General features: G+C 36.9%; 2 protein-coding genes across 4 annotated transcripts; one reads left to right on the top strand and one right to left on the bottom strand.

Annotated features, from left to right (window-relative positions):
- The first annotated feature begins 17,394 nt into the window (after window positions 1-17,394).
- Window positions 17,395-23,757, top strand: LOC149815982 (ARF guanine-nucleotide exchange factor GNOM-like). Of its 2 annotated transcripts, XR_016427971.1 has the most exons (4): window positions 17,395-17,426; window positions 18,105-19,056; window positions 19,128-22,965; window positions 23,478-23,757. XR_016427971.1 is itself a non-coding variant. In XM_089989461.1 (3 exons), the coding sequence occupies exons 2-3, from the start codon at window positions 18,316-18,318 to the stop codon at window positions 22,767-22,769; spliced, it is 4,383 nt and encodes a 1,460-aa protein (XP_089845587.1). In that variant the 5' UTR covers window positions 17,395-17,426; window positions 18,105-18,315; the 3' UTR covers window positions 22,770-23,243. The 2 variants fall into 2 exon arrangements, 1 of the variants encoding a protein (XP_089845587.1); XM_089989461.1 differs by lacking the exon at window positions 23,478-23,757 and having other exon boundaries at window positions 19,128-23,243.
- Window positions 23,758-54,991: 31,234 nt separating this feature from the next.
- LOC149815981 (ARM repeat superfamily protein) lies at window positions 54,992-238,741 on the bottom strand. 2 transcript variants are annotated; one of them, XM_089988872.1, is made up of 24 exons: window positions 238,363-238,741; window positions 238,179-238,279; window positions 231,823-232,033; window positions 230,220-230,301; window positions 226,738-227,032; window positions 224,549-224,642; window positions 224,320-224,456; window positions 221,466-221,639; window positions 203,961-204,166; window positions 203,712-203,852; window positions 203,518-203,606; window positions 164,019-164,166; window positions 163,328-163,413; window positions 162,922-162,977; window positions 144,666-144,829; window positions 125,487-125,677; window positions 116,310-116,352; window positions 116,157-116,229; window positions 72,533-72,634; window positions 72,335-72,431; window positions 72,088-72,219; window positions 71,707-71,981; window positions 65,537-65,677; window positions 54,992-55,703 (listed from the first exon to the last, which is right to left on the bottom strand). In XM_089988872.1, the coding sequence occupies exons 1-24, from the start codon at window positions 238,508-238,510 to the stop codon at window positions 55,491-55,493; spliced, it is 3,399 nt and encodes a 1,132-aa protein (XP_089844998.1). In that variant the 5' UTR covers window positions 238,511-238,741; the 3' UTR covers window positions 54,992-55,490. The 2 variants fall into 2 exon arrangements, with proteins under 2 accessions (XP_089844998.1, XP_089844999.1); XM_089988873.1 differs by lacking the exon at window positions 65,537-65,677.
- Between the last annotated feature and the right edge of the window lie 32,949 nt (window positions 238,742-271,690).

Here is a 271,690-nt window from a genome sequence, read left to right as displayed (position 1 = left end):
GTTATATATAAATGTCGCTTCATTTTTCAACTCCCTATTTGCATCTGGATGTCCTATTTTCACAACTTTAGAATTCTTTTAGTCCCCAATCGGTGATCCACAATCTTTTCGGCAATCTTTCGATGACATTCTGACAACATTTCGATGACATTGAAGCTTTGCAAAAATCTCTCAGGTGGTTCATCGACAGCAGTTCACCAACAGTGGTAAACCCTGAAAGCATGGGCAACACTACACCGACAGTGAGTTTTTTCGGTAAAAGCATGGGTGGCACTTTATCAATGGTGAGTTTTTTTTATAAAAGCATGAGCGACACTTCATCTACGGTGAGTTTTTCCGCAAAATCATCGATGGTGAGAAGATCAGCAACACTTCATCGGCAGTGAGTTTTTTCGATAAAAGCATTGGCGGTGAAAAGATCAACGATACTTCATCAACTGTGTGTTTTTTAAGTAAAAGCATCGGCCGTAAGATCTTATGGTATGGGTGGGATAGGAAACCAAAAGTTCATGAGTTATTCGTGAGTGTTGCATTCTCAACATAGAGAACGTGAATGATAATTATACACAAGGCATCCATTCTAATGAACTATGATAGCCGAAAAGATGTGTTAGACAATGATAATGTAGAGTCGACATATCTCACAGTCAGCATATGTTCGATCACATGATATGGGTGAGATAAGAAAAATGAGGAGAATAACACATAATGTAGAATCAACAATGACATATTGTTTTTCTCTCTATCAAATATGCAGTTCAATTTTGCATTATTGAGGCCGAATAGATGAAGATACCTCTGCACATAATTTGTTTTCTCTCCATTAAAGAGATAGTGAAAAGCAGCATTCTTGTGAAAGAATGAAATGAATGCAATGTATGAGCGACTTTATTTTGTGAATAAATGAAATGAATGCAAAATGTATGAACTTTCATTATGTAAAAAAAATAGAATGAATGCAATGTATAAGCTACTTCATTTTGTGAAATAATTAAATGAATAAAATATATGAACAACTTTATTTTGTGAAATAATAGAATGAATGTAAAATGTATGAGCGACTTCATTTTATGAAAAAATAGAATGAATGCAATGTATGATCGACTTCATTTTGTGAAAGAATAAAATGAATGCAAAATGTATGAGTAACTTCATTTTGTGAAAGAATAAAATGAATGCAATGTATGAACAACTTCATTATATGAAAGAATGAAATGAATGCAATGTATGAGTGACATCATTTTGTGAAAGAATATAATAAATGCAAAATGTATGAGTGACTTCATTTTATGAAATAATAAAATGAACTAAATGCATGAACAACTTCATTATGTGAAAGAATGAAATGAATGCAATGTGTGAGCGACTTCATTTTGTAAAAGAATAGGTCACACATATACATGCAGATTTCCTATATAAATTCACACATATATGTGTGATTTTTTTTCAAAATATTAAATCTTCCACATATACGATATTTTTGCTTTGTTTAACAAATTCATTTGTTTAACAATTTAACTGAAATCTACAACTAAAACTCAACCAAAAAAATAACAGAACAACTACAAATTCTATCAACCTTATATGCAAAATTACAATAAAGTTTTTAAATACAAACATAATGAACTTTGCATTCAAATGGCATCCAAGTTTTTATTCACTCTGTCATGATGAACTTTGCATTCAAATGACATCCAAGTTTTTATTCACTCTGTCAAAATTACATTCACATAAGATATCCATATGCAAAAAAGGGGTTGAGGACCACAAGAACTCTAGGGTTGCAAAAATAGGGCATTCGGATGCAAATAAGGAGTTGAAAAACAAAGCATCATTTAAATAGAATAGAATTTCACAAGAAAAAAAATTTGCAATATCCATGCGATATTAGTTTGGAATTCAATAAGGTACGGACTTCCACAAGTTTTTCAAAATTATGCAATAACTTATGCGACACTTTTTTTGAAATTTTGCATGTTACAATTGTTTGCAACATTTAAAGGGTTTTCTCAATTTGCCTTGCGATACTAGTCACAAGTTTCACAAATATTTTAAAATTTTGCAATCTTTTTGAAATATCGCAACCTCAGGTGTGATTTTGTTGACGAGTTTCGTAGGTCCATCCACTTTTAGCGTCGTGGTCCACGAAAATAAAAAAATCACAGTTGCAAGGGGTAAAAGCATCCAAAAAAGTGGAAACCTGTGAAATTATCCATTTGGAGGATTTGGTAAATTATGGGGCATTTTTTGAAACATGTCATTTTTTTCTTACAATACAGTCATTTGAACATGTTTGTAAGTATCGATCCACTGGAGTAGTAGTAAATTATTTTTTTTCATATTTTGCAACATTGATTATCCTAATAAACTATACGACTATAAGGATACATGGACCACCAATTATCTTAACCTTCCTCAAGTCCAAAGTGCTTTGCCTTCGTTAAGCTTTGGCAGAAGTGTAGCCTGGAGGACAACTTTCATGTCATCATCCACTTCTTTTTCTATTACTACTAGTACTACTTTTACCTAATTTGCTTCTATCTACTAATATCAACCATTCATGTTCTTAAATCTATAGGAATATTGTTGGCTCGTACTCAGAGAGAGTTTCCATCAGCATATAATGCCCAAAAAATCTTGACCCCAAATTTTATGTAAAAAATTGGAATTTTTGTTTTGTCTTTTAAGCAACAGAAAATGAATTATTTTAACTAGACCTCGGGGTTGAATGACTCCTGGTGGGTCACAAATAAACATAAAACTATTCAAAAATTATATTATATTCCAAAACAATGACAGTTTAGTTACATATCAGAGTTTGTAAGTAGTATATAAAACTTATGAAGTGTTTAGGATTCAAAAATAAACAAAAGTATCCTAAATTGGCCCCTTAGATTCAGAAGTTTGGTTCTGAATGATGCCCTTGCCTTGCATCATCCCATGTTTATTGCTCACCTAAAATCTCCATAAAAGGGGGGGTTATATTTGTGAGCCTGGTAGGTAGTCCTACCAATTTCAGATAAAAAGTATATTATTTAACATATTATTATTATTTTGAAATAACAATTATAAAGAAATTTAGACATCACAGTGAATACAATTCAGATGTCATAGTTCATCAAGCAAACATTCAGTTAAAGCGTGATTAAATTAAATCATGATTCTAGATGATAAAGGATTATGCAACTTAAATATGATTTTGCAACTTAGATGTCACAGTTAAGTAGGTATTCGTAATAATTGTGAGCAAGAAGATCTTATGTTTCAATATTTAGCCCTCATTATGGGTACTCATAGGGGTAACTTCAAGTTGCAAGTAAAATCATACCAGAGTTTAGAATGCTATGTATTTTGATACCCCACACGACTAAGTGACTCTATAGCTCCACAGAGGATAGTATAATGATCGAAAGAGAAATTCACCCTAGGCCACAAACAATGATGCATCATAACCTTCCACAAAAGTGTGGAAACTAAGAACCTAGGATATACTTGTGGTAGATCCAGTCTCTTACCTGTGATGACCAGAGACGTCGAATCATTGCCACTCGATGAGCATATTTCTTTAATAACAATGTTAATCGGAGTTGTACCACCTATCATCTCCATGATAGGCATAGACATGGATGGGTGACAAAGAGGTTTTCTTTCTTAACATGTGTTTTATTATTGCATGTGTTTCTTATAGGCATTCTGGGGCATCGAGTGCCCTCATACTTTTTATAGCTAACCAATATTTAATAGTGCACTTATATGTTCTGCAAAACCTAAGATTTTTTTCTTGATAATTAAAATAAATAAATGATGAATTATTGGTGCATTCATGACTATAATCGTGAATTCATGATTTTCTTGATTTTTTTGATATTCTTGGTTTTGATTAATTATAAACCTTTGTCTCAAGTTATAAAGATTATTTCAAAAATAATTAAAAAAGCTAAAATATGTCAAAAAAATTAAAATTAGATTTGAGTTTGATTCAAATCCAAATTAAGACTTAATTGAGTGTTAAATTAAGGTTAAAAAATGTTATTATTATTTTGATAGAACTTTTGACCGATCAATGACTCATCTATTAAATTAGAGTTGACCTTGACGTTTCTCATTTCAAGGGCATCGAAATTGACTATTTACATGCCCAAATTGGTGTTGATTTGAGCATTTTATCATTGACCGAAGTTTATGCCTAATTATAGGTAAAAAATTAATATTTTTTTATATTGACTAAATTTTATTGTCAATCCGTATATGTATGATTAAATCTAAGACTACCATGGTGATCTACGTTTTGAGGGCTATTAAATTGACTATTTAAATATCCAATTCTAATGAGTTTTGGGGTTTGTCGGCCTCCCAAAAGGTTACCTTATTACTATAGCCCAAGACAGGGTAAAAAGTCCTTATTTTTCTTTTATAGCTTAAGTAATTTTGAAATTTATTGAATTAGGTCTTATAATTTATTGTTTTATTTTATTAATAAAATAAATTAATAAATATTAACTTCTTATATTAGAGATGGTTCTCTTGTCTAAGCCAATCTACAAATAGAGACCCTCATGAGAAGGATTAATAAGGTTAGTTTTCTTTTTCCTCTCCTCTCTTCCCCACATCCCTTAGAGCATTTCTTTGTCTTTCTTGAATCCAAGAAAGACCTCCACGTGATTATAGGGGGTGTATTAGATCCTTTTCAAGCTAGTAGAAGGCGTAGATCATCCGAATCATGCAAAAAGACCCGTCAGAATCTTCGAAAAGTATTTTTACGATAAGAGGTAGGTGATTTATGCTTTTCTTGCAAGAACAAAGTTCTTTGCCTGAATTTCAATGTTTTTTCATGAGTTTAGACCATGATCAAACCCTCTTAATCATGGGTTTGACTCAGATCTAAAGATCTATGGAGAAAAAACATTTTTCTCAAATAAAAACCCTTCTTTGAAATCAGGTTTTCCATAAAAAACTGATTTTTCAGAAAAGAAATCTATAAAATTTGTAGATACTTGAAATATGCTTTGATTTTCTTGCAAGTATTGATTTGTATTGGTAGTATATGTTGTTGTAGACCTTCTATAAAAAATTTGCGAATTTCTATGGTCAAAATCATGAGATATTATGATTTTGGCAATATCAGGTTTTTTAGAAAAGAAAAAGGTAAATTTAGAAAGATTTTGGATTTCGTGGTTAGATTCATGCAATATTTGATGGTTTTTGATATATTATGATTAGGTAGATATTCTGTAATTTTTTTTATTTTTGTAAATTTTATTTCATGTATATTACATGTTTTAGCTAATTTATTATGTATTTTGCCAAAATTATTCTTGAGAAAATAAAGCATATGCGAGATGGGCATATTTTTTTGGCCAAAAGGCTAAGAAAAAATATAATTTATCTCAGATAGAATATGTCAAATCTACCTGTGTATTTTATTATAGTTTTTATTTTAAAATTATGCAAGAAAATTCATGGGTGTACGGATTCGGGTAACTCGGTTTGGTCCAACCTGAATGCTTAGATCTGAAATTTCAGGTTTCTGGTCTGACCTCCGACCAGTAAAACGTTCATATCTCCCTCGTCCTGAGAAGTTTTGATGAACGATTTATTGTGTTGGAAAGCTAACAAAATTTTGCATCTACTGTAAAATTTTGGGCTCTATTTATGGACTGAGCACTCCCTGTGATAGTCAGAATAGAATATGATATATCTGCAGTAAAACATTCATAACTCCCTCATACAGAGGATTTTTTATGAACGGTTTATGGCTACGGAAAGCTAACCAAATTTTCTTTATATTATGAAAAAATCAGCTTTGTTCACTAAACATAAATTTTTTTGTGACCGCTATAACAGTCTGACAAAGTTATTAGTTTTGTAAATCAAGATTGGTCTTTGGATCGAGGGTCAACTTATGCATAGTTCACATATTTTTTAGTAAATTTCTTTGTTTTGAATAGCATGCAATATGTGAATAAGTATGCAGGTATGATCCTATACAAAAGCTTATATGAATATGCTATGACCTGAATAGTTAATAAAGCCTACACATTAAGATCAAGGATCAAAGTGTTCAATGAATGCAAGTTTATGTTTTAAATTCTGAATATGTGTTGGTTGTAAGTATGTTCTTGTTATGATGATGATATGAATGTTTCACTGAGATGGATGCTCATATTCATATTTTTTATTGCATTGGCCATGTACATGCATATGTGTTAGCTGAAGTATGAAAATGAATAAGATTTTCATTTACGCATATGCTCAAGTTTATGTTACAAGTATGATTAAGTGAATATTCTAATGCTTTATAAGAATGCTTCAATTGCCCATAAAGTGACTCAAGTTTTTGATGTTACATGAAAAAAAAATTATATGTAATCAAGTAATCATGTGACATCAAAACCCAAGATACTTGCTGGGAGAGTGGCAGGTGGTACAAAACTTCGTGGGGAAAGTATGATTTGAGCACGGAAGGTTGATCCTCCCCTCCCATAATTTTATGAAAAAATCTCTGCATTAGACTGCAACACATAGAGCAAGGTACTCATGAGGAAAACTGGTTCATCGAGTTGAAAGGTATTGAGAATCTCTCTTGTATTAATGTCCTCCAACCCGTCCTGGTGAATGGTCCAGGCCAGGCTAAAGTTACCCTTGTATGTAAAACACTGCCTGAGCCATGATTCTAATCTGAGAATATAAGCCAGTGTCGTATCAGCAGGGCTAAGAAGTGATAACTTAAGATGCATGTGCATTAGTTAGGCATTGCATGCATCATTTAAGAAAAAAATATAATTAAAGATAAGAATATATGCACGCATTGAAGGGCTTCTGTATATGGTAAGTCATGCATATTAACTGCTCATGCATTTTATTTCTTGAATGTATGAATTGATGCTCTTTTGTTAAAATTATAAATTTTGACTATGCAGGATTAGTTGTGTAATTGTTTCAGTTAATTCCAAATGCTAAACTATAAAAATTTCTGCTTTGAATTTTTGTCTTACAAGCTTAGCATATTTCACTCAACTGAGACATGTTTTGTCTGACCCTATATGGTTTAACATTTTTCAGGTAATGAAAAATAGCTTACATGCGAAGGCAGGAGGTTGCGACGAGAACCGAGTCTACATTTTATTCGCATTTACAAGATTTTCAAACTCTGACTTATTATTTGATTTTTATGGCAATGGACAATTTAATTAATATTTTGCATAATCGTGGACATTGATTTATTTTATGCAAGATGAAATCTATTTATTTTAAGCTCCCACAATCGTATGGTTATGCATAAATACGAGAAGTAGCATGTCAACTTTTAGACCCTATGAGTTTTTTCGTTGTTATATGTTAAAATATTTAAATAAAAATCCACCATTTTTGTGTTACAAAAATTGGGGTGTTACATGTTCCCTCCCATCCAGTATTGTTTTGGCTCTTTTGGCACTTACGAGCACATTGGTGGTGAAGGAAAATCCTTTTGCTCGTATGTGCACTTCGCTTATTGAGGCAGATCCAAAAAGTGTGTGTGTATGCATATATTATTCATTTTTTAAAATTTCTCGGGTGCTTCGGCCTTTGTGAGCACTTCGTCGATGCAGGCGAATCCCAATTATCACATTCATCATGCATACAACCAAAACATCATAAGTTGGTACAAATAAAACCACCTAGTATCTTAAATTAAATACAGAGGTTCCTCAAACCTTGGCTTCATCTCGAACCGTATTTTTCTTATGCATGCTCATAAATAATGGCTCTTACGTAGTTGAGTATATGCATTACCTGTAGGGTTTCACGAATCCTAATAATATGGTTGAACTACTAATTTAGTGTATGCAAATCATGATTTTATATAAATGATTACATGCGAGCATAAAATCTTACATGCGAACATAGATTTTACCTAACTATTGTAGGTGAGCATAGAATAGAGCATGCGAGCATGGATTCTATGTAAACTATTTTATACAAATAAATACATTAAATATTACACAATTTGTGAGCAATTAATGGGAGATGACTCTACCTTAGAAAAGTGTGCCTAATAAAAAGAGATCGAAAAAATTCCAAAAATATCCCCTCGAGAATTTTGCTCTAAATAATGCGTGAAGAGTGGTGTGATGGGGATGACTCAAGCACGTGAAGTTAATAATCGAACCTGATTCACATAAACTGGGTCACGGGTAGGAAACTGAGTAGCCAAGGTAGGCTTAGGTGGGAACCAATTAGGCTAAGAGGGTGAACTGAGTGGGCTAGGGGCAAAGTGGGTGGCAACCACCAAAATGGTGGTGCAAAAAGTGGCTAAGGGAGAGGGGTTGAGTGAGGTTAGAGGGGAGGAAAAACCTTCTTTTATAGGGGTAGAGAGGGATCAATTGGGGAGAAGGTGAAAGACTATGGTGTTGTCAAGTGACAATACCAAGCAATACTTGGAGGGTTGGCTAAAATCGTGGGAGAAACCCATGGGCTGGTTTGGGAAGGGGTTTTAGATTTGAATCTTGGAACAAGATCGAGATCTAAAACCCAATTGGTCCAACAAGATAGGGTTTTGGTTAGGTTAGTGGGTTTGGTAGTTAACTTTATTTGAAATTTTCTAACCTGGTCCTAATAAACTTCTCAATTTACCTTTTTAACATAAAAAAAATTATTTATAAAAATAATAATCTTTTATTAAAAATATAAATAGCGAACTGAACTTGGTGAACACCATGACCCTAGGTTGCCATGATCCCCGAAAACTATTGAAATTTACTAATATACCCTTAAAATTATCATGCATGTTTTAAGTTCGTATGAGCTTCGATTTTAACGAAATCACTTCTGTTCTCTTCAAAATTTTGACACGTGTTCAAAAATTATAAAAGAGTCTTTCAAAAATTATGATTTTCTTTTCATTATCATTCTAACCCTATAACTTATAACTGATTTTCCCTTCATTTTTTTTATAGAGAAAGCTGGAGATAGTCAAACCCCTACCAGTTATATAACTATTCGAACTTTCCAACACAATTGCTCCTGCCACACAAGTTGAGCCCCCCATGGGTAGAAATATGAGTTTTGTTTTCAAGGACTATATATTGATATTTACACGAAGAAACCACCCCTGGGATCAAAGACCTTGTCGTGCTGGCTCTTCTTGTATATGAAATATAGTTGCTACAAACAATTAAAATACAATGGACTTAGGATCTTAAGTTATTTTGATTCAATCTGACCGTAAAAGTATTCAGCACGGCAAGAATAAACCCTTGTATCATATTTTTTATGAAAAAATGTGTTTTTAAAATTGATAAAATCTTAAAGTGTTTATGGCTATTAGAATTTTGGATCACTGAAAAAACCTGGTCACACATCGAAACCTGATGATCCAAATATTGATTCTCACAAATAGGGATCATGTGGATCACATCTACTGGTCAGATTCACCAAAAAAGAAAAAGAGCAGCTAGCAAATATATCTTTTATTTATAATGTGATCGTATTGTCTTATTTGGTTTAGTTTGAAACTTGTAAATGAAAACATTGGCTACAAATCTCTCTTTCTCATCAATATTACTTTTTTTAATAGAAACCACCCATCTTTTTAACTTGTTTTTTTATTTATTTTAGATCAAGATTTGTGAATATGGTCTATGGTCAACATGGTTCATTTAGTAAGCAACATGTTTTGGATCATCCAATTGAGGTATGAGTAGGATTTTTAAGAGCTTTGAAAATCAACAACCCAAAATGTCACATTTGGGAAAATCTTAGTTCAGACAGGCCCACAATTCACCAAAATTTCATGGTTATTTTTTTTTAATTGTTGCGATGTTGATTTTATTGTGGAGATAGGTCTAGCATGCTTTTTTACAATAGACTGAGATCAAACTTAACTGTGAAGCTTGGGGATTAGAGTTTTGGTGCAATTTATAGAGCAAATGCACAAATTAGCTTATTTGGCATTCAACTCTTTTTTTTCCTTTATTCTGTCTAGTATGGCATTCGAGTTTTTAGAACCAGAAGACATAGAACCGATAAACCAGTTTGAAGTGAAGTGTTCAAGCTTGGCACATTCTTGTGGTGAGCCACCGAATTCAAGCTCTTATTAAATGAGCCGAGTTTAAGCTGACTTCTTTATAAAAAAATACATTGTTTTAGAGCTGAAAGAAATAGGATTACACAATAATACATATAAAATATACAAAAAATGATGACAAAATGACACATTTTCTGAAGTTCTCTGTAAAATTTGAAATCCCTCCATGTCCAAATTCGCAAATGTCTAACTTCTTTAGGACCATTTTACCCTTCACATGAGCGAACCTCTTATGTTTGCATGATATGTCGTTACACTCTTCGAAAATATGTGAATTTTTTCTCAAATATGCAATTTTTTCCTAAATATGCAATTTTCTTTTTAAATATGCATTTTTTTTCTAAATATGTAATTTTCCTACCAAATATGCGATAATCTTAAATATACAATTTCCTTTCAAATATGCAAAATTTCTCTTAAATATGCAAATTTTCTCTCAAATATGTGAATTTTCTTCTAAATGTACATATTTAGGAGAAAAATCTCACATTTAAGAAGAAATTCACATATTTGGAAGAAAAATTATATATTTATGAGGAAATTTATGTATTTGAAAGAAAAACACGTATTTAAAAAAAATCCGCATATTTGAGAGGAAAATCACATATTTAGGAGAAAATTCACATCATTAACTAAATTCGATCTAAAAAACCATACATGTGTTTTTGTTGGTCACTCTCAAAATAATAAAACTTATAGATTTATGGATTTTGAGACTAAAGTAAACTTTGAATCTACCCAAGCTAAATTTAGAGAAAAATTGTTTTACAAATCTCTTGGATCTCCTAGTATTGTTGGAAATAAACCAATTTCAAGGAAAACTATTGATGAACCTAAAATTCAAAAAAGTAAAAGAATGAGAAAACTCAAAGACTCTAGTCCTAATTTTCATCTTTATATGATTGATATTAATCCTATCTCTTTTTTTGAGGCTATGTCTTTTCCTAATGTTTTTGCTTGAAAAGAAGCTATAAAAATTAAAATTGATTCTATCCTTGAAAATAATACTTGGATTTTGGTAGATCTACCTCTTTGTTTCAAACCTTTGGGATATAAATGAATTTTTTAAAGAAAACTTAGAGTTGATGGTTCTATTGAGAAATTTAAATCTCATCTTGTTGTAAAAGGTTTTAAACATAAAATTGGAATTGATTATTTCAAAACTTATACCCTAGTTATCAGAATTGCAATTATTAGAACTTTGATTTCTTTAGCCTCAATTTTCAATCTTCATATTCACCAAACAGAAGTTAAAATTGTATTTTTAAATAGGGTTTTAGATGAAGAGATATATACAGAATAACCTGAAGGTCATGTAGTAACAAGCCAATAAAATAAATTATAAATTGTTTGCATCTTTATACATTCTTAAACAATCACCAAAACAATGGCTTGGAAATTTGATAATGTAATTTTGTCATATGATTCAAGATTCATGATTTTGACAAGTGCGTATATAGCAAAATAGATCATGGTAATGTCATTATCATTTGTTTGTATATAAATGATATGTTGATTATAAGCAATAGTATGTATTGCAATAATTTTACAAAAAAAAAATCTTTCACTAAATTTTTATAAGACATGGGGATGACTGATGTGATTCTTGGTTAGACATGAAAATGATTATGCATTGATACAATCTCATTATAGTGAGACCATCTTAAGAAAATATAATCACTTTGATTATAAACATGTATCAAGTTTGTATGATCTTAGTATTAAGTCGATATACAAGTAATCTAGGATAAGAGCATTGCAATGCAATATATCGAGTCTTGAGATATTTGAGAACTCTGAACTATGAGATATTCTATGAGAGAGAACCCATTGTACTCAAAGGGTATAATGACTCAAATTGAAACTTTGATTCTAAAGAATCTTTGTCTATGAGCTAATGATTTTTTACCCATAGGTATGGAGCTATCGCTTTGGGACTCAAGAAGCAAACTTTGATAAAGTATTCCACAATGGAAGCATAATTAATAACTATAGTTTTTGCAAGCATGAAAGTCGAATGATTAAGGAATCTCATAATTGAGATACCACTGAAAGATAAAGTTATACCTCTAATAGTTATGCATTGCGATAGTCAAACAACTATTTGTAAGGCGGATAATAATATTATTGTGAAAATTCTAGACATATAAGTCTAAAGCATAATTATGTCAATAACTTACTCAAACAAGGCATGATTTCAATTGAATATATGAAATCTTTTGAAAATTTAGCAGATCTGTTAACAAAAAGCCCTTCATGAGAAATTATTTTTAGGACATCAAGGAGAATGAGGCTAACGCCTATAGAAAAAACCACCCGTGATGAAAACTCAACCACATGATATGGGTCAAACCAAGTCTAGTGGTTTAATGAGAAGAACAAGTCATTGGAGTGATTTGATAAACACTAATAAATATAAAGATGGGGAGAATCATTGTTCCATTCCTGATGTCTAGTGCTCGAAACCTATGAGTTTAAGGTTGAGTTCATTTGAACTCTTAATGAATTCTATATGGTTGAGATGTTTAAACAAGTTTAATACCTTTGATGTACTCGCTTATATGAGTGTGAAGGTAGGGTCACCTTATATGACACTTAAGCTTCTTTTTAAAGCACTTATGAATGTAGGACTCTTAATGTGTGACTTTTATAAATTAGTAGAAACACTATAGTGACCTGAAGTGGAAGTGTGTGTTACTGTGTATGCCAATTCATTCAAGACCCTCAATTCAAAGCTAACACTATTGAGGTTCAAGATTGACTATGACTAAGTAATACAAATGTGAAGGTTCAAACCCAAAAGATACCTTCATTTATGTGCTAGATCTTCACGAACAATCTTTTATTTCTTGTTCCACAATTTTGATCCACATGGATAATTGTTGTTTTATGACTCAAAATTGTGTGCGCTTATAAGTCTATTTTTTCTAAGTTTGGGTTTTGGAGGAAAATAAGTATTTTGAAAAAAACTGTTTTAGTCATACTTGCTTTCTTTGGTGACCCCTTTCCTACCTATTGGTCTTGGTTGCTTATCGATTCTATTAAGCTTGTTGGGAAACTTTTTCCTTTATATTAGTCTTTTTGAGAGGCCATTTTCATCGGGTTTGTTGGGTGGCATTTTTCTTTCTATTGGTTTTGTTGAGAGGCTATTCCTATTGTCTTTGTTGGGTGGTCATTTCCCTATCTATTGGTCTTCTTGAGTGCTTTTTCGTAGTAGCCTTGCTAGGTGGCCACCTCCCACTCCAATTGGCCACGGTGAGATGCCATCTCTTATTAGCATTCTTAGGTGGTCACCAATTGTTATGCTTTAATTATCTTTCTCTTGGGTGTTGGGCGTGGGGTTATACATACCCATGCAAAATTATGGGTGTCAATGGGTCGGGTTTAGTTCGAACCCAGGTGAAACTAGACTTGGACTAAATTTTTGGATATGGTATCAGGTCCAGACTCGGGTCTAATCAGGTCTACAATAAGAGAAACCATACTCAGACCCGATAAGAACTACATAAACCAAACCTAGACCATACTCGATAAAATAATATTTTTAGCATCTTTATATTAAAAATTTGTGGGTCTTAATCAAAACTCGAGTCTGGTATAAAATTTCACAAATTATACTCGGATCCATGTATTAATTGGACCTTTAGGTCCCAACCCGAGTCTTAATCAAGTCTTCTTATTTGTCACCATACTCAAGCCCTATAGGGTTTGGTTCGGGTCATGTCTAGGTAAAACCGACCCATTGACACCCCTATGCACAATACCATTTCTCACCATTACTCTCAATTAGGGGTGGGCAACGGGCCAACCCGACCCACCATAGGTCGGGTTTGGGTAAAGGTTTTAGGCCCGAGCCCGTTAGCTATCAGGCCAAAACCTGGCCTATTGTATACATGGGCCAGGTTCAAGTTGGCCCGCAGGCTACTAGGCTGACCTGATGGGCCTAAGTTATTTATTAATTTTTTAGTAATATAAACATTTAAAAAATTAATTAATTATAGAGTAACTTGGTAACTATTATTATTTACTTAATTATTTGCATCAATTTTATGAAAACTAGAAAAATAATTAGTTGGGTACATGGGAACTTGTTAATTATTTATTATTTACCTAATTAGCTGGTTTTGGGCTGGCCCATGCTTAAATCTTAAAGGGCCGAGCTCTACACAAGCGCAGGCCAACCCAATGCCCTACTCTCAACTTCAATCTCTCTCTCTCTCTCTATATATATATATACATTTCCTTTCTTGTTCTACTCATCCTTGCCCCCACTGCGTTTCTTCATTCACCTCCCTCTCTAGTTTGTTGATAGTTATCCTAAAATATTAGTCGCTTGTCTTAGATCTTGGAGTTACCACAAGCTAAATCAAAGTCAATTGGTGGTTTGAGACAATTTTTTTGTTATTGCACGCTAAATGTTTGTTGAAACCAGTAAAGAAATCTATTATACCTTCTCTTGCTATTGTTAGGGTTCAGACTAAATGTAGGAGTACCAAAGACAGTTTTGGTGATTCTTTTACATCAAACATTTTAAAAGTGAAATGGTTCATATCAACTGTGCTGAAAAGCTTGAAATAGATGATATATCATGATTGCCATTACTTTGGTTTACTTCAATTTTTTTTTTTGTTTCTTGAGCCACTAATACTGTTTATTAGCTAAATAAGCCTTTTTAGTACAATATTATTCAATTTGAAAAAAGGAATAATCATTAAATTCTTCCCAAGCCACATAAAGTCAAATAAGTAGATTGTAACTCATGTGAGTATCAAATCAGACTGCGAATATGTTAAAAACATTGGTTTTTGTTAACACTCATCATATTTTTTTTTTATGTTTCTACTTGAGAAGTGTTTAGGGATCATATATACCATCTAGCTGCCCCCTCCCTATCTCACTTCCCCTAGGTATTCCTCTAGGGTCTCTCTCTCAACCTTCTATCTTTCTGTCTCCTTTCTCTCTTCTTCCTCCCACATGACCTCCCTTGAAGAGGTGCTGGTCTTGGTGCTGTTGTGGCTGGCTTTCATTGGTGGTGCGCTGAGTGAAAGAAGGTGAACAAGGAGGTGAAGGGTAATACTACACCAACACTTTTGGAGGGTGACCTTTGTTCTAACAATTTCGTGAGGTAGGTGCACTTTAACAATATGTGTGTGCATAATGCCAAGGTGCATGAGCATGCTGTGATATGATTTCTAGATGCATATTAATTTATATATATCAGTCATGGTTAATGTATGGATTGATGTTATACTGTTTATGAAATATTAAAATCTTCAAAACCATTTTTATGAAAATTATTTTTAGAGTTATAGCATAAATCAAATGATTATTTTGGAAAATCATGTTATATGATTCTTGATTTATGTTTTGTATTAGATTTATTCATGAACAACATATATTAAATCAGGTTCATGTTAGATATGATATTAGTTGTTTATAACTGATTTAAAATATAAGAATAAGATTCATTTGTGTGGTGAAACCAATTTTGGTTCATATATGTCTTCTTTTGAAAAAAATAGTTTATGTATGAATTGTGATTTATATTATATGTTAAATATATGATCAACATGTATTAAATATGAATAATGTTAAAACTGATATTAGTTGTTAATAACTGATTTAATATTTTAAGAAATAAAATTATCTACATGAAAACCGATTTTGGTTCATAGATGCATTCTTTTGGAGAAAAACATGTTTTCTTATGTAAATACGTTGGATATTGTGTTTGATTCATGTTATGAATTTGATCTATGTGTTTTCGACATGCTTAGATGTATACATGCATGTATATGGTGTGTTTATATTGAATCAAAATCATTAGATACATGTTTTTGATATTTTTTTTATAAAATCACAAAGTTCTTTATGTGCTTTTTGAAAATACATGATGTCATATATTTTTATTTTGACCTAACCTTAAAGAAAATCATGGTTCTCCAAAATGGTGAACATTTAAAATTTTAAAAAGATGTTCCAGACATATGAAAGAAATCTAAAAAAAAAAATTAAACTCAATTGAGTCACTGGTTGGAAGATGCAAATTGATATAGATTTTTTATCCTAAAAAATTTTTGTGTAGGCTGTACATTTTTTGTAAAATTTATTGCTCTCAAAATATTCAGGATTTATGATTAAATTTTTTATATGCTTTAGTTAGTGTATTGACAAATACAAAAAAAAATCTTGTATATTGATTCATTATGGTTTGAAAATTAAAAATCATGAAAGTTCAAACCGAAATGAGTTTAAATCTAAGTTTTTTCCTGTAAACAACAAACACATATGTGCATCAATAATAAAAATCTTAAATTTAAATTCATTTTATATAAGTCATGACAGAATTTCTACCGATAGAGAAATTATGTTCATGCAGTTTCAAATTTGTAACTTGAGCTTGAAAGCATGTCATGGTTCCAAAAATGAATTGGTTGAATATAACTTGGTTTTAGAGAAGAACCACATGGGTACACGACTTATATGAGTCTATTGGGGCTGAGCAAATGTATTATCACTTGTTAATAATTGTTGAAGTGAGGATATGCAACATGATATGTTGATATGTTCATAAATGGGTGTCAAGTTTGTTTTTATTAGTATTTTTGCATACAAGCACTAATTTTATTTTATAAAAACATTCCTTTTGTACCTCCATAACCAATGTCTCGTGCTCGTACTAGTACCCTGTACCTGTTTATGTTAACTATGGTTTTTTTTTTAACGGAAGAAGCTTGTTTTTAGTCATTTTTCCTTGATCTAGTATTTTCATACATATTTCAGATCTGCTTTCAATTATGTTGCCATTGTCATTGATCTGTATTCGGGTTCAGATCTAATGTTGCCATTGTCATTGAGAATCCGGCTGAATCTGCTGATTCGATCGTATTGGTAGAAAATCGATATGAAACTGACCTGAACCGGCTAATTTTCAAATAAATCTGAAATTAGTTAAAAATAGTTTTTAAACATTTTAAATAGTTTTTTGACATGTGACTTTGGCTAAAAGTTGTCCGAATTCAAAACGATTCAAAACCTGAATCGGAATCGCCCGAATTCCAGGAATCTATTCAAGGTCCGAGACCATTCTTACAACATTCGTGGGATATATGGATTAAGATGCGGTTCTGTCATAATCCAGCCCGTACCCAATCTATTTTCACTCCTGGAATCCATTGACACATTTCGCAAGCATCGTAACGACGAAGGTTACTTCAGTAAATAGCAAATATCAAAAAATAAAAAAAATATAAACCAAGAAACGTTCATTCTCCCCCCCCCCCCTCCCCCTCTCTCTCCATGTGCAATCGCGTCGTCTTCCATGAAACCCTAACCCTAGCCCTAATCCGTTGCGGATCAGGTACGCAGATATGCTATCTGGTTCCGAATTTCGCGTTATTCATGACAGAATTTGATGAATTAGATTTTTTTATCGGGCGGTGCGGGAAGAATTAGGGTTTAAATCGGCATCTGACCGTTTGAGAAATGATTGATTTTTGCTCTCTTTTGATAATGTATGTGTATTTTCCTTTCCTTCTCGTTGATCTTGGGGTTTTGGAGGGACTGGTGGTGTTCTTCTCTTTGGTTTGCTGTTGCACATTGATTCTGGATTGCATGTTTCCTTACTTTGGAGTCAGGGTCTTTTGGGTTAATCCAGGTGAGGTATTTCAATTTTTTAGTGTTTATGATCCGAGGCGTTGGGAAATTGGAGAATTTACAAGTGGTGCGGTTCACTGGCTGTAATTCCCAGCTTTTAGTTTGGAACTCAGACCCTTCTCCTTCTTGTTTGGAACGAAGGGTTGATCTGGAAAAGAAATTGGTTTTTGAAGAGTTCCTTGGACGAAAAACGGGAGAACTCGATTTAGGTGTTAATCCTTGGTTGATTTTTCGAAATTTGATTAAATTTCTCTTTTGTTCGATGAATACAAGTGATAGTTGTTGCTTTGTTGGTGTTGGTTTGTAAGCGCTAACATTGAATGCTTGTGCTTGCCTTGTTGCTCTCTCCCCCTGATTTCCTTCTGCTTTGAATTTACTATAGGGCTCGATGTTGGCATTTGGGGTGCGTTCTTTTATTATGTAGTTAGAGTTTCAAACTTGGCATTCACCAGGAGCGACGTGCATCTGTTTTCTTCATAGATGCACCTCACATTGTGGCGAAAATGTTTTCTTGTGGTAGATTTGTTGCATTTTCCAGTCAATAGTGGGGTTGGAATTGGGGGTTTTGGAGTTGTTACTAGGCATTATTTCCAATGGGGCGCCCTAAGATGCAGATGGGAATCGATGCAATCGCTGAAGAGCTGGAGGATGGTGAGTGTGTGGCCAGAAAGGCAGCTTTAGCCTGCATGGTGAATTCGGAGGTGGGTGCTGTCTTGGCTGTCATGAGGAGAAACGTGCGATGGGGAGGTCGTTATATGGCTGGCGATGATCAGTCAGAACATGCTCTTGTCCTGTCACTGAAGGCACTCCGGAGGCAGATCTTCTTGTGGCAACAGCAGTGGCAAACCATCAATCCAACCACTTACCTGAAGCCATTTTTGGATGTGATCCGGTCTGATGAAACTGGTGCACCCATCACGGGTGTGGCTTTATCTTCTGTATACAAGATTCTGACTCTTGAGATTTTCGATCTGAATACTGTGAACGTGGAAGAAGCGATGCATATGGTGGTGGATGCGGTGACTAGTTGCCGGTTTGAGGTAACTGACCCTGCATCCGAAGAAGTTGTGTTGATGAAGATACTCCAAGTTCTTCTTGCATGTACAAAAAGCAAAGCATCAGTTGTATTAACTAACCAGCACGTCTGCACTATAGTGAACACATGTTTCCGTGTGGTCCACCAAGCTGGAACGAAAGGGGAGTTGCTGCAGAGAATAGCCCGTCATACCATGCACGAGCTTGTTAGGTGCATCTTTGCTCATTTGCCAGATATTGGTTGCTCTGAACATAGGCTGGCTAATGGAGATGGACACACACATAAACCAGAGGCATCGGTGAGGGTCCTGCTTCTTCTGTATGACTGCTTTCTCTCTTGAATATGTAAGCTAACTTTTCTCTTGTGCAGGTAGTTGTCGTTGAAAAGGGTTATGGTTTTGAGAACAAAGTATGTGACAATGGGAATGGAAATTTTGACCCAGACTTTCCTACAGTTTCTGTCTCTTTCTCTTCAAATACTTCAGTGAGTTTGGTATGTGGTCCAGTAGATGATAACTCGGTAGGAAATGCCAATAACATGGAGTCATCAACTGACATTCTTCTTATGACTGAGCCATATGGCATTCCTTGCATGGTCGAGATATTTCATTTCTTGTGTTCGCTTATGAATATAGGTGAGCACATTGGTGTTGGACCAAGATCAAACCCGATAGCATTCGATGAGGATGTGCCACTTTTTGCACTGGGTTTAATCAATTCTGCCATAGAATTGGGAGGGCCATCCCTGCGTCAGCACCCAAAATTGTTGTCCTTGGTACAGGATGAACTTTTCTGGAACTTGATGCAGTTTGGTTTGTCAATGAGCCCATTGATTTTGTCAATGGTCTGCAGCATTGTACTGAACTTATACCAGCATTTGAGGAAGGAGCTGAAGCTGCAGCTTGAAGCTTTTTTTTCATGTGTTGTACTGAGACTCACACAAAGCAGATATGGAGCTTCCTTCCAACAGCAGGAAGTTATAATGGAGACTCTTGTTGACTTTTGCAGGCAGCCCATGTTCATGGCAGAGATGTATGCAAACCTTGACTGTGACATAACTTGCAGCAATGTGTTTGAAGATCTTGCAAACCTGTTGTCAAAGAGTGCATTTCCAGTCAATTGCCCACTGTCAGCCATGCATGTTCTTGCATTGGAAGGGTTAATTGCAGTTATCCAGGCCATGGCTGAGAGGATTGGTTCTGCATCACCCGTTTTGGACCATGCACAGGTTGGTGACCTTGAAGAATATACTCCATTTTGGACAGTGAAGTGTGAGAATTATAGTGACCCTAACCAGTGGGTAGGATTTGTGCGCCGGAGGAAGTATATTAAGAGGAGATTAATGATTGGAGCAAATCATTTTAACAGGGATCCTAAGAAAGGGCTGGAGTTCCTGCAAGGCACACATTTGTTGCCTGATAAGCTTGACCCACAGAGTGTAGCATGTTTTTTCAGGTATACTGCTGGATTGGATAAGAGTCTTGTTGGTGACTTTTTGGGAAATCATGATGATTTCTGTGTCCAAGTGCTGCATGAATTTGCTCGGACATTTGATTTCCAAGACATGAACCTGGATACTGCATTACGGTTGTTTTTGGAAACTTTCCGATTGCCAGGAGAAGCACAGAAGATACAGAGGGTGCTTGAGGCATTCTCGGAAAGATACTATGAGCAAAATCTCCATGTTCTTGTAGATAAAGATGCTGCTCTTGTCTTGTCATATTCCATCATAATGCTTAACACGGATCAGCACAATGTCCAGGTAAAAAAGAAGATGACAGAAGAGGATTTTATCCGTAATAATCGGACCATAAATGGTGGAAGGGACCTTCCCAGGGAATTCCTTTCAGAGCTGTACTATTCAATCTGCAAAAATGAGATCCGTACAACTCCAGAGCAAGGTGCTGGATTCCCAGAAATGATTCCTAGCCGTTGGATTGATCTCATGAGGAAATCTAAGAAGGCTGCGCCCTACATTGTCTGTGATTCCAGATGCTTTCTTGATCATGATATGTTTGCCATTATGTCCGGCCCTACAATCGCAGCCATCTCAGTGGTATTTGAACACGCACAGCATGAAGAGGTTTTTCAGATGTGTGTTGAGGGCTTCCTGGTGGTGGCAAAGATATCTGCATGCCACCATCTTGAAGACGTGTTGGATGATCTGGTTGTTTCTCTTTGCAAGTCCACGACACTTTTAAACCCTTTATCTGCTGAGGAGCCTGTTATTGCCTTCGGTGATGATACCAAAGCGCAGATGGCAACTGTCACTGCTTTCACTATTGCAAACAGATTCGGTGACTACATCCGGAGTGGTTGGAGAAACATACTTGATTGCATCTTGAGATTGCACAAGCTTGGACTTTTGCCAGCCCGTGTCGCTAGTGATGCAGCTGATGATTCTGAGATGTCTGCAGATTCTGGTCACGTGAAACTTGTCTCTGGTTCAGTATCAATTCCCAACATGACACCTATGGGTACTCCTCGAAGATCTGCAGGTTTGATGGGTAGATTTAGTCAACTGTTGTCACTTGACACAGAAGAACCCAGGTCACAACCTACTGAACAGCAACTTGCGGCCCATCAACGCACTCTTCAGACTATCCAGAAGTGTCACATTGATAGCATTTTTACAGAAAGTAAATTCTTGCAAGCAGATTCACTTTTGCAGCTTGCAAGGGCGTTAATATGGGCTGCAGGTAGGCCTCAGAAAGGGAATCCCTCACCTGAGAATGAGGACACTGCAGTATTTTGCTTGGAGTTATTGATTGCCATCACGCTGAACAACCGTGATCGAATTGTTCTTCTATGGCAAGGTGTTTATGAACATATAGCTAGCATTGTACAGTCCACTGTGATGCCTTGTGCTCTTGTGGAGAAAGCTGTTTTTGGGCTACTACGCATCTGCCAAAGGCTGCTTCCATATAAAGAGAACTTGGCTGATGAACTGCTGAGGTCACTACAACTCATATTGAAGCTTGATGCCCGTGTAGCTGATGCTTACTGTGAGCACATAACTCAGGAAGTCACGCGCCTTGTGAAAGCCAATGCTTCACACATCAGGTCTCAGCCTGGGTGGCGGACCATCTCCTCACTCCTTTCTATCACAGCTCGGCATCCTGAAGCCTCTGAAGCTGGGTTTGAAGCTCTCACATTTATTATGGCAGAGGGTGCACACCTCTCACCGGCTAATTACGTTCTCTGCTTGGATGCAGCACGGCAGTTTGCCGAGTCCCGTGTCGGTTTGATGGACAGGTCTCTGCGGGCATTAGATCTCATGGCTGAATCACTCCCTTCCCTTGCCAAATGGCAACGGGAGGCAAAGGAAGCAATGGATGATGCCTCCAAAATGTCACAGGATATTGTGGAGATGTGGCTGAAGTTGGTGCAAGGGTTGAGAAGAGTGTGTTTGGAGCAGAGGGAAGAGGTGAGGAACCATGCTTTGTCATTGCTTCAGCGATGCTTGACGATGGTTGATGGGATTGGGATCACCATAACCTCATGGTTGCACTGCTTTGATCATGTTTTGTTTACTTTGCTTGACGACCTGCTTGAGATTACACAGGGACATTCTCCAAAAGACTACAGAAATATGGAAGGATCTTTGATTCTGGCAATGAGATTGTTGTCAAAGGTTTTTCTTCAATTTTTAAGTGAGCTATCTCCATTGCCAAGCTTTTGCAAGATGTGGCTGGGTGTTCTTACCCGGATGGAGAATTATGTAAGGGCTAAAGTTAGAGGCAAGAGGTGCGAAAAGCTTCAGGAGCAGGTGCCTGAACTTCTGAAAAACATGCTTCTTGTGATGAAAAGCAAGGGGGTGCCTTTTCAGCGCAGTGCTTTAGGTGGTGACGGCTTATGGGATATTACATGGATCCATGTGAACAACATTGCCCCTTCATTGAAAGCTGAGACTTTTCCTGATCAGGAACTGGGTTCAGCGCCTCAGCACTTGGAGTCTGTTCCAGAAGGTCTTATGGCTTCTGGAGCAAGTAACAAGCAAGGGGGAGGATGAAGGGAAAGTCCAAATGATTTTGTTTTGGCGTTTCAATTTCATACAGAAGGGATTTGAGTGATCTTGTATATATTCCAATCGGGGGCAACCTTCTCAGATAAATTGAAGATATCGATTTGCCACTAGAGGCAGGAACAAGAGAAAATAGGCATGGGAGAGCATGGTTCCATCCCATTGTTAAAGTTGTGCCCTTCTGGTATGGTTTTCATATTTTTTCCATTTGGTTTTGCTGTTAGCTTGAAAAGGTCTCATGGTATTTTCCTGAGTTTCCTTTTCGGTTGCTTATTCATCTTTTGTTCCTTTGATTCGAAGGAACTGTTGTGCTTGTAATTGAAATGAATGCCAGATTAGATTCACACTTGTAACAAAGCATCTTCCCGGCTAGTAGAGATCTTGGTTATTCAATCAATAGAGTAATCACTCTCTTACGAGAAACACAACCAATATGGTAGTCACTTTGTTGGATCTCTCAAACATGACATGTTTTTGCTATGCAGTACACATTCTACTGATGTAAACCATGACTTTCCTCTGTTCGTTTTAGATGCTAAATGCATGAATGCCAATGTCAGTGCGTGGGCGCATAATTACATATGCATATTGCTTCCTCACATGATCCTGGCTACTTTATGTTGATTCATAGTTACATGCATTTCTCTTCTTTTCCATTAGTTTCTCCTTGTTAATTATATGTACATGTGGTTACAGGTGGACAGAAACCTTACACAAAGAATTGAACGAACTTCACGCTGTTCAGCAGCTTGTAATGAACCTTCTGTATTTGGTGGCTGGGATGGTAGCTTGCTGGGTGAATTTATTATATTATTGTTGTGAATGATCCATATTAGAGCTGCATTCCCATGTGTGCCTTTTCGCAGGCTCGAACCCTGCTGGTGCTTGGTTGTTTACAGCCCTGGCTGATCTGGAGTCAGACTCAAGTTGTATCATTTCACAAACTACAATAGTAACAGGAATTGAAACCTGTCTAGTCAAAATTTTCCGTGAATGGAGAAACGTGACTCTTGAATCTGACCCCATCTATGCAGTTGGGATAAGCAATGATGATGAGAATAAGCAGGCTGCTTGTGACCTGTGATTGAAAGGCCGACGAGGCGTTTTAAAGTTTTTGTTGAATCTAAGCAACTAAACATCTGTTTCTCGTTGTAACTTCAGGCTTAGTATTGGAATGTCTTTTTAGTGCAAGAGGTTATTGTGCCCTAGGATCAGCCCATGGGTGGTCTGATCCGCAGTGGAGAGGGCTCTTTTGCGCTGATGGTACAAATCGGACCTTTGAAACACGAAAAGGCTGCAGTGGCCAAGGCCTGGCTACTGGCACACTTGGTGCACGAGGTGAAGATCCAGTCGTCTTAGGGCAGCCTTGGGGATGTGCACAATGGATGCACCAGGTGCAGTTATGATCCAGTAGGCTTAGGGCAGCGCGCAACCCTTATGACACTCCTTGGAACACCCCAAGGAGAGGGTTGCTACTTAAGTTGAGAGAGAGAGAGAGCAATGTGAGGCTAGAGGTAGATGCGAGAGAAGAGAGAGAAAGATGTTAGAGAGGGAGAATAAGAGAGAGATGAGAGAAATCCCAGAGAGAGAGGGAGGTGTGAATTAGAGAAAGGAATGAAGGGAAAGAAAAAAGGAATAGGAAAGAAAGAGACGGAGAAAGGAAAGAAGAGACAAGAGGAAGGAGAAATGAAAGAGGGGAGAAAGAGAAAAAAGGAAAGAAAGAGGGTAAAGAAAAGAGCGAAGAGGGAGACGTCAAAGAGGGAGAGAGGCAGGAGTAGGGGATTGGGGCAGGGGACAAGGTCTCCACCCCCGTCCCATTTCAAAATCCAAACCTTCATCCCCGCAAGGGGATGGATTTTAACCTCCACCCCTGCCTCCATTCCCGTTTCATGTCCTCCATCTCCGGTCCAAACAGGGGCAAGGAGGGGCATGGCCCCGTTTCCCCTTAGTCTACAGTCATCCCTTTAAGGATTGGGGACGGGGCGGAGCAGGGTGGGGTGGGGATTGTGACAGGGGCAGGGCGGGGAAAAGCGTAAGTCCATCCCCGCCTCCATTCCTGCATGGGGATACAATTTAACCTCCATCCCCGTTTCATGCCTTTTATCCTCAGTCCAAACGGGGCGAGGCGGAGCAGAGCCCCGTTGTCCCTCGGTCCATTGCCATCCCTTGTAATCACCTCTATTGGGGTTTCCAAACCCCCAAATCTCATTGTCGGATTCATCCTGTGCTAAGAGATCTGGAGCCCAAAAGTCGGCTCCGAAAATAGCCTGAAGCCTTGTACATGCTGCCACGTTTTTCCTGTGTGCACCCGCTCCCTTGCGTGTCTCGATGCAGCACCAACATAAGGTGCTTGTCACACCTTCACATGGGCAAGATAACTCCTCTTTTGATTATGATGTCTTGATGGGGGATGATTAGCGAGATATGTGCGGATATGCACACGTTCTCGAAACGATTGGATCAACATGAGCCATGCACGAACAACCGTGAATGATGTTGTGTGCAGTAGGCAAAGGGGCCCCAGCAGACCCTCTCAGGGTTTGTGTCATCTTCTGCATACCATGTGTGTGAGGGAAGGCCCCAACAACTGGTCATCCTTTCCCATTGGCATGTCGAATCTTTCGCGACTCCTCTTTTTGGGACTGTTACCCAACATGTGGTTACCTCTACACGGTTTAGCAATGTAGTGGTGTCCTTTCAGCCTCTCGAATTCCTCTTGGGGTGCTGAGGTGTATCAATCCACCAACCGTTCAGTAACACGGAACGTGGGGAGAGTGTTGTGTGTTCTCCCCCGAAGACAAATTTGCGTGTTTCGGTGTGTATGAAGGAATATCTTGGGACCCGCAATATTTCATATGCCAATGTTATCCATCATGATTTTATAATAAAATAACATATAAAAAGGTAGATATGCGTTTGACGGAAATCTCTTCGAATAAAATAGATATCTGTTTGACAAAAATGTCTTCCCATAAATAGCTTTGCACATTCCCGCAACTCTTATCATTGCCTGAGTCGGAGTCCATCGACTCCTTCAAGGAGATAGTGCTTGAGTTGAAGTTTGTGAAACATATTCTCAAGAGTGCACCATTGCTAGAGTCTCTAAGAATCAGCCCCAGTCTGAGAAAAATGATGCAGTGGGCTGCCATTACTAATGAGCTTGTTTCCTTGGAGAGGATGTATCCTCAATTGACCATGGAATCACTTTACAACAAAAAATGAACTCGACGATGAACGTTCTGGATCACCCTTTGACAATGCACCATCTGCTGTAACAGAAGCTCCTTTTGATGACACACCATTTGCCATCGTCTACTGCCGCCGGAGCACCCTTTGCCATCGTCTGCTGCCGTAAGAGCACCTTTTACCATCGTATGCTGTCGTCAGAGCACCATTTGTCATCGTCTATTGCCAATGGAGTACCCTTTGTCATCGTCTACTCGTGAAAAATAGTTAAACTACCAGAAAAATCAACATTTTGTCTATTGTTCATCATGATACCAGGGTGCAAGCATCGAACTGAGTAGACAGAGAATAGCGATTTACAGATGAGATAATGGTGACAGCGTCGAACTGAGTAGACAGAGAGCAACGATTTACAATAGGGTTTATAATAGGGATCAGATCAGATCAGAGAGTAGCGATTTATAGTAGAAATCAGATCAGGAAGTAGCGATTTATAGTAGAAATCAGATCAGGAAGTAGCGATTTATAGTAGAAATCAGATCAGAGAGTAGCGATTTATAATAAAAATCAGATAAGCGAGTAGCGATTTACAATAAAAATCAGATCAGAGAGTAGCGATTTACAATAGAAATCATATTAGAGAGTAACAATTTATAGTAGAAATCAGATCAAAGAGTAGCGATTTACAACATAGATCATATTAGAGAGTAGCGATTTACAATCAAAATTATATCAGAGAGTAACGATTTACAGTAGAAATCATATCAGAGAGTAGCGATTTACAGTAGAAATCAGATAATAGAGTAGTGATTTATAGTAAAAATCAAATCAAAGAGTAGCGATTTACAATATAAATCAGATCAGAGAGTAGCGATTTACGGTAGAAATCAGATCAGAGAGTAGTGATTTATAGTAGAAATCACTACTCTTTGATCTGATTTCTACTGTAAATCGTTACTCTTTGATCTAATTTCCACTATAAATCGCTACTCTCTGATCTGATCTCTACTGTAAATCGCTACTCTCTGATCTGATTTTTACTGTAAATCGCTACTATCTGATCTGATTTTTGCTATAAATCGCTACTTTCTGATCTGATCTTTGCTGTAAATCGCTACTCTCTGATCTGATTTCTACTATAAATCGCTACTCTCTGATCTGATTTTTACTGTAAATCGCTACTCTCTGATCTGATTTCTACTGTAAATCGTTACTCTATGATCTGATTTCTACTGTAAATTGCTACTCTCTGCTGTAAATCACTGCTCTATGTCTACTCAGTTCGACGCTGCCACCATTATCTCTTACGTAAATCGTTATTCTTTGTCTACTCAGTTCGACGCTTGCACCATGTTATCATGCTGAACAATAGACGAAATACCGATTCTTCTGGTAGTTCACCTATTTTTCACGAGCAAACGACGACAAAGGGTGCTCCAATGGCAATAGACGATGGCAAAGAGTACTTCGACGACAGCAGACGATGACAAATGGTGCTTTGACGACAGTAGATGACGACAAAGGGTGCTTCAGCGACAATAGACGACAACAAAGGGTGCATCGTCAAAGAGAGCTCCTGTTACAGCAGATGGTGCGTTGTTAATGGGTGATCCAAAACGTTTAAGGCAAAATATTACGAAGAGCTCCTGTTACAGCAGGGGAGTTTACTGCTTTGGGCGAAAATAGAACGTTTGAACTTTAAAGAGTTAAGATCATCCTCCCTTTTCTGAATGGAGGATATTTTTGTCCTTTTCTAGAATCATCATTTCATGACGAAAATGGTGAGAAAGGTTACTTAAGTCTTTGCAATTGCACCGGACTCCAATGCTAACTGATACCGACACACACGGGGATACGAGTCCCACGTACTTACATACATGGCACTCATTCGGACCTCCGAAGACTCATCTGCGTGTTCAGGGGGGAACATATAACCTACTTCGCCAAACGTGACCATGTTTATATGAAACATCCACAGACGGTGACTCTTGACCAAGCTCACAAAAGGTGTGCCCTTCCCGATCTCAAGCCAAGCATGGCTTTCTAATGGTGGGCTACGTCCACAGTGACGCCCCCGTGCAGTGTTGCCCCTCAACACCCAAACAGTGCCCCTTCAGGCAAGCCTGAGGTTTCCACATGCCCCGTGCTTGGTGATGCGCCCTACATGAGTGGTGGTGGTCGTCACCGTTCATTTCTTGTTGCTGCAGATGAGCTAGGCGATCATCAACCTAAAAGCTAAAGCGAATAAAATCAAGGGAGGAGCAACCATCCTCCAACGCATGTTATGTGTCTGGTGTAAAGAAAGATAAAAAAGTTGATAATTTTGAAAATCAAAGTGAAGTGTTCAAGGTGAAGGAAGGAAAGTAGAGGGTTCGAAGGTAGTCAAGCTTTGCATAGATCTTAGCCCTCGTTTTCTTCTCTAAGGACCCCACAATGCTCCCGGGGTCCACCTGACCGACGGTGTGAAGGAGGCACCAAAATTGTCCACCGCACACAGGCTGATCAGAAAGTCGACCTCACCCATCTTCACAGCATGAACAACTTGTTCTTTTAAGCCACGCCTCCACCAAAAGCTTCTTCTCATACCCCTTCTCTCAACCATCTCAGGAATCTCTGCAGAGTTTGGCTGGTACATAGAAATGCAGAGCACCCAAAATCGAAAACAATCATATTCATGTTGTCTCTCGCAACATAATGGCATATCCTTGGTTCCAACTTCCAACTTTGGGTCTCCACTGGTGGAATTTCATCCATGCTCAGCACCTGCAAATCGAACATATCGTAGCTGGGAGTGAGAGCTTTGCCATGAACTTGGTCTCCAATGACAAAATCTATCATTTTTCGACATGTTCAGCTGGGAGGGTGTTGTGTGTTCTCCCCCGAAGATGCACTGTTTGCTACAGTGCATGTTCGAGGGTCCGAATGAGCCCTACATATATAAGCACATGGGGCTCGTATTCTCGTGTGTGTCAGCATCACTTAGCATCGGAGTCCGGTGGGGTTGCAAAGACTTAAGTACCCTTTCATGATATTCTCGCCATGAAACAACAATTCAAGAAAAGGACAAAAATGTCCTCCATTCAAAAAAGGGAAACGATGGTTCGAGAAAAGGACAAAAATATCCTCCATCCAGAAAGTCGAGGATGATGTTAACTCTTTAAAGTCCAAACGTTCCGTTTTCACCCTAAGCAATAAACTTTTTCACCATCTGCTGTAACAGGAGCTCCATTTGACGGCGCACCCTTTACCGTCGTCTGCTGCCGTCAGAGCAGCCTTTGCCATTGTCTCGAGTCCAGGTTCCCGCCTTGGTTTTTAGCTTGTGTTACAACACATTGCCGCCTTCTCGTTCTTGCCTTGTGTTACAAAACATTCTCGGGTTCGCGATCGATTGGTTCGATCATTGGTGGGCGTCATAGGGGCATTTGTCGGCCATCTCTTTTTACAGTCTTCTCTTCTTTTTCGTTGTCGTTAGGCAATATGGAAGAAAACAATGATGCACAAACATTCTAACAAGTGCCATTAAGGCGTCGTGAGTACCTTTCCATGTCATCCTGCTATTGTAGAAGAACATATGTCATCATGAGTGCCATTAAAGCATTATTTTGTTATTGTAGGTGGATCTTGTCCTTTCGATGGTTGGAAAATGAAAGATATTTGTAAGACGCTGGGACCTGTTGACAAGAATGCTTGTTTAAAGATGCGAGGAAGGGCCTCTACCCCATTCGGTATTGTCTATTCACTCAGTATATGCAATGTATCGCAAATCGCAGTTGTAGTAACATACTACCGATTTGTGAGATATTGTTTTGTTTGTTAATATCGATTTATAAGCTATTATGCTGAATTTCTATATCGATTTGAAATATATTTTGTGATATGTATATCGATTTATAAGATATTATGTGTTTTGTAGTGTTGATTTGTAAGCTATTATGCTGAATTTCCGTATCGATTTATAATATATTTTGTGATATGTATATCGATTTGTAAGATATTATGTGTTTTGTAGTGTCGATTTGTAAGCTATTATGCTGAATTACCGTATCGATTTGTAATATATTATGTGATATGTATATCGATTTGTAAGATATTATGTGTTTGAAAGTATCGATTTGTAAGATATTTGTAAAAGAATTTTAAAATGTGTGCGTGCGGAAATACATTGTTGTGCCCTTGCGGTGGCGATTTTCGTATTCAAATCGTTGTTCATTTAGCGATTTCTATTGAAATCACTTCACAATGTCGTAGATATAATTAAATCGCTGTCACGTGAATCGCTATCGTCAATACACATATACGACAACTTGTTTCTTTTATTGGCATGGTAAGTAACAACTCGATGCATAGTATAAGCAAATAAGAAATCGATGTTGCTTTTATACTGTGATTCATTCAATCATTTCTTTGACTTGCTTAACCTTATCGATATCCGTTTAACACAAAATAATATCTTGCTTATGACAGTGGTGAACTTATCATCTGGTTGCAATGAAGATGATCTATCTCAATCATTGAAAAGTTATGGAAAAGTGAACATGTGCACTAATGATGCACATGATAAGAAGGGTGCATGCATTGGATTCACTCTTGACTTGAATGTTCCAGCAGAAGAAATGCAATTCGATAATGAGGTAGACGATCATGACAGTACACTTGATAAAGGTGTAGGCACTAAGAATGAACATGATAGTACACTTGACTTTGTTCTCGTAGAAGGAATGTAGTTTAATAATGAGGAAGCTGCATATAAATTTTACAATGATTATGCCTTAAAACTTTGCTTCAGTGTTAGAAGGTATTCTTGGTCAAAAAATGCACAGGGTGTCGTGGTGAGAAAGACATATGTTTGTTCTAAGGAAGGTTGAAAGAAGTCAAGTGAAAATCCAATAAGGAGCAAGCCAGATTCAAGATGTGGATGTCTAGCGAGAATGATGTTAAGAATACTTTTGAATGAAAAATATGTAGTTTGTACTTTAATCAATAATCATAACCATGATTTATTTGCTTTATTTATGACTCCTATGTTAAGGTCACATAGTAAAGTAACTGAAGTGCATGCTGCAATTGCTGAAATAACTGATAGTGCCAACATTACACCAAGGAAAACATATAATTTGTGCGCGCACATAGATGGGGGTCTTGAGAATGTGCCATCCACACTTATGAATCTAAGAAACCACTTGAGAAGGAAGATGACAGATGATGCAGAGCATCCTGAAGATCCGTGCATTAAAGGCAAAGTTGGATCCATATCTAACCAATCAGATCCGATCCGAGATGCGATCTGTGGCAGATCTAATCATGCATGACCATCTGGGTCCAATTGGATCTCCACGTATCCAGATCTGTTTTGAATATCATGTTCCAATTTCTAAGATATTTTTTTTCTCAGAAATTGTATTTCTATTTTTTATTCCATTTTGTATATATGGAATCATTTATTCTTTTTTTATGTATTTTATTTTATGTAATTTTTATTTTTAGGTACCAGATTCTATGGATCCAGATAGTTCCAGTGCCCTGTAGGATTGTTTTGCGGCACTAGAGGGTGTATGGGGTACTCAGGATAGTTTTTTTTTTTCTGATTTAGAAACCTAATATTGTGAACGGGTTTTGGAGCAAAAACATCATTTGGATCTTGGATCTTAGATCTTAGATCTTATCCAAGATCCAATTCAACCCAAACCATAGATGGAGCCACCTTGATTGGACCTCTATAACCTTCATTTGAAATCAGTTTGACCATAGAAGGTAAAAAAGGGCTCTTGGAGAGGCAATGATGTCCATTTTCAAAAAAAGCCCATGCATTAGGCAAGTGGGCGACACCTTGGAGAAGCCCACCCCCCTTTTGTGTGATTGGAGCTGGGGGGTGGCATCATCATTCTACCCTTCAACAGAGCTTAAGAGCCCATGGGGGTCGACCATGGAGGAGGTCTTCTTATTTTTGAGAAAGAAATTCAAAATGGTGATGAGGGAGGGGAAGATGTTATTTGAAGGGTGAATATACTCTCGATATTTTGGCTGTATCTCCTTAGATACTGGTCCAAATTGCATGATCTTTAGCTTTATGAAAAGCTAAGATCGTGCTCTACAAGTTTTCTGTTTACCATTTGGCTTGATTCAACTCGGTTAAGCCGTTAAAGTTCCAGACAAGTTTCCTACTAACGACATCAAGGAAGAACGTGAAAGGAAAACTCGAGTTTGGAGGAGTGACATTGTTAGTGTGTGGTTCAGCTAGTGGCTGATTGTGACAACACTAACTTGAGGGTGTTGGAGGTTGGAAGGTCACAATAGTCTGTTGTGCAAGGGCATGAGACGGTGGCTGCTGTCCAACAACTCTCCCTCTTGGTCCATCCGACTATTGTGTTTGGTTTTGTTCCTTTCTACTCGTTTTTGTTGCTAATTGCTAAGATCTTTGTTCATCGATTGCAAACTGCAAAACTAATTGATTGTTGTCCATGTATTGAGTGTTTACCAGTTTTTTATGATATTTAAGGTGATCTTTAGCCATATTTTGATTCTGAGCATAGGGTTTTATCCATTTCATTTTCTATCAAAAAATCAGATTCTCGGTTCTGGAGTTGTCAGAGACAACTCCAAAGAATCGACTGTATCTGCTAAGATACTGGTTTGATTCTGGTGTTCTTGAGCTTCCTGGAAAGCTAAGACATGGACCTACAACATTGCTGTTGAGGTTGAGGCTTGATTCAGCTGGCAGAGTCCCAAAAAATCTCTGTCAAGCAGTCAGTCAGTCAGAATCTGTGAGACCCTGTCCCATTCAGAACACTGTGAACAATGTTCCGTATTTTGGGGATTTCTCACGATTCCCTCTCTGAAACTTTGATTCCTTTGATTATGTGGAAAGCTAAGACAATGGTCCGTAACTTTCATATTTATCATTTCTGTTGATTCATAAAGTAACTCAAAAGATTTGATCTTTTTGCATCTACCGTAGAACTGAGCATGAGATTTCTTGTTATAGAATCCTGCATATGGTTTTATAATTTTTGAATATCTGGAGTTTTACTGTGAGATTTCTAAATTTGAAAGTTAGTCTGGTTAGATAACATCCATCCATACAATAGTGATGTTTGGGGTTTCTTTTGAAACTCTATTCTGCATGCCCTAATCCGGGGTGTTTCATGCATCCAATCAAAACCCAATTAGCAGGTTAGGCTAGTTAGCAATTAGTTCATTAGGGATTTTAAAATTCAATAGAAGCGCGTGTGATTGCTCAAAAATTATGAGCTATAGCTTTCTGGAAAGGTCTGAATCAAACCTTCAGTTCATTTGTTGGGAGTTTTTGGAAACTTCATCGTCTGAGGTATCAAAACCCTCTTCAAACAGGCTGTCCACCGACCCGGAGAGCCTGTCCCAAATTTGACTATCAGTCCCGGTTTCGAGTTCGTGAAGAGGTCATTCTTGATCTGAATCTAGTGATTTTAGATTCGTTGGAAAGGTGTGTAAGTCGCGCATAACTTTCCTTTGGACCACTTCTATCGAAACAGAGTGCACGGGTCCCGAAAACCTTATTTTCCAGAGTCCTATTCGAACTCATCTTAGTGAAAAAGCTTCCATGCGTATGAGATCAATTTGGATCTTGGATCGTGGATCAGTGCGTACCGAGTCCACATCAACAGATAATATGAAGAATGGAGAAATATGTTCTTTGATTGATTACTTATAGAAGAAATCAAGCATTAACCTTGGTTTCTTTAGTGCAATGCAACTGGATGAAGATGAATATGCTGCGAATATGTTTTGGGCAGATTCAAAGTCAAGAATTGATTATGAATGCTTCAATGATGTGCTTGTTTTTGATATGACAATGAAGATTAATACTGAACAATGGACATTTGCGCAGTTTATCAGAGTGAACCATCACTCATAGAGTTGTATATTAGGTGACACTTTTTTGTATGACCAGACCAAGGAAAGCTTTGAATAATTGTTCAGAGTATTTACACAGGCAATGAATGAGAAGCAACCTGAAGCTATACTTACAAATGACGATCACGCAATTGCGACTGCAGTGTCTCATGTATGGCCAGATGCACATCATCTCCTATGTTTGTGACATATCTTTCAAAATGAAGCAAAGAATATAAGACACATATTTAATCAGAAGACAGAGTTTGACAAAAAGTTTACAAGGTGTGTACTTGAGAGCGTAGACGAGGTCGCATTTATGTCTGATTGAAAGGTGATGATTCAGATATACGACCTTGAACACTGTCTGTGGTTACAAAATTTATATGCAGAAAAAGAGAAGTCGGCATTGGCATATGTAAGACAATACTTTTATGCAGGTATGATAAGTACACAAAGACCTGAATCTATACATGCCACACTGAAGAAAACCCAATATTCATGTTTAATAATGTTTCACTTCATGGAACAATATGAATTATTTATAGGCGGTCTTAGACAGAATGAGCTTGAACAAGATGTAAAATGCTTTAATACATGCCCTGTAACTTTGGACATGAAAATATTGATGCGACCTGCAGATCTGTATACACTAACTGTATTTGAATAAATTAAGAAAGAGATTATACAGGTCATGAATTGCAACATAGAAGGACGCGTGCAAACCGAGAATATGAAAAGATACCATATTATATGGGAGGGCGAAGAGCATCCGAAAAGGCAAGAAGCACATGTTACGTATAATGTTGACAACAAAATAGTTGAATGTACGTGCAAAATGTATGAATTCAAAGGTATTTTATGTCGTCATGCATTAAAGGCATTTAATCAAGAGAAGATACAAAAAATACCTGAGTCATATTTAATGCGAAGATGGATGAGACAAACAAATATTGAACTGCTGGATACAAATAATGTCAGCCAATTTGGTGTCGATGAGAAGTGCCACATAGCCTTCCGTTACCAACAACTATATAGGTCACTTATGCATGTTGCAGATTTGGCATAAAAAAGTGAAGAAACCTATATATTCATGAGAAAAGTGTCAAGGGAGTTACTTGAAAATGTGCAGTTAATTCACCATCAGTCCATTGCAGCTCATGAAGACCAGTTCAAAATAACGCATCAGGTTTTTCTACTAATGATAAGGGATGTAAGGTGAACGTGTTGTCAGGCACTTATCGAGAGTACTATACTACTTGAAGATCTTAAAATTGCATTTGAAGTTTCTACAAGCTTTTGCGTATTCTTTCAACACCCATGCTTTCATCATCTCAAGAATGTTAAACTTTTCCTACAATCATAATATATATATATATCTTACCTATAGTTGAATAAATAAATATTAAAATTTAAAAAATTACACTATATATAAGGAATATACATACCAACACAGAAATCCAAGTATCCTCATTATAAGAATCTTATAATGCATGCTAGAAAAAAATGTAAAGGTGTGTACTCAAGATCTTGTGTGATTGTTTACATTAATCTTATATGATCGAATACATCTTGTAATAGTTGCCACAAGCGCTTGACACACTTTTGATATGGGCACTTAAGATTTTCCTGAAATACTACATTATTGTTATGGGTAACTTCTACAAAATTCTTAACTCCTTTCAAATAATGATCAAGGTCTCCTATGAAATAAAGGTTATAGAGGAAATGTCATGATCAACTATTGCATCTAAATTCAATATTAACTTACAAATAAGGCAATTAAAAAATACTTAAAATTACCTTCCAATTTAGATCTAACTTATGTCAGCCATAATGCTTGCACACTTCTTCAGATATGCACATTTTCAAAGAGTACTACCTAACTGGACATCACATAAAAAATATTAAAGTACTATATACATATATATAGTTATATATATTAAATTAATTAGAAAACCCCAAAATTTAGTTATATATAGATACATATATATTAAATTAATTACAAACATATAGATTAAAATGTAAAGCCCTTAAATTCTAAGTTAGATATAAGAAAATAACAGATTAAGCATGCATTAACTAAATAAATTATAAAATTAGCAATTAAAATGCAAAACCCTTAAAATCTAAATCATACTTAAAAAAAAAATAGATTAGCATATATTTAATAAATAAATTATAAAATTAGCAATTAAAATGCAAAGCACTTAACATCTAAATAATACTTGAAAAAAGATCAGATTTAGCATGCATTCACTAAATAAATTATGAAATTAATAATTAAAATATAAAACCCTTAAAATCTAAATCATACATGAGAAAAAAACTAAATTAGGATGCATTCACTAAATAAAGTACAAAATTATTAATTTAAATATAAAACCTCTAAAATTTAATTTATACTTAAAAAAATCAAAATAAGCATGCATTCGCTAAATAAATTTCTAAATTAGCAATTAAAATACACACCCTTAAAATCTAAGTCATACTTGAAAAAAATTCAGATTTAGCAGGCATTCACTAAATAAATTATAAAATTAGCAATTAAAATATAAAACCCTTAAAATTTAAATCATACTTAAAAAAATTAGATTTAGCATGCATTTACTAAATAAATTATAAAATTAGCAATTAAAATGCAAAACCTTTAACATCTAAATTACACTTAAAAAAAATAGATTTAGCATGCATTCACTAAATAAATTATAAAATTAGCAGTTAAAATACAAAACCCCTAAATCAAAATCATATATGAGAAAGAAAAATCTGATTTAGGATGTATCCACTAAATAAAGTGTAAAATTATCAATTCAAATACAAAACCCTTAAACAATAAATTATACTTAAAAAAATCAGATTTAGCATGCATTCACTAAATGAATTATAAAATTTGTAATTAAATTACAAATCCCTAAAATCAAAATCATGCTAAATAAAACAAAAATAATATTAAGCTTGCATTTACTAAATAAAGTATAAAATTATCAATTCAAATGCAAAACCCCTAAAATATAATTCATAATTGAAAAAAAATCAGATTAAGCATGCATTCACTAAATAAATTTCTAAATTAGTAATTAAAATACAAAACCCTTAAAATCTAAGTCATACTTGAAAAAAACTCAAATTTAGCTTGCATTCACTAAATAAATTATAAAATTAGCAATTAAAATATAAAACCCCTAAAATCTAAATTATATTTAAAAAAATAAGATTTAGCATACATTCACTAAATAAATTATAAAATTAATAATTAAAATATAAATAATGCTTAAAAAAAACATCATATTAAGCATGCATTCATTAAATAAATTTCTAAATTAGCAACTAAAATAAAAAACCCCTTAAAAAAATGGGAAAACATACCTTGGCACAATGGTGATAGGCTATAGGGCATTGCACCAGTGGTAGCAGAGAGAGAGAGAGAGAGAGAGAGAGAGAGAGAGAGAGAGAGAGAGAGAGAGAGAGAGAGAGAGAGAGAGAGAGAGAGTTGGTCGACAATGTCGACCGATGAACACAGAGAGAAGGAGATAGTGTAATACTCATATTTTTTTTGATAATTATTTGAATAGGCATGCGTGTTAGAATTATTTGTGTACACTAATTTGAAATTTAATTCTAAGAGAATTGAAATTTTAGCTAAAGTTAAAATGAAATTCGAATATAACTTAGGGTTAATTTCATGTAAATTAGAATTTAAATAAAATTTATCATGAAATTGGGTTTGGATTTAATTTCAATTAGATTTGGATTTGGTATGTGGGTTTAGATCCAAATTAGGTTTGGAAACTAATTGGAAAGAAGAACAAAGAAAAAGGAAAGAAGAAAAAACAAAAAAAAAAAATAAAAAATTTGAAATTCGAACTTCTGTTGGATTTTTGGAAAGTGAAAAAGAGAAGGAAAGGGGGGTCTACCAGCCCTCTTTCCCTTTGCTCATTGGGCTGCTAAGGCAAGCCCAAGACCTTGCCTTAGCTAGACCCAAACCCCATCATAAGAGGAGGGGAGCCCAAGGGGGTGTCCCACCCTATTCTTCTCTCTTTCAACTATCTCTTCTCTCTCCCTTTCTCTTATTAAAGCATTGGAGAAAGGTCCAATAGCCATTAGAGCTGCTACAAGTTACATTGAGAGACGAAGGCTTGCGGATTGATCAAAAACCATTTTTTGAAGTAGGTATCTCTATCGTATAGGCTTGAAAAGAGATTTCAAGTATGTAGAGAATGCAATATTGAGTTCTAAGGTGATTTATGATGGATCAACCATCGAACTAGTGTAAGAGAGGTTCTAAATGTCTATAATGGAGATGCCTCATACCTAAGGATTTCAAAAATATGATTTCTTTGAACACTAAGGTTTGTTTCGAGAATTTACCAAAACAATTTTTGGAAAATTGTGTAGTCTTGTAGAATAGCTGCAAATCAGTTTCAAAAATGTATATTTACTAATTTGTGTACATGTTTAGATGATTGAATGTTGTTGAAATGGTGTGAATGAGGGTTTAAATAGATTTGAAAAAGCGATTATATTAAATCATGTGCTCATGAATAAAAAACCTTTTTTTTCCAAAGACATAGTTTTGAGATCTTGGCAAAAGCGTATATTGAGTTATGATTTAATGTACGTATTGATTTCCTTTCCATGTTACAACATGATGTTTACTTTATTATGTGTGTACTATACTTAGAAATCCATGATAGATGTGTTTGTATGAGTGCTTTCATGAATAGAATGAAATTTGAAATTTTACCACATACTTTTTGTATTTTCCCTAACTGATTGATGTTAGTAGAAAAATCATAATGCTTAAATGATTCAATTTTTGATGAAACCTTTTTACGTGGGTCATGTAGACATGTATACAGTGTTCCAATAAATATGACTTGATTAGGAAGTCATTCATTTGAGGGATGTAGCTTCTACAACATGAGTCAGGGAATCTGACTCGTGAGCAGAACTAAATCTAGCAGTTGTCACGAAAAATTTAATAAATCAGTTTTATAGATTTTTTGGCTTATTTTTTGATATGTGTTGTGAAATTTGTAAAACTCATGAAAAATAATTGAAAAAATACAACTTTTTTTTATAAGTACCAAAACTTTATCCAAGATGATGAAATTTTGTTACCAACATAAAATCAGGACCTGTATAATCACATGATAGGGGTCCGGTGCAAAATATTTTAAAAAATAAGGGTATAGAGTTTTGGAATCTATTGAAAGCTAACATATAAGTCTATTATCAAAAAAATGGAGAACATTATAAGCCTTCATAAAGGGTGTTGAATTGTTGTTTTTTCTAGGAATAAAATTCTACACCTTTGTAATTCGACAGAAAAACCAGTTTCGGTCCAAAAATTTTTACAGTAAAAATATAATAGTTTTTTTGGATCCATTAATTAGAGATGTTAGGGGACACATATAATTATCACCTGGAAGTTTTGAGATTTGTGGTGGTCTATGTACAACGTAGTAGAGCCTGGAACATAAGTATATTTTCTATTAATTACTATTTTTATGCATTAATTGCTAACATGTGCTATGAGACACATATCATGCTTACATGAATGTTATGAATGTGTAATTCAGTGTACTGCTCAAAACTTTATGCATTTGATGTACGACAATATGATAAATGTGTATGCATAATGAATATGATGAATGACATGCTTACTTGATGTGATAATTTATGATAAGGTGGATCATATGTGATGACAAATTGTGTGTGTGAGGCATAAATGGCATGTTGTAAGCATGTGCATCATGTAGTGTGTGAATAGTGTATGTATACAACATATTGGATGTGTTGTGGGTCATGAGAGATCCTATATTCATGTAGCTCATGAGTGAGCCTGGGTTCTATGGAACCACTACAATGTTTGTATGCACCATATCATGAATGATAGTTATACCGGCTCATACATACTTAAACCTCAAGGGAGAAATGACTCAAGGATACTTTCGAGTATATTACCGTGAGTCAGGACTCAAGGGTATCTCAAAATGGAGATAGGTTCCTAAGAGCCTAGTTTTGAATGGGTTGAGGTTTATTTTAAGTTGGTTGTGAGAGCGTTCTTAGTGGAAGCTCAGGCTGAAGAGCCCTGGGTGTTAAGGTACTTGAGTTGACTAATGAGTCTAATTAAGCAACATTAAGTAACCTGTTTAAACCATTGTCTACCTTAGAGAGGGTAGCCGGTACACACAACCAAGAAAAAATATAATTATTTTGGAGGGTGATGCATATCTCTGGTTCTCCATCCTCGGTGTAGAAAACTAGGACTACCTCATGAGGCCTAGGTAGGTAGTTCCACAACTCTGCAGAGTATGAATCGATTCCTTAGACCACTGGAGTGTCTCTCAGTTTAGATCAATTCAGTGTGTGTTTGCAGATTCTTCTAAGTCCTTGGGGATAATAAATTACATGACATAATGAACACCCTATTAGATTGGTTGAATCGAACTTAAAGTCCCTAAGAGTGTACCCCTTCAGGGTGAGAAAAAAGAAACAATGCATTAGAGATGAGGTTCACATGTTTCATATTGATGTGAATGAAATGAATGTATGCAATGGTGCATGATATTGATTACTGACGAGTTTGAATGTAGGTACAATGTTAAAGTGTAAGTTAATGTTATATATTTACCTGTGTGCTTATTTGTGTTCGAATGTAAGTGGGATTTATAATAAATGCTTGTTAATGTACCAATTGCATGCTTTATGTCCTTAGTTTTTTTTTATATGGTAGAGTGTTTTCTATTGGGGCACGGTTTGACCCTTTACTTTTATAAATTTTCAGACAATGAGTAAGCCAGTGATACAATATGCTTGTGGTGGCATCAGGATGGTCATCATAGTTCTTGTCCCGAATTTATGGTCCTTGGTTTTGGCTTTCGGGGCATTTGAGATATTTTGATAATATGTTAAGACTTTGATTTCATTAACGATTGAATGTTTTAAATTTGAATAAATGGTTTTGGTTAAACCTATATTTTAATTGTGTGGGTGTGTGAGCTATGATTTGATTGTAACCTGCCCAAGTTTATTCGAGTTTGCATATGACTTGTATATCACTTTTGTTGGTTTAAAAAAAAATTGAATTTTTTTGATATAAATTTGGGGCGTTACAAATAGAGAGGGAGAGAGAGGCGAGAGAGAGAAGGAGAGTAAGAGAGAGGGAGTGGTCAGCGGTCGTCGCATTAATGGAGGTGACCGATTTTCACAAAGAGGAGAGAGAGGGAAGATGCCCGTACAAAGTTTTGGGATTTGATATTTTTTTAAATCATGAGTTTTACTATCACAATTTCTTTGTGCGCCAAAAAAAACTACTCTTTGCTATCATAAATATCCTTTGCATTAGAATTTTTTTCCTGCCACACTTTTTTTGTGCACCAGAAAAAATTAATTATGCGGGCTCAAAACAACTTTCGTCAGTATAATAACTTTTTCATTGGCACTAAGCAAAATAGCACCAGTGAAAATAAGCCTTCTACTGGCGCATCAGGCGGAACACGCCAATAAAGGCTTTTTTTCTTGTAGTGAATGGAGGATAATTCAGGAACAAGATCAAATCGATGTTTGGGAGATCTTTTGTGACAAACATGGAATCAATGAGATGGGGCACTACACAGAAATGTCAAATCTACAACTTGAGTGTATCAATGTTAACTATAACAAGATGTCTTACAAACAATTTGTGCTACATGTCATGCTCATGGACCTTGAACCAATCACAATGGATGTCGTCCACACCGGCCCCTACGGTTGGACAGCTTCTTTGGGCAGTCTGGCACTAGAAAAACTGTGCCAAGGAGCACTACATCGAAGGGCCAAGCTTATCAACTTCGTGCATAAGGAGGTCATCGATGTTGAGTTCATAGTAAGACGAGATCTTTTTAAACCACGTCAAGATGACAACATTGGATTTTTTGTACCTGGCGTGCCTATTCAACTCAGATATGATGGATTGTATCAGATCTACTTTGATTTGGTTCATGGAACTCAGAATGGATGGAGATATTTCAAGCTAGATTTGTTCTATTAAGATGACACTGAATCAGACTTATTGGACCCAATTGAAGACAAATGGTCCTAGTGGACTTGTATGGATCTCATTGGATCAATTAGAATCTAGTAAAATTGCATGGATCATATCAAACAAGTTCAACTTAGAAGAACCAGGCAGGTGAGTCCTTAAACCTTATGACATATTTAAGAGGTAATTTCATGAGTTTTGTATACCTTAGAAGAATCTAGTTGGTTTGGATCTATACCTTATGACATATTTAAGCGGTAATTTCATGAGTTTTGTAATGTTTTATAGTTATGGGTTGGGTCATTGGAACCCAATATTGATTTGGGATCTTGAGGACCGGTTATAACCCAAAACTTTTGATATTATTTGGATCAAGGTTAGATCCAAAATTGAAACTCCATCATAGAATGATTTATACATTGAGATATCCTATTCCCAAAGGATAGATGTGTGTGATGAAGTTTCACTAGTTTGTCATATTTGTTATGGGTTGTGGCGTAAGTTTTATGAATTGATTTTTTAAAGAGATATTTTTGATAAAAATGTTTTGTGAAAGCCCAACACCAAATAATAAAAACCAGCTCACAATAGGGTGAGATCTGGGTCAAACTTAGGGAACAAGAGAATAAACTTTGTATTCCACACAAATTGAAAGCTTTATTGCCTTAAAAATAAATAAATAAAAGTAATTAACTATTACAATGAGTTACCTTCTTGCAAAGGGCTCAAAAATAATAAATGGCCTTATTACAAACCCAAATTGAAAAATGAATAAGCCTAAGCGAAAAGAAACAAAAAGGGGTCTTCAGTTGCTTGAGCTCTAGTCCCTTGATCTTCATTGATTTACTTCAATTCAAGAGCTACTAATATTTTATTCATATTTAAATGTCTTAGCTCTTCTGAGGGCTCTCCGAGGGGCTGGAAGCACCTTTTCAGGAGACATTTTAGGGACCTCAGAGGGTGCTTTGAGGGTACTTGTGAGGGCTTATCGTACACACAACTGCTTTCCTGCAAAACAAAATGGCAAAACACATGAACAAACAGAGAGAACTATGCCAAAATCTAAGGTTAATTTTATGAAAAATCAAGAAAATAAGATTCTAACAAACTACTTTAACAAACTTGAACAGACTAACTAATAACTAACTAACTAAGTAACAAATTAAATAACAACTTGTGTAACAACCTAACTAACTTGAAACAATAAATAAGCTAACTAACCTTGAAACAACTAAAACAAACTAACTAAATTGAAACAAGAAAAATGTAAACTTAAACTAACTAAATTAAAACAAGAACTACGACTTCAAAACAATAAAGATGCGAATCTAACTTAACTAAACTAAACTTAATGAATGCTAATTGAATATGAAATAAAATGAACAACCTTTAACTACTAAAATCAAGAACCCATTAAATAAAAACTAACTAATTTTAATAATTGAACTTAACTAATAGGCTAAACTAATTCTAAATAAAGGCAAAACATCAATTCGAGTATACTACTTAGAAACAATGATTAACAAATAAACCTTATCTAACTAATCTAAATACTAATTTAACAATGCTAATTACTAATGTTGAGTTATTATGTTACTAAAAGAGTCTATCATAAACCGAGTTATACTAATGGACCATGACGAAAAAAAATCTAGAACAAAACTAAGTGAATAAACAACCTAATCTAATAGTATTAAAAAAAGTAGATTAATGTTAACTACACGACGCAAAAAAAAAGAAGGATCCACACGGCTGGCTCCAAATCTGGTTTCACGAAAAAATTATTTTCAGCCCACACGAGTCGAGATCTAATTGCATGGTTGATTGTAGCATCCCACGTTGCACCAACGTGATCTGATCTGGTCAATGGACGATCGATCAGATCACTAGCCGATATATAAAAAAAATCTATTCAAATCTGTCGGCCTGTACCATGCGTCTTCTTAAAAAAGAAAAGAATACAAAAACAAAAAAAAAAACACGGGAACAACTAACTATATGCTATGCTAAACACAATATATATTTTTTTCTTTTTCTTTTTTGCAATAAATAAGAGCAAGCAATCTAAACTAAATGCAACAAATATATAAAGATTAAACTATGCTACATGCCATGATGAAATATTATGCATGTATTTTATGAAACAAATAAAAGCTAATCTAAATAATAAATTATGGAGAGACGGGGGAGAAGAAGCAAACCTCGCAATTTACCTCTGATAAAGAGGTTGAGAAGAAGTGGTCTCTCTCGGAGCTGCACGTACCTCCGATGATGGGGATAAGAAGAAGCTGGTGATAGCAGAGGTTAGAAGCAAGATGAAACAAAGGAGGGAAAGAAGGAACCGACCAAGATTGAAACGAGGGAAGAAGAGAAGAGAGGGAGGAAGATAGAGGCTGCATGAAATTCAAGGGGAAAGACACCCCCTACTTTTGAAACAATACTATTTATACTACAAATTAGGTCAAAAACATGCTTTCTAAAAAAAGCAATTAACTTTAAAAAATTCTAAAAACACACTCCTCTAAAACGTGTTTCATAAAAAAGATACTTCTAAAAAAAATAAAAAATGTTAGTTAGAATTCCTAAACTAATCAAACTATAAACTAAAATGTCTAAACTAATCAAAACACTACAAAAATGTAGGGAAGGATTTAAATATGCAATTTTATCTTTATTTTGAATTTCAAAGCAGTTTCTCAAAATCATTGATCAGAATAAGTTTTTAATGCATTTTTTTATGGATCATGCATAGAAATATATGTATAAAATGCAAAATTTATGCATGATCAGGTTGCATGAACGACCAAATAATGATTTTATAGGTCTTATGATATTTAGTCGTAGGAGCCAAATTAAGAAATTTGTTTAAATTGAAAGATTGATAGAACATGTTTATTGTGAGTTGATTGATTTTAGGAATTAAAATTTAATTTTGAATTAAGGTTTCTAAGTAGCATGAATTCAAATTTTATGATAAACTGGAGTGTCTTGACATGATATATTTCATAAGTATTTGTTGACCATAATTGTCTAAATTGTATATAAAAGTACTTTTGAGAAATATTAATCATTCAATTTGGGCCAGTAATGACTATATTACTAATACTTAGAGTTTTATGACATAAATATTAGGCATTTGAGTCATAATTGTTTGATGGATAAGGATATCATGATTTTCTAGATATCGAGATACAAGTCAAATATAATATATTCAATTTCCCAAAGGTTTGTTTTGTCATAGATGACTATTTAAAATGCATCTTGATATTTGTCTGGTCATATGTCGCATATGTATTCTACTAAAATAAATTAAAACTGTTTTGAAAATGGATGAAAAATATATCATGATCTTCCAAGGATAAGGAGGTAAATTTAGATTTTACGTTATAATGAAAATTTTATATTTTATGCAATATGAAGACCTATTATTATTTAATGGTAGTTATATCTTCAAAGTCAAGAACATAGTGACGTTATGAGTTTAACATTTTCATTATTGTAAAATAGTGGGGGTAAATTTACTAAAAAAAATTGTGAAAATTTGGTTATACATGATTTTTCTTGTGTGATTGATTACCAATATTTGAATTGTTGGTGAAAATTTTCTTATCATGGTCACTACAATTTATGTAATAACATGAATAAAATTGAATGACCTTATACTTTTGTGCTACCTTGGCTATCAAATTCATAGCATGAGTAGCCATTTTGTAACGCCCCAGATTTTCAAAACAAAGCTATGTTAAAATTTTCATGATTTTTTTTCTTTGCAGCGGAACTTACAAAAATCATTTAGCAGCGGAATCAGACGATAATGAGTCGTCAGTTTTAGAAAACCCCGGGCACATTACAGGTATGTGGCCAAGCAACTCATTTACCACCAAAGTGTTCCATTTTATCGAAAACCACATGTTTATTATAACATCACTGCTTGGAAAAGCAATATAGGTTCAATAAAAGAAAGCATTACAACTCTGTCTAGAGAAACCCTGGAACTCGATGCTGCCTTGCTTCGCATATCGCAACATAGGTCCAATACCTGAAATCCTCATAAAACGGGGTCAAAGCCACTGATGGTCTGGTAAGCAAGCAATCACACATCCATTCAACTCAAGTAAATGCGTTGACCACTCAGGGTCGCAGTTCGCAATAATGATGCTTAAGTCTCCACGACTTAGCGTATATCGCAAGAGTTTCTTCAAGGCTATGAGTTAAACATCCGCTCAAGTCTTCATGACTTAGCACAAGCCTCTTCAGGGTTGTGATTGAATAACCGCTAAAGTCTCTACGACTTAGCCTTGACCTCTTCCGGGTCTCAAAGGGATGTCTAGCTCAAGTCTTCATACTTAGCACATCTGTATCTCATGTATCTAAGGACAACTCCTCGAGCTTCGCTTAATCGTGCGAATACAACACGGGTCTTTGCACAGTCAGTCCAATCGTATACCGATCATGACACCTTCACAAAGGTTATGCAGGACTGACTAAACAACGTCCATCCACTCATACATTCAAGCATCACTGAACCTAAGCTAATGTATTGTTTCGATATTTAACCTCTTCCACCCTTGGTACGCAGGCGAAGCATTGCCTGGGCATCAACTCGACGTTTTGAGGGTTGATTATTTTATGTATTTTAGATACCCTAGAGGCCTGTTGACCCTATCAATAGTAAAACGATGTGTTTCAACCGAAAGAATCCTATGAGGCCCATATTCGGATGCATCATTTACTTGCAGTAGTTGAGTTCAATCCTTAGATCTTAAGGATAGCCACGACCCCAAAACCCATGAGTGACTGAGGCCATCGTGGACTCTATCAGGGCCAAAGTTAATACATGTCACTCAAGGCTGTACCATCATTGTCATTTCATAGTGAGCATAATTCCTAAAGGGGCCTGCCAGTCTTACGATTACTTGGTCAGATATTGTATGCCATTTAGGCAGCCCGTGCCTCAGCACTACGGGAATATGTACCCGATCCCATTCAGCATGCCCCAAGCACGATCATCAACCGAGGAGGATACCCCTAACACGATCATCAACCGCGGGGTATGTGCAACCTTAAGTTTTATTCATATGTATGCTTAACTTTGCTCTCGACACTGCGGCCATCATGAGCATCTCACCTCTTTCGGGTGGAAACAACATACTCTGGCTCTCCGGCCCTTACGAGTCTAGTTGTGTAACCGTTCTCAATGAGCATGCATATGACTCGATCTCAATAGATCGGCTACTCGACATATTTTTACGCAATGAGTCCAAACCTTGTCAAGGCGCAACATCTACTCTGGCTCGACAACCTTTACGGGTAAGGTGCCCTTACAGGTATTTGGGAGATGAGCCATAATGGCATCATTCCAACAATGGACATCATTATGCCGTTTAACCGGTTCTGGCAGCTCTTCTGCCAACTATTTCGTCAGCACCTCCCCTGCTCTATCGGCAGTGGTGCGACAATCCTTTTTACGTTATGGAAAGCATTCCATGAGCTAGGTAGCACTCCGCTCTATGACGAAGTATCCTGCTACATTCTTTCTGAGCTATTTTTAGCTTCTTCAGAAATTTCTGCAGCACTTCCTCTCTTTGACGGAGAAAGCGTGCGTTTCTTTTATCCATTTCAGCGGCACTTTTCCTCTTCGGCGGGAAATTGCTATGCTTAACTCAGGAAATGGATGTGCACCGTTGTGCGTACCTTATATCCATCAAGGTTGTTTGGAACCCTGTGCCATAGCTAGGCCATACGTAAATGACTTAGTCTTTACGTAAGGAGCAGTTTTGCCAAAAAGTGGAGCCTTTCCATTAGGGGCTTCATTCATCAAGCAAAATCTTGAACGAGGAGCGGTAAGAAAATTGCATTGGCGATTTGGAGTTGATTTCCATTTGAACGCTCACTTATGCGCCATATATTTAGTATAAGCAGAAGCCTGTGCCTTATACAACGACGACGTAAAGAAAATGCATATATTTAGTGTTCAAGGTGTGTAACTGAATAAAATATTCTACATATATAATTACAGAAAGCAGACGCCTTGGCGTCATTCAACGCGACAACGTAAGTAAATGCATAATCGAAAGTGCATAATTGGAAATTGCAGAAAGCAGAGAACCTTGACATCATACAACGCGACGACGAATGATAAATTACACAACCTTGGCGATATAAAACGAGACGGCCCATTTCCAGACGATATATACTAGGATCCGTATCCAACGATAGTTATAAGGCAAGCGAGTGAACACCGAAGTGTCCTAGAGGGCTTAACTAGAAACTAAGGCGAGATACCATTTTTAAGAATGCATATACTGCGCATTCAAACATATATATCCAACGATAGTTACAAGATGAGCACGTGAACACCGAAGTGTCCTAGAGGGCTCAACCAAGAACTAGGATCAGATACTACTTTAGAAAGTATATGCTATATACAAACAAGCAAATACTTGAGAGAGATGGATCAATGAAGCGAACTTACTTCAAATTGCAGAAGAAATGACTCTTGAATGCTCCAACATTTTGAACAAGGTTCGATCCTTTCGTCGAGAGGTCAGACTAGGTCAGATGAGGTTGACCTGGTTGAGAAAGAGGTAAAGCAGGTCAAGCTGCTCAACCTACGTGGTTTGAACCAAACTGGATTTGGTCTAAGTCAACTGAGTTCAGCAGGTTCGGTCTTAGCCCAAACAGGCTAAGTCTGGGTTCAGAAAACCAAACCAGAATCTGGGACCAAAAAGGACTTTGATTTTGACTTCAAACCAAATCTGGTTCAAGTCAATTCAACTGGGTTTGGACCAGGTCAGGTGAGCTAGGACCAGGTCAGGCATGCTAGGACCAGATCAGGCAGACTCAGACCAGGTCAGGCAGGCTTAGGTGGGCTAGGCTAGGTAGGGGAGGTTTGGAAAGGAGGAGAGAGAGAGGGGTTGGTGATTTTTTCTAAAGGGGGGTCACCTCCTTTTATAGCCAAGCTTGCTTAGCCCCTAAGCAAGCTCTTTTACTTCAATGCCCCTATCTTTTTTAGAAATTCAAGTTGATCTTATCCGGATGACTCCTTGATCGTATCCAGATGGAATATTCCATGAAATATCCTATGGGTCCCACTAGATATTTTTATGGGATATTTTGTGGGTCCCACCAAATATTTTTTAAGGAATATTTCTGTGGGTCCCACCAACATTTTCGTGGGTTCCGCAAAAATTTAAGTTTTTCGATGATTTTTTTCTAAAAAATTCTGAATACGCTATTCTCTTCGTATTGACGTAACTAAGAAAGTTGGCTCGTGGAAATCTCTTGATTTCGTTCAGGTAGGATGACTTCCAGAGTGTTTGAGCATATATTTGCGAAGATACAAATATCCTAAGTATATCTGGCTCGCAAGAATCGGTTCGATTCGCATTCTGAGTGAAAATGCTATTTTTACCGGTAAATGCCTTATGAATTTTATTCAGAAATTGTCTGAAAAATTGCGGGTCTTACACATTTATTGAACACTAACATGTTTGAGTGGAAGTTTGAATATACTCATATATTTGCATATGTGTGACATCTGGTAAGGTAGTCATTTTGACTCCAACTTGATGTATTTATTTCTTGTGCTTTCAATAAATTTAAATTGCTTAAGATTTCTACTTCACTAGTTTTAGCATAGTAAGAAATTGCAATTGGATTCAAATCCAAATCTATATCAAACTTGACTTAATTTTGATTAATTCTCTTAGAACCCTAATGTTGCTTCTATGCTTATTTGGAGATATTACTTGATGCACTTGTAAGAATTTTTTTATGATACAAGTGAATCCAATTTAAATCTTACAAGCAAGGTGGGTGTGCCATATGACATGATGAGTATAAATAATCAATAAAAGAAATTATCAACAACCTTGATGAGAACATTTATGAAAGAATGACTTGTATGTATATCCAAGGCAAAAACCTGTTCAAGTCTTGATGAGAAGTACTATTGAGAGAAACCACTACATTTGATCTTATGTAAATTGATGATATCCTATCATGCAAAGATATAGTTATTAATAAAATGTTTGAAATTTATTTGATCATATATCTCAATGTTTTGAAAAAATGATAATTAATATGGTTATTTAGTATTTGTGCCTCTTATAAATGTATATTCATACAACATAAGAGGAAGTATCTAGACAAAATATTGTCTAAATGATGAAAAATACTTGAAAAGGAGTATATTTCTTATAAATTTAAGCAATTGAACTTTTTGCCTAATAATGACACTCTCATTTAAAGGGTCCTTGAGAGATGATATGTACATTGAGGGGAATGAAGCTAAAGCCTATACTTTGAAGGATTTGTCTGTTCCATTCGTTGCCTTTCAATATTAGGGCTAGAATTGGCATGGCTCCCTACCATAATTAAGTTTCGAAAGTAGGTAAATTGACAGTTCAGCCCTCATAGGATGACCATCTTGCAAAAACTGAATAAGATATGGACTAGTTTGCAAAAAGTGAGTAGAATGACTGTTTGCCTTCCCGCTAACCTTGCGACCTATGGCTCCCACCTCATCTTGCCCCCTTTTTACCCAACTATCTCACGGTTCTTCAACCTTCTCCCCTTGCGATCTGACTCTCACCCTTATCATTCTCTTCTATCCTCTTTTTTTTTCAGATTCACCCTCACTTTTTCCTTTCTCTCCTATTTTTCTGTTCATCTTTTTGACGATCAGGTGTAACCTAGTGATGCGTCAAAATTAGAAGAGAAAAGACATGAGAGAAAGAGAAAGAGAAAGAGAAAGAGAAAGAGAGGGGTTATGGTTTCAGGTTTGTCACCAGGGCACAGAGCTGTGAGAAAATTTTGGGATCACTAAACCTGTCATAAAACGCAGTTGATAATCTGGTGTAAGAGAGAGGGTTAGGGAGAACATAAGGTTGGGAAGTCAGGTGCAATAGAGGGGGGGTTAGGAAGAACACATCAGAGGGTGTAATGGTTATTTTTTGTAACATATAACTATGGTCAATGCCTAACCATGGTTAACTTGACACCAACTTAACAGGACTATTTTGCACTAACTGTGCAAAAGACGGACCGATTTGCAAAACCACGTAAGGCAGAGACCATTTTGCAAATCGTCAATAAGTCGGGCAATATTTTGCGAAAATTTTATGCTAGAGGTAAGATTGCATATGGACTGGATTTTATTAGACCTTTGATCCGAGCCCACTTAGATGAAAAAAGCAAAGGAATCACCTTTCAGCAAAAAAAAAAGAAGTTATTATTCTACATTTGGTGAATTTAGGGCAGAGGGTGCCAAAAGCAGAAAAGTTTAACAACTATTTTTTACGTGTTAAATTAGGCAAAAGAATAGAAAAAAACGATCCCACATTTTTTATTCCTTAATATCATACATTTCGTGACTCATCATTAGTTTGGACTTATCAAAATGGTATTAAGTTAGCTGTTTTCAAGTAGTGAAGATGTGCGTGATTTTTTCTCAGCAGCACAAGTTGTTGAAACATGGAAAAGACACCCACACCTGCAACATAACTCAGGTACATCTGTTAACGAGCAGATAAATCGAACTTTTTTTATTATGAGGAATGGGGAAACCACCCAGGGGATCAAAGACCTAGTTGCGATGGCTATGCCTGCAATACTTACGGTGGCTTTTCAGACAATGTAAACCCGTGGTGCACCCCTTGCCTCCAACTATGCCAAATGCTTTGGGGCTAGAATCAGACGAACTTTAGGCGTTGAAGCTCAGGTTGTCTTTGTAGCAAGTTGAGCAGAGCTCAATCTAAACAAGCGGTACACAAACATACTCATTTACAAAAAAATATATTATTTCAAAGCTACAAGTAATAGGATTTGAATTCTAGATTTCTTGAGCCAAGTTCAAGTTGACTCGTTTAAATAAACGAACCATTGTTTCAAAGCTGGAAACAATAAGATAAACTGTGAACTTATTGCTCGCAAGCAAAACACATTGACTATTTATTGAACGCTGCATAACATTACATAAAATATACTAAAAATGACCGATAACCAAAATCCCACAATTTGATGTGTTTTTTAAAAAACCACAATTTGCTAAAATTCGCTCGATAACCAAAACCACAAATGTTGAGTGTTAAAATAACAATTTTAGCCTTGCGCATGTGCAAACCTCTTGAGATATGCAATTTTTGTCTGTGACAGACTTTACTACTGATTTTTTACTTAAAAATTTAAGGATTCATATGATCTTTTTGGCTATTTGGGTCAAAAATTTTAAAAATTAATAAAAAAAGATAGACAAATCAGTGTGTTAGCTTTTTAACGCCATCAATATTACCTTAATCTAATGAGCAGTTTGAGAGAAACATCCTTTGAAAGATAGACTTTTTGAATATATCACACCCTTTAACTAAAAGGTAGATTGACAGTATTTTTTTTGCGGACCTCATGAAGTTCACATAAAATATAGATAAAAATGACCAATATTTGTGTGGATGAGAAAGTCCGCATAAAATATATGCAAACTTCATCATCGTCGCCAAAAAATAAAGCGGACTTCCTCATCCTTGCATAAAATATATGCGGACTTCTGCATCATCACCAAAAATTAAAGCAAACTTTCTCATTCTCGTATAAAATATATGTGAACTTCCTTGTCCTCACACAAAATATATGCAAACTTTGTCATCCTTGCATAAAATATATGTGGACTTCCTCATCCTCACACATAACATATGCAAACTTTCCTATTCTCGCACAAAATATATGCAAACTTACTCATCCTCAAACAAAATATATGCAAATTTCCTCATCCTTACAAATATTGATCAATTTTTGCCTATATTTTATGCAAACTTGCTCACCCTAACCTATATGAATTCAACTTTTACAGTAGTACTTGTAAGCTACCTTTCATAGCCTATTTCTCCTAACTCCGATAATTGAAGAAACCAGATCTTTTGCCCGTGGGGTGATCATTAACGACCTGCCCATCAAAGTTTTATACCATCAATCCTCTCTCTTAATGAACCGTGGAAAGCGATTGGGCACGACGGGAGTTTCTTAACCGCAGCCCCATTCTATATGCTCTAGTCTGTTAGACCACATGAGTATCTAGTCTGTGAAGGTGCATCATCACAATTTATGTGATTTCAAGAAATATGCTCATTACACAAAACAAGAAAGTTACAAGCTTATGTCTCAACTTTTCAACGACTATAAAAACATAAATTGTAAATGTGGGATCAGAGATACAGATCTAAGAAAACAATCATATATTTGAGAAAATTGGCCATGTAGTATGGTCATTTTCTGTAAAATATACCTAAAACATCTTTAGTACTGCTAAGTGAGCCTGCACAAGCTGAGCCGAGTTGAACAGTCATTTGTGTTCAGCCTGTCGAGCTTATTTTACAAATTCAAATGTGTTCTTTGCAACCAAAGCACGATGCAAGCTGCAAATGGCTCATCTCCCTTCTCAGTACTAATCTCAGGTCATTACAGAAAAGGTAGAACATGCTTAAGACTTTACTCAGCACTGCCCATCTCTGGCATTTAAGAAATGGCATACAAATAAGATCGGGATGCATATTTGAGTCAAATTTGGACTTACAAGACCTTTCGGATTCAAATTCAGTTCGGATCAATATTTCTACTATTGGGCCTACACTTGGATCTAAAACAGATCCGATGTGTATACATTTTTCACATGGAAAACCCTTGTTTTCAATTAAAAAAAATCAATTAAACCAGATATGGATTTTAACCCTATTACACTGGATCTAATTACAGTTTGATTTATTGACCAATATTCCGATTTGAATTCAAATCTATCATGTTCTCACCGTCCAAACACCATAAAAGCTCATCTGTTTCGGATTACCACTGAAGGATGGATCATAGATGTCAAAAGGCACTAGAAACACCCAATTTCATCTAGTCGATCCTTAAAAACATGTTGCACGAAGAATGTAAATCGAATTAAAATTTCTCAAAATGATTATGAGGAAAGAAAAAGGATCAAAATTTCATTTGTTGCATTAAGCCCATTCTCTCAATTGCATTAGCTTCATAATGAAAATCTACTAAAAAGTAAACGAAAATAAACGGATAAAAAGTTAACATAGATCACACCAATGTATGACCACTAGAACCAAGAATTTTTTTTTACGGAAGAAAACACAAATATTCAACAGAGGACAATGCAAAAGAAATCAACCTGAACCGGAGAGAGTGGACCAGCCATCTCACAAATTGCAATAATTAGAAAACCTTAAAAAGTGACAAAATACAGACAAAAGTTTCACATTTTCTTAAATGAATGGATTATCAATCGATAACCATTCCCCTACACTCGAAAGAGGGGAAATAGACACAATTACTTACCCACATCCATTAACGCAAACTCCACAATTAGGGGTTGACCCTATAGGGTCCGGATATGGTGACAAATAAGAAGACCCAAAGGTCCAATTAATACATGGACCCAGGTATAGTTTGTGAGATTTTATACCAGACCCAATTTCCGATTAAGACCCACAAATTTTCAATGAAAAAATGATAAAAAAATATTACTTTACTGGGTATGGTCTGAGTCTGGATCATGTAGTTCTTATCAGGTCCAGGTATAATATTTATTATAGTAGACTAGACCCAGGTCCAGATCAGATACCATACCCCAAAATCTGGTCCAAATCTGGTTCCACTTGGGTCCGAATGAAACCCGACCCGACCCGTTGACACCCACAATAAAAAACAACAAAACTACTTCATGATGATCACCTCCACAAAAATACTCAACAAAATGCAAAACAAGAAATCATGAGTCACAACAGATGCAAACTTGCATGACAAGCCCCAACTGGTTGAACGAATCACAGAGCTGCGAGTCCACGTCGATCACCTCCACCGCTGGAAATGGTTGAATGGAGTCAGGAGAGGCAACGGCTTTAGGGACTACCTCCATAAGATGGTGGTCGAAATGTCTCAGTTTTTTGCTATATTCTTCATCAGCGATTCTGTAAATCTCCTTCGATTCCCTTCAGTGCCAGGCTCCCAAACAGAGCCCATTTCAAATTCAATCTCTTAACTCTGATCAATTTTGGAGCTTTATGAGAATTCAAATGTAAAACACCACACACCAAAACCAATTGTTTAGAATACAAAACGCTAAATCAGAACCAAGTGTTTATGAAACCTGCCAAGGGCTTGACAATCCTCCTAAACAAATTTGGCCTGTTCATGTATCCATCCCGAATGTGTATCATCTAGAGGAATACTCAGCAAATACTTCAAATTAATTGAGGTGATTACACACAAATTCATACACAGATAAAATGTCAATGCGTACTATGGTGTACAATGCTTGCATAAATTCTGGTGCATTTGAGTGGTTTCAAGCGACTTCAGTGGCAGTGACAAAAATAAACAGGGCCAACTTAATGAGACGGGGAAGATCTAAATTCTCTTTGAATGACATCCACATCACTTTATAGGAAGACGTTGAAATGCAGTGCTCCTACAGAGCTCACTTTTAGAGGAATTGTATTCTATTCCTGAAAGAGTTTTATATTATATACGAACCTATTATTTTTTCATATTTGCATGTAAATCCATGCGGATAGCTTAGCATGATTATTTTCTGTATTCTGCTGTATGTAATGGTCCTCTTAGCTCTGGGTGTGAAGGGAGATATCATCCAACGGTGAAGTTATACAAGACAGCAGTTTCTCGCACAACTGTCTCAACTCTGATGAGGTATCCAGCATTGAAATACTGTCCAGAAGTGACCTGGCTTCCCACAAACTTGCTGATATACTATCAACGACCACATCTTCAGTAGCCATGAGGGATGCCAGTAACTTGGCACCAGCAATTCTTTCCTGATGAAGACAGCTAACCAACCAGTTAAAAAGAGGTATCCATTATAGAAGGCAAACATATCATTTAAAATTCTGTAAAGGAAAGAGTAATAATGGCAGTTTCAGATGAAACATATTTAATGAAAGGCTGCTTAAAAGCTTGGATCAGCTAGCAATGGAAAGCTTGCAGACATCCTACAAGGTTTAACAAGATGGAAGTTCCAAGTATGAGGGGTTAGTGTGCCAGATAAATGAACGAATGCTCATTATTGCCCAGTTTTGAGCTTCACCAGGAGGGAATTTACTCAAATTTTTGTGTAACAATTAGCATGAGTAAAAATAATGAGATCAAAAGGAAAAAAAAGAGCAACTCTTTAGCCCAGATAAGCATAACTGATGACTATGTTAACTTTTTGATGTTATTGGATGATACATATAAGTTCCACGCAGATGTGCACACAAGATCAATGTGGAATCCCACCAATTCATGCATTTTCAAGTATATCAGACTAACTTGTGAACATGTTAATAATGGCCATGAGTTATGTAATATGTCACATGGGTACAAGTGTGGGTACATAGGGTTGATTTCAAAATTTGCGGGTACGGGAACACAGCTATATATATATATATATATATATGAGAGAGAGAGAGAGGGAACCTCTCTCTCTCTCTCTCCAGCACCGATAGAAGAACAAAAGAAGAGGAAGGAGAAGAAGCCAAGTACGCCTCCTCTCTCTCTACCACTTTCTTCCTCTCTCTCTCTCTCATGCTCCTTCGTTTCTTCTCTCTCACTCTCAGGGTGAAAATGAGAGAGAAAACCAGAGAGAGAGAGAGAGAGAGAGAGAGAGAGAGAGAGAGAGGAAGATGAGAGCAAGACCAGTGGAGAGAGAGAAGTGGAAAGGGGAAACGAGACCAGAGAGAGCGGGGGAGGTATCGTAAAACACTAAAAAAATTAGTTTGGGTCGGGTATGGGTTAGACCCAACTTGGAGCAGTGTGAGATCCGACACAGGGCATACCCGAACTGCGTCTGGTACCAGCATCCGTGTAGTCACATGTCAACACAAGTACAACAGCAAAAATGTTGTCTATGTTACATAGGTTATGCGTATATAAGTTTGATATACTCCTAGTCTCTCATTAGAGCCAAGACAATTAGACACCTAATCTTGTGGTTTTATGATAGAGATTTCTTGAACTCAGTATAATAACAACTAAAAGCTCTAGATTTCTCGAATGACATACTCTTGAGAGGCTTGGAAATCTTTCATCAGCATAAACAAGATCCTTAATGGAATGTGTAACCTTTGATCTGAAAATGTAGGCCTCATTTGGATTGTAAACATTAACTTTATTAACCGTGGGGATGCAAATCAGTCAGATCCGAGATGGGAGTTTTATGATTTTTGGCTGTTCCGGATCCGACTCTCCAATGTATTTAGTTGATCTGGATCCAATCCACTTGCATCCCTAATTAACCTGCAACTGATGTAAAAGGAGACAGTGACTGTTTCTGGCTATATCATCAAGATGGAGTTTCTGTCACACGGATACTCCATTTTGATTGTTGTTTTGTATCCCTTTATATACAAGTCATACTGGAAACTTCATAGAAATGGCTGTCCCCATATCCACAGCCGTATCCATGTGACATAGGATGGAGTTGACCCCTAATGCTAGTGAGGGGCCAACTAAATTAGCATAGACCTAGCTCACAGAAGGTTACACAATAGGATTACAAATGACCAAAATAAATACGAGCATGAACATGCCCATAAGGGCTCCTCATGTCACGCCCCAAAACCAGCCTATAATCAGTCATGTCCTTAGTGTGACTAAAAGTTGTTCACATCTGTCTTTAGGTCTTAAATAAACCAAACAAAGCTTTGCAAGAACATGAACATTTACAAAGCATTAAAACAACTCTATCTAATGAGTAAACTTTCACTAAAATCTTCAATACAAGACAAAATACAACTATGAGATGATTATCATGTCATCTAAAAGATCAAACTAATAACTCCACCCAGATTCAGATGCTTGACTTCCTTGTCGATATCCACGTCGAAACATCTTCTGTCTCTAAAATCTTGATACTTTTATCAAAATTCTCCTAATGAAAGATAGTAATTTAATGAGTTATATGCTTAGTAAGCAATTAATTAAAACTTTAAAAATTAGATTTTTGAAGGTTTTAGAAAAGATATCTGAAAAGAACATTTTTGAAAGGACGACACAAATAGATTTGAAAACACTTTTGCAAATTTTATTTGAATAACAAAACCAACTTTTCAAAATGTGATACATACATAAAAGTAAAAAAAAAAAATGATTTTAAAACACTTTGTAAAACACTTTGCAAGCTCATGAAGCTTTTTTTTTTCAAAAGCGGACATTTCTTATTTCGTTAAACTTTTAGAAAACCCTTTCTTTTAGATCCAATTCACAATCCCATTGAAAATCCGAAGGACCAATAAATATCAATTTTATTTGGGCCAATAAAATCCCTCTATACTTCAAATGGGTCGATAACACTAACAGTGGCGGTCTCCACCATCAGGTGACTCTAGGAAGACGCCTTCGTCCTGTATCTCTCCTTTCTTAGGGATGGGGTCTAGGACAACTTCAGGGATAATGGTGTCACCATGGACATATTGGGGAGGTGACTTAAAAATATTCTTTGCTTTTTGTCCCTTTTATCATACCCTAGACCTTCTTCAGAGTTGGTCTCGTGGGCTTAGATTGGAATCCGTATGACCTAATTATCCTTTCCCAAACCCATAAAAGGTAGGTACCCCCATTCTTAAAAGCATTGGCCATCCTTTGATACATTTGGCGAACTCAGGATATCTTTCGCAGTTCCTAAATTCTGACTTGTTGATTCGGCCGAAGAACTTGAGGAGTTTAGGCCTCTTCGAGCAATTGATGATGGCCACCTTGGATGTCTTTCCGGAAGAAGATTCTATGGCCGAAGCCGAGGTCTCCCCCTTGTCCTAGATAGAGGGGATATCTGACAACTTGTCCAACTTAGAGAGCATTGGTTGAGCCACCCTAATGGTAGGATCATCCGCAAATACAACAATAATTTGGTCTCCCCACAGAATTTTAGCACATTGATGATACATGGAAGGAACTGCCTTCAAATCATGGATCCAAGGTCGACCCAAAAAGCAAGTTATAAGCTAAGATGTCAACCACATGGAACAAAGTCTTATGGGAAATCAGCCTGATCTCTACGTTCAATATTATTGTTCCTAAAGTCATTATGATGTCATTACCATTGTGATCGCTGATCTGAATACGATGATCTCCAAATTCTGATTTGGTGTCAAGCTTTCGAGTAAAATTATGTAGAGACAGATGTTTAGACTCCGTTTGAATCAAAGATCTCATATCCCTTTTAGAAACTCACACGAGCCACTAAATGATGGCAGACTTCACCTTTCCCAATGACTACGTTAAAGGGCCACTTGATTTCCTAGGACTAAGTCAATTGGGTCGATAAATCACAATGACAAGCCAAATGGATTGATTACCCTTTTTGAAGAAGGGGCTCGTAACCCTAATAAAGTTGTTGGGGGTCGATATACCATCCGGCCGGTAGTCCACTTACACTTATGTAAACAAATATTTAAATCCAAACACTAAAAATAAATAAGAACAATATGCTTTCAAAATAAAGGATTTTAAAAACATTTTGAAATCAAACTTTCATTTGATTTTCAATGCGAAATCAGATTTTCTAAATAACATGGTTTTAAATAAACTCAAAGACGACGAAAGAAAAATAAAATGACACTTAAAACAATATAAAAGATATAGCTAATCACTTTTGAAGTAATTTAGGAAAACTTACAGCTTTTCAAAACAATTTTAGAAAACTAGTTTATCTTGAAAGAGGTTGTAAAACCATATTTAATAACAATAAAACTTTATGATTTTTGAAAAATAAATAACTTTAGAAAACACACAAGTTGTAATCAAGTGTAACTTTAGAAAACTCACAAAGAACCTAAATCTACCCATTACCCTCTCACCTTCACTATTTACACATGCTCACATATTTATAGGAGAAGAGGGAGGAAAGGAGGGATTAGAGAGGAAAAAGAAGTCCACACTAGCCGTTGGACCTAGTCCAACAGCTAATTTGACTAGCTGTTAGCTTCCAATAGCTAGTCTAAATCAACTATGGTTGAGTGTGTGTGTGTGTATATATATATATATATATATATATATATATATATATATATATATATATATATATATATATATATATACAACAACAACAACTACGCCTTCATCCCAAAATAATTGGAGTCGGCGATATGAACCAAAAACGAAAATCATTATGGGTCTTCCACATGAATCCTTCTCCTCCAATCATTTCTATCCAATGCCATGTCCTTGGTGAGGTTCAAAGCATTCATATCCTTTCCTATCACCTCCATCCATGTCTTCCTAGGCCTACCCCAACCTCTTTTAACTAATATATTTTCCCATTTCTCCATCCTTCTAACTGGAGCATCATTAGGCCTTCGCCGAATATGTCCAAACCACCGTAAACGATTCTCTCTCATCTTATTTTCAATGGGTGCAACACCTACCTTCTTACGTATCTCCTCGTTCCGAATCTTATCTTTTATTGTATTTCCACACATCCATCTCAGCATACGCATCTCAGCTACACTCATTTTTTGAATATGATGTCTCTTGGCAGCCCAACATTCCGTACCATATAGTAAAGCAGGCCTAATAGTCGTCCTATAAAACTTTCCCTTCAACCGCAATGGCATTCTACGATCGCACAACACTCCAGTTGCACTTTTCCATTTCATCCACCCAACCTTTTTCTTGAATCGATCTCGTAAGCTCATCCATCACTATAACAAATAGGAAAGGGCTTAAAGCAGATCCTTGATGTAACCCAGCCGTTATAGGAAAATTGGTTGTCATCCCTCCACAAGTGCGGACATTGGTTACTACTCCTTCATACATATCTTTAATTATTTTAATGTACTTGAGAGAAACACCTTTCTTCATCATTGTCCACCAGAGAACGTCCCTAGGTACTCTATCGTATGCCTTCTCTAAATCAATAAAAACCATATGCAAATCTTTATTCCTCTCTCTATTTCTCTCGATAAGTTGTCTAAGAAGATGTATAGCTTCCATAGTTGATCTTCCAGGCATAAAACCAAATTGATTCTCCGATATCATGACAACCTTCCTCAACCTAGACTTAATCACCCTCTCCCAAAGTTTCATAGTATGACTCATGAGTTTTATACCACGATAGTTTGTGCAATCTTGTATATCACCCTTATTTTTATATAGAGGCACCAAAGTACTCTTCCTCCACTCATTAGGCATCTTATTTGTCCGCCAAATCTTGTTAAAAAGATTTGTCAACCATTCTAAACCTTTCTCTCCCAAGCATTTCCAAGCCTCGATAGGAATACCATCTGGGCCAACTGCCCTTCTTGATTTCATTTTCTTCAAAGCCTCTGCAATTTCTTTCTTTTGAATCTTGCGCATGAAGTCACGATTCATCTCATGAAAAGGAATAGAGAAGTTCCAAAGATCCTGAGCATGACTTTCATTAAATAGCTTATCAAAATAATTTTTCCATCTCTCCTTAATCTCCTCATCTTTGACTAAAACCCTTTGTGTTTCATCTTTGATACATCTAACCATACCCAAATCCCTCGATTTCCTATCTCTCATCTTTGCAAGCCTATAAATATCCTTCTCGCCTTCTTTGGTATCCAACTTGTCATAAACCTCCTTATATGCCTTATCCCTCGCATTCCGAACTACTTTTTTAGCTTCCTTCTTTGCTATCATATACTTCCCCAAATTCTCCTTATCACGACTCTTACTTAGATTTCTATAACACTCTCTTTTAACCTTAATAGCTAATTTGACATCCTCGTTCCACCACGATGTATCCTTACCTAGCGGTGCACCGCCTTTAGACTCACCCAATACCTCCTTAGCCACCTTTCTCATGCCACCCGCTATCTTATTCCACATTGATTCTGAATCCTCCTCGAGACACCAATCAACTTCCTTAACTACCTGCTCTACAAACATTCCTTGTTTAGCTCCTTTCAGTGCCCACCACTTAATTCTAGGATCTATCCTATGTCTATCCCTTTTGCGGCATTGTCTAATTCTAAGATCTAAAATTAAGACTCTATGTTGTGTAGCTACACTTTCTCCCGGTATAACCTTACAATCGATGCAACAACCCCTATCTCTCTTTTTAAGTAGGAAAAAATCTATCTGACTCGTATTAACCCCACTTTTAAATGTTACTAAGTGAGACTCCCTCTTCCTAAACCAAGTGTTAGCTAAGATCATATCATAGGACAAACCAAAATCTAAAATCCTTTCTCCACTTTCGTTTCTTTCTCCTATACCATAGCCTCCATGGATACTCTCAAAACCATCCCTACTAATGCCTACATGCCCATTAAGGTCACCGCCGATAAAAAACCTTTCTCCATAAGATATCCCTTGTACTACTCCATCTAAATCTTCCCAAAATTGACGCTTAATGGAATCATCTAAACCTACTTGAGGAGCATAAACACTAATAATATTAATAATATCTGTACCTAATACTAATTTAATAAGTAAAATCCTATCACCCTTCCTACGGACCTCAACTACATTATCTATAAACTCACGACTCATAACAATCCCTACTCCATTCCTATTCCTATTTATTCCTGTATACCAAATCTTATATCCCCAAGGTTCTATCACTTTTGCTTTCTCACCTACCCATTTGGTCTCTTGTAGACATAAAATATCAATCTTTCTCCTACACATAACATCTACTAACTCTACCAACTTATCAGTTAAAGACCCTATGTTCCAAGAGGCTAACTTAAGTTTATGGTCTTGGACTAACTTCTTTACCCCCACCCGTCCAACAAAGTGAGGGAACCCTTGCCTATTTGACACCACACCCGGGCGCCGGTGTGACGCGTCGCTTCCGGGCGACGACCTAGCAACCCTTGCCCATTTATCACTGCCTCCGGGCCTATAGAGTACAACGCGTCGCTCAGTAGGGAACGCCCCAACAAAATTTTCATATTGGTTCATATTCATAGGGTATGACTAAGTTTTTATGCTGGCTGTCACAGGCCTACCGCAACCCTCCTCCTTTATCAGGGCTTGGGACCGGCAGTGTATAACTAAACAGTTATACACAGGCGGAGTTTATATATATATATATATATATATATATATATATATATATATATATATATATATTAACAGCAGTTGCATGAATAAACAGGTTATAGGTCAGGTTTTGGAAATGGTTCTATCCAATGTTGTAAGTATCGTACAATATCGTACGATACGTATCGTTACTATAAGAAATAATGATACAATACACACTAGTAATATGAGTGTGTATCCTATATGTATCGTATAATACAGCCTTGTAGCATACTGTATCGTACGATACAGGGTGTATCGTGTGATAAACCTTCAACGCACTTTAAAAATGACTGAATCGTAATTTTTTCTTTTTCGGTTTTAAATACCTCTTTAGAACCAACTCCCTCATTTGTGTAGAGGCCATTAGAGGGGTATTCACACACCCTAAGAGTCGTAAGTGCGATTTGGGGGCTGATTTGAGCACAAGAGAGGACTTTTGCAGTTTGCTCAAGAGTGCATTTTCACTGAAGTGAGATAAGGTAAAAAATCTGTTCTTGATTTCATTTGTGTATGATTGAAGTTTGAGGGTAAGCTCCTTTCTTTTTTGATATTTTTAGAAGACATTACTTTACTTTTAGTTTTTTTACCCTTAATCTCATTTTTTGTTCTCTTAGAACTCAAAATTTGTCCCTAAGTGTATAATTGAGCATTGTTTTATATCTTTGTAGTGATTAGATTTAGTAATCCATACTCTAGGAGGTCGATGGACGATAGAGGTCTTGGAGAATGTTTCTCAAAGGATCCTGCATAAATGTTGTACACCAATTGACTTGGATATGCGTTTCAAATGAATAGTGAAGTGTAACTTTTATGGTTTTGTAATGCATAGAGGATTGTATAGAATTAAATGTCATGTTGTGGGGCATAACAATTACACCGTGAAATTATGTAACATCGCATTCCTACTAATATTTCTGTTGAGCTTCTTACTAGTCTTATAGAAGATGATAAAAGAAAGGCACAAGTACGTGCAACATTTGCCAGAGGTGGTCCCTGATTGAAGATGACCCATCATCATCTCAAGCCACTAAATGCTGCAATAAACAAAGAAAATCATTGAGCTGAAGTTTGACACTAAAGATGACTTTTATTATATGCAGTGTTATGAAAAGCGTTGAGGCGTAGCGAGGCGCTTCACCAAAATCTGAAGCGAGGCGTAAAGCGTAAGCCTCAATTTTTTTTTAAAAAAACTTAAAAAAGACAAAAATATCTAAAATTATAAATAAATAAAAATTGCTTTATTGATAAAGCAACAACCAACAATAAATAAAAAAATCTCAAATAAATACTGAGAAAAATATGAGATTAACATATAAAAGTAACATTAATCCAGTTATGATTAATTATTTTGGTTGATTGGATGACATGTATTCGATTTTGGTGCTACTTAAATCAGGCTTTGTAATGCTTGCCAAGTTGTACATGCGTTTAATCTTGTGGTTTTTGGTATTTGACGCATAGCACCATTAATGGATTCAACATATCTTCTGATTCTTTTTTCTTCCTCAACCGAATGTAGCAAGTTGTGCACGGCTTGCCAAATCAATTCAATGAGTGGCAACTTTTAAATCTTTTTTTGTCATCACAATAATGTGCTCAACTGACTACTAAAAGAGATAAAAACCATTAGGAATTGATTTAGGATGATGACCAGCAAGAGATTTATAGTCAAAGAAGAAACAAAAATACAAACAGAGAACAAGAATGTGGAAAAAGTGAAACTTACCCAAAATGTACAAACTGCGTGTTTCAAATGAACAAACTCGTCTCCTCCTTTCTCTCCGACAACAAACCCTAATACATCCAAACAAATTTTTGGCCCTCGAACTCGTCTCCTCGGCTCTTCGTTTTTCAAAAAATAACAGGGCCCCCAACTGCATGTTTCTCAAAAAATATAACATTAGGGTTGGGGGCCCTGTTATTAAAACCTAATTTTTAGTCAAATGAGGACTTTGACCCTCATTTGACCAAAAATCCAAGGCGTATATGCCTCACCTTGAGTCGCGCCTCGCCTCAAGGAGTATGAGGCGCACGTCTTGGGGCATTTGCGCTTTATGCTTGCGCATCAAGGCACAAAGGCCCTCGCCTTGCGCCTTGAGGCGCACTTTCAATAACACTGATTATATGTTTCTGAACTCTAGCTTGTGTGCCTTTCCCCTTAACATGACATTCTATAACTAAAAATAGAACTTTAACTTTTGTGATGAGTTATGAAAACTTTTTGGCTTTTGAATGTAATATATTTTGTCTTAACCAATTGTATTTGTGGTGTGGCAATACAACAAAATGCGTGGTTGTTTAATAATTAAGAACATATCTATATTTAGTTAATCTTATTACATAAATAAATTGTGTTCTTGTATTATACAATTTTTTTTAGATTTTTAAAGATTTTTTTAGTGAAATTTATGATTTTTTATAATACACTACGTATCTTACATTGGGCACGACCGATACGGGTTATGATACAATACTTACAACCTAGGTTCTATTAATTTGGAAGCACATGATTTTAGTCAACCAAAGATCATACTGGAAAATCAGGTAAGCCATAAAGGTGAAGAAAAGATCTGCCATTATTCACAAGCACTATCATAGTTGACAACTGTCATAATACCTTGTCTGACCCTTTTCTCAAAGATGTCATCGAAATCATGAGCAAATCTGTGGAATAAGGAAGAATTACAGCCTTGAGATGATAAACACCTGTAAACAGAACCTGAAGGCATGCTGCTTTTATATCTAGGTCTTCCGTCACCTGAATCACAGATAATTGGAAGAATAAAAATTTGACATCACACTTATATTGAAACAACAGAAAAAGTTGACATTTTTGGTATGCCATGCACTTATTTCTCAAAATGACAAAAAAACCAAAGATTTTTTGCTCTGTGGTTTTTTTAAGGTTTCAGCAATCATTCAAGACAGTAAAAATCCCAGTGGTTCAAGAAAACCGTTAGCTACAGGAATGGGCAGTTGTGTATGGGAATGAAAACGTTCCACGATTCTCTGACAAGATGCATAAGATGTCAATTTATTTTTACAAACAGCAGCATCTTTTGTGTTAATTTCACAGGCATGGCAGCACCAAAATGTTTATACTTTATAGCCACTTTGTCAATACTCTTTCAGTTAAGATGTTGATAGGCTATCTAGATTTTGTACAAATGCACTACACTTGGAGAAGCCAGCTAAGATGATAATGTTAAACAGTGTAACTATATATAATATAATATATATTATTTATATATTGTATTTTCATTTTCACTTATTTTTCTTTTTCCTTTTTATATTTCTTTTTTTTGTCTAGTTCACATTGAACTAGATTTTTGAACTAGTCAAGATTTGACTAGTCAATGTAGTCGTTGGAGCTAGTCCAACGGCTACAATTAGAGCCATTGGACTAGCTCCAACGACTCTATGGAGCTTCTTAGAAGCTCCTTTCTCTCTTTCTCGTTTGTGTATAAATAAGGGGTGATCTCCCTCTCCATTCTAAGGATGCTTTCGTGCATTTCATATGAATGAAATAAAGTTTATTATTTTTATCTTGTGTTCTTTCATTTATACCCTTTTGTGGGTTATGATTGTAGTGTCTTCAAGAGACACCTATTGTGAGCTTTTGTGCTTTTGTGGAAGATCATCATTTCATTACATTATCAAAGCTTGGAATCTTCTAGATCTTGGATAGTTTCTACCTCGTTTTTTATGCCTCCTTAGCAAAAGTTGATTCATCCGCTTGTTCGTGATTCAAGTGATTTTTGGGTCATCTTCATTGAAGAAAGAAGACATTTAGAGGATAGATTAGCTACACAAAATTCGTGATTGTGCTCTTGTCCTTTACTCTCTTTTTTTTGTTCTTTTTTTCTTTTTCTTTTTCTCTTCTCATGTCTCTATCTTTTTTTCTCTCACCCTTGTAAAAATGGATGACAATGATAAAGTCACCATCATAACTATGAAATTAAATAATACCAACTATGTGATGTGGGCTTCAATCATGAAGCACCACATTTGGAGAAAATGGTTGTGGAGAATAGTAGATGGTTCTAATTCAGAACCAAAACTAATTCTCACAAAAATTGAGAATAAAAAGAAGTTCCTCTCAAAGAAAGAGAGAAAAATAAGGCATTGGCTACCTATGATAAGAAATGGAAAGAATGGAGGATAGGGCACACAAAAATTATATCATGGCTAATTAATAACATTAACATCAAGAAATGCTCTAGTCTTGCCAAATTTGAGCATACCAATAAAGCTTGAGAATATTTTAGAAATATGTATTCCCTTAAGGATATTGCACATGTGTACAATTTGCAAGACAAAGTTCGAATTTTGACTCAAAAGGATAAAAGTATTAAGGAATAATATAATGAGTTATCCGAACTTTAAAAAGAGTTGGCTCTTCTTGAGCCAAAATGGTATTGTCCCGAAGATATCGAGCTTCGCCAAAAACAACTCAATATGGAACACTTTTATCAATTTATAAATGGTTTAAGGCCAAAATTTGAAACAACCAAATCAGCTCTTTTACATCGAGGAAAAATTTCTTCTATCATTGATACTATAGAGGAACTAACTATGGAGGAAAATAGACTCAAGAAGAATATTCCAAAGAATGAATAAGATTTTGTTTTAGTTGTATCTAGACTGAAAAATTATGTGCGCACTTATAGGCCGCCTCACTTTGGTAGACAAAATAGTGATTATGATAAAAAAAAAGTCATTTGCCACCATTATCATGAACCAGGGCACTATAGGCCTCAATGTCCTAAGTTGAAGAGAAGAGAAGAAAAGAAAGTCACATCAGTTGGTTCGGAATCAAAACATCAAATCAATCAAGATGCACATATATGTATGACACAATTAATGGAGATCCTTCAACCACTTTTCAAAAGAGCATTCTCCTAAATTAAACCTCGATCGGAGTAGTTGTCTCATCCTTATCTGATTTCGGTAACTTTCCTTGGCTCCTTGACTCTGGTGCTTCTTTTCATATGACCCTAAATATCAATAGTTTGTCTGAATGTCTTGACAATAACTCAAGTGTGTCAAAAATTTTCACAGCTGGTAGTACATCTCTTGAAATAAAAGGAATAGGAAATTTTGAAAACCTTCAAAAATCCAAAAAAATATTATTTCAAAAGTTAGATATATTCATAAACTAAATCTAAACCTTTTATCTGTTTCTCATATGGGTGTAACATCTTCTTCTCTTCTAATAATTGTTGCGTACAGGATTGCCAGTCAAGGAAGCTAATTAGGGAAGGCCATAGAGGAAGACTCTACTATATGAATTTTTTGGAATTACCTAAGAATGTCTTTTGTTATAATGTTCAAAAATTAGATTTGGATCTATGGCACAAAAGACTTGCCTATCCTCAAATATCCAAAATCCAATACTTTTCAAGCTTTGAAAAATTTTGTAATTCTGAAAATTTTACTTGTAAATATTGTATTCTTAGAAAAATGAAAAGATTACCATTTCATGATAGAACATTTGTTTCAGCTAGGCCACTTGAGTTAATATATTCGGATGTTTGAGGTCCCGCACCAGTCATATCAAAAGGTGGATATGCATATTATGTAATTTTTTTTGATAACTTCTCTAAGAATACTTGGATATATTTAAACATAAATCAGAGGACTTTTCACATTTTAAAACATTTCACAAAATGGCTAAAAATAAATTTCAAAATGATATTTTCATTTTTCGCATTGATTCAGGGAAAGAATTTTTGTCAAAAGAATTTAAAAACCACCTAAATTTTCATAGCATTACGTATCAAAGATCATGTCTACATACACCTCAACAAAATGGTTTGGTTGAACGAAAACGCCGACACATTATGGAAACCACTAAGACTTTATTAATAGCAAATCAAATTCCAAAAGAATTTTGGGCAGAAGCAACTCTAACTGCTACCTATCTCATTAACCGAATGCCATCTTCTTCTTTGAAAAATATAAGTCCAATTGAAAAACTTGTCAAATTATCTCTTGATTACTCCCGATTAAGAGTTTTTTGATGCAAATGTTTTGTCTTTACCAACAAAAATGATAAACTCTCCCCCCGGGTCATTCCTTATGCTTTCTTAGGTTATTAAGATAATAAAAAAGGCTATAGATGTTATGATTTTAAAAATAAAAAATTACATGTGTCAAGAAATGTATCCTTCCTGAAAAAAGAAAGTTTTTTTTATTTTGAAAAAACCAAGGAAGTAACTGAATATTCTTTTTAATAGACTTGACTTCAAAATTTGATGAATATGACTATGAACACGACCTCGACGATGATCAAGATATTGTTGATTCTGAACATAATGTTACTAATGAAGAGCAAAGTCATAGGGACACCAGTTTGCAATACTCACGACATAGAGAATCCAACCTTCCATGTGCATTGGAAAAATATTCCGAAGCACAAACTAAAAGGTCTTCCCAAGTCTCTAAACCTCTTGAAAAATTTGTGTCTTACGAATCTTTTTCACCCACATATAAGGCATTTATTGCATTAATACACTCATATATAGAACCTACATCCTATACTCAAGTCAAAAATCATACAGAGGAGGTAGAAGCCATGAAGGCAGGATTAGAAGCATAAGAAAGGGCTAACACTTGGACCATTCAAGATATTACACAAGGAAAGAAACCTATAGGCTGTAGGTGGGTTTATAAAGTCAAAATCAAGAGTGACGAAACTCTTGAAAGATATAAAGCCAAATTAGTGGCCAAGGGATATTCCCAAGAGTATGGCATTGATTATGAATTTTTTTTTGCTCCCGTTACCCGGATGACCACAGCCAAGACACTGATAGCCTTAGCCTTTATTAGAAAATGGTTTATATTTCAAATGGATGTCAAAAATGCTTTTCTCAATGGACACTTAGTTGAAGAAGTTTATATGAAAGCACATCCTGGCATTAGTATTCCTAAGGGTAAAGCTCTTCATTTAAAAAAGACCCTTTATGGCCTTAAGGCACCAAAAGCCTGGTATGACAAGTTTAGTCATGTTATACTTGATATTGGATTTAGAACTTGTTTAACTGACACTTCTTTGTTTATTAAGATTTCTGATGCAGGAATTATTATTCTTTTACTTTACGTGGATGACATGATCATCACCGGAAGCGACAAACAGGAAATTGAAAACATTAAAAAACATCTTAAAAGTCATTTTGAAATGACTAATTTATGTTTATTAAGATATTTTTTAAGAATTGAAGTTGCTTATTCTCCTCGAGGATATTTATTATCTTAATCTAAGTTTGCTTTTAATATTGTTTTCAAGTCTGAAATTACAGATGATAAGAGGGTAGATACTCCAGAAGTTGTCAACATAAAAAATGAGAATCGATGACAGAGAACCTCTTGATGATCCTACTCTTTACAGACAACTTATTGGAGTTCATTCCTATCTCTCCATTACTAGACCTCATATACCACATGTTGTACAGGCAACTAGTCAATTTCAGCACGCTCCCACTTCTGTTCACACGGGAGCACTTTTGCGTATTATTAAATACATCAAGTCTTCACTGTCACAAGGCCTCCTCTTGCCTGCTTCATCGTTATTAAATTTAATTGCTTACATTGATGCAATCTGGAGAGGTAATCTCAATAACAGGCACTCAACCACTGGTTTATGTGTTTTCTTAGGTGAATCATTGATTTCGTGGCGGTGTAAAAAGCAGCAGAAAGTCTCTTTTGTCCATAGAAGCTAAATATCGAGCCATGGCCACTATAATAATAAAGGTAGTTTGGCTCAAAAGACTGTTGGCTTACATGGGAGTTGAAATGACACAAGCTTCACGCATGTGCTGAGACAACAAGAGTGCAATCTATATTGCCAGCAACCGAACATTCGATAAACACACCAAACATATTGAAATAAATTGTCACTATGTCAGAGAGGAGTATCTATACGGCACAATTGATCTGTCATATGTCACATTAGAATACCAATTAGCAGACTTCTTCACCAAACCTCTCGCTGCTCCCAGATATCATTTTCTCTTAAATAAACTTTCACTCATTGTACCGTAAGTTTGAGGGGGAGTGTTAAAAAGTGTAACTATATATAATAATAACATATTATTTATATATTATATTTTTATTTTTACTTATTTTTCTTTTTTCTTTTTCCTTTTTATATTTCTTATTTTTTGTCTAGTTCACATTGAACTAGATTTTTGAACTAGTCAAGATTTGACTAGTCAAGATTTGACTAGTCAATGTAGTTGTTGGAGCTAGTCCAACGACTACAATTAGAGCCGTTGGACTAGCTCAAATGACTCTATGGAGCTTCTTAGAAGCTCCTTCTCATTTGTGCATAAACAAGAGGTGATCCCCTCTCCATTGTAAGGATGCTTTCATGCATTTCACATTAATGAAATAAAGTTTATTATTTTTACCTTGTGTTCTTCCATTTATGTCCTTTTGTGGGTTATGATTGTAGTGTCTCCAATAGACACCTATTGTAAGCTTTTGTGTTTTTGTGGAAGATCCTTATTTCTTAAAAGATAAATGTTATTTAAGATATTCAAATAAATCAAGATTAAACACCACCTGGAATATGATCAAATTTCAACAACAATAGAGGGCAATTTGTAACTGTCTAGAAAAAACTGGAAATCTAAAAATCAAAAAATAAAAATAAAAATGCACACATCCATGGCTTCAGAAAAAGAAAAACAACAAAATAATGTAGCACCTCTCTAGATTAACTCTCATAATTTCATTTAAACACCAAAGCAACGAAGACATCTGAAAATGATGTGAAGGCATTACCTCAACAAAATGGATGAGTGCTGGGAATGTCCGTTGAGCAAATATGAGCTTTCCTGAGCCAGATATCTTCTGGCAGGTGCTAATGAGTACGTTTGCCATGCATAAACAAAATGATAAAGGGACCTTCTCCAAAGTACCTTGACCCATTTCGGTCAAGATACCAGATGGCTTCTCTTGAAACTGGGCACTTGATTTAGAAAGAGACATGGCGTGCCTCTGACATGTTAATTTCTGGATTACATATGCAAGGACCGACATCACTGAGGAAACATACCCTGTATTTAGAGACCATAAAAAAGGATAAGGAAACACAAACGCAGAATACAAAAAGAACATGCACAAATGTGGATACACTATAGGTGAAAGAAAAGGAGAACAAACCTCTATCTTCCCTTGGCTCTTCGATGATACTGACCTTGCTTTGGGTAGAGTTATTGGTCGATTCTAAAGTTTGTAGCTCAGCAAGTATCATAAAAGCTAGACAATCAATACACCCATGTTGTGCTTTGGAAACTAATAAAGCAAAGGAACAAAGAAGATTTTAGATCAAAATAGTGTTTTACACCACTGACATCAACTAAAGAGTGAAAATGGTAAGAACAAAAATTGAGATGGTCTCATGCGTTACCTTCATCAGAATCTAGAGATGGCCACAGAAGAATGGCTTCAACTATCTTCCTTATTTTGACCATAACTGGGTGCAATAATGAAGATTTTCCCCTGATCTGAAACAAGAAGGCAACACAGCAATCAATTTAAGAGTATACTCACACAAATGAGAATCTAAACATTTTAGACAAAAATACCACATGGAAAGCTTGGTTACCATAAGAGATGTGCAAGTGGCAAACAGACATGCTTTAATCTTCAGTGTATCTCGATAGAGCACAGCATTTTCCATTTGAGCTTCAATAATTGGCAATATCACCTAAGATACAAAAATAAAATCATTTTTTACCTGAATAGAATAAACTCAGTAGGAGCAAAACATTTCAGCCCATAAAAATATAAATCTCAATTAGCAAAATGGATACTCCCACAGAAAGTGATTGCCTGTTCGTACTGGCTAGAAAAAATTAGGACAGCAGAATGCTGTCGTATGAATACGAAAAGTGTGAAAGTATCTCCAATAAGATACTAATATCAAGACCTTAATATTCTTGATAATAAACCCACCACGAATGCACAATAAGAACACTTTAGAACACTTGTGCACAAAGGCACAACTCACAAATGCACAAAGGCATAAAAACAATGGAATCGATTTATTGAGAACTTGGGCTTTGACTCAAAGCCATAAGGAATACAAGGGGGTGAAACCCCTATTTATAACAACACAAGAGGAGCCTTGGAGGGGCTCCACTCATAGACGCTGGAGCCCCTCCAACGGTCACAAATGTGACCGTTGGAGAGGGCCCAACGTCTATGTTAGTGGGCCCCCCAAGGTACCTTTTGGTACTTTACAAAAAGAAAAATAAAAAATAAAGAAAAAGAAAACTAAAAAAATTACAATCACATTCATAAGGTGAATGTGCGTAAACTAAGAGGAAAAGACTAATCTACCCCTACGGCTAAACAAAACAGAAATATATATTTTATATATATAATAAGTAGATACATATACATATATATTAATATATGTATATGTATTACCTTATATATATAAAATATATATATTACATTGAATGATTAGGTATATAATTTAACACCCCCCCTCAAACTTAGGGCAGGATGACCGAGAGTTTGCTAAGAAGAAAGTTGAAACGCGGAGCACACAAGGCTTTAGTGAAGAAGTCCGCCAATTGATATTCGGACGTGACATATAGAAGGTCAATGATTCCTTTGAGGTACGCCTCCCGAACGTAGTGACAATCCATTTCGCTCATGAAAAGTGTGATTTTTAGCAATATAAATCGCACTTTTGTTGTCACAGCAAAGCTTGGTAGGCCCTTCAATAGTGATCCCCATGTCTTCCAACAACTGATGAATCCAAACAATTTCCATGGTAGTAGTCGCCATGACACGATATTCCGCTTCAGTTGATGATAGAGACACCTTTTGCTGCTTCTTACATCTCCATGAGATTAATGAGTCTCCTAAGAATACACAAAAACCAGTGGTGGAGTGACGGTTATTTGGGTCACCTCCCCAATCAGAGTCAGTATAAGCAATTAATCTTAACTCAGAAGAAGAAGACATAAAAACTCCCTTATTAATAGTGTGCTTTAGGTATCTTACGACACGTAAGATAGCACCCATGTGAACAGAAGTTGGTGCATGCTAAAACTGACTTGCCGTATGCACCGCATGTGAGATATCTGGTCTGGTGATACTTAGGTACATCAACGATCAATCTTCATTTTAGCTCCTACTATAGCAGGAGTTTCACAAATTTTATCATCTGTAATACCTGACCTGTCAATAATCTCAGATGCAAGCTTAGTTTGAGACAAAAAATATCCTCTATGAGAGTAAGCTACCTCAATACCCAAAAAATAAGTTAAGAAGCCTAAGTCAGACATTTCAAACTTATCCTTTAAAATGGATTTTATGCTTTTAATCCCTTTAGAATCGCTCCCAGTTATAAACATGTCATCCACATAAAGTAGTAAAATAACAATCCCTGCATTAGATTTTCTAACAAACAAAGCAGTATCAGTAAAGCAGGATGAGAAATCATTTTCTAACATTACGGAGTTAAACCTATCATACCAAGCCTTGGGAGCTTGTTTCAAACCATAAAGTGCTTTTTAAAGACGAAACACTTTTCCTTTAGGATACTTCATTCCAGGAGGAGCATCCATATATACTTTTTCATTTAGATCTCCGTTTAAAAACACATTCTTAACATCCATCTGATAGATGTTTCATTTATTGATTGAAGCAACGGTTATAAGACATCGAACGGTGACCATTCGAGCAACGGGGGCAAAAGTCTCCTCATAATCAATCCCATATTTTTGACCATATCCTTTTGCAACTAAGCGGGCCTTATATCTCTCAAGAGACCCATCACTCTTAGTTTTGACTTTAAATACCCATCTACACCCTATTGCTTTCTTGTCTTTAGGAAGGTCTTGAAACTCCCAGGTCTTTGCTTTAGAGCTTCAAGTTCCTTATTCATAGCGACTATCCATTCCGGGCATTTTCGTGCTTCCTCGAAATCCCTAGGTTCTGTGTACGAGTGAATGACGCTTAGACAGACTCTATATTTTGGTGAAAAAGACTCATATGAGATGAACCTAGAAGGAGGTCTTCTTGATCTTTCGGTCCTACGAAGATTTCCTTCACTTGAAGGGGTAGACTCACTATCATATCTTTCGAGGGCACTTCTAAAAGTATTCCTATCTCTATGAGAGTAGGTTATAGGATCTCTATGTGGTTCTTCATTGATGTATTGATCAGAATGAATTTCATTATTATTCAAGTCATTTTGATTTGTTTCATCATCACTAGTATCATCATCTTCAGTTAATAAATCAAACAGAAAAAAATAGTCTATATTCTCGTCATTAGTTTCAAGTTTTTCGAAACCACTAATATTTTCCAAGAAGCTTACATTTCTGGAAACATATAGTTTATCACTTTTAACATCATAACAACGAAAGCCTTTATGAGTTTCAGAATAACCAAGAAAGGCACAAGGAATGGCCTTAGGAGAGAGTTTGTCATTTTTATCAGTAAGGACAAAACATTTACATCCAAAAAACCCTTAACCTGCTATAATCAGGTTCTTTTTCGTATAATTTTTCAAATGGGGAAATCTTGTTCAAGTTTTTAGATGGAAGTCTATTTATGAGATAGACAGAAGTAAGAGCGGCCTCCGCCCAAAGTTTTTTCGGAATATTTTGGGAAATGAGCAAAGTTCGTGTGGTTTCAATAATATGCCTATGTTTTCGTTCAGCCAACCCATTTTGTTGGGGGGTTTTAGGACAAGACTTTTGATGGAGAATTCCATAATTTTCAAGATAGCTTTTGAATTCATTGGAAAGGTATTCGCCACCCGAATCAGTTCTAAGAATTTTTAAATTTCCATTGAATTGATTTAAAACCATCATATGAAATGTTTTAAAAGTTGAAAAAACTTCATGTTTATGTTTAAGAAAATATATCCAACTAAACCTAGTGAAGTCGTCCACAAAGATAACATAGTAAGAGAAACCTCCCTTGGATATCACCGGAGCCGGACCCCATACATCGGAGTGAACGATTTCAAAAGGTTTTGTTGTAAACATGGATCTTTGAGGAAAAGGGAGACTTCTCATTTTTCCAAGAATACATTCATTACAAACAAAATTCTTATTACAAAGATGCTTAATAAAAGGCAAATAAGAGATTTTAACAATGTTGGGATGACCCAATCTCTTATGCCATACATGAATATCTTTGTTTTGAGCAACATTACAAAATTGATTCTTGGGAATTTTAAGAAAATCAACATAGTAGAGGTCTCCTCTCCTAGAGCCTTCCCCAATCAACTTCCCGGACTGGCGATCCTCTATCCAACATTTATCAGAAGAGAATTTTATATCGCAACCACAGTCCGAGAGTTGAGAAACGGAAAGTAAATTTAAGTTTAGTTTTGGTATAAAGAAGTCTTGTTTTTCAAAATTGCCCATTCCTTTAATTTCAAGAGGTGTTCCATCCGCCGTTGAGACAAAAGATGGAAGACAATTTTTAGAATAATCAGAAAGAAAACAATGGCTTGGAGTCATATGAAACGAAACACCGAAATCAAGTAGCCAAGATGTCTTACCAAGAGAGGAAGAGGATGACATAGCGGCTCCAGAAATGCCTCCTTTGAGAAGAGGTTGAAGAGCATCCATAATTTGATAAAGCGAAAGAGGTTCATTTGATGTCGAAGGTCGTTCCTCCGATTGGGATGCTAAAGCCGCGGCAAGAAATTTCTTCCATTTGGGACAATTGGGTTTGATATGCCCCGGTTCTTTACAAAAATGGCAAGTTAATTTGCTATAATCTCTCTTGCCATATCGATCATTTTGCCGTTGATTTTTGAAATGGAGCGGTTTGTAGGTCTTCAAATTATTTCCGGGTCTTGACACAGCATTAACCACTTCATAATCACTTTGAGAAGGTGTAACAAGGATGCTTGGGTTATTTTTACTTATCCCCATACGGGTTTCCTCACCACTTAGCTTGGTGATGACATCTTCAATAGAGGGGGATGTGAAAGCGGATAGAAGAGAGGACCGAATTTGCTCAAATTCGGGTCTAAGACCATTTAGGAAGTTGAAAAATCGATCTTCCTCAAGTTGTTTGTGCCTTAATTCAATAGCTTCTCCGCTCCATTTTGGTTCGAGCATGGCAAGCTCGTCCCAAATAGATGATAATTCGGCAAAATATTCCAGAATAGATAAATCATTTTGTTGAAGAGTCAAGGCTTTCTTTTGGAGATAGTATTTGTGAGACAAGTCCCTTGAAGTATACATTTTTTCAAGGTACAACCAAGCTTCGGAGGCCCTTTTAAACTTAATGATGTTGGCATTGATCTTGGTTTCGACGGATGAAAAAATACAAGACAATATTTTGAAGTTCTTCATTTCCCACTCATCATGCTTTTTGGAATATTCTTCTAAGGCCTTTTGTCTATCTTCTCCTTCAATAATCTTAATTTCCCTTTTCTCTATAATAGAAAGTTTGGGTTCGGGTTCCGATATAGAACCTTGAACATAACCCCAAAGGCCTTTCCCTTTGATATGGGCTTCCATATTGCCGGCCCAAACATGGTAGTTCGAACCACTAAGTTTAAACCCAAGGGAGCAGTGAGAGTCTTTTTCACCCATTAGAGAGAAGAGAAGATGAAAAATAATGCGTACCTTAACGGTTTTTCAAACCTTTCTTGACAAAAGTTGCTTCTAAAATATTGCTCGAAGTAAATGCTTTACTCAAAAACTTCACTAGCTTGAGGGCACGTTTTTCGAGGTACTTCACAAGAGACGAGATGCACGATCCTCCTCCTTCCAACCTGGCTCTGATACCATGTGAAAGTATCTCCAATAAGATACTAATATCAAGACCTTAATATTCTTGATAATTGTAACGACCCCAATCCAGACCCTTTTAAAAATGCGGAATATTTTTTACCAATAGAATATTAAACTATAATTTCAATCAATTACACAAAATTCACAAACTTAAAGTAAAAGTATTAAATAGTCATACCAGCGAAGAAGACTGCTCTGGAGGACGAGTCACACTTGTCGACGCTTCAGGACAGGGCTCATAAACCAAAGTAAAAATTTTTAATACTCAAAAGATGATCAAAATTGCAAGTCTTTGTGGTGGGCTCTGATACCAAACCTGTAACGACCCCAATCCAGACCCTTTTAAAAATGCGGAATATTTTTTTTTTCTAAGAGTTGCGGAAACCTTCCCAGAGATCTGGGGTCCTCACAGTTCCACTTTCCATTGGATAGCCCATCCAGCACAAACGAAGTTGCAATTATCATCCAAATCAACCAACTAAAACTCTTTTATTAATGAGTAAGTAAATTTCAAAGACAAGGTTTTCTTTAACTGAAAGTAAAGTAACACTTGCAGAAATTAAAAGAACTGAAAGACAAAAGAAAGAGCCATTATGTCCTCTACTGAAGCTGACAAGCCCAAGTATAACTCATCCATCCCCAGGCGCATATCCAACTTCACTGTTCACCATTTCCTGTGAAAAACCAACAAAGTAGGGTGTCAGAACCGAAATTCTGAGCACAGCTACTTCTAAAGAAACCAGGTGAGAGAAAGAACATGGATAAGATTTCATGCAGTGATTTGAGTGAGTGCAGATATAAAATTTGCAACATTTAAATATCCATGACTACCAATAATTGCATTTACTCACCAGTCAAGAACAGTAAACAGTGTTATATATCAATAACTAAATGATCAAACATTTCAGCATGATTTCACAAAGTAAGTCATATGCTACCAACAAATGATGTCATGATATCAAGAATGAGTCAAACATGCATGATCTAATGCATAACAGAAAAATGCATGATTATGTGCAATGCATGATTTCTTCTGTTATCTTTCATTTAAGTTTCATCTTTCCATATGCATGCTCTATTAAATGCACACAACTTTAAGTTCCTCTTTTTAATTACCGTGGCCCGCGGATACACCAAACGGGTACAAACCCCGAGGTCAAGTAGGTTCCCAGGGTAGCTTAACACACAATTTGTATTTTATTACTGGGTTCCAACTTAGCCCTCGACCGATATCAGGAAACAACACTATCCATCGGAACATTAGACCTCCACATCTAATGTCGGGGACACAAGGGACACCCCACGCCCACAAGTGCCACTTCCTTGGTACCATAAACTCACAGCTGTAACTAACACACCACTCCCGGGTACAGTGGCGGGTTCTCCCTAAAACCGTGGCCAGGAGAAGAACCTCAATATCGGGTTCAGGGGCAACAACGCACACGGAGTTTTTGTATCCTCACAGTCTCCCCAAGACCGGATAACTAAGATTCTCATACTCCAGATGAGATATCCCCGAAGGTGTATTACACTGTTCTTATTCATTATATTTTTATTTAAAGTTCATCTTTTAAGTTTGCAACACCATATGCAAAAGAAAAGTGAAAACTTATGTGAAAGCAAACCAAACCCATGGCTCTCCAGGCCGATGATGGTCCAACCAGGCCATCAATGCATCACATCACAAAACAAAAGTAGTGTTTTATTTATAACACTAAGCCAAAGTGCCAAAAGCATATGCACATATGAAATAATAAACCCAAACATAGGCATGTCATAATTCATTCATATGCAATTTCAATATGTGTGTGTTACATACATCACATATGGGTGTTCACCAATGCACACCTCTTTTGAGTGTGTCAGTATGCACATACATTACACATTCTCATCAAGCATACGTGCTCACAAAAAATATCAATAACCAATCTATGATCACATTCATGATTGCACAAACAGTACAATGAGATGCTAATATAACATTTTACATATTCACCGGGTAAAAATGTAAATTTCTGCACATGCTAGGGAAGGTGGTCGGGCTTACTAATCCCGGGCCCCTATCCTCCTAACTAAATAGTCAATTCAGTCCAATCAACTGAGCCTGTCAACCATCCCAGCCGACTGGATCAGCTGGAGTGGGTCGTCCAACCAAATCCACTGATTATGCTGACACAACATAAGCTTTCATCAAAATTTTGTTCGCATACCGCTGAGGATCTATACCAAAAGGAAAGCATGTGGGAAAACACATAAGAACCGACTATCATGAGCAATTTGATTTTTCAGAATCCATGATTACAGGTACATTCATAGGGACTCACTCATAATTTAAATGATAAATCTGATTAACCAAACCAGCTATGTACATATGCTGCAGGAACATAAGAAAAAAATCTCAAGCATAAGCAATGTCTTCAGCTATTATGCATGAATGAAATCAGTATTATGGATAACGCTAACTTTAACCACCATATTTAGCTTAATGCCTGTATACCAACACGTATTCAAGCTGATTACCCTCACCAATTCTGCGTCAAAACAACCCACGCACACACATACAGTTTTATAACAGGGATTTTATTTTCTGTTCAGCACTAGAATAGCCCATGGAAGGTGGGCACCTAACAGGTATTTTTCCCGGTCAGAGTTTCAGTTATACTAAAGGATATCTGGTTCAGGATATACTGGTGTCAAAACCCAAGAAGGTAACCTAAGTTGGACTTCTTCAGGACAGTCTACCATAATAAGTAAATTATTACAATAAAGTTAATCCTGCTAAGTTTTAAAAAGCACAAAGAACTATTTAAAACACATCGACTTCATACTGTCAAACGCAAACTTCATTGGAATAGTAGATTCAGCCTTTAAAATGAATGTAATAGCCAAAAAACAATTGTTCCAGGACACCACAAGGGAACAATTACTTAAACTACGCAATATAAGAAAAAGAATAAGCTTGTGAAATACAGAAAACACACTTTGATCTAATCAATAGGATGCATAAACCATGTACTACTGTTGAAACTCCCTCATGTTCATAGAACAACATGCACAATGCACCCCTAACAAAATCTTGCATAAGAGCTCATGATGCCCAAATTTTTATGCAGCAACTTAATCCAAGCCTTCAACCTAAATTAAAAATAAACTCAGCTCCTATGGATTTAACATACACAGCATACATATATATATATATATATATATATATATATATATATATATATATATTTTTTTTTTGAATCATACGAGTTACAGGCCAGCACCCAGCCGACCGGGTCGGCTGGGCCTGCTATGGCCCGGTCCAAAAGAAGTAGAGAACCCAGCCGGCTGGGTCGGCTGGGGCCCTGCTAACACAGCACCCAGCCGACTGGGTCGGCTGGGCCTGTCGCCTCCAACCCATGCACTGGTGGCAAGCAACATGAAACAACATTGCCCCTTTTTTTTTTTCATAAGCATATACGATTACTGTTCTCCAGATAATGACTTAATTAAGGGAAGGAAAGACCCCCAAACTGTTTCGATTTCAAGATTTAGGGCATATTAAGAAAACCCCCAAATCAAATTGATTTGGGTATTTAGGGTTTATCAGGAAAACCCCCAAATCAACGTATGGAATCGAACCCCTGTTCGATTCCTCACCCAGGTTCGAAGAAGAACCGTACCTTAATGAAGATTTCCGGCGATCGGAGGCTATCGTGGCTGCAAGAGAAGGGTAGGCTGGGGGTTGCACCTTGCTGCAGTCGTGACAGGGAGCTCGCTGCAGTCGCTGATGGCTGCTGGTTGCTCGTCGGCGACCTTCTTTCCTCCGGCGTGTGCGCACCGAGCGAGCGAGAGAGACGGGGAGAGATGGGGGACTGAGTGGAGAGAGAGAGGCGAGGGATGGGAAACCCTAACTCCCCATCCTCCCTTTTATCAGCCCCCCTCCATGCCGTGATGGGGGGGGGGGGGGGAGGTCGGTTATGCCCTGCGTAACCCCCTCCTGCCCCCCTTCCTTTTCTGTTACAAAGTATCGGGCAACCCTTATCGGGTTGCCCTTTTCTCTTAAAAGGGCTATCATGGAGTGGGGCTCGGGTCCGAACCCGAACCCGCAACCCGGCCCCAAAACAATATGGATCCACAAGTGGATCCCAATGGATCCACTATGGATCCTCGGATAAACTTTTAAAAACTTAAAAATTTTATTTATTTTAAATCTCACTTTAAACATAAAAATTTTAACCCCCAAAATATGGATCCGCAAGTTGGATCCAAGTGGATCCAACTGTGGATCCTCGAATTTGCTTAATATATATACATATATATAGGTATATTTCTAATTTATTACTAATTATTTTAGTATAACGCAAACATTTAAGCGTAAATACCCCTTTATGGGTCCTAGATCCGAAATATGGATCTAGGCCCAACTTGAATAATTTGAAATATTTTCTAATAAAAATCTCGGGTTTTACATCCCTACCCCCTTAAAAGAATTTCGTCCGCGAAATTAGAACGTACTAAATGTGAGTAGTACCAAAAATTAAATATCGCACGAGCCTAATGATTAACAACTAAGAGATACCTTAGACCAGATCAGTCTGATCGTCCTGAGTAGAAGTTGTAACGGCATAAACTCTCCCATTAGTCTTTCGCTGACCCTGTTGCGGTTGAGGTATCTGTTGTTGCTGTTGCAGTGGTTGTTGTCTTACCTGAGCCGCTGACTTGTTCGGACAAAAAGGAGCAATGTGCCCTGGTTGTTGGCACTGATAGCAATTTCCTTTGAACAACGGGCAAAAACCTAGTGGATGGTTCTTGCCGCACCTACGACATGTTGGCGGGGCCTTTTCTTGTTGTTGCCTATTATAGGTCCGCTGCTTCATGCCACCCTGAGTCTTTCCGCTTGTAGGTGGATCCTTCCTCTTTCCGCCCGAAGCATCACCTCCATTTGAGCCTCCCTTTTGCGATACATTCCTAGACCTTTCCCAGTCCTTGGTCAGAACAGTGGCTGACTCGATCGCATCGGCCAAGGTAGGAGGCCGACCTGACAGTACGCGAGCTCGTAATCCATCCTTTAGCCCGTGCACGAACTTCGACGCTCTTGCCTTCTTATTTCTGAAGAGGTTCGGACAGTACCTCTCGAGGTTCCGGAACTTGGTAGTGTAATCTACCAGACTCATGGTTCCCTGAGTCAAATCAAGGAACTCCCGTTGCATCTGTTCCTCGGCGTACGCTGGGAAATACGTGTCTAGAAACTCTTCCCTGAACGTCTTGTAATGAAAAGAGGCGGAAGCACCAATAGAGCAAATGTCACTCTTAAAGAGTGACCACTAAAGCAAAGAACACAAACACCAAATGTGCACACACAAAAACTCTCAAATATGGAAATGACTTAAAGTCATAAGTTGGATATTATTGAAGAAGAGAAGAGAGAGGGGTATAAACCCATACATTTAAGAGGGGAAGACCTCCTCTATTTATAGAGGAGGGAAGCACTAAAGGAACCACAAGGGGGGGGCTCCCTTGTAGTCGTTGGGAGCCCCAACGGTCAGAAATCTGACCGTTGGAGCCCCAACGACTACAAGTGTGGGGCCCCCTTGTGGTCATTTCAAAAAAGGAAAAATAAAGGAAAAAAGAAAAGGAAAAAGGGAAAAAGAGAAAAAATAAAAAAGAGAAAAATACATAAGTGGTTTTACAAGAATACCCCTATCGGGTATTTATCTAAATGAGAAATAATATATATATACATATATGTATATACATATACTTATATATATACGGATGTATATATATATAAGTATATATATATATATATATATATATATATATTTTAACACGCCCCTCAAACTTTACGGGGAGAAGACCGAAAGTTTGCTAAGGAGGAACATAAATCGTGGAGTTGGAAGCGCTTTGGTGAAGAAGTCAGCCAGCTGATATTCTGAAGTAACATATGGTAACGAAATAGTCCCTCTGAGATATTCGTCTCGAACGTAATGGCAATCCATCTCGATATGCTTTGTCCGTTCATGAAAGGTGTGATTGCTGGCAATGTATATCGCACTTTTGTTGTCACAGCAGAGCTTGGTAGGAGTGGAAATGAGAACGCCCATGTCGGCAAGGAGACTTCTGAGCCATACGATTTCCATAGTTGTCATCGCCATAGCCCGATACTCAGCTTCAGTAGATGATAAGGAGACTTTCTGCTGCTTCTTACATCTCCACGAGATGAGAGATTCTCCTAAAAAGATACAAAGACCCGTAATTGAGATACGATCATTGGGATTGCCTCCCCAGTCAGCATCAGTAAAAGCAGTCAATTCAAGAGATGAGGAAGAGGATAAGAAGAGTCCCTTTGAGATGATATTTTTGATATATCGCACAATTCTCATTACGGCCGCCATATGAACTGTGGTAGGTGCGTGCTGGAACTGGCTTGCTGCATGAACCGCATGAGCTATGTCAGGACGGGTGATGGATAGATAAGTGAGGGATCCAATTAATTGACGGTAGGGAGTTGGATCTTCAAGAAGAACACCATCTTCAAGTCTAAGTTTTGCATTGATAACTTCTGGAGTCTCAACTTTCTTTTCGTCAGATATTCCTGATTTGGTACAAATTTCAGCAGCTAACTTCATCTGAGATAAGATGTATCCACGTTCGGAATAAGCCACTTCAATACCTAAGAAATATCGTAAATAACCAAGGTCAGACATATCAAAGGTATCTTTTAGCATAGACTTAACATCATTTACTCCCTTTTTGTCATTCCCAGCGATGATCATATCATCAACATACAACAGAAGCATAATAATGGAGTCACCTGTTCTCTTCACAAAAAGAGCAGTGTCAGTATAACAAGAAGAAAAGCCTAAATTTATTAATACGTTACTAAACCTATTATACCAAGCTTTAGGTGCTTGCTTAAGACCATATAAAGCCTTTTTTAATTTCAAAATTTTTCCATTTAAATCCATACCTGGAGGTGGTTCCATATACACTTCTTCATTTAAATTACCATTCAAAAAGGCATTTTAACATCAAGTTGAAAAATTGGCCATTTTTTAACTGCGGCTATAGCAATAAGAGCTCGAACACTAGTCATTCGAGCAACGGGGGCAAAGGTTTCATCATAATCTACCCCATACTCTTGGGCATATCCTTTGGCTACCAACCTAGCCTTATATCTTTCCAATGAACCATCACTCTTAGTTTTCACTTTAAAAACCCATCTACATCCAATGGGTTTCTTGCCATTGGGAGGATCAATGATTTCCCAAGTTTGTGCCTTTTTGAGGGCATTAAGTTCAAGTTGCATAGCATCATTCCAATGAGCATATTGCTTAGCATCATTGTAATGAGATGGTTCATGAAAAGAGTGAAGAGCAAGAAGACATGCTCGAAAATTAGGCGAAAAAGAATCATAAGAAACAAACCTATTTGGTATTTTAGAAATTCGATTTGACCTTCTATGAGAAGTCTCTTCGATGGACTCATTTTGGGAAAATCTTTCAAGGGCACAAGGAGGATTCCTTTCATTCCTTCTAGAGTAGACTTGTATTTGTCTTGAACCATTTTCTTCTAAGTTTTGATCATCGCTTGGATGTTCAACAAGATCTTCACCAAGGAATTCATTAGGATCAATATGATCATCTTTAGGCAATAAGTCAAATAAGAATGAATAATCGATATTTTCATTTGGTTGGGGCGAAAAACCACTTTCCTCTTCAAGGAATGTGACATCTTTAGAAATATAAAGCTTGTTTTTAAGTATGTCAAAACATCGATATCCTTTTTGTTTTTCGCCATATCCCAAAAAAATGCATTCAATAGCCCTAGGGGAGAGTTTATCATTCTTGTGGGTTAAAACAAAGCATTTGCATCCAAAAATTCTTAGTCTTTTATAATCGGGAGACATGTTGTAAAGTTTTTCAAAAGGAGAAAGATTTTTCAAGGAGGACGAAGGAGTTCTATTGATAAGATACGCAGAGGTTAGAACCGCCTCGGCCCAGAAAGATTTTGGAATGTTTCTTGAGATCAATAACGTTCTTGTAGTCTCTATTATGTGCCTATGCTTTCTTTCCGCAAGGCCATTTTGTTGTGGAGTGTTGGGGCAAGAACGTTGGTGAAGAATTCCATTTTCTTTCAAATAGGTTTGAAAATCATTGGACATATATTCGCCTCCCGAATCGGATCTAAGAATAGATAGATTTCCCAAAAATTGGTTTTTGACCATTGCATGAAATTCTTTAAAGAAGGAAAAAACTTCGGATTTACGACTTAGGAAGTAAATCCATGTGAATCAAGTAAAATCATCAATAAATACCACGTAATACGAAAAACCACCTTTAGACAAAATAGGGGAAGGTCCCCACACATCGGAATGAATAAGTTCAAATGGCCGAGTGGTAAAGTAACTTCTTTGTGGAAATGGAATAGCTTTAGATTTCCCAAAAATGCAATCTTTACAAGTCATGTGATTGTCTTTACAAGTATTGTTCAAAAACGGAAAAAGAGACATTTTTACAAAATTTGGATGGCCAAGTCTCTCATGCCATATTCCAATACTTTTGTCCTTTACAAGATTACATGATGGCTTAGATGGAAGAGTCAAAAAATCCATAAAATAGAGGTCACCCCTTCTATGGCCTTGCCCAATCAGCTTCCCTGACTGGAGATCCTGCACGGTGCAATCCTTGGGTGAGAAAGAGACTTGGCATCCATGATCGGTAATTTGAGATACGGAAAAAAGGTTTAAATTTATTTTAGGAACGATTCTTACTTTAGGAACAAAAAAGTTTTTAAAATTAAGAGATCCAATACTTTCAATTTTTAATGATGTACCATCGGCGGTTGAAACACAAGAAGATATAGGTTCGGAAAAAACGTTTGAAAGAGAATTTTTATGAGATGTCATATGAAAAGAAGCACCGGAATCTAGTATCCACATACCTGGAGAAGATGAAGAGTAGGCAATGGCGGCCCCGGATGTTGAAGAAGAAGCCTTGAGTAGATGTTGGAGAGCTTCGGAGATGTGATTTAGAGTTTCTTTGATATCTCCTTCTTTTGTGCAATCTTCCTTCTTTGGAGAATCTTCTCCAACGGCAGCAACTTTTCCTTTAAGCTTTGGGCAAACCGGTCTTATGTGCCCCGGTTCATTACAATAATGGCATATAATCCCCTTTCTAGGTCCATAGTTATTTTTGTTAAAGTGGGGAGGTCTATATGCTTTAACATTAGATCCAGGCCTAGTAACGGCCAAAACATCATCACTCTTAATGCTCAAACCAAGCCGAGTTTCTTCTTGACATATCTCGGCAAGGGCGTCTTCAATAGGTAGGGCTTTGCTTCTATGGAGAAGAGATGCCCTTACTTGTTCAAATTCCGAGCGAAGACCACGAAGGAATTGAAAAAAGTGCTCCTTTTCAATTTGTTCCCTTCTTAGCTCAATATCTTGAGGAGCAACCCACTTAGGCTCAAGAAGAGCAAGCTCATCCCAAAGGGGGGTTAGAGAGCTAAAATAGTCCCGGACACTCATGTCCATTTGTTTGGTAGAACGGATTTTCTCTTGACAAAAAAATTGTCGAGCAAGATCCTTTTGGGTATACATACCCTTAAGGAAAAACCAAGCCTCATTGGCCCTTCTAAATTTGGCAATATTAGCACAATTTTTAAGATCTACATTGTTCATGAACCATGCCAAAATTTTGGCATGGTTACTTTCCCAATCCTCAATTTTGGATTGATGTTCATTAATGGCTTTGATGCGCTCATCGCCATCTAAAGCCTTCTCAATCTCGTTTTCCATTTTGGTGAGAACAAGAGAGGGTTCGGGAGTAGTTCCCATAACAAAACCCCAAAGTTTCTTACCTCTTAGGTGATTTTCCATCGCGGAGGCCCACATGAGGTAGTTGGACCCATTTAGCTTAAAAGAGAGCTCCACTTTAGAGTCACGTTCCATCGGCACCAACTATTCTTCTCTTCTTCAAAAAACTTTGAGAGGCACGCGTTCCAAGATGACAAAAGAGAAGCCCAATCACCAACCGAGCTCTGATACCATGTAATGAAAAGAGGCGGAAGCACCAATAGAGCAAATGTCACTCTTAAAGAGTGACCACTAAAGCCAAGAACACAAACACCAAATGTGCACACACAAAAACTCTCAAATATGGAAATGACTTAAAGTCATAAGTTGGATATTATTGAAGAAGAGAAGAGAGAGGGGTATAAACCCATACATTTAAGAGGGGAAGACCTCCTCTATTTATAGAGGAGGGAAGCACTAAAGGAACCACAAGGGGGGGGCTCCCTTGTAGTCGTTGGGAACCCCAACGGTCAGAAATCTGACCGTTGGAGCCCCAACGACTACAAGTGTGGGGCCCCCTTGTGGTCATTTCAAAAAAGGAAAAATAAAGGAAAAAAGAAAAGGAAAAAGGGAAAAAGAGAAAAAATAAAAAAGAGAAAAATACATAAGTGGTTTTACAAGAATACCCCTATCGGGTATTTATCTAAATGAGAAATAATATATATATATATATATATATATATATATATATATATATATATATATATATATATATATATATATTTTAACACGTCTCCCAGGGGATCTCGTCCCAATCGGCGAACTTCACTCTCCGCAGGGTGTCCCACCACTTCTTAGCATCGCCCTTCAGACGGTACGTGCCAAAAGATGTCATCCTGTCCTCAGGAACAGACAGGACGTCGAACACCCGTTCCAATTCCTCAACCCAGTGCTCCGCTGCCTCTGGGTTTGTCTCTCCTGAAAAGGAAGGCGGGTCTAACTTCAGGAGCTTTTCGAAAGAAACTCCACCCACGTTTGGAACAATATTGACAGGAGGGTCACGAGCTGCTGCTTGTGCGGCTGCCTGCGTAGCTGCCTGGGCAGCCTGTGCCGCTTGCGCCGTTTGTGCAGCCTGTGCTGCCTGGAGGTTCTGGGCCGCTTCCAGCGCCTGTGCTGTTTGTGTCGCCTGAGCCGTCATGGTCTCCGTCAAGGTATGAATGGCATCCATCATGAAATCTCTTTGCTCCTGCCAGTCTGCGGGAGCAGCAGTAGAGGACGAAGCACCTCTGCGGGTATAATGCGACATCTACAACGTACATCCCGTCTACAAATTAGACTCCTACTGATCCTACCCCCTCAGGGTTGATCACGAACAATAATAGTTCACGTAATCATACCAAGACTTATTAAATTCATACCAATAGAATATTAAACTATAATTTCAATCAATTACACAAAATTCACAAACTTAAAGTAAAAGTATTAAATAGTCATACCAGCGAAGAAGACTGCTCTGGAGGATGAGTCACACTTGTCGACGCTTCAGGACAGGGCTCATAAACCAAAGTAAAAATTTTTAATACTCAAAAGATGATCAAAATTGCAAGTCTTTGTGGTGGGCTCTGATACCAAACCTGTAACGACCCCAATCCAGACCCTTTTAAAAATGCGGAATATTTTTTTTTTTCTAAGAGTTGCGGAAACCTTCCAAGAGATCTGGGGTCCTCACAGTTCCACTTTCCATTGGATAGCCCATCCAGCACAAACGAAGTTGCAATTATCATCCAAATCAACCAACTAAAACTCTTTTATTAATGAGTAAGTAAATTTCAAAGACAAGGTTTTCTTCAACTGAAAGTAAAGTAACACTTGCAGAAATTAAAAGAACTGAAAGACAAAAGAAAGAGCCATTATGTCCTCTACTGAAGCTGACAAGCCCAAGTATAACTCATCCATCCCCAGACGCATATCCAACTTCACTGTTCACCATTTCCTGTGAAAAACCAACAAAGTAGGGTGTCAGAACCGAAATTCTGAGCACAGCTACTTCTAAAGAAACCAGGTGAGAGAAAGAACATGGATAAGATTTCATGCAGTGATTTGAGTGAGTGCAGATATAAAATTTGCAACATTTAAATATCCATGACTACCAATAATTGCATTTACTCACCAGTCAAGAACAGTAAACAGTGTTATATATCAATAACTAAATGATCAAACATTTCAGCATGATTTCACAAAGTAAGTCATATGCTACCAACAAATGATGTCATGATATCAAGAATGAGTCAAACATGCATGATCTAATGCATAACAGAAAAATGCATGATTATGTACAATGCATGATTTCTTCTGTTATCTTTCATTTAAGTTTCATCTTTCCATATGCATGCTCTATTAAATGCACACAACTTTAAGTTCCTCTTTTTAATTACCGTGGCCCGCGGATACACCAAACGGGTACAAACCCCGAGGTCAAGTAGGTTCCCAGGGTAGCTTAACACACAATTTGTATTTTATTACTGGGTTCCAACTTAGCCCTCGACCGATATCAGGAAACAACACCATCCATCGGAACATTAGACCTCCACATCTAATGTCGGGGACACAAGGGACACCCCACGCCCACAAGTGCCACTTCCTTGGTACCATAAACTCACAGCTGTAACTAACACACCACTCCCGGGTAAAGTGGCGGGTTCTCCCTAAAACCGTGGCCAGGAGAAGAACCTCAATATCGGGTTCAGGGGCAACAACGCACACGGAGTTTTTGTATCCTCACAGTCTCCCCAAGACCGGATAACTAAGATTCTCATACTCCAGATGAGATATCCCAGAAGGTGTATTACACTGTTCTTATTCATTATATTTTTATTTAAAGTTCATCTTTTAAGTTTGCAACACCATATGCAAAAGAAAAGTGAAAACCCGCATCCTCCCTTGCGGGGACCCAATCGGGACTCCAGCCCGTATAAGCCACTAGAACAGTGTAGTAAAGTGCCAAACCATCTTATGTGGTTTAAGTGATGTATTTAAAACTTATGTGAAAGCAAACCAAACCCATGGCTCTCCAGGCCGATGATGGTCCAACCAGGCCATCAATGCATCACATCACAAAACAAAAGTAGTGTTTTATTTATAACACTAAGCCAAAGTGCCAAAAGCATATGCACATATGAAATAATAAACCCAAACATAGGCATGTCATAATTCATTCATATGCAATTTCAATATGTGTGTGTTACATACATCACATATGGGTGTTCACCAATGCACACCTCTTTTGAGTGTGTCAGTATGCACATACATTACACATTCTCATCAAGCATACGTGCTCACAAAAAATATCAATAACCAATCTATGATCACATTCATGATTGCACAAACAGTACAATGAGATGCTAATATAACATTTTACATATTCACCAGGTAAAAATGTAAATTTCTGCACATGCTAGGGAAGGTGGTCGGGCTTACTAATCCCGGGCCCCTATCCTCCTAACTAAATAGTCAATTCAGTCCAATCGACTGAGCCTGTCAACCATCCTAGCCGACTGGATCAGCTGGAGTGGGTCGTCCAACCAAATCCACTGATTATGCTGACACAACATAAGCTTTCATCAAAATTTTGTTCGCATACCGCTGAGGATCTATACCAAAAGGAAAGCATGTGGGAAAACACATAAGAACCGACTATCATGAGCAATTTGATTTTTCAGAATCCATGATTACAGGTACATTCATAGGGACTCACTCATAATTTAAATGATAAATCTGATTAACCAAACCAGCTATGTACATATGCTGCAGGAACATAAGAAAAAAATCTCAAGCATAAGCAATGTCTTCAGCTATTATGCATGAATGAAATCAGTATTATGGATAACGCTAACTTTAACCACCATATTTAGCTTAATGCCTGTATACCAACACGTATTCAAGCTGATTACCCTCACCAATTCTGCGTCAAAACAACCCACGTACACACATACAGTTTTATAACAGGGATTTTATTTTCTGTTCAGCACTAGAATAGCCCATGGAAGGTGGGCACCTAACAGGTATTTTTCCCGGTCAGAGTTCCAGTTATACTAAAGGATATCTGGTTCAGGATATACTGGTGTCAAAACCCAAGAAGGTAACCTAAGTTGGACTTCTTCAGGACAGTCTACCATAATAAGTAAATTATTACAATAAAGTTAATCCTGCTAAGTTTTAAAAAGCACAAAGAACTATTTAAAACACATCGACTTCATACTGTCAAACGCAAACTTCATTGGAATAGTAGATTCAGCCTTTAAAATGAATGTAATAGCCAAAAAGCAATTGTTCCAGGACACCACAAGGGAACAATTACTTAAACTACGCAATATAAGAAAAAGAATAAGCTTGTGAAATACAGAAAACACACTTTGATCTAATCAATAGGATGCATAAACCATGTACTACTGTTGAAACTCCCTCATGTTCATAGAACAACATGCACAATGCACCCCTAACAAAATCTTGCATAAGAGCTCGTGATGCCCAAATTTTTATGCAGCAACTTAATCCAAGCCTTCAACCTAAATTAAAAATAAACTCAGCTCCTATGGATTTAACGTACACAGCATACATACATATATATATATATATATATATATATATATATATATATATATATATATATATATATATATATTTTTTTTTTTTTTTTTTTTGAATCATACGAGTTACAGGCCAGCACCCAGCCGACAGGGTCGGTTGGGCCTGCTATGGCCCGGTCCAAAAGAAGTAGAGAACCCAGCCGGCTGGGTCGGCTGGGGCCCTGCTAACACAGCACCCAGCCGACTGGGTCGGCTGGGCCTGTCGCCTCCAACCCATGCACTGGTGGCCAGCAACATGAAACAACATTGCCCCTTTTTTTTTCATAAGCATATACGATTACTGTTCTCCAGATAATGACTTAATTAAGGGAAGGAAAGACCCCCAAACTGTTCCGATTTCATGATTTAGGGCATATTAAGAAAACCCCCAAATCAAATTGATTTGGGTATTTAGGGTTTATCAGGAAAACCCCCAAATCAACGTATGGAATCGAACCCCTGTTCGATTCCTCACCCAGGTTCGAAGAAGAACCGTACCTTAATGAAGATTTCCGGCGATCGGAGGCTATCGTGGCTGCAAGAGAAGGGTCGGCTGGGGGTTGCACCTTGCTGCAGTCGTGACAGGGAGCTCGCTGCAGTCGCTGATGGCTGCTGGTTGCTCGTCGGCGACCTTCTTTCCTCCGGCGTGTGCGCACCGAGCGAGCGAGAGAGACGGGGAGAGATGGGGGACTGAGTGGAGAGAGAGAGGCGAGGGATGGGAAACCCTAACTCCCCATCCTCCCTTTTATCAGCCCCCCTCCATGCCGTGATGGGGGGAGGGAGGTCGGTTACGCCCTGCGTAACCCCCTCCTGCCCCCCTTCCTTTTCTGTTACAAAGTATCGGGCAACCCTTATCGGGTTGCCCTTTTCTCTTAAAAGGGCTATCATGGAATGCGGCTCGGGTCCGAACCCGGGACCCGCAACCCGACCCCAAAATAATATGGATCCACTGTGGATCCTCGGATAAACTTTTAAAAACTTAAAAATTTTATTTATTTTAAATCTCACTTTAAACATAAAAATTTTAACCCCCAAAATATGGATCCGCAAGTTGGATCCAAGTGGATCCAACTGTGGATCCTCGAATTTGCTTAATATATATACATATATATAGGTATATTTCTAATTTATTACTAATTATTTTAGTATAACGCAAACATTTAAGCGTAAATACCCCTTTATGGGTTCTAGATCCGAAATATGGATCTAGGCCCAACTTGAATAATTTGAAATATTTTCTAATAAAAATCTCGGGTTTTACAATAATAAACCCACCACGAATGCACAATAAGAACACTTTAGAACACTTGTGCACAAAGGCACAACTCACAAATGCACAAAGGCATAAAAACAATGGAATCGATTTATTGAGAACTTGGGCTTTGACTCAAAGCCATAAGGAATACAAGGGGGTGAAACCCCTATTTATAACAACACAAGAGGAGCCTTGGAGGGGCTCCACTCATAGACGTTGGAGCCCCTCCAATGGTCACAAATGTGACCGTTGGAGAGGGCCCAACGTCTATGTTAGGGGGCCCCCCAAGGTACCTTTTGGTACTTTACAAAAAGAAAAATAAAAAATAAAGAAAAAGAAAACTAAAACAAATTACAATCACATTCATAAGGTGAATGTGCGTAAAATAGGAGGAAAAGACTAATCTACCCCTACGGCTAAACAAAACAGAAATATATATTTTATATATATAATAAGTAGATACATATACATATATATTAATATATGTATATGTATTACCTTATATATATAAAATATATATATTACATTGAATGATTAGGTATATAATTTAACAGGTTATGTCCAAACAAGTAATTCCCTCTCTCTCAATATTCAGTCTTGTAGTTTCAGGGCTATATTTGCTCATTTTGAAGATTACATGAGATATAAATCAACAGTACCTACTCTTAAAATGAAAATGGCTTACATTGTTTTTGAGGTGCCATGCTTTTAGGACCTATGTTAAATAGATTGGGACAAGGATAGTCATGGGGATGGACGGTATCAGATGGAAATATAAAGATCAGATTCCACATACAGACTACTTGCCACTTATTCAAATGCATATCTTACTTTCTTAACTAGTCATACACCTCAGATAAATATCTTATATCCAAACATATAAAAATATGAGGGAAACTACTAAAATCAGAAAAAGTAATGGCAATATCAAATGAAGAAAATATTACTAATCATCGTTAAATATTGTATATTTTGGAATATGTTGTTCACACGCACACAGACTCAGAAGAAGAGAGTGATAAGAAGCTTGAGGTAAAACTTGATTAGCAAGAAAGAAGGAACATATAGGGGTTGACCCCTCTACTACACTAAAAGATAAAAATAATTGACCTCTAACTTACTAATAGATTACATTGATACCCCTGATAAATAATGATATGTATACTTAGACTGGGGTAGCACAAATAACTAGTAATACACATGATACATCTATATTATATTATTCGACACTCCCACTCAAACTTGAGATGATGCAAGAGGAATCATCACAAGTTTGGAAAGGAAGGATAGAAAGTGTAATAGGGCCAGACTCTTAGTGAATGCATCCACAACTTGTTCTTTTATACCAACATGCTCTAGGGGTATGACTCCATTCTTATAAGTTCTTCTGGTGAAATGATAATCAATCTCAATGTGCTTTAATCTTTCATGGAATTCTGGATTCTTGGCAATATCAATAGCACTCATATTGTCAGAATATAGAGGTGTCTTCTAAAAAACTAACACTTCAAGTTCTTTCAAAAGTCATATGATCCATATGATTTCAACAGTAACTTGGGTCATAGCTCAATAGTTTGCCTCTGCAGCAGACAAAGATATGGGTATGACTTCATCCTTATAAGCTCTTATGGTGAAGTGTGACAATCAATCTCAATGTGCTTTAATCTTTCATGGAATTTTGGATTTTTAGCAATATGAATAGCACTCATATTGTCATAATATAAAAGTGTCCTCTCAAAAACTCACATTTCAAGTTCATCCATATGATTTCAGCAGTAACTATAGTCATAACTCTATATTCTGCCTCTGCATTAAACAAAGCTACTCGATGTTGCTTTTTACTCTTTCAGGAAATCAAAGAACTCCCAATAAACACACAAAATCCAGTAGTAGAGAGACGATGTTTGGACGATCCGCCAAAAGTCTGAATGATATAACTCTATAGATTACGAGGCAGAGAAGAACATCCTAAACTGCATGATGTCTTTCACATATCGCTAAATAGTTGCAAGATGCACTGGCGTAGGCGAACTCATGAACTGACTAACAACATGCACCGCACAAGTAATATTGATCTGATGATGGTCAAATATATCAAATTGCCTACCAATTGCATGTATACCACAAGATTTTCAAGCTTCTCTTCATATGAATTTTTCAACTTGTTATAGGAGTAGAAACCCTTTTGGAGCCATCTACCAGCCTTGCCTTACAAGATCTGATACATATTTATGTTGCAACAAAAAGATCTCTCTTCTGGAGTAAGCAACCTCAAGACCCAAAAAATATTTTAAATATGCTAGCTTGCTTTTGGTATCAACTATTTGTAATAATCATATCATCAACATACAGAAGCAAATATTTTTCCCTTTAGCAGAAGAAGACACAAAGGAGGATCATGATGACTCTGTTCAAACCCAAGCGACTTTAACAGAGTGCTAACTTCTCAAACCAAGCATGAAGTGTCTGTTTAAGCACATATAGAGCTCACCTGATCCTACACACCCTGTCCTGAGAATCTGAATATCCAGGTGGTAGTTCAATATACATCTCCTAATCCAAGTCTTCATTCAAGAGTGTGTTTTTCACATCCAACCACCAAAGACTCCATTGCCTTATTGCAACAACATCAAGCAATGTCCTTATGGTAGTCATGTGGGCAACCAGAAAAAATGTCTCGGCAAAGTCAATTCCAAATTGCTAGCTATATCCCTTAGCTACCAATCTAGCCTTCTATCTTTCGATTGACCCATTTGCATTAGTCTTGATCTTGTAAACCCACTTGCATCCAACATTCTTTTCTGGTTAAATCACCTCAATATCCCAAGCATGTATCCTCTCTAATGCACTCAGTTCCTCACCCATAGCATGTTGTCATTCCTCTTTGGAAGAAGCCTCTGCATAAGAATTAGGCTCGACATAGGAGAAGATTAGAACTAAATAGGCAGGTGTTGAGGAGAAAAGGAATTGTGTGACAAAACACCTTGGAGGAACAGATACTTTGGAGCTTCTACATACCTAGAGAGGTGAGGGAGCTAAGAATGACTTTGGACTCGAGAATCAGAATTAGCCTCTAAGTTCCTTGTTTCCGTCTCTATTCAATCTAGAAAAAGAATTTCTACAACATTTTCTTATCGTCTGACATAGGTCTGCCCAAATCTATTACTCCTCTCAAGGATTTCCTCTCCCTAACCTCCAGACACTTTTTAGCTACTCCTTCTTTAGGGAATGGTACCAAGAATGAAAAACCAACTTCTTTTTCTTTAAGCTCCCCCTTGTCAAAGTAAGGTGTGCCCTCATGAAAAACATGTCTTCATATCCAAATTCTTCGCTTAACGGGGTCATACCATTTATACTCCTTTTCCCATGAGAGAAACCCAAGAAACAACACTTCACAGATCTTGGTGAGAGATTGTCTCTATATCTACCAGGAAATAGTACAAAACAGGTACATCCAAAGACTTTCATCATCTTATAATTTAGAAGAATTCCATACAACTTTTAGAATGGAGATATACCTTTAAGTGTCCCTGATGAGTGATGGCATAAGATTGATTTGATATATTGCCATGCATACCACATCTGCCAAATATTCTCTAGGCACACATCCAGCAAAGTGCAATGCTCTAGAACTCTTCAAAATATGCATGTTTTTTTCTTTGCTACACCATTTTCCTTAAGAGTACTTGAAAATGTTTTTTGATGTTCAATTCCCTTTTCCTACAAAAAGTTTTCAAAACGCCACTAACATATTCCCCACCTAAATCAATATGAAGCACTTTAATTTTAATAGAAAAATGAATCTCAATCATCACACAAATTTTTTTGAAGATAGCAAAAAGTTCATTTCTATTTTTCATTAAATAAACTCATGTAAATGCTGCACAATCATCTATAAAAGTGACAAAATATGAAGAACCACCCTTAGATAAAATGGGTGAAGGACCCCATATATCTGAATATACAAGTTTAAAAGGACTCTCAAACTCTATCATTTATCCCAAACAATAAGGCATGATTTTTTGCCAACCTACAAGTTTTACACTCTTGAACACACTTAGACACTACTAACTCCGATCTACCTAGACTCCCCGAGGCTACCAAGTATTGCAACCTAGAGCTGGAAATACATCCCAATCAATGGTGAAACAAGACCGCCTCATCTACCATAGTTGTACTCAGGCTGACTCCAAAACTCCTTGCTTTCTTATGTCTAGCCAATCCAAGTAATACAAATCTCCTCTTCTATGGTCAGTTTGAATCTTTTTTGGGGATAACTAATCATACGCAATACAATCAACAAGAGAAAATGTGACATTACAATTGTATTTAGTGATCTGGCCAACAAAAATAAGATTCATGGCTAATGAGGGAACATGATCGACTTGAGAGATATTCAATTTGCAACTAGGATAGGAGTTTGAAAAAACACAACCTATTTTTGAACCTGACATAGAGGAACCATCTACAATGTGAAAAACATCATTGCAAGGTTGACAGTTGGTTAGAATAAACTCATGAGCCATCATATGACATGAGGCACTTGAGTTTACAACTATCTTGAAGCACAATCAGAGATACCTGCAGAGGCAATACTAGAGGAAGAAGAATGAGTAGAGGAAGCAGGGGCAATAGTTGATTGAGCAAGGAGCTGCAACTGAAGAATCTGCTGCTACGATACTCCAACAGCAAAATCAGACAGATGCACAAAATAGCCAAACCCGATACTCCAACCTCAAGAAATATAACTACTGCCTATATTCAATGAAGTAAAACCCTTTCAAATCCTCCACAAATCGCAAAACATTACCTCGGTAATGCTTCTAGTATCTTCCACATAAAAACAACCCAAGGGAAATGAATCTCGCACCTCAAGATCCACACGATCTACTGATATTGGGAGATTTTTCAAAACAGTCTTGAAAAGACGATACCCAGAAAAAATCCTTGAAAAATTACCCAAATATCCAAATAATGAACCGATGACCAAAATTCTTGATTTAAAATGCTCTAAAAATCAAGAGCTACCAATCAAATACCTTAAACCCTCAAGAACTGAAGGTCAACCAAATAGTGCTAACATCAAAACACCCTCTTGCACGAACCTCTGTGCAAACTAGAATGAAGCTTCCTTCATTCTCCAACGGACTGCCAAATAGCGACCTATTATTCTCAATATGGCTTTGGTACCATATTGAAGAACAATCAAGAGAGCAAGAAACTCACAAGAAGAAGAGGGTGAGAAGAAGCCTTAGATAAAAGTTCATTAGCAAGAAAGAAGGAGAAGATCCAACATATAAGGGTTGACCCCTCCCTCCACTACACTAAAAGACAAAAACAGTTGACCTCTAACCTCTTGACAGATTACATGATACCCCTCATGATGTACACATAGACTGGGATAGCACAAATAGCTAGTAATACACATGATACATCTAGATTACACTATACAACATATACATATATATTATATATATTAGTTAGGCATACACACACACACACGCCCACAAAAGGGCATCCCAAAGAGGGCACGACTTCCAAGTGTTAGGATGCTTGAACGGGTTTCTAAACCACTAAGTAGGTGTCTCATATGACTCATCTTCTCCAAAATATAGAGCTTGTGTCATATTTATTTATTCATTCTATGAACCATTATCCTATAAAGAAGCAAAAGACATTCCAGAATGGTTAGATGCCATGAACTTAGAGTTAGAAGCCCTTCATAAAGGTAAAACTTGTGACATTCAATCCCTACCTGTAGTGAAGAAGACTATAGGATGCAGATGGATCTTTTAAAGTAAAAACTAAAGAAAGACTAAATTAATAGTTAAAGGATACTTAATATTACGAAGAGACATTTGCTCTTGTAACCCGGATGACAAGTGCTAAATCTCTCATTAGAATAGCATCCATTAGAAACTGACTTACCTATCAATTAGATGTCAAAAATGAGTTTTTAAATGGTAATTTGAATGAAGAAGTGTACATGGACCCTCCGTGTCTTTAAGTTGAGGAAAAAGTTCTTCGAGCCCCTCAAGCATGGTAATCCACTTTGTTGATAGATTTGCATTAGAACCACAATCAATTCTCACAAAATTGGTTGTTGAAACCGATGTTGAATCCAAAGAAGAAAGCCTTAAGGGGATTGAAAGAGAAAAGGCTATGCTTGAATACAAAAAGGCCTATAAAGAGTGGGAAGTAGGCCATGTCAAGGTTCTTTCCCTCTTTATGGGTAGCATGCATGAGGAGAATTGCTCCGATATCCTTGAGTTTGAAAGAGCCAATGAGGCTTGAAAATATGTTAGACAAACATATACCCAAAAAAGATGTGGCACACAAATGAGACTTCAAAGAAAAAATACATAGTTGCAAACAAGGTGATAAAACCACGAGGGAATACTATAGTACCTTCAAAAGGCTTTGGGATCAATTGGTTAAACTTGAGCCTATATGGGAGACTCCTAATGATGCTCAAGAATGGAAGAAATACAAGCATGAGGAACAATTGTTTCAATTTTTTAGAAGTCTTAGGCCCAAATTTGAACAAGTTCGACTCAATATTATTCAAAGGAAAAAACCTCTTCTCTTACATGAAGTTTTGGCTCAAGTATGTATAGATGAGACTAGATTAAGATCTATGTCTGAATATAAGGAGATAAAGAATAATGTTTTGACCATCTCAAGACCGGATGCCAATACAAATATTTATAAACCACCTCATTTTTTTAAAACCTTACCATGAGAAGTCTAAATATGATGACAACAAGAAAAAAACTACATTGACTTGTCATAATTGTAGAGAACCGGGTCATATTAGACCATTTTGCCCCAAGTTCAAAAGAAGAGAAGACAAAAAGTTGACATCCGTGGGAGCGTCTCACGAACAAAGAAGTAGAACAAATGAAGATTCAAAATCTATTGGAACCAAGTTCTCTCAAATCATGGAGAACCTTCATCCACTAATAAAAATTTCTTCGCTTTCCGGTGTTGCGGTCTCTACATCATCACCTCCCGATCTTTATTCATGGCTTTTGGATTCGAGAGCCTCATTTCATTCGACTCCACATTCCTCTTTACTTTCCGAATGTTGCACTAATTCAACACAAAATAATGTTTTGACCACCGATGGTTCCTCTCTTAGTATAAAAAACATAGAAAATTTTGAAAGCACTTCAAAATTCTCTATTCCAAAAGTTAAGCCTGTCCCAAAACTAATTTTAAATCTCTTTGTTGTTTCACAAATTACCGACCATGGATGTAGTGCCTCCTTCTCATCCAAAAAGTGTTTTGTGTAGGATCTCCAATTAGGGAAGCAGATTAGGGAAGGACATAGAGAAGGAGACCTTTACTACATGGATAGTCTCCTTCTTTCAAAAAGCAATTTTTGTTATAATGTTCAAAATATAAATTTAGCTTTATGCATCAAAGATTGAAAAATCCTAGTTTATCAAAATTATCTCATGTACCCCATTTAAAACAAATTTTGTAATGAAAAATTTTATTATGAGGATTGTACTCTTGGCAAAATGAAGGTTCTTTTTTTTCAAAAAGAACAGTCTTTTCCTCTAAACCATTCGAATTAATGTACTCGGATGTATGGGGACCTTCTCCTATTTTATCTAAAGGTGATTTTGCTTATTATGTAATATTTGTTGATGATTATACTAGATACTCATGGATATACTTTCTTAGGCACAAAAATATAGTTTTGAAGAACTTTACAAAAATACCATAACTTTATCAAAAACCAATTTAAGACCGAAATTTCTATCTTTCGCTCCAACTCTGAGGGAGAATTTATGTCAAACGATTTCAAAACTTATTTTGAAAATAATGAAATTATTCATCAAAAATCATGTGCCTATACTCCTCAACAAAACGGATTAGTTGAAAGAAATCATAGGCACATAATTAAAACTACTAGAACTCTTTTAATTGCAAAAGTTGTTCCAAAACATTTTTTAGTTGAAGCATGCTTGACGACTATATATCTTATCAATCGACTTTCATCATCAAAGCTGTAAAATATTTCTCCTTACGAAAAACTTTTCAAAATGTCTCATGATTATCTTAGACTAAGACCTTTTAGATGTACAAAAGTGATAAACTCTCTCCTAAAGCCATATCGTGTACTTTCTTTGGATACGGAGAAATTCAAAAAGGGTTTAGATGCTTTGACTTTGACAAGGACAAACTATCTATATCTAGAAATGTTCATTTTCTAGAAAATAAAAGTTTTTTTCAAGATATGCCTAAGAAAGACTCTAAGTATTCTATTTTGCTTGAATTATTGCCTCAAAATAAGGATGATTCTTTGTTTGACAATGATAGAAATGAAGAACCCCAATCAAATCAAGATGGTGAAAACATTGAAACTAGAGGACCTAGCATAATTCAATATAGAAGACAAGAAAATGATACTCAACCAAATGCATTAGAAAGATACTCCACCTTAGAAAATCAACAATTTAAGGGAGTCAAAAGATCATATAAGACTTCTAGACCCCTTGATAGATTTATCTCATATGAGTATTTTTTACCAAAGTATAGGGCTTGTCTAGCTAAAATTGTCTTATTTTGAATCTACCATATATAAACAAGCAAAAGAATATCCCGAATGGACAAAACCTGTAAATTAAGGGCACTTAAAAAATCTGACTTGGAAAATGTCTGATTTGCCTAAAGGTAAGAAAACTATAGGTTGTAGATGGGTGTATAAAGTTAAAACTAAGAGTAATGAGACCCTAGAAAGAAACGAGGTCAGGTTAGTTGTCAAAAGGTACGTACAAAAATATGGGATAGACTATGATGAGACATTTGCACCAGTAGCTAGGATGACTTCAATTAGGACCCTCATTGTTGTTGCCACTATTAAGGGTTGACCTATCTACCAAATGGACGTAAAAAATACATTTTTAAACGGAGACTTGAAAGAAGTTTATATGGATTCACTTCCTGGATATGAATTCTCCTCTAGTAAGCTATGTCACATAGGTGTGGGTGTGGGTGCGGATGCAGATGCGGGTGCGGATGTGACGATGCAGTACCTTAAAAAAACTTGGGTACAGGGTTGTGGTTGACTTCACCTAACACAAAGGAAGTTGTGTCCAAGTGTCGCACCCGCCTGGGTGTGGGTGCGATGTCCTGTTAGAAGAGTCCGTGTTACATAGCTGGTAAGGTACTTCGATTGAGAAAGGCCCCTTATGGTTTGAAACAGACACCCAAAGCTTGGTATGATTGCTTTAGTTATGTTATGTTAAAATTTGGTTTTAAACTTGTTAAATTATGTATATATAAATATATATATATACATATACTTATATATATATACATATACAGTTTTTCTTTTTATTCTCAAAATACCCGATAGGGGTATTTTAATAAAACCCCATGTAAACCCTTTTTCCTTTTTCTATTTTTCTTTTCTTCTCTTTTTCTTTTTCCCTTTTCCTTTTTTTCTTTTTACCTTTTTGTAAGACCACAAGGGCCCCACTCATGTAGTCGTTGGGGCCCTAACGGTCATATTTATGACCGTTGGGGCTCCCAACGACTACATGGGAGCCCCTTGTGGTCCCTTCTTCTTGGCTTCCTCCTCTATAAATAGAGGAGGCTTCCTCTTGTATTGTAAGGGTTGTTCACCCTCCTCTTTCTTTCTTCAATGATATCTAACTTATGACTTTTGGTCATTTTTCCCTTTAGTGGATTTTGTATACACTTTTAGTGTTTGTGTTCTTGGCTCTTGGAATCACTCTTAAACAGTGATTTGCTTTATTGGTGCTTCCGCAGCCCCCCTTTTCATTACATGGTATCAGAGCGTGGTTGGTGATCGGGCTTCTACTTTTTTTGTCTTGAGACGCGTGCCTCTCAAGCTTTTGAAGAAAGAAAGAAGATCATTCGGCTCCTATGGAACGTGATTCTAAAGTTGAGCTTTCTTTCAAGTTCAATGGATCCAATTATCTTATGTGGGCCTCCGCTATGGAAAATCATCTAAGAGGTAAGAAACTTTGGGGTTTTGTTATGGGAACTACTCCTGAACCCTCTCTTGTTCTCACTAAAATTGAAAATGAGGTTGAAAAAGCTTTGGATGGCGATGAACGCATCAAAGCTATCAATGACCATCAATCCAAAATTGAGGATTGGGAAAGTAATCATGCCAAAATTTTGGCATGGTTTATGAACAATGTGGACCTCAAAAATTGTGCAAATATTGCAAAATTTAGAAGAGCCAATGAGGCATGATTCTTTCTTACGGGTATGTATACCCAAAAAGATCTTGCTAGACAATTTTTTTGTCAAGAGAAAATTCGTTCCACTAGACAAGCGGATATGAGTGTCCGTGACTACTTTAGCTCTTTAACCCCTCTTTGGGATGTGCTCGTTCTTCTTGAGCCTAAATGGGTGGCTCCGGAAGATATTGAGTTAAGAAGAGAACAAATTGAAAAGCACTTTTTCCAATTTCTTCATGGTCTACGACCGGAATATGAACAAGTTAAAGCATCCCTTCTCCATAGAAGTAAAGCCTTACCCATTGAAGATGCCCTTGCCGAAGTATGCCAAGAACAAACTCGACTTGGCCTAAGTATCAAGAGTGATGAAGTTTTAGCCGTTTCTAGGCCCGAATCAAATGTAAAAGCATATAGACCTCCCCACTTTAACAAAAATAATGGATATAGAAAGGGAGTGATTTGTCACTATTGTAATGAACCGGGTCACATTAAACCGGTTTGCCCAAAGCTTAAAGAAAAAGTGGCCGCGGTTGGAGAAAATTCTCCAAAGAAGGAAGAAGAAAGTGTCAAAGAGGGAGATATCAAAGAAACTCTCAATCATATATCCGAAGTTCTCCAACATCTTCTCAAAACTTCTTCATCTTCAACATTCGGAGCAGCCGTCGCCTACTCTTCATCACCTCCAGGTATGTGGATACTAGACTCTGGTGCTTCTTTTCACATGACATCTCATAAAAACTCGCTTTCTAATGTTTTTTCCGAACCCATATCTTCTTATGTTTCAACGGCCGATGGGACATCTTTAGAAATTGAAAGTATTGGAACACTTGATTTTAAAAATTCTCAAACCTTCTTTGTTCGTAAAGTAAGAGTCGTTCCAAAAATTAATCTAAATCTTTTTTCTGTTTCCCAAATCACCGATCATGGATGCCAAGTCTCTTTCTCACCTAAAGATTGCACCATGCAGGATCTCTAGTCAGGAAAGCTGATTGGGCAAGGCCATAGAAGGGGTGATCTCTATTTTATGGATTTTTTGACTCTTCCATCTAAGTCATCTTGCAATCTTGTAAAGGACAAAAATATTGGTATTTGGCATGAGAAACTTGGTCATCCAAATTTTGTAAAAATGTCTCTCTTTCCTTTTTTGAACAATACTTGTAAAGACAATCATATGACTTGTAAAGATTGCATTTTGGGGAAATCCAAAGCTACTCCATTTCCTCAAAGATATTATTTCACCACTAGACCTTTTGAACTTGTTCATTCCGATGTATGGGTACCTTCCCCTATTTTGTTCAAAGGAGGATTTTCGTACTATGTGGTCTTTATTGATGACTTCACTCGATTTACATGGATTTACTTCTTAAGTCGCAAATCCGAAGTTTTTTCCTTCTTTAAAGAATTCCATGCGATGGTTAAAAATCAATTTTTGGGAAATCTATCAATTCTTAGGTCCGACTCGGGAGGTGAATACATGTCCAATGAATTTCAAAACTATTTAAAAGAAAACAGAATTTGCCATCAACGTTCTTGTCCAAACACTCCGCAACAAAATGGTCTTGCGAAAAGAAAGCATAGACACATAATAGAAACCACAAGAACCTTATTAATCTCAAAAAATATTCCAAAATCTTTTTGGGCCGAAGCAGTTCTAACCTCAACATATCTTATCAATAGAACTCCTTCATCTTCTTTAAAAAATCTTTCTCCATTTGCGAAACTTTATAATATGTCTCCCGATTATAAAAAACTAAGAATTTTCGTATATAAATGCTTTGTTTTAACTCACAAAAATGATAAACTTTCTTCTAGAGCTATTGAATGCATTTTCTTAGGATATGGCGAAAAACAAAAAGGTTATGAATGCTTTGACATATTCAATAATAAACTTTATATCTCAAAAGATGTCACATTCTTAGAAGAAGAAAATGGTTTTTTCGCATAAACCAAATAAAGATATTGATTATTCCTTTTTATTTGACTTATTACCTCAAGAAAAAGTCATTGATGATAATGTTGAACCTAGCGAATCGCTCATAGACGATTCTTTTGAACCTCCAAATGATGACCAAAATTTAGAAGAAAATGTACAAAGGCAAATACAAGTTTACTCTAGAAGAAATGAAAGTAATCCTCCTTGTGCCCTTGAAAAATTCTCTCAAAATGAGTCAACTGAAGAATCCTCAAAAAATATTCCAAAATCTTTTTGGGCCGAAGCAGTTCTAACCTCAACATATCTTATCAATAGAACTCCTTCATCTTCTTTAAAAAATCTTTCTCCATTTGAGAAACTTTACAATATGTCTCCCGATTATAAAAGACTAAGAATTTTCGTATATAAATGCTTTGTTTTAACTCACAAAAATGATAAACTTTCTTCTAAAGCTATTGAATGCATTTTCTTAGGATATGGCGAAAAACAAAAAGGTTATCAATGCTTTGACATATTCAATAATAAACTTTATATCTCAAAAGATGTCACATTCATAGAAGAAGAAAATGGTTTTTCGCATAAACCAAATGAAGATATTGATTATTCCTTTTTATTTGACTTATTACCTCAAGAAAAAGTCATTGATGATAATGTTGAACCTAGCGAATCGCTCATAGACGATTCTTTTGAACCTCCAAATGATGACCAAAATTTAGAAGAAAATGTACAAAGGCAAATACAAGTTTACTCTAGAAGAAATGAAAGTAATCCTCCTTGTGCCCTTGAAAAATTCTCTCAAAATGAGTCAACTGAAGAATCCTCTCAAAGAAGATGAAATCGTATTTCAAAAATACCAAATAGATTTGTATCTTATAATTATTTTTCTCCAAATTTTTGGGCATGTCTGCTTGCTCTTCACTCAATTCATGAACCAACTCATTATAATGATGCTAGACAATATGCTCATTGGAATGAAGCAATGGAACTGGAACTTAATGCACTTAAGAAGGCTCAAACTTGGGAAATCGTTGATCCACCCAATGGCAAGAAACCCATTGGATGTCGATGGGTTTTTAAAGTAAAAACTAAGAGCGATGGATCTTTAGAAAGATATAAGGCCAGGTTAGTGGCCAAGGGATATGCCCAAGAGTATGGGGTAGATTATGATGAAACCTTTGACCCTGTTGCTCGAATGACTAGTGTTCAAGCTCTTATTGCAATAGCCTCTACTAAAAAATGGCCAATTTTTCAACTAGATGTCAAAAATGCCTTTTTTAAATGAAAATTTAAATAAAGAAGTTTACATGGAACCACCTCCGGGTATGAATTTAAATGGTAAAATTTTGAAATTAAAAAAGGCCTTATATGGACTTAAGCAAGCTCCTAAAGCTTGGTATGATAAGTTTAGTAATGTATTAATCAATTTAGGATTTACTTCTTACTATACTGACACTGCTCCTTTTGTTAAGAAAACAGGTAATTTCATTGTTATTCTTCTGTTATATGTTGATGATATGATCATCACTGGGAATGACAAAAAGGGGGTAAATGATGTGAAGTCTATGTTAAAAGAAACTTTTGATATGTCTGACCTTGGATTCTTGAGATATTTTTTAAGAATTGAAGTGGCTTACTCCCCGCGAGGATACATTTTATCTTAAATGAAATTGGCAGCTGACATTTGTACCAAATCAGGAATATCTGATGAAAAGAAAGTTGAGACTCCCGAAGTTATCAATGCAAAACTGAGACTTGAAGATGGTGTTCTTCTTGAGGATCCAACCCCCTATCGTCAATTAATTGGATCTCTCACCTATTTATCCATCACCCGTCCATATATAGCTCATGCGGTTCATGCTGCAAGACAGTTTCAGCATGCACCTACTACAGTTCATATGGCGGCTATAATGAGAATTGTGCGATATATCAAAAATACCATCTCCAAGGGACTCTTCTTATCCTCTTCCTCATCTCTTGAATTAACTGCTTTTACTGATGCTGACTGGGGAGGAAATCCCAATGATCGTATCTCAACTACTAGTCTTTGCATTTTTTTAGGTGAATCTCTCATCTCGTGGAGATGCAAGAAGCAGCAAAAGGTCTCACTATCATCTACTGAAGCTGAATATCAGGCTATGACAATGACAACAATGGAAATCGTGTGGCTCAGAGGGCTCCTTGGTGACATGGGTGTCCTCATTTCCTCTCCCACCAAGCTCTGTTGTGATAACAAAAGTGCGATCTACATTGCAAGCAATCATACGTTTCACGAACGGACCAAGCATATCGAGATGGATCGCCACTACGTTCGAGATGAATACCTCAGAGGAACTATCACATTACCATATGTCACTTCAGAATATCAACTTGCTGACTTCTTCACAAAAGCGCTCCCCACTCCACGATTTATGTTTCTTCTTAGCAAACTTTCGGTCTTCTCCCCGTAAAGTTTAAGGGGGCGTGTTAAATTATGTATATATAAATATAAATATATATATATATACATATATGTATATATATACAGTTTTTCTTTCTATTCTCAAAATACCCGATAAGGGTATTTTAGTAAAACCCCATGTAAACCCTTTTTCCTTTTTCTATTTTTCTTTTCTTCTCTTTTTCTTTTTCCCTTTTCCTTTTTTTCTTTTTACCTTTTTGTAAGACCACAAGGGCCCCACTCATGTAGTCGTTGGGGCCCCAACGGTCATATTTATGACCGTTGGGGCTCCCAACGACTACATGGGAGCCCCTTGTGGTCCCTTCTTCTTGGCTTCCTCCTCTATAAATAGAGGAGGCTTCCTCTTGTATTGTAAGGGTTGTTCACCCTCCTCTTTCTTTCTTCAATAATATCCAACTTATGACTTTTGGTCATTTTTCCCTTTAGTGGAGTTTTGTATACACTTTTAGTGTTTGTGTTCTTGGCTCTTGGAATCACTCTTAAAGAGTGATTTGCTTTATTGGTGCTTCCGCAACCCCCCTTTTCATTACATGGTATCAGAGCTTATGGTTTGAAACAGACACCCAAAGCTTGGTATGATTGCTTTAGTTATGTTATGTTAAAACTTGGTTTTAAACCTTGTTATACTGATATTTCCATGTTCACTAAGAAATCTGATGTAAGGATTGTTATACTTATCCTTTATGTTGATGATATAATCATTACAGGTGACGACAAAGAGGGAGTAAAGTATATTAAATATATTATTAAAAATACTTGGGTGCAGGGTTGTGGTTGACTTCACCTAACACAAAGGAAATTGTGTCCAAGTGTCTCACCCGCCTGGGTGTGGGTGCGATGTCCTGTTAGAAGAGTCTGTGTTACATAGCTGGTAAGGTACTTCGATTGAGAAAGGCTCCTTATGGTTTGAAACAGACACCCAAAGCTTGGTATGATTGCTTTAGTTATGTTATGTTAAAACTTGGTTTTAAACCTTGTTATACCGATATTTCCATGTTCACTAAGAAATATGATGTAGGGATCGTTATACTTATCCTTTATGTTGATGATATGATCATTATAGGTGACGACAAAGAGGGAGTAAAGTATATTAAATGTATTATTAAAAAATATTTTGAAATGACTGATCTTAGATTTCTTAGATTTTTCCTTTGAATTGAGATTGCTTACTCTCCTAGTGGATACCTGCTTTCTCAACCCAAGTTTGCTAAGGATATTATTGATCAGTCAGACATTATTGATGAAAAAAGGGTGGACACACCTAAAGTTATTAATGCCAAGATGAAGATTGACGATGAGGACACCTCTGGATGATCCTACTCCATATCGCCAAATGATTGGCGTCTTGACTTGTTTAACTATTACTAGGTCTAATATTGTGCATGCACTGCTAGCCAATTCCAACATTCTCCCACCACCGTTCACATGAGTGTTGTGATGAGAATTGTTAGATATTTACAAACCTCTATCTCTAGAGGTCTTTTGTTATCCTTCTCTTTCTCTCTTGAGTTGATTGCTTATTCTAACTCAAATTGGGTAGGATATTCAAATGATTGACGTTCAACTACTGGTTTTTGTACTTTTTTAAGTGATTATCTGGTGTCGTGGAAGCTATGTCACATGGGTGCGGGTGCGGCAATTTCAAAAAACGTGGGTGCGGGGGTGTGGAAATATACATATATATATATATATATATATATATATATATATATATATATATATATATATATATATATATATATATATAAAGTCCAAAAGTTGGACATAAATGACCCTAGGTGCGTTGATTGCACCCAGGGTCAGGTTGACCGCATCGGGTGCGGGTGCGGCACCTAGTTGAAGAGTCCCTGTGACAGCGTGAAAGTGTAAAAAGCAACAGAAAATATATTTATCATCTAATGAAGCTAAGTATTGTGCAATGACTACGACAACATCAAAGATCGTTTGATTGCGAAGATTACTTGAAGATATGAGCATTCATCTTGAGACACCTTCCAGACTGTGTTGTGATAATAAGAGTGTAATATACATAGTTGGTAACCATACATTTCATGAAAAAACCAAGCATATAGAAATGAATTGCCACTATGTGCGTGAAGAATTTCTGAGAAAGACCATCACCTTACCTTATGTTACTTCTGAGTATCAACTAGCAGACTTCTTCACCAAGGCGCTTCTGTCACCTCAATTTTATTTTATTTTTGACAAACTTTCGATTATCACATCGTAAGTTTGAGGGGGGTGTTAAAATGTATTATATATATATCATTTTCTGTGTATGTAAACTGAAATACTCATCAAGGGTATTTCGGTGATGTTAGCATTGTAATAGGCATCAGCCCACTAGGGACCGACAACTTCTTTTTTATTTTATTGTCTTTTCTTTTTATTTATGTTTTTACTGTTGTAAAGGTGTTGTTGAGAGCTGGTCCAATAGCTAGTTGGACCAGCCCCTTGTGTATGGGAGTGTGAGAAATCAGATGTGGGAGTCACCTTACTATCGTAGCAAGAGATAGAGAGAGAGGTAAGAGGGAAGAGAGAAATAAATGTTGGGCGGCAATGATGTCTTCTCCCCTTTCCATTGATATTTATATGTTGTACGAGTGGTACAATACAGTACAATAGTACAATACAGTACAATAGTACAATACAGTACAATATGTTGTACAATACAGTACAATAGTACAATACAGTACAGTATGCTGTACAAGTGGTACAATACAGTACAGAAATATATTCATTTACATATACATATTTAACAGCCTCCCTCAAGTTGAGGATGATCTTCAATCATGCTCAACTTGCCCTTAAGTAACCAAAATTGATGACTAACCAATCCTTTGGTGAAGATGTCTGCTACTTGGTCTTCTGATCTGACATACGAAGCCTCAATTTCTTCTGTTTCAATCTTTTGTCTAACAAAATGCTGATCAATCTCAATGTGCTTCGTGCGACAATGATGAATAGGGTTAAAAGAAATATTAATGGCACTTTGATTATCACATAAAAGCAGAGAGGAAGAGATAGGTTCATTCAACTCTTGAAGAAGATGCCGTACCCAAGTGACATCAGCTGTCCCTGCTGCCATTGCCCTGTACTCTGCCTCAGTGCTGGATTTAGCAATGGCCTTTTGTTTCTTACTACTCCAAGTGACAATATTTGGGCCAATAAAAACACAATATCCTGAAACCGACCTACGCTCATCAGGGTCCTCACCCCAATCTGCATCACAATATGTAAGTAAACGGTGTCCTGTAGTGAAGCTTTCATCTTTGTGATAGAGCAATCCATCTCCAATAGTCCCTTTCAGATATCTGAGAATACGCTTAATACATTCCATATGACAATCAGTGGGAGCATGCATAAACTGAGATGCTTGATTTACAGCATAAGCAATGTCAGGTCTTGTAAATGTAAGATATTGCAACATACCAACAATGCGGCGATATAAAGTGGAATCATGATATAATTGGCCTTCTTTTGCACTAAACTTATGATTTAAGACAGATGGGGTGCTGAGAGGTTTACAATTAATCATACCAGTGGTGTGAAGAATGTCAAGAGTATACTTGTGTTGACTTAGAGTGAGTCGATCATCTTGTCTATCGACTTCAACTCCCAAGAAGTATCGCAATGGGCCTAAGTCCTTCATCTTGAATTTGGCCATGAGTAAAGACTTGACCAAGGCAATATGTGCATCATCACTCCCAGTGATAATGATGTCATCAACATATATAAGAACCCAAGTAGTAACATGATCATTCTTATACATAAATAAAGAATGATCAAGTATACTCTTAGAAAAGCCATGCTGCTGAATTTCCATGGAGAAACTCTCAAACCAAGACCGAGATGCCTGTTTTAAACCATAAAGAGACCTTCTCAATTTACAAACCCATGTAGCCGCATCATGTTCACTATATCCAGGAGGTTGCTCCATATACACCTCTTCCTTCAAGTCCCCATGTAGGAACGCATTCTTGACATCCAACTGGCTAAGAGACCAACCATGCTGAAGTGCCAAAGTGAGGATCACACGAATGGTGCCAATTTTGACAACAGGGCTAAAAGTTTCCTCATAATCTTGCCCATATTGTTGTGTGAATCCGCGTGCAACAAGGCGAGCTTTATATCTTTCAATGCTACCATCTGGTTTACGCTTGATCTTGTAAACCCATTTGGAACCAACAACATTTCTATCAACAGGTCGAGGAACAATATCCCATGTATGACATTCATGAAGTGCTGCCATTTCTTCGTTCATAGCTTCAACCCAAGCTCGAGAATGGGCTGCCTGATGGAAAGTAGACGGCTCTTTCTCTTTGGCCACATTGGTTAGAAACAACTGAAAGTCAAGAGAAAAATTGTTGTAACTAACCCAACGATGGATAGGATGCCTTTCACGTGTGGATCGTCGAAGAGGGGGAGCCTCGTGAGATGGAGTTGAAGGGGCTCCTCGACGGGCATAAACCAAACCTGAAAACCGTGAAGGTGCATCCTGGATGATGGAGTTGTCTGCTTCAAACTGAATTGGTTCATCAACAACAGGATCTCTGATAGAGTCATATATCAAAGTATCACAAAGCCATGGATCATAAGTAGTTTGCTCATATACCTGAGAAGTATCACAAGTGCTGAAATGGTCATCATCAAAAACAACATTTCTAAGACGTACATGTTTCCACGTCGTTCACCCTTAGCGAGCATCTTCTTGGTTCGAAGGTCCTTAAGACAAATAGAAGACGGAGTAAATTCCATGGATGAATTTGTTTCATCAACCAATTTAGAAACAGATAAAATGTTTTTCTCAATGGCAGGAGTGAGTAAGACATTTTTCAATGGTAGTGTAGATTGTGACAAAGAGAGAGATGCATTTCCAGTATGAGAAATAGGGTGGTGGGAACCATCTCCCGTGACAATAGTGCCAGTGCCAATATAAGGAACCATGTTGGAAAGTTTACCTGCATCAGAAGTAACATGTGCGGCAGTTCCAGAATCAATATACCAAACTCCATCATCATTCTGACGCAAATTCATGTTGTTAAATGCAGTCATCAGAATTTGTTGCACATCATGTGGCAACCCTGCACTCTGTCCCTGATCAGTACCCTGATGTGCTCGAAAATTTCCCTGCGGCTGCCCCTGAAACTGTCTAACATTCATCTGTCCAGCTCTTGGTCCTGGCCTCCCTGCCTTGTTGCGATTCTGTGGGTTGTGCCAACAATCTGCTTTCACATGGCCACGCTTGTTGCAATGGAAGCAAGTAGGGACACGGGTACCTCTAGTGGCAGGTGGAGCAGTAGGAGTAGGAAGGAGTCCTCCACGGCCCATATGAGCAGCAGGTGGACGAAATGAGGTAGACCCAGATGTAAACATGACAGGATGAGGATCATCAATAAGATGATCTTGAGTCAAACTAACTTCATACTGTAGGAGTTTGGCCTGTAAATCCTCAAAGCATGGAAGTGTAGAGGCAACCTGTAATGCAGTGCAAAACATACGATATTGGGGCCCAAGGCTTCCCAATACCTGCTGAACAACATCTCTGTCAGAAACAGGATATCCAATAGCGGCCAACTGATCAATGATAATTTTGATATCCCCTAGAAATTCAGTAATGGTCTTAGTTCCCTTTCGCATAGATTAGAACTGCCATTTCAGTTGAAGTGCACGTGATTCAGAAACCTGTGAATAAGAGTGAGCAAGATGTCTCCATAGTTCTGGAGCAGTAAAATGGTCAGAGATAGTTTGTAATATACGATCAGATAACGTGGCAGTCAAATAGGCAACCACAGATTGGTCCTTCTGAAACCAAACATCATACGCAGGATTTGGAATAGCAATGCAACTCACCTTCCCATCATTACCAGTTACCTCTTGCGTAATAGTCATAGGTGGGGCGGGTGATCCCCCATCCAGATGCCCGGAAAGACCATGACTTCGGATAAACGGCAGAATTTGGCGTTTCCAAAGTAAGTAGTTATCATGAGTTAATTTGTGAGAAACAAGTTGAGAAAGAAATCCGGGGCTGATTTTAGAATCCATAAGGAAGAAGATCAAAGATGAATCAAACAGCACGACAGAAATTCGTAGGTTGTACGGACAGAACCGTACGGACAGAAATTTTTGAGTTTTGGAAATCACGATTTTTTAGTTAATCGTGCAGAATGTACGATTTATCAACTATATTACAAGAAATAGATAAGAAATCACAAGAAGTTTGAGAAAAGAGGCACTTTTGAGAAATGAGGGTTCCCAAATTTGGGGAAAACAGAAATTAGGGTTGATAAAATTGGGGATAACAGAATATGTAAGAAGGAAAAGATGCACGATATGAGGAAATGAAGAAACGACGTCGAAATATAGTGATTCAACGGAGAAACAACAGAGAAAAGATGAAAAAAAACACTTTCCTTGAGAACGCCCAAAAACGCACGTCAAGGTCCTTAGGGGCCTTCCAGATGATCGTGATTACCACGCCCTTGGCTTTGATACCATGTGAGAAATCAGATGTGGGAGTCACCTTACTATCGTAGCAAGAGATAGAGAGAGAGGTAAGAGGGAAGAGAGAAAAAAAATGTTGGGCGGCAATGATGTCTTCTCCCCTTTCCATTGATATTTATATGTTGTACGAGTGGTACAATACAGTACAATACAGTACAGTATGTTGTACAATACAGTACAATACAGTACAATAGTACAATACAGTACAGTATGCTGTACAATACAGTACAATACAGTACAGTAGTACAATACAGTACAGTATGTTGTACAAGTGGTACAATACAGTACAGAAATATATTCATTTACATATACATATTTAACAGGGAGTACCTATTTAAAGGCACTCCCTCCTTTGTATTATGTTATGCTTGTTTCTAAGCATATTTGAATAAATCCCTATTATTTTTACTTGTGTTTGCTCTCTTTTGAGAGATTGTGTGTTAGCCCTTAGTGTCTCTTTGTATTTAGCCCATTTGAGGCTTTTGTACTTGTAAGTGTGCCCCTTTGTAGCCACTTTGGCATTGTATTTGTGCACTTGTTGCTTCATTACAAAAGTGCCCTTTAACAGCCAAATATGATAGTATCAAATGTATTTGTCAAATAGTTGACATATTCTTCTAAAAGCATATAGGGAGAAATATGGCATGTTCATCATTACCGTCCATGACTATTAATAGATGTTAAGAAGACCGTCATATATGATCTTACAATAAAAACAAAATTTCCAAAAGTACAATTGCTCTAACATAAAAAGTTCAATTTTATATTGAAAGAAGAAGGATTTCCATGCTTTGGAAGCAAGCTTCCCATAAACCTTCATAAAGCCAAACTGAGCTTCTGAGGTGGTCTACTTTACCAGAAATGGATCCAGCCTTTACAGGTATTCCAAGTCTATATCAAAGAGGGTTACTGATGACATCCTCGAGACTGTAACTGGAAATAGTAAAGTTGAGATAACCCATTCTTTCAGGTGGATTTCTAAAACATTCAATGACACTCGGACAGCGCCTCAAACTCATACAACTCCCATCTTATGAAGCCATAATATGTTAAAACACCGCTTTGACAAAATATTTGGCTGCATAACCCAGATGACTCTTGGTTTCACTGCATTAACAAGTTACCAAAAATATGACACCAAAAGGAAAAAACGTCATGCAACACTCAAACAAACAAATAGGTTTATTTAGGGCACATTTGGAAGAGGGAAAATGCTAGGAAAAATGCAAGTTGAAAAGAAAAACTGGCAACTTTTTCATTCATTCCAAACAATTGAACATTTTGAAAGGAAAGATTTTTTATTTTGCCCTGATTTTGACAGGAAAATTCTCTCAATTCAGAGATGGAGAAAATTTTCCTATCAAAAACTTTAGTTTCCTCACTCTAATTAAAAAACTCTAACTCTAATTAAAAAACTCTAACTCAAACAAGAGAAAATTTTTATAAAGAAAATTTCTCATACAAAAGCTTTTCATAGGCAAAATTTTATTTTCCTATGAGATTTTTTCCTGCTGCCAAGCATGCCCTCAGGAAATCATTTTCAAATACTAAAAAAGAAAACTTACATATTTCAATACTCATTTTAAAGCAAGCTCATCCCCTAAGCCAATAATTCATAATTTTAATTGGCCATCAAATGAGATTATTAAATAGAAGTGCATACCTGCGGATGAAGACGGCCACATAACTCAGCTGCAATTTTACGAACGTCTTCAAATTCCAATAAATGAAATGCCCTTATTAAAACCAAAAGCAAAGTTATACTTGAAATCAAGTTGTTTTTTCACAATAATGATCATGGATGATCTAAGACTACCTGTTTACCAGAAGGGCAGCTATGCAATCTTGATCAGCATTCTCTGCAAACAGATTCATTAATAGTCTTTACTTATCAAGGAAACAGATATTTCAGTAAAAATGTGAAGTGTTGTCAACATGCAAGGCAAATGAATTCTGTCAACAAATGCATTTTCAAAACTAGACCCCACAAAATTTAAGATAATCACATCGCTATTTTCCACATCCAAATTCAGCATCTAATTATTCTAATCTCATCCTAAAAATTGCTGTACCAAACACATGTATAAAGGCATTTATGAGTCGAAAAAACTCTGCTTGCTTTTATGCTATTCTAGTAGTCAGCTCTAGATAATAAAGAACAAAGAGTCAAGGCTCATAAAGCTGACACCATGTTCTTGGGATAAAGCTTGATTTATTTTGAGATGGAAATACCCCACTGAATAAACTAAGAACCAGCTAAATTGGGCTAAATAAAAGCTTACATTGGATTTTGTTTTATATATTATCATTAGGTCTGGTAAAGGAACCAAGCCGCTCATGACTCGGCTTAGTTTGGCTCGTCACGAACTTGTTCATGATCGGTTTAAAAGATTCAGTGTGGGGCTCAGCCTTCACTGCAGAAACTAAGAAAAGAGAGAGAGAAGAGGGGGATTCACAATGACTGGGGGCGGCGCACGTTAACCCAACCTCCCAGCCCTAAACATTATAAATAGGTAAAAATACAATAGCTGGAAAAATTACAAACATGCCATTAATGAAATGGCATTGAGCATGTGTTAAAAGTTAAAACATAACGTGCGTATGGATCTGGATCCAGATCCATACGCATACCATATTTTAACACCCTCCTTCAAGTTGTACGTGGTCTTGGAGCATGTACAACTTGCTCTTCAAATACCAAAATTGATGTCCTGTTAACCCCTTGGTAAACAAGTCTGCCACTTGATCTTCTGTTCGAACATGACGTAGTTCTATCTCCTTCATCTCGACTTTCTGCCGTATAAAATGTTGATCAATCTCAATGTGCTTCGTTCTGCTATGCTGAATAGGATTACATGCAATGCTTATTGCGCTTTGATTGTCACATAGAAGAAATGATCGAATAATTGTCTTTCCAAGATCACTCAATAAGTGTCTAATCCATGTAACGTCTGCCGTGCCTGCAGCCATCGACCTGTATTCAGCCTCTGTACTTGACCGTGCCACTGCCTTTTGTTTTATGCTGCTCCAGGACACTAAATTGTGTCCAATATATACACAATATCCAGAGACAGATCGTCTCTCATCTGGATCCCCTGCCCAATCTGCGTCTGTATAAGTGATGAGTTCATGCCCTCTATGCAGGTTATCGTTCTTGCAATAAACAAGTCCATCTCCTATAGTTCCTTTTAAATATCGTAAAATGCGCTTCACAGCTTCCATATGACCTTCCGTTGGAGCATGCATAAACTGGGATACCTGATTGACAGCATATACTATATCAGGTCTGGTAAAAGTCAAGTACTACAGCATCCCCACAAGGCTTCTATACGTTGTTGGGTTGACACAAAGATGACCATCTTCAGAGCTTAGTCTTTGATGTAATACACTTGGAGTGCTGACTGGTTTGCAATTCATCATCCCGGCTCTTTCTAGAAGATCAAAAGTGTATTTTTGTTGCATGAGTGTCAATATGTCTTGTTGCCTGTCAACTTCCACACCAAGGAAGTATCTCAACCCCCCTAAATCTTTCATCTTGAAAGTTTTCATTAAAAACTGTTTCAGGTCTTGCACATGATTATCTGAGCTCCCAGTGATCACAATGTCATCAACATATATAAGAAGAAGTATAATGATGCCTGTCTTTTGGTAAATAAAGAGCGAGTGGTCCAGAGAGCATCTTTTAAAACCATAGCTTTGAATTTGCATAGAAAAACTTTCAAACCAAGAACGGGACGCCTGTTTCAACCCATACAGAGATTTCCTTAGTTTGCACACCCAGGCAGTAGGATCCTTTTCGGCATAACCAGGAGGTTGCTCCATATACACTTCTTCCTTTAAAGTTTCATGTAAGAATGCATTTTTAACATCCATCTGGCTAAGCCTCCATCCTCGGTCGACTGCTAGGGATATGATGACACGAATTGTACCCATTTTGACTACTGGACTAAAAGTTTCATCGTAATCTTCACCATATTGTTGTGTGAATCCCCGAGCAACAAGTAGCGCTTTATATCTGTCAATACTTCCTTCAGGCTTATACTTTGTTTTATAAACCCATTTTGAGCCAACTACATTCTTTCCTTCTAGCCGAGGTACTATTTCCCAAGTCTGGCACTCATGAAGTGCTTCCATTTCTTCATTCATAGCTTCAGTCCAATGACGAGATTGAAGAGCTTGATTAAAGCAAGTGGGTTCATCCTGTTTTGTGAGCTGAGACATAAACAACTGGAAATCAAGAGAAAAGGTCTTATAACTCACCCATCGTTGAATAGGATGCCTAATGCGTGACGACCTTTGAGCCGAATCATTAGCGATGCTTTCCACATTCCTCTGCTTTATATTTTTGTCTCGTCTAGTGTATATCTGTCCAGAGAAGCGTTCTACTGGGGTTGGTTCAACACGCATCTGTGAGTCATCCAACCCCCGGCTCAAGCCAAAGGAAGTACAATTCGCCTGACATGTTTCTTCTGTATTAGCAAAAAGATCTGCGCTCATCCATGGATTATATACCTCTACTTCTCGAGATGGCAACGCTTCAGAGTCATTTACCTGAAAATTTTGTTCATCAAAAACAACATTCCTAGAGGTCCTAATACGTTTTGTAGTAGGATCATAGCATCGATAGCCTTTGTATTCATCCGCATACCCAACGAATCTGCACTTAACGACCTTGTCCTGAAACTTATTTCACAGAGATGAATCAATATGTACATAACATACACAACCAAAAACACACAACTCATCATAAGAAGGATGTTGCCCAAATAAAGTATAATATGGAGAGTGTTGATCCAGAAGTGCCATAGGAAGACGATTTATGACATGAACAGATGTATGAAAAACTTCTGTCCAGAGACTAACGGGCACATTGCTATCATGTAACATGCTCATCGCACTCTCGACAATATGCCTGTGTTTCCTTTCCGCAACCCCATTTTGTTGAGGTGTATGAGGGCAAGAAACCTGTCGACTTATTCCTTTATCCCGAAGAAAGGCAATAAACTCGTTTGATGAATACTCGTCCCCACCATCACATTGTAAATGCACAATATCACAGGAAAACTTTGTTTTGACCATCGAATGGAATTCCCGAAATACTTGAAAAACTTCATGCTTATGTTTCAAGTATAACGGGAATAAGAATCAATAAAGATAACATAGTAACGATTACCAGAAAGAGAAGGAATAGGTGCGGGTCCGAAACAAAAGAAAACACCCGTACCTTTTTGACGTTCGAAAAGAAAGATTGATGAAAATGTTGGATATCCGGAGAAGAAGAGGGTTTCCTCTTCTCCCTTCTCCTTCTTTCTTTCTCTTTCTTTTCTCTCTTTTCCTCTCTTTCTCTTTCTTTCTTTTCTTTCTTTTTTTTTTTGAGTTTTTATAGAAGAATAGGAGGTGACGCCCACCCCACTCTTTTCCAACCCCTTTCTAAAGTGGACTAGAGAGAGGACTTCCCCTTTGGGAGCCCTTCTCCAACCTCTTTCCAATTTTTTATAAAATTCTAACTTTGTTGACTTTTCCACCTTTCCTAATTTATAAAGTAATTATTTTTTTTTGGATATTTTCTACTTTAAGCCATTCCCATATCTATTAAGGATTCTTCTAAATAGTGCAATTAGTTGGCCAATACTGAAATTCGGAATTAATTATAATTTAATAATAAAATTATTAATTATTTATTACTAATTAAATATCCAGAAGCTTCCAGAGGGTACCTCATCCCTCAAGGAGTCTTTCTAACTTTAAATAACCTCAATTCAAACCTTATATTGAATTTAAAGCTATATTTTCGTTGAATCTGGATTTTGGATCTAGATCTGGATCCAAGATCCAAATCCATACTCAAAACCCATTTGGATCCTAAGCTGGATCAATTCCTAATTAATATGGGCCTTGGACAGAGTCCAGATCCATATTAATTTGGATCATAAACATTGGATCCAGTTCGATCCAAATTCGGACATGGCTCTTCGAGGCGGTCCTTTTTTGAAAAAAGGTAATTTTTGGGTCAACCGTAGCCTAAATTCGAAAAAGTAAAGTATCGTTGAACTCAGAATTTCAAGACGCATCTAACGATATATAATTTGAATTTTGCTTCCGAAATTTGCTCGAATTTAACTTGAATTTTGCTCAAATTTTACTTGAATTTAAAGGTCGAAAATAAAACCTTTTATCACCTTTCTATTTGGCTCATTTAGACCTTGTCGATGAGACCAGGGCCAAGCCCAAACTCAACTAACATATTCCTAATATCGAGTATTTACCGATTTTTCTTTTATACTTTAGTCAAATTTTCAGAAATCTCTAATTTAACTGTGAAAAAATACGCGACATTACACGCGTCCCCCTTTAGTCACGAGGAGGTCGTCTCGTAGCCAAAATCACAGAGTCTTTTCTGCCTGCACTAGAGAAACAAGGTGTTGCGCTGTCGTGTCCTACTGCATTCCTTCACGGATGCGATTCAACAATACGTTGTCCAAGCGAACTTCAGAAGAATCCGCCCGCACAACCACCAGTTCTGCCTTGCAACTTAGGATGTCAGCAATAACGTTGGTCTTTCCCACCTTATACTCTAAAGCGAAGTCAAACTCAGCTAGAAACATTTGCCATCGAGCTTGCTTGGGTGTCAGCTTCTTCTGCGTCTGAAAACAGCTCATGGCGACATTGTCCATCTTGACGACAAACTAGGCCCCCAGAAGATAGTGCCGCCAGGTCTTGAGGCAGTGCATGATGGCCATCATCTCACGGTCGTACACCGTGTAGCGCCTATCTGCATCCTTTAGCTTCAGACTCTCATAAGCAATTGGATGGCCCTCCTGCATAATTACTGAGCCGATGGTAAAGTCTGAGACATCGGTGTAGACTTCAAAGGGTCTTGAGTGGTCCGACAACCGCAACACTAGTTCCCTCACAAAGGCTTTCTTCAAGCCGTCGAAGGCATCTTGGCAGACTCCTCTCCAGAGTCATACCCAATTCTTCTTTAGCAAATCTGTGAGGGACGCAGCAATGAGAGAGTAACATTTGATGAATCGCCGATAATAGTTGGCCAAGCCAAAAAATGACCGCAACTCTGGCACCTTAGTCAGCGGATTTCATTCCTGCATGGCTCTTATCTTCTGTCTGTCCATGTGAATTAAACCACGTCCCACGACGTGGCCAAGAAAGTTGATCTCCTCCTAGCCGAAAAGACACTTCTCTCGCTTGACATAGAGGTCATTTTCTTTCAACACTTGAAACATTGATCGCAAGTGCCCGACATGTTTCTCCATGCTGCTGATGTAAATCATGATGTCGTCGAGATAAACTACCACGAAGTTGTCTAAGTAAGAGTAAAAGATATTGTTCATCAACGTCGTGAATGTGGCCGGCACATTAGTCAACCTGAATGGCATCACTAAGAATTCATAGGCATCATAGCGAGTGACACAAGTCATCTTGGGCTCATCACCATCAACAATTCTCACTTGCCAGTAACTTGATCGCAGATCCAGCTTTGAAAAGACACGGGCACTGCCTACAGGTCGAACAAGTCCGCTATCAGTGGCAACAGATACTTGTTTTCATCATGACCTTGTTTAACGCACGGTAATCCACACATAGTCATTTGGAACCATCATGCTTCACTTGGAAGAGCACCGAGACGCCAAAGGGTGCTTTAGAAGGACGAATAATTCCTGCCTCCAACATCTCGTCCAACTGCCTGCGCAGCTCTTTCAATTCAGTCGGCCCCATGCGATAAGAGACCATGGCAAGGGGCTTTGCTCCAAGGGTCAACTCTATCTTGTGGTCAACCTCACATCTCGACAGCAAACGCTTCGACAGTTTCGAGGGCATCACTTCCCGAAACTCAACAAATAGTGAGGCAATGGTCGGCGGCACTGCTGCTTCCACCTTCCCTTCTTCGATGCGCACGACGACTAGGAATGTCTGTTATCCCCGCTTGACACTCTTCTTCAACTGCATAGCAGATAGCATTGAAGACTTGCCTCCAAGAGTAAGGCATTGCACAGTGTGTGAAAGGTTTGGCCACATGATTGTCAGCGAATTAAACTTCGACAACATCATCACATTCTGGCTACGAAGAAACTCCATGCTAAAAATCATCCTGAAGTCGTCTAGAAACACCACTGAGAAGTTGGCTTTGCCAGCCCAACTCCCAATTTGGATCGTCACATCCCTTACTTCACCAAGGATTAACTTGGCCTCAGAGTTCACCGTCTTGATGGTCCTCTGCTTTTGCTCAGGCTTTAAGCTCAATCGCTCTGCTTCTTCCCTCGAAACGAAGTTATGCGTGGTCCCGAAGTCTACCATTGTCGTAATAGACTTTTCATTCGCACTGACTTCCAGATACATGAGTTCTTTACTAACAGGCATGCTCTCGGCAGCGCAACTTCTAACTGCATTTATCGTCTACATGGCTCCCATCCTTGGTTGTACGACCTCGACGTCACTACTCTTTGTCTGCACTGCATTGACCTGCCCGTCGTCCCTCACGAGGCGCTTTGGACATTGTCTAACGATATGTCTGTCGCCACAGAACCAACAAGTCACAACCGACCCTTTGTTGTCGTTATTGTTTTGCTTTCTATAATTCTGTCTCTTATTAGAATGATGTTGAGTCGACGCATCACCTTCATTGTCGAGTTGATCCTCCTGCTTGCCTCCGTGGTCCGGCTTCTTTCCAGCCTTAGTCGATAGAGTGAAGGACTTGCGTTGTGTATCGACTAGTCGCTCGGCCATCAATACGCATCGTTCAAAGTCTTGAGATTGCTCATTTCCAATTCAGACTGTGCCCAAGGTTGTAGTCCCACAATAAACCAATTGAGTCTTTCTTCATCAAGCATATTGGGTACATCTAGCATGAGCTTCTGGAACGCCCTGATATAGTCTATCAAGGCTCCAGTATGCTTGTGTTCTAACACCATCTGATAAACTTGACGTTGTTCATTCCTCAGCATAAAGTAGTTTCGTAGCTCAATTTTGAAAGTTTCAAAGGTATCAATCACACAGTGGCCTCTTTTCATGTCGCTATGTTTCCACCTCCACCAGGTTATAGCATCTTCGTCAAGTAGAGTTGTTGCCTTTACCCTGAGGTCTTCGATCACTACATTCTAAATGTCCAAGTAGTCTTTCACCTAGAACAGAAAGTTCTCTGTGGCCTTATTATCCCTGAAACCATTAAATTTCGTTGGCATCGACATATCTATCTTTGATGGCCTATCGCTATTTCCGCCATTTAGGGTAACTGTTTGCTGCAAAGTGTGGTTTCTTAATTGAAGCTCTCCTACTTTAGTCTGAAGGGTGCCCACTGTCGTAGTCAGCGAAGTAGCTTGTCCAATCAGCAAGTTTACCTGCTCTCGCAGCCTTGTCACCTCATTGTCCAGTCCTCTGAACGACTCAACTGCGCATGAAATTGCTTCCTCGTGTGAAATCCCATCAGCCACCAGTCTGTTGACAGTCTCGGCCATTTCCTCATGGCCCCGAGGTAAACTCATCTCCTCAGCTTCGATAATTGCCTTACCTTTAGTGTTACACAAGTTATATCGGGGCGCCATGATGTCTTGCTCACAAATTGCGGCTTGTCGGCGCGTCTCTCGACACTGATTCCTGAGTCCCTTCCTCAGCTCGAGAATGGGCTCTGGTACCACTTGTCACGGGGCTATTTTTTCAATAAAGCTTTTCGCATTTGCATTCATTCACAATTTTGCCTGCAGGCACATTACAGTTTAAATTTACGGGCTAACCCTTTAGAGTATTGATCAACCTAAACCAAAGTACAAGGGTGGCACGAAAAAAGTTACAAGTGACTCGACACTTTACATCAAGACTCAACCAAAGCAAAACAGACTCTAGACACAACAGTACAAAATAGGTCACAAGGGAACAAATGCAATCACTAGGCTAAACAAACTGATGAAATTTTGCGTGCCTAGCCAATTCTGCAATGCTTATAACTCAAATTCACATGAACAAATAACTTTCAAGTATTACTAGATATGCCAGCATATTAATGAGTCATCCTCTTCTTTCAGTAAGATACTTATACAAATGCAGGGTGGAGAGATGATGTGATGGATCTTACCATTGGTTTTGGTATCACAAAGTTGAAAAACTATGTGGTGGATACACTACCAATTTTGGCACTTTTTCCTGGAGATTCAGTTATCATGGAGAGTATAACAATAAAGTATTTCTATCATGTAGTTATGGAAAGTAAAAGTGATGGCTTCTATTATCAGTAAGATTACATGGATCTTTGATCTACTCATATACTGGCGATCAATCAACAGCCACTACCCATTTTTTGTGGTAATAAGAGTGCCATATGTAGCTAGTTTCTATGCACTCCTAATCACATTGAGATGGATTCTTACATTATGATAGGACAATAGTTGGACGGTTGAATTGCGCAATCAAATGTATCTCCTAAACTTGGAGCTGCTAACATCTTCAAACAATCAATCCCTTGCGCTATTTCAGTTTCTCCAAACAAGACTAATCTTCCATGGTTTAAGAGAAAGCTTTAGCTCGCACAATGTGTTTCTATTAGTATACCTTCTATTTTGTTCTAAGGTAAATTTCATCATTTTACACTTTTTTTTAAAATTCTTGAAAGCTGTTTTTCTCTTTTTGGGTCACCGCTTGAACATTAGAACTCTCATTATATCCCGTTGTGATTTACAAAGTCCTCCATCTAGTGATGATAATTAAAAAAAAAACTCTGTTGTTTTCCATTGATTTCAAGAATAATAGACTAACTAAAACCAAAATAACCAATTTATTTCTTCTACTGCTGCATTAAATGTAAGATGTGGACAACAGCTAAAGAAATAAAACATTTATTTAATGAGGCTTCTTGTTGATTAAAACAGCAGCGCATACTAGCATAGTTATTCGTCATTGAACAAACATAGAGATGTTGATAGGTTTTGCATACTATACAGAAGCATTTTATGTGCAATTAAGCCAAATAATAAAATGAAACACATACCATCATATTTTTCTGAACTGGGCAGTTTACCATACACAATGGAAGAGTTTAGATCATCTAAAACTCTCAATGGAAGTATCCTGATGATAAGAAGTGGACATAGCCGGCTGAACAGTAAATCTTTCAATTCAATGGAATCATTTTCTATATAACTTCCATCTTTCCATTTGAAAAGAAGAGACTCATTAATCCTGCAGAAAGACAAGGAACAAGAGGGATTTGTCAGAACTCAGAGAAAAAATCATGTACTCATTGGCCTCCTAACAAAGATCCCAAAAAAAATATGAAAAAAAGCACAAGATCATGCATAATAAATTATCATAATCAACAATCTGGCATTTTTCAACAAGCTTAAACTGACATAAAATGCACATGCAGTAGGCAACTAAATGTCCAATATGTCCAGATAGTGTTCTTATGGTAATGTAAATAAAAATAATTGATTTAGAGCAGTATGTGACATACTGTACCAATGGTCTAGTAGATACCTGGATAAAGTTCTTAAAGTACTTGTACAAAAGTAACGCCCAAAGTACGCCAGTGTACAATCGATATGCGTATCTATTTAACAAGGACAGTCCATTTTTACCACCATAACAGTGTCACACACTATGTCACATGGGTGCGGGTGCGGGGATTCGGCACTTCCAAAAAACCAGGGTGCGGGGGTGCGGCAGGGGCAAAAATGTAAAAAAAAAATTATATATATATGGGGGGGTCTGGGGTTCCCCAGCGCAGTCCCCCCCGCCCCAGAATTTTTTTTTAAATTCCGCAGCCCATTTCATAGGGCAAAATTTAAAAAAAAAAAACAAAAAAAAAATAGACCAAAATGACCCTGGGTGCGGTCAACGCACCCAGGGTCGGGTTGACCGCACAAGGTGCCGCACCCGCGTCGAGTCGCGTCGACGCAGGTGCGGCACCCTGCTAGCCGAGTCCCTGTGACATAGGTCACACATGTATTGTGTCAGTTGTTCATGCACACTGCATACTAAACATTGATCCCAATATACACAATACGTACATATATGCACTAAACATTCATTGTTTTGTGAATACAGCTTGCTTCTCATTGAAAAGTAGCATTTCATGAGCACATACACAATACAAACATATTAATTATATACAAAATATACATAAATATATATAAAAAAATGCATTGTGGTTTTAAACCAAAACCACAACACGATGGTACACACACTTTTTTCTATTTGATCGGGCCATGAAATGCTGGATCTAACTGCACATAATTGTTTAGCATGATTTATTTACCATGTTAATAGGTTTAATTGTAACGACCCCAACTCGTACCCATGAAAAAGTGGCAATTTTTTTTAACAAGTGCGGAAACATTCCCAGAAACCCAGGGCCCTTACAGTTAAAAATAACTACCACCACACGGGATCTTATACTCATCTTTCAAACCATACTAAACCTAAACTTTATTTATTAAAATACATAGAGTCGGAGACATAAGCAAATAAAATGTAAATAAAGCAAAAAGAAGAGTCAAGCTGTCCAAAGGTATCTGTCAAGCAGTCACGTAGTCCCCTTATAGTTCCTCTCAAAGCAAGATGCCTCACTGGGCATCTGAGGCTGCGAAAAACACAAAAGTCGGGGTGTTAGAATCAAAAGAATTCTGTGTATGAATCCCTCGAATAAAACAAATAAGTAAAAACAAAATAAATAAGATTCATGCAATATTTAGAAGAATGCAATTATGACAAATTTATAGCTCAATTAATTATTCATGCAATAGAAAATAATTATTAAACATGAGAGACAATTTAATAAACAACAGGAAGCAATAAAGACAGTTAATATGCATTAGGGAACAAACATCATACATTCACCAATATATCACAATTAAGAGAACAAGTAAATATTCATGATCTAATGCATAGAAGGAATATGCATTATTTCAGTACACATGCATGAATAAATTATTATCTTTTATTAGAGTTTTCTTTGCTTACGCATGTCCCTATTAAATGCACATAATTTAAGTTCCTCTTTTTTAATTATCGTTGCCCGCGGATACTCCAAACGGGTAAGAATTTTCGAGGTCAAGTAGGGTTTTCAAGGTAACTTAGCACACAAGTTATATTTTATTACTGGTTTTCAAACTTAGTCATCGACCGAAAGAGCCTTCGGAACATTAAATATTCAAATCTAATGTCGGGACATCCAAATCCACAAGTGTCACTTTCTTGGTATATCAAAACAACAGTTGTTTCTATACACTACCTCCAAGCAAAATGACGGATTCTTCTTAAAACTGTGGTCAGGAGAAGAACCTCAATATCGGGTTCAGGGGCAACAACAACGCACACAGAGTTTTAGTATCCTCACAGTTCTCCAAAACCGCAATGTCCAAGATTCTAAGAGACATCAAAGAAATGTAGATTACACCAGTCTTTTAATTTCTTTTATCTTGTTATTAATTCATCTTCTTTCAATTGCAATTCACATGCAGAATTAATAACACAAGCTGGCATATCTACATGCGAAGCTCTTTACGGGACCACGGCCCATGGCAATATAGAACAATGCAATTAAAACAATAATAGCATATTTGATTTTTGCAATGCAGAGAACAACTAAAACAAAGAGCAACTCATACTCAAAGCTCACAAAACCCATGATGATCAATTTTGATCATCGATGCATTCATATGCAAAAATCGCGAATAACATGCCATTATACATTACTTTCGAATGTTTCTTAATGCACATTCATATATGCAAGTTTTAGAGATGTGCATGAAAAAATATTCATATGCATGTGCATGAGTTCACATAATCATGTTAATTGCATGCTTTCATTCATGAATCCTTTCAATTAAAACACGTGAGCATTCACGCAATCACTTACATGCAAAACATATCGATTTCATGTGTGCACGTGCACATAAAAACAATGGTGCATTAATACCTCGATTAAGCATGATATACTATTGTGCGAGCAATACAGAGATTTCGTTCTTTTACATGCAAAGGCACCCATATTTAGGTTCGATAATGCATGCATGTGCATATACAAATTCAGGCTGCCTGTTTAAACAACGTTCATCCCTTAAATAAACATGATTCCATTCCAATTATGCATGCATATAGCCTAAACATTTATAATAGGCAAAATCTGGAAATCTAGTGCATCAAGACTGAATTTTCTTTAAGCTCAAATCAATGAATTTAATGTGCAAAATATTGAACATTTGTCATACTCACACGTGAACATCAACTGTACATAATCTGGACACAACAACAGGACTCGAAGCATGAACTATATCTTTTATCATAAACAAATCTGGACATTTGAAAAGCATTTTTTTTATTTTTTTTAAACCATCAGCACCCTGCCGACTGGGCTCAGTTGGGCCTGGCAGGGTACCACACAGCCCAAGTTGGGCCTGTGCACCACCTGCCAAGGCTGGCTGCCAGCCAGCCCAAACCAAGAAAAACAATTTTTTTTTCTTTTGTTTCCTGTTTTCTCTTTTTTTCTCATGCCCAGCCAACACATGGCTAGGCTAACACAAGTGGTCAAGTCCTGACAGGCCAGCCGAACTCAGGTCGGCTGGGCTGCCAGTTAGCCCCAAGGTAGTGAACAAGTACCCAGCCGACTGGCAGTCGGTTGGGTTTTTTTTTTTTCGAAATCCTCCCTGTACCTTGATTTTTATCAGATAAATAAACTTAAATTTTACATTCTTAGGTTGTTACAAGGATATTTTGTTGTTTTAATTGTTTATTTGTACTTGAATCTCGAATATCCTATTTGGATCTTCAATGTTGGATTCTCAGTATCCTGTTCGGATTTTCAATATTCCATTTGAATCTTAGATATCGGATCACGAACATTTTAATTAGATAACCAATAAGGGACTTTAGGCAAATGGATCGGATCTCCGGTATTGAATCCTAAACCATATGGTCGGAAGGTCCGGATCCAAATTACTTTATTTGGATCTTGGACATCAGAACTTCAATATTTATGTGGATTCTTGAATCGAAAACGTAAGGGTCAAAGTACATTTATTTAGATCCATAGTTTCACATAATATCAATAAAGAGAAAATTTCTATATCGGATCTATAACACTTTATTTGGAATTCGTAATAGCCTATGCGATGTTTGGAATCCATATTACTTCACATGGATCCTGAACATCGGAGATTTAAGTATGGTAAGGATCCAATTAAAATTCAAATTGGATCTGGGATCCATATTAACCTATGAAAGACCCACAAGATCGTATCGAAGAATAAACCAAATGTATTAAGAATATAATACTTTAACGCCTAAGAAAGAGATCCGGATCCACGAACGGATCTGAATAAGTCGAGTAAGGATCCACAAATGAACCATATATATACACGTATAATAGTATGTATATATATAACTGTATAAAAATATATATATATAACATAAAATAAACATAAAGTGTGGATCCGCAGTTGGATCTATTTCGATCTGACCTTCGGATCCACTCTGCAAAGTTGTCGTGGATCCACACTGCTGGAGACCTACAGATCCAAATCGCGGACCCTAATAAGCAAAGGATTTGTTGATCCAGATCGTGGCAGGTTCGCAGGTCTCAGACCCGGGCCGTGCCTCGCGTTACTGAAAAAAATATATTAGGGGTTCAACCGCTACAGGGCTGAACCCGATAAGGAGCGAGATGGGGGACGGTGTTAAGGTTCAAAACCATAATGTTGTGCGAGTTTGTGTGCGCAGCCGCTGCGGTCCTTCCTTTTCGGGGGGCCACCCTCCTACAAATCCCCACCTGAACCCTCTTCCTCTCATGCTCTCTCTTTCCCTCTCTGTTTCCCTAAATCTCTCTCGTTCTCTCTCTCCCCGTCGCTCGACCCTCCCTCTCACTCCCTGCGTTCGACCACCGCTGCCATCGTCGACGAACTTCTAGAAGAGTCGGATTTCAGTTTCCCCTCCAATCATGGTAGCTCAAAGGAGAAGCATCGAACAAGTAGGTTTTACTATTTTTGTTCTTTAGGGTGTATTGTGGGATCGAGCGTGGTGTGTGGGTTGCCAGAAACCCATGGTAAAAAGGGGGATTTGGGGTTTGAGATGCTAGGAAATCCCCAAGTTTCGGATTTCCGACGGTAGGATTGGCGATGGTTTTGTAGGGTACTGTATTTTTCTTTCTAGTATGGTATGGGGTCACGCATGCTATGTGGGTTGTCTGAATCCCCAAATCAATCGGGTTTGGGGATTTAGACTACCGCGGAAAACCCCAAATCGAGTTCCTCCTTTTACTCAGTTTTTTTTTATTAATGTTGTCGAAAACCCCAAACCACCTAATTGGGGTTTTCGGATTGCTGCTAAGGGTGGGTTTCGCATTTCTGTAAAAAGGGGATTCTTCGGAGTCTGTTAAGGGAGATTACCTGTGATGTTCGGCATATACACACCGATTCAAGCATGCAGTGGGTCTGTTACGAATAATTACCAAAAATGGTATCTCAATAAAGTTTGACCTGGAATTCCCGTGTGATCAGTTACGCTTTACTGATAAACTTGTTTAGTTACCTTACTTTTTTTCCTACTGTCTCGTTACACTGGATTTTGCTAAAAGACCGGATCTTTCTTTTTGTTGATATGCTCTCTTAGTATAAACTTTAATTAGATATGATGTGATTCCTCATTAGATCAAATAGTTTTTCCAATATAAATTGAAGTAGGTTGCTGCGATTTATTTTTTTCTGGACTCATATGCTTTCTCAGTATAGATAGTAATCAGCCACGTTGTGATTTCCAATGATGTCCAAAATGTTGTTCCAGCATATATTTGAGTTTGGTTTGCTGTAAACTATCTTTTTATGTCTAATATGCCTTCTTAATAAAGAGTTTAAATAGAAATGCTGTGATTTTTAGTTATGACTTGGGGAGTCAATAGGTTTTAATTCTTTTAGCTATGTGAATAACTAAATATGACCACAGCTTTTGGATGCATTGAGAGAAAGCTTAACCATAGGACAATGATTCAACCAGCCTGATAATCTGAATAACAGTTACACGTTTGCTGAGTACCTTTTCTATAGATTTGTACTAAATGTTGAGCTTCAATTGAAGTAGTAATTATACAGCAATTGCCAATTTAAACTCCTAGCTAATTTCCTTTCGGTAATTTGGTTTTGGTGTGGATGTGCGAACCCCAAAGTTGGTAACAGTGATATCTCCTAGTGCATCCTTAAGAATCTAACCCTATGATTTGTTTCATGGTCCATTTACTATTAATCAAGACAATTAAATATGGAAATAAATCTTAATAAAGATGAACTATCCAGATTGCACCAAAAATGGAATTGTAAATATACTCTTCCATGTACAGATTGTTGCCAGACTTAAACTCTACTAAAGTGAAACAGTTGAGCCGGCTTGTGCTGTCGATCTACTTGAAAATGCAAGAGATGAGGATATGGGATTGAATTTATTTAAACTGTATGCACATTCATACTAGAGGGTGACCCTGCGCACACACATGTACACACAGGCAATATGATTTCAAAGGGTACATTTGCAATTGCTTCATTGTTAATAACTCGTCAGCACACACCCAGATTAATTATCATGATGAAAACAAAATACAAAGTCAAAGTTGGGTTGGGTACCTGACTCAGGTACGTGGGTTGTGAAACTTGTACGCAATATCAATGACACTGATGAGAAACTTAAATTTAAATTTTGTGAGTTAGACAGGGCACCCATTGAAAATAAGATGCGAGAGAATCGTTTACGGTGGTTTGGACATATTCGGCGAAGGCCTAATGATGCTCCAGTTAGAAGGTTGGAGAAATGGGAAAATATATTAGTTAAAAGAGGTCGGGGTAGGCCTAGGAAGACTTGGATGGAGATGATAGGAAAGGATATGAATGCTTTGAACCTCACTGAGGACATGGCGTTGGATAGAAATGATTGGAGGAAAAGGATTCATGTGGAAGACCCAAAATGAATTTCTTTTTTGGTTCATATCGCTGACCCCAATTGTTTTGGGATGAAGGCGTAGTTGTTGTTGTTGTTGTTGTTGAGTTAGACAGGTTTAAAGGTACCGGGGCATCCGTGCTTGACGGTTTAAAGGTATTGGAGCACTCTGAGTAGGTCTGCACAATCAAATAAAAAGAAATTGGTTTGTATAGCTTTGTATGGTAAGAAAAGTTAGGAGTCTACTACTCTGATAGTAGGACATCAATTTTGAGGAGATACTTCATTAATTCGAGAAATAAATAAATAAAAAGATCAACTCACTCAGTTTTTTGGCTTACCTTGGAAAGGATAGGTGGTACGAAACTCTGGGGATGTGTTTATGGATTTGAGCGGTAATGGTTCTTTGATTCCCAGTTTTCGGAGTTAGGGGACATGGACTACCAAATTTGTCCTAGGCAGTAGTTCCACGTTCTTCTGCAGAAGTTAGCGATGCATCCTGTTTTTGTTTTGAGCCTTTGAGAGGTTCTCTCGGTCACTGACCGCTCTCTTAGGATTTACAGTTTCAGTTAGAATATTCGGGTTAATAAAACACCAATGAATAATGAACCCCCGAATGTTCTATTCTGTTACGATTGTCTTGGGCTCGCGTATACCCGCGAGATAATTAAAGAAAAACATTAACTTAGAATATTTTAGGTATCACATTTGAATGGGGAGTGACAGGTTTGCAATTTTATACATAAAAAGTTCTTTTGAAATTTAGTCATTTACTTTTAGCATTCAATGGAATATGTGGCTAATGAGATATTTTAATTCTGCTAATGCTTTGACTTGTTAGTTAGTTTTTATAAATTGTTGTTGTTATAGTGTAGATCCTTTACTTATTCTTGTATATGCTAGAAATCACACGCGGCACCAAGGTTTTAAAACCCGTGACTCGGAACTTGACTCGTTCTTTATTGACTCGTGACTCGGCGGGTCAACTCGGTGACTCGGACCGGGTTTTGTTAACTTTTGATTTTAAAAGAAAAACAATATATAATTTGTCTCAAACCATGTTTTTCAGTAAACATATAGTCTAAAGAGTTGACAATAAAAAATTGCAAGTTCAGAGTAGAAAAAGTACAAACTTCTTCATAACAAGGTCACATGGAAAGATCAAGTTACATGAAGAAACTTCTTCATAACAAGCATGTCTTTGGTATTCAATGAAGGCACCATGTAACTGAGTCTAGAAACATACTTAAACTCAAGTTTCTAAATAGAATGGTTTAGGAATTTCAGCTAAACTTCTCCAGAAGACACCCTAGCTTTTGTTAGCTTTCCTTTGATCCTTTCTAGTGATCTCACCTCATTGAGAACAGCAACACATCATCTTGCATAAAAAGCCAGATTGAATTAGTTGCAACAAGGTAAAACAACAATAAGAGAATGAATCACCAGAAGAAATTCCAATTATTACCAAGGGAAATGTTGTCACATGGATACATGTACAAGCATATTGTACAAGATCAGCACAACTGGTATGATATGGGTGTTTCTGTCAAAAAATAAGGATGACAGGGTACAGATTGTTATGCACAGGTGTGATACAGACTTTGTACAAAAATGTATTTTTATATACAATGAAGGATATGATATGTGTTCATAAAACAACACTCAAAGGCACCCAACACCAGAACATGAAGTACAAGCACTGATACGTGTATGCTTCACTTTTTTGTTAGATCTTTGAATCATTTTTTTTGCCAATATGTTTAATCAACACATAAAGATTGATAGATTATTGTATCTTTGAACTGGTTTGTCTTATAATTTATTATTTATTATTAAACTGTTATTTTGAAATACCCAAAAAATCAAATTTCAAATATCCCAGAACTCGACCGAGTCAGGCCGAGTCAAGGCAAGCCGAGTTTACCCTGCTGGGTTGACTCGCTGGAGGGCCGAGCCGAGTCAACTGAGTCACCGAGTTGACTCGGCGAGTTTTAAAACTATGCGTGGCACCCACATCACATACTTGACACATGATATATCTGCAAAAAAAATTACAGTATTTCCTACTTAGACAGTTGTAGTCTAATTCCTATAAATTTACTATTTTTCAGGTGAAGAATAGAGTTTATGAGCGGTTGTGAGATAAGGCTTCGATCAGGATTTGATTTACTGTTCCCGGAATAGATTGATTTCCTCTTGATATATTAGTTCATGTCATTGAAACTCTGATGTCATTATTTATTTGATTTTGGAATAAAATAAATGTCGTTGCTCAATCACTCTTGTAATGCGCCTGAATGCTTAACCCCAATGAAATGGTTGTTTCCGCTGTTATATATAAAAAAAAAATCCTCCAAAAATTTGGGTCGAATTTTGGGGCGTAACACTCCCAATACCCTGCACATGCTGAACCTGTGCAGGTCTGCCAAGGCCTGACAGACCAGCCGAGTGTGACTTGGTTGGGCTATCAATCAGCCCAATAATGGCATAAGAATATAAAGCTTCCAATGTCCAGAAAAAAGTCATGTTCAGCTTCGGATATGCATGCATAATACATTAACATGGCCAATATTCATGTAGATTTTTTATATTCATGTGAACTTATGAATAACCATTCCCGGTCCTACATATATAGCTTTCATTTTGGCAAGCCCGTATGAACAAGTAAACTTACAAATATGCATGTGCATATTGATTTTAAAATCCACGTCTACAAAACCCCATGACATAATCCCTTTATCATGAAATATGCAATTAAACCTACCAGCCTATTATGGTAAAAATTGTCTTAATATAAAAACAATCATAAACAGCAAATATGCATAAAAAGAATACATCTACATGCAAAGCCCAATACACTTTGCTTTTCAAAACATCAACACCCTAGATCTGTGTCATATTATTTTATATATATATGCTTTCATACATATTTTTGTTCCAAAATAAATTTCGAAAAGAAGAAAATACACTGATTTCCACCATGAATCTTAGAGTAGATTTTTAGATTTGCTGTTTTCTCATGGGTTTCACAAAAATATTGCATGGAATACAAATTCATGCCCTTTTTCTCATTCGATTTAAGAGAAAGACTCGTACCTTACGCAAAGATCGAAAGAAGAACACTAATGGATGATTGAAAACGACGGATGATCGGAGAAGAAGCTCCCTTCTTCTTCCTCTTCCTCTCTTTTCCTCTTCTTTTCTCTCTTTCCTTCTCTTTCTCTTTTTTTTTGATCTATTTATAGGGCTCTAGGGAGTGACCCCCCTCCCCCCCCCCTCTCCAGCCCCTTCTAGATGGGCTGGAGAAGAGAGTGTAGCCCCATGTGGGCTCTCTTCTCTCTTGGGTTTTCTAAAAATTTTGAAACTCTCTAAGTTTCATTTTAATAGGCTTTCTAAAACCTTCTTAGATGCTTCTAGGTATGTTTAAGGGCTCTACTAAGAGTCCTAAACAAATGCCAAATTAAATTTTCTGAATTACATTAAATTAATTAATTATTTATTTATTTAATATTAAATAATAAATATATTTCCAGAAGCTTCCAAAAATTACCAAATTAACTTGAGAGGATTCATAACATTAATTAACTCAAATTTAAAGGTTTCTAATGAATTTAAAGTTGGAAAAAAACATTGGGCATGGATTTGGATTTGGATTTGGATCCAAGATCCGAATTCATCTCAAAAATCCAAATGGGTCTTGGGCTGGATCAAATCCAGATTAATATGGGTAGTGGATAGAGTCTAAATCCATATTAATTTGGATCAAATCCATCAGATCCGGTTTGATCCAAATCCGGATCCGAACCGACAAACTGCTCCTTTTTAAAAAAAATACGATTTTTGGGTCAACCGTAGCCCGAATCAAGGAAAATAAAATATCGTTACGCTCAAAATTTTGAGAGGCATCCAACGATATATAAATCGAATTTTGCTTCCGAATTTCACTTGAATTTAAAGGTCAAAAATAAAACTTTTTTTCACGTTTTGAGTGGCTCGTTTAGCCCTTGACAATGAGACCTGGGCCAAGACCAAACTCCAAAGCATAGGCCTAAAATCAAGAATCTACCAAATTTTCTAGAATCTCAAATTTAACTAAGTGTGAAAATATGCGGCGCGATATTACATTAATAATCTCCAACACATCATAAAATTAAATTTTCAAGATATCAAAAAAAATATCAATGGTTCACAATTCATGAAGATGAGGATGGTTTAAAAATGGCTCAAAACATCGAACGTGAGCCGGTTTTAGCAAATGAAAATAGTAAGTAAAGCATGCTAAACATGATCCAAAGGTTAATTTTTTTTTTGAAGATTAGTTGTATGGAAATTGGTAGATACAAACCACCATAGTTAAGAATTGTGCATTTTCAGCACTTCACAAATCCGACCATGGCATGATCCATTTGCTAGGAACTGACACTTATCTTGTTTTCTCGAATAAAAAATGATCCTTTGAGACTTGAAATTTACAAAATTTCTAGCCATTGATTTTTGAAGCTTAAACAACTTGATCACATTCCTTGATAGGATGATCCAAGAGACTTCCTAAAAAACCAAGCACGTAGATAACATTGTACCGCCAGATCTCAAAAAGAATTTTGAATAAAATATTGAAAGGGTCTGTTCATACTGTTAAAATGTAGTCTCTCTTTTATATATATATATATATATATATATATATATATATATATATATATAATAGAAAGATACATATACATCTATGTCACACGGACCCGGCTAGGGAGGTGCCGCACCCGAGTCGACACGCCCCGACACGGCCCAGACTCGGTCAACGCTGAGTCGGACTCAGTCAACGAGTCGAAGCCAAGTCCATCCCCATTTTGGACTCGATCAACGTTGACCGAGTCCAAAAATGTCCATTTTTGAAATATGTTTTGGATCTGGGTCGCGTCCGAATCTGGACCCAAGCCAGATCCAAATTTTCTTTCGAACCCTAAAAGGGGTTTGCGACAGGGGAGGGGCTTACCCTGTCGATTTTGCCTCCCCCCATCCCCTGTAGCTTCCTCACGCCGGCGATCCACTCCAACGACTGTAGCCGCAAGTGACGCCAGTCACCGTCTCCCCCTTTCCTCCGTCAACAGGTATGCCCCCAATTCCCACTCTCTCCTCTTCGTCCGGCAGGGGGCTCCCCCTTCCTCATTTTCCGGCAGGTGGCGGAGCCCCTTGCCGAAAAAAAAATGAGGCAGGGTTCTCTGCCCCTACCTCGTTCTCATTTTTCGACAGCCCCACCCCCCCAGCCCTCCCTGCACCCTCTGCTCGCAGAAGAGGGGTCCCTATGCCTCCGATTCACAGAGGAGGGGCTTGGCCCCTCTGTGTTTCCCATTTGTCTGGTAGGGGTAAGAAGGAGGAGTGGGGGAAGGAGGGGGCTCGGCTGACAGGTTGAGCCTTGCCCCGTTGGACAGAAGGGAAACGAGGAGGGGCTCGGCCGAGCCCCGTCCTTCCCCCACTCCTCCTTCTTACACCTGTCGGGCACCCCTGCCAGAAAAAATAACGAGCAGCGGGCTTTGCCCCTGCCTCGTTCTTATTTTTCGACAGCGCCCCCCCCCCCCCTCCCTCTGCACCCTCTGCTCGCAGAAGAGGGGCTCGGCAAGGTTCAACATGGGCTTAAATTAGATGATTCTATTTTATTTATTTATTTTCTTTTCAGTTTTCAGATATAATGGCAAGTTCTAGCGGTAGTGTCAATATATTTGGTTCAAGTTCTAACCCTGAATTAGAAGATTCTCAACCACTTTAGAGGCTTGTGACAAAAGGGATAAAAGCTAGTGGTGGTGGTGGGAATGTGCAGTTTCATTGTAATCTATGTAAGACTGTTTTCACAGGTTCTTATACGTGTGTGAAAGCACATCTTTTGCATATTCGTGGTCAAGAAATTAGGGCATGTTCTGGGGTTGACAAAGACATGTTAAAGCAATTAAAGAAAGAACAAGAGGAAGGTGAAAAGAAGAAAATTGCAGAGATCAGAAATGATTCGATTGAACTGTCTTTTCCTGTTGCTAGTGATATACAAGAAGAGCTTTTAAAGAAAAGAAAGATGGAAAGCAATAAAACAATACAAGTGTCATTCAAAAACATGGCAAGAGCAGAAATTGATAAAAAGATTGATCGATTCTTTTACTCAAGCTTAATTCCTTTTAATGTAGCTAGAAGTCCATACCGAAAAGATATGATTACATCTTTGACTAATTATAATTTGAGTGGTTATATGCCTCCTAGTTCAGAAAAACTAAGAACAGTCATTCTTGCAGAGGAAAAAAGTAGAATTGAAGACTTGTTAGAGACCCAAAAATTTGCATGAAAACGACATGGAGTATCGATTGTTTCTGATGGGTGGACTGATATACAAAGGCGACCACTGATAAACTTCATTGCTTACTCACTTAGCCAATCTTTTTGAAGACTGTTGATGCATCTGGAGACTATAAAGATGTTGAATATTTAAAGAGATTATTTGTCGAAGTGATAAAAGAAGTGGGTGAAGAAAGTGTGGTGCAAATCAATATTGTCAATGCTCCAATTTGCAGTCGTGCAGGAATGAATTTGGCAAGTGAAGATACATATTCACATATTGTTTGGACACCTTTTGCAGCACACAGTTTAAATTTGGCACTTAAGAGTATATGCAATCCATCAAAAGATGATGCATATGCACATGAAATATGCTTATGGATTGAGGAAATAGCGCATGATATTCGAAATATTAGAAATTTTGTTGTAAACCATCATCATGCCCTTTGTATATTTAATAGGCATTTTGATCTCAAGTTACTGAAAGTTGTTGAAACTCGTTTTGCTTCTCTCATTGTTATGATAAAAAAGAATTAAGCAACTCAAGAATGCATTGATGATGATGGTGGCTGATCAAGATTGGGATTTTTATCGTACTGAAGATGAAGTCAAGGCTCAAGCTATCAAAAAATGCATTTGTGATGATTTTTGGTGGGAAAAAATTACATATTTTGTTAAATTTAAAGAGCCTATTTGGGAAATGTTGAGAGAAGTTGACAAAGATGTACTCATGCTTCATAGAATTTATTAAATGTAGGACAATATGATTGAAAAAGTTCAAAGTATCATTTTTAAACATGAGAAGAAAGATATTGCACTTGATGATCCCGAATTTTACAATCATGCACATTCAATTTTAGTAAGAAGATGGGATAAAAGCAATACACCTTTGCATTGCATGGCACACTTTCTGAATCCAAAATACTATGCAAAAAAATGGTTGACAGCAGGTGTTGGTTGTGTTTCTCCAAATGAAGATCCTGAGATATCAAAAAATAGAATGATATGTTTGGGAAGACTTTTTAATGATCATCACATGTTTAAGGTTGTAAATAGTGAGTTTGGCAAGTTTTCTACGGGGAGATTTGATTCTTTAGCAGCACTCGTGATAAGGGACGAGGAAGATCCCCTTAATTGGTGGGCAACATATGGATCAGAGACACCAAATCTGCAACGTCTTGTAATGAAGTTGTTATCCCAACCTGCTACATCATCTTATTGTGAAATAAATTGCAGTACATATGCTCAAATTCACAACATTAAAAGAAACAAACTCACTAGTAAAAGAGCAAAGGATATGGTTTATGTTCACTCTAATCTATGATTAATTTATCGCCACACCAAAGAAGAGTATAGGTACTTTTTTTTCTTTGTATTCAAAGTTTGTATTTAAATATTTGTATTCAAAGTTTTAAGTTAGATACTAATATAGTCATTTTTTGATGTAGTTGTGAACCATCCGAGAATTTGGATGTAAATCCAGAAGATTTTGACTTGGAGGGAGAACATGATTTGCATACTCTCAACATGGACTACATCAATCATGTTATTCCCTCAAATAGAGATGATGAGGCAAATTTATGATAAGTTTTGTTGTTTATCACACTCACAAGCTTTTTTATGTGTTATATTTTGCTAAGTTTGTGTTGTTAAGAATTGCTTTTTTATTTTTGCTTTAAAATTTATAATCTTTATGTGTTAATTTATTGTTATATATATAATTATATATATTTAAAATATATTTTTTTAATATATATATATATATAGCCGAGTCCCCATGTCCAAATTTTTTGAAATTGTGCCGCACCCGTGTCGCACCCGCAGCCATGTGACATATATATATATCAAACCCGATAAGGGTATTTATGTAATTTCATGTATTTTACGCATATTCTCACTTGAGAATGTGATTGTATATGTAATTTCATGTATTTTACGCATATTCTCACTGGAGAATATGATTGTACTTTTTCCAAAAAAAAAATTGTATTTTTCTTTTTTACATTTTTTTACTTTTCTTTTTGGGTTAATGTGACATGAGGGGGCCCTCAATACACACGTTGGAGGCCCCTCCAACTATTACATTTCTAACTGTTGGAGGGGCTCCAACGTATGTATTGGAGCCCCCCCCCCCCCCATGCCTCCATTACATTATAAATAGGGGTGATCCCCTTTAGTTTTTGTTATGCTTTTATAAAGCCCCTTTTGGGACCCAATATATTGAAGTTGATATTTTTTATGCTTTTGTGCATGTGTATACGTGCCTTTGTGCACTTGTGAGAATTATCCTTTGTGCACACTTCGTGTTTCTAGCTTTCTGTTCATACACAAAATCTCTTTTTATAGAGATTTTCACACATACACAGTTCGCACCTAGGTTGGTTTGCGCCAACCAAACCCCTACAAATGGATGAGTTGATTGTAAACTCTGGTTTGGATGAGTAACACAGTCCCTTCAACCGGCATCATTCTAGCACCAGTTTGCTACAAACTAATGTGATGGGACTAACCATATTAGACCAGCCAAGCTGGCAGGATGTTATATAGAACACCAGAATGTATTCAATCAATGTGTGAATATATCTAGTGACAGAATATATAATCAACCTTATTATCACTACTTGTGTCTTTAAGGGCGTGTTTGGTTGCGCAAACAGCACTGTCTGCTGTCTGTGCAACACATGGGGCCCACACGCACAGGCAAATATGAAAAGTATGGAACATGGCACACCGCGCATCCCGGGGGAACGATTTTTGATGTCTGAGGCCGTTCCACCCTCCCCCTAGAACAACGACGTTCAAGCGCCTTTCAAAACCTTTAAAAAAGGGTGACAAGGATAGTCTTGTCCTGTCCAAGAAATGGATAGCTAGCAGCGTACTTGTCTAGGGTTGTCTGTGAATCATATGCCCCCTAAATTGTTTGAATCGTGATTTCTTTACATCTATCCATTTTTTACTTTCCTTATTGCTCGTATGGGAAAAGAGGGCACAAAATTTGGAGTTTTACGGCACATTTAATGGCATCGATTAATTCTCCCAAACTGAAAACATTCTTTTTTTCTGGGACCTACGCACGCTATCAAATGCACAATTAATAATTCCCCATCTTGTGCTGTTTTGGGGAGTGAATATCTCCCAAAAATGAGGGGAAATTTTGCATGGGGGGACAAGGCAACTTTTTCCCCTGGATAAAGTTGTATCAAATGTGCCCTTAGGGGTTGTTCGATCCCTTGTTTGATCTGCTGTCCCTGCGCAATTTCGAGCAGAAATCGCGCTAGGAATTGGGGATAGAACTAACTAAGGAAAAATCGCGCCTATCGTGTCCTTTTACCCAGTAATTTTTGTCCCCCCCCCCTCCCATTACGGTTAGAAAGGGAACGGGCGAAACATTTAAAAAAGAGAAGTTGGGGGAGGGGTCTCTCTCTCTCTCCCTTGCAACCAGATGGCGGGTGGGTGAGGCCTACGGAGGTGAGGCAGCGCCCGTGGCGAGGCCTCTTCCCGTTCTGCTTCATTCTTCCCCCTTTTGTTCTTTCCCCTCTTCTTCGTTTTTTGTTCCTATCTCTTTGTCTCACCCCCTTCTTCGTTCTTCTTCTGCTTCATTCTTCTTTCTTCTTCATAGGGATTTGAATCAAAATTCTCAAATTAGGGCTTTTTGTAGTTAATTTCAATATGGTTTTTTTTATTTTCTTTGATTAGGGCTTAATTTTTTAAATTAGGGCTTTTTATAGTTAATTTGGTTAGGGTTTTCTTTTATTTGATTAGATTTTTTATTTAGGGCTTCGAATCAAATTTTTTAAATTAGGGCTTTTTACAGTTAATTTGATTAGGGTTTTCTTTGACTTGATTTGATTTTTTTTATTTAAGGATTTATATCAAATTTTTTTAATTAGGGTTTTTTATAGTGAATTTGATTAAGGGTTTTTATTTTATTTTTCTTTGATTAGGGATTCAAATCAAAAAATTTAAATTAGGCTTTTTTATAGTTAATTTGATTAGGGTTTTTCTTTGATGTGATTGGAGTGTTTTTCTTGATTTTCTATGATTAGGGTTTTCAATGGAATTTTTTAATTAAGGCTTTTTATAGTTAATTTGGTTAGGGCTTTTCTTGTATTAGATTAGGGTTGGGTTTTTTTTCTTTGATTAGGGTTTGAATTAACACTTTTTATTTAATTTTATGGTTTATTTTTCTTATAGTTTAGGATTTTTTTGGTTTATTTATAATTTATTTTCTTGCATTTTAAGGTTTTATGATTTAATAAGGTTTGATAATTTGATTTTTATAATTAATTTGATTTAAGGGTTTGATATTTTTATGATAAACTTTCCTAATAGATGTCATATGACATTGATTAAAGCATTTAAACAAACAAACAAACAACAACTACGCCTTCATCCCAAAACAATTGGGGTCGGCGATATGAACCAAAAAAGAAAATCATTCTGGGTCTTCCACATGAATCCTTCTCCTCCAATCATTTCTATCCAATGCCATGTCCCCGGTGAGGTTCAAAGCATTCATATCCTTTCCTATCACCTTCATCCATGTCTTCCTAGGCCTACCCCGACCTCTTTTAACTAATATATTTTCCCATTTCTCCATCCTTCTAACTGGAGTATCATTAGGCCTTCGCCGAATATGTCCAAACCACCGTAAACGATTCTCTCTCATCTTATTTTCAATGGGTGCAACACCTACCTTATTACGTATCTCCTCGTTCCAAATCTTATCTTTTATTGTATTTCCACACATCCATCTCAGCATACGCATCTCAGCTACACTAATTTTTTGAATATGATGTCTCTTGGCAGCCCAACATTTTGTACCATATAGTAAAGCAGGCTTAATAGCCGTCCTATAAAACTTTCCCTTCAACCGCAATGGCATTCTACGATCACACAACACTCCAATTGCACTTTTCCATTTCATCCACCCAACCTTTATCCTATGATTTACATCTCCATCAATTTCTCCATACTTTTGAATGATAGATCCCAAATATTTGAAACAATCATCCACCGGTATTTCTTGTTCACCAAGCTTCACTACACTCTCATCACTACTTTGTTGCTTACTAAACTGAGCCAATTATGATTTGAGAAATTTTTCATTTGTAATCATTAAATTCAAGCAAAAATCGAGCAAAATTCAAGTTAAATGCAGGCGAAATTCAGAGGCAAAAATCAGGTATGTACACTGTTAGATGCGCCTCAGAATACTGATCGCGTTGGTGGCCTGTTTTTTCGAATTCGGATTACGGTTGGCCCGAAAATCACATTTTTCAAAAATGACCCACCTCTATTTTTTACTTTTTCTAAATTGGATCGGACTGGATCCACTCCGTTTGATCCAAGTTAATATGAATTCGGACCTAGTCTAGGATCCATATTAACTAAGATCTGGTCCAGGTAGGATCCATAAAGATTTGGATATAGAGATCCAGATCTAGATCCAAAATCCATACATGGCCAATTTAAAACTTTAAAATCAACTTTAAATTTATAAGAGGATGATGTAGAACTGTACCCCATAGAGACTTCCAGAGGGGGGCGACACCCTCTGGAATATTCTTTAGAATATTAAATTAAATAAAATAATTAAATTAATTTTAAATTTATCTAGAAGATAATGTAGAACTCTACTTAATTAAGTCATCTAGAGGGGACGTCACCCCCTTCTAGATTAGGATAATTTGAATTAAGAAAATAAAATATTAATAAAATCAACATATTGTGCATAGTTAAGCCTTCTAACATATTCAAGAACAGAGGTTCCAGAATTGCATAAGATATCCAAGAAGCATCACAAATGGATTTGTCCAAATATATACACAGATGAGCCAAAAAGAAAAAAAGGGATGGAGCACAAAGGATTAATTCTAGCAACAGAACCGTATTTGATAAGTTGGTAACTGAATTAGCTAGTAGAACTTCAACTCACTCTCTTTGCTCCTGCATATGTAATACAATGTGATGAAGAACCACACTCCCAAGATCACCTAATTTCTCACTAACGTAACTTAAAAAGCGGAGAAGAACTGTGTTTGATGGATCACCAAACATCCTGTCTAACAAAGGGTCAATCAGATGGCTCCAGTCTTCAACCTATTCATTTTTTGAGAAGAAAAGATAAGTTCATAGAAACAACAATATTTATTGAATAAGCATGTAAAACAAAAACAGTAAAGAAAATAAGCTTTCTCCATGAATCATTGCAATCATCATAGTTTAAATATTCATCTCAACAAACAGGGATGTACCTATCCTAGATCAGGCTTTCTACTTTGGCTGCAAACTGCAGCACACAACCCAGCTTTCCTAGCACACCAACCAGCCTTCTTAGTCCAAATGGTCTTAACCACTTTAGGCATTTTACTGACCATGACCTGAAGATTATGTCCAGTACTAGTCTAGCAGACATCCAACAAAGCTTAAGTTATAGGTCCACAAAAGTTAACATACTTTTTAATTTTAAGACTATATTAATCCTTAAGAAAATAGGTAAGAAGGTAGGTGTTGCACCCATTGAAAATAAGATGCGAGAGAATCGTTTACGGTGGTTTGGACATATTCGGCGAAGGCCTAATGATGCTCCAGTTAGAAGGTTGGAGAAATGGGAAAATATATTAGTTAAAAGAGGTCGGGGTAGGCCTAGGAAGACTTGGATGGAGATGATAGGAAAGGATATGAATGCTTTGAACCTCACCGAGGACATGGCATTGGATAGAAATGATTGGAGGAAAAGGATTCATGTGGAAGACCCAAAATGAATTTCTTTTTTGGTTCATATCGCTGACCCCAATTGTTTTGGGATGAAGGCGTAGTTGTTGTTGTTGTTGTTGTTGTATTAATCCTTAAGAAAATAGTTAATTAGTTAATTAGCAAAATGAGAGCAACTTCACATATCCTCTCTAAACAACAAATAAATAAAAGGGAGCAACATCATACCACTTTCATAGAAAACAAATTCAAATGGACAAATCATATATCTTTATATGAGCTTCCCAAATGACCTGATCTAGAACAATCAATGCCATTAAACTGAAGACAAGCTCTATAATACAGATCAGCATCAACTTTAGATTGACTAACTAGCATGTGTGCTTGTGTTACTAAATACATTTATCTCATTGGTTAACCTCTTCAGAATCCTCAAGTATTCACCAATTGAAGGTAAATTCCAATGAGAGTTTTTCAATGTTGCACCAGGGCCCCAGTGGTTTCAGTACTTTCCCACAGACCACATACTATCCTTAATGAAATGAAGTGAATAACAATCACAATGGAATCCCACTAAGGGATACAAGAAATCACAAACTCACAAAGACCACTATTGGATCAAATACAATCTCACAAAGGAGACACACATATCACAATCTCACAAGAACAATATAAAAATAAATAAAATAAAAAGACTCTACAGTCCCTAGTGGACGGTCTTCTATTACAGGATGTTAAATAACCAAAATACCCTTGATATATGTATATTGTATAAATATATGTATATTGCATAAATATATGTATATCAGTTAAATACAACAATATATACACTGTATTTTAATACTACCCCTCAAACTTATGATGAGATCACCGAAAGTTTGTTAAGAAGAAACAAAAAACTTGGTAGAGCTTTGGTGAAGAAGTATGCAATCTGAAACTCGGATTGAACATATTGTAAAGTAATTGTCCCCTTCAAGTATTCTTCTCGAACATAGAGGCAATCCATCTCAATATGCTTTATTTTTTTATGAAACGTATGATTGTTGGCTATATATATGGCACTTTTGATATCGCAGTACAACTTTGAATGTTCTAAAACAATTACCCTCATATCTAAAAGCAAGGATCTCATCAATTAGATGCTTTCAAAAAGGCAAAAACTTAGGAAAAAACTTCATTAGCCTTAGGAAAGAAAGTTATAGAATGTAAATGGGTGTTTAAGGTTAAAATCAAGAGTGATGAGACCCTAGAAAGATATAAAGCTAGGTTAGTCGCTAAAAGATATTCCCACGAATATGAAATTAATTACGAGGAAACCTTTGCACCTGTATCTAGGATGACCAGTGTTAGGACCCTCATAACAATTGCATCCATTCAAAAATGAACCATATGTCAACTTGATGTTAAAAATGCTTTTCTTAATGGAAAATTAAATGAGGAGGTTTATATGGATCCTCCGCCGGGATTTAGTATTGAAAATGGAAAATTTCTCAGACTTAAGAAAGCCTGGCATGATAGATTTAGCAGTGTTATGTCTCTTTTCGGTTTTCATTTCTGCAATATTAACATGACACTTTTTGTTAAAAGTACAGGTTCTAAAGTGGTCACTTCATCTTTTGGAAGGCAAAGGGAAAATAGTTATTAGTGTTGTGTAGATGCAATATGGGTTTCTCACATGTGCTCCACAGTACAGGGAGATCAACAGTATTTATACTAACCATAAGCATTATCGGATAGGTACTGGGTACAACCAGCGTACCTTATTATAGGATTTAGTATTGAAAATGAAAAATTTCTCAGACTTAAGAAAGCCTGGCATGATAGATTTAGCAGTGTTATGTCTCTTTTCGGTTTTTATTTATGCAATACTAATACGACACTTTTTGTTAAAAGTACAGGTTCTAAAGTGGTCACTTCATCTTTTGGAAGGCAAAGGGAAAATAGTTATTAGTGTTGTGTAGATACAATATGGGTTTCTCACATGTGATCCACAGTGTAGGGAGATCAACAGTATTTATACTATCCATAAGCATTATCGGATAGGTACTGGGTACAACCAGCATACCAAGGGTGCCTCATAGAAATGACTCGAAAGATGGATATGGGTGTGTTAATGTAAACATATATATGTATTTCTGTACATATGTATCCTAGGAGCATTTTGGTCTTTTCACATGTACAAAAATCAATAAGTGCATTTTTATTTATTTTTATTTTGTTCCATTTTATTTTTTATTCATTGTAAATATTACCAGCCTCAAGGGCTTATTGAGAATATCCCTATAGAGCCGTTGGGTAGGTCCCAACGGCTCTTTTGAGCCTTCTCTTTATATATATATATATATATATATATATATATATATATATATATGTGTGTGTATATATATATATATATATATGTGTATATATATATATATGTGTATATATATATATGTATATATATATATATATGGGGCAAATTCCCACCACAATGTATGCTTGTTTCCAAGGGATTCTCCCTAATTTAATATATGCTTTTCATGTGTTTCAGCCCTTAAGTGGCTCATTCCGAGATTCTATTTGTGTTTGACCCATAAGTAGTCATCTCTCAAATGGCATTTTAGCCCATAAGTGGCTCATTATAGAATCACATTGGTTCATGACATGGTATCAAAGCTTGTTCGATTTCTTTGTGATATTCAGCTTCTCCTCAAGCATATTTGAGTGTTGCAAAGATCAGATCTTGCCTTAGGAAGCATGCTGACCACTCCTCTTGAACATTTATCATCGTGTGAATGCATAGAAGCATTGGTTATTCAAAGGAAGCTGAAATTTGTTATATTACTTCTCTCTGTTCTATTCTCTTGTCTTATATATTTTGGTTTCATGGCCGATAAAGAAGTTGTGACGGTAGTTCCAATTAAATTTGATGAAAAAAAATTATAGTCTATAGGCTACCACCATTAAAAGGATTCTTGTTCGAAAAGGTTTGTGGGAGTTTATTGATGGTTCCGTAATTGAGTCTCAACTTACTCTCACAAAATCCATAAAAAAGAAAGATTAAACCATCAAAGAAGAAGTCCTTAAAGGAGATGAAAAAGAGAAGGCGCTTGTGAGTTATAAGAAAGCCTTGAAAGAATGGGAAATAGCCCATGCCAAAGTTTTTTCCCTATTCATGGGAAGTATGAATGAAGATATTTGTGAGACTGTTTTGGAATTTGAGAGAGCTAATGAAGCAAAGCTCTTTAACAAGCAAACATATACTCAATGTGATATTGCCTTTAGATGGGAACTTCAAGATAAAATACATAATTGTAAACAAGGCGAAAAGAGTGTTAGAGAGTACTTTGGCTCCCTAAATAAACTATGGGATCAAATGGCCAAATTGGAACCCATTTGGGAGACTCCCAATGATGCTCAACTTAGAAATGAACAAATAAATAATGAGCAATTTTTTCAATTTATGAGGGGATTGAGACCCGAGTTTGAGCAAATGAGGAGTAACATCATTCATAGTACACAAGATGAGCTTCCTCTTATCCAAGAGGTCTTGGCTCAAGTATGCATGGAAGAGACTAGATTGAGGTCTCAAAATGAATCAAGAAGTCAAAGGCAATGCATTGGTTGTTTCAAAGCCGGGAGCCAACACCCATACATACAAACCACCACACTTTTTACAAGAATAATAACAACTATGGGAAGAATCGTATATATGAAGGAAAGGGAGATGGAAATAAAAGAAGTATTAATTTGTGTCATAATTGTGGGAAACTGGGACATATCAAACCATATTGTCCTGAATTTAAGGCAAAAGATAAAAAAAGGTAGCTTTAGTTGGACCTTAACAAGCTAATCAAGAATCTTCAAGCAAATCTATTTCAAACATCTCTTTTTCTCAGCTCGTAGAAGCATTGCAACCTTTTCTCAAAAGACAATCAACCGTCTCCAACTCTTCTCCTCCAAGTATGGCTCCTTGGCTCTAAGATTCAGGTGTTTCATTTCATATGACTTATGATGGATCTATACTTTCTAATTGTAGTAACACTACCAATAAAAGAAATGTATTTACTGACGATGGAATGTCTCTTGATATTAATGGAATTGGAAACTTTGAAAAATCTCCAATTTTTAGTACTCCAAAAATATGGATTATTCCAAAACTGAATTTAAATTTGTTTTTTGTTCCTCAAATCATTGGTCATAGATGTAGAGTCTCCTTCACTTTTAACCAATGCTTAATACAGGATCTCCAGTGTAGAAAGTAGATTGGAATCTCCAGTGTAGAAAGTAGATTGGAAAAGGGCATAGAGGAGACTTGTATTACATGGATCAATTGAAAATTCTCATCAGAACCTTTTATCTTAATGTTCAAAAATTGAATAAAGTTTTGTGGCACCAAATAGGTCATCCTAATATGTATAAATTATCCAATGTTCCTCACTTGAGGACATTTTGTAATGAACAAATTTCATGTACTGATTTTTAATCTTGCTAAAATCAAATCAATTACATATCAAGAGAGATCTTTTTCTGCTTCTAAACCACTCGAATCGGTTCACTCTGATGTTTGGGGTCCTGCCCCTGTTGCCTCCAAGGGAGGATATACTTATTATGTTATCTTTGTATATGACTACTCTCGCTTTACATAGATATACTTTCTCAAACATAACTCATTATGTTATCTTTGTAGATGACTACTCTAGTTTTACATGGATATACTTTCCCAAACATAAATATGAAGTATTTGAGAATTTTAAAAATTTTCATAAGTTAGTGACAAATCTTTTGAAGACCAATATATTTATCTTTTGTTCTGACTCTATAATATCGTGTATTTTCACACTTGGTTGAATTCGATTTTTGTCAAAAATTTGGCCAAGTCTGAGAGAAAAATCGTTCGAGGCTCGATTTTTAGACTGATGTCTTTGAGTTTGGGATTGACCCAGGTCTCATCGACACAGTCGAGGCGAGCCAATCGAAGCGTGAGAAAGAGTTTTAATTTTGACATTTAAATTCGAGCGAGAATCGAGTTATTTTCAGGCGAAATTCAAAATTTGATATTCGTGTAATATGTTGTTGGATGCGTCTGGAAATTCTGAGTGCAACGGTATTTTACCTTCCTGAATTCAAGTTCTGGTTTGACAGGAAATCGCATTTTTTCTGAAAATTGAGCAGTTTGTCGAATTGGATCCAAAGTTGGATCGGATTGGATCCAATGCATATGATCCAAACTATTATGGATTTGGATCTTATTTAAGACCTACATTAATCTGGATTGAATCCAGATCTTGATCCATTTTTGTTTTGGGTATGGGTTTGGATTTTAGATCCGGATCCGGATTCAAATCCAAGCCAACGTTTTTTCTAAATTTCAATTCAATAAAAAGCTTTAATTTGGAGTTTAATATAGTTGAAAATCCTTTTGGGTTAATTTGGTTATTTTGGGGAGCCTTTAAATAATTTTTAATTAATTAATATTTAATAATTAATTAATATTTAATAAATTAATTAATTAATTATGTTAATTCCGAATTTTTATTTTTGGGCTGAGTAGGACTTCTTAAGAGAATCATTATTCTTCCTTAAGAGAGGTTAAGAGAGTTTTAAAAGTTTTAAAAAGAAAAAAATACCAAATGTAGAAAAGTCAACCTTTAAAGAGTTTAAAAAAAATGGAGAGAAGAGTTTCTCATATTGGAAAACCCTTTTAGAAAGGGCTGGAGAAAGGGGGTGTCACCCCCTCTCCCACTCTTTATATAGAGAAAAAAAAAAGAAAGGGAAAGAGAAAGAAAGAGGAGAGAGAGAGAGAGAAAGGGAAGGAGAGGAAGAAGAAGAAGGCGCTTCTTCTCCACCCATCCAGCCCCTTTTCCACCATTGTTTCTCATATTTTTCTTCAATCTTTGCAAAGGTACGGGTCTCCTCTTTTGAATATGAGTGAGAAATCGAATGCCGATTCTATTTTATGCAATATCTTGGATGAAATCCATGGAAAAAACGTTTATATGGCTGATTCCTCAAAAACGCATGGAGGATGTTCTATGGATCTTCCTCCATGGCTGATTTTCGCATGTTATTTCATCTTTTTCATGGAAAACGATTTTGTACATGTTATAACAGAATTTTATTTGACAAAGTGGTTCTTTTAGGAACCGCTTTGATGGGTGTTGGTTCCCATGGATGGATCATGAAATGGGTGGTTTATATGCATGAAAATATATGCTGGAATCATGTTGTATGCATGATTTTTTTAGAAAATGTGTGTGTAATGATGTGCTTGTTGAAAACATTGAATACATATGCATTGTGGAATAAGCATGCACAAGTGGCTTAATGTTTCTGTTAGACTTATGATCGTGCATATGATTTGATTTGATTTGTTTACAATCATATGTGAATGTAACCATGTTTAACTCCGCATATTTAAGCCTTAAATATGTAAACACATGTATGTGCAATCTTGAGAATATTTACAGTGTTTCATTATGAAATCTTGCATGATACATGTATAGGTTGTTTTTGAAAAGAAATTTTCTGGATTATGCTAGTGGGCTGTTTGTTTTAAACTTATTTATTTATTTATTTTGTGCTGGTGGGCTGTCCTGCCCTGACAGCATACGCACACAGGCCCGGGTTGGGCCTGTGTATGGGCTGTCGGGCCCAGCCGACAGGGTCGGCTGGACTGACTCGGCCAACCCTGCTTGACAGGGATCTGCTTGGCCCAGTCCGGCCCTTGGGCAGGACTGGGACAGGCCTGGCAATCCCCTGCCAGGCCCGGCCTAGGGTTGACCAGACCCGACCCAGCTGACTAAGGTCAGCTGGGCCTGTTTGAAACCCCCAACCAACTGTGTGTAAACCCCCTTTAGAAAAAAAATGAGGGTGTTGGATTCTTGTTTTTACAAAAAAATGTATTATATGCTGCCTTTGTAAATTTCCAGATTTTTGCCATTGTGAAGGCTTTGGCTATGTGCATGCTAGAGATTAATTTTCGCATGCATATGATTGACTAATGTTGCGTGATCAATATTCAAATGCAATGTTAATTACATGTGTATTTTGTGAGCATGTGCAAATCTGAAATTTTAAATTAGGTTGCATATGTATAGTTGCATAAGTAGCCACATGTTTAAGTGAAGAGATTCATGAATAAAAGCTTGAAATGTGAGGTAAGCATGTGAATTAAAGCATGCATTTGCCAAATGGAATCATGCATTGACATGAATTTAGATATTGAGTTTGAGCATGCAATGAATATGTACATTCAATGAAATCATGCCTTTGACATGAATGTGTGAATCAAATGAAAACATGCAAAGAATGTGAAGTTGTGAACTCATGCATATACTTATCATTGTTTTATGCGCACCTTTAATTAGCCTACATGCATGTGCACTGTGAAGCATTCATAAGTAATGCATTGTGGTATGTTATTCATGGTTTTTGCATATGGTGCATCGATGATCAAAATAAATCATCGTGGGCCTCGAGCTATGGTTTGCTCTCTCTTTATTTACTTTTAAATGCATCGCAAAAATCACATTTATTTTTATTGCATTGTATTACACTGTTCTATGTGTTTCCACGGGTGGGAGTCCTGTGATGACTCTCGCAGGGGTAGATGCGAGCTTTTACTTTTGTTTTTGCATGCTGAATTGCAAAACTTAATAATTGACTTTTAATAAAAAGACAATGAATAATATACGTTCTTAGATCTCTTATCGAAAGAATGAGAATCTTAGAGATTCGGTTTTAGAGGGCCATGAGGATACAAAAACTCTGTGTGCTTTATTTATTACCCCTAAACCTGATATTAATGTTCTTTCTCCTAGCCATGGTTTTAGGGAGAGTCTGTCACTTTACCTGGAGGTGGTGTGTAGACACAGTTGTTGTTTTGGTATATCAAGTGGCACTATTGGATGTGGAGGTCCTTAGTGTCTCGACATTAGATGTAGAGGTCTAATGTTCCGAAGGTGATTCGGTTGAGGGCTAAGTTTGGCACTCAGTAATAAAATACAACTTGTGTGCTAAGTTCCCCTTAAAACCCTACTTAACCTTGGAAATTTTACTCGTTTGGTGCATCTGCGGGCAACGATAATTAAAAAAAAAACTTAAATTGTATGCATTTAATAGGAACATGCATATGAAAAGAAAATTCTAATAAGATGTAATAATTTACTCATGCATTGCACTGAAGTCATACATATTCTTCCTGCTATGCATTAGATCATGCATGTTTACCTGTTCTCTTAATTGTTAAATGTTGGTGAATGCATAGTATTGTTCCCTAAAGCATGTTAAATTATTGTATTGCTTAAATTGTTATCTTTGTTACTTATTAAATGTTCCCCATGCTTAATAATTGTTTCTTATTGCATGAATGCTTAATTGAAATATGTATATATCATATGTGCATTCCTCTACGTTATTGCATGAATTCTTATCTGTATTTTTTATACTCATTCATATCATTAGAGGGATTCATACGCAGAATTCATCAAATTTCTGACACCTTACTTTTGTGTTTTCGCAGCCGCAGGGGATCAGTGAAGCAACAACCTTCTTGGAGAGCTACGAGTGTCACACTTTTGCTAGACAGCTTCACAGATGGACAACATGGCTCTGCTTTTCTTTACTTTTTATTTACTTTTAATTGTTATTGTACTCTGAATTTCTTTATGCAATTATCTTGAAACTATCATTAATTATTCAATAAAAGTTTGGTTTGGTTTGGTATGCATGATAAATGTAAGGTCTCTTGTAGTTAGTTGTTTTATCCAATTGGGAGTGAAACAGTAAAGGCCCCGGATCTCTGGGAAGATTTCTGCAATGATTTAAAAAAAAATCTGCATTTTTAAGGGGTATGAGTTGGGGTCGTTACAGACTCAGGGGGTGAACATATGTCTAATGATTTTCAAAAATATCAAAGAGAAAATGAAAGATTTTATCAAAAGTCATGTGTTAATATCCCACAACAAAATGGCTTATCAAAAAGAAAACATCGACACACAATAAATACCACTAGAACCTTACTCGTATCTAGGGGTGTTCCAAAATATTTTTGAGTTGAGGTGGCTCTTATTGTTGTATATTTTATAAATAGATTGTCTTTTTCAAAAATTCAAAATCTTTCACCATAGGAAAAGATTTATAAGGTTTCGCTTGATTATCTTATACTAAGAATCTTTGGGTGTAGATGTGCTTTGTACTCACCCATAAAAATGATAAACTATCATCTAAATCCATCCCATGTGTGTTTTTAGGTTATAGAGAAAGTCAAAAGGGATTTAGGTGTAATGATCTCGAAAATAATAAACTATATATTTCTAGAAATGTCACCTTTTTAGAACAAGAAAATGGATTTGATACTAACACATCAAAAAATGAGAATGAATACAACTTTCTATAAATGTCTTGAAAATAATGACACAAAATGAAGGCAAAGAGAATACCTTGCAATGAATCTCAATCTGACATTCAGTATCATGAATGCCAGGATCACTCAACAGTTATTCAATATTAAAGAAGAAAGGATAATGAAACACTAAGTGCTTTAGAAAAATATTCAAACATAAAAGGACAAGAAACCTCAACCATTAGGCACTCAAAAGGGACCACATAGAGCTCCAGATAGGTTTGTACCTTATGAATCATTTGAGCCTCATTATATTATAGAGCCTGATTAGCGAAAGACTTTTCATATTTCGAACCCTCTACATATAATCAAGCAAAGGATTATCCTAAATGGAAAGATGCCATGAATCAAGAAATTAGGGCCTTACAAAAATCCAAAACTTAGGAACTATCAAACTTACCAATTACTCAGAAAACAATAGGTTGTAGATAGGTTTTTAAAGTTAAAACTAAAAGTGATGGAACACTAAAAATGCATAAAGCTAAGTTGGTCGCCAAAGGATAGCAGTGTTGTGAAAAGCGTTGAGGCGTAGCGAGGCGCTCCACCAAAAACTGAGGCGAGGCGTAAAGTGTAAGCTTCAAATTTGTTTTTGAAAACTTTAAAACAATTATAAAAAAACATCTAAAAATAGAAATAAATAAAGAAATGCTTTATTGATGAAGTAACAACCAATAAGCAATAGAAAATCTCAAATAAGTACTAAAAATATGAGATTAACATATAAAAGTAACTAAGAAACTGATTACATAACTGGAAAACTAATTATATAATTGAAAAATATAAAGCAACAATCTATAAACAATAGATCTCCGCCTTCTTCGTCTTCTTCTCAAGGCGAGGCGCACCTTTTGTGCTTCAAAGCGCATTTTTGATAACACTGCGCTCAAGAATATGGAATTGTTTATGACGAAACATTTACTCTTATAGCCATAGCCAAGATGGCCATAGTTTGAACTCTCATAGTAGTAGCTGCTATTAGGAAATGGCCAATTTACCATATGAACGTTAAAAATGAATTTTTAAATGGTGATTTAAAAGAAAAAGTATATATGGATCAACCTCCTAGATATAATATTCCTAAGAAAAAAGTTTTTTGTCTTAAAAAGGCATTATATGGCCTTAAGCAAGCCCCAAAGGCATGGTATGATCGCTTTAGTTTTGTTATGGTTAAACTTGGATATATTTCATTCTACACTGACACTATTTTGTTTGTTAAGAATTCTGTTGCAAGTATTGTTATCCTTCTACTTTATGTTGATGATATGATCATAATTGGAGAAGACAAGCAAGGATTAGATCAAGTTAAATTTATTCTTCAACAAATTTTGAAATGACTGACCTTGGTTTTCTCAGGTTTTTCTTAAGGATTGAAGTTGCATATTCCCCTAGAGGATACATGTTATCCCAGTCCAAACAAGTCCAGAATCACTAATGACAAAAGAGTGGATACACCTGAAGTAATAAACTCGAAGATGAAAATTGATGGTAGAACTCCTGGATGATCCCACTCCATATTGATATATGAATGGGGCATTAACGTATTTCACTATTACAAGACCAGACATATCACACGCAATTCACACGACCAATCAATTTCAGCACTCTTCTACCATTGTGCATATGAGTATTGTGTGTATTGTGAGATATCTAAAAAATTATACTTCTACAGGATTATTTCTATCATCGTCTTCTCTACTTGATTTAATTGCACACTCTAATTCTGATTAGGGGGAAGACACCAATGATAGACGCTCAACTATTGTTTTCTCTGTTTTTATAGGAGATTCCTTGGTATCATGAAAGTGTAAAAAGCAACAAAAAGTTTTTTCATCCTCTACAGAAGCCGAGTATCGGGCCATAGCAACTACTACATCCGAAATTATATGGTTGAAGTGTCTTCTCAAGGATATGGGAGTGACTTTGACAGAGCCATCACGATTATGTTGTGGCAATAAGAGTGTCAACCATGTTACTGGAAATCATATTTTTCATGAACGCACTGAACACATTGAGATGGATCGACATTATGTTAGAGAAGAATTTCTGAAGAAGACTATTTTGCTACCATATGTGACCTTAGAATATCAACTTGCAGACTTCTTCACAAAAGCCTTGCCTTTCCAAAGGTTTCATTTCTTATCAGGCAAACTTTCAGTGATCCCACAGTAAGTTTGAGGGAGAGTGTTAATGTAACCATATGTATATATACATATGTATTTCTGTACATACGTATCCTAGGGGCATTTTGGTCTTTTCACATGTACAAAAAATCAATAAGTGAATTTTATTTATTTTGTTTCTTTTTATTTTTTATTCATTATAAATATTCTCAAACTCAAGGGCTTGTTGGGAATATCCCTATAGAGCCGTTGGACCCTACCCAACGGCTACATTTCTAGTTGTTGGGTAGGACCCAACGGCTCTTTTGAGCCTTCTCTTTGTGTATATATATGGGGAAAACCCCCGCCACAATGCATGCTTGTTTCCAAGGGATTCTCCCTAATTCAATATATCTTTTAAATGTGTTTCAGCCATTAAGTGGCTCATTCCAAGATTCTATTTGTGTTTGATTGACCCATAAGTGGTCATCTCTCAAATGGTGTTTTAGCCCATAAGTGGCTCATTGTAGAATCACATTGGTTCATGACAGGGTGTACATGCTACAGTTCACTAACTAACCCCTCAATAACCAGACCCTTTGAAATGAAATGGGGATCTTCGAAACACGAGCTTAGCTTAACAAGAGCAAGTGTCAAGAATGACACTAAAGCATAACCCTTAAAAAGGGTATAACTGGAAACAAAATAAAAATAAAAATGTATTCTTTATTGATATGAAAAACCAATTGCTTAAGAAGCATTGGAGTAAAATACAAGAGGGGCTGCACCCCTTTATATACACAGCTGAAAGAGGACTCAATAGAGCTGTTGGGCACAGTCCAACAGCTCTATTGCTAGTCAAGTCTGGACAGGACTTGACTAGCAACAGTCATTCTAGTTCAAACTGAACTAGATGACATAAAGACAAAAAATAAAAATAAAGGAAAAAAAATACAGAAAAGAAAGAAATTAAAAATGTATTTATATATATATATAATAATATAATATTATTATATATACATATATGTACAGTTTTACATTTTAACACTCTCCCTCAAACTTACGGTACAATGAGCGAAAGTTTGTCTAAGAGAAAGTGAAATCGGGGAGCAGCGAGAGGCTTTGTAAAGAGGTCTGCTAACTGATATTCTGAAGTGACATATGGCAGATCAATTATCCCGTGTAGATATTCCTCTCTGACGTAGTGACAATCCATTTCGATGTGTTTGGTGCGTTCGTGGAATGTTCTGTTACTGGCAATGTAGATCGCACTTTTGTTGTCACAACACATTTGTGAAGCCTTTGTTGCTTCAACTCCCATGTCAGCAAGCAGTCGTCGGAGCCAAACTACTTCCATGGTCGTGGTTGCCATGGCTCTGTATTCAGCTTCGGTGGATGAGAGAGATACCTTCTGCTGCTTTTTACACCTCCACGAGATTAATGATTCCCCTAAAAAGACACAAAAGCCAGTGGTTGAGTGTCTGTTATTGGGATCACCTCCCCAATCAGCATCAGTATATGCAATTAAATCAAGAGAAGAGGAGGAAGATAAGAAAAGTCCTCGTGAAAGAAAGGACTTGATGTATCTGATAATACGCATGACTGCTCCCATATGAACAGAAATAGGAGCATGTTGAAATTGACTTGCTGTATGAACAGCATGTGCTATATCTGGTCTGGTAATGGATAGATAGGAAAGTGCCCCGACAAGCTGTCTGTAAGGAGTAGGGTCTGCAAGAAGTTCTCCATCATCAATCTTCATTTTAACATTAACAACTTCTGGAGTGTCGACTTTCTTATCATCAGTAATACCAGACCTGAAAACAATATCAAAAGCAAATTTAGTCTGAGATAATAAATATCCTCTAGGAGAATAAGCAACTTCAATGCCTAAAAAATATCTCAACAAGCCCAAATCAGTCATTTCAAAATGAGATTTAAGAAGTGTTTTGATTGTTTCAACTCCCTGTTTATCGCTTCCGGTGATGATCATATCATTCACATAGAGAAGAAGCACAATGATCCCTGCATCAGAATTCTTAATAAACAAAGCAATGTCAGTTAAACAGAATTGAAAACCAATATCAATCATAACGCGACTAAACCTATCATACCAAGCTTTTGGTGCTTGTTTAAGTCCATAAAGAGCTTTTTCTAAGCGGAGGACTTTACCCTTAGGAATACTTAGACCAGGAGGGGGTTCCATATATACTTCTTCAACTAGCTTTCCATTTAAAAAAGCATTTTTGACATCCATTTGAAAAATAGACCATTTTTTGATAGAAGCTAAGGCAATTAAGGTTCGGACAGTAGTCATACGAGCCACCGGAGCAAAGGTTTCTTCATAATCAATCCCATATTCTTGGGCATAACCTTTGGCTACTAAACGGGCTTTATATCTTTCAAGAGTACCATCACTCTTGGTTTTAATTTTATAAACCCATCGACATCCTATAGTTTTCTTCCCTTGAGGAAGATCTTGAATATTCCATGTAGAAGCCTTTTCAAGTGCATCTAATTCAGCTTTCATGGCTTCTATCCATTTGATAACATTTTTTGCTTGAAAATATGTGGATGGTTCTTCATATGAGTGAATTAATGCAATAACTGCCCTATATGTGGGTGAGAAAGACTCGTATGATACAAACTTTCCTGGAGGCCTCGAGATTCGGGTTGATTGTCTAGTTGGAATGTTAGAATATTTCTCAAGTGCACATGGAGGATTAGACTCTTGTCGCCTGGAATATTGAATACTAGTATCTCTATGAACTTCTTCATTTTCAACATTAAGATCAATAATTCTTTGATCATCATCAAAGTTACAGTCAAGGTCATATTCATTAGATGTTGATGTTAGATCTAGCAAAAAGGAGTACTCAGTGACGTCTTTTAATTTTCTAAAATCAAAGAAGCTCTCCTTTTCAAGAAAGGAAACATTTCTAGACACATATAGTTTATTATTTTTGAAGTCAAAACATCTATAACCTTTCTGGTTTTCAGCATATCCTAAAAAGGCACAGGGAATCGCACGAGGGGAAAGTTTATCATTTTTGTCAGTAAATATGAAACATTTGCACCCAAATATTCTTAGTCTAGAGTAGTCTGGAGAAATGTTCATAAGTTTTTCAATGGGAGTGATATTTTGTAACGAAGAAGATGGCATCCTATTAATGAGATATGTGGCAGTTAAGGCAGCTTCTGCCCAAAAGTCTTTCGGGACTTGATTTGCTATTAATAAAGTCCTAGTGGTTTCTATAATATGGCGATGTTTTCGTTCTGCCAGTCCATTTTGTTGAGGTGTATAAGGACAAGATCTTTGATGTGTGATGCCATGCAATTTAAGATAATTTTGAAAATCTGTGGATAAGAACTCTCCCCCTGAATCTGTGCGAAAAATAGTAATATCATTTTGAAACTTGTTTTTAACCATATTATGAAAACTTTGAAAGTATGAAAATACTTCAGACTTATGTTTGAGAAAGTACATCCATGTATGTCGGGAGAAATCATCGACAAAAATAACATAGTAAACAAATCCTCCTTTAGAAATTACTGGTGCAGGACCCCAAACATCCGAGTGTATTAATTCAAGTGGTCTTGAAGAGAAAAAGGTTCTGTTCTGAAATGGTAATCTTTTCATTTTGCCAAGAATACAATCTTTACAATCAAATGATTCAGAATTACAAAATTTTCCTAGATTTGGAAAATGTTGGATTTTGGCTATATGTGGGTGACCAAGTCTCTTATGCAACAGTTCCAACTCTATTTTTTGAATATTATAACAAAAAGCTTTCTTTGGCATTTCCAAAAAATCCATGTAATAGAGTCCTCCTTCTCTATGGCCTTCCCCAATCAGCTTGCCTGACTGGCGATCTTGTACCCAACAACCATGAGAAGAAAAAGAAATATTACACCCATAATCAGAAATTTGAGATACAGATAAAAGATTTAAATTTAATTTGGGAACATGTCTAATTTCTGGAATAAAAAAATTTTTTGTTTTATAAATTTTTTCAAAATTTCCTATTCCTTCTATTTCAAGAGAAGTCCCATCAGCAGTAAAGACCTTTGACACACTTGTTTTATTTTTAACACATTTGGATAGACTTTGATTATTTGGGGTCATATGAAAAGATGCACCAGAGTCATGAAGCCAAGAAATTTTACCTAGATCAGAAAAAGATGAGGCTGTTGCGCCGGTTGAAGCTTCAGATGAGGAAGAGGCACCTTTGATGAGAGGCTGAAGAATCTCCATTAGTTGGGCCAGGGAAACTGGTGCATCCTGATCTTTAGGCTCCGATCCAGCAATTGCAGCTCTTTTTTCTCTCAGCTCCTTAAGTTTGGGACATTGTGGCCTGTAGTATCCCGGTTCATGACAGTGATGACAAATAACTTTCTTCTTATCATAGTCACCATTTTGTCGGTTAAAGTGAGGAGGCCTATATGATCGAACATGATTCTCTGGTCTAGACACGGCTAAAACGGAATCATCTTCAATTTTTAAAGAACCTTTCCGGAGACGATTTTCTTCCATTGTTAACTCTTCAATAGTTTCAACAATAGAAGAAATTTTTTCCCGGTGAAGTAGGGCCGATTTAGTGGTTTCAAATTCCGGCCTTAATCCAGTGATAAACTGGTAAAAATGTTCGGCATCGAGTTGTTTCTGACGAAGCTCGATGTCTTCGGCACAATGCCACTTTGGTTCTAAAAGGGAAAGTTCTTCCCAAAGTTCGGACAACCCATTGTAATATTCACGAATAGTTTTGTCTCCTTGTGTCATCATTCGAACTTTTTCTTGGAGGTTGCACACGTGTGCAATATCTTTAAGGGAATACATATTCTTAAGGTATTCCCATGCCTTATCGGCATGATCAAATTTGGCAAGACTTGAGCATTTTTTAATGTCAACGCTATTGATAAGCCATGACATTATCTTCGCATGAGATATTCTCCATTCTTTTCATTTCTTCTCGTATGAGGCAATAACCTTGATTTTCTCTTCTTCCGATAGAGGGACCTCTTTATCTCCCTCCTTTTTAGTAAGAGATAGCTTAGGTTCCGAATCGGAACCATCCACAATCCCCCATAAGCCTTTTCCCCATATATGGTGCTTCATGATTGAAGCCCATGTTACATAGTTCGTATCGCTTAGTTTCATAGGCATGATGGTGACTTTATCATTGTCATCCATCGATTACAAGGAGAGAAAGAATAGGGATAGAAGAGAAACAAGGAAAATGAAAAAGAAAGAAAAAAAAACAATACAACAAGATGCGAAATCTTCTCCAATGAAGTGATAAAACACTTCTCTTCAAGTGGTGAACACTTTTGCAAACGGGCACGGAAACCGAGGCAGCTTTTCCTCAAGATTTAGTACTTCCGCGGCTTTGATACCATGAAATGAAATGGGGATCTTCGAAACACGAGCTTAGATTAACAAGAGCAAGTGTCAAGAATGACACTAAAGCATAACCCTTAAAAAGGGTATAACTGGAAACAAAATAAAAATAAAAATGTATTCTTTATTGATATGAAAAACCAATTGCTTAAGAAGCATTGGAGTAAAATACAAGAGGGGCTGCACCCCTTTATATACACAGCTGAAAGAGGACTCAATAGAGCTGTTGGGCACAGTCCAACAGCTCTATTTAGAGCTGTTGGAATGTGTCAGTCCAACAGCTCTATTGCTAGTCAAGTCTGGACAGGACTTGACTAGCAACAGTCATTCTAGTTCAAACTGAACTAGATGACATAAAGACAAAAAATAAAAAATAAAGGAAAAAAATTACAGAAAAGAAAGAAATGAAAAATGTATATATATATATATAATATAATATTATTATATATACATATATGTACAGTTTTACATTTTAACACCCTTCACTGGAAAAATTAAACATAAAACGGTATCACATGAATGTCACAGTAAAACAGAGAACCTTGCTTGTTCATTAGGTCCAAAAGCAACAAAAATTAGTAACAAGAGAACTTACAGTTTCAGACCATTTTGGTGTCAACCGAAGCACCAAATCAATGTCAACTTTTGAACCTGTAAATTTGCGTGCAGAGTAAAAAGAAACAAAACACATAAGTAAAAGAGAGAGAGAAAAGACGGCAGGGTGTGGATGACAGTCTTATGAAGAAGAAATTGCATTTTTGTGAGAATGAAATCAGGTTGAACCATGAAAATATTAAATTGGGTAAATCATGAACTTTTAAACTGCAAAACTATATACAATAATATTTGTGATGTACAACTTTTAGAAAAATAAAAATCTTCAACATAAACTGCTTAACAACTTGTCTTTGACTAAATACTGCAGGAAAAACAGAGGAATTTGAGCACTCAAAATAAATTGTACCACATTTCCAACTCCAAGTTAAATGAATATCACATACCTGATTTTAGAGGTGGTAAATTTGAAGTTATGAATTCTGCTACTTGCCCTGAAACTTTTGAGGCTTCTGAACTCTGAGCAATATCTCTGCAAATGTGCAACCAAGTTTTGACGTCAATTTCAGATGTATATCACCACAAAAATAGCTCCATGTTTAAGATGAAACACAAGAGCCAGATGTCGAAAAACTTCCACTCAAACTGCACATAAAATGTAAAAGTTTTAAATAGAACAGGCAGCTATGCATAGGAGCCATGGCTCTAATTATATGATATTTCACATGTTTTCAAAAAACTGCACATCGCCCACATCAGTGCCTTACATATATCCAATTACAGCTGCACATGTTAAGGATTAGGTTTGGAATCTTTGGATCCATATTGGTATATAAATATTGTTGTACACATGTTAGTTAGTGTAATAGGGGCAGTCCTTCAAGTTAAAAGGATTTGAGAGTCAATCATGTACCCTTATCAGGGGAATTTTAGTCATAACCCAAATATTAATATAAACCTAGGAGATGTCCCACTAATCCAGCAGATTGGGACGTCCCTTTTTTGGCTGCCATTACTTCTCACTTTCTCCTTGCTGTGTATTATCCTTCTTCTTGAAGAGCACAGAGTCTGATATCTTTGTCTGAAGATTCCCTTTTCTGTTTTAAAAGAAGTTGACAAAGGGAGAAATAAACTAACCTGAGGCAGTTGACAAGCACAAATACAGCATCAAGTTTCTGCTTTTGACACTTCAGTAATGTAATCACCGCATCACTAGCAGCAGATTGGACTCTCTTATCAGAAGAATAGATACACTTTATTAAAGCAGGCAAAACGAATGCAGGATCTGCAGACGCCACAAATGGATTACTAGTCTAGCAAGAAATTTAAAGCACTAAACACTAAAAGGTGAAGTGTTAAAAAAAAACAGCATGAAAGAAACAAAATGAGATCATCAGCCAAACAGTCTGTGGTTTCCATTCCAGTGCAAAGTTTAATAAGTTTCACAGTGAATCCGATTAAAAATTAAAAGAGTTTTGACCACCAAATGCAAGAAGACATGGAAGCAAACCATTGCCCACTATGTCACATAGGTGTGGGTGCGGATGCTGGTGCGGAAATGGGTGCGGATACGGGAATGCGGCACTTTGAAAAAATTTGGGTGCGGGGAGGGTATATATATAATTTTTAACAGTTTTAAGTTAACACTAATGAAACAAAAACAACTAGCATATCATCAATTCATCATAAATAAATTCATGCAATAAATTAAATTAACAATCTACAATTGCTATTCCTCATTAATAAAAAATAACACCACATTGGTGTGGATGTGCGCGCACACACACACATACACACACACACACACACACACACACACACACACACACACACACACACACACACACACACACATGTGTGTGTGTGTGTGTGTGCGCATTTATGTATTTATATAATATAGCTAAAACTGGACTTGGTTAGGGTTAAATGAATCTACTTTTTGACATAAATGGACCTCAATGTAATTGACTTCACCTGACACAAAGGAAGCCATGTCCAAGTGTCGCACCGGAATGGCTGTGGGTGCGGGTGTGGTGCCCTGTTAGAAGAGACCGTGTTACATAGATTGTCCACCATACGAAATATTGCCAGATTATATGAATTGCAGCTTCAGATTTGCCAATCAAAATAGTGTTTGTTCAGCTCTGTGAGGAAATGAGCAATTTGTACTCTGCTGTATTGTAAGATAAACCTAATAGTAAGTCCCATAGTAGGAGAGGAAGGTGTAGTATCGTGAAATACGGGCTCAGAATCAGCTGGAAGGGAATCAGAATTGGCCTCTAAAATCTTTGTCTTCTCCTACCCAATCTGAACTATAAGGCATACCAGGGACACCCTCTTGTCTCCTATCATAGGTTTGGCCAAATCTACTATCTAGGATTTGAGACTCAAAGTTGAACATTAGTGTTTTTATCAGCATTTTCATCTACTAGAAATGGCACCAAAAAAAAATCAACCTCACTCGCCTTCTCATCCTTAAGCTAAGAAAAATATGGTGTATGTTCATGAAAGACCACATGTCTAGAGACCTAAACCTTCTTTCCAACCATATCATAACATTTATAACCCTTTTGTCCACTAGAGAGACCCAAGAAACAACATTGTACAGCGCTTGGGGAAAGTTTAACTCTACAATGTTTAGGTAACAAAACAAAACAAGTACAATAAAGTATTCTCAGCAAAACACCAACCTTTGATAAGGAGAGGTACCTTTAAGAACTCCAAATGGCATACGATTAATTTGATAGAATGCCATATATATAACATCAGCCCAGTAGATCTTAGGCATACAACTAGAAAATTAGAGAGCCCCCATGGTTTCCAAAATATGTCTATTTTTCCTTTCTGCAACTTCATTTTAATCAATGTATATGGACATGATTTTTTATAAACAATCCCCTTCTCTTATAGAATACTCTGAAACACATAACTAATATATTTTTCTCCTGAATCCGAATGAAGAGCTCCAATTTTAACAGAAAACTGAGTCTCAATCATAGCACAAAACTTTTTAAAGATTTCAAATAACTGATTATGTTCTTCATATAGTAGATCCAAGTAAATCTTGTATAATCATCAATAAAGTTAACAAAATAGCAAAAGCCACCCTTAGACAAAACTGGTGAAGGACCCCAGTTATCAGAATGTACAAAATCAAAAGCTCTATCTAACTCCGCCTCCCTGGATCCAAAGGGTAAGGCATGAAGCTTTGCTAGCCTACAACTCCCATATTCCTTTACATCATCTGATACATAAATTTTAGATCCACCCAAACTATTCGAAGACATAAGATGTTGCAATTTGGAACTAGAAATATAACCAAGTCGTTCATGCCACAACATAAACTCATCCAAAACCACTACTTCTGAACCACCTCCAGGTTTCTTCTGACAACTCAAAATCTAATGAGTCTTAGTAATACAAGTTCACTCTCCTATGACAAATCCCAATCCTCCTTCTGAAAAGTTGATCATGCACAACACAATTATTATAATTATGCTTAGTAATTTGGCCAAAAAAAATAAGATTCATAGCTATAGAAGGGACATGGAAAACTTGAAAAATATTCAAGTTGCTCTCAGGACAAGAGGTGAGAGTGACAGATCCAACTTTAGAAACTCTCATAGAGGACCCATCTACAGTGAGAAACAAGTCACTGCAAGGATGACATTTGGTTAGAATGGACGTTTGCGCTATCATATGACATGATGCACCTGAGTCTATTAACCACCGTGAGAAACTACTCGAAGAACCAACAAGAGCAGTATCAAAAGTGGACAAAGAAGAAGAGGAAGAAAGAGAAGTTGAGTCATCATACCTAGCAAGAAGTTGTTTAATCTCCTCTAAAGTATTAGACTGAACCACACACAGAATTGGAAAAGCTTCTGGGTGAAGGAATAAAATGTGCACTGATCACAATGGGCAAAGTATCCTTAGGCTATTCTGCCTCTCCAACACAAGGAACTATGAAGGCCCTATACTTCTTTTTTTTTAATGCAAGACATGATTTTTTCATGGGACCAAGCCTCTTATAATAGAAGTAACGAATGAGACATATTACTTTTAAACCTATCAAAACCACCTACTCTCTAAGTGCATCAGTCCTTGCAACTGTTAGTCTCAGCCATACAATCACCAAGGTGATATTGTTAAGCCCAATTTGACTATTCAAAGATTTGCTTCAAATAGCCGCCATCATCCTTAATAGCTTCATAGTTTAAAATATCCACAACAATATTTTGCTCCACAAAGCCTAGAAGCCATGATTTAACTTTTCCATTTTCCGTCTCCCATACTACGATGTCAATGTCATAATTGGGATCACTCCTCTTTGGCTTCCCTTTAGTGCCATCCAAATATCTGTCATAGCCATAGCCTATCACCACCATCTTCACACATTCAACCCAACAGGTATAGTTTGTTAAGGAATGGTATTATGTACAACATGCATTGTATTCAAGTTGTTTGTATTTATATTACTTCACGAAGGCATATCGGTCTTTCAAGTTAAAACCTGCTCGTGTAATGGTGCTTTTGTAATTTCTCATCATGTTTAATATAAAAGAGGAGACGTCCCAGCCCTAATCGTTATGTTGGACGTCCTTTTCAGTCGTTTCTTTCTCATTCTCTCTAAAACATCTCCCAACTACACAACTCCCTATGGAAAGCTTCACATGGTATAGAGGTAAGTCCCATTGAGATATCTGACTCTGAATCTTTTAATCCCCTTATTTCAATCTTCTCTATGTTCATATCATTCTTGCTATCTATTTCCTTTTTTCTCTTTATTGCTATTTATTTCTCCTTTATCTTTTATTCGACTTTTCCTATTTACATATTTCCTTTTCGTAAATCTTCCTTACATTCTATAGCCGATCATGTAATGAAATAAGCGGAAATGAACACAATGTCCTAGAATGGACATTCACAAGCAAGATGCAAAGAGCAAGTCCACAATAGACAAACACAAGGCCTAGAAAGGCTTGCTAAAAGGAAAAATCTTATAAAGCAAGAAATGGGCTTGTAAAAGCCACACATTACAAAGGGATTTACCCCACTATTTATAAGCAAGAGAGTGAGAGATGTAATGAAAAGAGGCGGAAGCACCAATAGAGCAAAAAGTCACTCTTTAAGAGTGACTACTAGAACCAAGAACACAAACACCCAATGTGCACACACAAAACTCACAAATATAGAAAATGACTTAAAGTCATAAGTTGGATGTTATTGAAGAAAGGAAGAGAAGGGTGTAAAACCCATACATTTACAAGGGGGAACCTCCTCTTTATATAGAGGAGGGAAGCACTAAAGGGGAACCATAAAGGGGGCTCCCTTCTAGTCGTTGGGAGCCCCAACGGTCATAAATATGACTGTTGGGGCCCCAACGACTAGATGGGTGGGGCCCCTTTATGATTCCAAAAAGCAAAAAGACAAAAATAAAAAAGAAAAAGGAAAAAGGGGAAAAAGGGAAAAAGGTAAAAAAGAAAAAGGTACATTTGGAATTACCAAAACACCCCTATCGGGTTTTTGGTTTATACAAAAAATAAAAAGGCTATATTATGTATATATACATATATACTTGTATATATATATACGAATGTATATATATATATAAGTATATGTATATATATATATTTATATATACATAATTTAACACGCCCCCTCAAACTTTACGGGGAGAAGACCGAAAGTTTGCCAAGAAGAAACATGAATCGTGGAGTTGGGAGCGCCTTGGTGAAGAAGTCAGCTAGTTGATACTCTGAAGTGACATATGGCAATGTGATGGTCCCTTTGAGATACTCGTCTCGAACATAATGACAATCCATTTCGATATGCTTGGTCCGCTCATGAAAGGTGTGATTGCTGGCAATGTATATCGCACTCTTGTTATCACAACAGAGCTTGGTGGGAGTGGAAATGGGAACGCCCATGTCGCCAAGAAGACTTCTGAGCCACACGATTTCCATAGATGTCATCGCCATAGCCCGATATTCAGCTTCTGTAGATGATAATGAGACCTTCTGCTGCTTCTTGCATCTCCACGAGATGAGAGATTCACCTAAAAAAATGCACAGACCCGTAATTGAGATACGATCATTGGATTACCTCCCCAGTCAGCATCAGTAAAAGCAGTCAATTCAAGAGATGAGGAAGAAGATAAGAAGAGTCCCTTAGAGATGGTATTTTTGATATATCGCACAATTCTCATTACAGCCGCCATATGAACCGTAGTAGGTGCATGCTGGAATTGGCTCGCTACATGAACTGCATGAGCAATGTCTGGACGGGTAATGGATAGATAGGTGAGGGATCCAATTAATTGACGGTAGGGTGTTGGATCTTCAAGAAGAACACCATCTTCAAGTCTTAGTTTCGAATTGATAACTTCGGGAGTCTCAACTTTCTTTTCATCAGATATTTCTGATTTGGTACAAATTTCTGCAGCTAACTTCATTTGAGATAAGATGTATCCTCGCGCGGAATAAGCCACTTCAATTCCTAAAAAATATCTCAAATAGCCAAGATCAGACATATCAAAAGTAGCTTTTAACATAGACTTAATATCATTTACTCCCTTTTTATCATTCCCAGTGATGATCATATCATCAACATACAGCAGAAGCATAATAATGGAGTCACCTGTCCTTTTAACAAAAAGTGCAGTGTCAGTATAGCAAGATAAAAAACCTAAATTGATTAATACATTACTAAACCTGTCATACCAAGCTTTAGGAGCTTACTTAAGTCCATATAAAGCCTTTTTTAATTTTAAAATTTTTCCATTTAAATTCATACCTGGAGGCGGTTCCATATAAACTTCTTCATTTAAATTACCATTCAAGAAGGCATTCTTAACATCAAGTTGAAAGATTGACCATTTTTTAACAGAAGCTATAGCAATAAGGGCTCGAACACTAGTCATTCGAGCAACTGGGCAAAAGTTTCATCATAGTCTACCCCATACTCTTGGGCATATCCTTTGGCTACCAACCTAGCCTTATATCTTTCTAATGAGCCATCACTCTTAGTTTTAACTTTAAACACCCATCTACATCCAATGGGTTTCTTGCCATTGGGAGGATCAATGATTTCCCAAGTTGCGCCTTTATAAGGGCATTAAGTTCAAGTTCCATAGCTTCATTCCAATGAGCATATTGTTTAGCATCATTGTAATGAGATGGTTCATGAAAGGAGTGAAGAGCAAGTAGGCATGATCGATAGTTAGGAGAAAAAGAGTCATAAGAGACAAATCTATTTGGTATCTTGGGAATGCGATTTGATCTTCTTTGAGAGGTCTCTTCTATCGACTCACTTTGAGAAAATCTTTCAAGAGCACAAGCAGGATTTCTTTCATGTCTTCTAGAGTAGACTTGTATTTGTCTTGAAGCATTTTCTTCAAAGTTTTGATCATTATTTGGATGTTCAACAAGATCTTCATTAAGAGGTTCACTAGGATCAACATGATCATCTATGATGTTTTCTTGAGGTAACAAGTCAAATAAGAAGGAATAGTCAACATTTTCACTTGGTTGATGCGAAAAACCGTTTTCTTCTTCAAGGAATGTGACATCTTTTGAGATATAAAGTTTATTTTTAAGTATGTCAAAACATCGATATCCTTTTTGTTTTTCGTCATATCCCAAGAAAATACATTTAATAGCCCTAGGAGAAAGTTTATCATTTTTGCGAGTTAAAACAAAGCATTTACATCCAAAAATTCTTAATCTTTTATAATCGGGAGACATATTGTAAAGTTTTTCAAATGGAGAAGGATTTTTCAAGGAGGATGAAGGGATTCTATTGATGAGATATGTTGAAGTTAGAACCGCTTCGGCCCAAAAGGATTTTGGGATATTTTTTGAAATCAATAATGTTCTTGTAGTTTCTATTATGTGCCTATGCTTTCTTTCCGCAAGACCATTTTGTTGCGGAGTGCTGGGACAAGAACGTTGATGACAAATTCCATTTTCTTTTAAGTAGTTTTGAAAATCATTAGACATATATTCACCTCCCGAATCGGACCTAAGGATAGATAGATTTCCCAAAAATTGATTTTTAACCATTGCATGAAATTCTTTAAAGAAGGAGAAGACTTCGGATTTGCGATTTAGGAAGTATATCCACGTAAATCGAGTGAAGTCATCAATAAAGACCACATAATACAAAAAACCTCCTTTAGATAAAATAGGGGAGGGTCCCCATACATCGGAATGAACAAGTTCAAATGGCCGAGTGGTAAAGTAACTTCTTTGAGGAAATGGAGTAGCTTTAGATTTCCCAAAAATGCAATCTTTACAAGTCATGTGATTGTCTTTACAAGTATTGTTCAAAAAAGGGAAAAGAGACATTTTTACAAAATTTGGATGACCAAGTCTCTCATGCCAAATACCAATACTTTTGTCTTTAACAAGATTGCAAGACGACTTAGATGGAAGCGTCAAAAAGTCCATAAAATAGAGATCACCCCTTCTATGGCCTTGCCCAATCAGCTTCCCTGACTGAAGATCCTGCACGGTGCAATCTTTAGGTGAGAAAGAGACTTGGCATCCATGATCAGTGATTTGGGAAACGGAAAAGAGATTTAAATTAATTTTCGGAACGATTCTTACTTTAGAAACGAAAAAGTTTTGAGAGTTTTTGAAGTCAAGTGTTCCAATACTTTCAATTTTTAATGATGTTCCATCGGCCGTTGAAACAAAGGAGGATATGGATTCGGAAGAAACATTTGAAAGAGAGTTTTTATGAGATGTCATATGAAAAGAAGCACCAGAGTCTAGAATCCGCATACCTGGAGGTGATGAAGAGTAGACGATGGCGGCTCCGGATGTTGAAGGAGAAGGTGTTGGAGAGCTTCGGAGATATGATTAAGAGTTTCTTTGATATCTCCTTCTTTGGTACTTTCTTCCTTCTTTGGAGAACTTTCTCCAACCGCGGCAACCTTTCCTTTGAGCTTTGGAGAAACCGGTCTAATGTGCCCCGGTTCATTACAATAGTGGCATATAATTCCCTTTCTAGGCCCATTGTTATTTTTGTTAAAGTGGGGAGATCTATATGCTTTAACATTCAATCTGGGCCTAGTAACGGCCAAAACTTCATCACTTCTAATGCTCAAGCCAAGTCGAGTTTCTTCTTGACATATCTCGGCAAGGGCATCTTCAATAGGAAGGGCTTTGCTTCTATGGAGAAGAGATGCCCTCACTTGTTCAAATTCCGAGCGAAGGCCATGAAGGAATTAAAAAAAGTGCTCCTTTTCAATTTGTTCCCTTCTTAGCTCAATATCTTGTGGAGCAACCCATTTAGGCTCAAGAAGGGCAAGCTCATCCCAAAGAGGGGTTAGAGAGCTAAAATAGTCCTTGACACTCATATCCATTTGTTTGGTGGAACGGATTTTTTCTTGACAAAAAAAATGTCGAGCAAGATCCTTTTGGGTATACATACCCTTAAGGAAAAACCAAGCTTCATTGGCCCTTCTAAATTTGGCAATATTAGCACAATTTTTAAGGTCTGCACTGTTCATAAACCATGCCAAAATTTTGGCATGGTTACTTTTCCAATCCTCAATTTTGGATTGATGTTCATTAATGGCTTTGATGCGCTCATCGCCATCTAAAGCTTTTTCAACTTCATTTTCAATTTTTGTAAGAACAAGAGAGGGTTCAGGAGTAGTTCCCATAACAAAGCCCCAAAGTTTCTTACCTCTTAGATGATTTTCCATAGCGGAGGCCCACATGAGATAGTTGGACCCATTTAGCTTAAAAGAAAGCTCCACTCTATAGTCATGTTCCATCGGCACCAAATATACTTCCTTCCTTCAAAACTTTGAGAGGCACGCGTTCCAAGGTGACAAAAGAAAAAGCCCAATCACCAACCGAGCTCTGATACCATGTAATGAAAAGAGGCGGAAGCACCAATAGAGCAAAAAGTCGCTCTTTAAGAGTGACTACTAGAACCAAGAACACAAACACCCAATGTGCACACACAAAACTCACAAATATAGAAAATGACTTAAAGTCATAAGTTAGATGTTATTGAAGAAAGGAAGAGAAGGGTGTAAAACCCATACATTTACAAGGGGGAACCTCCTCTTTATATAGAGGAGGGAAGCACTAAAGGGGAACCATAAAGGGGGCTCCCTTCTAGTCGTTGGGAGCCCCAACGGTCATAAATATGACTGTTGGGGCCCCAACGACTAGATGGGTGGGGCCCCTTTATGATTCCAAAAAGCAAAAAGACAAAAATAAAAAGGAAAAAGGGGAAAAAGGGAAAAAGGTAAAAAAGAAAAAGGTACATTTGGAATTACCAAAACACCCCTATCGGGTTTTTGGTTTATACAAAAAATAAAAAGGCTATATTATGTATATATACATATATACGTATATATACTTATATATATATATATACGAATGTATATATACGAATGTATATATATAAGTATATGTATATATATATATATATATATTTATACATACATAATTTAACAAGAGAGAGGGAGTGGAAAAGAGAAGAGAGAGTGGGCATTGGGAGGCCCAACAACGAGTCGTTGGGCCCGCAACGGTCACATTTGTGACCGTTGGGGGTCCAACGACTCTTAGTTGGGACCCCCAATGCATTATGCATTTAATGCATATACAATAAAAAAGAAAAGTAAAAATAAGAAAAAGAAAAAGGAAGAAAAGAAAATAAAAGAAAAAAACTAAAATGCCCCTATTGGGCAGAATTACAGAAATACCCTTTTATCGGGTATGATGTGATATATATATATATATATATATATATTAACACCTTCCCTCAAACTTTACGGGGACATGACCGAAAGCTTGTTGAGAAGAAACATAAAGCGAGGAGCAGCAAGAGCTTTGGTGAAGAAATCTGTCAACTGGTACACGGATGTAACGTACGGCAATGCTATGGTCCCTCTTAGATATTCATCACGAACATAGTGATAATCCATCTCAATGTGTTTAGTACGTTCATAGAAGGTGTGGTTGCTTGCAATATAAATTGTGCTTTTATTGTCACAACACATCTTCGAAGATATAGAGATGGTTATGCCCATATCACTGAGGAGACTTCTAAGCCACACAAGTTGCATGGTTGTAGTAGTCATTGCACGATATTCAACTTCCATTGAGGACAATGAAACTTTGTGCTGCTTCTTGCATCTCCAGGAAATCATAGTCACCTAAGAATACACAAAAACCAGTAGTTGAGACTCTATCATTGGGATTTTCTCCCCAATCAGCATCAGTATAAGCAATTAAGTCAAGTGATGAAGAAGAGAAAAGAAAAACTCCCTTAGTTATAGTATTTTTAATGTATCTGATGATTCTTAAGACTGCACTCATATGCACGGTTGTAGATGCATGTTGAAACTGATTGACCGAGTGAACTGCATGAGCTATGTCTGGCCGAGTGATGGATAAGTATGTCAGAAACTCAACTAGTTGGCGGTAGGGAGTGGGATCTTCAAGAAGAGTTTCATCTTCCAACCTCAACTTTGCATTGATAACCTCAGGGGTTTTCGTCTTCTTGTCATCTGTGATGTCAGACTTTAAACAAATGTCAGCTGCAAGTTTCATCTGAGAGAGAATGTACCCCCGTAGAAAGTACGTTACTTCAATACCTAAAAAATATCTTAAGAAACCAAAGATCAGACATGTCAAAATTTTCTTTCAAAACTTTCTTAATATCATTAATTTTCTGCTCATCACTTCCAGTGATGATCATATCATCAACATAAAGCAAGAGAATAACTATTGAAGACCCTGCACTTTTCACAAACAAAGCAGTGTCAATATAGCAAGAGCGAAAATTCAAACTTGTCATTACGTTACTAAATTTATCATGCCAAGCCTTTGCAGCTTGTTTTAATCCATATAAGGCTTTGTTAAGTTTAAGAATTTTATAATGACCAATAAACACTCCTGGCGGAGGGTCCATGTAAACCTCTTTATTTAGTTCTCCATTTAAGAATGCATTCTTAACATCTAATTGATAGATAGGCCATTTTTTAACAGAAGCAACAGCAATAAGAGTCCTAACACTAGCCACCCTAGCTACGGGAGCGAAAGTTTCCTCATAGTTAATATTGTATTCTTGAGCGTATCCTTTTGCAACTAGTCGAGCTTTGTAGCGTTCAAATGACCCATCGCTCTTAATTTTGACTTTATAAACCCATCTACATACAATCGATTTCTTTCCAGTGGGCAATGAGGTTATTTCCCAAGTTTTTTCCTTTTCAAGAGCACTAAGTCCCAAGTTCATAGCTTCGACCCACTAAGGAATATCTTTGGCTTCATTATAATGAGATAGTTCATGAAATGAGTGTAACGCAATTAGGCATGACCTATATTTTGGTGTTAGAGATTCATAGGAGACAAACCTATTAGGAGGATTGGAGACTCGACTAGATCTTCTCAAAGAGGTTTCTTCTATGTTGGACCCTTAGGAGTATTTTTCTAAAGCGTGTATGGAAACTTGTTGACCACGCCGAACGTAGGTTTGAATTGGTCTACTATCAATGACATCATTTTCGTTTTCGTTTTCAACATTGTTGAGAGGAATGTCCTCTTGTTCATTTAACAAATTATCATTAAAAATCACTTCTTGAAGAGTTACTTTTTCTTGAGGAAGAAGATCAAACAAGAAAGCATATTCACTTTCCTCAATCTCTTTAGTTATCTCAAACCCATTTTCATTTTCTAAAAAGGTTATATCTTTAGAAACATACAATTTGTTACTTTTGAGGTTGAAGCATCTAAATCCTTTTTTTATTTTCTCCATATCCTAAAAATACACATTCAATAGCTTTTGGAGATAATTTATCTCTTTTATGTGAAAGAACAAAACATTTACACACAAAAATTCTCAATCTATTAAAATCGGGAGTTCTTCCAAATAGTTTTTCATATGAAGATGTATTTTCTATGGATGAAGATATCATTTTATTTATCAAGTAGGTTGATGTTAACGCAGCTTTGGCCGAATAGCATTTTGAAATTTCTTTAGAAATAAGAAGTGTCCTAGTGGTTTCCAAAATGTGTCTATGTTTTCTTTCGGCTAAACCATTTTTTTGAGGAGTTCTAGGACAAGACTTTTGATGACAAATTTCATTTGTTTCTAAATAATTTTAAAAATTATTTGATAAGTACTCTCCACCCGAGTCGGATCTAAGAATAGAGATATTACTTGAAAATTGATTTTTGACCATGATATGAAATTTCTTAAAAAAGGCAAAGACATCGGATTTTAAGTTAAGAAAATAAATCCAAACATATCTAGTAAAGTCATCAATGAAGGTAACATAATAGGAGTATCCAGCTTTCAATATGACCGGAGAAGGGCCCCAAACATCTGAATGAACTAACTCAAATGGTCGTTTAGTCAAAAAACGTTCTATTTGAAAAAAGAATAGATTTCACCTTTCCAAAAATACAATTCTTGCAAACAAAATGTTTCTCATTACAAAATTTCTTTTCAAAAGGAAAAGAATAAGTTGCTCATGTAATAGAGATTTTTCCTCCTATGGCCATGCCCAATCTGCTTCCCGAACCGGAGATCCTGCATAGAGCAACCCTTAGTTGAGAAGGAGATTTCACATCCATGATCACATATTTGAGAAACGGAAAGAAGGTTTAAATTGAGTTGAGGTACCGCCCTCACATTTGGCACAAGGAAATTTTTGGAAAAACTTAAAGTTCCAAAGCTTTTGATTTGTAAAGGCGTGCCATCGGCGGTTGAAACATAAGAGGTTTTTTAATTTGGACATAAGTCGGATGACCCATTCTCAAAAAGTGTCACATGAAAGGATGCCTCGGAGTCAAGGATCCAAGAGGACATATCTGGAGAAGATGAGGAGGCAATGGCGGCACCCGATGTAGATGGAGATGAAGATTTGAGTAGCAACTGGAGTGTCGCAGATAGTTGAGCAAGAGAAAAGGAATCCCTTCCTTTTGTAGAATCTTCCTTCCTTGGTGTGCTTTCTTCAACGGAAGAAACTCTTGGCTTCGGAGCTTCATTTATCTTTGGAGAATTTGGCCTTATGTGCCCCGGTTCTTGACAATGATGACATATGGCTTTCTTATAATTGTCAATATAGTTATTTTGTCTTCCAAAATGAGGAGGCTTATACGTCTTAACATGATTTCCGGGTTTGGAAACGGCTAAGACTTCATCTCCCCCTTTTACCATGCCAAGACGGGTTTCTTCTTTGGCATATTTCGACAACGACATCTTCTAGGAAAGAGGCTTAGATCTATGGAGAGAAGATCTAACTTGCTCATACTTCGGTCTAAGCCCATGCAAAAATTGAAAAAAATTGTTCTTTTTCCATTTGTTGCCTTCTAAGTTCAACATCCTCACTATCTACCCATTTGGGTTCTAGGAGGATAGCTCATCCCATAAGAGACTAAGAGAGCTCATCCTTCTAAAGCTTTCTCTTGTCCTCCTTCCATTTTGGTGAGTTGAAGTTGAGGTTTTGGAATGGTGCCCATCACGTAACCCCAAAGCTTTTTGCCATTGAGGTTGTTCTCCATGGTGGACGCCCATGCCAAGTAGTTGGTACCATTTAACTTGAAGGTGAGGTCAATCTTTTGTTCACCTTCCATAGTGAAATAGAGATAGGAGAAGTAAGAAAAGATATGCTAGCTTGCAAGGAAACTCAAGTGAAAAAGATATTTGATAACAAGAGCACAACCTTGCTCTGATACCATGTAATGAAATAAGCGAAAATGAACACAATGTCCTAGAATGGACATTCACAAGCAAGATGCAAAGAACAAGTCCACAATGGACAAACACAATGCCTAGAATGGCTAGCTAAAAGGAAAAATCTTATAAAGCAAGAAATGTGCTTGTAAAAGCCACACATTACAAAGGGGTTTACCCCTCTATTTATAAGCAAGAGAGTGAGAGAGAGGGAGTGGAAAAGAGAAGAGAGAGTGGGCATTGGGAGGCCCAAGAAGGAGTTGTTGGGACCCCAACGGTCACAACCCCAATGCATTATGCATTTAATGCATATACAATAAAAAAAGAAAAAGAAAAAGGAAGAAAAGAAAATAAAAGAAAAAAACTAAAATGCCCCTATTGGGCAGAATTATAGAAATACCCTGTATCGGGTATGATGTGATACATATATATATATATATATAACAGATCAGGTATTAAAAGTTTGAGATCGTGCAAAAAAAATTGAGATTCCAAAAATATATATAATATAATAAAAAAAAAGTTCAAAATTCTTTGTTGTAACAGATTGAGTTGACGTGATTTGTTGCTCAGCAAGTCATGTCTGATTTCAGCAAAAAAATGAGAGTTATCACTGACATCAGCAGATCGTTTCCAGCAGTGTTTCCTCTTGTTTCTTCCTCTGATAATCCCTGCAATCGATCTATTTTCTGGTATCCTTATTTCTTTTTCTTGTTTCCTTGATCTTCTCTTTCAATTTCAAGAATATGGCTTTCAGGCCTTCTTCGATTTCCTCTTTGTTCATCAGTGAACTAGTCTCTAAAAACAAGATTCCTCTAATTTTGTGACATAATAAAACAGATAATCCATTTATCAGCAGTTATGATCTTATGGGACATCTCGATGGATCGATCCCAGTGCCACTGGAGACGATGCAGAAGTGAGCAAGGATGGGACTACAGGTAAAACAGAGACTGTTAGAAATCCAGATTTCACTTTTTGGAGGAAAAATGATCAGATAGTCATTGCTTTCATCACTGCTACGCTTTCCAGAGAAGTTTTGTTGCACATACCTACGGGAGTTTCAGCTGGAGAGTTGTGGCAGATTCTTCACAAGTGGTTTGAGCAACTCTCCTCTCACAAATTTATCAACTGAAGAAAAAGTTTGGAGAAATTAAGATAGGCAGTTCTACTGTCTTGGAATATCTTAATTGGGTCAAGCAAATAACCGACCAGCTAGCTGCCATTGGTGCCCCCATATTTGATGAGAACATCCGCATGAAAGTTATTCGGGGCTTGGGCAGCGAAAACAATATGTTTGCAACAATGTATGCTGATCTGAAACCACGTCTTCCATTTGACGAGCTGCGCAATATATAGCTGGAACATGACGCCATGTTCAACATTTCGACACCAGCTTAAAAAAGTCAGGAAAATCACAAAGCTTTGGTGGCTGGGGCGTCTCAGAATTTTTCCCCAAGGTAGCAGTCAATATAGAGGATGTGGGAAGTTCAATCTGGGGGAATGTGGTGGTGCGGCCCATGCTCTCAACGGCGATATATGATACGTACTTGCACGACCGGGTGACTCGGGCCAGAATCTGACGCTTGTAGCGGGACATCCACCGCATATTCGGGTCCCAAAACCTCCCAAATGTGTATGCAAGGTTGGATCAGTTGTGGGGAGGATCTTGACACGTAGACGGAGACCTAGGGAAGTCACCCACAGCAGGAGGATCAACGACAATGGGGAACAAGCTTCTGGTATGTTCAACGCACACGGCAGGACCTAGGGAGGCCTATTGATTCCCGTATGGAGTGTCGAGACCTCCATCGACCCAAGCAAACCTTAGGGGGTTGCTAGGGCCCTCTTATCAGACCTTGGATGTCCGCTAGGGGGTGTGGGAAGGTCCCACATGTTGATGGTACAGATCTGGACCTCCAAAAACGAAAATCATGGCTCCAACTTACAAGGGCCTGCTATGGCACGTTCGGCGCACGGGGCGGAACCTCTGGAGGCTTACAGCAGCCATGGGTGGACTCCACCGCCTTCGCGCCTCCCTTGGGATCCCCTAGGCAGGCTGCTACCAGTGGAGAGAGAGAGAGAGAGGGGAAGGGATTGCTTCATGTCAAAGCAAGGGGGCCCAAGGCAAGTGGGTGATGCCTTGGGAGAGAGAAAGGAAAGAAAGGGGAGAGAAGGGGAACGAGTGAGAGAGACAGAGGAAAGGAAAGAGGGAAAGAGGGAAGAAGGAAAGAAGAAAAGAAGAAGACAAAGGGAGGAGACAAAAAGAAAGAGTGGGAGAGAGAAAAGGAAAGAAAGAGGGAAAGGGAAGGAGAGGGGGACGTTCAAAGGGGGAGACAAGAAGAGAGAGTTTTTCTAAATAATACCTCCAAATTCATAGCATGAATGGGGGCTCTCTCTTAAGGATAATTTATATATAGAGTTGCCCTAAAATGGATCTGAGTCTCCATATGTTGGGCCTCGAATTCTTATTCAACAAATTCAAACCAATTTCATAAATTAAAAATGACAATTCAAAGCAAAAGAAAGGCCTAATTGCCTTGGGCGCCCAAATCGAATCGTGTGAGGGCGGGATCATGCCTGGGGTGTGGGCTCATCATCTTAGGCTGCATCATGTGGTGATGGTCTATTGCCAACTCCTGGAGGTAGAGGGGCTTGTATCCAGTGTCAGATATGTGAGGAGCACACGAGTTCAAATTGCTATTGGAGATTTGTCCCTAGCTTTGTCCTTCGACTATTCCTATTCTAGCCCGCTTTCGAGCACTAGGCAGTGTTTCTTCTTCTGCAAGGTCCCCTCAGGGGAATTGGCCATCGCTTCGTCCTTAGTTGTAGTTTCTACAGTCTCATTCTAGTTCATATGCTCCTTCGGTTGCAAGCAGCTCTGCAGACTATCAAGCACTCAATACATCCTTTAGAGAGATGAACCTTCAACATGGAACCGTTGATGGCCCCTGGCAGCCCAACATAAGCAGTCCATCCAGTATCATGATGCGGCTAAGAAATATTCCGCAACATGTATCATCGCCGAATATGCGGGTATTTGGACTCAAGAGCAGCGCACCACGTTATTGGAGACCCAGGTAAGTTGTCTCACGCAGAACCGTATCGTGGTAGTGGAAAGGTAGTCACAAGAGATGGTAAACATCACTTCATCACACACATAGACATTGCTCTTCTTCCTACTTATGGTCCTCTCCGTTAATATAACACTTGTTCCTAACATGCAAAAGAACTTGATTTCCATTTCTTAACTTGCTCATGATTCTAATTCCCACATCTCCTTTTCTCTTGCTTTTGTGAAGAATATTCACACAAATTGGATGTTCATTGAGAGGTGTGGGAATCTCTACATCCTGAACAAAGCGCTCTTGTCTTAACCCTTGTCTTTGTCTTTTCCGTTATTTGTGTCCAACATGCAGCAAGTCTACAAAGGGGTTGATCTTTGGCACCGGCGTCTAGGTTATTGCAACATTAGGTATCTTGATGTTCTTTGTAATAAACAACTTATCAATGTTGATGATAAGTGTCATTTGTCTTAATGTTTCAGTTGTGAAATTTGTAAGAGTCATGAATCACCGTTTGAAGATCTAATAAAAGAACTTTGTTCCCTTTTGAACTTGTTTATTCTGATATTTGGGGACCATCCCCGGTTATGTCTTTCTTTGACCCGATATTATGTGATCTATGTGGATGATTATAGTCATTACACTTAGATTTTCTTTCTTAAGCCCAAGGCTCACGTTTTCTCTACTATCAAGATATTCAAATCCTATGCAGAAACTCAATTTTCCCATAAAATGCTTGGCTTGTGAAGTGATGGAGATGGTGAATACCTTTCAAATGAGTTTACATGAAATCTAATGTCAATACAGAGGTTACATTACAGTAGTTTTACTCATCAATAAGCAAAAACTCAACTACCCCAAATAGACCATTAAAATCACTTCAAAGATTCAGCAAAACACCAAATCTTGTCAAAACAATACTTCTAAAAGCCTCCCACACAAAAACGACCAGATTACATCAAATTAAGGCCACCAAAAACTACTGATCAGCTCAAAACAGTCAGAAATCCAAATCCGGTTACTATTCACGTCACTATTCATAAAATCAGAAAAAATTCCATATAAAATTGAGCATAACTCCAATCGCAATGACCCTTGATTTAGAAATCATCTAAAATTAAGATCTACCAAAACACCAACTCAATCGAACCAAACTGTAACAAATGTATGGACGTCCTTCTTGGAGCATGCAAAACGAGGCACACCCAACGCACCAGAATAAAGTTTTTTCTTCCTCTTCCAAATGATCATCAAATACCTCTCTCTATGGTTGGGTATGGCTTTGATACCATATCAAAGCAATAGAGTTTCAATGAGAAAGACAGCAAAGAAGAAAATGAGAAGAGCTCATTAACTCTAAAATAAGAACGATGCAACAATATATGGGAGACTTCCCCTCTACTTCACTAAAAGACAAAAATAGTTAATTCCACACCAGCACTATAGAAAAATACAAGAATACCCTTGAAAAGGATGAAATGTACATATACATAGTAAGAGGGGTAGCACACAAAATAATAATACATATATTACATCAAACTTAACAAGAACTAGTGCAACTCATTTCAGTCAAGTTGGATGGGACCAACTATTCTTATTAGGATGAATACATGAGGATTGTTATTAAGGGGTTTGGTTATAAAGGATATTTGGATGGGTCAAAAAGAAAACCAGAGGATGACGAGGATTATGTCATTAGGTTTCCTTAATAGAACCAAAAAAATTCAAAATTGAAGTAGTAGACTTTGGGATTGGTGGAACAAAATATTGCTTTGAATATAGTGAAATATGAGGATACCAAAAATGTATGGAACTAATTGAAGCAAATTTATGAACAATCTACTTGGGCTCATACTCATAGATATCAGTTGGGACAAGACTTAAACCTAAAAAAGGGAAGCACACAGCCAGTCACCTTTAAGGCAAGGAAATGAATCAATCCAAGTCTTTTTCACTAAGTTTCAGCAGCTATGAGATAGTCCTATGGTTATGTTGCCTAATCTAAAGTCAACGAAGTGCAAGAATTGCCTAGAACGTAAGGAACTTGAAGCAGTGGCAAAGGACCAACAGCAAGTGATTGATCATGTGATGGCTCTACAAGCAGAATTTCATAGTATTCGCAATAGTATCCTTTATCATTCCACTTTACCCACACTTGTTTAGACTCTTGTTGAGCTTATGGCTGAGGAGACAAAGAATAATTCTGAAAGCACTTGATCCACTGAGGATACCATACTTGTCACCAGGCAGTCAGGCAATAAAAGAAGAGGTAGATTTGGAGGTTCTAGAAGTGACATGAGCTCTATTAGATGCCACAATTGTAAAGAGATCGGTCACATGAAGAACACTTGTCCTGTACTGAAAAAGAAGAATGGAGCTTATGTTGCATCATCATCATGAGAGGTTGTGAAGCCCAAGGACTCTTTAGTGGCTCGTAGTAGGGATCAATGCCCTTCGCCGATTGCAAGAGGACCTTCAGATCCTATGTCTGTCGCATGCCAAGATTGTTAAAATGTATCATTCAACATTTGTAATATTATATATATTTTATATATATAAAGTATAATACATATTCATATATGGTATATATGCATATGTATTATCCTAATTATATATATAAAATATATATTTCTCTATTTATAGGCATAGGGGTAGTTTAGACATTTCCAGTTTTACGCATATTCCATTTGGAATATGTTTGTAATTTTATCTTTTATTTTATTTTTTATTTTTTCCTTTTTCGTGGTTTGCGCAACCTAGGGTGGCTCCCCAAAGAGTCGTTGGGGAGCCCCCAACGGTCACAAATGTGACCGTTGGGGGCTCCCAACGACTCCTTTGGGAGCCCCCTAAGTGGCTCCTTTCTTGTGTTATAAATAGGGGTCTCCCCCTTTGTTTTTCAATATACTTGAGGGAGCTTATGCTCCATTGTAATGGGGTTTTTACCCCTTCTCCATTATTCTTCAATGATATGCAACTTATGACTTTATGTCATATTTTTCCCTTTTTATGGGTTTTATGTGTTAGCACATTATGTGCTTATGTTGTTTCCCTTTAATGGGTATATTTGCACTCCACGTGCATAAGTATGGGTTCATTATTGAACCCAACGTATTCCAAGTCACGTTCTAACATGGTATCAGAGCAAAGTTGAGATCGAGTTACTCTTTGGTGCATCGGGAAGCGTGGTATTCAAGAATTTGTTAAAGAAAAATGATGAAGTATTCATTTCTCTCTATTGTCTTTCTTATAGTTATTCGGTATGCATTCTATTTCTTTGAGTATTGTATGAAGAATGGAATATGTTCTTTTCTTTATGTGTGATTTTTGTCATTATGTCTTTTTTGAGTTTCTTGCTACTCCATTGAATCGTTTTCGTATGTTTTTCTTTGAAAAACTTTAAATGATAACTTGTTTGGCGAAAAATTAGATATATGATTGCTCAAAACTTGCTTTAATGGGTCGGTAAAAATTTATGACCGTTGGAACTTTGAATTTACATTTTAAACCTAACCTTGTTTATGAAAATACCTTTATATGAATGTTTAGTCTTTAAAGAAAGGTATGTTAAGATTAAAATGCTTGTGAAATATAGTTTTTTGAAAAATCTTTGGCATATATGAAAAATTCCATATTATGTGTCTGTTTTATATGAGCAACATTTAATTAAGAAAGTTTTTTTTTTTTAATACCGGTTGAATTAAGTTTTAAAATGGTCTTATGGAATATGGTGATTTTCTCTCCATCTTTACACTCTTAAGGATGTTTTCAACATTTAGAGAGTTCTCTCTCTTTTCAATAAGAGACATTTATATTTTTATGTTGTGATTGTCTCTTGTGGGTTTTGGTGTTTGCCCTTTTGTTTGTTCATTAGTGAATGTTGTAAGTGCTTAATGCACTCTTTTGCTTTTCCGCATATTTCATTACAAAAGTTATGGTCTTCACTAATGTTTATTGTGTACTTATTTCATTAGGAGTAGGTAATAATCTATTAAGTCATGTTTTTCGATAAAACTTAAGAGTGTTAAATTTTTCCTCAATAAATGTTTACTTTTTATTTAAGCCATAGTACAATCTTATTTATCATAAGGTTTTGTTAATGAATCTATTTTGTTGGGATTTCTTCCACTTTAATGGAGTTTTCTCCTTCTTTGGGAGTTGTATATGTTTGTTTGTTCAAACTCTCCTTAAGGAGCCTTTCGGTCCCTATAATCTTCTTGTGAGTATATACTCTTTTATGAAGATTTCATGATTGTTTATCATTTTTAAGTTGAAATAGTAGATTTCATAAGTTTTTCGAAATTCACCATCTTTATGAATGCCTATATTGGCTTAAGTTTGTTATTTTTGAACTTCACCAACTTCATTGTTTAATTGCACCTTATGTCTTTCATAGTTAAGGCTTGTTTGTTCCAAATCGGTTCATACACATGATGTTGCTTAATATTTCATGTTATGTTGCATAGTAAGCCTTTTTTGGTGTACAAGACTTCTTTTGAAGATTAAGCATAATTCGTGGTTATGCAAAATTGTTTTGATGGATTATATTGGACCTTTGATTCAATTTGTTAATCGGTCCTCTTTGTAAAAATTTTTTATTTGGAAAATGATTCCTTATGTGTTTATTGCCCTTTTGTGGCATTTATGTTTGTCCATCACATGTTATTTAATGCATCATTGTTTTGGCCTTATTATTGTTTTATTAGAGATGTTTGTTGAGGTGAGTTATGAGCACCTCGTGTTACATCATTTTAGATTGTCCAAATTGCCATATTATAGATGGTGATTGAGGTGAGTTATGGGCACCTTGGGACTCTAGAATGATTTGGTATATGATCTCTAATTATGAGTGTGACACTCGTTGTTATGTCTTTTTAGATTGTCCACTTACCATATTATAGATGGTGGTTGAGGTGAGTTATGGGCACCTTGGGACTCTAGAATAATTTGATATATGAGTGTGTCACTAGTTTGTTCTTGTGCCATTGATATTATGGATGCTTCTAAGTAAATGTGATGGACATATGGTATTTGAAAACCTTAAATGTTTTAAGGTACATTTAAAATCAATATGTTTTGGGATTATAGCCCAACCTTTTATTTGTTTATGAATCTTATGAGTGCATTTGCACATTTGTGATTCCGTATGTTGTGCTCGTTGTGCACATGTGTTCTTGTGATTTTGCACAAGTATTCTAAGTGTTCTTGGTGTGTGTATGTTCACACATTTGTTCTCAAGAATTTTATTTTATCGATTATAGTATCTTGTTGAAGATATTTTTTACATGCATGTTATTGTTATGAGAATTCATTTTAAAAGGAGTATTGTTTTATTCGAGGTTTATTTTCATTACAAGTTTATTGCCTCAAAAGTCTTTTCCTTTTATGCCCATTATCGAAGTGTCATCATATGTAGACAAGAATTTTATTACACCTTCGTGTGTTTTTAGCCCTTTGTTGGCTTTTTGCTCTCTTGGTCTAGTAGCTGAACACACTTGTCTTGAGTGTTTTTATATGTAGACAAGGCACGTTGATTCACACCATGGTGTGTGATTTTTAGCCTATGTTGGCGTTTGTGTCCTTGTTCTAGTCGCTTAGATGTATGCCCATGGTTGGCTTATTTCACTCATTTCAAGTGCCATCATATGTAGACAAGAGATGTATTATGTGTTAGCCCATGGTTGGCTTATTACTCTTGTTCTAGTAGCTGAACATACTTGGTTTTAAGGGTATTTTTACGTAGACAAGAGATACTTTTTAGTCCATGTTGGCATTTATGCTCTTGTTCTTGTCGTAGATGCACTTATGTCAAGTATTATTATATATAGACAAGAGGTTCTTTTACACACCTTTATGTGTGTCTTTGGCCTTTAATGGCTTTATATTCTTGATCTAGTAGCTTATACACTTGATTTATGGGTTTTTGGAGAACTAATGAGGAAGTTGTTTGTAATGGATGAACTATTATTGAAATTTGCAAAATTCCATTGATGACTTGTGTTTTTCAAGTGAATCATCTTTTTGATATGCATATCAAGTTGATTTCTTAGCATTTAATCTATATATTAAGTGCTTATGGTTTTTGCCACCCTTATATGTAAAATATGTTTTTTTTTGTCAATTAAGTGTGACTTTCATAAATGATTTTAAAACCTTGTGAACTCTTGGGTTTATTTTACCTAAAGTATGCTTGGAGACTTCGTTTCTCTTGTTTGGCACTTCATTACATGTTTGAAGCATGATCATTAATGAGTTCTTTGAGTATTAATTCATTTAATGATAAGTATATGCATATGCTCTTTATGGCCTTTCTTGGGTTCTCATTCAATAAAGCATATGTATTTTATGCCTCTTCGTAGGCTTCTTGTGGTATCCCTTCGTGGATCATTTTGTTATTCCTCATTATGGGGTTATATTTGTCCAATGTTGGACCTTATGAATGCATTATGCATTCTTGCAATTTATTTTTGCATAATGTGCTTCCGCTCATTTTTGTTTTAACATAATGTATGATTTAGAAACTTTGGTTTTCTAAATTTTTTGTTTCATGCTAAAGTAACTATCATATTATACATAAATTTTGCACCTTGTTAGGAATGTTCCTTTTTGAGAAAAGTGCAAAGGTATTTTTTACTTGTTCTTTGTTGTTTTCTTTTCTCAGGATCTTGAAGATAAGAGAAAAGGAAGTCCCTTGGATAGAAGGTGTTCATCGATAAAGACATTGGAGGAAGATATTTACAATGGCATTCGTTCTGAAGGCTCTTGAAGCTTTGAGATTCTTCTTCTTGCCGTCTTCAACCTTTTCGTTCCCCCACGCAAAGCTTGAGGGGGGGTGTTAAAATGTATCATTCAACATTTGTAATATTATATATATTTTATATATATAAAGTATAATACATATTCATATATGGTATATATGCATATGTATTATCCTAATTATATATATAAAATATATATTTCCTTATTTATAGGCATAGGGGTAGTTTAGACATTTTCAGTTTTACGCATATTCCATTTGGAATATGTTTGTAATTTTATCTTTTATTTTATTTTTTATTTTTTCCTTTTTCGTGGTTTGCGCAACCTAGGGTGGCTCCCCAAAGAGTCGTTGGGGAGCCCCCAACGGTCATAAATGTGACCGTTGGGGGCTCCCAACGACTCCTTTGGGAGCCCCCTAAGTGGCTCCTTTCTTGTGTTATAAATAGGGGTCTCCCCCTTTGTTTTTCAATATACTTGAGGGAGCTTATGCTCCATTGTAATGGGGTTTTTACCCCTTCTCCATTATTCTTCAATGATATGCAACTTATGACTTTATGTCATATTTTTCCCTTTTTATGGGTTTTATGTGTTAGCACATTATGTGCTTATGTTGTTTCCCTTTAATGGGTATATTTGACCTCCACGTGCATAAGTATGGGTTCATTATTGAACCCAACGTATTCCAAGTCACTTTCTAACAAAGATATCTTAAAACAAATTTAGCAGTTTCTAGCCCAGTCACTATCTCCACCTCTTCTCCTTGCACACCTCCTTGTATTGTCTTTACAAGTACTGTTGATATTACCTGAGGTTGGTTAATAGATTCACGTGCATCCTATCATATGACAGCTCAAGAATCTATTCTAACCAATTGTCAGCCTTTTAGTGGTTCATTTTGAACTGCTGATGGTTCTTTTATGCCTGTCACAAAAGTTGGGTCCATCACTCCCAATTCTTCTCTTGGGAGAAATTTGAATATTTTCCAAGTATATCATCTACCTTCTTTAGCTATGAATCTGATATCTGTTGAACAACTCATGAAACAAAATTGTAATGTTATGTCACCAGGGTAAGGGTGCTTGTATGGGTATGACAGGGTATGACACGGCAATTCAAAAAAATGTGGGTACGGGGAAACGGCTATATATATTAAATATCACATAAGTACAAAATAAATTCAAAGAATCAAATTCATAAATTAATTTAACAATTAACAACCAACTAAACTGGTAACACGCTAACAGCTTTTATTCAAAGAATCAAAATTCAAGAACTGAAAAGCAACAAGCTACAACTAACAAATTAACAATTGAAGAAACAAGTTATAACAAGCTAATAACAATTTCATATAATAGTAATACCTAACAATTAGCACTTAGCAAACAGAAATATAGAAAAGCATCATGACAAAATCAAGAACTAACCTATGTAAACTCATATAAACTGAAATAATCTAAATATATATCTAAAAATATGTACTGAATAGTGAATATAAATTGAATATATCTAAATTATAAAGTGAATATAATCTAAATATATATTATATACTGAGTATAAACTAAATATATCTAAATAATCTATCCAAAATATATACTGAATACAAACTGAATTACTGAATATATCTAATAATCTAAAATATACTGAATATATACAAATTATAAATTGAAAATATATACTGAATATAACCTGAAAATTAGAAACTGAATATAAAGTTATAAACTGAAAATATAATTATAAATTATAAATTGAATACAAACTGAAAATACATACTAAATACAAACTGAATATATGTAAATTACAAACCGAAAATATAGACTGAATATATAAACTGAATATATGAAAATATAAACTGAAAACACCCTAAAACAAAAAAAAATAAGAGAAAGATGTTGCTTATACCACTTCACCGCCGGAGGTCGCCAGAGGTGACCTTCAAGTCACCGAGAGAGAGAGAGACAGAGAGAAGGGGGAAACGAAATAGAGAGGGGGGGGATAAGAGAGAGAGAGAGAGGAGGGAAACAAGATGGGGAAGACGAGAGAGAGAGAGAGGGAGACAGAGAGGGGGAAGAGGGGAATCGAGAGAGAAAGAGGGAGGCAGAGAGGGGGAAGAGGCAAATAAAGAGAAAGAAGGGTAAATCGATAAAGGCAAGAAAGATGAGAGGCAAATCGAGAGAGGGGATAAAGATGAGAAACAAGATGGGGAAGACGAGAGAGAGAGAGAGAGAGAGATGAGAGAGAGAGAGAAGGGTAAGACGAGAGGCAGAGAAGGGCGGAAGAGCGAGACCAGAGAGAGGGAGGGGGATTGTATCAGGTGTGGCGGGACCAAAATGGCCCTGCACCTTTGACCTTGGTTTGAGAAAGGGGTCTGCATTGGACCATACCTGCACTGCACCTGGTACCTGCCCCCATGTCGACTTGATGTTACTGACAGAAATGGCATGTCCTGGACTCCTGGTACCATAGCCGTGATGTCAGTTTCTCTCTCATGGATTGTATTCTATAGGATCAGCTATCCGGGAGGAGGATTTGGACTGGCCATAGGAGGGGTGATCTATACTACTTGGAGGCTTGACTTGAGTTCTCAAAGGAAGATTACGGATCAACTTGGTGTTACAGTCTTGAATGAGTCCATGTTATGGCATTAGTTGCTTAGTCATATTAGTATCTCAAGACTTAAGTGTGTGCCAAATCATGTAAAGGAGTGTCAGAGTTGTAGGTTTGGCTAAAAATCATGTGTTATCCTTTGGATCCAGATTAGTTGATTCAAAGAGGGCTTTTGATCTTGTACATTCTGATGTATGGGGTCTGTCGCTTGTCATGTTAAAAGGGGAATCTACATATTGTCACTTTTCTTGATGGTTGTACAAGATTCAATTGGACCTTTACAAAAACTAGAAATGAACTTTTTGAAATTTTGAAGAAACTAGTAATGCGTTGGTGCTCAGCACAGAGAGAGAGAGAGGGTTTTGGAAATAAAAAGACCAAAACTCAAAAACAGAATTCATAAATACTATAAATGAAGGAAACCAGTTAAAGCTCCCTTTATAGAACTCAATATCTTATACAGCAATATTGTGGATTTAGATGCAATCGTTGTTTAGCCCAAACATAATCAATCTATTTAATTATAATCAGATTCAAGTTCAAGATGAAAACCAACCTTACTCATTGGTGCATATCTTCGATTAATTAAAATATCTAAAATACATTAAAAAATGGGTTTGAGCGTTCATTGGCAGGTTTCACATATTAGACTCATTAGGTTTGTTAAATGTCTCCCAAAATTCTCAGGTTAACCGCTATATATATATATATATAGATAGATAGATAGATAGATAGATAGATAGATAGAGAGAGAGAGAGAGAGAGAGAGAGACAGTAATGAGCAGAAAAAATTTCAAAGGATAAAGATTTGGGTCCAAACTCATAGATGTATTTTCTGTAGCTTACTTGGTAGAAAACATGTAGATTAAGCATTTTTCGTGTTTACATGTGTATTTAGATCGATCGAAAATCAACGGCTCATATTGCACCAAAACTTGGTGAAAACAAAGTCAAGGTTTCCCATCAAATTGATTAGATCATGAATAAGCAATGATGAATGCAACTACAAGTTAAGATTAAGCAAAAAAACAAGTGCAACTATGTTTTTTTGAAGAGTTTTGGAATGTAAACTGTTTAGGAACTACTCTCTCTCTCACACATACACATATAAACAGGGAAGGGCTGTCGTCCAACCAAGAAAGGTCCAAAGTCTACATGATGATCGGACAGCTCTCCTTATTCAATGTTTGAGTGTCTCATCGATTGGACCTTATATATTTGTTCTTTATAATTTATTTAGTAAGAAATACTTTACATGAATATTTTATGGCATCTAAACATGATTTCAAAACATGAAAAATTGATGGCTCGTGATGCATTTAGAATTTTACAATACAACGCATTGTGGGCCATCAATTTTTAACGCTTTTAAAAAATGCATCTAAATATCCAAAATTGTTAATCTAAAACATGCTACTCACCGAATAAATGATAAAAGTGCAATATATAGAGCCCAATGGATGAAATGCTCAGCCATTAAAGAAGGAACAGCATCTGAACATCATTGGTTGTTGATTTTGGACTTTCCTTTGGTTGGACCCCCTTCCCTGTATACATAAATACATACATATATATTTGTGTGTGTGTGTGTCTGTGATCCCTTGATAACACCTCGCTCTAGGTTTTTTTTTAGATCCAGGTCTGAAGTATGACCATTGACCTAGGACGGACCAGTCCTAGCCTTCTAGGTCGATCAGGTTGAACTCAAAACCGATCTCAGTTCTGGTTTGATTGGACTAAGACCAAAAAGTAAGAGCAGTTCCATGTCCCATAAAATTGGACACAAATTCTGGGTCAACACCTGAACTCTTTTTCTTTTTTTATCTTTTAGCTTTTTCTAGGTAGAATCAAAATGGTTTTGCTCGGAAGGATTTTTCTTTTACAACCTGGGTCTAATCTAATGCGCTGTCTGATATATAAATACACACACACACACACACACACACATATATATATACCACGCTCATCAGTAAGTGTTGCTTTGGTACATCTCAAGATCCTTATGGTTGCATCCAAATGACTGCTCGGATCATGCATAAATTGTGAAACCTAATTCAATGAGAAGCCAAAATTCGGCCTTGTAATACTGAAGGGCTCCAACCAAACTTATACATTGTTTTGGTTGTTCCTATACCCAAGAACATACTCAGAATTTTTTATATGAGATACTTAAGTAGAGCCTCCTTCCTTTACTTTCTCTCCAACACAAATTCTTGCAGATGTCCTATCAGATCATGGCTATTGGGGAAGAGATGAACTGCTTCTTCCAAGTGATAAAGTTGGTCAAATCCAGCTTATCAATAACAAAAGGAAAAATTAAGCAGTAATAAATTGAGTTAAAAAGGAGGAATTGAGAGAAGAGACTTGACTAGAAAGAGAGCATGTGAAAGCAACAATAACAAGTTAAGAGGAAATGGAACAAGAATAACTGAAAACAGCATGAATACTAAGAGTCGTCTTTCTTTTCTCCTTTTTCTGCCTCTTTCCTCTCTTTTTTAAAAGGTGATAATCAGATAATAACAGAAGCAATAAACAACAATTAATACCAAGTAAAGCTTCTGAACCTAGTGATATCAGAGCCCGATGTCAGCAGATCTACAGCTGACATCAGCAACCTATAACCGAGAAGAAAAAACCAGAAATATATCGACTGTGATTTCTAAAAGAAAAACTCGTTTTGTTTCCTATTTTATTTACCTTTTTTCAATAAAGGAAGAAAACATGAAGAAAATAGCTTTCTTGGAGGAGAGAAAATAGCATTTGAAAGATGGTTTCTTGGGCTTAAAGAGCAGTACAAAACCAGATCTAACGAATAAAACAGAATATGATGCTCAAGATTGAGAAAAGAAATGAATTGAGAGAACATTTTATGAGGGACAAGAAAATAACAAACGAACACATGGAAGAGACCACTGAGTACGAACAAAAGAGACGAATATGCAGCAGCTAAGATCAGCTCTTAACTTAACACGGACCTGATACTGTATCAACTTTGCCTCGAGATTTGTGCCCGCACACAAGATAAAAACAAAGAAAGGAGAAGAGAAAGCTGCTACAAACTGTTAAATTGTATCTGATATATATTTATATATATAGAGAGAGAGAGAGATACATATACATATATATTTCATATATATGTCTATGTATATATATATATATATATTCTTTGTAATACCCTCTAGGGGTAAATCTGTCATTTTACATGTAACATGCATATTCACTTGAATATGCTTTTTCCTTTCCTTATTTTTCTTCTTTTATCTTTTTCCTTTTTTGTTTTTTTATTGATTGAGGGGTCCACATTATAGACATTGGACCCCTCCAATGGTCATAAATATGACCATTGGACGGGCTCCAACGTCTATATGGGAGCCCCACCTTTCCCCATTGTAAATGCATGTCTTTTGGAGTGCTTACTCTCTCAATAAAAGATAACTTTTTTATGCCTTTGTGTATTTGTGCTTCTTTGTGAGTGTTTCATTGTGCTTTTGTGCACTTATTCTCTTTGTGATTCTTGTGGGTTATTCAAGTCATCTTTAAACTTGATACTCTTGAAGATATTTTCACATGGTATCAGAGTTTGGTTTACGAGAAGTAGAAGTGTAAGATATAGTCATTGTGATCGGTGCCTCAAAAATCGTGTCTTCTTCTTTCTTTCTTTTTGGCATGGAAGGCTCTTGCAAGATTCTTCCCGTTTGATGTGCTTTAGGAAATAGCAAAAAGAAGACCTGTTGTGGTAAGTGTTCTAATTGTAAAGACTCTTTTGTTTCTCATAAAAGCTCCTCAATGATGGAAAAGGGCTCATTTTTTCCTTGGATTCAAACTCAACGGGTCAAATTATCATGTTTGTGATGGTAATATGAAAGCTCATATCAAGGAAAAGTGGCTTTGGGGCTACATAAAAGGTACGATTCCGAAACCCGAGCCAAAAATTACTATAATTAAAAAGGGAAAATAAAAGTTCTTGATGGAGAGAAAAGAATGAAAACTTTTGAAGAGTATAACAAAACATATGAAGAATGGGAGATGAAAAACTACAAAATTCTTTCGTGGATTTTTTTTCGATTGAGACTAGAATCAATGCCAACATTTTGAAGTTTAAAAAGGCATCTTAAGTTTGGGAATATCTCGAAAGGATGTATACCTCGAGAGATTTATCTCACAAATATTACCTCCAAAAAAGGGCTTTGACCCTTCAACAAGGCGAAATGACTATTAGAGAATATTTCGCTGAATTATCATCTATTTGGGATAAGCTTGTTATTCTTGAACCAAAATAGAGTGGAGAAGTCATTGAGCTACGACACAAACAATTAGAAGAAAGATTGATTTTTTAATTTCTTGAATGAGCTTAAACCCGAATTCGAACAAATAAGATCTTCTCTTTTATCTTTTTTCACTTCTCCACCTCTTGAAGATGTTCTTACTAAGCTAAGTGGGGAAGAAACTCGAATTGGAATGAGTAAAACCAATCAAAGTGTTCAACCTAAGCCTTCAACCAAAGATGAGAATGAAGGACCCTATATCGTCTCTAGGCCGGAAAATAATTTAGAAACTTATAAGCCTCCTCATTTCAACAAACTTCAAAATCAAAATCAAGGAGTAAGGGAAGAAAGAGACCAAAATGGAAGATGAATCAAGAAAGTGAGTATGGAAAATTTATTTATCATTTTTGTAAAGAACCCGAACATATTAAGTCGATTTGTCCAAAGTGGAAGAAGAAGGTGGCTATGTCTACCACGTTTAAGCCACACAAGAAGAAGAATACATCTACTTCCAACAATGAAGCATTATCATTAAGTCAAGTCATGGAGGCTCTTCAAAGGATCCATTTCTAGTGCTGCTATATCATCTTCTTCTCCTCCCGGTAAGATTCCTTGGCTTTTAGATTCGGGTGCCTCCTTTCATATGACTCCCAATATTTTTGCTCTTTCAAAATATACAAAAAATGTTTTACCTTCTTTTGTTTCAACCAGAGTTACCAGTCGAGGAAGCGGGAGCGGGAAGCGAGGCACTTTCAAAATTTTAAGAAGTGGGAAAGCGTGGGACCACTTAGAAGAAAATTATGAACCGTCTCGGAAGCGACCTAGAAAGCGACCTAGGAAGCAAACCGGAAGCGAGGGCGAAGCGAAAAAAATGAAAAAAATGGGGAAGTGTGGGAGAAGCGCGCTTCCCATCAATGGGAAGTGTGCTTCCCAAAAAAGGATGCTTCTCCACGCGTTTCGAAAGCACGACGTTTCGCGCTTCTGAAGCACGTATCGGGGAAGCGCGCTTCCCATACACCTAGGTGCTTCCGGTAACTCTGGTTTCAACCGCAAATGGCGCTTCTCTTAAAATCAAAGGAGTTGGAAACTTCGAAAAACAAGATTTTTTTATTCTCAAAGTTAGATTTATACCAAAATTAAATTTAAATTTGCTTTCGGTCTCTCAACTCTCGAACTATGGATGTGATGTAAGTTCTCATCAAATAAATGTTTGGTACAGGATCGTCAGTCCGAAAAGTTGATTGGGAAAGTCTCTAGAAAAGGAGATCTCTACTATATGGAGTTTCTACAAATTCCAACACAATCTTTTTGTAATCTTGCCCAACATAAAGATATAAATGTTTGGCATAAAAGACTTGGGCATCCTAATGTCATCAAGTTTTCTTATTTACATTTTGTTAAAAATCTTTGTAAAAGTGGTTTCACTAGTAATTATTGTATTCTCAGAAAAATGGGAAGCTTACCTTTTGAACAAAGATCTACCTTTTGAACAAAGATCTATGTTCACAACTAAACCATTTGAACTTGTACATTCGGATGTATTGAAGCTGACACTCATTATATCTAAAGGAGGATTTGCATATTATATTATTTTTGTTGATGGTTATTCTAGATATTGTTGGATATATTTCCTTAAGCATAAACATGGGGTTTTTGCATCATTTAAAACATATCACATGATGATTAAAAAACAATTTAATAGTAACCTAAAAATTCTTAAGACCAATTCCGGAGGTAAATATCTTTTAAATGAATTTAAAAATTATCTTGAAAACTATGGAATTGCTTATCAAAAATCTTGTCCCAAAACATTTCAACAAAATGGTCTAGCCGAAAGAAAACATAAGCATATTATTAAAACCACTAGAACTTTCTTTATTTCTCAAAACATTCATAAAAGATTTTGGGTTGAGGCGGCTCTTGCATCTATTTATCTTATAAATCGTCTTCCTTCAAAAAATTTAAATAAAATCTCACCTTTTGAAATTCTATATAAAAAAGAACTCGACTAAAATAGGTTAAGAGTCTTTGAATGCAAATGTTTTGTTCTTACTGATAAAAATGATAAACTCTCACCAAAGGCTATTCCTTGTGCATTTCTTGGATATTCCAAAACTCAAAAAGGTTTTAGGTGCTATGACATTAAAAATGATAAATTATATGTTTTTAGGTATGTAACCTTTTTAGAAAATGTTAGTGGTTTTGAAGAAAGTGAACCTCATAAAGAGAATGTGGATTATTCTTTTTTATTTGGATTGTTATCTAGAAATGATGATGTTTCTAGTGAAGATGAACCCATATATAATAATCTTAGTGATAATGAAAATATAGAAGAGAACAACTCTTCTTATCAATCTATTGATCATTCTATCGAAGAAAGAACATCTAGTAACCCTATCACCTATGCACATAGAGATAGAAATACTTTTAGAAGTGCAATTGAGAAATATAGTGAATCTAGTGAGCCTACCTCCACAAATAATCTAAATTATCGAAAAACTGAAAGAGCTAGAAGAATTCCTTCTAGATTTATATTCTATGAATCCTTCTCACCTAAATATAGAGCATGCTTTAGTGCCATCCATTCATATGAGGAACCTAAAAACTTTAAAGATGCCAAGAAAATTGTCGGATGGAGGGAAGCCATGGATAATGAACTTAGAGCCCTTAGAAAACTAAAACTTGAGAATTTCAAGATCTACCTAATGAAAAGAAGACAATAGGATGTAGATGAGTTTTTAAGGTCAAGACAAAGAGTGATGGGTCTCTTGAAAGTTATAAAGCTTGTCTAGTTGCCAAAGGGTATAGTCAAGAATATTGAATAGACTACGATAAAACTTTTACCTCTATTGCACGTATGGTTACTGTTAGATGTCTTATTACTATTGCTTCAATTAAAAAATAGAACATATATCAAATGAATGTCAAAAATGTCTTTTTAAATGGTGACCTAAACGAAGAAGTCTATATGGATGCTCCTCTAGGAATGGATGTTCCTAAAGGTAAAGTTATTCGCTTACGGAAAGCTCTTTATGGTTTGAAACAAGCTCCCAAAGCTTGGTATGATCGGTTTAATAACTTAATAATAGAAAATGGATTTACTTCATGTTTTACAACACTGCCTTGTTTGTCAAGAAATCCAATACAGGAATTGTGATTCTATTATTATATGTTGATTATATGTTAATTATAAGTGATGATACTAAAGGGATTAAGAGTATAAAGTCTATACTAAAAGATAAATTTGAAATGTCTGACTTAGGATTTTTGACATACTTTTTAGGCATTGAAGTTGCCTATTCTTACAGGGATTACTTCTTATCTCAAACTAAACTTGCATTTGAGATTATTGACAGGTCGGAAATTACAAATGATAAGGTTTGTGAAACTCCTGAAGTAGTAGGAACAAAGTTAAAAATCGATGATGGGGTTCTTCTAAAAGATCCCCCTCCTTACAAGCAACTTGTTGGGTCTTTGATGTATCTTAGCATCACTAGACCTGATATTTCGCATGTCGTTTATGTTGCAAGTCAATTCCAGCACGCGCCTATATTAGTTCATATGAGTGCAATTCTCCGAATCATCAGATATATAAAGGGATCTTTGAATAAGGAAGTATTTCTATCTTCGTCTTCTGAGTTAAATTTAATTGCTTATATTGACTCTAATTGGAGAGGTGATCCAAATAATTGTCACTCCACCACTGGTTTTTGCGTGTTCTTAGGTGAATCATTAATTTCTTAGACATGCAAGAAGCAACAAAAGGTATTTGTCATCTGCTGAAGCCGAATACCGAGCCATAGCAACTACAACCATGGAGATTGTCTGGATTCGCCAACTATTAGAGGACATGGGGGTTCATGTTCAAGGGCCCACGAAGCTGAGTTATGATAACAAGAGTGCAATCTATATTGCCAAAAATCACACCCTTCATGAGCGCACGAAGCATATCGAGAAGGACTGCCACTATGTTAGAGAAGAATATCTAAAGAAAGTTATAGATCTTCCTTATGTAACATCAAAATATCAACTAGCTGACTTTTTTTAATAAGGCGCTTTGTTCTCCTAGATTCAATTTTCTTCTTGGCAAACTTTCAGCCATTACACTGTAAGTTTAAAGGGGTGTGTTAAATTGTATCTCATATATATTTATATATAGAGAGAGATAAATATACATATATATTCATATATATGTCTATGTATCTATCTAATTATATATATATATATATTCTTTGTAATACCCTATAGGGGTAAATCTATCATTTCACATGTAACACGCATATTCACTTGAATATGCTTTTTCCCTTTCTTATTTTTCTTTTTCTTCTCTTTTTTATTTTTTTGTTTTTTTATTGATTGAGGGGTTTATGACAAGTTGGATACCAAAGAGGGTGAGAAGGATATTTATAGGATTGCAAAAAAGACAGATAGGAAATCGAGGGATCTGGGTATGGTTAGATGTATCAAAGATGAAACGCAAAGGGTTTTAGTCAAAGATGAGGAGATTAAGGAGAGATAGAAAGATTATTTTGATAAGCTATTTAATGAAAGTCATGCTCAGGATCTTGGAGACTTTTTCATTCCTTTTCATGAGATGAATCGTGACTTCATGCGCAAGATTCAAAAGAAAGAAATTGCAGAGTCTTTGAAGAAAATGAAATCAAGAAGGGCAGTTGGCCCAGATGGTATATCTATCGAGGCTTGGAAATGCTTGGGAGAGAAAGGTTTAGAATTGTTGACAAATCTTTTTAACAAGATTTGGCGGACAAATAAGATGCCTAATGAGTGGAGGAAGAGTACTTTGGTGCCTCTATATAAGAATAAGGGTGATATACAAGATTGCACAAACTATCGTGGTATAAAACTCATGAGTCATACTATGAAACTTTGGGAGAAGGTGATTGAGTCTAGGTTGAGGAAGGTTGTCATGATATCGGAGAATCAATTTGGTTTTATGCCTGCAAGATCTACTATGGAAGCTATACATCTTTTTAGACAACTTATTGAGAGAAATAGAGAGAGGAACAAAGATTTGCATATGGTTTTTATTGATTTGGAGAAGGCATACGATAGAGTACCTAGGGATGTTCTCTGGTGGACAATGATGAAGAAAGGTGTTTCTCTCAAGTACATTAGTATAATTAAAGATATGTATGAAGGAGTAGTAACCAATGTCCGCACTTGTGGAGGGGTGACAACCAATTTTCCTATAACGGTTGGGTTACATTAAGAATCTGCTTTAAGCCCCTTCCTATTTGCTATAGTGATGGATGAGCTTACGAGATCAATTCAAGAAAATGTGTCGTGGTGTATGTTGTTTGATGATGAAATTGTTTGATTGATGAGTCTAGAGCTGGGGTTAATGCTAAGTTAGAATTATGGAGACAGACATCGGAAGCAAGAGGTTTTAAGTTGAGTAAGAGTAAGACAAAATACATAGAATGTCGGTTTAGTAAGCAACGAAGTAGTGATGGGAGAGTAGTGAAGCTTGGTGAGCAAGAAATACCGATGGATGACTGTTTCAAATATTTGGGATCTATCATTCAAAAGTATGGAGAAATTGATGGAGATGTAAATCATAGGATAAAGGTTGGGTGGATGAAATGGAAGAGTGCAACTGGAGTGGTGTGCGATCGTAGAATGCCATTGCGGTTGAAGGGAAAGTTTTATAGGACGACTATTAGGCCCGCTTTACTATATGGTACGGAATGTTGGGCTGCCAAGAGACATCATATTCAAAAAATGAGTGTAGCTGAGATGCGTATGCTGAGATGGATGTGTGGAAATACAATAAAAGATAAGATTCAGAACGAGGAGATACGTAAGAAGGTAGGCGTTGCACCCATTGAAAATAAGATGAGAGAGAATCGTTTACGGTGGTTTGGACATATTCGACGAAGGCCTAATGATGCTCCAGTTAGAAGGATGGAGAAATGGGAAAATATATTAGTTAAAAGAGGTCGGGGTAGGCCTAGGAAGACATGGATGGAGGTGATAGGAAAGGATATGAATGCTTTGAACCTCATCGAGGACATGGCATTGGATAGAAATGAATGGAGGAGAAGGATTCATGTGGAAGACCCAGAACGATTTTCTTTGTTGGTTCATATCTCTGACCCCAATTGTTTTGGGATGAAGGCGTAGTTGTTGTTGTTGTATTGATTGAGGGGTCCACATTATAGGCGTTGTACACATTCAATGGTCATAAATATGACCATTGGAGGGGCTCCAACGTCTATATGGGAGCCCCTCCTTGGATCCCTTGTAGTCTATAAATAAGGGGTGTTTCTCCATTATAAATGCATGTTTTTTGGAGTGCTTACTGTCTCAATAAAAGATAACTCTTTTATGCCTTTGTGCATTTGTGCTCCTTTGTGAGTGTTTCATTGTGCCTTTGTGCACTTATTCTCTGTGTGATTCTTGTGAGTTATTCAAGTCATTTTTGAACTAGATATTCTTGAAGATATTTTCACAGAAACATCTCAGCAACTCTAAGGGCTGGATTACACCTTCATTGAATAGAATAGGTTATTAGGCTATAATGACCAGAATACCCTCTAATAACACAACATAATGCATGCACATCATCATATCTGAATGACCAGAATACCCCCAATACATAATAATAAATAATAGAATATCTATCTCGATCATTATCTGAACCAGGGTTGCCGAAAACACAATAGGACTCAGGGAAGCGCGCTTCCCCGAAACACATTTTGGAAGTGCAAAAACGCATTGCTTCCGAAATACGTGGGGAAGCGACCCCTTTAAATGGAAAATATGCTTCCCATTTTGCTTCTCACATGCTTCTCGCTCGCTTTCCACTCACTTCGCAATATGAGGAAGTGAATTTTCCTTTTGTGGGAGGGCTTGGAGCTTTTAACAAAAAAAAATTTGCCCAATATCGAGAAAACTTGATTCCTATTCGCTTCCCACTCAAATCCCAGCTTGCTTCCCTCTTCATTTCTTCTTCGATTATGGTTCACTTCCTGGGTTGCTTCTGGTTCGCTTTCGAGAAATGTCTCGCTTTCCGCTTCTGCTTCCTGAATCGCTTCTTGCTCCTGCTTCCTCGACTAGCAACTCTGATCTGAAATGAATGTATATCCTTAACAATACTAGGTGGAGAAGGCTTTTCCTTGAAGAAGAGGGCCACCCATTTCGCATTATTTTGAGTGGGCACCTACGTGAGATAGGGGTGGCTCTTGCGAGCTTGTAAATTAGGCATGCGCGCCTGCGTATCAAACTTGTAACCCTAGCTTCGGCTAGACGAAGCCCGTCCAAGAAGCCTTTTATCCTTCTTGCGTGAGTTGCTTTTATACTTTGTAGTTTGCACGCTTACACACACTCACGTTGGCACCGACTACTCAAGCACAACACTGCGAGTTGCGAGACTTGATTGGCATTGAGCTCGAATATCATTTTGCTTCCCGACAAAACAAAAATTTCCTGGAACCAAGCCATAGACCATCGGATCCTAAGAATAGGGCCACACCATGCAGCACCCGATGCGGTCAACCCAACCCTGGGTGCAGTCAACGCACCCATGGTCATTTATGTCCAACTTTTGAACTTAAAAAAAATTGCCCGATGAAATTGGCAGAGAGGAGGATTAGGGCAATTTTTTTGCCCTAATCCACTCAACCTCTCCTCCTGAAGTCGACGCTGCGATATCTCGACCCTGACGCCATCGTCGACCTCTCCTCCTAAAGCCGACGCTGCAATCCATCTCCCGACCTTGACGCCAGCGATGCCCTCAAGCTTCCGGTACATATTGTCTCTCTCATTCTCTCCTTCAATCCCTCTCTCTCAATCTCTCTCCAGAACTGTTTCAATCCCCTCGAGCTTCCGGTACGTATTTTGGATCATCGGAATTTGTCTTGTATACAGGTTTTTCCAGTGATTCAAGAATCAAAATCAATGGCTAAAGGTATCTGTTTTTTTTTTCATAAATGATCCAAGAGTCGATTCTCACTAAATCGAGCATGCTAAACACATCTAATGGTTCAGATTTATCACAAGACATTTCAAAACTATGGGGCAGAATGAGGCAAAACGAGAAATGAGGCCTAATATGTGCAGTTCTCATATATATATATATATATATATATATATATATATATATATATATATATATATATATATATATATATATATATATATATATATATATATATCGGATTCCTTTAAAACTCTTATTTACATGTGATGTGTTTAATGCTTAATCCAAACCTGCAGATATGTTTATAATTGCTTACTCACTAAGCAACATGCTCTGAACTGAATTAATTTAACAAGAAATAGATAATATTTTAAAAATTATGATAATTGTTTTTTATTTCATTAGTGTTACTGTTGTTAACTGTTAAAACTTAAAAATTATATATATATATATATATTTTTTTTTTTACCCTCCCACACCCCAGCTTTTTTAAAGTGCCGCATCCCTGTACCCACACCCATGTGACATAGCCCAGGAGTTTCCATGTAGCACTAGGGTTGCAAATAGGATGGATTTGCGTCGGACCTATCCTAAGTCTGATTTTACAGCAGTGGGTCAGGTTCCAAGACTGTATCCAACTTGGAACTCAGATAAAGTTTGAGATTCGAGACTGGTCCTACTTTTATGATACTGGATTTGCAGCCCAAAGTACCCCCCTTTGGAAAAAAATCTTTCGCAGTGGCAAATTTATAATATAACTGACGAATAAAACTCACCCCTTTGAGAAAATCCTGGGTGGCGACAATTATTGTAATTTTCACACTTGACAAGGTTTATTTTATTAACTATTATTATATACATCCTACACTACCCTCTTGGTCACTTCATACAAAACAGTTAATGGATCAAATCAGGTCGGGTTAGACATGGTTCAATTTACTTGTTTGTCCGATTGCTACCCAGATCCGACTGAACCCAAAACTATAGGTTCCAGGTTTGATCCATTTTTAGAATGGAATTTTGGTTTTTGGCCCATATCCACCCATATTATCTTCAGTCAGGTCAGAATCAAGCCAAGACCGAACCCACTTGCTACCCTGTCTGGCAAACTAGGGTCATGTTCTTCATAATGAATAAAGATAATAAATAAATAAATAAAAGGGCAAAATTATTGTGGGCACATGATAATAAAATTCAAATTGTTAGCTGTTATCTAGTATTCAGGAAAAAACACTAACGTGTCAAACATATAAAACAGTCTATGAAGCAGGGTCATGATGAAGACAAAGGATGATTACCAAGCTGTGAGAACAGTTTAGCTGCCTGTACACGATTTAAGAGCTCCTCGTCACCAAGGCGTTCCAACAAGTGCTTTGCGATCTCATGTCTGAAATGACAGCGGAGATAACAATTAGAAAGCAAGATAAAGATCTATATAAATAACTAGAGATAAAAAAGAATCACCTGGACCAATTTCTGAGGTATAAGATACCTTAATGAAAGAGGCAGATCATTTCCTGAATCTGAACAGGTAGACATGAGCTCAGAAATAACATCTATAGCATTTCTCCGCTGGATGTGATTTTCAGAATCAAGCCGTCTAAAAATTTCTTGAAGACACTGATCTGGTTTTCTGTGCAACTGGTTATAAGTTAACAATGACTTATATGGAACTATTCATGACTTAGCATAAGCAACATGGTAGAAAGCAAGGGTCCAAAGGAAACTTGGTAAAGGATACAAGAAGCAATATTCTGCAACAAATGAGACAACAGCTCTTGCAGCAGCATCTCTTTCATCCAAAAGATTTAGTAACAACGGTAGGGATCCTTCCATCTGACCAACATCAGGAGGCTTGCTTCCAGATGTAGGAGAGCTTGACCTGAAGATAATAGTCCTCAGAATGTTAAGTGCTCCTTCTGTTACATCTTCATCTGTGGACCTAATCTTCAAAAGTGAAAAAATCCATATCATGACACATTAAGTGATGAGGTCATACAGACTATTACCGCTGACAAGTTAACAGTAAAACAAAAAAATTATCATACAGTAAATGCAACACAGTTCACTTCTTAAGGTGGAAAATTAGCCGAAGTTAAAGCAATGGTCTATGAAATACCATGAAACATCAATTTCGAAAATTGCATCAGCACATTGATATATACACCAAATTTAATACTGTAGCAACAACAGGATGAACATATCAAGAAATAATTGCACAAAATATGTTGTTACTGCAAGTCTGAATCAGGAAAAAACTATGAAACAAAAAAAGAAAAATGCAATAATCCATGCATGAACACGTGTGCACACACACACATAGAGCAGTTACCACTGAGCTCGATCAACAACAATTTTGTGTATTTTCTCCATTTCAGGTGAATATTTAGTTACTTGTCTCTATTACATCTTATGTCATCTCTATCATCATCTACCTGTTAGGCAGTTATGTGTCTCATCCATCATCCTTCACCACGTTCTTCAGGGTATTTCTGTTTCTCCAGCTAATCTTTTTCGCAGTGCCTTAGAAGTTGTGAATCATCATTACCATCAACTTCCTCATTCTGAAGAGATAAAAGCTTCCTCACTAAAACAAATGCATGAAGCAGATGACACTCCTGTCCTCTTCAACAACTACATAGTTGTGCATCTACTGGAAAATTTTCTTTCAATCGGAGCAAAGCAGATTTCACCACCCACCCTCACTAAGGATACCAACATCTACATAAATGTCCCTTCAACACGCATACTTTTCCAAGGGTGCATAGTGGTTCCATAACAATGCTACGAAACTCAAATCTAATCATGAATGTATCAGGTTAATCACATCCAAATAATTGTTAAAAACTGGGTCAAATTGGATTTTCATCCTCCACCTTCATCTCTCTAATACACAGTTTATGTCCCATAATTGGTTTTGGCTCTACACATCTACAAAACAAACATGGAGGACTTGAATCATATCAAGGCACTGATATGGGATCAAATGCACTTTATTACCTTCTACCTTGATGACCAAGAGAACCAATTGATGGACATCATAATCGGTTGCCAATTGGTGGAATTCACAATTAAATATCTTGGTATGCCTCTACAAGATGAAGTACAAAGCAAAATACAAGCAAGGATGCCCTTCAGTTGCATCATCAACACCTTTGAGGTGATTTTACAGAAGTTTGATAAAAGATAACTGATTACAAAACAAATATATTTCATGTCCCTTTAGGTTTAGTGCCTTTTTCTCTATATTACTTGGACATTGACACAGGTGTCAGTGTCGGACACAACGGATCATAAAAAACTAGATACTTGGGCATGGCCATATATATATATATATATATATATATATATATATATATATATATATATATATATATATATATATATATATATATATATATATATATAAGAGATTTAAAGCATTGTGCAAACAAAACCATAAAATATAAAATGCACATTCCTTTCTCATTTGTAATCTTATCCTTGATTTACACAAATGTCAATGACAATGTAAACATGTAAGATTGTAAGTACAAAAATGTATCATGAAAACTAATCAACAGCCACACTTCTAAGCTATGTCACCTGGGTGCGGGTTCAGAGGGTACGACACGGAAATTCCAAAAAATGTGGGTACGGGGACACGGCTATATATATATATATATATATATATATATATATATATATATATATATATATATATATATATATATATATATATATATATATATATATATATATATATATATATATATATATATATATATATATATATATCACATAAATACAAATAAATTCAAAATAAGTTGAATATAATCTAAATATATATGTTATATCTAAAATATATATTATATACTGAAAATATAAAGTTATAAACTGAAAATATAATTATAAATTATAAATTGAATACAAACCTGTATGTACAGAGGGTAAAATGGTGTGTTCAGGTGTCAATATGTGTCAACACAAGTACGGAGCTATGTAACACGGACTCTTCTAACAGGGCACCGCACCTGCGTCGCACCCAGGCAGGTGCAACACTTGGACACAGCTTCCTTTGTGTTAGGTGAAGTCAACCACATTGAGGTCCATTTTATCCAAAAGTAGATTCATTTAACCCTAATCAAGTCTAGTTTTATCTATATTATATATATAAATACATAAATGCACACACATACACCTAATGTTAACTTAAAATTGTTAAAAATTATATATATACCCTCCCCGCACCCCCGCACCCAAGTTTTTTTAAAGTGTCATATTGCCGCATCCGCACCCGTACCCGCAATCAGCACCTATATGACATAGGTAAGGAGGGGAAAATTGAGTGTCTGTGTGACATAGCTTCTAAGGTAAAACATAGAGCAACAAAAACATATACTCGACACTTCCACAAATAGCAAGGAAGTGTTCACAAAGTTGGACACCCGTGTTGCGGACCCGACTGAAGACAGACCAAGGCAAGATATGAATTCGGGCATCACACAGCACAAGGGTCAAAGCAGTCGGTTTAGCAGGGCGTCAGAGGGAACCAGTAGCGGCTAGTTGGACACTAGTTGGACAGAATTGCCAGTAATTAGAACAGCAGACAACAGGGACTGGATCAGGTTTTAATGCAGCAGGGCAGTCAGCCGAAGTTGGTTCGGGTATGGGACAATCTGGACAGCAGTTGACATCTTGGGCAGAGTGGTTTCAGCAGATCACTTAGGGACGTCAGCATCCGGTTTTGATACTTGGGCCGCCCAAGCATTGGTGCCAAGTGAAAGTCAAATGTTATAAAATGATGACATTTTGTATTTTGAGGCATGTAATCTGGATTTTGAGAAATAAAGTTTAGAGTTTCTTTTGGCTCCATTTGGAGAAAGGCCTCAACTTGAGGTTCGGCTTTCTCTAGTTCATCCGTGAACTAGTTGAGAGATTGCTTTCCATTTACTATCTTCCTCCTCCACTTCTTCTAATATACGCAAGTCATCGATCGTGTGCTAGATGATCTGTGAGGATATTTTCGGCAATCGGATCTTGATTCAATTCAACCGTGCAGTCTGCATTTTCAGATCATCATATTGCGCCGGATTTCAAGCTTCAACCAAGCGTAGCACAGGCTCTAACTGTGCCTAGCATCAGACGCTTCTTTGAGGAAACTTACTCAAGAACGTCTTTGATCGTCCTACAGATGAGTGCAACCACACCGATGTACTACATTTAATTGTACTCAGCATGACTTGTGTTTATCTGCAGCTGCAGATCCAATGCTACAGGTACATCTGTGTGATGAGCATTGAAGCCGGATGATGAGTGCGATCCTCCGATCGCAAACACCTAGCCTCCAATAACTGTTGAGCTACTAGCGCTGTAAAACCCACGTTTTTTCAAAAAAAAAATTATCGGACCCGGGCCGGGTCGGGTCCGGACCCGACCCGGGCCCGCCTGCGATAGGGTTTCATAACCCGACGCAGGAGAGGTTTTGTTTAAAACAAAACCCCCCTGTGCGCCGCATTCCCCCCCACCGCGCCTTCGGCCCGATGGGGAAACCCATCGGGGTTTCCCCTTTTGTCGCCCTCCCCGAGCTCTTTAAGAGCATTGCGGGAGGGGAGGAACGATGCCCCGCCCCCCCTTCTCGTTCCCTACAGGCGGAAACCACGACCAACGCCTCCTCCTTCCCTGCGCACGCCGTCGATCGCCAGCCACCTCGCCTCCTCCCCTTTTCAGGTACGCCCTCTACCTCGGTCTCCTCCTCCCTCTTCTCCCCCTCCCATCTCCCTCTCTGTCACCTCGCCAGGACGCCGGCAGGCGGCGCACGGTCCCTGTCGCGCCCTCCCACCTTCCTCCTTGCCTTTGGAGACCCGACAGGGGGCCTACAGGGCCCCTGTCGTCCCCTTCCCTCTTTTGGGGTGCGCTGGAGTGCCGGAAGGGGCCAATGGCCCCTGCGGACTCCCTTCTCTTCCCCGTGGGAGATCGGGGCGACCGACAGGAGGTCGGTCGTCCCCCTGTCACCCTCCTCTCTTACCTTCCGGCAGGGGCCATCGGCCCTTGCCCCTCTTCTTTTAAAACTCAGCAGGGGTCGATGGCCCCTGCCATTTTTTTTAGACCGACAGGGGCCTTTGGCCCTAGCCCTCCTCCTCTTTTAAACACCAGCAGGGGCCTTTGGCCCCTGCCCTTTCTCTCCATGAACGACAGGGGCCATTGGCCCCTGCCTCCTCTTTTGAAGCCGCAGGGGGCCTTTGCCCCTGCACTCCCCTCTCTCTGCTCATTTTTTTTTGGCAGGGCCCATCGGCCCTGCCATTCCTCTTTTTGGTAGGGGCCTATGGCCCCTGCCCTTCCTTTCAAGCCAGCAAGAGCCTTCGGCTCTTGCCTCCCTTTTCGGAAACCCAGCAGGGGCCGATGGCCCCTGCCCCTCTCTTAGTCGTCTGGCAGGGGCCGATGGCCCCTGCCCCTCTTTAAATATCCGGCAGGGGCCGAGGGCCCCTGCACCTGTTTCCTTTGCCGGCATGGGTCATTGGACCCTACCCTGCTCTGTTTCGGATCGGCAGGAACCGTTGATCCCTGCCTTGTTTTGCTGAGAAGCCGAAACCCCAGTCCTTTATTGCCGTTTTCCCTATTCATTTAAATGCATGCTAATAACGTACCTTGCAGCTTACGCAACAGGCTCCGTTCGTGCTCCGTGGCCCGACCCTCGTATTATCCTCTCGCGTAGGCGTACGCAGCTGCACGACATCCCAAGGTAGGGTAAAGTCGCACAAGGGGCAATAAGATCTAATTAAGTTGAAATAATTAAAATGTATATGCTAGTTGTACTTAGATTTATACTGCTTTTGCGTGACTTATTATTCTGGTCTCCATGTTTATGAGTCGATGTACGGTTTTACTCTTCGAGTAGTAATTTGTGTATTTGCTTACGTGTTGAAGGTGGTTTCGCACTTTTTGCAATACTTATGCCCTAAGTTGCTTGCATGTATACTCGCCTGTACCTTTCTATGGGTGGATGTACAATTTCATTATTCGATTATTATTTTGCGTAGTGTTTATGAATTTGAGGTGTGGTTTCGTATTTCTTGAAATACATATGCCCTTGTTTGCTTGCATCCATTTTTGCCTGCACGTTTCCTTTGAGTGAGGTACGACCATGTGTCTCGTGTATTACTTATGACCTTATGTGTTTGCCTGTCTAAGTGGTCAATGTATGGTGTTGGTACCTCATGTATTACTTATGTGCTTTTCCCTCGATGTGCGGCATCGCAAGTCGAGAGTTATTTGTTGACATGTTATAACCTGCATATGCTCACACTCATGGTAAATATGTACTTACATAACTGTAGTCTTGTGCATATCCTGTTATCACCTGTTTTCAAAACACCAGAAGTTGCACTTGAGCACTATAGTTCTTTTAAAGAGGATTTCCTTCTGCAAACCCAGGGCTCTTCAAAATGCACAACTTTTGCAAAGTATGATTAAGTCTTGCAGGATTGCGAAGTCACATTTGGCCCCTCCCAAGTCCACACACTTGGGAGAAATGTTTTATAACCTTGACTCAAGTTGCGGCTCATTTTGAATAACCCCGATCAGGGGCATGAGCATATGAATGAGTGGGGTTCTGTTGAAGGACCCATTCTTTATGTATCAAACTAGTGTAACATGTCGATACTAAGATAAATTTTGGATGTAAGATTTATAGTGTTGTGTCTTGTGTGAATGACTTAATGTGGCATTATGGCTTTTAAGGATGAATCGTGCCAAATGAGCACTCCTATATTCTTTGAATTGTTATGAAGTTGTGTGTTGGGTATTCCTTTTGAGAAGCCCACAGACCTCCCTGGTTCAGTATGGCGTACTTTTAGACATGCACAACATGTTAAGTACTTTGTTGATCGGACGAGAGATCCGGGATGACCTTGCATCATGAAATATGAAAAATGTTGTTGAAGTGAATTCAAGATTTATCTTGCCAGGCTGTGTTGTATTAATTCTTTTGCAGATAACATCTGTTGGGGTTTCTTTTGTGGAACCATATCCCTTTCATCGTAGTCGTACTTATGACATGTACGACCGTACTTTTTGGACAAGTACGTCTTCTTACGTTGCGATGATTGGATGAGTAGGTTGTGGCAACCTCGATGAGCGCAAATAACAAAATGTTGTGATCACCTAAATAAGGGATGTTTTCGCCTTCACCGGCAAGATACTCGAGTGGGTCGAAAGACCAGAGTATGTAGAATGAGTCTTCAGTTAACTACCTCTGATGTACTCATTCGAATCGCTGACTCCTGTCAGGAGAAACGACAGGAAGGTACAAAACTTCGATGGACAGTCCATTAATGGCAGTTACGAGCAAAAGACTCGGCTTCCCCAGTCATCGGAGTTAGGGGAATGAGACTACCATAATTATCCTAGGTGGTAGCTCTCCATGTTTGGGATGCATCCATTGTTTATGCTGCTTTGGGGATTTCTCTCTTGGTCTCCGACCGTCCCCTTAGGTGCGGACTCAGTCAGCTATCCGGGTTATCATAAAATACATAGCATAATAAACCCCCGGATCAGTCTAGGCTGTTTCTAGAGTCGTGCCTTGTGCGTACCCGTTTGGCCAGTTAATATCGAAATATAATTTAAATCCGATCACACAATGTGTTCAGTTATGCACGTATGAAAGTTATAGGGTACAACAGGTTCAATACTTATGGAATTGTGTGTGTGGTTGATGAAGCATTGTATTTTGCTAGTTAACTTTCTTGTGCAGTGCTTTGCTTGTAATAGTTAGCCTACTTGTGCCAGTAGAATGCTTGTAATAATTTTAACATTGTGTTCATGATAGTCGCTCTGTGAATTTGTTGAAATTAAATTGTTATATAATTGCTTGTCTACTTGACATATTAAATTATTCTGCTTAATTATGTTCAATATTGTCCTGTCTGTGCACCTACCAGTTTTTAGTGAAACTGACTCATTTTATGGGCAGGTTTTGGATAGGTAATACAGTCTAAGATGGCACGATGGCGTGATGAGGTCAAGATAGAGCTTTTTCCCTAACGTTTCGCTCCTGAGGACATGTTGGTAAATTTGGTATAAAGTGTGTTTCAAAATTTCTCTTTTATTAAACCGTGAGTTAATAAAACTGTTTTAGTAAGCTTCTTCTTGGTTTCAACAAACGAATTCTCAATTATTGAAACTCTGTTTCTAAACCATTTGACTTCAATGGTTGTGCGGGATTTGACAAAAAGGAAAGTTTACGCTGTAATGTGCTCAAGATCCATTGACTTGTGGTTTTAAAAATATCATTTTCCGCTGAAGTATTATTTAAACTCTGATAATTGTATGATTTCAAAGCTTTCTAAACTATTCTAAAAAGTTACAAGTCCTGGATTTTTGGGGCGTTACAAGCGCACTGCATCGATTGACTAAGTTAAGATAAGTGCATCAACAAACAAACGCACCTTAGAATCTATAATTGCATATTGTCATTATGTGTGTGTGCGTGTGCGTGTGCGTGTGCGTGTGCGTGTGTGTGAGCGTGTGTGTGTGCGCAGGATCCGAGCCTCTTCAGCTGGTCGAGATCATCTGACGTCGCAGCAACCACGGCCGCCGTGGTGCGGGCAAACATAAGCGGACAGTGTTTCAATACAAGCGCTTGTGTGCACTTCTGTGAACGCGCTTGTGCGCGCTACTCTTTTCCGTGCCTGCGCGCACCAGGCATTTGGCGTCAGTGTGCGCTAGTTTCTCACACGCATGTGTGCGCGAGTAAGAAGTTGCGCCTGTGAGCGCAAGCTATATCATACGCCTGCGTGTGCAAGACTTAGTGCGCCTGTGTGCGTTGAGCAAAAACATAGCACCTGCGAGTGTTGGAAGAATAGTGTGCCTGCGAGAACTAAACAGGGAGATCTTGGCGGTGAACGACCCTAGCCGCAGCGCAACACCCGTGTCCATGATGCACGAAACAGGACATTCGCATGAACACTCTTTCGACATGGCATGTCTAAACACATTTTAAGGTGTTGGACACTCAACACACAAGTCCAAAATTTTGGACTCTTGATTTTAAGAGTGGTGTGTCGGTGTCGTATTCAGAGTGGCGGTGTCAGTGTCAGGAAGTGTCCAACACCGACACTTCAACCTGTGAGAAGTGTCCATGTAACATAGTGTTTTTCTCATAGAACAAGTATATGCAACTTGCAAATCTCTTGAGATTTGAGAAAAGAAATTTAAAATCCACACAACCTTGTTCTTTATCGTCTGACAAAGCACCACTACCCCTAGTCGAAAATTACAAAAAGACTTTCAAGCCCCTCTCGTTGAGAGATTAAAAGTGCCTCGTTGATCTTGTTTGGAGACTTACAAACCACATAGGTGCTCATCTAAGTACACCTTCACAAATATTCTACCATTGAACTATTGCAGCCTCACTAATTATCAATTACAGTATTATTCCTAAATTGTTAATGAACAGATGAGCCTTTTTGAGAGACTTTCATTCCCAAAATCTAATGGGTTTGACACTTTGACTATTGTTCATATATTATGAATGATGTCAACATGAACATGATTTTTTTATGTTGCAATTCAGGTGACAAATTGACTGCTTTGATTCATGGCAATTTCTCGTGTTGGGTTCTTTATTTTTATTCAACAAGAAGATTGATGACCCATATAAATTTGATATCGTATAAATCAAATTACACTCAAATAGGTGATATGTATATCATGCATAGGCTCTGAGTTAAACAATAGATTGTTCTCGCTTCATCTGTTGATTGTCACGGAGCTCAAAATTGAGCTAGACTCGAGCATAGGTAGACATGTTCTTTTTTTTTAATTAGTCATGAGGAATACCATCCAATGGGATTTGAAGATCACATGGTTAGGATAGTATGACTCTGAATAATCCTGCTATCTGATTGGTTGTAGCCAACAATTCTTGACCTTGGCTAAGTATAGGCTGTGAAAAAAGGGTATATCATGGACCAGTACCTCTCCAGAACCTCAATTTATTTCCTTAAATTCTTGCTCTTCTATGTTTGTCCACTTGGCATCTTCATTTCATGCACATAAGTTTTGTGCTTTGCTTGATTGAATATAAAACTTGACCTCCATGCTTGCTAGGGAACTTGGCCTCCATGCTTGACTAATTCCCAAGCTTACATGTCAAGTTCAATTTTTTAGCGATTAGAGGTAGAGCTGAGATCAAGAAGCTTGTAGATATAGATCAGCCGTGTAGTCATAAACCAGGCAAATATTTTGTAAATTGAAAGATAATGCAATTGTAATGACCCATCTTTTTGGAGATAAAGGAGGTCATACATTTGAAATGTGTTTTTAAAAATCCTTGGGATATTATTTATGCATAATTGTTTATCTCGTCTTGATGATTTATATATTCAATATTTATGTTTTCTTGAAAAATATGTTGATTTTGGGTTTAGAATTTGATTTCATAAAAATTTATCTTTGAGGTATGTTCCTCTTATCTTAATGATTTTCTAATGTTTCTCTTGTTCAAAAATATCTTTGTTTTAAAACTATTGTGTTAGAATATTTTCTTTTGTGTAGTTGGAGCCTTTGTTTCGTTCTCTCTGCAGGTTTTTAAAAATACGATGGATTGAGAAAGGAATATCTTTGATGCATCATATCATGAAGATGGAGACAACTGATGAAAATGTTTGAGGACGATCACCAATGAAGACATTTGGAGACTTGTATTTGCAAAATTATTTGATTCGTCATAAAGATGGAGACAACCAATCTAGATATTTTGAAGACTTGTATCTAACGAAGACTTTCGAAGACTTGTATTTAATTAAGACCTTCGATGACTTAGTTTCAAACTTTTGGTTATCACACTGTAAGTTTGAGAGGGGTGTTAAAATATATACATATATATTGTATGTTATGTAAGAGGTAATGCCCTCTAGGGCCATTTTGGTATTGTTATTTTCATATAAATAGTGACTGTCCACTAGGGACAGTATTGTATTTTTGTTCTTTATTTTATTTGTCTTTATTGTATAGTGTAGGGGGTCTATATGACTGTTGGAAAGGTGACTACCTATGGGACTGTTCGAACAGTCATAAATATGTGACTGTTGAAACAGTGAATGCCTCTTTTAAATGCCCATCTTGGCTCTATATATATTGTCTTTCTCCTCTTTGTAAGATAAAGCTTGTCTTGAGCATTTATACTCAATAAAATGAATATTTTTTATATTTGTATTTCGCTCTTTAGTTCTTTGATGTCTTGAATGCACTTAGTGCATGTGTAGTGCCTTTGTGCTCTTGTATTGTCCCTTAGTTGGACTTGTGTATGTGAATGTGCACTTTGTGTTTATGATCTTATAATCCCTTAAAGGCCCTAGTTTTGCATTTTCGCATATTTTATTACATACTGGATAATTGAAAAATAAAAAAAGATTCACAAGTCTCAGTTTGGCCCATAAGGATGTGAGTTAGGGGCCCAATCCTATGATTGCAAATGGTATACCTACTTGCCAATGATATGAGACTGGTTACACCTTCTTGAGGAACACTCCGTTTACCAGCTTCATGCCAAATTAATCATAGTGTGATGGCAGTGATGTAATCTATCTACAAATTGTTAAAATGTAATGTTCTTTATATATATATATATATATATATGGAAAGATATATATATATATGTATATGTATCTATCTAAGTATATATATAGAAATATATTTTTCAAAACCCAATAAAGGGTATTTTGGTCATCTCTCATTTTGCACATATTCTCATTTGAGAATATGACTGTATTTTTTCATACTTTTATTTCTTTTAGTTTTTCCTTTTTTTTTGTCTTTTATAATATGGGGGGGGGGGCACAACAAATTCGTTGGAGGCCCATATTTTTTCATGCTTAATGGCTCCAATTATCACGTGTGGGCCGAAAATATGGAAGCCCATATTAAAGGAAAAGGGATTTGGGGTTATGTTCAAGGCTCGATTCTGGAACCGGAGCCTGAAATTACTTTGGTTGAAAAAGGAGAAATCAAAATTCTTGAGAGAGATGAAAGAACTAAGGCTCTTGAAGAATATAGCAAAAAACATGAGTGGAAAATGAAGAACTTCAAGATTTTGTCTCAGATCTTCTCCTCCGTTGAGACTAGAATCAATGTCAATATTATAAAGTTTAAAAAGACTTTTTAAGCGTGGGAGTACCTTAGAAGATGTACACTTCTAGAGACTTGTCCCATAAGTATTACCTCCAAAAGAGGGTGCTAACCCTTCTTCAAGGGGAGATGACTATAAGAGAATATTTTGCCGAACTCTCTTCCATTTGGGATGAGTTTGCTATGCTCGAACCCAAGTGGAGTAGAGAAGCCATACAGCTTCGTCATAAACAACTAGAAGAAGATCGATTTTTCAACTTTTTGAATTGGCTAATGCCCGAGTTTGAGCAAATTAGATCTTCTCTTCTATCCTCCTTCACCTCTCCCTCTTTTGAAGACGTCATTACAAAATTAAGTGGACAAGAAACTCGCATGGGCATTAGCAGGCAAAATCCAAGTATTCTTGCAATGCCCATAAATCAAGATGAGTATGATGGAGCAAATGTCGTTTTTAGGCCCGGGAACAATATGAGGACATATAAACCTCCTCATTTTAAAAGCCAAAATCAAGGTGGTCAAGGCGGAAGAAGGAACTATAACAAAATTGTGTGTCATTTTTACAAAGAGCCGAGTCATATCAAACGGATTTGTCCTAAGTAAAAGAAATTACTAGCAATGGCCACCAAATCTCAACCACAAAAAGATGAATCTACAAATGGAGCTCTATCTATAAATCAAATTGTGGAAGCTCTTCAACCTCTTCTTAAGGGAGCTATTTTCGGTGTCGTTGTGTCTACTCATTCTCTTCCAGGTAAAACCTCTTGGCTCTTAGATTCTGGTGCTTCATTTCATATGTCTCCAAACATTTCCACTCTTACCGAATATTTTGAAAATCCGTCACCATCTTTTGTTTCAATTGCTAATGGCACTTGTCTTAAAATTAAGGGAATTGAAAATTTTAAAACCCAAAACTTCTTTATTCCTCAAATTAGATTTATACCAAAATTGAATTTGAACTTACTTTATGTCTCTCAACTCTCGGACCTTAGACGTGACATTCAATTCTCATCTAATAAATGTTTAATACAGGATCACCGGTCTGGGAGGTTGATTGGGGAAGGCTCTAGGAAGGAAGACTTATATTATGTGGACTCTTTCCAAATTCTTAAAACCCTCTTTTGTAATGTGGCATAATATAAAGATATAAATGTTTGGCACAAAAGACTTGGTCATCCCAATATCACCAAGTTGTCCTATTTGGATTTTGCTAAAAATCTTTGTAAAAGTACTTTCTCTTGTAATGATTGCATTCTTGAAAAAATGAGAAGTATGCCTTTTGAACAAATATCTATGTTTACCACTAAACCTTTTGAAATTATTCATTCGGATGTTTGGGGACCAGCACCCATCATATCCAAGGGAGGTTTTGCCTATTATGTATTTTTTGTGGATGACTTTTCACGATATTGTTGGATATATTTTCTCAAACATAAGCATGAAGTCTTTACATGTTTTAAATCATATCATATGATAATCAAAAATCAATTTAGTAGTAATTTAAAGATATTTAGGACCGATTCCGGAGGTGAATATCTATCTAATGAATTTAAGAAATATCTTGAAGATTATGATATTGTCCATCAAAGATCGTGTCCTAAGACCCCACAACAAAATGGTTTTGTCGAAAGGAAGCATAGGCATATCATTGAAACCACTAGAACCCTTCTTATTTCCTAAAATATTCCAAAAAAAATTGGGTCGAGGCAGCTCTTGTTTCCGTTTATCTTATTAATCGTCTTTCATCCAAAAATTTAGATAAAATCTCTCATTTTGAGACTCTATGAAAAAGAACCCGATTATAATAGATTGAGAGTTTTTTATTGTAAGTGCTTTGTCCTTGTAGATAAAAATGATAAACTCTCACCAAAAGTCATTCATTGTGTCTTTCTTGTCTATTCTGAAATCCAAAAAGGGTTTTGATGTTATGATACTAAGAATGATAAGTTATATGTCTCAAGGAATGTAACTTTTTTGAAAAATGATAATGGTTTTGAAAAGAATGAATCTCATTTAGAAAATGCCGACTATTCCTTTCTTTTTGATCTATTATCTAAAGATGATGATATCTCTAGTGATGATGAATCAACATATAGCAGTGACAATAAAGTGGTTGAAATCAATGATAACTCTAACCATACTACCTCTCAAGAAGAAAATATAACTAGAGACACTATCACCTATACTCATAGAGATAGACGCACCTTTAGAAGTGCTATTGAGCAATATAGTGAACCTAGTGAATTCATCTTCACACATTATTCAAATCCTAGAAGAAATGAAAGAACTAGAAGAACTCCTTCTAGATTCGTATCCTTTGATTCTTTCTCTCCTAAATATTGGGCTTGCTTAAGTGTCATTCACTCGTTTTGAACCGAAAAATTTTGAAGATGCCAAACGATGTATTGAATGGAGAGAAGACATGGAGAGTGAACTCAAAGCACTTAGGAAAGCCAACACTTGAGAATTTCAAACGCTTCCCAGTGAAAAGAAAACTATTGGATGTCGATGGGTGTTCAAAGTCAAAACCAAGAGTGATAGATCTCTTAAGAGGTATAAAGCTCGTCTAGTAGCTAAAGGATATAGTAAAAAATACGGGATTGACTATGAAGAGACATTTGCTCCAGTAGCTCGTATGGTTACTGTCATATGTCTCATCACCATTGCTTTCATTAGAAAATAGAATATCTACCAAATGGATGTCGAAAATACCTTTTTAAATGAGAATCTTAATGAAGAAGTCTACATGGATGCTCCACCTGGTATGGAAATTCTTAAAAATAAAGTTCGTCATTTTCGTAAAGCTCTTTACGGCTTGAAACAAGCTCCCAAAGCTTGGCACGATAGGTTTAACAATGTAATGACTGAAAATGTTTTCTCTTCATGCTATACTGACACTGCATTGTTTGTTAAGAAATCTGATGCAGGAATTGTTATATTATTGTTATATGTTGATGATATGTTAATAGCAGATGATGATACCAAAAGAATCAAGAGCATTAAATCTATCTTGACTTCAAAATTTGAAATGTCAGATTTGGGATTTTTGACATATTTTTGGGGAATTGAGGTTGATTATTCTCACAGAGGCTATTTTTTGTCTCAAACTAAACTTGCTTGTGAGATTCTTGACAGATCAGGAATCACAGATGACAAGGTCTGTGAAACTCCTGAAATAGTAGGTTCGAAGATGAAGATTGATGATAGAATTCTCCTAAGAGATCTTACACCTTACCGGTAACTGGTTGGATCTTTAACGTATCTCAGCATTACGAAGCCTAATATTTCTCATGCAATACATGTTGCTAGTCAATTTCAACATGCACCTACTACAGTTCATATGAGCGTCATTCCCCGCATCATCGGATATATAAAGAGTACAGTAAACAAGAGGGTGTTTTTATCTTCTTCTTAATTAAATTTAATTGCTTATACTGACTTTGATTGAGGAGGTGCCCCGAATAACTGTCACTCAACCACTGGTTTCTGCATTTTTTTAGGGAAATCTTTAATTTCTTGGAGATGCAAGAAACAATAGAAGGTCTCACTTTCATCCACAGAAGCATAATACAGAGTCATGGCATCTATTACCATAGAGATTGTTTGGAAGATATGAATATTCAAGTTCAAGGGCCCACAAAACTATGTTGTGATAATAAAAGTGCAATTTACATTGTAAAAAAGCACACATTTCATGAGCGCATGAAGCATATTGAGATAGACTGTCATTATGTTCGTGAAGAATACTTAAGAAGAACCATAGACATTCCATATGTTACATCAGAATACCAACTGGCAGACTTCTTCGCCAAAGCGATGTGCTCTCCAAGATTTAACTTCCTTCTTGGCAAATTTTCGGTTATGGCACCCTAAGTTTGAGGGGGGTATTAAAATGTAATGTTCTTTTTATATATATATTCTTATATATATATATATGGAAAGATACATATACATATATATATATATATATGTATATATATATAAATATATTTTTCAAAACCCGATAAAGGGTATTTCGGTCATCTCTCATTTTGCACATATTCTCATTTGAGAATATGACTGTATTTTTTCATACTTTTATTTCTTTTAGTTTTTCCTTTTTAAATTTTTTTGTTTTTTGTCTTTTATAACATGGGGGCAGGGGGGGCCACAACACATACATTGGAGCCCTCAACTTCAGTTCAGGCTCAACTCAACAATGTTTCAGTCCAGCTTTTTTTCAGATATACTTCAGTTTCATCCTGGATTTGAATGATAGGTGTCTGTTCAAGACCAAATTCAAATCTAACATTGGTTATTTAAAGCATCATAATGATGCCTTTTTTATCAGGATAGTTGGGTTTTCAGAATATTTTTTCAGTCGCAGATGCAACTTTACTAGTCTAATGTCTCTATATAACTTTCTTATGTTTTATTTTATTGTGTTACTTTTTTCCAATGGGTGATTCCTCGTTACCCATCATGCTGCCTGTACTAAATTCTTTCTGTTTATTTATGTATGTTTTCTTTCAAAAAAATAAAAATTTTGTTAAATTGGAATGTTGTAGTTATATGTGGACTCATTAGATTGGTTCATTGGTGCATTGACTCTTACATTAACAAGGCCATTGAAGTACATGATGCTGTCCCCAATTCAAGTTGCTTTTGCCTGTTTTCTGAGGGTTGAAATTTCTTGTGTATTCTTGCCTTGCTATTTACTTTAGATATGATCAAAGCAACGCCTCTGAGATGCATAGTAATGATGTGGCCAATGAGGGAGAAGAATATTATGTTCTCAATGAGTTGGAGAAGAATGCCCAAGTGGCCTTTCAATATGTATGATAATATTATGTTGGCTGCCAATCATGTACACGTCAAAGTACCAAAGCAGTTCTACCGTGCAACCTGGCAATGTCTTAACAGTAAGAGAAAGTATGAAGGTTGCCAAAGTTTTTGCCACTTTGTATAGTTATTTGTAAGGATGGGCGACTTATCTAGTATTACCTAATAGGACTTGAGATCTTAGAAAAAAATTTATTGTATTTACTTTCAATCACAGTCACCGATATCGCTGGTATATTGAAAATATCGCGATATTAGCGTCTATTTCAAGGTAGCCAATAATATCAGGAATATATCACGATATTTTCAATATATCAGCAAATTATATATCTTGCAATAATATGGCGATATTATCGCAATAAATATCGCTACAGACAACTGCGACTGTTTTCAGATTTTGCTTTTTTAAAAAGCCCCAAATTTATTAAAGATAAAAATTTGGAAATTCACTATAATTTTTTATAAACAAAAGCAACCTTGAGCTCAAAATTTGGTTTAATTTGGTTCAGAATTAGAAACCAAATCAAATCGATGAGTTTTGCACATTTCAGGATTTTTTTTCAAAAGATCTGGTTTTCAAAAAATATGAGTTATGACTTTTTTTTTGAGTTGTTTACGTGTTACTTGTTAGTTGTTACCTGTTAGTCATTTCATGTTTACATCTAAGTTCTAAATTGTTCTCTTTTTCCTACTGTTAGATGGATGCTATAATTATTTGTTATGTTGTTGGTTGTTACTTGTTACTTGTTAGTTATGTAAATATGTACTAATTTAACGTTTGTTAGTTGTTAGCTGCTAACTTGATTGCTTATTTATCAATTTATCTTTCCTATTTTAAGGTTTTTATCTTAGTTTTCTTTCATTTTTTTATTTTTTTTATTTTTACTTGTTTTTAGAATTTTTATTTAATTTTTATATATATTGTCGAGATATTCACGAGATATTCCCAAGATATCAACTTTTAAAAAACTCTCCGAGAAATACCCTCGCTGAGAAATTACCTTTAACAATACAGGTGACTATGCTTTCAATCAGGAAAATTGTATAAACTGCACTAACATTTTACACAACCATCCCTAAAGCGATATAGCCCTCAAACGAAATAAACACCCAATCATGTGAAATACAAAATAATGTGACATTAGTAAGCAGAATGATTGACACAACCAGTCCTGGGTAATAAAAAGGGAATAAACACTGATTTAAACAAGTGTTATTTCCTTAAGATGGCTTCAAAGGCATTCATATCCTAATGGTATCATAAAATTTGCCAACAAGAGGAGCAATTAAAAGGTTCACAAACTAAGAAGAATCATCTTACTTGTGAAAATAAGACATTCAGTATCTGTGGGCCCCTTTCAGATATTGTAAGTTCAAGATTTGCACTGTCCAAGCGACCCAGAGCTAAAGATAAGCAGTTCAAAAAAAACTTTCTAGTCTCAACAGAACTGCCCCTTTCATCAGTCTGTTCTTCATGACCATCTTGCACATAGACCTGCACAAATAGAACTATTTACACATGATTCTCACCTGACAGACCCTTATTGCATAAACCTGAATTAATCCATTCCTTCAGTTGAAATGCAAGTTTATGAACACCTTACAAACTGAATCAATGACATGCATGTAAAACAAGAATAACTCCATGATTTCATTAATGAATAGGAGCATAAGGTCCAATTTCTACATACAGTTACAGAAGAGTTGTTAGTTATTAAAACATCCCTATTTATTGATTTAACTAGTTAAATGTCAAAGAAGGTATCAATGACAAGAATGACAGCAGATAATCTCTGCCACATGCATTGCCTGCTGTCTAACATCCTTTCCCTTCCCCCACACTCCTCTTGCTCCCCAAAACTCATGATAGTAGAGAGTTGGTGATCAAGTGTTTCAAAACAAGAAAACCAAAAAGTGACATGGCATGCCAGATCTAATAAAAAAAAGCCAGCAAGAAGTCAACTGGATAAGCTAAAAAAGGAGTAAGATTATCAGAAAATAGAAGAAAAGAAGAAAGGACAGATTTATGGGAGATTTAGCTTCCAAATTTTGATCCACAGCTTGCAATAAGGAAAACATTAATTCTTGTCCCTTACTTTGTGAAACTTGGTTTTTTTATACGAAATTCTTATTGATTGAATGTTGATCACTCTCCACATGTTTAGCCTTTCCATGATGAATGGAATCACTGAAGTTCTAATAGCTCCCAGGTCATTGCAATATAAGAGTAACCATGATACATCTGCCCAATAAGGGTGACAAGATGCCCAAACTAAACTTCCGAGATTAGTGGTCATAGAAACATGTTCTACAACATTACAGATATTGCTATAACATCTTCCTATAATCCATGAAATCAAATCCATATAAATGAAAAACATTTGTATTTTGACCTTTTAATGAAGCAAGTCCACAAGCACAAAGTGCTTTCATAAGTAAAAGTCTTCTAGAAGCCCACACTCAGAAAGCCACTAAGGGCCATACAGCGTAGACCACTAAGGGCATACACACATAAAAAATAATCATTTTATTTCTTTCAAAATATGCATAGATCATACGTAATATACAAGTGGGCACTCTGCCCCTACAAGAAGGAAGAAGAAGGCTAGCCATTAGAAGTGGCCTAATGGCTAGCCCTACAGCTACATTTAAAAAAGAAATACAAAAAATTAAATACAAAGAATAAATGGATATACATACTGCATATACAAATGTACATGTATTTATATACATATGGTATACATACATATTTACAAACATATACACATACACACATATATGGTCACAAAATATACAAATTTTAAAATTTGCTCCTATGTGGAACACCAGCCCCATATATATCTAGAAATGCTATCACAATTAAAGGCTCAAGATCGGTAGAATAAGATGGTGGGACTGGGTACAGTTGCAGTATCTTAATAGAGGGATCTTACACTCAAACCCACTCTTGGCTATCAGAAACAATTGAAGGTTCAACATTAGTAGAGTTACCATCAATGCAAATCCTGTCTCAACCAAAGCTGCCAAAGAGGAAAGCAGAATCAAGAAGCAAGGCAGTGAGCGGAAGCGAGAAACAAGGGGTTTATATGCACATATGTAGTGGGAAGCGATAAGTGACTAGAAAGCATTTAAGAAGTGAACTGAGAAGATTTTTAGAATATGTAATAAAAGGAATCAAAGTTGTCATATTCCATGAAACTACTAATCTATTTAAGATTTATTAACTAAACCTGTTACATGTCTCTTTGGAAATCAACCATAGTATGTAATTTTAAAAGAGCAACACAATCACCACAATAGCATACCAATGCATTTTTATGAGCATGTGCAACATGTTTAGTTCTTATCCTTGCATATGCAATGATATTCAAAGGGGGGAAAGAAAATGACTGAAAAATGAAGGTGATAACTATGTTGAAAAGAAGTTGATGAATTAATCAGTATGTCATTTATTAGTATCTTTTTGTGGTGTTGTTTTCTCGGTCCCATATCCACAGGAACAAGAGCAAAGAAGCCCTTTCTCCATTATGAAAGGGAGGCCTCAAAAGTATCTTCCACATTCTGTAAAGCATGCTGCCAATATCAACTTGGGCTTGGCATTTGAAATTTATTTTTTGCAAATTTGATGTGTCTTGGTATTTTACCATAGTTTTGAACCTTGACATTAAAAATTAAGATCAAAGTGGTAAATCCATATACCAAAATGGATAAGTTATATGGGGTTCATGAGTGTTTTGACTGTGGAGCTTTGACATACCAATTCCATTAGTACAAAATGGGCAGGATATGGTCAAACTGGATACAATTTTGACCATACCTCTACATATTGAACTCATATTGAGCCTGTATAGAAACAGAATCTCTTTGGCATGGGTACTTACAACTAAAATTGTGTGCCCTTATGACTTAGATGACCAACAAATGCCAGAATGCAATCCATAAATTCCATCACCAAATTTTGAGATCTCATTAGTCATAAGGCCTTCAACAAATACATGTGCATGTGCGCACACATACACACACATGTATGCATGCATGCATAAATATGTGCAAAAGGAAGAAAAAGATGTATTGTTAATCATGATAAATGAATAGAGGCAAGTCCAAGTACTTAGTAAATAATTTCCACATTGACATCCATTCTTGCATTGAATATAATTTATATAAACTGTGACCTGCATGGCCTCAAGATATTGGCCCAGCATATCCTTGAAATTTGAAGAGATTGTGTTGTCCTCCAGACGCAGAAGCTTTACATAGTGTTTCCAACAAGAGGCAAGCAAGGACTGACCTGTCTTAATTACTAATTCGTCTGAAAAAAATGCAAAATAAGCAACAAAAAGTACAAAATCATTGATATTGTATACAAGATGATAAGAAGGAGATAAGACAATTTGTAAAGACCTGGCTCATCTTGAGAACTTCCTCTAAAAACTAGCAACCACTTCAGCACTTGTGCCAACCCTTTTGCATGTAAGGGCCTGCTTTTTCTGTTCCACTACATGGAAAGGCAAGAATATGGTAGCACATCAGAGTAACATGTAGAAAAAAAAATTTACTTTTAAAACCAAACCCATTCAAGTTGACTGCTACACATGATACAAGTTAGAATGCTCACAAAATGCTAATAGTCAATCCTTTAGGAAATTTCTGATTCAGGGGCTCTGGAATATAAAACTCTACTCAAACCAATATTCATCTCAATGGACATGGATTATGGATCCATGTGCAACAAAGAACACCTCAAGAATTTCTAGAGATAATGTGAACAATGTGTGGAAGTTTAATAATATGTCAACAAAAAATACACCAGGACATGCATAGAAACAGGGATAAACCAAAGTAGTTATGAGTGTATCTGTACTCCTAATTGTAAATCTGGATTGAAATTATCTGCTTCCTCAAAAAGGATCCAAAGCTGCACAAGACTGTTGTTCTTGTGTATGGAATAAACCTAGATCTGTTGTATTGGAGACCATTAAAAAAAATAAAAAAAATCTAGAGGTCTTTTTATCCCTTCCAGTAAGTCTGTGGTTCTGATCCACATGGACCAAACCTGGATCCACTATATTAGAGCCAATAAAAACAATAGCAAACCCGGAGGTTGTACTTATTTTCAAATTGACAAAGCTGACCAAGATCATGTGGTATTTTATAGAACTGATCAAGGATACTGCGCTATTTAGTAACCAATCAGAACCTTTAAATAGTGTTTGCAGACAAATTAAAAGGTTTTGTTGATTTCAGAACATCTATGCTATGCAAATAGAAACAACTTCCAAGAAACTAGCAAACGGACATCAATGGCAAGTCAAATACTAGAATATGATAGTTAACCATAGATAGAATCTAGGGACAACTACAGCTTTCTTTGTCCCTACTTTGCCTTAGGAGATGCCTTCCTTTGTTTTGTAGTAAACACAACTAGGAAAGAGACAAAACATGAATAATTTATTAACTTGATTAAATTAATCTTTCTTGAAATTATAGAGAGCAAATACGAGTTCTCAAATTACCCTCCTAATCACACCAAAAGACAAGGATAAGAACAGTCATGAATGAACAATGGTTGAGATAAGAAATGCAACTAAATTAGCGCTTCCCCTCAATTTTACTATGATCAACTATTATCTACATTTAATGCACAAAAAGGTTCTTTCATCTTAGAAAGCATGAACAATAAAACATAAAGCACAAGGACTGCCTTCAACAAATCAATTGTATATAGTGGAAGTTCACCCAATACTCATTAAGAGCTCATGATGATGGATCGTCACCAAGAGCAAATCAATTTATGTCATTGCAACAGAGCGGTTAGTGGATACCCTCATGAGTAGCAGTCATGCAGCAAAGCATCCACTTTGAAACTCAGATGAAGCTAATTTCTTCCAAAAAAAATACCAGGAAAATCTAAATGGTATCACAATGTTCAGAACTAAGTCACAGGGACTCGGCAAAGCAGGTGCCGCATGCGAGTCGGCGCGACGCGGGTGCGGCACCCAGTGCGTCCAAGGTCGTTTTCACCCAATTTTTTAACGTAACTTGTGTTTTCTTCTTGTAACTTGTATTTGGTTGGTAAATACTAGCCGATACATGTTCCTAGGCATCATGGAAAAAATAAGGACGTTACCACTAATGGTTACTTAAGGGGTTTCATGGAAAATGAAAGAAGAATTAATTCTACATGATTTTTAGTTACTTTTATCTTGGGAATTAATTCTACAAAGGAACGAACTGCTCAGTTCCCACTAATTACTCTATCTCTCTCTATATATAAGTAATCAATAAATGCATTAGAAAAGTTAATTGCTTTGACCGGTAAAATATCATGTCCATTTATGTTTTACGCACTGCAGTGTAGGGATGAAAGTGGGGGTTGAGTAGGCCTGACCCAACCCGAATTGACCTAGCTTGACTCGGTCATGCCCAAGATAAACATTCATTAGTGTTAATGTTGTTAACTGTTAAAACTTAAAAATTATATATATATATATATATATATATATATTTTTTGCCGCACCCAAGGTTTTTGAAAGTGACACACTCCCGCACCCGCACCCATGTGACATAGGTTCAGAACCCTCAATACATACAGCTTGTAATTTCTGAACAAGGAAAATGATTTCATCCAAATGATCCCACAGTAACAACTTCATTTCGATGAATTCTGAACCATATGAAGAACTGACAACATTCCCAGCCTCGCTGGTAGCAGAAGGCAACATGGTGATCAGCTGGTGCTTTGCATTCAGCCGAGACTTTGGACGTTGATGACTTGAAATATTGGGAATCAGTTGTTTCTCAGTAAAAGCTTCAGTAAGGACAAGAATGCAATCAGCTGCAGCAACAGAAAGACGTGTTGGCAATTCATAACCATCACACTGAATGCTGCAAGCAAAAGCAGTTACAAATTAGCACCTAAAACTAAAAGTGGTAACAGCAATTATTCATCAATCCAAGAAAGCAATAGAAATGTATCACTTTTTGCAGATGCTTACGAATCAACCAGAGAATGTTTTCATAGATGACAAGTAGCTGATAAAAGCAATGTCGTATGTATCACACCATACCGTATCATACGATATGTATCGTAACTATGGGAAAATTGATATGATACACACTCATATCGTGATACGAGTGTGTATTGTATCCGTATCGGGTATATCGTAGGATACAGCCCTGTATTGAGCTGTATCGTACGATACAGGGAGTATCGTATGATACACCTTCGGCGCACTTTTAAAAGGGCCGAATCATATTTTTTTATTTTTTGGGTTATAAATACATCTTGAGGGCTGACTTCCTCATTTGTGTAGAGGCTATTAGAGAGTTATCCACGCACCCTAAGAGTCGTGAGAGCGCTTTGGTGGCCAATCCTTGCGCAAGGGAAAGGCCTTTTGTGGTTTTTTCAAGAATAAGATAATGATGATGATGATGATTGAGGTTATATTTTCAAAAACTTTGTTATTTAATACTCTAGTATTCATAAACTTGGTTATTTTGTTTTTGTTTATGTAATATGAAAGTATGAGTCATGTGGCATGTTATTAATTGCAAGATATTTAATATTTTGCATTGTTCTTGTGAGATAGTTAATGTTTCATAATGTCTTATGCAACTCATAGACATAAATGATTCATATGTGATTTTATGGTTGTATTTTGTGCAATTCATCATTGTTTCATGTGTTATGATTTTTTTTTGAATTTTTACTATTTTTTTCTGAATTTTCTTGATTTTTTTGAAATTTTTAGAAAACGTTTAATGAAAATTATGATTTTTTATGATACGCTAGCTACATATCATTTTTTGGGCCTAACCGATATGAGTAATGATACGATACAACCTTGGATAAAAGTGTAGGCCATAGTTTGCTGATGATTCAAAAAAATGTAAGTGATCTAAAATAGCATGCACACACGTTTGCATGTGTGGACGTCTGCACACACATTTCATGCCCACACGCATACAAGTTAAAAAAAAAATAGGCCTGCAAGCAATGATGTGAAAAGTGTTGAAGTGTAGCAAAGTGCTCCACCAAAAACCGAAGTGAGGCATAAGCCTCAAGGCATAAAGCATAAGCCTCAATTTAAAAAAAAACATAAAAACTTTTGAAAAAATATCTAAAAATACAAATAAATAAAAGAAAAAAAATTTGATGAAGCAACAACCAACAAAAAATAGAAAATCTCAAATAAATGCCGAAAAATATAAGATTAACATGTAAAAGTAATATTAACACAACAACTTGATCTACGTAAGTATCTAAGAAATAAAATATGAGTATTCAATGAAAATTTAACAAAATCACTAATAAATCAAATTCCTCAACATCATCATATAATGGACACATATTCATCTAAAGTTCTAAACAGACGTTAGGCTCATTTTTCATGCATGCTTGTTTGAAAAATTAGTCATATCAAACTACTAAAATCACACATAATAATCCATATCTACACTTAGTCTCACAAACAAAAAAACAAACATTTTCATTTAACAATATTTTTATAATTTTCATGATCTAAGAGTCAATTACACGTGCATACACAATCACATGCATATACGGTTTTTATATAAACAAACTAACAAAATTGGCATATACAATTTTTATATACAGTCAATTAATTGCAAAAAAAAAAATCCAATCATTTTGAAGAAAAAGAAGAGAAAAGGGAGAAAATAAAGAGGGAAGAAAAAGAATGATGGAAGAAGAAGAAGGAGAAGAAGAACGAAAGAAGCAGAAGACTGGAAGAAGTAGAAGAAGAACGGAAGAAACAGAAGAAGAAGGAGACAGAAGGAGAAGGAGAACGCAAGAAGAACGGAAGAAGAAAATGAAGGAGGGAAGAAGGGAACACAAAAAGAAGAAGAAAGGAGAGAGGAAGAAAGGAGAAAAATGGAAGAAGGAGAAGAAGAGACAAGAGAGAGGAGAGAGGGGGGTTACATACCTCCTGCTCTTCTTCGTCATCTTCTTTCAGCGAGAGAGAGAGGGGAGGGGGGGTGCCCTAACCATCGGGGCTCCCCTTTTTTTTTATAAGTTGGATTTGGGTCAAACGGGGGCTTTGACCCAATGAATTTGAGGCACCTCGAGCCGCATGCTAGTTGCCTTTTGCACTGAGACGTGCACCTCAAGGCACAAAGGGCCTCGCCTCAAGGCGAGACACTTTTTTAATAACATTGCCTGCAAGCAAATCAAAACAAGGAACGAAGTATATATCCCAGTAGATGAAGCCAAATCAACAAGAAGAACACAGTCAAGTATAGTGGAGAAAGCCTCAACAACCTGGTTTTTTTAAGTCTTTGATAAGGCAGCAGTAAACTATTTCCTCAGTCACAAAAACTGAAGGATGGAAGCTGATATGTTAATGCTGATGATTTGTTTATTACAGTTAGCTCAATTACTATCACCAATGAGATCCCCACGTGAACAGTTCAAATTAAAGAATTAGGAAGTACCCATTCTCTGTTTGGCATTGAAGTTGAGTCAACAGCTGTTGTGCGTGTTTGTTACAGCACAGAAAAATTGTACATTCACTAGATTCTACTAACCCAACACATTATTTCACCATCCTCAAGTAAAAGGTTGGACAAAGCTTGTAACCTTCTAAATGAAACTGAAAAGATACAGGCATGCAAGGGATTTCAGCATGTTACACATCTTAGCATCTGCAATATCAAATTAATAGGTTCAAGTGCATACCAACAAAATTGTTCATAAAAGATGCTAAACAGGGTCATCCAAGTTATTGATGCAACCATCCAGCATGCAATTGGGTTGCCAAAAGTGTGCCTTGGAATATATCCCAGCCTTTATGAGATCCTAATTGTCCATTACATGCCTGTGGGGATACATGTTTGTGTGTGTGCACATACATGCATTTATGCAGGGATGCCATTGTGTGTCCAAAGATATGACCACTTTCTCTTGCAACATGAACTCAGAATAAATTAGCATGCATCGATAAAACAGCAAAAAGGTAAACACTACGAAAATAAATCAACTTTGATACATTACTCATTTCAATGATTCTCAACAGCACAAGCTCTATAGTTTTTCATTATGAGCAAACCCAACCTTCCTTCAGAAACAATGGATGAAAGGCGTGCAATTGACTCGCTAAGAATCTTTAGAAATTTCAGAAGCCTGCTAGGTTTACCTGTGATAAATCAAATATTATAAACATTAGAACATTTGCATTAGCCTACAAAACTTGAAACACCTAACTTTTGACTAGGCAAAGAAGACAAAGCAATTAAAAAACTACATCTATACAATAGAACAAGAAAGCCTACAATCTTAGCCTATATAACAAGGGTATGTCTAAGGGAGTGAGCCACCTGCATCGACACGCAAGGGTATGCCTCTGGGAATAGGTATGCCCCTAGACACCAGTCAAACAGTTTAAAGAAGGAAAAAGAAAAAAACATGTTTTCTAGGTCAAGTTTGAGTTGTGTTCAATCCGACCCGTACAAGAGAATACCCCCCCCCCCCCGTACCCGTGTCAAACATAGGCATGCATCCCTGGGGACATACCCATGTTGCTTGGTTTCAGACACAAATGAAACCACCCAAGTACACCTACCAAATTCATCAATTCAACTTCACACATCACTCCTTGTAGTGCAAGCTACACCAACCACTTTCAAGAGTTTATGATAGAATCCTTACTGCCTATGTAGTTAAAAGCAATAGTCCATAGACCCCTAAAAGGACTACTCAGCCTCGTGGGTACCTAAATTAAAATAAAAAAATTTAAAATTTTCAAATGAATTGCTAAAATTAATAAGAAAATTGTATGCAACATAAAATTTTAATCAACGATATCCAGATCGAAGAAATATAGCATATCGTAAGCACTGTAAAACCGTTATTTTCATAACCTAAAGTGAAAAAAATTAAAAACAACAAAACAAACATAGAACTATCAATATGAATAAAGCTAAATAACTTAAACACAAAAATCCTAACAATATATTAAATTAACATCCAATTCACATTAAAATGTCACAGCTAATACACGTGTGTGCGCGGACACGCATGCGCATACACGTGCATTCATGAGTGTTTTCTCCTTATTTTGTCTCAATGTTCATACAGACACACACACACACATTGTACATGCACAAGCATGCACCCGTGCACAACATATACACACATCACATGTGCACACAGGCACTCATACACCCATCCACTCTGTGTATGATGATAAGACCCTGATCTCACATAACACATCATTTGCTTTGATTCAAGAGCACATTTTATTGACTAATTTAATTTAATCATATCATATCACATAAAATACTAAAACATAGAGAATCAATCATTAAAAGAGTTAATATCATTAAATTAACAAAAGACAGGAAGATTTGCTTCCACTTTTTTATGAAAAGTTGAAAAGTCATTACTAAGAATATTATTATTAAAAATCATTTTAAGGCTGTCATAGCACCTAGTGGACCAAGAAAAAGGGTATGAACAATGAAATAGAAATACATTTCTTAAGAAACTCAAGGCCTGCATAGCAAGGAACAGAACTCTTATTTCAGCTAAAAGCAAGCTTCAGAGACCAAGTGTCAATGTACAATTATTTTATGCAACCTAATTTACTTGGAAACTCCATATTCTACTTATGCACCCACAAATAGGGATAAATTTGTAAAGCACTACATGATGTTACCTATTTCTGGTAATTTGCTTGCAGCAAACTCATGAGAGACCAGGCTACCAATTAGGATGCACCACCCAAGTGAAATATAGTGGTCTACTTTCCTTGTGATAATCCCCACAAGGTCGCTAGCAAAAGCAAAGAAAAGATCATCATCTTCAAAAAGCCATTGGATAATGCTCAGTATTTGCTTGCACCTTTTTGAACCTCTGGACTTCACTACCTGCGAAGAAACATAGTTTCAGTACATAAAATAGGTCATAAAAATTTTGAATACAAAGAAAAGCAAATTAGTTGCCTTCTACCATGCTGATGTGGGGACATGTAAACTACCAAATGATGATAGCACGTCACCATCCACAACATGGTAGCACATTTTATAGTTTCAGTACTTGGAAAAACTCTTTGATTTAGAGAAATGATGTGTTGAAGGATGCTACACATTTTGGAGATGACCTTGTAGACAAAATTATATAAACTAATAGGCCTAAATTCCATCATCCTGAAAACTCGCAAACTCTTAAAGATGAGTAAAGTATGGGTAGCGTTTTTCTCAAGATTTTTCTGAAATAAAAAAAAATGATAAACAATATTATATATGTCATTCCTTACAATATTCAAATACATCTGATCAAAGATCCTTGGAAAACCATCAGTTCCTAATGCACTTCCTCTTTTCACTTCAAAGACTTCCTTCAGAATTTCATCACTCAACAGTGCCTCAAGTTCATGGCTGCCTAAGGTTAAATCACTCCTTTAAAATTGGAACAGTTGATGGGAACTTTAGAGGTAAGTCTGAAAAGCATATCGATGATTCATATGGGATTTCTTCATATCCATAAGTTTTAGAACCATCTTCAAACCCTACCTTGAACATGTTATCTTGGTCACTAGGAAGACTGAGGAGATTGCTTGGATCAATTTGAAGGTGAGTCTTGGACCTTTACTAGGTAACTACGCTTATGTTTTTGAATTAGGATTTCTAGTCAAACAACTTGGAGTTATATATCAAAGCTAATTTTGCAGTTGTTTTAAATGAGAAACAGATGACACGAGGGCGGGGACGATATGTGCATCATCCTAAGCGCAGGGCGGCTGTTGCGAGTACTCCAACTCCTCTTGTCACTCGTCTTGGAGACGACGATCAGAGTCGGGGAACATCAACTTCTTCCTCTGATGAGTCAGACGGCGAGCTTCCTCATGAGGCAACATCGCCTAACCATGGTGCATCGAGCAGTGTTTCATGTAAATGGTCATTTTCATGTTAATGTGAACACCTTCCTCGCGGGTTTTGGAAAAATCGAAAGAAAGCAAGGTTTTTCACTTAAAATATATTTTTAAAATGGATCCGAATTTCGAGAGAGAGTGGGGACCATTCTTCAAGGTAAAGAGCCTTTCCTCCTCCGACAAGCAAGGATCAGCCGAATCAGGAATCCTCGATCTTTGTTTTGGGCGACATCGTTGGAGAGAGTTTTGTACCTTCGTAGTTTAGACCTAAAAGAAAATCGAATTCAGAGGCGGGAACCACCGAAACTCTCAAGCTTAGGTAGCCCCTTCTATGACGTTGACAAGCGCGGGAACACGAGCGGCGCGAGCTTGGCGGGGGTGGAAGTAATTTTTTTCTCAAGCAACATCACCTATGTGTTGATGTCAGCACAAGGTGTAATGCCTAGAAACTAGCAATAACTTTTGTGTAATTGAGCATTGTTGTTGATGAGATGAGTAGTTGATTGAAGGTTTGACATTCCAGATTTGGTTACTTGGGTTAATATTGTGAAAGACGAATTTTTCAGCTTTCTGAAAAAAAATTAGAAAAATTCTGTTTAACTGAAAATTTTCCTTGGATCTAAATCATGCTGTGAGTTTTGGCTTGGGGCTTTGATCCTATTAAGGATGTTTGGTAAAGCTTGGAAATAGGTTGTTTTTATCATGATGACTCCATATTAAGAAATTGATTCTACTTTGATAAGGCTGGCAGTAGCATGTTCTCCCTTGTATTATCTTGGATTTTGACTTAATTGGAATATTTTGTATGTTGAGTTATATTTGAGTGAGAAAGCAAAATAAGTTTGCCTTGTTTGGTGTATTTTGTGACTTGACAACTGTACTTGCAGAGAGAAGGCTCATTTACTTGGTGGCTCCTTGGAAATCAGCCTTGTTTGGTATATTTTGTGTGAGTTGACAGCTCTACTTGCAGAAACAAGGGTGGTCTACTTGGTGGCTGATTGGGATATGAGAAATGGATAAAATGACCTTATTCAATTGATCATGTCAAAAGTTGAGCACAGTTTATACAAACTATAACTAAAAGGAAGATTCTTGGTGGCTATCCTGATGGAACAGCAAAGAAACCTCTTGTTGGTGAGGCAAATATAAAGAAAAAGTAAGGAATGGGAGATAAACAACATTCAGGTCTTATCATAGTGGTTAGGGTCTGTGGAGCAATACATTGCTATCAACTTGACTAAATTTCAAGATGCAAAGGAACAATGCAGTTTTCCGGCTCAAGTATGTCAACAAACTGAACAAGTGGGTATCCAGTTCGTGCAAGAGTTGAGAGGACTTAGGCAAGAGAGTAAGACAGTACAGGCCTTTTACACTGAAGTGCAGCAAGTGTGGGATGTTCTTGCTCTATTGGATTCTATGTCTATGCGTGCAAGGTGTGATGAATATAAGAACTGTCAATTAGAAAGAAACGAAAAAGTAGATAAGTATCAAGTTATTGGAGTGACTTGATAGCAGAAAGACCAAAATTTGATAATGTTAGAAGTGTCATGCTTCATATAGAAAAGTTCTCTGTGTGACTCAGGCTTGGAGTGACTTGATAGCAGAAGAAACTAAGATAATTTTTTCAACAATTCATCAAATAGATGATTAAAGTGTGTGATGCAGCTAGTCCTCCCATAGGGAGAGGATCACAACCAAGGGCAGAACCAGAAAAAAAATTAGAGGATATATATATAGTCACAGGAAGGAGGACCGTGAAACCAAAGGAAGGTGCAACATCTATAACCAATGATGATCTGACGGTTCTCCTTCTCTGGTGTTCAAGTGTTTCATCAATCGGACCTTATATATTTGTCCTTTATAATGGTTTTAGTAAGAAATATGTTGCAGGCCTTTTACACAGAAGTGCAGTAAGTATGGGTTGTTCTTGCTCTATTGGATTCTCTGTTTTTGTGTGCAAGGTGTGATGAATGTAAGAACTGTCAATTAGAAAGAAACAAAAAGGTAGATAAGTATCAAGTTATTGAATCTTTCATGGCTCTAAGACCGAAATTTGATAATGTTAGAAGTATCATGCTTCATAGAGAAAAGTTTTCTGCTTGATTCAGGTGTGGAGTGAGTCGATAGCAAAGGAGACTAAGATAAAGTTTTCAACAATTCATCCAATAGATGATTCAAGTGCTTAATGCAGCCAGTCCTCACATATGGAGAAGCGTGAGTCTCTCTCAAACCTTGTCCCAATCCGATTTTCCAAACTTGAGATATAGCCATTTTCCTAAACTCTCTCCATTTCCAAGCCATCTTCTTCCATTTCCCTCTCTTCTCCTACACTAGCCGACCCTCTTTCCCAACCAGTCCCTCTCTTTACTCTCAATTCTCCCCCATTATTCTTCCTTCCTAGATCCACGCCTAACATCTATCTAATTAGAAATCATACATGCAAGTTTTGTCTAGTCAATCTGACTTCGTTGATGCATTTAGCATGGACTTTTTGTTGGAGTGGTATCTCGGATTGTCTCATTTCAATGTAAAAAAATAGTTTTCTGAGCTGAGAAATTGCAGTGCATTGTGAACTATAGATTTTTTAAACACTTGGAAAACCTGCTCACATGGCACAAAACACATGATCCAAAACACATTTTCCACTAAACAAACCATTCATTCATTCATTCAAAAATTTTCAATGTTTATAGATCAAAACTTACAGAAGTGATCTACTTGGTTTGTCTAGTAAGAATGAATTTGGAAACACGTGATTAGGAATGCAGGTTTTTGAAGGGAGTCAAAAATCAAAGGCCCACAATGTACCAAAACTTCATAATTCAAGAAACCGCATTATTACATCTGAAAATACAATCCAATATCCAATCCTTAGCAAACAAACCATGTTAAACCATAGTCACCTATATTGTTCAAGATAATTTCTCCACAACGGTTTTTCTTGGAGAGATTTTCAAAAAGCGGTTTTCCTCAGGAAAATCTCGGGAGTATTGAAAATCAAAATAATATATATAATAACAATAAAGAAAAGAAAATAATAAACTTTGTATCAATTTTTATTGCAAAAATATAAGAAAATAAGTTTGAAAAGATTTTAAAATAAAAAATGGCTTAAATATATAAAATGAGAGATTTTTGTCAAAAATATTGTGATAAAATCAAGATATTTTGCTAATAATTTTGGCTTACATGATTTTGCCGATATTATCGAAATATTTTCAAAATATCACCAATATCGATGACACTGTGTTAAACATATCTATGTAGTAAGATTGAGGTGGTATAGCTTGCACCTATGATTTCTAGCTCAATAGTTCCATACCTTCATTAGTACAAATATTTTTCATATATATATATATATATATATATACAATTGACTATACCCACAATTGACCTAGCAAACCCAGTTGTTTTATTTTTTGCCGTTTATGTTGCATCCAACATTGTAGATGATCTACAAGTTATTTTTAGTAGGAACTTTTTTGGAACACTGGAATCCAACCTGTGTACAGGTTTTTCTAACGATGCAAAAATCAAAGGTTGTAAATGCACCACCTTCCGACTCAAAAAGCATGTTTTCCATCAAAAGAAAATGACCTAAGGGTCAATTCCCACTAAATCCACATCTACATGGTTAGATTCAGTCCAAACCACTTGCATTGTGAGATTCAACTAAATTGTAGATACAATTGAATGCAGCCTATGTTACATGGACACTTCTAGGTACCCAAGGTTTTGGTGTCTGATACAACTGGAGATGCTTTGGATACGAAGGTTTTTTGAAGTACAAGTGTCCAAAAAACTAGTCGTGGGTGTCATGTGTCCGACACGGAGACACGAACTATCTACTTTATGACACACGGTGTTCGACACTTGGACACAAAGTGCCCATATCTTAGCACGTAGTGTCCGATGCTTGGGCACGAAGTGCCCAGCTTATAATATAGTGTCTAAGTTATAAATACAAAGTATTCAATTCAAGACACAAAGTGCCCAATGCCTTGGAGACAAAGTGTCCAATTTAGGATACTTTTAGGTGTCACGGACATGAAGTGTTCAACTTAAGACACTTTTAAGATGTGCCGGAGATAGAGTATCCAGCGTCTTAAATGTCTTGGACACAAGGTATCAAGTTTAGGATATGTTAAGATGTCTTGGACACAGTGTCCTATTTATAACGTATTTATGTTCATGATAATCATCAATAATCAAAATCAAATGAAATTAGATATACATTTTGTATTTGATTCAACACTTTTTTTCTTTTTCTTTTTTGCATATATATATATATATATATATATATATATATATATATATATATATATATATATATATATATATATATATATATATATATATATATATATATATACCCAGGGTATATGCTTGCTACAATCTGTGTTACGTGGATCCTCCTAGTTATAACTCGTAAGGGAAGCTGTTTTGACCAAATCTGACCTCATGGATGTGTTCAGCATGGTCAAAATAGTAGGAATCGACCCTTGGATCACAATTTTTTACGTAAAAATATGTTTTTACTTTTTCTGAGGTTTGAAAATTTGATGCATTGTAGGGCATTTATTTTTCAACCCTCATAAAATCTGACATATACAACAAAAAAGCATGATGCAAATGTCAGTTTGTACTAAACTTAATATGTAGATCTGAAGGGCCAGATGTGCAAAAAAAAAAAATTAAAATCTTACATTTTTTCACTAGGGGTTTCATTACCCACGAGGGTAGCAAAGACTATAATATATGGCCCAAAAAGCAGACACAGAAAACAGATCGGGTCGATATGTGGCCCATGGCAACCCATCCCCCATTCAAGAAATTGGGATGGCCCATTGCCAGCCCTATTATCTATTTATCTACCTATCCATCTTAGAGTAAAAAACAAACATGACAAACTAAAGAATCTCACATTTGATATGGTAAAAAAAATCATAAGAAGCTAAATCACGGGATTCGCAATATTATGAATCACTTTCACATGTTATTTACTTCCATGCGTGAAAATAAATTCCTTTTACAAAATGTGCCCTGAGTTGTGTTATTTGTGCAGGTTGTTTGATTGATTGATTGAAGGTGATCAAATGTTGATACTGGAATGCCGAATAACAGGAGAGAGAGAGACTCACGCTTTCGATCACCGGAACGAGAAAATGATCCAAAGGCTTGTTCATCTCAACACAATCCTTCACGTATTTGTGCAGAAAAAGAAGGGGTTCATCCAACGGTCCTGAGAAAAAATCAAAAGTCACAGAGAAAAAGAGAGAGGGAGTTTGTGACTAAGCTGAGGGTAAACTGCCGAACAAAAACTACCTCCCGATTTCCTCCCAGATTTCAAATCAGTGCGAGAGAGCGCGGCGTCGAGATCCCTCTGGCGAGCGCCGAGCAACGCGTCGAGCGAGCGTGCGAGTATCAGCGACGACGACGACCTCCAATCGGACTCCCATATTTGGTCCTCCATTCCCGCTCGATCCCCTCTAGCCCGTTAAGAAAGCCCGATCAAAACCCCCGAAAAACAACGACGAACGCAACCAGAACGGTGAAGGAAGCAGATTCAAAACTCCAAATTGGTTGATCCCCACCACGAATCCGAACGGAATCCGCTCAGTTGCTGAAGGAAATTCCCAAGGAATTCGAGTGCCAGAACTCCCGCCTTAGGGCTAAGTCCAGAGATGGCGGTTTACAAGGAAAGGTTTTGAGTTGAAGAGCGAAGCAGACGGGGGTGGGGACGGACACGGGATGGTTATGCCTTTTAAAGCGTTATATCGGGTCGGATTTTAGATCCTGATCCGAACTTATCCGACCCATTTTATCGGACCAGGAATCCGGGTTGGATTCAGAACAAAATAATGGTAGGTTTAGTCGGACCCAGATCAGAATCGGTAAATAAGTATGTAACTAACCAGGCCTGACTGTCCCCATTTTATCTATTTCACATGAGAACCCATATGCTCGGTCTGCTTTCTGTGGATCCAGTACCAAAGGAAGTCTGATCATATATAGATTTGGAATTCTACCACGTGCTCTAAGTTGAATCTGAACCTGGATCGGTACTCGTTTATTGAAAGTCGGATCCAATGTCTGGTCAACCCTTTCCTTATCCATATACGACTCGTTTGCAAATGCTCTTCTAGGCGTTGTTGAATTGGTTAGATATTTAATCAAAGTTTCAGTTGTTACATTTCAACCACTCTACAAGTATATATTCACACAAAGGGCTTTATGTAGAGTTTTTTCAAATAAAAATTTTCTCACATCATTATTTCATGCAAAGAGTATTTGAATGGTCCTAACAACGAGATAATTTTGGCGGTAGCTTTTTTTCTTTATCAAATTTGATCAAATCGATGTATTCAACATGATCAAAATAATAGGAATTGACTCTTAAATTTTTTTGTTAATAGGATCTTTGAGGTTTGAAAATTTGGTACATAGTCGACCAATGAATTTTAAGGAAATCCAACTTAAATACATGTCAAAAAACATGATCTAGAGGTCAGTCCCTAGGTAGCCAAATATGTAGATCACATATGGAACTTCCAATCTTACCAAAAAGTTAGATTTGCACGTTTAGTCTATGAAAATTGACCATACTTAATGGGTAATTTGATGTGATTCCTTCAATATCCTATAATTTTTTTATATTTTTTTGATGTCCAAAATCGCAAATATATGACATTGCTAGTACACTTTTACCCTTCATAATTGTGATTTTAAGCATTTTTACGATAAAATTATACTGTCTATCGAATATGTCCAACACCCACTTAAATCTTGAATCGTAGGTTTTTTTATGTGAATTTAAAACTCACGAACTCGCATAAATTTAATTACAAAATCTTAGTGAAACTAAAACCACGAAAATCTCAAATATCACTCTTTCGCATAAATGCATTTGTGAAACACTTACCACAAATTTCACAAATATTTGACTTTTTTGCATATATTGGATGCTCTCGCATGAAGTTATTTTTGAATCTTCAGATATCGCAAATATCATACTTAAATATTTATGAAATTATGATAAATATGCAAAAAATCTTGTTTTTTGCAAATTTCTCAAATCAAATGTAAACCCGCTATGGATTTCCGCATATAACAACCCAAATAAAAGTGAATGTAAGCAAATAGACATTAAAATTATTTAAATATTCAAATAATTTGAAAACATATAAACAATGACGTTACATACAAATCATTCTATAGTTCTTTCAGTTTGAACATTAAAATCATTTAAAGTGCAAGACAATGGTTTTAGTTTAAACATTAAACAATGATTTTAATTTTACATTCAAATCATTTGAACATTCAATCAATGACATTATATACAAGCAAACAACTTTAAATAAAAAGACATTCATAGAAGCATTCAACTGTCATTATATATAAATCAATGACTAATCAATGAATTACAATGTTGATCTTAGAATATATATATATATATATATATATATACAAAAAAACAAAAAATAATCAAATGAATTTTTATAGTTAAGGATGTTGTGATTGTCACGATCGTAGCTCCTTGATGACCTTATTTGCATTATCCAGAAGGTTGGCTTGAGTACGTACTATATCCTTTTGAGTATGTACAATACTCTTCAACACGCAGATTTCTTCAAATGCAAAAGACAACTCTCCCTCCAATCTGCTTATGGTCTTTCTATGTTTCTCTTCAGTTTCTTCTCCACCTGAAAGGTCCTTTTTATCGTTGAAGAACATGCAACATGTTGGGTGGCTACAAAATCGTCATTAGTAGCACGTTTCATGGACAACAAGTCGATATCTTCATCGTTCTCACTCTAGTCTTGAAGTTTAAAGAGGAATATCGTGAGGTAATCCTTCGTTTGATCTTTCATGGCATGTAATAGAAATTTGCTAAATGTGCGATGGTGACTGTTTAATTACTTAACAAACCCAAACTGCCAAACGATTTGGATGGCCATTTGGCCCTCAACTTTATTCATGGTGTGCATACAAATGTCCTTCCTAGTGATGTCCTTTGGCCCTACAACCACATCTTCATTCTCCTCCTCTAACGCGTCTTTATATTGATACCAATTTACCTACACTTCCTTTATAGTTAAGCCTACACACATGCATTTATTAAAAAAACATACAAAATATCAACAACAATACTTACGTTTATCCTAGTCAGTCTGCAAAACGATACAGCGCACTCGGCACATGACATGAGAGGACCAACCAATCTTCGATCACGACCCTCTTTGTTGCATGACTAACTCTACATTACGACACTTGAAAATTCATGGGCAACCTCACACATCTGAGGCCTTTCAATGGATATGTGCTTTCATATTTAAACCTGCATAACAATGATTAATACAGACTATGTATAAGAATAACAATAAATTAAAAGTTTGCGTATAGCGAAAAATGAATACCTCCAACAACACCAACATTCTGATAAGGTTTTTTTCTTACGCTCCTTGTGCTACTCAAACTTGCATACAGGTGTGCAAGTGTGGTCGTTATCCATGTGTATTAATCAATGTGATTCAGGTCTTCCAATAATTTGATGTACGATGCATGAACCAATTTCAAACCAATATCGATGAATACACATAAGCCAAAAAGTATAGCAAGAATGCTCTCATCATATTTTTCACCCTACTATTGCCCTTCCTTTAAACACACGATAATTTTGCCTTCATTTTCTTCGCTTTACTGAGGTCATAAATACTACTAAGCCATGAAAACTTGATCTTATTGGCTTCAAACACATCATCACCTTCTTGCAAATAAATATCATACAAGTGCTTGAAATTTTCTCACCGTTGTCCACGAACTGGATATCCAAGGCACTTTAGCTCAGTTATTCATGCCATGTCCTCCAACGTGATGGTCAACTCAAAATCTCTGGACTGAAATGTGTTGGTTGCCATATTTTAAAACTGCACAATGACCTCTAAGAGAAAGTGACTGATGTTCAATGGCATGATCTTTGAGAATTTATGAAAATGCATTCCATCCAACAACTCCTTCGCTTCCTCCGTTAGTGTTAAAAATCATTGGTGTGCTTGGTTCCAGTAGAATTGGTGCATGCAGAATGTTGGCTCTTCTGAATCAATTGACTGAGAATCATGTATCAGTTTAATCAATGAAATCAGTCAATTGCATTGAATTTTTACATTTTGTATATATACATGACAAACTAATAAATTGCATTCGTGTATAGTATCATTATATATATATATATATATTAATTTAATAAATGAAATCAGTTAATTACAATGAATTTCTCCATTTTAAACACTTACATGACAAACTAATCAATTGTATTTATCATCATCTGCAATATATATATATATATCAATTTAATAAAAGAAATCAATCAATTAAAAAAAATCTTTATTTTGCACAATATGATAAACTAATCAATTGCATTCATGTATAGTAGCAATATATATATATATATATATATATATATATATATATATATATATATATATATACATATATATATATATCAATTTAATTAATAAAATCAATCAATTGCAATGAACTTCTACATTTTGCATATATATATGGCAAACTAATCAGTTGCATTCATGTATAGTAGTAATATATATATTGCATTCATGAAATGAGTCAATTGCAATGAATTTTTACATGTCCATGAGCATCGAACCTTCTTCCTGTCGCAACCTCTTCGTTGGAGCACACACTTTCTCTTGTGCATAGAGAGTAGCCTTGGACTCATGAGTGGTGTTCGCATTTGACCCAGGCACATGACCTTCACTTACATCTACTTCTTAAGGAGGGTCCACATTAACCTCAACCCTTTGGTTGAGTACTTCTTCCGCTCTCTCACCAATGTCACTATAGGTGGACACATCTCCAACTTCACTTATCTAGGCATTGAGGTTAGCAAGAACTTGATAGCAAGCCAATGGTCACCCTCCCCCTCAGATGCTTTCGGGATGGGAGACAAGATTGCGCCTACAAATTGCTTAACTTTTTCTGCACATTATGCCTTAGATAGTTACTTTGGAATTTGTAGTTGTTCATTGTACAATAATTCATGTTTTTTTTCTATCTCACTATTTGAATATAGTTGTATGTGATTATCGTTGGTGCATTTTTGTTGAACAACGTTGGACACCCTCATTTTTGGTAATGGATGTAACTCCCTCTCTACCCACTTATGCACACTAATCCATGCTTCCAAATTACCAGGATGACCCAATTCATAGTTCTCAATTGACTTTTGTTGTTGTGCTTAAGAAATTTTAGATGATGTGGATGTGGTCTTTGTATTAATAAACAAATTCAAATTTGTCTACAATAACAATAGAGGGAACAATGAACAAGCATTGCAAAAAACAAACAACATATTTGCATTTTAAAAAGTATTAAAAAAAATTGAACACAATTTCATTTGGTCGTTAAACAAAATAGAATAGTATTTGATTCAACCATTAAACGAAATAGAACAATGTTTGATTTAGTCGTTAAATAAAATGGAATAATGTTTGTTTCAACCGTTAAACAAAAGAGTATACTGCCCTTACCAAAAAAAACATGTCGTCAATGGTCCAACAGTGATGAAATGTCTGCGATGAATAGTTGCCAAAAATAGTTGTTGGAAATAGTTGACATAAATATTTGATGGAAATAGTTGCCCAAAATATTTGACGAAAATAAATGTCATATGGGAAGCAAGTTGGGGACAAAAGGAAAAAAAAAACCTAGATTATGCGAAAATAATCAGGTTGGGGACCATAACGAGTTTATATATGATTTGAGAAAATATTTTACAACAAATAAGCAATATCACATATGTGTAAACACCCCAAATTTTCCTCATCCATGTTCAGACAACCCTCCTTGTGCAGTGCCAACCCTGTTAGGTCAGTGTAGGAGTCATACCTTGAGTCTGTTTCATAAAATTCCCACTTTACCCATTTTTATTAGGAAATTACCATTTTACCCCTAGGTCATCCCAGACCCCAGTCAGTCGAAGTCAACCAGGCTCATTGGTCAGTTTAGAACAGTTAAAATATCAGTCATTTCAAGTTCATCTGAGCTCACAATGAGAAGGCAATTTTCATTTCTGACCATTCCTGCGAAAATGAGATCACTTCTTCAGAAATGAGCTCATTTCTCACTCAAATCCAAGCCAATTGTCTCTGAGTCAGTCATTCACAGTCAGTCATATTCCCTTGAGTCTAGTCTGAGTTCACCAGGAGTTCAAGTGCTCCAGTTTCAGTTCAAAACCATTTCCAAGTGTCCAGGAGCATATTTTAGCTTGTTTCAGCTCTTTCAGCTGAAATCGAGCTGAGTCCGATCAATTGAGCTAGTGTTCGAGCTTCAATTTTAGTATTACTAACCTTTGTTTTAGCTCAAACCCAACTCAGATTCATAATTCACTTCACTCTAGTGACTATTTCATACAATTTCTCTAAAAATGGCAGCTTTTCTTGAAAATTTAGTCAGAAAGGTCAGATGAGTCAGTGTCTTGTCAGTTCATTTGAGTTTTAAAACTCTAAAATCTAGCTCATTTTAGTTCAATTCAGCTCAAACCCTAATTTTCAGTGTCACTCTAGCTTGGCAGAGCTCGAAAATCATTTCTTCAACCATTTTTGCAAATTTTATCAATTTTAACACTTTTTGAACTGATACAACGGCCAATCGGGGTCTAACATCTAAAATTCTTCATTCAGGGTCTGCATTTCGCATAGCACTTCATGTCATTTCTCATTATTTCATATCATTTCTCAGTATTTCATAACATTTCATCACATTTCATTTCATTTTCGAAGTCCAGAACTCCAGTTTTATAAATTTCAATCGAGATCAAGTTTTAAAAGTTTTCAAAAATCAATTTAAAGCCTGAGATTTCCAAAATTGACATTTTTGCCCCTGGGATTTTAAATTTAGAAATATTTTCCCAAGAAAAATAATCTGGATTTATTTCAAACTCAAATTTTCAAATTCTACACTGGATTTGCTTCGCAATGGGGTATTGAACTTCAAATTTCGAGCTCGTTTCAAAAACTGCCAAAAATAGCTCGTTTCGTCCATAATTTTCTAAAAAGACTATTTTACCCCTCTAATTGTCAAAATAAAATTCAAAATTAGAATTTGGACCAGCTCTGAGATGGCCCATCCATTTGCATTTGCCTTTTTAATTTATATATAAAAAAAGAAAAAAAATATTACATTTTCTTTATTTTCTTTTTTTATTATTTATTTATTTTACCTAAGGTGGGACCCACAAGAGAGTCGCCCCCCCTAGCCCCTCTCTTTCCTTTCTTCCTCTACTTCCTCTTTCTTTTTCTTTCCTCCCTTCTTTTCCCTCTTTCTTCTTCCTTTTCTTTCCTTCTCCCTTCTTCCTTTTCTTTCCTTCTTCCCTTCTCTTCCTTCCTTTCCCTATTTCTCCATACATTCATGTAAAACCTTGTCTCTCCCTCTCATTCATCTCTAATTAAACCTAAGAAACTTAGGAAAAACATCTATCTTCCCTAAGTCCAACACACAAAAGAAGAAGAAGAAAGGTTGGGCTTACACGGGTCTCTTTCTCTCTCTCTCTCTCTCTCTCTCTCTCTCTCTCTCTCTCTCTCTCTCTCTCTTCACCTCCTTTGCAACCATCAGCCATTCCAGCCACCTTCAACATTGGCAGCAGACCCCTTTAGCCCAACTCCATTGTTGCAGCCGACGCCCAACCACCTCAAGTGCACACCTCCTTCACGCCAACCCTCTTGGACACCTCCAACTCCATTGTTGCAGCCGGCGCCCAGCTACCTCAAGTGCACGCCTCCTTCCAGCCATCTCCTTCCTTGACAACACCACCTACAGTTGATGCAACCCATCTTTCAGCCACAACAAGTGCATCCCCTTCCTTGGTGATGCCCAACCTCCATTAGTGCAACCTTCTTCCTTCAGCCTTCACCAACATTTAGCTGGTGTCGTCCCTTGGTTTCAAATCCTCCATTGGTGCAGTGTCACTACCGACCTTCCATTGCAGCCGATCCCTACCCAAGCCCAAGGTAAGGCCTCTTGCTGCTGCAACTTCTTCCATGATTCCAACTTGAATCCGATTCAAAACTGGACCCACCTACTTGCAAAGGTGATTTCATGGGGTTATAACATCAAGTAAGGCTAGTCCATTCTCGCCGGGGATGGAGGTTCTAATCTTGAGGCGGGGTGGGGGTGGAGACCTTGTCCCCGGCCCCACCCCACTGCCATCCCTAATAATATTGCAATATTATATTATATATGCTAATATTTTGTCGAGTTTTCTTAAGATAATATATGTCAGTTTGTTGCAAGATTTTCCCACTCATTATGTGACATGGGTGTGGGGATCTCATTTGTGATGGAAAATTTACAAGTAAACAAGAAAAAGAAAAGCAAGAAGACAAATGATGATCTCAACTATTTAAACTATTCTTGCGAAGAAAGCCAACAAACACACATATAAGCATATATATTGCTTATCGTCTCACCAACCTCCATTATGATTTACGTAGCATGGCCTCTGATTATTTATAAATATGTTCACATTATATGTAGCGTCGCTACATGGTGGGCATGCACCGATATGCTTGACAGCCACCCATCTTAGCATTTATCTAGATGGATGTGGTGTCCATCTCAAGAAATGTTGAGATGAACCATCATCAGCAATGGAGCTAATCCTGCAGAGCCGCTGCATAAAAAATGACCTCTTTATATAAAACACTCTCGTTCGCATTTTTTTTTGTAAGTACTGGGAAGGCTCATTTTAGTAAGATATATAGTGAGAGAGAAAGAGAGGAAGGAGCTTGTTTCGCAATTAAGCTACCAATTTGCTTGAATTCTACATCTCTCTCTCTCTTAAAGATCATTACCTTGAGAGTGAAGAAAACATGAAAAGAAAGACAAAAGCTGGAGTCAAAGACAAGAAGACCAAGCGTCCCCATCACCCTCTACAGTCTCCTTCCAAACCGTTTTTCCCACTCAACAACCGACGCTGCCCCCCCCCCCAATTCCCCATATTTCAAGCAACAAACAGCAGGCAACCCAGTACTACTACTCACCATCCATTACTCATCATCACCTCTCTCTCTCTGGAGTTGGAGTAACAAAAGAGAAGCAGCTAGCCCACAATGAGAAGATCAGACCTATCTTCTTCTTCCTCCTCTTCTTCATGCAACAGGCTAATTGTTGGCACCAGCAACAACGTTCTTAAGGATAGTGGCAACAACAAGCTGAGGAAGGGGCTGTGGTCGCCCGAGGAGGATGAGAAGCTGATGAATTATATGATGAGGAATGGGCAGGGATGCTGGAGTGACATTGCCAGGAATGCAGTGCTGCGACAAGAGCTGCAGGCTGCCCTGGATCAACTACCTGCGCCCCGATCTCAAGCGCGGCGCCTTCTCCACTCAAGAGGAAGACCTTATCATCCACCTCCACTCCATCCTTGGCAACAGGTCTCTCTCTCTTTTTGGATCAAAATAACACGATCCAAGGCTTGATCCGTAGCAAACAAACCTTTAACATATCTATGTAATCAGATTGAGTTGATAAAGCTTCTCAATAGTTTCATATAATTTGGTGTCTTTAAAGGCAACAAATATATATATGTATATATTGAAAGAATCTCTAATATACACAACTTGATTTCATAGTATCGATTAAATATAAAGCAAACATCTCCTTAATTTGGAAAATAGTTTCGCGTAGAAAATGCCATCTTGTCTATGGTTTGTAGCACTTTTTTCTTTTGCACTTGCTCTGTTTGATTGAATATATATATATATATATATATATATATATATATATATATATATATATATATATATATATATATAGTTTTAGGCGTTTCATGTCATTGCTTATAAGATGCTAGTTCTTTTCATGTATTCGAAATCGTGGAGGCATTACACTATGGCATTCTGACTACATATTTGTACTCAAAGTCGTAATCTATCCAAGACCAAAGGGAAACATTTTTGTGCGTAGGTTGGGGCTTCTTAGCCCGAGAGCTTTCAACGGAATTCTACTAGTAGCTTCTCATACACTCCTGACGCGTCATACATGCACACATGCATGAGAGAGAGAGAAAGAGCGGCACATTGATCGTTAATTTTGTAAATTGTGTAGCATTCGTTTTTCTATTTCTAAGCAAAAGAAAACTCACAAAATTTCCTCATAATTAACAGTCTTATTTTTTTTCGATGACGAGGACACTACAAGAAAAATCTCAATTAGCGACGGATAGTAGCGACGACATTTTTCTGTCGCCAATTAGCGACGGCTTAGCGAGCGTCACTAATCCGCCGCTAAGTTTCGTGATATTCACAGATGTAGCGATGAAAAATGGTCCGTCGCTAAGCCGTCACTACGTTTAGCGATGGATTGGTCGACGACATTTTTCCGTCGCTACTTAGCGACGCCGTTAGCGACAGACATATTCCGTCGCTAAGGAGTTGTATATATTTACGCCGGTTTAGCGACAGAATAATTCTGTCGCCAATCCGTCGCTAATTTTTGTGTAAATCTGATCAGAACCATTTTCCCTCTTTTCCTGTTTCCTCTCTCCCGCCCTCCCTACACAGCCTGACGCATTCCTCCGCCGCCCGCCGCCCCGCCGCCTGTCGCCCCGCGTTCCGCCCGAGCCGTCGCCCCGCCGACCGACGCATTCCCCGCTGGAGACAGGTTCGCCCGTCCTCCCTACGCGTTTCAAGCAGGGGTTAAACCCCCTGTCGTGCCAGAAACGCAGGGTTTTAACCCCTGCGTTTCCGGCATGGGGGGTTGACCACCTGCCGTGCCAGAAACGCAGGGGTTTAACCCCTGCATTTCCGGCATGGGGGATTGACCCCCTGCCGGAAAGGCAGGGGGTTAAACCCCTTGCCGTGCCAGAAAGGCAGGGGGTCGACCCCCTTGAGCCCCTGCCTTTACGGCAGGGGGTTTAACCCCTTGCGTTTCTGGCAGGGGGGGGGGGGGGGTCGACCCCCTGTCGGAAACGCAGGTGGTTTAACCCCTGCGTTTCCAGTAGGGGTTAAACCCCCTGCCGTAAAGGCAGGGGGTTTAACCCTCTGCCGTGCCGAAAACGCAGGGGTTTAACCCCTGCGTTTTCGGCATTAAACCCCTGCGTTTCTGGCATGGGGGGTCGACCCCCTGCCTTTCCGGCAGGGGGTTAACCCCATGCTGGAACAGGCAGGGGGTTAACCCCATGCCGGAATAGGCAGGGGGTTAACCCCATGCCGGAACAGGCAGGGGGTTAACCCCTTGCGTTTCCGGCATTGGGTCGACACCCCCTGCCTTTCCGGCAGGGGGTCGACCCCCCCTGTCTTTCCGGCAGGGGGTTAACCCCTTGCGTTTCCGGTAGGGGGTCGACCCCCCTGCCTTTTCGGCTGGTCGACCCCGACAGGGGGTCGACCCCCTGCCTTTCCGGCAGGTCGACTTCGGCAGGGGGTCGACTCACTGGCGAAAAGGCTGGGGGTCAGTTAACCTCCTATGTTCCGTAAGGGGGTCGACCCTCTACCGGAACAGCAGGGGAGTCAACCCCTTGCCGGAACAACTTCCTTTTTTTGTGGCGACTTTTTTTTAAAACTGCATTTTTTTGTGCAGATTTTTCAACGGAACCAGCTCGTGCTCAGCCACCTGTGGTAAGTAAGTGGCAAAAACAATGCAAATCGGGTAAATACCCGTGGTGAGTAAGTGATGCAAGCGTATCACATGTTATTTAATTTATTAGATGTAACACTTTATTGTTCACACACTCACTTAGTTGTTGATATTTAGGGTTGTTTTGTTGGAGTTCGGAGATCATGCTGAGCATGATTTTAATGTATGAATATGGAAGTGTTCTTATTTTTCGAGTACGAAGTCCATGATAAGCATGATAGTAGTTAGTGAGATATTAAAGTGTGTTTGCTGCAGGTACATGTTTGCCATTTGTTTGATATGAATGATTACGATGTATTGCAATGTTTGATGTAATTGAATCCATGCTTGCATGTAGTTACTTTCAATTTGATTTTGACTTCTAGGTGAAATTTTATAATAAAAGCATGCTTCAAATGATTATATCGTGTCATTAATAGTTTGCACATGAAAATATTAAGTTATAAATGCATGCATCAAAATTCTTGTTATTGTTTGACATAGTATATTGCATGATAAATTTGATATTTTCTTCATCGTAGCATTCTGATTGTTTTCTTTTAATTCGTTAGGATACTATTTGTAACATCATACGACAGAATGACTGCAAACCGTGAATGGATGTACCGTAGGATAATGGACAATGAGTTATCGCATGAATATATGGATGGTGTTGACAGTTTTATTGAATTTGCAACGACAAGTGTCAGTACAGTGGATCCTACAGGTCAGATTAGGTGTCCCTGCAATATTTGTAAGAATAATCGATTTGTAGAACCTCATAGCGTTAGACATCACCTATACAGGAAGGGTTTTGTGAGTGATTATCAGAACTGAATGTTTCATGGAGAAGAATTTAGAAACGATTTTGATGCACGGGTGAATGTGGTGCACGATAATCCATATACAGATTTGATATTTGATGCCGCGGGAACAGAACTGGGTTCTGCTATGAGTTCTAGTGATGTAAGAACTGCCGTAGATGAAGAATCACCAAACGATGCAGCTAGTAGATTTTATGATTTACTTAGAGATGCTGGTGAGCCACTTTGGAACGGTTGTGAGAGTCACACTATCTTGTCTGCAGTTCTTCAACTAATGAAATTGAAGTCCGAGTATAATTTGAGTCAATCATGTTTTGATCGTTTATGCATGATTGTGAAGAGTATGATGCCCAAAGATGAGAAATTGCCACAAAATTTCTATCGTGCGAAAGTTATGGTCAACGCTCTAGGTATGGGTTACAAAAAGATTGATGCTTGTCCAAATCACTGCATATTGTATTTCAAGGATCAGGAAAACAATATATCATGCCCGTCATGTGGGCATCCTCGGTTCAAGCCAAAGACAAGAGGCAATGGTAGCACGAGATCAAAGGAAGTTTCATACAAGTCGCTCCGCTACTTTCCTATCACTCCTAGATTGCAGCGATTGTATATGTCTTCAAGGACAGCTAAACACATGAGATGACATGCAAATAAAGTTCGACACAAAATAAAGTTCGACATGATGAAAACAAGATCACGCATCCTGTTGACGCTGAAGCTTGGAAGCACTTTGATCGTACTCATCAGAACTTCGCAATGGAAGTGCGAAATGTTAGACTCGGTCTATGTACATATGGATTTAATCCATTTGGGGGTAGATCAACTCCATACTCATGCTGGCCAGTATTTGTAACTCCATACAACCTTCCACCAAGCTTGTGTATGAAACGTCCAAATCTTTTATTGTCTCTGTTGATCCCTGGTCCGACCTCACCTGGCCAAAATCTTGATGTATATCTAAGGCCATTAATTGATGAACTAAAAGTACTGTGGGATGACGGTGTTACCACGTATGATGCCCACAAAAAACAAAATTTCAACATGAAGACCGTTGTTCTATGGACAATCAGTGACTTTCCTGCATATGGTATGTTATCTGGTTGGAGCACACATGGGAGGTTGGCTTGTCCGTACTGCATGGAGGTTTTCCAAAGCTTTTAGATTGAGGCATGGAAGGAAGCCTTGCTGGTTTGAGTGCCATCGTCGATTTCTACCCAGCGATCATCCGTTCCGACGTCAAAAGAATGCATTTAAAGCAGGCATAACTTAAACGGAAGGTCCATCATCAAGATTGTCCGGCATAGAGATTCTAAGAAGATTGCGATACTTTCCAGATGTATTAACAGATGCCCGCAGTCCTACACCCTTCCGTGGATTTGGGAAGGATCACAATTGGATGAAAAAATCTATTTTTTTGGAACTACCGTATTGGCCGACCCTATTGATACGACATAATTTGGATGTGATGCATGTAGAGAAAAATGTGTTTGATAATGTGTTCAATACAGTAATGAATATTAAAGGAAAAATGAAGGATAATCCGAAGGCCCGTATGGATTTAAAATTAATATGTAAAAGACCAGAATTGGAACTCAAAGAGTATAATGGCAAAGTACTGAAACCAAAGGCGAAGTACGTGCTCAGACCTGATCAAATAAAACATGTATGTCAATGGTTGAGACAACTGAGATTTCTAAATGGATATGTCTCTAACATTGCTCGGGCTGTGAAGATTGACGATGGACAGTTATATGGGTTGAAGAGCCTTGATTGTCATATCTTTATACAACGATTGATACCCCTAGCATTCTATGATATGTTAGACAAACCTATATGGGGGGTATTGTCTGAGTTGAGCGAATTTTTCAGAACATTGTGCACATCGGAGGTCGTTGTATCAGATGTAAAGAATCTCGAGGACTCTGTCATCACCACTGTTTGTCTGGTAGAAAAGATATTTTCGCCAGCATTTTTCGATGTTATGGAACATTTGATCATACATCTGCCATATGAACTAAGGGTTGGTGGCCCTGTGCAATATCGATAAATGTACCCATTTGAAAGATATATGTTTTTTTATATTTGTCTCTTTAATGACAGATATTTAAAATTTGAAATGTATATTATTGTCAGATGCATGTACGACCTAAAAAAAAGGTTTGTAATAAAGCCAGAGTAGAAGGCTCTATTTGTGAGGTGTACACTTTAGAAGAGATTTCAAATTTCTTATCTATGTACTTCGAACCTCATATTCCAACACGTTACACATGCCCGCCCCATAACGATGATGGAGAACAAGTAATTATAGCTGACAAGCTGTCGATATTTCAACCACTTGGGCATGCATTTGGTAGTTGCCGATCAAGGCTATTGACAGACCGAGAGCAAGATGCAGCACACATCTATATTCTTTTTAATTGCTCAACGATCAACCCATACATCGAGTAAGTATATGTATATGCAACTCAATTATAAATCCTTTTATGTTCTATATGTGGATACATGGCTCGATAATATAAGTATTTGTGGTTTGCAGACGATTTGATCTGGAGTTGCAAAGCGAAGTTTCACATCTCAGTGATGCAGAAGTACAAAAAGAACGTGAAACTAAGTTTGTGGAGTGGTTGAAACAGTTGGTAAAGAAGCTAACATAAATTTTGTACTTATAAACAACACTAAGTTACTTAATTGATCGTGATCATAATCATTGTTTATGTCTGTGCGTAGGTTCGCCATGGTGATGTTAAAGATCAAGGAATATGTGATTTAGAAATTGTCCGACCAAAGTTGTACAATGCTACACCGGGTATATCGTAAATGGTTATCGATTCCATACAAAAGACTACGGTATAAACAAATCAACGATAAATAGTGGCGTGTGTGTCAAGGGTAGCAGCTACGGTCAAAATGAACATGATTACTACGGTGTTATAGAGGAAATAATGGAGTTGACTTACTTAGGCATGAATAACAGGGTTACGATATTCAAGTGTCATTGGTTTGATCCAACTGCAACAAGACTCGACAAAGCTTCAGGCATTGTGGAGGCGAATCATAAATCCAGGTTTGGAACATATGAACCATTCATATTAGCCTCGCAAGCTCAACAAGTTTATTATACTTCATATCCGAGTATAAAAAAGTCAGATAGAAATGAATGGTGGCAGTTTGCAAGGTGAAATCCAAACTATACCCCGAGTATGATTAGTTACAGGAAGATGAGTTAGCTGAAGACAACGATTACTATCAATCAGATGATGTCTATGACTTCGCTTATGGTCACGATGTTGCGCATGATATGCATGTCATATCTTCATTGGCCGATGAAACATTCATAGAGGAATGTGATTCAAATGATGTACCAAGTGGATGGGCAAACAATGAAGAAGAAGAAGAAGAAGAAGAAGAAGAAGAAGAAAGTCAAACTAGTGACAAGGAAGAATTCTCAAGCTAGTGAGCAAAATCTTATACTACAAACCTCTATTTAAATGCATTGCAGTACTTGATGTGAGTTGTATTGCAATACTTGGTGTGAATGATTAAAAATTTTATTTGAATGTATTATAATACTTGATACGAATGATTCGAATGCATTGTAATACTTGATGTGAATGATTTCAATTATTTGAATGTATTATAATTTATGCAACGAATCATTTGATTTAGTGCAATACTTGATATGAATGATTTGAATTATTTGAATGCATTGTAATACTTGATGCGAATGATTTGAATGCATTGCAATGCTTGATGTGAATGACTTGAATGCATTGTAATATTTGATGTGAATTATTTGAATGTATTGTATGACATATGTTATTTGTTAGAATATGGTTCGTGGAGGTTATAGTGGTCGCTCATCCAGTAGTAGCCAGACTCAGCCTTCATCTTCACGGGCTCTTGTGATACGTATATCATATAACTAATTGGATGCTTGATTAGTTCAAATGCGCATTCTGAGAATTTCTAATGTATTTTTTTACAGATGATGTTGCGCCTGTACACGACCCACCTACACTAGTTGATCACACAAGTCAACAGCCAACATAGGAAACAGGGTCTTCTCAGGCTGGCACAAGAAGACTCATTCAAATAGTGTATATCGATAATCGACCGTAAGTATTTTGTTTTCAATTATTGCATATCTTTTAAATATTTTATATTGATATTTACTGTGTGACAATTCATGTGCAGCACGAGGTTTGAGCCACAAGAAGTAGTACGGGAGATTAGGAATTCACTTCTTCAACATCTACCAATACCAGTTGCTCAATGGAAAGAGTACCCAAATGAGGTGTTAGACAGATTGTGGTCCTCATTCATGGTATATAGTTGTTCCTCATAGTTAATGTGTTTCATATTTAATTTATTTAAGCAATGTCTACTAACTTTCTGAAAATATTTATAGGCTTCGAATCGCTTCGCAACTACGGTGGAAGAAAATGATGCAAGGAAGGTGTGGCAAAAGGTGGCTGTCAATCGATTTGCAGACATGCTGTACACTATGAAGACTGCAGCAAAAAAAACATCTGGCATAGTAGATGATCCATTACTGTGGAAGGGCCATGGTCCTATTACTATCAGGAGAGATTACTGGGATGAAATGTGCGATAAGTGGGCGGGAGATGCATTTAGAAATTGCTCTGCGAAGGCTGCATAAAATCGATCAAAGATGCCCGAAGCCCATCTACACACAGGTGGATCTAGGACATTTGAGAGCCACCTGAAGAAAATGGTAACTCATTAATATATAATATTAATTTTATAAGTATTGTTGCAAACTTGTGTACTAAATCTTTTGTTATTTAACTTCGCAGGAGACAGAAAAAGGAGGCAGTGTACCATATAAAAATGTGTTTATAGAAACACATAAACGGAAGACCACGGGAGTCTTCGTATTAGAGAAGGCCAGAACGACAACGATATGTATTAATTCTATTAATAATCATTGCAATATATATGCAAGTTATCATAATGTTATCATTAATTATTAATGAATACTTTAAACATTATTTTGTAGGAGGCATATGAGCAACAGATGGTAGAGCGATATGACGATGACGCTACTCAGCATCCATCATTTGATCCTACAGCATGGGTGACTGCAGCAGGTGAACCCAAAAAAGGTCGCGTGTTCGGGTTTGGAAGTAATATGAACACTTCACCAGTTATTGGTTCTTCCAGTTACGGCTCACCGACTTTTCGCACCGACGTAAGCTCCAAGCAGCCGACTATTCTTTCCGGTGATGATATGCGCCAGATCGTTAATGAATCACTGAATAACTACTTCCAATACACCGTCGCCCCCTTTCTCCGAAATGAGATCAAGGCCGCTGTTCTGGAAAGGGGATCTTCGATTCCAGGTCCCTCTCAGGTATAATCACATATTCAGTTTTTTGTCTGCCTTAGAACACATATGAGCATAATCGAATCACATATATAACTTTTTGCCTGCCTAAGAACACATATGAGCATGTTATAATCACATATTCAGTTTTTTGACTGCCTTAGAGCACATATGAGCATGCTATAATAACATATAGAGTTTTTTTATTGCCTTAGAGCACATATGAGCATGCTATAATCACATATAAAGTTTTTTTGCCTGCCTAAGAACACATATGAGCATGATAGAATCACATATAAAGTTTTTTTGACTGCATTAGAACACATATGAGCATGCTATAATCACATATTCAGTTTTTTGACTGCCTAAGTACACATATGAGCATATTATAATCACATATTCAGTTTTTTGACTGCCTTAGCACACATATGAGCATGCTATAATAACATATAGAGTTTTTTTTATTGCCTTAGAGCACATATGAGCATGCTTTAATAACATATAGAGTTTTTTTATTGCCTTAGAGCACATATGAGCATGCTATAATCACATATAAAGTTTTTTTGCCTGCCTTAGAACACATATGAGCATAATCGAATCACGTATATAACTTTTTGCCTGCCTTAGAGCACATATGAGCATGCTATAATAACATATAGAGTTTTTTTATTGCCTTAGAGCACATATGAGCATGCTATAATCACATATAAAGTTTTTTTGCCTGCCTTAGAACACATATGAGCATAATCGAATCACATATATAACTTTTTGCCTGCCTTAGAGCACATATGAGCATGATAGAATCACATATAGAGTTTTTTGCCTGCCTTAGAGCACATATGGGCATGCTATAATAACATATAGAGTTTTTTTATTGCCTTAGACCACATATGAGCATGCTATAATCACATATAAATTTTTTTGCCTGCCTTAGAGCACATATGAACATGTTATAATCACATATTCATTTTTTTACTGCCTAAGAACACATATGAGCATGATAGAATCACATATAAAGTTTTTTTGACTGCATTAGAACACATATGAGCATGCTATAATCACATATTCAGTTTTTTGACTGCCTAAGAACACATATGAGCATGTTATAATCACATATTCAGTTTTTTGACTGCCTTAGCACACATATGAGCATGCACAAATCACATATAGAGTTTTTTTACTGCTTTAGAACATATATCATTTATGATAGAATCACATATAAATTTTTTTGCTTTGCCTGCCTTAGAGCACATATGAGCATGCTATAATCACATGTTCAATTTTTTGACTGCCTTAGCACACATACGAGCATGATCGAATCACATATATAGTTTTTTGCCTGCCTTAAAACACATCTAAGCATGGTAGAATCACATATAGAGTTTTTCTAGATGCCTTAGAACACATATGAACATGCTATAATCAATATTCAATTTTTTGACTGCCTTAGCACACATATGAGCATGATAGAATCACATATATATATAACTTTTTGTCTGCCTTAGAGCACATACGAGCATGATAGAATCACATATAGAGTTTTTTTATTGCCTTAGATCACACATGATAGAATCACATATAGTGTGTAATTTATTTCATTATATTTTGTTTATCAATACTGACTGTTCTTTTCTTGTGTAGGCTGCTAGCGATAATCAGCGCAGTGGAGCTGAAGGGACAGATAAAGACAATGAACAAGAAGACGCACAAAATCTTGGCGATAATTAGAGAACTGTGTTGAAGAAGTTTTATTTTTGTATGTTTCCTAATTGTAATTGTTTAATTGTAAATAATTAAACTTGTTAATTTTAAGGTGGAACGATTAATTGTTGTAGATTCTTGTTATATGAAATTTTTTGTGTGGTTTATTTTTTATTTACAGGAAATATAAATTGTACAATTCTCGGTATTTAATTTTCAAATAAATTTTTTTAATTTTTTTTCATGTTTGCGACAGATTAGCGACGGAACCATCTTTCGCTATTCATATTAATCTAGCGACGTCATAGCGACAGAAGTAAATCCGTCCCCAAGCCGTGGTCGCCATTTAGTACCGGCGGATTGGCGACGGAATATAGCGCTCGTTATTCCGTCGCAATTAGCGACGGACCTGGCGACGGAATAATTTTGTCGTCAGTTAGCGTCGAAATATTCGCAACGTAAGCATACTGTCGCCTCGTTGTCGTTAATCCGTCGCTACCCATGTTAGTCCGTCGCTACCCATGTTAGCGACGGATTAGCGACGAAATGTGGTCATCGCTAATCTACTGCTTTGTTGTTGTGCTCCCAAACCCGAACACGCGACCTTTTTTGGGTTCACCTGCTGCAGTCACCCATGCTGCAGGATCAAATGATGGATGCTGAGTAGCGTCATCGCCATATCGCTCTACCATCTGTTGCTTATATGCCTCCTACAAAATAATGTTTAAAGTATGCATTAATAATTAATGATAACATTATGATAACTTGCATATTGCAATGATTATTAATAGAATAAATACATATTGTTGTCGTTCTTGCCTTCTCTGATACGAAGTCTCCCGTGATCTTCCGTTTATGTATTTCAACAAACACATCCTTATATGGTACAATGTCTCCTTTTTCTGCTTCTTGCGAAGTTAAATGATAAAAGATTTAGTTAACAAGGTTGCAATAATACTTATAAAATGAATATTACATATTGATGAGTTACCATTTTCTTCAGGTGGCTCCCAAATGTCTTAGATCCACCTGTGTGTAGATGGGCTTCGAGCATTTTCGCTCGATTTTGTGTAGCTTTCGCAGAGCGATTTCAAAATGCATCTCTTGCCCACTTATCGCACATTTCATCCCAATAATCTCTCCTGATAGTAATAGGGTCATGACCCTTTCACTGTAGTAAATCATTTATTCCGCCAGATGCTTTTTTTGCTGCAGTGTTCATATTGTGCAGCATGTCTGCAAATCGATAAAATTTTCAACACCATCCATATATTCATGTGATAACTCATTGTCCACTATCCTATGGTACATCCATTCACGGTTTGCAGTTATTTTTGTATGATGTTACGAATAATAACCTAACGAATTAAAAGAGAATAATCAGAATGCTACAATGAAGAAAATATCAAATTTATCATGCAATATATGATGTCATACAATAACAAGAATTTTGATGCATGCATTGATAACTTAATATTTTCATGTGCAAACTATTAATGACACGATACAATCATTTGAAGCATGCTTTCATTATACAATTTCACATGGAAGCCATAATCAAATTGAAAGTAACTACATGCAAGCATGGATACAATTACATCAAACATTGCAATACATTGTAATCATTCATATCAAACAAATGACAAACATGTACCTGCAGCAAACACACTTCAATATTTCACTAACTACTACCATGCCTAGCATGGACTCCATACTCTAAAAATAAGAACACTTCCATATTCATACATTAAAATCATGCTCAACATGATATCCGAACTCCAACAGAGCAACCCTAAATATCAACAACTGAGTGAGTGTGTGAACAATAAAGTGTTATATCTAATAAATTAAATAACATGCGATACGCTTGCATCACTTACTCACCACGGGTATTTACCCTATTTGCATTATTTCTGTCACTTACTTACCACAGGTGGCTGAGCACAAGCTGGTTCCGTTGAAAAATCTGCACAAAAAAATACTGTTTTAAAATGAAGTCACCAAAAAAAAATGAGGCTGTTCCGACAGGGGGTCGACTCCCCTGCTGTTCCGGCAGGGGGTCGACCCCTTTACAGAACATATGGGGTTAACCGACCCCCTGTTCCGGTAGGGGGTCGACCCCCTGCCTGTTCCGGTAGTGAGTCGACCCCTTGCCAGAACAACAGGGGGTTGACCCCCTGTTGAAACCCCCTGCCTATTCCGGCAGGGGGTCGACCCCCTGCCGAAACAGGCAGGGGCTCGACCCGCTGCCGGAAAGGCAGAGGGTTAACCCTCTGACGGGGTCGACCCCCTGCCGGAACAGGCAGGAGGTTGACCCTCTGCCGAAACAGGTAGGAGGTCGACCCTTTTCTGTTCCGGCAGGGGGTTAACCCCCTGCCTATTCCGGCAAGGGGTTAAGCCCCTGCCAAAACAGGCAGAGGGTCGACCCTCTGCCGGAAAAAGCAGGGGGTCGACCCCCTGCCGGAAAACGCTTGGGGGGCGACCCCCTCGTTTACCTGTCTCCGGGCGGCGGCGAACGGCGGGGCCTGCGGACGGCGGGACCGGCAAACGGTGGGAGCGGGCGAACAACGAACGACGGGAGTGGGCAAACGACGAACGACGGGAGCGAGAGCAGCGAAAGAAGAAAAGGAAAAGTTGTTTGGGATTAGGGTTATTCGAAAATTCACGACGGCTTAGTGACAGATTAATTCCGTCGTTAAGCCAATGTAAATCAAATTTACGAAACTAGCGACGGAATATATTTCGTCGCCCATTCTGTCGCTACGTAGTGACGGAAAATGTTTCGTCGCAAAGGCTGTCGCCAAATGTTGCGTTTGTTACGACAAAACACTATGTCGCAAAATCCGTCGCTAAGTAGCGACGGATTGTGCGACGGGATATCGTCCGTTGCTATTTTCGTAAATTTCATTCATTGTAGCGACAGATGGTTTTCACTTGTTAATCCGTCGCTAACTAGCGACAGAAGTATTCCATCGCTAACAACGTATTTTCTTGTAGTGTGTTAAAAATGCACCTCAAGGCACAAAAAGCACGCCTCGCCTCAAGGCGAGGGCCTTTGTGCCTTGAGGTGCAATTATAAAACGTAAAAGCATGGAGGTGTACGCCTCATGCGCCTTGAGGCGAGGTGCACCTCACCGTGAGGCACACATGCCTTTTTTTGTTGGTCAAATGAGGGTCAAAGCCCTCATTTGACCAACATTAACATGTCACCCCGACCCTAATAAGGGTCGGGAGCCCTAATTTCCCTAATTTTTCTCTCGAAGCCCCTCTCTCTGCCAGTCTCTCCCCCTCTCTCTCTCTCTCGACTCTCGCAGTCCCTCTCTCGTCTCTCACACTCTCTCCCTTCCCTGCCTCCTCCTTCTCGCCGGAAGTAGCCGCAACGCCGGCAACCCTTGTCAGACACCAGGTAACCCCGACCCTCTCTTCAATCTCTCCAGCAGGCACGGAAAATTTTTTCACCCTCACCAACAATGCCCTGTGAATGCTTATCTTTTTTTTCTTCTTTTTTTCTTAATTGATTTTTGTTTGATCTTTTTTAGTTGATAATTAGCTCCTTCAGATTTTTTCACAAAATCTGTTTGGTGTCCACGTTTTTTCACAAAATCTTTTATTTACAGATCGCATCTTTGAACCACACCGTGCAATTGGTAGAGGACTACTTCAGGTGGAAACAAGTGTGTACTCTTTACTCATCAAGCTTTTATAATGTTTTTGTTGAGGGTTAATATTATTTAGTTGGAGGATCAAATGCTTGATTAGGTTTTGCAATTTAAACAAGCAAACGACATGCACATATATGTCCGCACATGTATGTGATTTTTGGAGAACATGGTATATGGTATTATGTTGACAAGTTTTATATTCTCCACCAAAACTTTGTTAATTCGTAGTCATTTTCCTGTGTTGTTGCACATATGTTATCCTTTTCCATCATAGGCAATGATCTTTCAATTGCTAAAGCCATAGAAGTTTCTTATAGGGTTGTGTTTGAATGCAGGGAGTTGAATAGATCTGGGAGCTGCCTTGTAGTCCCTTGTATCCAAGTGATTCATACTGACACCTTTAAAACTTAGAATTTCTAGTTGCATGCAGATTTTGATGCATGTCATCATGATCAACATCTCACCACTCCCCACACCCCCAATCTCCTAGCACAAGTCTTTTCTTAGGTGTGACATCAGCATACCATGATCTAAGTGGAACTTGTGGTGCTGAGAATGTTTTCTCGAAGACTATAGAAGCTCCCATGATCCCATCCATAGGGTGTTGGACAAATTTTTTCGTGCCTGCTATAAATTTTCTACTTTGGGTAAATATGTCTCCATGTGACATAGGGTGAACATTTATCTCTCTGACTTTGTGATTCTCATGTTTCTAAGATACTAATATAAGCTAAGGTTTTGTCTAAATTTTTCTTTCTAGAAAAAAAAAATCTCCTATGGATTGATATATTAAAACAAGATACTAATTTGAGCTAAGTTTGGTCCAATTTTTTCTTTCTAGTAAAATGATTATGACAAATCATGGACAGACTTATTTGGTCTTTTTGGTTGTGGTTCCCTTTGTCTATTTTGCATCTGTTTTCATGTAATGTGGTCAGCATAATGCATGATGTTAATATATATTTTGTTATATATATTTTTGCATTTGAACAATGGGAAAATATGTAAGATGAGATCATGGAGTTAAAGTTCCAAATCTCACTAAAGATCCCAAACTCGTAGGACATGTAATTTGCAATTACTGTCATAAAGAGACTACAGGAAGCATGTATAGGCTAAAACATCATTTAGCTGACATAAAACATGGTGTAAGCATGTGCGAAGCGGTTCCATCTGATGTGAAAAGATTTTTTCAGAATCATCTAAAGGATCAGAAGCAAAAGAAAGAAGAGTTAGAACAAAACAAGTTGGATATCGGGAGAAGTATTTATTTTGGATCATCAACAGATGATAACGTGAATAAAGAAACTAGTGAATCATGTAGTGATGCAAAAACAAGCACATAGTGATGCAAAAACAAGCACAGGTGGTCCTATGAACATTTTTGTGAACAAAGAAGCATGACAAACCACAATAAGTACTGCCTTAAAAAAGGATAAAGAAAAAATGTATGTCATGCCATTGGTAGATTTTTTTATGCAAATGCCTTATCATTTAATCGTTGCAATAGTCCATATTTTGGTGCAATGGTAGGAGCTATTGCAAATTATGGGCGAGGGTTCAAACCGCCTTCTTATCACGAGATTAAAACATGAATTTTGAAGGACGAGGTAGATTGTACTCATAAAATTTTAAAAGAGTTAAAAAAAATGGCCAAAGGTTCGTTGCAGCATTTTGGCAGATGGTTGGACAAATGAAAAAGGAAGAAACTTAATTAATTTTCTTGTGAACAACTCATCTGGGATAGTATTTTTGAAGTCCGTTGACATCAGCGACATGGAAAAAACTGGTGCAAATTAGTGTAAGTTGTTAAAGAAGTTGGTGAAAGTAATGTTGTGCAATTCATTACAGATAATGCACCAAATTATGTGGCAGATGGGAATATGTTAACAGTAGAAAAAACATGTTTTTGGACACCATGTGTAGTGCATTCCTTGGATCTTATGTTACAAGATATTGAAAAGATATCAATTTTTAAAGCTACGGTGGAAAAGGCAAAAAAAAATACATGATACATTTATAGTCATGCATTGGTATTAAATTTAATGTGAAAATTCACAAAGAATAAAGAACTTCTACGTCCAGCTGTTACTCGTTTTGCCACAACATATCTTACAGAAAAGGTTAAAGTCGATGTTCTTATCTTCAAATTTTAGATCATCTAATTACTATAAGAAATTTGATGCTAAGAACATTTCTTATATTGTTCTTAATGATCATAAGTTTTGGGCTGCCATATCACATGCAATTAAAGCTACACAACCTCTCGTGAAAGTGTTGCGACTAGTTGATGTAGACGAACCTGCTATGGGATTTTTGTATGAGGCAATGGATAAAGCAAATGAGGAAATTGCTTCAAACCTTGACAAGGTTGAAAGAAAATATAAGCCTATTTGGGATATCATTGATAGACGACGGGACTTGCAACTTCATAAGCCTTTGCATGCAGCTGCCTATTATTTAAATCCACATTTTCATTATGCTGACAACTTCAACCCGGATGGAGAAGTTATGAGTGACTTTTATGATTGTGTTAAAAAATTGGTTTCTGATGCAAATATTCAGTTGAAAATTACAACACAAATCGATGCATTTAAAAAGGCAAAGAGGTTGTTTGGTAGAGAGGCAGTTGTTACAACAAGAAAACTAAAAAGTCCTGGTAAGTTTGCAATTATGTTGTTATTTGTCAATATTTTTTATGTTTTTGTTAATTATGACATTCTTAATGTTTTTATCAATTCCTGCTAGGTCGTCGCCTAGAAGCGATGCGTCACACCGGCGCCCGGGTGTGGTGTCAAATAGGCAAGGGTTCCCTCACTTTGTTAGACGGGTGGGGGTAAAGAAGATAGTTCAAGACCATAAAATTAGGTTAGCCACTTGGAACATAGGGTCTTTAACTGGTAAGTTGGTAGAGTTAGTAGATGTTATGTGTAGGAGAAAGATGAATATTTTATGTCTACAAGAGACCAAATGGATAGGTGAGAAAGCAAAAGTGATAGAACCTTGGGGATATAAGATTTGGTATACAAAAGTAAATAGGAATAGGAATAGAGTTGGGATTGTTATTAGTCGTGAGTTTATAGATAATGTAGTTGATGTAAGTAGGAAGGGTGATAGGATTTTACTTATTAAATTAGTATTAGGTACAAATATTATTCATATTATTAGTGTTTATGCACCTCAAGTAGGTTTAGATGATTTCATTAAGCGTCAATTTTGGAAAGATTTAGATGGAGTAGTACAAGGGATATCTTATGGAGAAAAGCTTTTCATCAGCGGTGACCTTAATGGACATGTAGGCATTAGTAGGGATGGATTTGAGAATATCCATGGAGGCTATGACATAGGAGAAAAAAATGAAAGTGGAGAAAGGATTTTAGATTTTGGTTTGTCTTATGATATGATCTTAGCAAACACTTGGTTTAGGAAGAGGGAGTCTCACCTAATAACATTTAAAAGTGGGGTTAATACGAGTCAGATTTTTTCCTACTTAGAAAGAGAGATAGGGGTTGTTGCATCGATTGTAAGGTTATACCGAGAGAAAGTGTAGCTACACAACATAGAGTCTTAATTTTAGATGTTAAAATTAGAAAATGCCGCAAAAGGAATAGACATAGGATAGATCCTAGAATTAAGTGGTGGGCACTGAAAGCTATGTCACAGGGATTTGGCTAGCAGGGTGCCACACCCGCGTCGACGTGACTCGATGCGGGTGCGGTCAACCCGACCCTGGGTACGTTGACCGCACCCAGGGTCATTTCGGTCTATTTTTCGGATTTTTTTTTTAAAAATTGCCCTATGAAATGGGCTGCAGAATTTAAAAAAAATTTCTTCCCCTTGGTGTTAGTCTTGTCAATGATCTCCAGGTACAAAAACAGGAGCTTCTGCACCGTGTGATCCTCCGACGGCAGGACGTATCAAACGACCGTGATGAAGAGCTGGGGCAGGGTCTCGCCGTTGAGCAAAAGCATGATCGAATTCTTCAGGGCGTCGATTTTCGTGGAGATGTAATTGCCCTCAAGGGCGGTTTTGATCTCATTCGTGAGGGCGGGAGTGCCCTTGTCGAAGTGGACGAGAAGGCTGCACGATTTCTCCATCTTTTCCTGTAAAACCCTAACCCCAATTGTCAAAATCCTATCGAAAAGGCTGCAAATCTGATACAAAAACCCTAGTTTTCCGAACCACCAATGCAACTACAGATTGACGGGAAAGAAACAAAAAAATTTGTAGATCAAGAAGTTACCTTTACGATCATCAAATTTCTGGGACTTTCCGGGAAATTTCGGAGAACTCCGTCGGAAATCGTAGGAGAGATTTGAAGCGAAGGGCACATAGGGAATGAAGAGCGAAGGAGAGACTGGGGAATAAAATGGAAAAAATGACCCAGGGGGAAGTTTTTTTTTGTCCTTTTACTGCAAAATCCTCTATCACTCCCCATCTCACAAAATATTTTTGTTTAACCCCTTCCCTCAACTGACGCGTGATTACTGATGAACCAGGTTGGATCGGACCTGATCTCGACCCGTACCTATTCGTTAAGATTCGGGTTTGTTAATAAATATATAGGTCCAAATCAGAATTTAGATCAGATCATTATAGATCCTATTAATTTATGCAGCCAATTTTGATATACTAAATTTCATACCAAACTCATGTCCGGTCCGAGTTTCAATTGAAATCTATGATTTTTAATGTAAACCCATAGAGTTTTACACTGCCAAGATAGTGACCTTAAGTACGACAGGCAAAGCCAACACGACTAGACTTTGATCCTAAGATGGTTTTTCTTATAGGGACCCAGTATGGTTTTTCCTACAGTATGCCCGATCAGACCTTGATACCATGACCTTAAAGTTGAATTTGGATTTAGACCCATTGGGGACTAGTGAAAGTTGAGGCCAAGTCAGCGGGACCTGCGCTGGGGGAACCCCCGGACCCCCCTTTTATATATATATATATATATATATATATATATATATATATATATATATATATATATATATATATATATATATATATATATATATATATATATATATGAGTTTTGCCCCTGTCGCACCCCCGCACCTAGGTTTTTTGGAAGTGCCGAATCCCCGCACCCGCACCCATGTGACATAGACTGAAAGGAGCTAAACAATGAATGTTTGTAAAGCAGGTAGTTAAGGAAGTTGATTGGTGTCTCGAGGAGGATTCAGAATCAATGTGGAATAAGATAGCGGGTGGCATGAGAAAGGTGGCTAAGGAGGTATTGGGTGAGTCTAAAGGCGGTGCACCGCTAGGTAAGGATACATCATGGTGGAACGAGGATGTCAAATTAGCTATTAAGGTTAAAAGAGAGTGTTATAGAAATCTAAGTAATAGTCGTGATAATGAGAATTTGGAGAAGTATATGATAGCAAAGAAGGAAGCTAAAAAATAGTTTGAAACACGAGGGATAAGGTATATAAGGAGGTTTATGACAAGTTGGATACCAAAGAGGACGAGAAGGATATTTATGGGCTTGCAAAGATGAGAGATAGGAAATCGAGGGATTTGGGTATGGTTAGATGTATCAAAGATGAAACGCAAAGGGTTTTAGTCAAAGATGAGGAGATTAAGGAGAGATGGAAAGATTATTTTGATAAGCTATTTAATGGAAGTCATGCTCAGGATCTTGGAGACTTATCCATTCCTTTTCATGAGATGAATCGTGACTTCATGCGCAAGATTCAGAAGAAAGAAATTACAGAGGCTTTGAAGAAAATGAAATCAAGAAGGGCAATTGGCTCAGATGGTATACCTATCGAGGCTTGGAAATGCTTGGGAGAGAAAGGTTTAGAATAGTTGACAAATCTTTTTAACAAGATTTGGCAGACAAATAAGATGCCTAATGAGTGGAGGAAGAGTACTTTGGTGCTTTTATATAAGAATAAGGGTGATATACAAGATTGCACAAACTATCGTGGTATAAAACTCATGAGTCATACTATGAAACTTTGGGAGAGGGTGATTGAGTCTAGGTTGAGGAAGGTTGTCATGATATTGGAGAATCAATTTTGTTTTATGCCTGAAAGATCAACTATGGAAGCTATACATCTTCTTAGACAACTTATTGAGAGAAATAGAGAGGAACAAAGATTTACATATGGTTTTTATTGATTTGGAGAAGGCATACGATAGAGTACCTAGGGACGTTCTCTGGTGGACAATGATGAAGAAAGGTGTTTCTCTCAAGTACATTAGTATAATTAAAGATATGTATGAAGGAGTAGTAACCAATGTCCGCACTTGTGGAGGGGTGACAACCAATTTTCCTATAACGATTGAGTTATATCAAGGATCTACTTTAAGCCCTTTCCTATTTGCTATAATGATGGATGTGTGGAAATACAATAAAAGATAAGATTCGGAATGTGGAGATACGTAAGAAGGTAGGCGTTGCACCCATTGAAAATAAGATGAGAGAGAATCGTTTATGGTGGTTTGGACATATTCGGCGAAGGCCTAATGATGCTCCAGTTGGGTCGGGTAAACGGGTTTTCAGGTTCACGGGTCAGGTTGGCGGGTTGGGTTGGCGGTTGACGGATCGGGTTGGCAGGTAGGCAGGTTGGCGGGTCGGGTTGACGGGTCGGGTTGGCGGGTCGGGCAGACGGGTTGGCGGGTTGACCCACCCGCCTAACCCGTTTATTAAATGGGTCAGCCGGGTTGGCGGGTTGGCATACCCCCAACCCGAACCCGACCTGTTTAATAAGCGGGTTACGCGGGTCGACCCGTTTATTAAACGGGTTGGCTTAAGCCCAACCTGAACCCGCCTAAGAGGCGGGTTGGCGTGTCGGGTTGGCGGGTCGTGTCAGAAATTGCCACCCCTAATCTATCCTATGTCTATCCATTTTGCGGCATTGTCTAATTCTAAGATCTAAAATTAAGACTCTATGTTATCTAGCTACACTTTTTCCTGGCATAACCTTACAATCGATGCAACAACCCCTATATATATAAGGGTGATATACAAGATTGCACAAACTATCATGGTATAAAACTCATGAGTCATACTATGAAACTTTGGGAGAGGGTGATTGCGTATAGGTTGAGGAAGGTTGCCAAGATATTGGAGAATCAATTTGGTTTTATGCCTGGAAGATCAACTATGGAAGCTATACATCTTCTTAGACAACTTATTGAGAGATATAAAGAGGGGAACAAAGATTTGCATATGGTTTTTATTGATTTGGAGAAGGCATACAATAGAATACCTATGGATGTTCTCTGGTGGACAATGATGAAGAAAGGTATCTCTCTCAAGTACATTAGTATAATTAAAGATATGTACGAAGGAGTAGTAACCAATGTCTACACTTGTGGAGGGGTGACAAACAATTTTCCTATAACGGATGGGTTACATCAAGGATCTGTATTAAGCCCTTTCCTTTTTGCTATAGTGTTAGATGAACTTACGAGATCAATTCAAGAAAATGTGTCGTGGTGTATGTTGTTTGATGATGATATTGTTTTGATTGATGAGTCTAGAGCTGGGGTTAATGCTAAGTTAGTATTATGGAGACAGACTTTGGAAGCAAGAGAGGTTTTACGTTGAGTAAGAGTAAGACTGAATATATGGAATGTCGGTTTAGTAAGCAACAAATTAGTGATGAGAGTGCAGTGAAGCTTGGTGAGCAAGAAATAGCGGTGGATGATTGTTTCAAATATTTGGGATCTATCATTCAAAAGAATGGAGAAATTGATGGAGATGTAAATCATAGGATTAAGGTTGGGTGGATAAAATGGAAAAGTGCAACTGGAGTGTTGTGCGATCGTAGAATGCCATTGCGGTTGAAGGGGAAGTTTTATAGGACGACAATTAGACCCGCTTTACTATATGGTATGGAATGTTTGGCTGCCAAGAGACATCATTTTCAAAAAATGAGTGTAACTGAGATGCGTATGCTTCGATGGATGTGTGAAAAAACACTAAAAGCTATGATTCGGAATGAGGAAATACGTAAGAAGGTAGGCGTTGCACCCATTGAAAATAAGATGAGTGAGAATCATTTACGATGGTTTGGGCATATTCGACGAAGGACTAATGATGCTCCGGTTAGAAGGATGGAGAAATGGGAAAATATATTAGTTAAAAGAGGTCGGGGTAGGCCTAAGAAGACTTAGATGGAGATGATAAGAAAGGATATGAAGGCTTTGAACCTCACGAGGACATGACATTGGATAGAAATGATTGGAGGAGAAAGATTCATGTGGAGGACCCAAAATGATTTTCTTTTTGGTTCATATCGCCGACCCCAATTGTTTGGGATGAAGGCGTTGTTGTTATATATATATATATATATATGCAGTAACATTTTGTATTGATGCCATTACCTACAAATGCCTCTGGATCTTTTACCATGCATAAGTTTTGATCTAATCTGGCCTAATGGATGTTTTGAACATGTTTAAAATAGTGGGAACCAACATTTGAATCATATTTTTTTCGATAAAACATGAGATTTTATGACCTAGGAAAGTGCCACACATTGTAAGCCATCCATTTTTAAAGCCTTATAAAAACCTACCTATGTGCCGCAATTAAATAATTTAAGAGCTGATTTCTTGCTAAGAAAAACGTGTAGATCACATCTGTAAGGTTAGTTTCATGAAAACCAACATGAAAAGGCCAAAAAAGAGGTATTTGTACTTCATCTCACCATATATATAGGAAGGAGGGAATCATCGAATGCACGTCGTGTGCTGATCTGGGTGATTTAGCAGCCGTCTTTGGCTGCTACTAAAGCCCTGGATGAAAAAACAACCTTTAGTGGTGATCTTTACCATTGCTAAAGGTCATTTTATTAATAAACATGCATGCACTGGGTATAGCGCGTTTTAGTCTGACAGGAAGGGTGTCCACTATTACACCCTTCCCTATATATATGACTACTAAAAATATAATTATTGCTGTTTGAATTGGGCATTTTCAACACTTTTTTTGCAAATTTGACCATATAGATGTGTTCAACAAGGCGAATTTGCTAAGAATCAACCATTGGGTTGTGTATTTTGGATGAAAAACACAATTTTTAGATGCTTGAATATTCTTGAAAATTCGAAGGTATCGATTTTCAAACCTTTAAAAATCATTCTTATGCATCAATATTGGATGATTGAATAGCTAATCACTATAAAACCATGCATGTAAATCACATTCGTATAGTTAGATTCAAGAGAAAAGAACTAAAAACTCATAAAAAACTCAGTTCACATGATAGTTCTCATATTCTAGTGACCCTATATATATATATATATATATATATATATATATATATATATAGAGAGAGAGAGAGAGAGAGAGAGAGAGAGAGAGGAATTGGTTACTCCTTACCCCATACATATGGTGTGGATGGTACTGATTTTCAATGTTCCTAGCTTTGTTTGACAAATTAAGCCCCACAAATATGTTCAACATTCCATTTGCTAGGAATCAACTATTAAATTGTGTTTTTTTTATGAAAATATGACTTTTCGAACTTTGAAATTTAGAAAAATTCTGCAAGAATTCTTACAAAACCATGACTGAATGTCATAATCTGATGTTTCAAAATCAAGGTTCCAAGGAAGGGAAATGAAAACAAGAAACCTGTTGGGAAACCGAAATGAAATTTTGTGAAACATGAAATGTTATATATATATATATATATATATATATATATATATATATATATATATATATATATTGGTAATGATAGGGTGCTCTCGGAGTACCTACTCCCACTTAATTGAAGTTTTAGATTTTCAAATTTCTTAAACTTTTTTTGTTGATATGATCTATAAGCATTATTTGGTAGAAAACAAGTTTGGATCATGTGATTATAGCATATAGGTATGTTTTTTAAGACCATTAAAAATCAACAGCTCACAATGTATCAAAATTTCATGACTAAAAAAAATCTTATCTTTATGTTCAAAAAACATGATCCAAAGCATGATTCCTATCAAATAAATATGTTGAGTACATCCATAATGTTTGATTGAAAAGATACAACCTACAACCATGATATTTTAGTATGTGGGAGTAGGTACTCCTGGAGCACCGTAGCATTACTCTATATATGTGTGTGGGGAAATATTTTTCAACAGAGTTTTATTTTTCAATAGAGTGCAAATATTGACAATATGCATGAAAAATCTTATAAATGTACGTGAACTTTACTTTTTTCACAAAGATTATGATAAATAATAAGAATTAATAAATATAATTTTATAAACTATATGATTACATTGACTACAACTATAACTATTATAAGTTGGTTAAATTTTATATAAGCAAGTGCATAGTCGACTTACTTTCAATAAAATATTAGATATCATAAATAAAGTATTTAAATAAAATTTCAATAGAATCAATAAATAAGAAAAAATAATGTAGTTACATTAAATTTTGAATGTATCAATGTCATCCAAGACATTACATTCTTTTAATATTAAAAATATATACAAAGTTTAGTTTTTTAAATATC

This window comes from Nuphar pumila, chromosome 15, assembly GCF_984573655.1.
Source record: "Nuphar pumila chromosome 15, dmNupPumi1.hap1.1, whole genome shotgun sequence".
Lineage (NCBI taxonomy): Eukaryota > Viridiplantae > Streptophyta > Magnoliopsida > Nymphaeales > Nymphaeaceae > Nuphar > Nuphar pumila.
The sequence above is the reverse complement of the archived record's forward strand: the minus strand, read 5'-3'. Positions and strand labels throughout refer to the sequence as shown.

Bases quoted from the DNA above. Each gene is read 5' to 3' on its own strand.
- LOC149815982 (XM_089989461.1), top strand. From the start codon at position 18,316: ATGGGGCGCCCTAAGATGCAGATGGGAATCGATGCAATCGCTGAAGAG. The intron at 19,057-19,127 runs GTGAGGGTCCTG...TCTCTTGTGCAG, and splicing joins CACATAAACCAGAGGCATCG to GTAGTTGTCGTTGAAAAGGG.
- LOC149815981 (XM_089988872.1), bottom strand. From the start codon at position 238,510: ATGGAGGACCAAATATGGGAGTCCGATTGGAGGTCGTCGTCGTCGCTG. The intron at 125,678-144,665 runs GTGAGTTGAAGT...GTCTTTCTGCAG, and splicing joins CATATGCAGGAGCAAAGAGA to GATTAATGAGTCTCTTCTTT. The intron at 71,982-72,087 runs GTTTGTTCTCCT...CTCTAAATACAG, and splicing joins AGAGCCAAGGGAAGATAGAG to GGTATGTTTCCTCAGTGATG.